The following is a 231984-nucleotide window of genomic DNA, read 5'->3' as shown; positions in this document are numbered from 1 at the left end:
CGTTAAAGGTATGATGCAAATGGTTTATTTGTTGCTTCAAATACAACAACAATGACCATTTTCTGGTTAAGACACTTCCATGATGCCGGTTACATCTTTCCACCCGAACCGAATTGTATTGCATCCCATGTGAATTTGCTTTACCTGTTTTTGGCCAAACTGCTAAAAGGGAATAGCGGAATGATACCCATACCACCAAAGGCATGCTGCAAAAATTACCCAAAACAAAAACAACAACCCAACACAATGGAAACACAAGGTCCAATAAATATGCCCCTGTCATTATTTGGGGCTCTTCCGTGTGAATGTTGAAATGAGAGTTTATTCCCTGATAACAGTAAAACTATGCTGTTTAGCGTGCCCGTTTTTATTTTGATTTTTTTCGAGCAAAGTTGGGTTTGATTGGCATAAAAAAATAGCAAAGGAAATGCAAATAATCCAAATTAATATAAAATTATTCAAAACAAAGCAAAAAGAGATGAAACAAGTAAAGCGTGCTTAGTTCGGTCAGACCGAATCTTATATACCCTCCACTATGGATCGCGTTTGTCAAGTCGAAAAAAGGATCATGGATGAACAGATTCGGGCCATAGAGGTTACAGAAATAGTGACTGTGCAAAATTTCAACCAAATCGGTTAAGAATTGTGCTTTCTAGAAACTCAAGAAGTATAGTCGCGATATCGGTTTATGTGGATGCCATATCAGGTTATAAACTGATTTGGACCACATTCAGCCAAATCGGACAACAATTGCGACTTCCAGGGGCTCAAGATCTAAAATCCGTAGATCGGTGTGTATGGGAAATACATCAGGTTATGGACCGATTTAGACCTTACTTAGCACTGATGTTAGAAGTTATAACAGAATACTACGTGCATAATTTCAGACAAATCGGAATTCAATGGCGACTTCCAGGTGTTTAAGATCTCAAACTTCGATGTCCTTGCGGAATTTCCTGTGTCTCCTCCAGTTTGTGACGGTGCAGGCTGGTATCGGGGCCAATGCAGACCAATTGCCTTCAGGGATCAACGCTCAATTGAAATGTGTCGTTCTGCGCTAAAAAACATTGGCGAGATCTAGCCGGTGCAGCCCTAGATTTAGTCAAGAAGGAAGATATTCCGTTTCGACCAATGGCTCATGCTTGGATACCAAAAATTCCCTCAGATGCTGAATCCATACTTGGAAGACTAAGGGAATGTAATTCCAATCTTTCAACCACCGACTGGAAGATTGATAGATTGGATGAGGCTGTTGGTGACCGGAGACATGCAGTATTCATACTAAACTCCGGCTGTCTCGCAGATCTCAACAAGTCTGAAGGATTTGTATCTTACGGATTCAATAAGTTAAAACTAAAGGTTTATAGAAGCGGTTGGGTTGGGGGTTTGGGAGACGACTCAGCAGTTGTTGCTATCGACCACATCCAAAGGATGGTTTGTTTGGATCCAAAAGATGGTTTGTTTGATAATAACAGCCGCACTGAGGACGACACCATCTGATGCCATGAATTTAAAGCTATATCTAATACCACCAGACTTCGTGGCCAGACAGATTGCAGCGGCCACTGCTGTGAGGCGAAGGGTGCTTTCCCTTTGGTCATGCGGTGCCTACGGACACTGCAAATTTGCCCATTAACATTTCACTAAGGAACTGGAGTAAAATTCTCACAAATCAATGAGTGCTGTCCGATTCAATGAGGGACCTCCTTTTTACGAACGGCGTGACTCAGAGCGTCACCTCTTTGGGGAGAAGTTTTTACATGGCAAAGTACCTCACAAATGTCGCCAACATTAGGAGGAGATAACTACCGCTAAAAATTTTGTGATGTTCCTGTCAGGATTTGAACCCAGGCGTTCAGTATCATAGGCGGATATGCTTACCTCTGCACTACGGTGGCCTCCGGACACTGTGTTATCCTCAATACATTCTGTGTTATCCTCAATACATTCTTCGATTCATTCTTCGAATCCCATGAATTGTGGATTACACACTGCCTGAGCCGCTTTTTGATAAAAAGTATTCCTGATAGAACCCATTGGAACTATAATATCCCGGGTAATAGAAGTTACATAGCCTTCTATACGTATGGTTCCAAACTAGACGAGCAAGTGGGCGTTGGGCTGTACTCTGAAGAACTTGGATTGGTAATATCGAGAAGGGTACCCGACCACTGCAGTGTGTATCAAGCGATTAAAGAAGTGGTGGAATGGCTAAGATCTAATGTCGTTACGACGATTGTCATAAATACCTTCTCAGACAGACAAGTAGCCAATAAATCCCTGGATAATGTATTTCTGAGTTCAAGAACGGCCATCTCTCAACGAGATGGCTGATGGCTTCAAAATTCACCTCTTCTGTGTATCGGCTCACAGAGATATCCCAGGGAATTGTAAAGTCGACAAGCTTGTGAGACTAGAAACTACTCTATAGATTCAAGGGGAACAGGAATCTGTGGGTATGCCTCAAGCGATATGCAAGCTAAGTGATCAGTATCAGGCCCGAAGGGCAACGCATGAAAGATGGTTACAAAGCGGGGTTTTGGGCATTCCAAAATTATTTGGCCTGGTCTAGACTTGAAGAGGTCTACCGAGACTGTGAGGACCTCGAGGAAGAAGAGACTATAGAACATCTGCTGTGTGTGTGTCCCGCATTGGTAGTCAGAAGGAGTTCCACTTAAGCTTCGCATTCCTTTGAAACCTTGTCTGATTTACCAGTTGTAAACATTCACATGTTTTTGGGCTTTTTAAACGATCTCCATGGTTTAATGGTGGGAACTAGAAGGCATCTTCCTTCTCCTGTTCGTGTGGCATCCCAATGGATGAAAAGGTCTAAGGTAAAAGGTCAGACTGCCACTTAAACTAACCTATTCATTATAGTCATCAATATCCATAGTTATATTTGTCCATTGTAACATAATTCAACAGCAACATTTGGTTGCTGCAAAATCTACAAAGCAGGTTTTACCATTCTATTCATAGGCCAATGAGTAATTTTGCTAGAATATTCGAGACGACTGATGCAAGTTTACAGTTTAATTTGTGGTATTGAATTAACCATTGTCAAATTAACACAGCTCAAAGTACGATTAACAAGTTGTATGTTTCGGGCAGGCAATTGTGGCCACAAACTTGATGGAGTACTGATAGCAGGAGGAGTTGACTTAGTAACGACAACAGTTGTGATTGTCCATGAAATTGAGAATGATTGGGTATGGAAAATACCTTTATTTTTTTACGAAAACAGAACATTCTTTTCGATTTCATCCATGATAGTATTTCTTCCTTATTCAAGGGCTTATATTAAGACTGATGTTTAATAATACTCAATTAAAACATCCGTAAATATATCTCTGTTTTGTTATCTTTATATTGGTAATGAACTCAACCTCGAATCAATTGGAACGTATGAAAGGGATATCAATATTTTATTCAATTATATTGGAGTGGTGTATATTCTGAATGGGTAAAAAACAGCTAAAATGAATATGGAACATAATTAAGGCTACAACAGAAACGAGTTCCTTAACGTTGTCGAATATTGGTGCACTTTTATTAAAGTACATTGAAACCTAAAATTCAAAAGAGCCTAACAACCATTTACAAAATTGCAACGCCAAATTTTTAAGATATTGACTCTAAGGGCAACAATTTAATGATTTTTTCAAAATTCCAATAAAATTTCCTCTAAATGTTAAATTGCATGAACATTTCGAATTTCAGTACAACTGGATGTCTTTTATGCTCTAAAGAGTTATAATCATGACATCAATAATTACAGCGGGATTTATTCTTATTTGGATCCTTATAACTAACGTCTTCACGATAACTTTCCAATATTTCCTTCAGAGTCAAATGTTGCAACTTAAATGTTATCAGTAAGTTACATCATTTGACATTTTACGTTCAATTGTATGCATGTACTACCTGCATATTCAGCAACCTTATGACATTTTGTAATGGTAGTTGTATTTATTGATTTTAAACAGTACTTCAGTTCACAAGTGGCAGAGGTTTCTTATATCTTGTCTACTTGGAAAATTTTCTTAATTTTAAATGTGGCAGAGTATTGGTTTGTCGAGCTCTAGTATGACATAATAAAGTAAAGTTAACAAATAAGTAAAACTAATTGAAGTTGTTACCCGTATCTAGCAAGGGAAATCCTAGTAAACCGATCAGATTTACAGTGTCGCAGAAAGCTTTTTAGATACATTGGTAAATAAAATAACATTCGTTGTATTGAGTTAAAGCATTTTCTGCTCGAATGCTATTGTGAAGTAACCAGCTTTTGTGCAGACCAGTCTGCAGACACTTTGTAGAATAGATAAAGTCGTTACAGTCGGACGCATTTCTTCAGCAATCCTTTTTATAAGGATCTCCAACGAGACATGTGGTAAAAATATAAGGATCTCCAACGAGACATGTGGTAAAAATTTTAAGCACCATTTAGGTTTGCAGTAAATTTTCAAGAATAGTGACGACTTTTTACCTGGTACATTATAGAGGTGACTATTTTGGGAACTCCTTTCCAACAGTAATATCTAAAGTATGGTAAAGAGTCAGCATCAGATGTACCATGTACCATACTTGGGTCGGGTGGAGACTTAAGACAACTCACTGTTATGAATGTCAGCAAAATCGGGTTAGGTAAGGTTTGGTATAAGTGGCAGTCTGCCATCAGACTCACTTAGACGTTTTCGTCCATTGTGACACCACAGGAACAGAAGAAGGAAGATTCCTTCTAGTTCCTACCATTGAACCATCCAACCAGAGCGCTTTAAAAAGCCCAACAACTTGCGAATGTTCCACTCAAACAAGTTCCTCCGATTCAGACAAGTACTCAAAGAAAGTAGAACCTCAAGTGAAAATTCTTCTATCTGCCAGTGTGGGACAGTTACACAGCAGATGTTCTACAGTCTCCTTTTCCTCTGAGTCCATACAACTTCTGCAGAAATCGTTACTTGCAACCTTCAGTTAGTGACCTGTTACGGACACAATGGCTGAGACCTCTGTTCTAGCCAATGATTGTAAAGCGGTTGATATTTTCAAGTGTTCACAAACCTAACTTTGTGACCATCTGTCATTCGTTGCCCTTTGGGACTTATTCTGAAGGCTTAGCTTACATGTGGCTGGAGCCATTGCAATATGTAAGGTAGTTCCTAGTCTCGCAAGCACGTCTGCTTTACAATTCACTGGGATATATCTATTGCCCGGTACCCAGGTACTGTTCAGCCATATCTTTGAGAGATCTGCGAGATCTGTTGGTACAGTATTTTGGCACAGTACTTGTTTTATCAAAAGCGGCTTAGACAAAGGTTAATTGACACTGACTGGAGTATCGGGCATTGTATCAAGGACAATATTTTTATAATTCACTGGGATATATCTATTGCCCGGTACCCAGGAACTGTTCAGCCATATCTTTGAAAGATCTGCGAGATCTGTTGGTACAGTATTTTGTCACAGTACTAGTTTTATCAAAAGCGGCTTAGACAAAGGTTAATTCACACTGACTGGAGTATCGGGCATTGTATCAAGGACAATATAGTGTCGTACATCCCGTATGACCAAAGATAAAGGCCCTTTAGTCTCACAGCAGTGATCGCCGCAATCTGTCAAATCTCAATGTCCAGAGGCATTAACTGTAGCATTAAATTCAGTGCATCAGATGATGACCACCGAAGCGCAAAGGTTGGCCTGTTCGCCTATGACGCTGAACGCCTAGGTTCGAATCCAGGCGAGAACATCTGAAAAATTTTCAACGTCGGTTATCCCTTCCTAATGCTGGGGACATTTGTAAGGTACTATATCGTGTGAAAACTTCTCCTGAAAGACGTGTCGCACTGTGGCACGCTGTTCGGACTAAAAAAAAGATGCCCCTTATCATTGACCTTAAAACTTGAATTGGACTACACTCATTGGTGTGTGAGACGTTTGCTCCACTTCTTTACAGAATGTTCATGGGCAAATTTGCATTTGCATCAGATGGTGCCGTCCCCAGTGCGACTTCGATGCACAAACAATCCATCCTTTGGATCCGGCTGAGTATTGGATAGTACTTGGACTTTCGAAGCGCCGTCCACTAGACCACAATACAGATGAAGTGTGAGGCAGCCATTGCAGCTATGTCTTGCATTGATGGAACCCTAGTATTGTCATCTAGAAGATCATGTTACACGGATCGATCAAAGTTAGGGGACATAGTGGACCAGGTGTTTACATTGAGAACGCAGGGACTGCGATCTGTTTTCGACTGCCTGACCATATACGGTTCTGTCAAGTGTGAACATCTTTATGGACAGTAATCTAGCCATCAGGGCAATAACAACCAGGACGGTAAGATCACGAACAGTCTTGGAGTGTAAGAAGGACTGCCGTCAATAAACTTGGTTAACCCGAAGCCTTTAGGGTCAACGCAGTCCGAGTTAAGGGCGTGGGCTACGGACGCATGTTACATGGTGAAATAGCGAAACGGTCGGTAGGACGGCGTAAATTCTATGGGGAGATCCGGATCGTGAGAAGACGAATCTTTTACTGAAAGGAAGTAAGAAGGAGGTCAGTATAGCTTACGGTATCATAACAGGGCACATAGGTCTACGAGTTCACTTATGTAAAATCGGTGCGGCAAGTGATAGCATGTGTAGGGCATGCGGGCAAGAGGATGAGACGTTGGAGCATTTCCTTTGTCAATGCTCGGCTTTTGCGTCTAACAGATACCGGTACTTAGGTGGGGACGCAATACCAGACGTGAGCCAACTTAGGGGAGTTGTATTGAAAAAAATTAGGGATTTTGTAAGTAGCACTGAATTCCTAATTTAGATTTTCTTTTTCAATCCGATTACTGGCTTAGGTGTATGTCCATAGTAGCATGAGGCAGATTAATATCCGAACCCTCTTTTCAACCTAAGCTAACCTAACCTAAATGGAACATTCTCTCCTCTCATGGGGTAACGTGTATCTCCTGCCAAAAAGAACAACTTCTGACTTAGATGATACTCGAGATGACAAAGCGAGTTATTGACGCCTCCAAATAACCAATGGCCAACATCAGCGTCTGTTCCCAGGTTAGGGGCGGCTGGAGGCGAGCGTCAGATCTTGGAGCAAGAGGCTCGTGACATCGAGGGATACACGTGCGATCCCACAAAACCCATGCGGTTGGTTCAGTAACCAACCCCGAAAAATTATAAGAATTACTCTGAGAAACCAAATAAAAGTAAGTACAGACTCCTCTAACGTTGACGGACCACGAAAACTAAAAAGGTTCATGCAATCAATCCATTACCCACTCCATGGAAAATGCCTCGAAATCCGTACCTGAGTACCAGAAACCTCCCCCAAGAAACCCATAGTACGACCGAGAGTATCGGAATGCTACTGAAGCCAAGTATGAAGCCGCAGTAGCAAGGAGCCAGATAAAGGAGTGGTATCGGGAGAAAAGAAGAGAGAAGAAACGTCTTTTCCGCAGAAAGAAAAAAGAAATGGAAAGAAGTAAGTGTGAGCGAATTTACAGGAGTCAGAATAAAGTCCGGAAATCCTACCAAAGAATCAAGCATCAAACTGATCGTTTTGGTACAGGCACATCCTCCTGCAAAAATAAAGAAGGAAATGTAACTAATACAGAAATGTGCTGAGAATATGGAAAGAACATTTTACCCAGCTGCTAGTGTCCGACAGTGGCGGCGAAGAGGATACTTCAAACCCAATCCCTGATGATGGTATAGACGTGTTGCCCGCTGAACTAAATAGGACCAGAGGCGTCAAGCTGATAAGGCGTATGCGTCAGCTTGTCTGCACGATCTGTCAAGAAGAACGCATACCCTATGATTGGAATCTCAGCATACTATATCCCCTACACAAGGGAGGCAAGACGGAATGTGCCAACTACAGAGGAATAAGTCTCCTTCCCATCGCATACCAGATACTCTCGAGCGATCTGTGTGAAAGATTAAAACCTAAAGTTAATGAGATAATTGGGCCCTACCAATGCGGCTTTAGACCTGGTAAATCCACCCTGGACCAGATATTCACACTTCGCCAAATCCTGGAAAGACCTAAGAAGGACAAGAAACCTAAGAAGCCGCTTTTGATACCCCTTTACCGTCGAAGTTATTTCAAGCCATGTCTGAGTTTGGCAAAATTAATAAGTCTTTAATACCAAACGAGGTGTCAGACAAGGAGACATCCTATCGCGTGATCTCTTTAATATCCTGCTGGAGAAGATTATACGAGATGCAGGTGTGAATATATATGGCACACTAATCACAAGACAAGAACACATGCTACTCGCCTATGCCGACGACATCGACATCATAGGTTGGGCATCGGAAGTAGTAACTTCTGCCTTGGAAAGAATCGAAATAGAGTCAGTGAAAATGGGTTCGGCAGTAAATGGAGATAAGACGAAATGGATGGTTTCAACTCTCATAACGCCTTGTACAACCGAGCATATAAAGAAAATGGAGAAAGTTGGTAAACAAAACTTTGATATAGTTAGCAACTTTATCTAACTCGGCACCGCCGTAACCGAAAAGAATGAAACCAGTTTTTAAATATAGCGAAGAATAATACTGGCAAACAGATGCTACATTGGATTGAGCAAGCAGTTTAGAAACAAAACCACCTCTTGACAGACGAAGATCACACTATGCAAGCCACTCATACTACCCGTGTTGTTACATGGTTCCAATGCATGGGTACTTGTGAAAGCAGACGAGGCAGTGCTGGGAGTGTTTGAGAGAAAGTTTCTTCTTAAAATTTATGGACCAGTTTGGAGAGTATCGACGTCGTATGAACCAGGAACTGTATGAGCGGCATGACGAGATTAGCCTAATTAAACGTATCAAAATACAACGGTTGTGTAGGTCATGTTGTCAGAATTAATGAAGATGCTCCAGCAAAGAAGTCTTTTAAAGGCGATCGCGATGGCACGCGCAAACCGGGAGGGCCAAAAGCCCTATAGAAAGATCAAGTGGTAGGAGACGGCTCGACACTTGGTGTCAGAGATTATAGCAAGAGCGCAGAAGATTGGGCGCTTGGAACGCTATTCTACGTTCGGCTAATGGGACAAATGTTCTATCATGGCCAATTAAAGTTAAGATGTGAACAGAGTATGTCTCCCTAAGCCCAAAAGCCATTATGTCGGACACATCAGGGTCGGGTGATATTTATCGCCCAAAGGATGTTTGACTCAAACATATCATGGGTTCTTAAGGGAGACTTTCAGTACCCAAGTACAAATTTCGCCAAATTTTCATAAAGTGGACAATCAACATCATCAATACAAGGAGCGCTTTCATCATGTATGTATGTCGTTGCCATTTTTTTTTTTGCATTTTAAACTTTCCTACAGTGTCATAACGCATACTACTCGTTAAGTTTCTACTAACTTTTTCAGTCTCCACCCCTAGTTTCATCACCTGTAAAGAAAGACGTTGAAAAAATTTAAACTTAAGCTTGTCAGTTGGACACTGTGCAATGTAACGTTTGTTTTCTCAATCTGTGTTTGGCAACCTGCCTCAGTAAGGGGCATTGTATGTATTTACAAAATTCGTAATCTCAGTTCACACTGAGTACTGAAAAAGACATGTCTGCAATCACTTCCAGCCATGGACACATGATGATGATGAGATGTGGTCATTGCATGGATTTTTTCATTGTTTCTTGACTTGATGTATACCAAATTGATTAACATCTTCCAAAATATTATTTCTTTGGCGCGTCGTTGGGTTTCACTCCCCCCCACGACGTTTTAAGCCATTGGTGATGAATGCTTCTTGGCGTAGAATTCACAATAAAGCTCCTACCACATTTCCAGCAGCTAGCCAGCCCAACAAGAAAAAAATCACTTGCCTTGGTCGGTCGCTTGGTCATCTGCATGGCCCGTGCCTTTTCCGATGAATTGGGGAAGTTGAGATTTTGAATTATTCATTTCTTCACAATTTGCAAAACCAATTCATTTCATTTTGTTTATTTAGTCTATGTTAGAGTGTGTGTGTGTGTGTGCGATAGTTTGTTTGTTGTTGATGCTTCAAACAATTTTTTGCTTAAAAATACTAAATAACCAAATCAAACAAAAGCTAAAAACATGCACACAAATAAATAAAAAGTTGATGGCGACTACTACCAAGAAGGAGAAGAAGAGGACAGATAGTTTTAACAACTATAGCAAAACAAACAACATGACCACATTGGGAATAGCAACAAAAAAGAAAGGTCATTGGAAATTGCATAATCCCCTCATTATTGGAGTATTTTGATCGCAGTAAAACACAAAAGCCATAAAAAAACGTTGATGCTGACACGAATACGGCGATTGGCAGAGATCACGCAGCGTATCTCGAGCTGTAGCTGCAGCAGTTAGCAGCAGCAAAGACTTGAGATAAGGGGTCTCTGCAAAAGATAATCCCGTTTACAGGGTCAGCTCTTTCTCTCTACTCACACTCTCTTTGTAGCTAGATACAAGATGCTATAGAGTAATAGTGTTGCCACAAGAATTTGTTTTTGGTACACCTATTTTTTCGAAATTCGAGAAATATTCATATTGGAGAAATCTTTGTATTATAATATGCTACACTAAGTTTATTCCCTTCAAGGGGGATCTGCGCTTAGCCTCTATTTTATAGCTTTGCCAATTTTCTTATAAAGTTTTCAAGGATTAATAATTTTGAACAACAAAATGGGGAAATGAATAACGGGCAATTTTTTTTATGAGTTGCGGGCTTATGTCCAGAACTGTGCACTGGATGTTTACGGCGGTCATTCGGCCAATTCTCACCTATGGATGTCTAGTGTGCACAATTTTCTGGACAACTCTGTCTTGCAGAGAATGATCGAGTAGATAAAAGTTATCGCGGCAGTGCTGATCTCTGGGGCAAGGAGAAGTGCCCGAGAGAGTCTCTGAGTGGCATTTTCGATTTTATGTTTTTCACCTATATATATGTTGGGTGTGTGGAAGTCAGGTACATTGTGTTTTTCTGTTCAACGGGGGACTGTGCTGCAGTGACGTCATGCTATATGCGGCGCGACTCATTATTATTGTGATGGACCCTCTGTAAACACAAATGGTGCTAAATTAGATGGGGCACTAGAGCAGGATCAGACTAAAGATCAGATCAGACTGTCACGATGCACAATGGAGAAAATCGAAAAAACTAGCAAAAAATATGGTGATTTTCAAAATTGAGTCCGCTTGAGGTCTACAATATGTCCACTGGTTTCGGAGATATTCGGCTTGAATTTTTTTGTGCAATTTTGACCGAGATCTTCTTCGCATTTTGCAATTTGCGAAGGCATTTGTGGTTCGATTTTCAAGAAAAGAAAAAAACTAATAGAGATATCTTAATAATTCTTTTTAATATTGAAAATAAAAGTCTTTTTTTTTAATACATTTTTTGCATGGTTTTGGGGGACATATGGAGTAAAAGAAACATGTGGCCAATTGGGGGATCTGGTCTTTGGAAATCTTGAACTCGAGGGGTTTTTTTAATTTAAAAAAAATTGCTTATTTTGAGGTACATATAGCACCCATTTACGTTGACATATCTTGTTCAAATTTCACTAAAAACGCATTTTCAATATGATCTCTTCGCCAACAAAAAAGAAAAAATTGGGGTATTGAAGCAAGTTTTTTCAATAAAGACTAATCATTAAAAATACTTTTCAAAATCGTCGTAAATTTGATCACAAATCAAATCATGCTTAAAAATGAAAATCGAACGACAAATGCCTTTGCAAAATACGAAGCAAATCTCCTTAAAAATTGCAAAAAAAACCGGCATATTTTTTACTAGGTTTTTTTCGATTTTCTCCCACTGTGCGATGTACGTGTAAAATCAGGCGGTGCTGAAGTCTTTGGCTTCGGGCCGTGTGAGGTCGTAACTGGTTAGTAGATGCAAAAAGCTTCTTTAAACAATAGGAAAGGCAGTCAGGCTCTGCTGGGTTCCATGCCATCAAGATGTGGCGGGGAACGAAGTACAGTGTCCTGAGTTCATAGTAAAGTTGGCCAAAAAAATAGGAGTTAACCTGGGATGATGAAACTTGGGACAGATGTTTTTATTATTATAGAAGACTTAGGTCCAAAATTGGACCATATAGGCCCAAGATTTGGAATAGGTTCCATATAGACCGACCTGCCGGTTTAAGGCCTTACGCCCATAAAAACTGCATATATTAACCGATTTGGCTTAAATGTGAGTTGAACATTGATATGTTTGAACCTTCTTTCATCTGATCCGAATATGGTTTACATCGATCTATATTTAGATATAGCTGCCATATAGACCGTAGATGCAAAGAGCTTCTTTGAACCATAGGAAAGGCAGTCACGCTCTGCTGGGTTCCATGTCATCAAGATGTGGCAGGTAACGAAGTACAGTGTCCTGAGTTCATAGTAAAGTTGGCCAAAAAAATAGAAGGAGTTAACCTGGGGTGATGAAACTTGGCACAGATGTTATTTATTATTATAGAAGACTTAGGTTCAAAATTGGACCATATAAGCCCAAGATTTGGAATAGGTCCCATATAGACCGACCTGCCGGTTTAAGGCCTTACGTCCATAAAAACTGCATATATTAACCGATTTGGCTTAAATGTGAGTTGAACATTGATATGTTTTGAACCTTCTTTCATCTGATCCGAATATGGTTCACATCGATCTATATTTAGATATAGCTGCCATATAGACCGATTTGCCGACAGGGTCTAAAGCCCATAAAAGACGCATTTATTATCCGATTTTGCTGGTATTTGAAGCAATGAGTTTATAAAGACTCCCGATATCCGACCCATATATCCAAAACTCACTATATTCAGATATTGCTGCTGTATAGGCCAATCAACCGGTTTAGTGTCTAAAGCCCATGTATGCCGCATTTATTACCAGATTTCGCTGACATTTTTAACAGTAAGTTGTTTTAAACCTTCTTCCATTCGACCCGAGTATGGTTCAGATCGGACTATATTAAGATATATCTGGCATATAGATCGATCTGGCAACATAGTGTCTAAAGCACGTATAAAACACATTTACTATTCAATTTCGCAAGAATTTGAAAGTTGTATTAAGATTTCCGAAGTCCGACCAAAATGTAGTCTAGATCTAGATCTAGAACACGCCACCATGGACTCTGCGAAAAATTTCCACGAATTTAGTTGAAGCCCATATAAAAAGTTATTTTTGAAGATCTATAGGAAAGTTTTTCAAAAAATCTTCTCACAGTAACGCTCACCATTCATTGTTACGTTTCTATTCGCATCATCTTTGAAGAAGTACGGTCCAATGATGCCACCAGCCCATAAAACGCACCAAACTGTGACTTTTTCTTGATGCATAGGTAGCTCTTGGAATGCTTCTGGCAGATCTTTACTCCAAAATCGACAATTCTGTTTATTTACGTACCCATTAAGCCAAAAATTAATACAATTTTTCGATATGAACATAATTTTTCGATATTAACTCGCGATGAACTTTCTTAACAGAGCACGCATTTTGATAATAAAACTCAATAATTTGCAAGCGGAGGCCACCGTAGCGCAGAGGTTACCATGTCCGCCTATAACGCTGAACGCCTGGATTCGAATTCTGGCGAGACCATCAGAAAAAATTTTCAGCGGTGGTTTTCCCCTCCTAATGCTGGCAATATTTGTGAGATACTATACCATATAAAATTTCTCTCCAAAGAGGTGTCGCACTGCGGCACGCCGTTCGGACTCGGCTATAAAAAGGAGGCCTCTTATCATTGACTTGAATCGGACTGCACTCATTGGTATGTGAGAAGTTTGCCCCAGTTCCTCAGTGGAATGTTCATAGGCAAAATTTTCATTTTTCATTCAATTTGCAAACGTTGTTCGTTTGTAAGACGATTCATGGTTAAAATGTAGACCAAACTGAAGATGACCGTCAGACACCAAGGAATACATTTAGATGTCAGATTTTCACTCTACTTCTATATACCTTGGAATTGATACCCATATTGCCTAAGTTTGTATTCTACTCTTAAATACCTTTCATTTGATAACTATATTGTCCCAATCGTTCGAGTGGGTTTTGGGATGGGGCGTTCCCCAGGTTGTCTGACTACAAAATTATATACCAATTTCGTGTTTTTGGGCTACCATAAAGTGGCATACAAAATTTCGCTTAAATCGATGCACCTATCACCGAGATCTGACGTTATTGAAAATGGGGGTAAGTGGGAGGTCCTGTTTGGAACCCCCAGAGACTTGGTCCCAAAAGTGGAAGCCAATTTCGTGCTCTACACCCATATACCTTTCATTTAAGATCCATATTTCCACGGTCGGTAAATATTGGGTTGCCCAAAAAGTAATTGCGGATATTTCATATAGTCGGCGTTGACAAATTTTTTCACAGCTTGTGACTCTGTAATTGCATTCTTTCTTCTGTCAGTTATCAGCTGTTACTTTTAGCTTGCTTTAGAAAAAAAGTGTAAAAAAAAGTATATTTGATTAAAGTTCATTTTAAGTTTTATTAAAAATGCATTTACTTTCTTTTAAAAAATCCGCAATTACTTTTTGGGCAACCCAATATGACCGATTTTATTTGGGGGTGGGGTGAGACACATAACACTTAGTCTCACATAACACTTAGAGACACATAACACTGGATATCAAATTCGTTTTCTACTTCCAAATATCTTTAATTTGATACCCATATTGTAGTCATTGGCCTATGTATCCGTTTGACGAGTTTTGGGGGTGGGCGGCCCTCCTAGGGAAGCCAACCCAGATCTTAATACCAAATTTTTGTTTTAAGTTTATTGTTAGTGTGCAAACAACACTTCGTTTAAATCACCCTACCCATTTCCGGGATCTGGTGTTTTTGAAAGTGAGGATAAGGGGGAGGGCCCGCTCCCCATTCGGAAATCAAACCAAGTACCCTATTTTCACCACCGGACTAATCTACATTTCTGTTACAGATAATCGGTTCAGCCGCTTATGAAGTTTAAACACAAGAGCGCTTGCAACATTTTGCTCAAATCACACAGCGAAGATGACTGCCACGATAACCTTTCTACCTGATTTGTAAAATAAAACGTTGAAACGGCAACACTGCTCAAGATCCAAATATCAATACTTAATTAATTAATGCCTAGGGATAAATCATCTGCATCATGCCTGACTGACTGACTCACCCTGAGCAGGCTTTTCTGTGGTAGTTTTTTTTTTGTTTTATTGTAGGCAAACAAAAGACTTTTACATTGTTGGTCGTTTTGCAGCATCGGTAAGTCTCTGGAGTCTGCTGTTGCTGCTCTTGTTGGTTTTGTTTTACACAATATGTGCCAATTTTTTTTGGCGAACAAAACTAAAAACTGTTTTGTTTGCGCAAAAAGTGTCGAGTCATGCCCTCTATTAAGATATTTTCGGTTTATTTTTATTACTAGTTTTTTTTATTGCAACATCATCATGCACTTACATTTTTGTTTATATGAATGTATGCTTGTAGTGTGAATGTCTATACCCTTTGTAAGTTTATTGTTATGTCAATATAAAAACACTTGTTTATATGGGTGACCCAATATTCATGGAAGTTTTGAATTTGCCGCCATTGATGCTATAAAGTGTTGCCAATTAAAAATAATTAGAAAAAATGCAGCTTTCGGTGTTGCCTGATTGAAAAACGTAGTTAGTGAAGTTTAAGTCTTCATGTTCGTGAAGCAAAATAACCCTTAAAAGTAATCTCTTTAAATTTTGCCAAAATGGAATGATTTTAAATAATTACCAAACAATCCATATAACCATATAACCATATAAACACTTGGCTTTTTAAGTGATTTATTTTGAGAGTCATTTGAATATGACATTTTGGCCAACTACATTTTGGCCATTCGCTTTTGACCTGCTTCGCCACAAACGAAAAGTTAAGTCAAATTGGTGTAAATATGCAGTAAAAAATATTTGTAATTTAACTTACCAACTACCAATGGCCAACACCCATTTGCAAATATGCTGGGAAATATGGGATAATTGGAAATTTTATGATGTAATTAAGCAGGAAATGTGGGAACCCTCTGGCATACAATTTATATTTTCGTTTTATGTAAGTGGCTCAGGGTCACTAGTCCAGTTAATTGCCAAAAAATAATTGCTTATTCCATTGGATTTAATTGAAATTTATGTGGAATTAGATTTGTTTGGAGTACTGAAATATACCAACCAAATTCATAATAAAAACTGAGAAAACTTTTTTTAATACCTCGATATTAAACGCAACTCAACGTTAGATTTCTTTTTCGCCCAGTAATATAAATTATGCCTTCTCATTAACTACTTAGTAGATTGGTGGAGATATAGTTATCCATTTGCCTAATCTGGTTGATGATTGGATTGTATCATGGAAATCATGATCGTCAGTTACCCAATGGTGTAGGATGTATCACGCTGGTACCATTTGCAAGGATATGACCTTAAGCTGGAAAATATCATCTGACTTCTCTCAACCTTTTTTTTACTCGAATTATTTACCTCTTAATTTTATTAACATATTGGTGAACCACTCATAAATAGTAAGGAAGACTGCCTTTTGGTTGAAAGATGTTTCGACTTGTTGCGATCAAATATATATTCTGACGTTCGGGTCAATCAATCTTTCCAGAGATTGGCAAATGCAAATTTGCCCACGAATATTCCATTAAGGAACAGGCGCAAACTTCTCACATATCACTGAGTGATGTACGATTCAAGCTTAAGCTCAATGATATGGAGCCTCCTTTTTATAGCCGAGTCCGAACGTCGTGCCGCAATACGCCACATCTTGTGGAGAAGTTTTTACATGGCTGACATACCAGATGGTACAGTATCTCAAAAATTTCTCCAGCATTAGGACGGGATAACTACCGCTAAAAATTGTTTATGATGTTCTCGCCAAGATTCGAACCCCGGCGTTCAGTGTCATAGACGGACATGCCAAATCCCAGGGATTTACATAGTGCTGTAAATTTCGTTCATTAAAGTGGCTTTCAGCTCATTAAACTAGTTCGTTCAGTTAGTTTACTACTGCAGTTAGGTTAGGTTAGGTTTAAGCGGCAGTCTGCCATCAGACTCACTTAGACCTTTTCGTCCATTGTGATACCACAGGAACAGGAGAAGAAAGATGCCTTCTAGTTCCTACCGTTGAACCATCCAGATCGTTTTAAAAAGTTCAACAACTTGCGAATGTTGACATACGCTTAATCAGACAAGCTCTCAAAGAAATGAGAACCACCTTCTGCTTCTCAGGATACACACACAGCAGATTTTCTATAGTCTCTTTTTCCTCGAAGATATTTATGTCAATTGTTATTGTGATATTATAACTTAGCTATTCCTCCACTTTTTAAATTTCAAGGATCTCTTCTTGGTATTCACTACAGCGATCGTTTAACTTTCTCGATATGACCAGTCCGAGTAATTCAGAGTACACCCCAAAGCCCACCTGGTCATCTATTGGGTTGTCCAAAAAGTAATTGCGGATTTTTCATATAGTCGGCGTTGACAAATTTTTTCACAGCTTGTGACTCTGTAATTGCATTCTTTCTTCTGTCAGTTATCAGCTGTTACTTTTAGCTTGCTTTAGAAAAAAAGTGTAAAAAAAGTATATTTGATATTTGAAGTTCATTCTAAGTTTTATTAAAAATGCATTTACTTTCTTTTAAAAAATCCGCAATTACTTTTTGGGCAACCCAATAGTTTGGAACCATTCGTATAGAAGTCCTTGTAACTTCTATTAGCAGGAATATAATGGCACCAATCGATTCTAAAGGGTAGCGTAGCGCAGAGGTTAGCACGACCGCCTATGACGCTGCATGCCTGGGTTCGAACCCAGGCGAGACCATCAGAAAAAATGTTCAGCGGTGGTTTTCTCTCCAAATGCTGGCAACATATGAGAGGTGCCTTTCGGACTATAAAAAGGTGGCCCCTTATCATTCAGCTTAAAACTTGAATCGGACTACACTCATTGATATGTGAGAAGTTTGCCCCTGTTCCTTAGTGGAATGTTCATGTTGTTTGTTGTTATCATTTTGGCAACACTGGTTTAATCAGCTCACGAATGTTTTGTTTCACTGTCAAACTTTTTCGGTTTGGTCTAAAATTTAACCATGAATCGTCTTACAAATGAACAACTCTAGCATATTATTGAATTTTATTATCAAAATGCGTGCTCTGTTAAGGAAGTTCATCGCACGCTTCTTCCATTGAGCGGCGAAGCTAAATAAGCAGAATTGTCGATTTTGGAGTGAAGTTCAGCCAGAAGCATTGCAAGAGCTACCAATGTTCTTTTTTTAGTTCTTCTTCTTCTTCTTCTTTATTTAACTATTTTTTCTTTTCATTTAATATCAAGAATACATTCAGTTATTCTAATTTATTTTTAATATGGACAATGTATCATCAATTCGTTGTGAAGAAGTAAATAAATAAATGTTATTGCGACAATGTATTTAACGTCTGTCGCTCAATAAATTTTAACATCTTGGGAATTCTTTCTATTGGAATTCAGATAATAAATAGTGTCTATAAGTGTATGCTGATTTTAAATATGTTACGATGTTGTCCCAATCGGCACCATTCTTGCCGTCCAATTTCTCCAAAATCTCTTCCTGATTCAATATTGTCTTTCCAAAGGCCATCATTCTAAACTCGCTTAAAATAGGACATATACCAAGGAAGTGTTGAAAGGTTTCTTCTGCTCGCATGTTGCACAATTTACATAATCGCTCCTCTTCACTGGTAGTAAATCTGTTGTACCCCAGGTATAACATTCCACTTCTAGCTTTAAATATCCATGCAATCTTTTCTTGTGTATATTTGTCATTCAAATACAGCTGTGCTCTAGATGGATTCAAAAATTTGTAATCTCGGGAATCGCTTTGTAGTTTTCGTTGGATCCTTTTATGCTTAAGATCTAGTTTTAATGAACATAGTAGTTCTGTTGAGAAAGTGTTCCAAGATTCAATGCTATTTATAGTCTCGGGCCATTGTACATTAAGACTCTGTGTTACTGCTCTTAACTCTTTCACCCAAAAGATATTTTTGCGCATCACTATTGCTGTTAATTGGTTAGGCAGACGATAACTGTTATATTGAAACATGATTCGTCCGAGATATTTCAAGTGCAATCCTAATGAATAAATTTGGCTATCTTCCACATCAGTTTCTAACATTAAGATATATGTTGGTGTATGCATCGGTAATCGCAATAATTTCTTAATGAAAAATCTTTGCAAGAAATTAACTTCTTCGAAATGAGCAAAACCCCAAACTTGTGCTGCATAAGTTTGTATTGACCTGCAGACCGATAAATAAAGTCTCCATTTCGCATTCATGCATATATCATTTCGCCCAATTACACTGTCCCATGTAGTATTTAGAGCATTCTTCGCCATTATGTTCCGATTTTGTACATGTTTTCCAAATTTCATGGTTGGGGTAAAGGTTACACCAAGATATTTAAATTCATTTGTTATCCGGACTTGTCTTTCATTAAACTTCCATACTTCTTTTTTGCTAGGTCTACCTCCATTTCTAAATACCATTATATCTGATTTTTCTAGATTTACTTCGAGATTCCAAGTTTTACAATAGGTTTCGAGTTTACCTATCATCTCTTGCATTATTGTTATATCGTCTGCAAGTAAAACAATGTCATCGGCGTATAGCAATAGGCGAATGTTGATGTTTTCAATATATAATCCTCCTCCCAGATTGTCATGCAAATCATTTATATAAAGTGTAAAAAGCATGGGTGAAAGTAGACACCCTTGTTTTACACCTCTTGTTGTTGCAAAGTACTCTGACCTCTCCTGCCCAGTCCATACTGCCGACTCCGTATTTTTATATATGTTTTCGATAACTTTTACTATTTTATATGACAGCCCAATTTGGTGCAATTTAAAGATCAATGCCTGGCGAGATATGTTATCAAAGGCGGCCTTAAAATCAATGAAAAAAGCGTACACTTTTTTCCTTTCACTAAGTTTCAGACTAACTATAGCTGCCAGGTTGTATATATTGTCAACAGTAGAATATTGCCTCCGGAATCCAGCTTGGTATTCTACCAGAATATGATTTTCCTCGGCCCATGTATAAATGCGATCGTTTAAAATACCCATAAATATCTTGGCGGCACAATTCATAAATGAGATACCTCTATAATTGGAAGGGTTGTCGTAATCGCCTTTCTTATGAATAGGGTAAATTATAGATTTTGTAAAGATCTTATCCATGGTGCTTTCATTGAAAATGTTATTATAAGTGCTTAAAAGCTGGAGGTGAAATTGCTCTGTTGCGTATACGAAGAACTCATATGGTATTCTATCTTCACCCGGTGCCTTATTCAACTTGACTTTGTGAAGCATATTTTCCAATTCACCCATGGTTATGGGTCCATCTAAAATCGGATCATGGTTTAACGGTGGCGCATAATGTATTTGGGACATGATTTGTGACGTATTTAACAGATTTTCAAAGTGTTGTTTGAATAGTAAAGGACTTATATGTGAGCTAATTTTATTTTGGTGATTTCGCATCTCTCTGGCCATCTTCCACCACTCTTTGGCATTATTTATGATATTTATCTTTGCAGATATATTTTGATAGTACATGTTTTTACTATTAGTACATATTGATTTGTAGGAGTTTTGAGCTTTCAAATAAAGTATTTTATCTTCCAAATTGTTCGACTTCCGATATTTTGCCAGTAATTTGAAGCTTTTTAGTCGGGCTTCATTGCAGGAAAAGTTATACCATTTATGCTTCGGCTGAAATGATTGCATTTCATTCGGCTTTTGCGGCCAAGATTTCGTTATCATTTCGCAAAGATTACTTAGTTTGCGATTGCTGGTTGCTACCTCATAATTATCCATAATTTCGTTGAGTCTTCTCTGATATTTATATTTCATCTTATCCTTCCAGATTAGCTTTGGCAACAAATTCATTTTTTGTCCACTTTCTGCTGATATATTATAATTCAATTTGAGTACAATTGGGAAGTGGTCGGACCATATTTTGTCGTCCACTGAGAAGTTATTAACAAAGCCTAGCAATTCAAGAGATGCAGAACATATATCATTTACAGATTGACCAAGTGTATTGGCATATGTCACATTACCCTCACCATCTCCGAGAGTAATTCCATTCAAAATAAATAAATTCGAGTCATTGCAAAACTCAACAAATTGCTTGCCTTTTTTATTAATGACCTTGTCTTTTGATTTTCTCACGTCATAACCAGCAACGAACATCTCCGTACCTATTTCATTTAGATATTGTTTCAGTTCTCCAATGCGAACGTTCAGGTCACCCATTATAATACCATTAGTGATTTCAAGATTATTATATACATCCTTCAGACTATTGAATTCCTCCGACCAAGAATCTGGACGAATGTATGTCGGTATTAAAGTGAAGACATATGTAGTGGTGCGTATAATTAGTAGCTGCGCATCTGAACTTTCATTCACTTCATATGTAATTCCAAAATCCTCTAATTTTTTGCTAATTCCGTATATTTTTCCACCAATAGCTCTTCCATGCCTATGATTACGTGTTGCCGGTATAAAAATTAAGTGAAACCCATTGAAAAACATTCGCGCTCTTTCTGACCTTTCATCTTCTAGATGTGTCTCCAATAAAATAAAGATTTCAAAACTTTTTATGTAGTTGAAAAAAGTAGGATACAGATATTTATTTTCCAACCCATTTATATTATAAGATAAAATTGAAATCGTATGTTGAGTTGGTGTCTGTCCGGCATTTACATTATTTGATTGGGTCTTTCCTAGTTTTTTGGATTTGTGTAGGTTTTTAAATCATCGTAGTTAATATTTATATTTCTTATCGCCTCTCCATAAAGTTTTGCCAGTTGTTCCACACCATTACCATTTCCACAGAGAAGTATGTTTCCATTGCTCCACCTAAACCACTGATCTTGAATTTTCATTTTATCCGCTCGAATCATTATTTTATAATCTTTGCTTATAGCAAGTAATTCTATTTTTAATCGTAGGAAAGCTTTTTTGTGGTCTTGTTTCATTGGCATCATATCCCGCTCTATAGAGATGGACGTATTCACCAGTTTTCGCGTGTTTTTGAAAACCTCTTGTATAGCGCCCTGGTTTTCAAGTTCAACTATTACGGCCATCTTTCCGTTACGATCAAAGATTTTTCGAACTGTTTTAAAGCTTGGTGCGACACCTAGATTTTCCGAAAATAGTTTCTTTACTTCTTCCTCCGGTTTGCTTGCAGAAGCTAAACCCTTAATAAACAACTTGTTCGTAGCTACTTGGTTCTGTAACCATTGAATATTCCTTTTATTCGATTCATTTTCATTCTTTACTTTACTTAGTTCTTCTTTCAGTTGCGAATTTTCTAATTTCAAAGATTGTACTTCTGAATTAACGGCTGTAATTTCATTTTTAATTTCTTCCAGGTCGGCTTTTGTTGGAAGAGATTTTAATTTCTCATCTAAATTTGAGTTTATTGTGTCCCTAATTAAAGTAATTAAATCATTTGGATCCATTGTAACTTTATTTTGATTTTGAGGTGACAGAATTTCTTTGCATTTCCTCTTTGGAGTCTGGTTCATAAGTGACATAGCTCCTTAAGATTATTAGTGTGGGCAAAAACCCTTTATAAATAACTTGGTATGGCAATGCCGTGGTTTTGTTGTTATCGATATCCTTCGTTGAGTTTATCGAATATATGTCATCTCGATGTTCGTTGGACAAGGCCAGATGATATAGTTATTTTATTTTCGTTTGTGTTTGTTTACATCCAATTTCCAATATTTGAGTGATAATTGTGTAATATGTTTTTGCGAAATTTATTTTAAAAATTGCTCACCAGTGCCTTTAAACTAGTACAACTCCAACCAACACAACTCTGCCTCGAAAATGCTTCACTTTGATGTATAGCAACGAGATGTCTGATATGTTCAGACATCTCGTTGAATTCGAAATATATTGCCCAGATATTTAATGGCTGCCTGGCTGACTGAGAAGATATTTATGTCAATCGTTGTTATGACATTATATCTTAGCCATTCCTCCACTTCCAAACTAGAAGACCTGGTGGGCTTTAGGATGTACTCTGAAGAATTAGGACTGTCATATCAAGAAGGTTACCCGACCACTGTGTGGCGGAAATGCTTGCAACATAAGAAATGGTGGAATGGCTAAGATATAAAGTCATAACGACGACTGGCATATACATATAATTTCTCAGACAGTCATTAAACCTCTGGGGAACATATTTTCTGCTCTCGACTGTCACAGATCTCTCAACGAGATGACTGAACAGTTCAAAATTTACCTATTCTGGGCGCCGGGACACAAAGATATCCCAGGGAATTGTAGAGCGGACGAGCTAGCGATACTAGAAACTACCTTACACAAAGGAACTGCAATCTGTGGGTATGCTCCTAGCGGCATGTAAGCTAAGCCTTCAGGATCAGTCCCGAAGGCCACAGAGGTAACAAAGTGGGGGTTGTAAACACTCCGAAATTATGTGCCGAATCTAGACTTGAAGAGATCTACCGCTTTGCTGTCATTGGCTAGAACTGTCTGATCGGAAATCATGCTGATATACTGAGTACTACTAAGTACTACTGAGTACTACTAAGTAACGGCTACTTCTACTAAAGCTGTGAGGACGTCAAGGAAGAAGAGACTATAGAACATATGTTCTATGCCCATTTGTTCCAATGACCTACATCAATAATAAGTACCTGCGCAAAAGTTCAGGTGGGTATCCTAATCGTACGACCGTTGTAGTGAGCCTTTACAAAGCTGTAAAAGTCTTTCCATGATTTGTACTTTTTATCGCAGCGTTGTATTTTCTTCTACCTTTATAGGCCTGGTGTTCTCGTCAAATTCAAACTGCATTTTGCATTCTAGCCTGATATACTAACAATTACGAGACGATGGCCCCAATAACTGAGCTATCATACAACAGTTGTTGGACTCATCATTCTGAAGTTAAGAGTAGTTATCGACCTTTTCCATTGATAAATGTGTGATATCGTTGATTTTTTCTGGATCCAAAAATATAGGTGCTTCAATAGCAAAGATATTACGCAGGGAATAAGGGAGTCATAAAGGCTTCAGAACGGGTTAGCGTCTTTGCGATTTCGAAAACTCTCGGGAAGATTTTAATGCATTTGCGGTTTCCTGATCGGACTGAAACGATATTAGCAAACTGTCAAATGGCAATGAAGGCTTTGGGGTCGGGCCATATAAAGTCAAGACTGGTTATGAGAAGCAAAGAATATTTTCGAGACATCGTAAAGGCTTGGAACGATTGTTGATACGGGACATGGCGATCTGGACAGGATAATAATGAGTGTTAAACGTGTTACTGAATCCGTGTAAAAAAACAGTGCGAGCTACTTTGAATGATATAAGCATTGTTAGGGCTAAGCAAGCATTACCTTGGGCTGCCGATGGCAGTGCCGATCGGACTTCTGCAGAGTTTGTGGGAATGGGGAGAAGCGCTGCGATCGCCGAGTGAAGGCGCAGGATTATGGATGAACAACTTATTCGTGTCTTCAGGTCAGCTGCACGGGACTGGAAGAACATTCATCAACTACAGCTCTCCTTCGGTTCGCCTAGGTCCTATCGCCATGGTCTTGCAACACTGTTCGGTGGACATATACTCATTGTTGTTGTAGCATTGTGTGTACACTTCCTAGTTTCCCCTTTTTGTAACTTTAACAAAGTTTAAACTTTTATGTAAACGTTTTTGTTTTTTTTTTCAAATTTCAAGCTTTGTTGAACTCATTTTTCAATATAAAAATGGCGTATGACAAGACACACCAACAAAATGTTTGTTTGCCTCATTTCAATCCCCATCATCGCCAATTCCATATGATAAAGTGCGATGCTGTTGGCACTATTTTTTGCACAATACTCGTATTAAAAACTTCAATGTTATGGACTGGTCTGACGGGCAGCGTACTTGTGAATTGAGATGTACCATCGTTGGGTAATTGTTTTATTAAAGCGACGAATTATTGTCGCAATTGACACTTAAGAGCTCAACATAATGTGAACATTGAACATGGAATTATGACAAAATAAAAATCTCGTCTTTTATGTTTGAGATTGTGTCAATTGTCAATTGTGTCAATGTCATGAAGAAAGTAATTTATGGACAAACAACCTGTTGGTTGGTAAAAAGCAAAATAGCCCATGTCTATAAGGATGTTTTAGGTACGATTTTAAGTTATTATATTATAAAATATACAATATGGTGGGTCAACTTGTATGGACCAAACCAAGCAGTTATAAAAATCGATATCTATAACGAATACTAAAAAAGTTGTCCAAAAACATAGGTCTAAACTCAAAACCCTAAAAACCATTAGTCTAAAAAAATAGACCTTCCGGGTTTTCACGACAAAGTCCGTCCATAACAAATTTATCTTCCACTCCTAATCGAAATGTCTGAAGGATCCTTGATTATGTCAGTGTTTTCCTGTAAAAACCGTTTGTCTGTCTGTCCTTTTTTGTAATCAAGGTGGAGATCGCATTTGTTACCCAATCTTCACGAAATTTTCCACATATCACATTTTTAGCCTAAAAGGAAACAATATAAAATTTGGTTAAATTCGGTTCAGATTTAAATATAACTCGTGTCATGCACTGGGTGCATTGTGCTGCAGTTGTCAGACCAATAATGCTATATGGTCTTGTGGTCTGTTGAGCGATGCTTCAAAAGTCCACCTATTGTTCTATACTCAGCCGGATTCAAAGTAAGGCTTGTTTGTGCAACACAGCCGTATTGAGGACCACGCCATCTGATGCACTGAATTTAATGTTACACCTAATGCCTCTGGACATTGTGGGTAGACAAATTGCTGCGACTATTGCTGTGAGGAGCTTACACTCTGGTAGCACCGATTAGAACTACAATATATATAGGAACTACCTTACACATTCCGGAGGAACTGGAATCTGTGGGTATTCCTCTAGCGACAAGTAAGTTAATTCTCGAGGATCAGGCCCGAAAGGCAACGAAAGACGGCTGGTCATAAAGTGCGGGTTGTTCACACTCCAAAATTATGTGGACCAAACTATATTTGAAGAATTCGTCGTTGCAAGTAGATCGATTTTTCTTTTGTTTTCCTAGTCCAATCTTCCTTCTGAGACCATCCTGACACGGCAATGGTTCCTAGATCTAGTTGTAAAAATGTGGATTCTTCAACTGGATAGGTCCATAGTATCTCTGCAGTCAGATTCGTTAGTTTCGCTGCGCATCTAAATAGGTAATTGATGTTATGGGGTGTAGAGCCGCACTCAAGGCAGATATATCGCATGTTTCATCTAACCATGAACGATACGAGTTCCGTCTGTAACACCATCCGGATCTCAGTTAAACAAGAGTAGTTCTGGTCCTCCTGGGCAGATCTTTTTCGTTGAAAGCAATGAGTGGTGGGCGTCCTCCAAAAATTATATTTGATCGGTATGATACGGCCACACTAGTTACTGCATCTTGGTGGATATCCGACCACCTTTGTATGTGGCAGTTGTAGGCTAAACTGTGAGCTTTTGTTGGCGGACTGTGTTCTTAAACATTCAGACATTTTTCTTTTGTTTCTGGAAGGGAGTTCCAGCCCGATGAGTCGGAAGTTCGGGTGGTTATCTTGATGGCTGCAAAGGAGAAACTATATAGAAAGAAGTTCACAGGGGTCCTTAACCCTAAAGATCATAGTCGATAAATTGTCTACCAAATGGTTTGCATATCGTTTTGAATCTAGTACCTGTTGTTCATTGAAGGAGGTTGCGATTTGGCATGTGCTCCCTGTTGGGTTCTTGAGTGATCTTACTGTTGACCACAGTCTATTGGCACCAGAACCTGTATTGCATTTTTCGACTTGATCCAAACATATTTTGCGTTTGTTATCTTTGACCAACCTGTTAATCTCTTCGTTAAGTTCATCTATCCTTATACTACCAGGGTTAGCCAGGCGAAGCTCATCATGTTCCTCGGCCAGGAAATCTAGTCTGATGATCGGAATTCGAAAGGCTGGGATGAAGCGGGCTGCTGCTTTCGTGATGATTGAGCAAATAATCCTTGCTGCATTGTGAACATCTGAAGGGGCGGTTTTCGACGGAGTGCGTCTTCGGTATGGTCCCTGAAATCTGGCTAGTATGCTTTCTTCTGGTCTTCAGACGACAAAGCTCTATGATAGCTGGAACATGGTCTAAGGCGAGGGTGACAACCGTTCGCCATGGCTTCAGATCTATCTGATTTGCGCTTACTATAATAATGTCAGATAAGATAGAGTTGATGGTGCAAAATGTTCCGCCAAATCGGTACCTGTCTGGTCTTCCACATGTTTTGGGTGCCAGAGTGTATGGTGAGCATTGAAATCTCCTATAACTATGCGATTCTTGCCCATTCATTCCTCCAATATCAGAGCGATAGCCGGATCAGGAAGAGGAGGAGGAAACTGGCAGAATATACACATGTAATAGTTCTATCTTGGTGTTACCTGATTTGGTGGCGATCGCTTACGATTCGCGATATTCATTCCGTAACCTTTGGCCATGTGGTGTCGAGGCAGAGGGCAGTAACTGGTGTACTAGCCGAAGTGGTGAGTGTGGCCGTAGAGGAGATTGAGGCGGTGGAAAAGGTGGTATTGGTGGCGGGGTGGTTAATAACGCTAATGAGGATTGGTTCCCGCAACATGCGCCCACATAATCTACTTTCCAGTCACCAAGCCCAGGAGGCTTTTCCGGTGGTGGAAAAGCCAGCCATTACATGTGTTGCGATGGTGGAATTCCAGCTCCGAAAAATAAAAAAATTAATCCTGATACTTGCTTGTGGAAGGGAGGTAGTAATTCCTGACCAGCCTCTGGGAAGGCTGGATCGTTCCGGTACATAAAACCGATCGCAGTTGGAACGCTTAAAGATGTCTACCGCATTGCTGCCACTGGCCAAAATAGGTGTCTCAGTCATTGTATTCGTCATGACAGGTCACTGTCTGATCGGTAAAAATGCTGATAGATTGAAGGTTGCAAGTAATGACTTCTGCAGAAGCTGTGAGGGCGTTGAGCAAGAGGAGACTGTACAACATCTGATGTGTGCGTGTCTCGCACTGGCAAGCAGAAGCGGTTCCTTTTTAGGTTCTCATTTCTTTGAGAACTTGTCTGAATTAGTGGGTGTGAAAATTCGCAAGTTGTTGGGCTGTTTAAAGCGATCTGGATGGTTCAACGGTAGGAACTAGAAACACCTTCCTTATACTGTTCCTGTAAAATCACTTTCGAAACCCGCTTTCGCATGTCCCAGACTTTTTCAGGTGATGGCTGATCAGTTCAACATTGCCCTTTTCTAGGTGAAATCGCAAGAATTGGAACTATCTTGCACAATCCGAGCAGCTGGAATCTGTAGGTATGTCTCTAGCGACATGCGATCATATTCTTTGAGATATGGTCCGAAGGAGGCCACCGTGGCGCAGAGGATAGCATGTCCACCTATGACGCCGAACGTCTGGGTTCAAATCCCGGCGTGAACATAAACTAAATTTTCAGTTGTGGTTATCGCCTTACTCTTGCTGGCTACATTTGTAAGGCATCTCTACCAAATCGTATAGCTATGCGGCACGCCGTTCGGACTCGGCATAAAAAAGGAGGCCTCTTATCATTGAGCATAATCTTCAATCGGACTGTACTCATTGATATGAGAGAAGTGTTCCCTGTTTCTTAATGGAATGTACATGACAAATTTCGTAGTAGGGTATGGTCCAAAGATTTCAGCATATTTGCCAATGCCTGAGAAACAATTCTCACTGAATTCACCTGCTTTATTGAACTTACTTGCAGCATAATGGAAGATTTTACAAATTTTCCATTAAACAGTGATAAGGAAACCCTTTATATGTGAACTTGAGCAACTTAGGCATATCGATGGCTTAGATATTACCTAAAAAAGAAAGTGAATACAAAGTTTGAAATCATAAACCTATCAACAGACAATCAATCTATTTATCCCAAAGCCGAAAAACTGAGAAATGGGTGTTGTTAAGTATAACGGCAGGGCAGTATAAATGTCTACAATTTGTAAATTTAAAAAGACATTGGCAGAGCTTCCATTAACAGCTGTAACTGTTGCTGCTACCACCCAGCCCATCCATCGTATTATGTCTATTGCCTCTGCCAGAGTCTCTGAGCATTTTGGTAAATGAGCCGCTAATTCGTAACAAAATACTTGGATGTGGAAACTGCCCAGCGATAATAATCAAATATTTGTTTGAATCTTCTATTGACAGACATGAATCAAAGAAATCTCACACACCAGGGCTCATGCACACCATTGTACATGGTGAATAGATGGATGGATGTTCGTCTACGCCGGGAGACTTACACACTTTAAAAGCTTAGAGATGGCACATAGGTGTCAGATATGTACGAGTAGTTGGTCCAAATGTAAAGATGGGCAGCAGCTGCCCCTCAATTCGCTATTTTGTGGGGTTTATTACGACTTTTCGACTTTTAACTTGGCCCATTCGATTCATAAACGATCCATTTTGACACTTTCACTTTTTGCCATGCCATTCATTAAGTCATTCACATGCGCATGCTCGCCTTTTGGTTAGACAGAAGCATCGCATCATAACACAACACACATTGCTTCAACTCACCTCTAGCCTAGGGTTTGAATTACTGGCATTGCAATTACATTTGGCCCGTTATGTTTACTTAGGTCTTAACAAAAACGTCAGATGACACATTTTGGTGACATGTTTTAGTCTCAAAACAAAGAGTGAAGGTGAAGGTGTGTTAAAGGCTCAAAAATTTAAAGTACATTTAAATGGCGTATATGGTGTTTTTTACCCACCACCATAAGATGGGGGTATAATAATCCAGTCATTCCGTTTGTAACACCTCGAAATATTGATCTAGGACCCCACAAAGTATATATATATATATTCTTGATCGTCTTGCCATTCTAAGTCGAACTAGCCATGTCCGTCCGTCCGCCCGTCAGTCAAAATCACGATAGCGGTCGAACGCTTAAATCTAGCAGCTTGAAATTTTGCACAGAAATTTGATACAGATAATATTGATGTAGGTCGTTGGGAATTGCAAATGGACAAAATCGGTTCAGATTTAGATAAAGCTCCCATCTAAACCGATCTCCCGATTTGACTTTTTGAGCCTCTGAAGCTGTAATATTTTTCCGATTTGGCTGAAATTTTGCATGTAGTGTTATGTTATGACTTCCAACAACTATGCCAAGTACGCTTCAAATCGGTCTATAACCTTATATAGCTCCCATATAAACCGATCTCTCGATTTGTCTTCTGGGGCCCCTGGAATTCTCAATTTTCATCCGATTTGACTGAAATTTTGCATATAGTGTTTTGTTATAACTTCCAACAACTGTGCCAAGTACGCTTCAAATCGGTTTATAACCTGACATAGCTCCCATATAAACCGATCTCTCGATTTGACTTCTTAAGCCGCAATTTTTGTAGGATTTGGCTGAAATTTTGCTCATATGTTATGACTTCCAACAACTGCGCCAATTACGGTCCAAATCGGTCTATAACCTGATATAGCTCCCATATAAACCGATCTCCTAATTTGATTTCTTGAGTCCCTAGAAGCCGCAATTTTTGTCCGATTTGGCTGAAATTTTGTACGTAGTGTTCTGTTAGGACTTCCAACAACTGTGCCAAGTACGCTTCAAATCGATATAGCTCCCATATAAACCGATCTCCTGATTTGACTTCTTGAGCCGCTGAAAGCCGCAATTTTTGTCAAATTTGTCTGAAATTTTGCTCATATGTTATGTTATGATTTCCAACAACTGCGCCAAATACGCTTCAAATCAGTTTATAACCTGACATAGCTCCCATATAAACCGATCTCCCCATTTGACTTCTTAAGCCCTTACAAGCGGCGGTGTTCTTTTACAACTTTCAACAACTGTGCCAAATACGGGCCAAATCAGTCGATAAACTGATATAGCTGCCATATAAACTGATCTCCCGATTTGACATCTTTAGCCCCTGAAAGCCGCAATTTTCGCCCGATTTCGTTAAAATGTTCAAAATTCGTTCTGTTATGACTTCGAACAACTGTGCCAAGTACGATCCAAAAAAAATTTATAATTATGCCCTTCAACTCAACTTATTTTGTATAAAATTTAAACAGAATCCATGGTGGTGGGTTCCCAAAATTCGGCCCGGCCGAACTTAGCACGCTTTTACTTATTTCGATTTTCATTGACCTGTCACAAAGCACGAATCTTGCTAGGAAATTTTAACTACTTGCAGTCGTTGTGAGTTTCTTCGTGATGAAATAGCAGAGTACACTGAACCCTTTTCACAGATGACGTTGTGATACAATTATTAAACAGTACTGCCACCCCAACATAGCCCCCGTAGCTCAGAGGTAAGCATGTGCGCTTTTTATACTAAACGCCTGGGTTCAAATCTCGACAAGAACAACAGAAAAAATTTTCAGCGATAATTATCCCCTACAAGTGAGGGCGACACTTAAAAGCGTTTACCATTTACCTTGTGTGCTGAGCAGTGTCGGTAGCCGCTTTGGCGCAGAAATTAGCATGTCCGCCTATGATGTCGAACGCGTGGGTACAAATCCCGGCGTGAACATCAGACAAATTTTCAGCCACCTACTAATGCTGGCTACATTTATGAGGTATCCTGCCATGCTTTTGGGTTGCCCAAAAAGTAATTGCGGATTTTTTAAAAGAAAGTAAATGCATTTTTAATAAAACTTAGAATGAACTTTAATCAAATATACTTTTTTTACACTTTTTTTCTAAAGCAAACTAAAAGTAACAGCTGATAACTGACAGAAGACAGAATGCAATTACAGAGTCACACGCTGTGAAAAAATTTGTCAACATGAACATGTCAAAATGAAAAATCCGCAATTACTTTTTGGGCAACCCAATAAAACTTTTCTACCAAGTGGTGTCGCTAAGCGGCATGCCGTTCGTACTCGGCATAAAAAAAGAGGCCTCTAATCATGGATCCTGATATTAGATCGGACTGCACTTATTGATATGAGAGTAGTATCTCTTGTTACTTAATGGAATGTTCATGGGAAATTTAGTAATCAGCCGTTTAAACTTTCTTACTAAGTGGTGCCGCTCTGTGTCAAGTTGTTCAGACTCGGCAAAAAGGGAAAGTCTCTTACCATTGAGCTTAAACTTGCATAGGACAGCACTCAATGATATGAGAGAGGTATTCCCACCGTTAAAGTTAAAGTGGAAATTTGCACTTCTGACACCCCAAAAAACTTTACTCCTAAAAAAATAACCCTCTATCTTCCATAGAGTTGCAGCATTTTATACAGGATTTATTCTGAGTTTTTTTCAGATCGCCCTTGTATCATCTCAACTTAGCCTTATAGTTGTACCAGTCCTGTGGAGTCCTTACGGCTTTTGCCTTATTGAGTAGTGTTCTGCAACACATTTTAGACTTATTTCAATTTACCTTTCTCCCGTTTATCAGAGGGACCATTTGTCCAGAATTTTCACAAAGACTGAAGCTAATGCTACGATGATCTTTAGGGAAGATGTCATTGAAATTCTCAAGTTTTGCCTTTGGAGAAAGTTTCATAGAAATTTTATATTTAGAGAACATTGCTAATCAATTTTGTCTTGAGAGAAAATTTCCCAAAAATGTTGACCTTTACAGAAAATTTTTAGAAATTTGCCTTTATAGAAAATCGCATACAAATTTTACATAAAGTTTTGTCTTTAGAGAAAATTTTATTGAAATTTGGTTTTTAGAGAAAACTTCGTTGAAATTTTATCTCTAAAGAAAAATTCATCAAATCGCAGTCTTTTTTTATTTAGGCAATCTTTTTTTACAAAGTACGCAAACAATATACAAATTGTGCAATAAAGGTATTAAAAAGGGGCATTTATTTTATTGTTTTATGATTTAAGTGGCAATTGCGGTGCTGAAGCACATGTTTCACCACAACTCTCAATCGTTTGGTTGATGAGGAACCTCATTAAACTCCACCATTGCACAGCTATAAAATAATAACCAAAAAAAAAAACGACAGAAGAAATAGATTTAACGAAACGAAGCCATCACCTAGCCAACCAACAACACCGACAGACAGACTGGCATACCTACAGGCAGATTGAACGAATGAATGAAAATTTTGTGTTAAATAATAACACGATTACCGGTAATTTCTTTTACAAAATGCAATGATGACGTTTGTTTGGCTTTTAGGAAAAAGTACTGTGGCCGCGATAAACATCGCATAACAAAGGCAATTCCAATTTGAAAAAAAAACACTACCTTGTTTTGTTTTTCTTTCATTGCGCAGGTGCTGCCGTTTGTTTGTCGCTGCTGCTGCTTCTGCTTCTGCCAATGAAAGCATGGAAAATAAATAATAAGTAATTATAAAATGAAATTAACAAACAATAAAAACACACAAATGCCGACCAACATTACAAACTAAACCATAGATTTCGTCATGCTAATTTACGCGGCTTTTCGCACCGCCTAAATACTGTGTTTTAGGAGACAAAAAACACAAAAAAAAACTGTCAAAAGAGTAGGACAAATTTTCTTCAGCATCATTGTAGAATCGGGGCCCAACGCCTTCGATTATTTGGCGCCACGGTTGACATTCGAAACTTCGTCCACGGTAAATTGTGATGGCTGTCCATCGGCTCGGAGACCACGGATATGACAAATGGCTCTCCAACTAGCCTTGCCACGGATATGAAGAATGGCTCTCCTCCTAGCCTTGTCAATAAATTGATGGTTGAACAACCAGACGCATCTCTTCGGGTCGGTCACAGTTACGTCGCCAAAATTGACTGAGGTCCTGTCATCCCATCTTCCGGGTTCGAGAAATACTTTACAGTAGACCACAGCTTACCTAAACCGGTACCTAAGTTATATTGCTCCAAGTGTTCCAGCCCCATATTTCGTATATGTTCGTTGATTACCCTGTTCATTTAAAGACTCAGCTCACTGATTCTGGGGTTAGTGGGGTCCGTGCAACGAAACTCATTGTGAAATCGGGCCGCATTTGTGGTATTCGACCGGCTGATATAAAGCGTGCGGCAGTTGCTTTAATGATATCTCAAAATTTCCTCACGGCAATTAGCACATTTGAGGAGGGTGTCAGCTCACTGAAGCGGCGATTGGTGTACTCTCTGAAGCCGACCCAATCGGTCTTTTTCTGATATAAATCAAGCGGTTGCTGCCTTAATGAGGTCTAGAAATTTCTTCTCGGCTACTAGCACATTTGAGGGGGGTGTCAGTTCATTGAAGCGGCGATTGGTGTAGTCTCTGAAGCGAACCCAATCGGCCTTTTTCTGATTTTCTGATATAAAGCAAGCGACTGCTGCCTTAATGAGGTCTCAAAATTTCCTCTCGGCTACTAGCACATTTAAGGGGGGTGTCAGTTCATTGAAGCGGCTATTGGTGTAGTCTCTGAAGCGAACCCAAACGGCCATCTTCTGATTAATAAACGTCCGGCGGACAGAGGTCATGAAGTCGGGTGGTTAGAGATGGTGAGTATTATGGTGCGGTGGTTTGATCCCAAAGAAATTACGATTTGCCAGGATACGCCACTCTGGAGATCAGGGGATGCAATGGAAATGTTTGGCGAGCTGCAATCATCATTCACCATGCAAAACGTGGAGCCAATCAGCCAAAGCTATGCACCGCTAGTCGTTACCTAGCAGAGAATGCCATGAAATGTTATGCGCATTAAAGTCCCCCAGAACCAAATGATTATGGTCAGACAGTAGGCCACTAATATCGGGTCTGTAAACTTGGGCATTAACTGGGTCACAACTACCAACTGGCGGTATGTACACGTTGTATAGCTCTATCTCGGCAGTACCAGGCTTGACTGCTATTCTCATACATACCTTGTCGAGTAGAGGTGTATCACGAAGGCCAATCCCCCATCGCTACTATGCATGCGATCCCTATGTAGTAAATTGTATCCGTGACAACTGAGCAGGTATTGGTTAGCTTTGTCTCCTGGATTGCTGCAGCTAATGTGTTCTTCCGACTCATAAAATCTTCTGTCTCGTCGATCTTTCCTCGGAGACCATTGAAATCCAATTGCAAGAAAAATACATTTCTCGGCACTGGCTCCATAGTGATGTAAGGCCAGAGCAAGATGGGAAATGCACCCGCTTTATACACCGGTTAGGTAAGATTTTAGTAGCAGTCTGCCATCAAACTCATACGTTTTCGCCCAACGGTTCCTGCCGTTAAACTACCTAGATCGCTTTAAAAAGCCTGAACTACTTGCGAATGTTCATATCCGCTAAATCAGACAAGTTCTTAAAGAAATGAGAACCTAAAGTGGAACTCCTTCTGACTCCCAGTGCAGGACACATACGCAGCAGATGTTATATCAGTCTCTTCTTCCTCGACGTGCTCACAGCTTCGCCAAAAATCGTTACTGTCCATCTGGTAGACGGAACCGCCGGCCCGAACGAACTTCCAGCTTATTTCGCTGCAAAAGATCCGAAGATATCTGCCACCAAATCTTCAGCCACATTGTTCACTACATACTGGGTAAGGATCTGAATGTGATGATCGACGGAGTGTAAAATGTGGCACCAAAATACTTGGTGCCACATTTTACAACTCTTACAAATTTTCCTCACATGCCGCTGCAATTTGCGATAAGGTCAGAATTGGAAACAAGGTTCAAGTCGCTTATCATGGCACTTGGGGTGCTGACAAAGCAACCTTGTTGACCAAGTAGGTTGCCCAAAAAGTAATTGCGGATTTTTTTAAAAGAAAGTAAATGCATTTTTAATAAAACTTAGAATGAACTTTATTCAAATATACTTTTTTTACACTTTTTTTCTAAAGCAAGCTAAAAGTAACAGCTGATAACTGACAGAAGAAAGAATGTTATTACAGAGTCACAAGTTGTGAAAAAAATTTGTCAACGCCGACTATATGAAAAATCCGCAATTACTTTTGCCACCTTGTACCAGCAATCGATGTTGACGCTTACGACTTTCAACGACCAAATCAATAACGGTTGCTTTAAATTCGTTGAGGTAAGAATGTCCGCCTATGACGCTAAACGCCTGGGTTCGACTCCAGGCGAGACCACGAATAAATGTATACTATTTTTTTTTTACATATTTTACTTTTATTATTTATACCACTGTGTGATACAATTTTCTAGTTATAATACTTTTGCTTATATTATAGGCTATTGCATTGCATTGTGCCATAATAAGAGTCCGAGTTTTATTTTAGCATTATTTAACCAAAATATAAAATACAATTGCTGCAGCTGCTGCTGCTGACAGCAATGGTAAATTACAAGAGTGTAACTAAAATTGACCAATATTTTTTGTGGGCTGCTACATCTGTTGTGGAGCAAGCGGGAATTACCAATGGCAATATTGCATTTGATGATAATAATGAATATTTTACACAATCCCTCAAAACGGTAGCTATTTCCCTACTCAATAAAAGTCCACAAAACTTCAAAACATCTTTTACGCCCTGCGAATGGCAAGTAAACTTTCAAGTGCAGCCATGAGTGGTCCATCCAATAAAACGTAAATGGCCAGTGAACAAATGTAGGTAGCCAACAAACAGCCCATAAACATTGAAATCTGAAAGAGAAAAACAAAAACAAAAACGGAAAAGCATAAAACCTAAATTCGAATTTAAGTGTGAAAACCGTTGCAAGGCATTGGGCAACTTACAATTTGGCCAGATGACCAAAAGATTGGTACATCGCCCGTAAACAGTATTATACGAATAATCACCGGAGCAATGAGCACATTGATGGGTGTGAGTTTTTCCAGGGCATTGGCATACTTGAAGCTCAAGAGTTTATAGATAAAATCTGTTTAAAAAAAATATTACAAATTATGGAAGGGTTGCTCAATTGTTTACAATAATATCCAAAGAAAATCTTAAAAAGCGTATATCTATAAAAATCAATTTGTGTTTGTTTGTAGGTGTTTGTTTCCTTATAGTAACCTACAAACAAAAATTTGGTATTCAAATTTCGAATGGGGTACCTAGGTGTGGGGGGCGCCCCACCCCAAAACCTACCAAATATATACATGCACCAATCACGACAATATGGGACTCAAATAAAAGGTATTTCAGATTAGAAAACGAATCTAATATCCAATTATCGGACCACCCCAACCCCCAAAACACCCCTAAATCGGACTTATTTACCGACCGTGGCAATATGGGACTCAAATGAAAGGTATTTTCGAGTAAAATACGAATCTGATACCCAAATGCGGGACCCCAAACAGGACTTATTTACTGACCATGGCAATATGGGACTCAAATAAAAGGTATTTGAGTGTAAAATACAAATCTGGTATCTAAATGTGGGACCAAGTTTTTGGGGGTCCACCCCTTCCCCAAAACACCCTCAAAACAGGACTTATTTACTGACCATGGCAATATGGGGCTCAAATAAAATGTATTGAAGATTAGAAAACTAATCTGATATCCAATTGTCGGAACAAGTGTTTGGGGGACGACCCCAACCCCCAAAACTCCCCAAAATCGGACAAATTTACGACCATAGCAAAATGGGGCTCAAATGAAAGGTCTTCGGAAATAAAAAACGCATCTGATATCAATATTCAGGAAGAGTGTCTATTGGGCCCCAGCCAACCCCAATAACACCACCCAAATGAGAAGTATTTGCTAGCCATTGCAATATGAAGCTCAAATAAGAGGTTTTTTAGAATAGAACACGAATCTGATATATATTTTCAAAGTCAAGTCACTGAGCGGTCGCCCCAACCCCCAAAACACCCCCAAACCGGTCATGTTGGCCGACTAAGGAAAAATGGGTCTCAAATGAAAGGTATTTGGGAGTATACCAAAAATCTGATATCAATATTCGGGACCAATTGTCTAGGGAAGTCCCACCACCATAACAACCCCCAAATAGGACGTATTTGCTCACCAAGACAATTTGGGTCTTCAAGACATTGGAGCTCGATATTCATAGTTTTTAGGGTCCATACCTCAAACCGGACATATTTGCTGGCTTTTGCAATATTTGAGATTAGAAAACGAATTTGATATCCAAATTTGAGGCCAATGGGGTTCAAATAAATAATACATCGATATATGAGAATAGAGCTCGTTGCTGATATATTTTCAGGGCTTAGTGTTTGGGGGACCAAAACACCCCTTAATCGGGCATATTTACCGACCATGTCAATGTGGGGCTTAAATGAAAGGTATTGGGGTTTAGAGCAAAAATTGATACCCACTTTCGGGATAAATTGTCAGGGTGTCTATCCCTTTCCCAAATTACCCCACAAACAGCCATTTCTTACTGACCATCGCAATATGGGGCTCAAATACAGGTATTTGGGAGTAGAATACGAATTTGATATCCAAATGTAGGACCATGTATTTAGGGCATCACCCCTCCCAAAAAACACCCCCCAAAGGGTAAAAATTTTTCAACCATGCCAATATGTGGCTTAAATGTGGCTGAGATAAAAAAAAACGAATTTGATAACCAATTTTGGGGCCACATGTTTGGGGGAGGCCTCATCCTGTAAACTCCCCTCAAAACCAATGGCAACATGGGGTTTAAATAAATGTTATTTGAGAGAAGGGCACGATGATATTTTTTGAGGGCCAAGTGAGAATATCGGGCCGAAATAAAGTATTGGGTTGCCCAAAAAGTAATCGCTGATTTTTCATATAGTCGGCGTTGACAAATTTTAAGCAAATTTTAAGCATTAATCGAATTGGATCGTCATGTAACTGAGCGTGAGATAGGAGAGAATTTAAATATACCAAAATCAACCGTTCATTATCACATAAAAAGTCTTGGACTGGTGAAAAAGCTTGATATTTGGGTACCACATGTATTGAAAGAAATTCATTTAACAAATAATCGAATCAACGCTTGTGATATGCATCTTAAATTCGATCCGTTTTTAAAACGAATCATAACTGGAGATGAAAAATGGATTGTTTACAACAACGTTAGTCGAAAACGATCATGGTCCAAGCATGGTGAACCAGTTCAAACCACTTCAAAGGCTGATATCCACCAAAAGAAGGTTATGCTGTCTGTTTGGTGGGATTGGAAGGGTGTGGTATATTTTGAGCTGCTTCCAAGGAACCAAACGATTAATTCGGATGTTTACTGTCAACAATTGGACAAATTGAATACAGCCATCAAGGAGAAGCGACCAGAATTGGTCAATCGTAAAGGTGTCATATTCCACCAGGACAACGCTAGACCGCACACATCTTTGGTCACTCGCCAAAAACTGAGTGAGCTTGGCTGGGAACTTTTAATGCATCCATCATATAGCCCTGACCTTGCACCATGAGACTACCATTTATTTCGATCTTTGCAGAACTCCTTAAATGGTAAAACTTTCGGCAATGATGAGGCTATAAAATCGCACTTGGTTCAGTTTTTTGCAGATAAAGGCCAGAAGTTCTATGAGCGTGGTATACTAAATTTGCCAGGAAGATGGCAAAAGTTTATCGAACAAAATGGCAATTATATATTTGATTAAAGTTCATTCTAAGTTTTATTAAAAATGCATTTACTTTATTTTAAAAAATCCGCAATTACTTTTTAGGCAACCCAATATTTTAAGAATTGAGTACACCTTATATCCAATCTTAAATTCGTAGACCAATAAAGATCATATGGGATTCAGATAAAAGCACTTATATTGTTCCATATAAAGTAAAAGAAGGCGCAGCGGAGCGGGCCCTGTCCAGCTTGTGTTTAATAAAACAAAATTAACTAATGGGGCTGTTATTCCATTGGATATAAATCCCATAAGACGCAGTGAAATGTGGGAAATATACCAAAGTAAAGCTTAATTCGAGAAGTACAATCAGATCTGCAAACTTAATGGATGACAATTGCTATTACCGTTGTTGATATTGGTGAAGCATTCCTACATGTAGCAACACAATAACATCATTGTGTCAGTTGTGTCATAGCACAACATGGCATGAATTGAACATTGGGTTGTGTGTCATGCAACATACCAAAGGTAAGCCATGTTTTGCCATGGTATTCCTTGAATATATCGAGATGTGCTATTTACTAATACTTATATCCTAAACAGCACTTACGGCGCTTAAAATAAACTTAAAAAGTTATACCTACCTCCATAATTGGATAAGGCACTAATGATGGTCCAAAATATAATACAGTTCCAAACCAAATGTGTCAATACAGCAAACAGGGCTCTCAACCATTTACCAAAATGCAAAGTTAACAAATGGGTGCCGTACACATAGAACACTAAGAGGCTAACCACCAAAAGCCAACCTAGAAGAAAAATTATATTCTTTAATTTAAATCACTTTCCATGGTTACAAAACAAACCTGCTATGAAGAAAAACAAATTCAATTGCAAATTATGATTTGTCCTGTGAATGGTGTGACCCAAATACACACCCAACATATAGGGAATGACAAAGAGGCAAATATTATCCAAGACCAAATTGAATTGGGTCAAGTCATACAATAAAGTAGTGCTAAAGATAATAACGGTTTTAGTTCCTTCTGAGGATTTTATAAACAAGCTCTCTTACGTGTAACCATAATGATGCGTGGTGCCCCAAATCCATAGACTAGCAGCAACTGTGGAAAACAGAACTATTGAGGCTCCCATTATCATGGCATAGTAAAATTGTAGTTTCACCAATAGCATCAGCAAACAGGAGCCCATGTAGAATTGCATTTTCAAAGCTATAAACCAAGTCCAAGGCATGCACTGTATGAGGTCACATATAAAGGGAGATTAGCCTTATGAAATCATTATTTAGTTGAAAAGGAAACTACTTACCCTTTCCGTTAAGGGAAACAAGGTATCCATATAAAATATATTAAATATTTGATTTTGGGCACAATTCTTGTAATCCCTAGAGGGTATTTCCAAAGCTATATTGTAAAAGAAGTATTTATCCAAAAGCAGCGAGGCATAAAGAGCAAAGGTGTAAGAAGGTGTTAGACTAAAAAAAAAAAACAAAAATACAAAAAAGTATTGAAAAAATTTGCGAATTTTTGCTATAATTTATTAAAATTTGACTTTATTACGATACATTTCGTATTGGCATATCATTTTAACTAATTATAACATTGCCCCTTAGCTCCCATATGAAAAGAAAAACAAGTAAGAGCGTGCAAAGTTCGGCCGGGCCGAATCTTATATACCCTCCACCATTGATCGCATTTGTCGAGTTCTATGCCCGGTATCTCTTTTTAGACAAACATAGAATATTGAATAAGAACTGTTATGCTATTGGAGCTATATCAAGTTATAGTCCGATTCGGACCATAAATGAATGCTGAACATTGTAGACATCATTGTGTAATATTTCAGTTCATTCGGATAAGAATTGCGCCTTGTAGGGGCTCAAGAAGCAAAATCGGGAGATAGGTTTATATGGGAGCTGTATCAAGCTATTGATCGTTTCAGACCATATTAGTCACGTATGTTGAAGGTCATGAGAGAAGCCGTTGTACAAAATTTCAGCCAAATCGGATGAGAATTGCGCCCTCTAGAGGTTCAAGAAGTCAAGATCCCAGATCGGTTTATATGGCAGAAGTCCGATGAGAATTGCCCGCTCTATTGGCTCAAGAAGTCAAGCTCCAAGTTCGGTTTATATGACAGTTATGCCAGATTACGAACCAATTTAAATCATACTTAGCATAAGTGTTGAAAGTGATACCAAAACACTACGTGCAAAATTTCAGTTAAATCGGATGAGAATTGCGCCCTTTAGAGGCTCAAGAAGTCAAGACCCAAGATCGGTTTATATGGCAGCTATATCACAACATGGACCGATTTAAATCATACTTAGCATAGTTGTTGAAAGTGCTACCAAAACACTTCCTGCAAAATTTCAATAAAATCGGACGAGAATTGCGCCCTCTAGAGGCTCAAGAAGTTAAGACCCAAAATCGGTTTATATGGCAGCTATATCAAAACATGGACCGATTTGGTCCATTTACAATACCAACCGACCTACACTAATAAAAAATATATATCGCATTTTCAGCTTGTAGAACATTTGGTAGTCTTGGTTGGGTTTGATAGGATTTTTCTTAAATTTTGGTAGGAAATAGTTTTCTTGAGTGAAACATAAGCTGAAATTTTGCACAGATTTTTACACCCTCCACCATAGGATGGGGGTATACTAATATCGTCATTCTGTTTGTAACTCCTCGAAATATTCGTCTAAGACCCCATAAAGTATATATATTCTTGATCGTCATGACATTTTAAATCGAAATAGCCATGTTCGTCAGTCTGTCCATCCGTCTGTCTGTCGAAAGCACGCTAACTTTCGAAGGAGTAAAGCTAGCCGCTGAAATTTTGCACAAATACTTCTTATTAGTGTAGGTCGATTGGGATTGTAAATGGGCTATATCGGTTTTGATATACCTGCCAAATAAACCGATCTGGGATCTGGCCTTCTTGAGCCGCTAGAGGGCACAATTCTTATCCGATTTGGCTAAAATATTGCATGAGATGTTTTATTATGACTTCCAACAACCGTGCTGAGTATGGTTGAAATCGGTCCATAACCTGATATAGTTGTCATATAAACCTATCTGGGGTCTTGACTTCTTGAGCGTCTAGAGTGCGCAATTCCTATCCTATTTGGCTGAAATTTTGCGATACGTATGGTCCTTATGTTGCACTTTTTCTCCATAGCAGTCTACCAACCTATTGAGACGTAATTAAGGATTGGTTTAATCACGCTCCTGTAGAAACAGTGGACTATTCTCGGATTCAGGCCCCATTTTGAGCCAACAGCGCGTCTACATAGTGCCCAACATCTGTGAGCTTTTTCAGTAAGGTCCTGATTGTGATACTTTCGATTAAGTTTCCTATCCAAGACCACTCCTATGTATTTGACCTTGTCAGATACCGAAATCGTTTTATTGAGGAAACGTGGTGCGTCAAATTTGCCGCCTTCGTTTTCCCCATGACCAGGCATATTTCAGTCTTTTTTGGGTTAACATTGAGACCCCTTGGCCCCTTTCGGCCCCTCTGCATAGCTGGTTCGGATCCTTACTCCTAAGAAGTATCATCTTCTTAGGAGTTCTCGTCTGCATAGCAGACAGGTTCAAATCCCTCCTCAGTCAGCATCCGTAATAGGTAATTTATGGTGGTCACCCAAAGGAGTGGCTATAAAATGCCCTCGGTAGCGTGCCCTGTGCCACTTTCTGCCTTATATTTATGTCATGAGACCCGCATTTGTGGTGGTTGCAAATGATCACCTCTGTACAAACTTTCTTAATTACAAATTTTTTCTATAGACCTTTCATTTCACTCCTAAATTGTCCCAATCGTTATACATATGTGCATACATCACTTTTTGTGGATTATATAATGTTGGGCGGCCCCACGCCGGGTTTTGAACCCAGTCGTTCAGCGTCAAGAGCGTACATGCTAACCCCTGCGCCACGGTGGCCTCCGAAATACTTGTCTCCAAATTTAGATGTACGATTGGTACTCTACTCTAAAAGACCTTTAATGTGAGTCTAATTATGTCCCTATACACCTACATGTCTGTTTTATGAGTTTCTTGCGGGTTGTCCTCAACCTTCTCAGCCCAAATTTCGATATGATATTTCTACTCTAATCTTGATTAGTTTTTATTGACACTCATATTGTTGTAATATGTATGTTGGAGGGTTGGGCTTTCCCACTTAAGATATTAAAATTGTGTATTTGGGTTTCTATAAGGGTTCAATCTAAATTTAGCTAAAATCGGTGGATCGTTCTCCGATGTATCGCGTTTAATTATTTCTAATTTATTACCATTTTAATTATTTTTTTTTAGCTTAAGTATTTCTAAGTTAATTTTACTTGTTTTTTATTTTTTTTATAGCCACCATCGAAGGATGGGGGTATATTCATTTTGTCTTACCGTTTATAACACATCGAAATATCCACTACGACCCTATAAAGTATATATATTCTTGATCTGAATTTAAGACGATCCAGCTCTGTCCGTCCGTCTGTCTATTGAAATCACGTTACAATCTTTAAAAATTGAGATATTGATCTGAAACTTTGCACAGATTCTTTTTCGCTTATAGGCAGGTTAAGTCGAAGATGGCCTATATTGAACTATATCTTGATGTACCTCCATATAGACCGATCTGCCGATTTAAGGTCTCAGGTCTATTAAAGCCACATTTATTATCCGAACTCGCAGAAATTTATTGCAGTGTGTTGTGCTAGATTCTTGATATTCCTGTTTAATACGGCCCAGACCGATCCTGATTTGCCCTTGGGCCCATAATAAACGCAATTATTGTGCCATTTCGCTGAAATTTCATACAGTGAGTTTTATAAAGTCCCTCGGCATCCCTGTTTAATATTGGCCCGATTGACACAAATTTGGATATAGCTATAGTTATATATCGATTAAAGGTTTTAGTCCCATTAAATGCGTCTTTATTAACCGATTTCGCTGAAATTTAGCTCAAGAAATACCGATCTCTCAATTTAAGTTCTTGTGCCCATAAAAGCAGCGATTATTGCCCTATTTCGATGAAATTTGGCATAGTGCACTGTGTTAGGATCTTCGACACCAAAGCCTATGGCCCGGGTCGGTCCATATTTGGATATTGTTCCCGTAGGACCATATTTCAAAATAGCTAACATGGGTTTATATGACGCATTTTTCACCGTATTATGATAAAAGGTGGTTAATAGATATAACAAAGTTGGTGGGTGTAACGCTTTTTTACTTGCTTTTATTATTTTTTTTTATTTTATTTTGTTATTTTATTTTGTTATTTTTTATTTTATTTTGTTATTTTTTATTTTATTAATTTCTTATTTCAATTATTTGTATTTTATTAGTTTTTGTTTATTTTTTACAGTTGCGGATGTTATTGTGAATGATGAATAAATCATACCATTAACTTTTGTAACCCCTTAAGATATGCTCTATACTTTATTAAAGGCTTGTACTGCATGTTGGCATTATATTAGATTGTACTGTGTAAATACAAACTTAATTGAATTTGTACTGTATGAAATAAATTTGTGTGTATAAATTAGCACAATGTAACATATCTTTAGGCGCTTTATGCTTATCTCTTGTAAGGTACACACTGATGAACATCGATCACAGCTGCAATCATGCTCGTTCTTTAAAAATAACCATTTACAAAACCTTGATATATCAATCTGTTCCCCTATAAAGGAAATATTGTCATCTTAAATGTATCATAAACATGAAGTAGTATTAGAGTAGGATTGTCAATTTTTGTTTATGAATGGTAGCTATTTCATGGTAGCATATAACGTAGCTTTAATATATTCCTTAAATATTTGTGTTATTATATCTTCCATACAAACATCGTCATTCCATTTGCAACATATTGAAAATTTAAGACCCCATAAAGTATATATATATTCTTGATTGCGACGGCATTTTAAGCTGATCTAGCCATGTCCGTCCGTCTGTCTGTGGAAAGCACGCTATGCTTCGAAGGAGTAAAGCTAGGCGTTAAAAATTTTGCACAAATATTTCCTATTAGTGTGGGTGGGTTGGGATTTAAAATGGGCTATATCGATCTATATTTTCATATGGTTCCCATATAAACTGATCTCTCGATTATACTACATGAGCAATTTGATTTGGCTAAAATTTTGTACTGTCAAGTTTCATATGACATTAAAAAGATGTGCCAAGTATGGTCCGAATCTGTCAATTATCTGATATAGCTATAAACCGATCTCCCGATTTTACTTCATGGGCTCCTATAGAGCGGAATTCTTATCCGATTTGTCTGAAATTTTGCACAATGACTTCTCCCATTACCGCCAACGTATGTGCCAAGTATGACCTGAATCGGTCTTAAACCTGATATAGCTCCCATAAAAACTGATATCCCGGTTATACTTCTTGAGCTCCTAGAGGGCGCAATTCTTAACCGATTGGGCTGAAATACTACACAAAGTTTTTTTTTGAAGGGTATGTAAGATTCAGCCCTGCCGAACTTGCACACTTTTAGCAAGGGCTGAATCTTATATACCCTTCACCATGGATCGAATTTGTCAAGTTCTTTGCCCGGTATCTCTTTATAGGCAAACAAAGAATATATGTTGGAATTGCTATGCTATGCTTGGCTTGGATATTGCAGACCATAGTATGTCATTATGCAAAACTTCAGCCAAATCGGATAAGAATTTCGCCCTATAGGGGCTCATGAAGTAAAATCGTGAGATCGGTTTATATGGGGGCTATATCAGGTTGGGGGCTATATCAGCTTGTTTTTTCAACTTAGCTGGTTCTGGAAGATATCTTTCGATAAAGTGGAACCACCGTAGTGCAGACATAAGTTAGCATTTCCGTTGATGATGATGCTTTTCCCCCCACTTCTCCATAAAGAGGTATCGCACTGCGGCACGCCGCAAAGTGGGATGCGGAAAAAAATAGTTGAAAAAATCTGTAATTTTTGAATGGGTAGAGATATCTTCGAAATTTTATATCTTCGTGAAATTTTACATGGTTATAGCTGAAGTGATATCCAGTTTATGTGCGGGACCCTAGAAGTCCCAGAGGCCCATTAGGGGTCCTTCAAAGTTGGTCACCTCGGCCCTACAAAATTTTGTTCGGGCTGTCAAAAGCGCATTTATCGTCCGATTTTCAAATTTTTTGTTGTGAAAAATAAAATTCAAATTGAAAATATCATAAAACCAAAACTACTAAAGATATCATTCTAATTTTTCCCAAACTTGTAGATGAATATCTTTTTAAAAAAATTAGTACAAATTTTGGCCACATTTCTTGAGGAAAACATCCAAAATCCCCACACTGGGAAAAATGTTTGCAAAATTAGCATTTTTTTGGTAAAATGTCCGTAGAGATAAACTGGATAACACCTCATCTATAACAATATAAAATTTCATGAAGATATCCATCCCACTGTGCGCCGTTTGGACTCGACTATAAAAGGGAGGTCCCTTATCATTGAGCTTAAACTTGTATCAGACAGCACACATTGGAATGTGAAAAGTTTGCCCCTGTTTCTTAGTAAAATGTTCGTGGGAAAAATTTAATCAGACGGATATTAATACACGTATGTGAAAAATTTCTCTCTATTCCTTAATGAAATATTCAAGGGCAAATTTACAATGTGATCTTTGACCAGTCGATTTTTATTTCTATAGAAAATTTTGTCAACATTTTATTTCTATAGAAAATTTTCTCAAAATTTTATTTCTATAGGAAATTTTGTCCAAATTTTATTTTTATAGGAAATTTTGTCCAAATTTTATTTCTTTAGAAAATTTTGTCAAAATTTTATTTCTATAGAAAATTTTGTCAAAATTTTATTTCTATAGAAAATTTTGTCAAAATTTTATTTCTATAGAAAATTTTGTCAAAATTTTATTTCTATAGAAAATTTTGTCAAAATTTTATTTCTATAGAAAATTTTGTCAAAATTTTATTTCTATAGAAAATTTTGTCAAAATTTTATTTCTATAGAAAATTTTGTCAAAATTTTATTTCTATAGAAAATTTTGTCAAAATTTTATTTCTATAGAAAATTTTGTCAAAATTTTATTTCTATAGAAAATTTTGTCAAAATTTTATTTCTATAGAAAATTTTGTCAAAATTTTATTTCTATAGAAATTTTGTCAAAATTTTATTTCTATAGAAAATTTTGTCAAAATTTTATTTCTATAGAAAATTTTGTCAAAATTTTATTTCTATAGAAAATTTTGTCAAAATTTTATTTCTATAGAAAATTTTGTCAAAATTTTATTTCTATAGAAAATTTTGTCAAAATTTTATTTCTATAGAAAATTTTGTCAAAATTTTATTTCTATAGAAAATTTTGTCAAAATTTTATTTCTATAGAAAATTTTGTCAAAATTTTATTTCTATAGAAAATTTTGTCAAAATTTTATTTCTATAGAAAATTTTGTCAAAATTTTATTTCTATAGAAAATTTTGTCAAAATTTTATTTCTATAGAAAATTTTGTCAAAATTTTATTTCTATAGAAAATTTTGTCAAAATTTTATTTCTATAGAAAATTTTGTCAAAATTTTATTTCTATAGAAAATTTTGTCAAAATTTTATTTCTATAGAAAATTTTGTCAAAATTTTATTTCTATAGAAAATTTTGTCAAAATTTTATTTCTATAGAAAATTTTGTCAAAATTTTATTTCTATAGAAAATTTTGTCAAAATTCTATTTCTATAGAAAATTTTGTCAAAATTTTATTTCTATAGAAAATTTTGTCAAAATTTTATTTCTATAGAAAATTTTGTCAAAATTTTATTTCTATAGAAAATTTTGTCAAAATTTTATTTCTATAGAAAATTTTGTCAAAATTTTATTTCTATAGAAAATTTTGTCAAAATTTTATTTCTATAGAAAATTTTGTCAAAATTTTATTTCTATAGAAAATTTTGTCAAAATTTTATTTCTATAGAAAATTTTGTCAAAATTTTATTTCTATAGAAAATTTTGTCAAAATTTTATTTCTATAGAAAATTTTGTCAAAATTTTATTTCTATAGAAAATTTTGTCAAAATTTTATTTCTATAGAAAATTTTGTCAAAATTTTATTTCTATAGAAAATTTTGTCAAAATTTTATTTCTATAGAAAATTTTGTCAAAATTTTATTTCTATAGAAAATTTTGTCAAAATTTTATTTCTATAGAAAATTTTGTCAAAATTTTATTTCTATAGAAAATTTTGTCAAAATTTTATTTCTATAGAAAATTTTGTCAAAATTTTATTTCTATAGAAAATTTTGTCAAAATTTTATTTCTATAGAAAATTTTGTCAAAATTTTATTTCTATAGAAAATTTTGTCAAAATTTTATTTCTATAGAAAATTTTGTCAAAATTTTATTTCTATAGAAAATTTTGTCAAAATTTTATTTCTATAGAAAATTTTGTCAAAATTTTATTTCTATAGAAAATTTTGTCAAAATTTTATTTCTATAGAAAATTTTGTCAAAATTTTATTTCTATAGAAAATTTTGTCAAAATTTTATCAATATTTTATTTCTATAAAAAATTTTGTCAAAATTTAATCTCTAACACAATTTTGATAAAAATATAAAAAAAATGGTCAAACATAATATTAAGACACAACTTACCCAACAATTTTGTATATAATCAATTTCAGGACATGCTTTAATTGGCCAAAAGCATATAATTTATCCTTTGGCAATGTGCTAAAGAAGTGATAGGAAAGATTAGCTCCACTGTAAAAAAGAATAATAATTATAGAAACAATGTCCTTGCACCCCAATACAATCCAAATTGACTCAACTTGATTAGAAAATAAATATCCATTAGAAATATCGAACGTTTCAAAAAGACGTCTCGTTGTTTGACTCTGTTTTGTATCATTCCCAAATCCAAATTATTCGAAAGGAAGCTGTACTCATTGATCAAATGCAATAGGATGAAAGTCAGGGAAAATATAAACATCATGCCACATAAAGGAGTCGAAGTGGACTGTATCAAATTGTAAATCACATTGGATAGGGACATGGAATCCAAGAGTTCTTCAAAGTAAAGGGAGGATTGGCTAGGAAGTTGGATGGGAGTATTTTCTAAATAGCAAAAGACAAAGAAATTTGGTAAGTCAGTCATCTCAAAGGCTGAATTTTGGTTTTGCATACGAATTTATTGTCTAGTAATCATTCATGTTCCACTCCTACCTGGTTCAGTTCGAGATATGCGAGCCATCGTAAATTGTTTCAAATCCACACTGCCCAGGGTGCTTTTCCATTCGCCTAGATTTATTAAAATGTTATCCGGCGAAGGCTTACTGCCCTGTGAGAGTTTGTCCTCCATGTTTCCAGCTGAATTTTGGCATACATTTGACCGACTGGCTTGTATCATGTATTTCCTCAACAAATGAACTGTCAAGTGAATGAGTAGGGATCCAAATATCATGATCCTAGAGATTTAAGATTATGAGTACAGTGGTTATATGGTCTATAGGGACACTTTTTCTTTACTTACACCAAAATATAAAAATTAAAGTCTTCGTATATTCGATATTTCTCGGTGACAATGCGATGCCTCACATAGGTAACGTTCCGTACAAAGTTAGTTGTTTGGAATAGATAAACTTCAAAAATCTGCTCCAGATCGGTATTGGTGCATGATTTCGGAAAGCATATCATTTGTTGGACTTTTTCAAACTATACGGAAATAGTTGGAAAAATATAGATTTCTTGACTAGGGTGTAACGAAAAGGTTATGAACGGAAAATTTATAGAATACTGTAAACGGAATATTAAAGCATTGCACAGTGTTGCCATGGTGGACAAAAATGCAAAAATCGAACATTAAATTTTTTAAGAAATTGCTTACTTATCTTTTAATAACACTTCAAAAAAGAAGAATCGAAATTAAATATGTATATTTGAAGTCCCCTTTCAACTAATTAGTGTTTTCATACCAAGATTTTATAAAAAAAAATTCGACATATATCTTCCCATACTTCTCTTTTTTCTATATTTCACTGAAAAATTTTAGAGCAAAATTTTAAAAGATGTTAACCAAAATGTAATAAATTAAGACCGAGTTTGAAATGTAATAGAGTCATACTCCTGCACACATCCATGGTTCCTGAACAAGAACAACCTCAAATCATCCTGCTATCAGAAGGATCTTAACTGCCGCCAAAGTATCTTTACAACGGTGTTGATTTATGTACAGAAACCCGACCATAGTCAGATTTCAGATTTTTCATCTCTGTTGCGTTAGCCTCATCGTCTGAGCCGCCAGAACTTTACCCTAATAAGACTCATTCGATCTTCTCATGATGAGTTTCCTTACGCAGTTGAGTAAGCATTGGGACCACTCTTCCTCATGGCGCTGGACACTTGGGGTGTGGACGATTCTTACTGAGATGCTTCTCCAGCTGCTGCTGTCGACGTACCTTCAGAGGTCGAGCCCAATCCAACTGCATTACCCACCTACACATGGCTTGTCGGGTACCGTCTCTAATTTTCGTTGCCTTGCAATTTGTCAGACTTTAGAGATGTGGTTGATAGTTCCCCCGGTAAGTTCTCAGCAACAACAGTTGAGATGTCTCCTTATTCCTCAACCACACCTCTTCTATACACCTTTGATCAACATGTTGAATCCATAGGTTTCAACTTCTTCAGACCTGTTGAGATCTGCGAGGCAACCAGAGTTTATACTGCATGTCTCCAATCACCATCAGCTTCGTCCAATCTACCAATTTTCTAGTCAGTGGCTAAAAAATTTGGATTGAAGACCCATAGTCGTGAATACCGGAAAAAAGACAGGCGTTTTAGTTCGACTGCAGCAAATGTTCAAAGAGCAAGGTCACCCACACCCAAGTTCATCTGTTGCCAGCACCATGTGCGGGATCGCCTTCCTTCGCGTTGCCATGGACTATGAGCTCTATGGATCGACAAGACCACCAATCAATCAGTACTTCTTTGTGTAGAAATTGATGACTCTCGTGCCATTCTAGCTTTTCTTGCGTTTATTCTAATGCCTGAAACCTGGAACAGGTTGCCTATTGGTTGCTGGTCATTGGTTGAATAGTCAATTATTTCGCGCTGAAGACTATCTGTAGCTCTGAATTAATATACAAAAGCTCTTAAATGCTTGAAGATACACTGGAAAAAAGATGCATCTCCAATTAACATAGCCCGGAGCAACCAGTGCTGTGAGAGTGCGATCAAAGTTCTGCAAGACATATAACTGCTGCCGCAACAAGGACAACCTACACCACTAAGATTCATCCTTTCCAATGGCAACGTGACCACAGTGACTTCAAAAATGCCGAAATAAGAATTTTAAATTCATTTTGTGGATGAGGTTTTTTATCGAATCACCTTATATGTCAGAATTTATCTAATCTTAAATAAAAACTCATCAAAATATGATCCCTGTATCATGAGGTTGTAAAAAAGTCATCACCCTAATGAGCATTGGCGATTTTCCAATGCATTTCTTGCTTCCTTGCATAGCAAGAAGACTAACTCGATCCCGGTCATACCATTGCGGGATAATCGAACGATAATAGGAAACCTAGATTTATTGGAAGATGTTTCTGATCGGATACCTTGGTCGATATTTCAAGTGGAGTGAACGTCTTGGATTGGCGGAACTCCAGTATTACCATCAGGTAGTTCATGCTGCATGGATGAATATAAGCTAGAGGATAGAACAGGTATGGGCGTCTACATTAAGTATCCAAAGGAAGAGTTAAATTTCTGGCCTGACCGTGATACGAGCGTGAGATGGTATAGTATTACCGTGAAGACGTCAAGTGTGATTATCTTTATGGACAGTAAGGTGGTTGTTAGGTCAATAACAACTGGGACGTCACGCACGGTCTTTGAGTGTAAATAAGAAATTCAAGCCTTTTCTGAGGATTCGCGCACGTTCCGCATCGTTTGGGTGTCGGTCCATAGCGAAGTAAGGAGGAACGATAGGGTAGACGACCTGGTTGAAAGGGCCAGAGGATTGCCGTCAATAAAAGCCTTTCAAGCCGACCCAGTCTGAGTAAAAGGTATAGGTGACGAGCGCACATATACAATAGTATTGTGAGACAGTGAAACTGTTTTAAGGACAAAAAAATCCTTTGGAAGATTCGGATGATAAGAAGCTACTACTAAGGTGACGTAGAAAGTAGGTCAGTATAGCTTTTGATATATTTACGGTTACACAGGACTATCGGGCGTACTTATGCAGAATAAGTGCGGCTAGTGACAGCGTGCGTAGTGCATTTGGGGAAGATGATGAGACATTGAAACATTCACTACGTCCATTCCAGGCTTTCGCGGCTAACAGACTTCAGCACTTAGGTGGTGATATGATACCAGACTTAAACCAACTTAAGGGCATAGAATGCAAAACGATTATGGATTTTGTATGTAACACGGAATTCCTCTGATACTTTTTTCAAGGTTACTTTTCAGTATTGAAAGCGCATAACAATCCGATTGCTGTGATAGGAGTTGTTGTTATTATTGTAGCAGTGTGTTATTCACTGAGGCGGTAGCCTTTGCCGAGGAGGGCTCCATCGGGTCATTCCGGTTTGTACAACCGGCTGCCATGGGATTGCTATAAGCATTGGCATGAAGCGAATTATAATTCGCACCCTTTTTCAAATCAAAAATAATCTTACTCGATCCAAGCATTTTTACTTCTTCACTTCTCTTGGCGAGGAGCGAAGCATCATCGCTTAAGATACCCGGCAGCATAACCGAAGCCAGCCCGGCTTTCTGTTGGGGAGGGGTGCTAAACCCTTTTCTTCGCTTATGCGCGGCACCCCATTTTAAAATGCATCACCACACTTTGCATTGTCCCTGGCTATTTTCCTCAGGTCCTTGGTTGACCAGTCCCGAATTGTTTGGGGTTAACCTTGTAGTCGTTTCGGTTACGAAATATAAATGGAGTCCTTAACCTGGTACTACGGGAGTAAGGGGACTCTGGCTTTTCAATCCCAGCTTGATGATGGTGGAGCCCTAGTTCAGGGCAACGTAGTAGTTGGACCCAAATCGCGAGTAGAGTGCAAGCTCGATGTAAAATTTTATTGCAACCTGGTGCCGTGAGCCATAGAACGGAATGAATTTTAGATAGTACTCCACCTAGGGGCAGATAGAAGTCCGCCAAGGGCATTGTATGCCACCGGTGTTAAGAGCCCTGCAGGATTAGGACATCACAGTTGTTGGCTGCACTAAATACGTCAAGGTATTGTACCCGTTCATATATGATATTGTTGTTATTTTATTTATGTTTTAAACTTTAGCCTTACTGAACCGAAAAAGATCCTCATCTTTATTGAGGCTGAAGAACGAAATCCTAAGGACTTTAAGATTTAACAACCCTAGTACTAATCAAAAGCATTTGAACCCCAAATAGCCCGGGACTCCTTTGGCAATTAGGTATTTCCAAACACTTTGTGCAATGCTTGAGTCATTTGAAGTCCTCGGATCCTGCCACTGTGATCTCCGACAAAGTTGGAGTAGAAAAAAAAGCCTTCAAACAGAAAAAAGAATCTTTGCTGACCAAATTAAGTGTCGGTCTTTGATAAAAACCTTAGTTACATAGACAGGCAGGCGGGCAAAATCAGTGAGGTTTTTTAAATTAAACGATTTGCTAAACAGAGTGCAGATTTTAAATAGGATCCTGGTATCATTGCGGTGAAGTAAAAGAACGTACTCCAAACCAATTTATACAAGCGAATCTTGATTTTCGATAGAAATTCAAAAATTGCAGTTCGTTCATGTTTCACTTTTCGTTGGCCACCTTGAAAACTCGTAACAAGGTTTCTGTTAAATGAGATTTCCGAAAATAATCACTGTTACCCCTTGATCATTCCGAAGAAACAGGTTAATCTGCTTGCTATACAAATTTTTCGTAGATCACAATTTGCATAAGGTTATCTCTAGTGTATTTTCCTTTTAAGAATATTTTCCGCTTTTAGTACCTTCGCATAACAAAAGGAAACACCACTTCTTAAATAAGTCGTATAGCGTAGGTAACCCCTTAAAGTAAAATCTACTTACCCGAAAATAGTTGTCATAACCAACCTCCATTAGAAAATGTCCTGATATCAAATGAACATCAAAAGGCAAAGCAAATAGCTTGTAATTAGGATTCGTATACTGCAATTGAATGTCGTTATGTTGTTGCGATAGAAAACGACACAAATTTGGATTATGCAAGCGCACCGTGGTACCGGAAAATGCTGCCCCCGCATAATAACTGGTGGCATCATATACTAAAAAAACACACACCCATTAACAACACATTCACACCATAGTTAATTGACACAAATAATAAATTGACCTACATTTCACAGCCCAATATTCACCATTGCGTAGTCCCTGGACATAGACATACATGTCCCTGAAACATGTCTGTGTTATATTCCATTCCCTATCGCTGAACTCAAAGAACCTTATAAGGGCATATGGACTAAATGTCTCAAAGGCATAATTTACGCTCGTAATAATGGCCGCATTGCCACAAATACTACTGGGGCCTGTGATTATGAGAAGAACACCAAATGCCACTAGTCGTAGTTGAAGTTGGAGCGCAAAGTTGCCTTCGTTCATATCGAATGCTAATGATAGACTGCACGTTAGACATGACTATGAAGTCTTTCATTTAACTGTTGTCGATCGATTTCTTGCAGTTTTATTGAACTCGCAGATTTAGTCAAAACATGGCAAGGAATAAATTTGTAAAATAAAAAATTTAAATCAAAACACAATAGTGGAAATACATTAATGTGCAAAATATTAGCAAAAGGTCAAAGAAAATCTCCAACATATCGAAAATTTTGCAATTTTCAAATGTAGTTTTTTGTGTTTAGCAAAAATTTTAAGCAAAATTTCAAGCAAAAATTCTTATGCATGGTTTGAGGGTTGCCTTTTATATTTTAGGATCAAAAAACACAAAAACAAATATTAATCATCAAAAATCGCTTAATTTTTTTCAAAATATCCCCCATTAAGATCTATACACTTTTACATGCGTTTGAACCAATAGACGAAGCACTTTTGCCACCCTGATTGAGTTATGCACTCTGAACGCATCAACCGGTTCTTCAAATGTCGAAAAACGTTGAGCTGTCATTTTATTTTTTACGTACGGGAATAAAAGGAAGTCATTCGGTGCCAAGTCAGGACTATACGGCGCATGACTCATCAAGTCGATGTTTTGAGTGCTCAAAAATGCAATTTTTTCGTATTTTTTGAGCATTTTTTCGACCAATCGACACGAGCCTTTTTTTGAGCGATTGACACATTATGTGGGATCCAACGCGAACAAATTTCTTTGACGGTCAAATGTTCATGCAATATTAAATATATGCTGGTCCCACTAATGCCTAAGGTTGTTTCAATCTCACGATAGCTCACAAGGCGATCTTGCAATATCATTTGGCGCACAGCATCAATGGTTTTTGAAACAACAACTGAATTTGTACGATCTTCACGAAATTCGTCCGGGAGTAAACTTCATCCTCGGTTGAATTCACCATACCATCGATAAACACTGGTCCTTGATGGATCTTTATCGCCAAAATTTTAATTAATTTCATCGAAGCTCTGTTATTAAGTTAATCCACATCGAAAGTTGTAAAAAATAATCGCACGAAAATGTTCACGATTTAATTAGATTTTTTAGGCGAGATGAATCTTTGAAGTTACTGTAAACAACACAAATAGCGCTCGTATGTCAAAACGTTCTGAGTACGTATAACATCAAAAATGTCAAGCTTTACGATAGAACTGTCAGTTGACAGATTGCAACACAAACAAGGCTTGTATTACAATCCCGAAATATAAAAGGCAACCCTCGTATAACCAAACAATTAAAAAATGCCCAAGTTCGGTCGGGTCTTAAATAAACACCACCATAAATTCTGCAGAAAAGAACGGGAATTAGGTAAGTTTGTATGTAGATCGTTTGATGGACATTTGCCCATGAAATATCCACGTATTGGGTATTTAACGTGTAAATACCCATGTAATACTTAATTTATGGATATTTATTGGGTAGATATCCAGCTCTACTAGTAGGGGAATCGGTTCATATGGTAGCTTAATTCCTTGAATGCACGGTGACTTATAAATGAAATTTTAAAGTTGGTCACCTCGGTACTACGGGAAATGTGTAGTCAATTGCCCCAAATATACCGGTCCTAAACTGGAGTATTAGTTACCTGTCACAGGACATATCCAACACGGAATAAAGAGTTTCAATTGGCATAACATATGATTCTTAATTATAATTTAAAAAGTCGCTTAGCTATTGTTAAAAATTGTTTATCCGTTTAGTATATTTTCTAACTAATGTTATTTCCCTTAAAAATACTTGCAATAAATACTCATCCTTTTCCAACTGTCCCAGGAACTATCCTACGGTGTTAGAATGATGCCAATTCGTCACCTCGAGCGACAAAACCCTAATAAAAGTAATGGGTTTTTTTAATGTAAGGGGACGAGAACTGGGACCCTATCACCAGCGGACCTATCCCGTGACAGGTTTGGAACCTGTCATATTTCCTGTAGGGATTTTGTTCGAACGCAAAAGCACATTTATGATCCAATTTTCAAAAAAAAATGTCTTTGCTTGATTGTGTTTGAAAAATCTACAAGCATCTAGGGCCTTGAAACTTTGCACCTAATCAGTATAACACCTCAACTACCCATTCAAAATCGTCCAATACGTCCCATTCCATTGTGTCCCGTTCCATCATGCCATTATGGATAAGCATTAAGCCAGGAAGTACGTTCAAGTATGGGATTGTATCTACTTCCAAGAGTTGGTATTCTTTGCCTGCAATAGCTGAGCATTAACATAACGTTCCAGCTGCACCGATAATGTAAAGGTGGGATTGTTTCCCTATGTGTCTCGTACTAACCCAGTAAAAATTTGCCAGCAGCTTTGTAGGGAAAGTTCAAACCACACAGTAAAGCTGGCAAAATATCGATGGCACTATCGATACTATCGATATTTTATTTTTTGTCTGACTATCGATTAATATTCTTCTGATATTGCTTCTATATATCAATCTCCTGAATTTTACTTCTCATTCTCGTTTGAAATATAGGTGATGAGAAATTAACGATAGTATCGATACTATCGATATTTATTATTAGAAATATCGAAAATATCGATTGTTGCGATTATCGGTATTTTGCCAGCTCTGCCACACACATGAAATTATAAGGCAATGTCCCAGTTGAATGCGCTTCCACTATGTATGCAATTCAGGGCATGGCGACGCACAAATGGTGAATAGGAATCCCGCTTTCGCTAGAGAACCGAAAATGCGCTAGTTTCAGCACCAATATTTTTTGTATCTTCTTGCACAATTACTAAAAGTAGCGCATAATTCACTACAAGAAACAATTGCGCTTCATGATAGAGCTTTCAGTATGCACACAGAATTGTTAGTGCTTCCAATTTTATGAAAAATTTTTGGTGGGAATTGAGTGCACCATAGAAATCCCTAGAGGCCACCGTAGCGCAGAGGTTAGCATGTCTGCCTATGGCTCTAAACGCCTGGGTTCGAATCCTAGCGAGACCATCAGAAAAAAATTTCAGCGGCGGTTTTCCCCTCCTAATGCTGGCAACATTTGTAAGGTACTATGCCATGTGAAACTTCTCTCCTGTGGCACGCCGTTCGGACTCGAAGGCCCCTCATCATTGAGCTTAAACTTGAATCGGGCTGCACTCATTGATATGTGATAAGTTTGCCACAGTTCCTTAATGGAATGTTCATGGGCAAAATTTGCATTTGCATAGATATCCCTCTATGTTCCCGTCAATATTAGCTAACTACTGTACCATTTCGGATCTTTTCAAAGGTTTTTTTGGCGTCCTTTTGACAGTTTCCTTGCTCCGCAGTGCTATATGGGCGAAGCTCGCCAATTCCGAGTGTGATTCCATTCCCCAAGTTCTTTAACGGCTATTTATTTTTCCATTGCTGTTTCTTTTAAGCCAAACTAGAGAGCAATTCATGGATTTACTACAAGCTTTCTTTGAAGTGAGGTCACATATATTGGCACATATGACCTCATATTGAAAACAAAAGTGATACGAAAGTGTAATATCAATTCAATTATACTCTATGCAATGAAGAAAAGTATGGTCATTCACATGAAAGCAGCATGTTAGACTACAACAAAAGAGAAAAAGTAAAAAAATTCCACGAGCAAAATTTCTTAGTTATGAACGTCATGTTACAAAATACGATGCTTCGTAATTTTGAAATGGAAGCCACCATGATTAGCAATAAGTATGCCTGTCCACAACACTGATCGTCTAATTTGAAATCCTAAACATAAGAACAAATTATCAACAGTTGTTATGGGCTCACCGGAGTTGTCGGGCACAACTGGGAACAGTTGGCCGATAGATGAGGGAGTTGGATGAGATTCTCCATTTTGACTAAGGCTATTCTTTGTTGGAAATTAAGTAGAACTCAATTTTGAAAAAAAACTTACATCCAGTAAGTAATCTCTAGTGCTGGAGGCGAGTGATTAGCCCAATAGACACGAGTCGTCAATATCCAGCAATCGTGAGTCAACTGCCTCACAGATTTGGATACCATTGCACCTAAATCCGGTACAACAAAGGCAAAACCTGTCTTTATACCAGATAAAGTGGTCCCAACCTTTACAATGTCAACAAAACCATTATTCGGGCGAACTCGAGTGCCTAAATCAGCAAGAAGTTGAACCGGCTAGGATGCTCCTAAGGAGGCATCTAGTAATCTCTTCTCTTCTGTTGAAGCTGGAAAGAGAAATAGAACTACCCGTTTTCAGGTAGCTTGGGAAGACCAAATCATGACCCGCACACTATAATCTCAAATGAAAATTCTTTGTAGGACGACCCGAGTTAAACGACAAGAGCGTGAGGCTCGCACGTGAATCGGCTAGCCAACACGGCCAATATTCAGGATGCTCCTAAGGAGTAACCTAATACTTTCTTCACATCCGCGGAAGCTGGAAAGGGGATCTCTCCTTAAGCAGAACGCTGTACAACTACCAAAAAAGGGCTCCCCGCTTTCAAACACAGCCTTCCCAAGAGAAAAATGGATAGAAGAAACCTTAGCATAAATGCCAAATGCGAACTGTTGCTACACAGATGGCTCGAAGTTACGTACAGGAAACCTGGCCATAAGGAACAGAGATTTGCCACTGATTTACTATGGAAAGCCGAAACCCTTCGGGCCAACACGATCCGACTTAAGGACATGTAATACTTTGGAACCAGAGATGATAATTTCCATTGTTTGGTACTTTTTTTTGATAAAATTTAACCCTTGAAAATATTACGCGAGCCAGAGCGAGGGTACGTTTAAAGGACGAAAAGACGATAACGGGCTTAACTTCGTATTCATCTTCTCCATCCTAACCTTAGGGAAAGGTTATGTTAGGGTAGGACGAAGAATAACTAAGTAATGCTGGTTGTTGTTGTTGTTTCAGCCATATTTTCGTGTGGAGGTGTCGATCCTCGTCAAGCTCCTGTGTGAGCGAGCTCCTTCCGGCTCAAAGAACCGATCGCCGCGGAAACAAAGTGGCCATTGGTTGTTTAAAGGCACCAATAGCTCGCCTTGTCATATCGAGCATCAAAGGCACTCAGTATTTGTGCAAGAGCCGGTGCCGCCCGGCCTCTCAATGAGGCTCTCCGCTCCGCGTTGCCTTTGCATCAACTACGTATGGAGCCTTCCACTATCCGCAACCTGTGGAGCTAAGCTTCTCAATGTTCCAGAATGTGTTCAGCTATCCCGTGGAGGGAGTAATGCTGGTGATATTGGTGGCCACCACCTCTTCTTTACGAAAAAGTGTTGCTGAACGGAACGCGCCTTAGTCAAGGCGCTTTAAAAAAGATTGAGCTAAAGCTTGAATCGGACAATACTTATATATGTACAAGATTTAGTGGGCAAATTATTCAAAATGTACAGGATTATTCTTCAATGAAGTTTTATGAGTCTTAGGGTTAAGTTGTCCACAAGTTGTCTACTTTAAATTTTCTTATTGTTAAAACGACTGGAGAATTTTAGAGAAATTTGCTCGTTACATTGTTCATGAATCTTCATGTATTCAGGATATGAACATAGTTTGCAAGTTTCTACTATATTGCATACTTATAGAAAAACCTTTCAGCATTCACCCATATGTTGAAGATGTCTGTACTTTTATACCCTTTACCATAGGTATACTTATTTCGACATTCTGTTTGTAACGCATCGCAATATTGGTCTTATACCCCATAAAGTCTTGATCGCCATGACATTTTAAGTCGATCTAGCAATATCCGTCCGTTCGTCTGTGAAATGCACGATAAATTTCGCTGGAATAAAGCTAAGCGCTTCAAATTTTGTACATATACTTCCTATTAGTGTAGGTCGGTTTGTATTGGTCTTAGACCCCATAAAGTCTTGATCGCCATGACATTTTAAGTCGATCTAGCCATATCCGTCCGTCCGTCTGTGAAATGCACAATAAATTTTGAAGGAACAAAGCTAAGCGCTTAAAATTTTGTACATATACTTCCTATTAGTGTAGGTCGGTTTGGGTTGCAAATGGGCTATATCGGTTCTTAATAGATATGGCTCCCATATAAACCGATTTCCCGATTATACTTCTTGATCCCCTAGAGAGCACAATTCTTACCAGATTTGGCTGGAATTTGCACAGTGACTTTTTCTATGACCTCTAACGTGCATGCCAAGTATGGTCTGAATCGGTCCATAACCTGATATATATCTTCTATATAAACCGATCTCCCGATTTTACTTCTTGATCCTCTAAAGGGCAAATTTTTATACCCTCCACCATAGGATGGGGGGTATACTAATTTCGTCATTCTGATTGTAATTACTCGAAATATTCGTCTGAGACCCCATAAAGTATATATATTCTTGATCGTCGTGAAATTTTATGTCGATCTAGCCATGTCCGTCCGTCTGTCCGTCCGTCTGTCTGTCGAAAGCACGCTAACTTCCGAAGAAGTAAAGCTAGCCGCTTGATATTTTGCACAGTGGAGATCGGTTGGTATTGTAAATGGGCCATATCGGTCCATGTATTGATATAGCTGCCATATAAACCGATCTTGGGTCTTGACTTCTTGAGCCTCTAGAGTGCGCAATTCTTATCCGATTGGAATGAAATTTTGCACGACGTGTTTTGTTATGATATCCAACAACTGTGTCGAGTATGGTTCAAATCGGTTCATAACCTGATATAGCTGTCATATAAACCGATCTTGGGTCTTGACTTCTTGAGCCTCTAGAGGGCGCAATTCTTATCCGATTTTAATGAATTTTGGCACGTAGTATTTTGTTATGATATCCAACAACTGTGCCAAGTATGGTTCAAATCGGTTCATAACCTGATATAGCTGTTATATCAACAGATCTGGGGACTTCACTTCTTGAGCCTCTAGAGGTCGCAATTATTATCCGATTTGCCTGAAATTTTGTACGACGGATTCTCTCATGACCATCAACATACGTGTTTATTATGGTCTGAATCGGTCTATAGCCCGATACAGCTCCCATATAAATCGATCTCTCTATTTTACTTCTTGAGTCCCCAAAGGGCGCAATTCTTATTCGAATTGGCTGACATTTTACACAGGTCCCAAACATATAATTTAATTGTAGTCCAAACCGGAACATATCTTAATATCGCTCTAATAGCAAAGCAAATCTTTTCTTACATCATTTTTTTGCCTAAGAGAGATGCCGGGAAAAGAACTCGACAAATGCGATTCATGGTGGAGGGTATATAAGATTCGGCCGGCCGAACTTAGCACGCTTTTCCTTGTTTTCTATGAATTTTTATATACGTTCTAAGTATGGTCCGAATCGGCTCAAACCCTGATATAGCTTCCATATAAACAGATCTCCCGATTTTACTTCTTAACCCTCTGAAGGGCTTAATTCTTATTTAATGGCATCTACTTTGGCCTCCAACATCCAAGTCAAGTATGGCTCCAATAGCATAGCAATTCATATTAATTATCCTTTATTTACCTATAAAGAGATACCGGGCAAAGAACTTGACAAATGTGATCCGTTGGAGGATACGTAGGACTCGGCCCGGCCGAACTAAGCGCCTTTTTATACCCACAATCATAGGATGGGGGTATACTAGTCTAGTCATTTCGTTTGTAACACCTCGAAATATTCGTCTAAGGCCCAATATATTCTTGATCGTGTCGACGTTCTGACTCTATCTAGCTATGTCCGTCCGTCGGTCGAAATCACAATAGCGGCCGAACGCGTAAAGCTAGCCACTTGAAATTTTACACAGATACTTAATATTGATGTAGGTCGTTGGGGATTGCAAATGGGCTATATCGGTTCAGATTAAGATATAGTTTTCATATAAAGCGATCTCCCGATTTGACTTCTTAAACCCCTGAAAGCCGCGATTTTTGTCCGATTTGGCTAAAATTTTGCATATAGTGTTATGTCTTCCAACAACTGTGCCAAATACGGTCCAAATTGGTCTATAACCTGATACAGCTCCCATATGAACCGATTTCCCGATTTGACTTCTTAGCCCTTAAAAGCCACAATTTTTTCCGAGTTGGCTGAACCTTTGCACATAGTGTTCTGTTATGACTTCCAACAATTGTGCCAAGTTCGATCCAAATCGGTCTTTAATCTGATATAGCTCCCATATAAACCGATCTGCCGATTTGACTTCTTGAGTCCTTACAAGACGCAATTTTTGTCCGATTTGGCTGAAATTTGCATGCGGTGTTCTGTTACGACTTCCAACAACTGTGTCAAATACTATACAGTCTATAACCTGATATAGCTCCCATATAAACCGGTCTCTCGATTATCCTTGTTCGGTTCCTAGAAGCTTTAATTTAATTAAAAAAAATAATTTCGTGATTGAAACCGATTATTATTTTTTTCTGTGTACATTGCATTCAGATATTGTTTATCTTCGGTACTGTTTATAAGTGTAATCAACTTCCACATAATGTTTAATCCTTCAACGTTGACTATGATTATTTCAAAATGTTCCCCCTTCAATAAAACAATTGACAATATTTTTTAAACACGTCGTTTTTGTTTGTTTTTCTTTTTGTTTTTTGTTACTTTTCAACACTGAAATATTTATTTAATTCAATTGATTTATTTCTTGAGTACAATAAAATTCCGGAAATACATATAAGAACGAGTTCATCATTTCGTTTTACATTCTAAATATGTATGTATATATCGTATATAGTTATGTATATAACTATTTCTAATAATAATGTGTGTGTATGTGTATAATATAGCATGAATATAACGCCATCTTCATTCCGTTTACTTGGAAAAATAATTGAGAACTCCTTTATTTAATTAATTAATGCTAAGTTATATATAATAATATACTATAAACCAATAAATACACACAAATAAAGAAAAAAGTAGCCCTAATTTTTGTTAATTATATAGTATATGTATGTATATAAATAAATTACTAAAACCAAATCGCATGTATCGTACGAGTAGAAGCGAAAATCTATTCGAAATCATACTCCTCAAATGCTTTATGTAAACAATCAAGCCTTGATGCAATCCAAACTCAGCACAGATTGTCATCCATGATCAAATAGTGGACGTACCGAATTGTACGGTTAATGCAAACATTTTATGTTTTAAAAGTTTTTTTTTTTTTTTGATTTTTTTAGTTTTTGTTTTTTTTTTCGCACGTTTAGTTTATTACATTCATTGTTTCTTTTTAAATTGTAACTCATTATTATTGTCATTTTTAATTAGTTAACATTTTTTTGTTTAAATGTTGTTTCAATGATTTTGTTGGTATGTTTTTGATATATTTTTTTTATTATTTTCTTTTAAGAAATGCATACACACTGTGTGAAATTGTTTATAAACTCTTGGAACCAGTTTGACTCACATTCTCCCCAAATGATATATTGGGTTGCCCAAAAAGTAATTGCGGATTTTTTAAAAGAAATTGAATGCATTTTTAATAAAACTTAGAATTAACTTTAATCAAATATACTTTTTTACACTTTTTTTCTAAAGCAAGCTAAAAGTAACAGTTGATAACTGACAGAAGAAAGAATGCAATTACAGAGTCACAAGCTGTGAAAAAATTTGGCAACGCCGACTGTATGAAAAATCCGCAATTACTTTTTGGGCAACCCAATAGTATTTTAGATAAAGGAAATCTTTTGTTAGAATAGGAGGTAAAACTATCACTGTCGACGTTTGAATTCATAGACTTACAGCAGATCTAGTTTCCTATTAATAGCCCAGCGAGAAAAGGTGGTGACTTCTAGGCATGACATCATTGCTTGTTTTTCATCCACGGGTCCTGGTCTCCGAATTCCATGTTTATATCATTTTAACATTGAGTGACTTTGTAAATTAAGTACTTGGCCTTTACGGTAAATACATAACTTTAAGAAGGACAGAATTACTGCTTAAAAACATCAGAAGTTCAATACAGACTCAGAGATGTTCCACATATTTTATGTGGTACTTCTGAAGGAATACATAAAGATGGTAGTGGCATACCTTGTCAAACTTTTAGGAGTCGTAACGTAGTTCTCTTTAAAGTTTATTTTTAGAAGGCATGTGGTCCTTCTAATGGTAGTCTCTGAAGCGCTGTTATTAGGCCTGATTAAGCAGGCCTTACTAGTTTTCTCACTGGTAGCCAACTTGTTTTTCTGGATATATAAGTAAGAGTGTCATTTAATTTCTCTCGTTGTCCACATAAAAATTTAATCGACCAAGTTTTCGTAATATTCTGTTTTTCTAAGCTTTAAGCCATGAACAGCGGAAGACCCTTCCTATCAATTGTGTTTTAATGCAATGATAATCCTAAGATCAATAAAGCCAGAAGTCGAATCATTTGTCGCATCCATGGTCTCCGAGCCGGCTCATAAAAATTGCAATGGACAAAGCTGTACATGTCAACCAAAACGCCAAATCGTGCAAGTTGTTGCACCTCGGGAAAATCTCCAATTGTCGATGCTAAAACTAATGGGCCTGGGAGTCGTATATTATTGTTTTTCCAATTGTTCCAGTTGTCTGGAAATGGTTCAGACTCCTCTCCCTTCTCTCAAGATATTTTAGGCTTAACAATTTCCGAGACTGAATTGGCTCTCCAAGTGCTGTCGGCAAGTGACTTGATGACCCTGTTTCTATTTGTGATTTTATAGCAGATTTCAGTGGCATGGGAGAAGAATTTGTAAGAGCTTTCTAATGTGACACCAAGTATCTTGGGACACTTGTTGGTCGGAATTGTCACTCTATCGACCATCACATTCAGCTCCTTTCCCACCTCATGCGGGTATGCAGTAAGCAATGTAGGTGAAGATTTGGTGGTCAATATCTTCAGATCTCTTGCAGCGATATAAGAGGCAAGTTCGTTGAGGTAAACGTTTAACCTTTCGCAGATGTCACCAATAGGTGGGGAGCATAATGCCATGATCGTACCATCGTCTACATACGATCTCTATGTCGTCTTGAGGGAGCGCAATAGAGGATAGGTAGAGGTTAAATAGTGCCGAAGATATTACCCCGCCTTGGGGAACTCCCTGTTTCACTTCATTTTGACTTTGTATCTCTAAATTCCACAAACGACTGGTGACCACAAAGACCCCGGCACGGGATAGCTGTGTGCACCACTCAAGCTGGAACTTAGAGGTCCGACCTGTGTGGTGTTCTTTGCTGTCACGAGAAGCTTAGCTGCAATCCCACTAGCTCCACAGCGTCCACAGGTTGCAGATAGTGGAATGCTCCATACGGAGTAGCTGCAACGGCAATCGCGGACAATCAGCGGAATCGAGCGGAGTCTCAGTGAGAGGCCGAGCGGCATCGGTACTTGCACAAATACTGAGTGCCTATGATGATCGATATAACAAGGCGTGTTATTGGCTCCTTTAAATAACCAATGGCCACCTCATTCCCGCGGTGATCGGTCCTTTGGACCAGAACGAGCTTGCTCACCTACAGGAGCTTGACGAGGATCGCCAACTCCTCATGAAAATATGGCTACAACAACCACACAAATAATGCATGTCCCAACCTTTCAGGCCTGGCTGGAGGAAGGTTTTGGCGATGTCCTCAAAAAGTCTGACATGGCTGTCGAACTTTTTCAAATATATATAAACTATGTCAAGTTATTAACCGATATGGACCGTACATGTCATAGAAAAATATCACCTCCATAATTTCAGGCAAATTGAGGCTCAGAAAGTCAAATTGGGAGATCGGTTTATATGGTAGCTACATCAGGTTATGGACTGATTTAAACCATACTTTGTACAGTTGTTGGAAGTCATAACAAAGCACCTCCGCCAAATTTCAGCCAAATCGGATTTGCGTCCTCTGGAAGTTAAAGAAGTCTAATCGCAAGATTGGTTTATATGGCGGCTATATTAGGTTAAAGACAGATTTGAACCATTAGCACAATTGTTGAAAGTCATACCAAAACGACATGGGAGATCGGTTTAAAAGGGCGCTATATCAGGTTATGAACTGATTTAGATCATACTTGACACAGTTGTTAGAAGTCATATCAAAACGATATGTGCAAAATTTTAGCTAAATCAGATAAAAATTGGGCCCTCTAAAAGCTCAAGAATTCTAATCGGGAGATCGGTTTATATGGCAGCTATATCAGGTGATGGACTGATTTAGATCATTCTGGGCACAGTTGTTGGAAATCATAACAAAGGTTAGGTAAGGTTGAAATGAGTCTACCCCATGCCACTATAGACATACACCTATGCCAATAATCGGCTTAGGTGCTTTGTAGCAGTTTGTTGTTTGTCGTCTGCTTGATTCTGTTGAGTGTCAAGACCCAGGAACTCTGCGACTAAGATGGGTGCGTCCACAGGGATCTGGGTCTGAGTCGAGTGGGTCTGACTGGGCAGTTAAACAGGTGACGTGTATCGTGCGGTCCCTGGTTACAATCAGGACATACATCGTGCACGTCGGCATCAATCCTTGCTCTGTAGGAGTTGAGGTGGGTGTATCTGCCGGAACGTAATTGAGCCAAAACTACTCTGGTTTGCCGGGGAAGATCAATTTCTTCAGGTGCAATGGGAGGCGGTCATTCTCCAAGGACTACATTCCCCCGGTGGCCATTTACCGCATCTGCTACCGTGTCCGCATGAATGTTGCCTAGACCTGTTTGATATGCCGACTTAGGTGTATGTCTATAATTTCAGCAAAATTACAGCCAAATCGGATAAGAATTGCGCCCTCTAATCCCAAGATCGGTTTATATGGCAGCTGTATCAAAACATGGACCGATTTGGTCAATTTACAATCCCAATCGACCTACACCAATGAAAGGTATTTGTGCAAAATTTCAAGCGTTAGCGTGCTTTCGACAGACAGACGGACGAACACGGCTAGATCGACTTAAAATGCCATGACGATCACGAATATATATATACTTTATGGGGTCTTAGACGAATATTACGAGGTGTTACAAACGGAATGACGAAGTTAGTATACTCCCATACTATGGTGGAGGGTATAATAACAAATAAAAAATGTTTTGCCCATAAAAAAATTTGCTTAACCAATAATCAACCAAAAACCATATTCGAAAAAATAAAAAAGTGTATATTTTCATCCAAACTGGACTTTCTGTATTTTTTTTCTTGATTGTTTAAATCTTTTTTTATTTTTAATTCTGTTAAAAAGTACTTTTTTGTAAAATTAAGAAAAAAAAAGAACTAAAACACAATATATAATAAAGACGAATACTATAATTAAATAAATTTTCATTAAACAAAAACAACTTCATAAACATACAGTTTAGGGGTATAGGAGGATTGATAGATAATACAATAATTAAAATGTAAATTAAAAAAAATCCATAATAATTACACTTAAGGGAGAAATTATAAATATATTTAAACTTATTCTTGCTTCTTTTTGTTTGCTTTACCATAAGAGTAAAGGTATTTTCTGGGGTTTTCTGGTTTGTTTTCTATAGCGAGACAGAGAGGGTGGGGTAGGCTTTAAAATTATACAGAAATAATACGGGAATCCTTAAATTATTTTAAAACTCAATTCTAAAATAATTAAGATTTTACAAACATAGGTAAATGGGTGGGTGGTTGGAGGTTTGGTTGAGTGTCTAATGTTTTCTGGTTGTAGTATGTGTTGAGTGTGTGTCAAAGACATAAAACAAAAAACATTTAAACATAAACTAAGACGAGAGAGATTGAGAAATTATAAACAAATAATTACAATAAAACAAATATTTTTTAAGGACTTGTTCAACAGTATTTTTTGTTTTTCTTAAAAAAATAAGAGATTCCAGTTATGCATAAGTGTATGTATGTATATCATCATTTCTTTGCTTGCTTTTCATTTCATTTAAAATCATACTAACTAAGAGGATGAACCTTTTTGTAAATTTAAAAAGGGCGAAAAAGTATAGATTTACAAATCATAATAATAGTATGTAATAATAATAATAATCATAATTATATTAATAAAAAAACAGATAGCTAATATTCGAGAGGTGGTATTTGACTTTCATGATGACGCATACCTCTGCTGGTAAGGCAGGCCTTATGTACTTCATTGATGATAGGCGCCGGATAGCAAAGTCTATCCCAAAAACTATCCTGTGAAGAGCAATTAACAATATCACAAACCACATACATATATATAGTGTGGGATATTATGTCTGCCTTGGGCATGTTAACATGAGAGGGCACATTTATTATCCTTGACGATGTCTTTTTCCAAACAAAACAATATTCGCATTTATACAATTTTCAAAAATTCCATTATTGTTATTCGCATTGTTTTAGGAGGGAGATTTTGGTAGAAAAAAGAACAAAAAACTCCAATAGTTCTCTTTACCCTACCCAGGATGGATGGATCAATGGATATGGGTTTAGATGTATGTCTGAGTCTAGTAGAAGTGGGTCCAAAGGTTTTATTTCGTTTGTTATTCGTTAACATCTTCTTTCACAGGTTCACAGCGCAACAGATTAAGCCACCTGCAGTACCATATATTTACAAAGAATTTATTTAATTCATTTTTGTTTTTTGCGGAACAAGGCCGCAGTTGTCCCCAATCTGCTTCAATGTGAACCTAGTCCGAGTCTAGAGTGGGTTACGGGTTTTAAAGATTTCAGTGTGTATGCTTGTCGGGTTAAGTTGAATTAAGTTAAGTTTTCCTTTTAAATAGTAATCGACGCTTTTAGTGAATGAGATACTGTGTTTGTGTGGTTTTGTAGATGTATGAGTGTGTTTTCTTTTCTTTTGTTTTTTCTAAGGGTGAGCAGGAGTGGTAGGTTGTTGTAGTTGTATTGTTTTTGTTGATTTATATGGGTACATAGTTGCCCTTGGGTTTGTAGAACAATTGACCGCGTACGAGTCGTCGTGCGATTTCGGCAAGCAGCAAACGCTTTTCCTTTTGGATTTTCTTCAGAACGCCCTTGTTCTCTTGTGCTCTGCGCGAGAGATATGGCAAGACTTCTTGTACTGGACCGTATGGTATATACTTATAGGCCGAGTAACCAGCTTGACCTGAAATGAAAAAGAAACATGTAGTCATTGTAAATAGTTTTTAATGGAAAACATGTTAAAGCGTGTTAAGTTTGGGTGGGCCTAATCTTATATATCCTTCACCATGGATCGCATTAGTCAAGTTATTTGAAAGGGTTTTCTTTACAGGTAGACAATAAAAAAGGATAATAGGAAGTCATAAGAAATTCCCATGAATTTTTTTATATGATTGGTAAGAGTTGCGCCCTCTAGAGGCCAAGAAGAATATTCGTTTAACTTATAACAGATGTCACCAATAGGAGGTGGAGCCTTATGCCATGATCGTCCACATATGATACGATCTCTATGTCGTCTTGAAGGGGCGGAATAGAGGATAGTAAGAGGTTAAACAGTGCCGGAGATAACCCCCCGCCTTAGGGAACTCCCTGTTTCACTTAACGGTAATTCGATTTCTTATCCCTAAACTCCCCAAATGATTGGCGTTCACACAGATAATTCGCGACCCAGCATTTCAGGCCTGGCGGAAGAGACGTATTGGTGATGTCCTCAAATAGTTTGGCATTGCATGGCCGTGTCGAATTCCTTCGATAGGTCCAGTGCCCTAGGACCGTCCTATCACATAGCCTGGGCTGATTGAAACCACAGCAAATGTGTGTGATGATAGCATACAAATCAATCAAAGTTGTGCTCTGCAGTGTTCGAAATCCTTGCTGATGATAGGCAAATGGTAATTCTCCAGCGAGGTTCGGGAGTAGACCCTCATGCGTCCTGGCTACTGGTGAGAGAAAGGAGATCGGTCTGTACGACTCACCCAAACTCGGATCCTTTTCTGGCTTCAGCGGAATAACTCTGCTCATCTTCCAGACATCGAGCTCTAAAAGTGTGTTCAGAGACAGTTTGAGGACAGATCTAAGATACTCAACTGCAGGTAGAACCAGATTCTTCACCATGAGGGTAGAGATTCCATTGGGGACCAACGCCTTGTATGACTTGGCGTTACGGATGACTTTTGTAACCTCGTCCACGGCGAATAGTGATGGCTGTCCATCGGCTCGGAGACCACGGATACGACGAATGGCTCTCCTTCTTGCCTTGTCACTTTCGGGATGCACAATAAATTGACAGTTGAACAATCTGGCACAACTTATTGAATCAGTAAAAGTTACGTTGCGAAAACCCCTTCCACCGGGTTTCGAAAGTGACTTAAAAGTAGACAGCAGCTTGTGTACACCGGTACCTAAGATGCATTTCTTCAAGTATTCCAGCCCCAAATTCCGCTTATGTTCGTTGACTACCCTGTTTATCTCCAGATTCAGTTCGTTGACTCTGGGGTTAGTGGGATCCGTGCAACAAATCCCATCACGCTCGTCTGCGAGTACCACTTTCTGCTCCAGGAAATTGGGCCGCATTTGGGGTATTCGACCATCTGGTATAAAGCGAACGGCTGCTGCGTTAATGATATCTCGGAATTTCCTCTCGGCAACGTGTTCGACATACACTAATAGTAAGTATTTGTGCGAAACTTCAAGCGCCTAGCTTTACTCCTTCGAAAGTTAGCGTGCCTTGACATACAGGCGGACGGAAATGGCTAAATCAACTCGGAATGTCGATACGATCAAGAATATATGCTTTGTTGGGTCTCAGATCAATTCTTTGATACTTACAAACGGAGAGTATAAAAAGTAGATGCCTCATAGTATGAACAGGACCTCCGTACATGCTATTGCGTTTTACTGGCACCTCTTGACATGTTCGTCCCATGGCAGCCAGTTGTACGTACCGGATTGAGACGATGAATGTCTTCATCGGTAAGGGCTGCCGCCTCTGTGTTAAAACACACAGCTACAACAACGACCACTTGGCATCTTGGTAAAATGCCTTTAAAACATGCAGCGTCGGTGTGAAATCGTCGATTGAGGAAATTGTTGTCCAAAAAGATGCAGACCTGAATACTGCTCTGCGAACTAGGACGGGCTGTCTCCTCAGTTCTCGTAAGGACCACCTTTATCACAAATGTAACTTCTGATTAACTTATCAGAGCAGTAACTTCTGAGCAGTTATCACAGCACCATATAAGAGCACCAAACAAGTTGGAACTTTAACCTCCGACGTGTTTTGTTCTCATCGTAATCATATGATAACGAGCGTCCACAGATTGCGAATAGTGCTCCTTCGGTATACAGAGTAAATGCAATTGCATTCGCTGACAATCAGCTCTTGCCTAAATACTAAGATGCTTGATATGACAAGGGAATTAAATAACCAATGGACATTACGTTACCGACGCGATCGGTCCTATGGACCTTGCTCACCTACAAGAGCTTGACCGGAATCGCTACCGCCACATGCAAATATATGGCTACAACAAGAACATCGATCCCATGTTAGGCGGTTGTTCGTACCGGATTGTCCCGATGGAGTCCTTTATCGGGAAGAACAACAGGCATCCATGGCTAGAAAAGCAAACCTCTGGATCGAGTTGCATATCAGGCGATTCTAAACAACGTTCACGTCGATACGGAAGCAGTGATTAGCTTCCAACCGAATGTCGTTCTTTGAGACCAGCCGCCAACCATTGCACTTCGCCCAGCAGATCAGAATAGTTCTGGCTCAATTGTGTTCCGGCAGATGTAACTGTCTCGTAGTAGGTTAGGATCATAAGGCGGGTAGGCAAAGCACATCCCAGGCTAGTTTTAACCTCTCCCCTACCAGAATTTAATAAACTACGTTGTTTTCGACAAAATTTACTAATTTGCCTCTCAAAGGATTGAAGCCCCAACGGACAAATGGCGTTCTATAAAATAGACGCCATCGCGCTGGATAAGTGAGCGGCGTGTGTACTGGGTTTCCACGCCCTACACCTGTCCATTTCGATCGATTAGCTGTGTAGAGGGATAAATAGTTATCTCCAGGACCAGGCGAAATTCTTCATCAGTCGTAATTTGAAAAAAACCCCTATGTAGTTCTCGGCCACCCAGTCAAATCACCCGAAGATCTTAGGGGTTACCCTCTACAGTATCTAACAGCCTTAAAACGATAGCCTATAGAACTGTATTCTGCGATAATACATAAGCCGTAATCTGAAGTATTCCTCCTTATACCTGATAAAATAAATTCCTTCAAAAAGCCGATACAAACTTATGTGGCAAAGCCGGTGGTTAGTTAGCAGGTAGCTCGGTTTAATAATACCAGTTTTTTGATTTGATTTAAACTATTTACATACTTTGGTATGCCGCTACTCTGGTATGACAAAGAACTACAATACAAAATGTCTAAGTTAATCTGGTGTGTACAGTCAATATCCATATCATATTTTTTTCCATTATCCTTATGCTAGAGCGTTTCCATTATCCCTATTAGAGCGCACAACAAGCCAATTACTGGCATAGGTATATGTCTATAGTGACATGGAGCAGATTAATATATGCCCGCTCTTTTCAACCTAACCATCCCAATGCTAAAGTTGGTGAATAGTACAGCTTGTAAAATTTCCCCGCAGAAAATTTCCGGCGAAAATATAAATTTTTGTGCGTTCAAAACATACCTAATGGGAAAGTAATATAATCGCACATGCCCAATAATTGGCCGAAACATATGACTTTGTCCTCTGGAGAAATTCCAATTTCCTTCATCTTCTGGATGGCATAGCGAACAGTGTCTTCGTTGTGAGATGCTACCATAATACCAATTTTCTTGGCATCCTCACCATTATCTTTGAGTATCTGTTGGGAAAAAGTCATACATAAATTCATATTAAGTGTTACTATAGGGCTTATTTGCGACTTAAACTCACTTTAATTCGTCTCAAACATTCAGTTAAAGTTTTGTGGTACATTTCTGTGGTAGCATCAAAATCAGGATTCACTGGGTCGGGATAACCCAATGCTTCTGCTCTGGCACGTTCCTGTTCCATGTAAGCACCTCGCACTAATTTAGCACCAAAGTAGAAGTTTTGACGCTTAGCTTGCTCCAAATCGGTATTAACCTACAAAAGAAGAAGAAAGTAAAGAAAATTTTTAAAAATTTCAGTCAACACTCAGCAGTAAAAAAACGGCGAATCTTATAACAATAATAAAATCTCCTCTCTTAGTATGCTGGATAGATTAATGTAAATGCACATTCAGAGTGATGTCTAATGGGTAGATTAATATCCATTTGTTCATTACTTTGTGGATATCAAAAACTTAAAACAATTCCAACGAAAAAATTTCGTGAAAATTTTCGCTTTAGCTTTGTTTGATTAAGAAAACAAAATTACAAACATTTTCCCAGAACGTAATTTTTATACAAATTTCCTTTAATTTACTTATGTTTATACATTGGTTTGCTGAGAATAATCATTATGGCTGCGATCGGTTATGAAACTTACCTCACTGAATGCTTGACGCAAATAGCATTGGTATGTATTGAATACAATGGCCTTATCTTTATTGTATTTACGCATCATTTCAAGAGTAATACGTGAAATAGCTGGCTGGAAGTAAGTTTGTTCAGCATCAATCATTATACGGACATCCAATTCAGCAGCAGTCTGTAAAAAGAAATAAAAAGAAAATATGAATTAAATTATAAACGTGTTAGATTGGATTAGGTTTTAAAGAGGGTGCGGATATTAACCCGCCCCATGCCACTATGGAGATCTAAATACCAAAGAGTAACTACGAAAAAGAAAATCTTAACACGGGATTCCGAGCTACTTACAAAATTCCTATTTGTACTTCATATCACGCCGCTTAGTTGGTTCATGTCTGGTAGTGTACCTACAGGTGCCTGTTAGCCGCGAAAGCCGTAGAAAATACTACAACTTCTCATCATTGTCCTGATGGGACAGTTTACTGTCCGTAATTTCCTTCTGCAAGACCGTATTATGGTCAGGCATTCGAAAACAGATTTCAGTCCCTGGGTTCTCAATGTAGATCCCCAGGTCCACTCTGTCCTCTAGCTTTGATCCATCTGTGTAGCATGAACTTTCAGATGACAATACCAGAGTTCCGTCAACACTTTGCCGCTGGCAGCAGTGCCTCGCACTCGACCTCAAGTGTCGCCTCAAGGTATTCTATCGGAAACCTCTTCCAGTCTTCCTATCGTCACCTCTATTATACCGCGATGGTATGACCTGCTCCTATTCTCTATCCATTCTCCCATCGTCTTAAGTCCCATAACTGCAGTGGCTGCCTCACACTTAATCTGTTTGTTTTTGGGTCGAATATCTAGAATAATTATCAGTTCCCTAGTGGGCGTAGTCCTCATCGCTCCGCCTATGCCAAGACAATATGTTTTCTGTACCCGTTGTATTATCCTTACGTTGCACTTTTTCTCCATCGCAATCCACCAAACTACTGAAGCGTATATAAGTATTGGTCCAATCGAGCTTCTGTGAGCTAGTGGACTATACTCGAATTCAGGCCCTATTTCGAGTCTACGGTTAGACTGCATAGTGCCCAAAATTTGTGAGCCTTCTCGGTACGCTCCTGAATGTGACACTTCCAATTCAGGTTCTTGTCCAAGATCACTCCTAAGTTTTTGACCGTGTCAGATATCGAACTCGATCTGTGGAGAAAACGTGGTGCTTCAAATTGGCCCATCTTCGTCTATCTCGTGAAGAGACAGACAGGACTAGCCCAGTCATATGCCAACTCCAGAACCTTTTCGGTACTTCTACATAGCTCATTCGGATTCTTACCCCTTATAACATCGTCTGTTAAACAGACGGGTTCAAATCCCTCCGCAGTCAGCATCCGTTATAGGTTATTTATGGTGGTCACATAGGATTGGCGATAAACTGCCCTCTTGTGGCGTGCCCTGTGCCACCTTCTTAATTTATCCACGTAATCATATGGTTTATTCAGTCTCTAAAGACCCGGTCCACACCCGGTACTGGTCTAAGGTTTGGATCAGTGTGTCGGTTCGCACATTGTTAAACGACCTCTCGATGTCAATGCACGCCGCCAATATGTACGTCTTGGCATCGAAGGATACTTATCTTTTACCTACAACCTCATAGACATGCTGTTTGTATTTCAGCAGTTCACTACACTTTTACTTGGTATCCGCAATACGTTCTATGGTTTTGAATATAAAGGTCGCAAGGCTTATATGTCTGTAGGCTTTTGGTGTCGCTAACTTATCTTACCGGGATTGGATATAAATACCACCCATACCTATTGGCACGCTTTCGAAGTTTATGTACGATCTAAGCACGCTGTGAAAATAGTGGCCAGATAGGAAGGCCACCGTGGCGATTATTTTATATTTTAAGATTATATTTTAAGATTCCCGTGTCTCAGTATCCTCTGTTTTTGCCCACACTCCCATGTCGTCGACTAACGTTTCAGTTTGGACATGGGCCTGTCCGTCTGTCAGTTGGAATCACTCTACAGTCTTTAAAAATAGAGATATTAAGCTGAAACTTTGCACAGATTCTTTTCTTGTTCAGGTTAAATTTAAAGATGGCCTATATCGGACTATATCTTGACATAACCCCCATAGCACGTTAAAGCCTCATTTATTATCCGATTTCGCTGAAATTTGGGACAAGAGTTTTGTGTTAGGATTCTCGATATCCTTGTGCAATTAAATCCAGATCGGTCCAGATTTGGATATAGCTGCCATATAGACCGATCTATCGATTTAAGGTATAGTGTCCCTAATAATTGCATTTCGTGTACGATTTCGCTGAAATTTGGGACAGTGAGTTGTGCTAGGGCCCTCAACATCCCCGTTAATTTGGACCAGCTGCCATATAGACCGATCTCTCCATTTTAGGTATAGGGTCCCTTATAGGCTCATTTATTGTCTGATTTCGCTAAAATTTGGTATAGTGGGTTGTGTATGGCCCTGTTCAATACGTCCCAAATCGGTCCAGATTTGGATATAGCTGCCATATATATATATATATATATATATATATATATATATATATATGCCGAACTCTCGATTTAAGGTTTTAGGCCCATAAAAGGTGAATTTGCGGATTTTGCTGAAATTAAGCACAATGAGTTAGTTTAGGCCACTTGACATTCGTACCGAGTGTGGTCAAGATCAGTCTTTATTAGGATATAAATGCCATATAGACCGATCACCCGATTTAAGGCCTTGGACCTATAAAAGGCGCATTAGTTGTCCGATTTCGGTGAAAATTGGCACAGTGAGCCCTTTTAAGCTCTTCGCTCGACATTCTTCCCTATATGGTTCTTAGGACCATAAAATATGCCTTTTTTAACCCATCAATTTGGTACAACGAGTTGTGTTAGACCGTTACATAGCCTTCCTCAATACGGTGGAGATCGGACTATAGATATAACTGCTATGGATTCATAAATGATGTATTTTTTACCGTACTATGACGAGATGTAATTTATATATACTCGAGGTGGTGGGTATCCTAAGTTCCGCCCGGCCGAACTTGATGTCTTTTTACTTGTTTAGCTTAAGATGCTAAGTTTAAAAAAATAAATTTTTAGAAAATAGTAATTGGACAGTCATATGTGTAGTAGAATAAGAATCAATTAGTCAAGTAGGAAATTAAGTTTTGGTTATTTGGCTCGTTTTCATTGCTACAATCCTACAAATAAGGAAAATCTTAAATTTTGGGTCATTTTTTTAACCATAACTGTTACTGCCCTACTCTCCGTCATCATTTTCTTTTTTATTAAATATGCTTACAGTCTTAATGAATGTTCTTACCTTAACAATGGTATTTAACCGACGAATCATATTTCTAAACATTTCTTCTTCCTTATGTGGAATTTGTGAGGTCAAACGACGCATTTGACCGGTTTTTGGATCGGGTACTCTGAAGGTGTCACTGAGCTGTGAATTTTCATCGACAATACCAGACCAGGGGAACAAGTGCAAAATACTGAATAAAACAAAAGTTCAACATTAAACAAAATCCCAACCATCCTCCCTTCTAAGTCTTTTAAAACTTACCCTTCTTTATCGGAGGTAACATTCTTTAAGAATTCTTTAACATTCTTATTATCACCCAAACTTTCGTAGTACTTCTCCAAGTCCTTAATCGTCTTATGATGTGTCAAGACATTGCCTTGACCACCGACCATGTCTTCCATGTATTTACGTGTGCGCATAATAACCTCAGACAATTGCAACTGTAATAAAAGCGAATGCAATCAATTGGTGAGTTGTAATTCCTGTCAATGCCAGGTCCAGCTGTTTAACTTACCAATAGTTGAGGACGACCCAGGGCGGTTAATTTAATGGCTGTGATGCCGGTACCAAAGGTAGCGCCTAAAAATAATCAACCAAAAGAAAACACATAAAATTTAATTACCATCACACGCCATAAAGAAGAAGCAACGACCACAATGGACGTTAGTTAGGGAAGCATAAATTATTAAAATTAAAACTAATATACAAGAAGTACAATAGAATCAATAATAGTGATAGAAGTGGCACTCTACAGCATGTCATGTTTCATGTAGACAAAGCATCTGTTGGCCATACATAATGATGGTAATGACCAATTGAACGTAGCATAAGAGTAGCATGCGACAATGTGGCCACAAAACTTTTGATCTAAAAAAATAAGGCCAAGGTCCAACGTGAGTCTATGCAGCTCGTGGTGATACATAGATCATACAGCGGTCAAAAAAAGTATTCATCATTCAATGTTTTTTTTTTAATAAGTCTACAAAAGACAATTGGAATAAAAACATATTAAACTAATGATGCAGTAGTGCTTGTGTGATATATATGTACACAATTTCATTGTTTTTAAAGAAAAAAATAGTATTTATTGGAACAAAAAGGGCCATTTTACAGCTGAACACAAAAAATTAAACAAAAAAAGTATTCATCACTGCAAAAAAACAAAAAAATAAATAACATAATTTAAAAAAATTAATACTTTGTTATTCGACCACCGCGTCTTATAACTTCTTTTAAACGGTTTGACATCGATTGGACTAATTTAGCGGTTATATTTTGGTCTATATTAGTCCATTCCTCCATTATCACCTGTTGCATTTGACTCTTGCTCGAAAAATTGCGCGTTCTCAATTTGCGTTCGAGATGTTCCCAAAGATGTTCAATTGGGTTCAAGTCGGGACTTTGAGGAGGAGTTTTAATGACTTTGGGGCAGTTATACAGCATCCACATCTTGGTATTTAAAGCAGAATGTTTGGGGTCATTATCTTGATAATATTGAAAGTTATTACCAAGCCCAAGTTTTACAGCACTATCTTTTAAATTCCTCTTTAAAATGTCAATGTAATACTTATGATCCATTACTCCATTAATAATTTCAAGATTTCCCGCTCCTGAAGCCGCCATACACCCCCAAACCATTAAACCACCTCCACCATGTTTTACAGTAGCAACTGTGTTTCGTTCTTCAAGCTCTGTATTTGGTTTTCTGTACACTATGACCTTTCCATCGCACCCAAAAAGATTAAACTTGCTCTCGTCTGCAAAAATGACTGTTTTCCAAAATGATTCGGGCTGTTTTACATACATTTTTGCGAAGTTTAGCCTTTTCACTCGGTTTATTTTATTTATAAAGGGCTTCTTACGTGCAGTTCTTCCTCTGTAACTATGCCTTTTGAGTGTATTTCGAATTGTTTGTGTAGTAACTTCCTTCCCTAAATATTCCATAGTGTTTTTACGAAGAATGGTCGCATTTGTCTTCGGAGTTTTCTGAACTTGCCGCACTAGCCAACGCACATCTCCAACTGAAAGTGCTTTTGGTCGACCAGATTTTGGTTTATTGTCAACAGTTTTCGTTTCTGTCCACTTTCTGATGATGGATTGTATAGTAGATCGTGGTCTATTTAATATTTCACTGATAGTTTTTTGAGTTAAACCATTCCTGTGGTGTTTTATTATCAAAACTTTTACCTCATCAGAAACCTCGTTTTGCTTACGACCCATTTTGACAAAAACTACATTTTCAATGAAATTAAATATTTGCTGTCAAGGGTAAAGCCTCCTTTACTAAATAAAACAGAAAAGGGGGATTCCCAAATAATATTTGAATTTGACTTTGATGATAGCACATCAATGATGAATACTTTTTTTGTTCTGTTTTTGGTGTTATTATATAAAATTGCATTTTTTGCGCTAATTAAATTTATTTTTTGAATTTATTTTAAAACATATTACGAAAAATAAACTATTGCATAAAACTGCATTATTTGTTTACTTTAAATTTTCTTCAATTACCCAAAATAAGTGAATTTATTATCAATTTTGCTAATGATGAATACTTTTTTTGACCGCTGTATATAAATACCACCTCAAAAAAAAAAAACACAAAGAACAGAATTTTGTTTATTTTTCTGTTTTGTTTTGCATTTAAATTTTTTGTTATAATTTTTTATATAGGTCGCTGGCATTAAGGCATAAAAAATATATCCATTTCAGCTAAGACGAAACATTTATTCACTCAACTCGTGCAGTATAGAACAATGTTAATGTCTATAAAGATCCTATAGCTTGACGTCATATAAAAGAATTATAGCTTCGTGCAATGGCCAACATTTCTGCAAAATTTTTATACCCACCACCATAGAATGGGGGTATACTTTTCAAGTCATTCCGTTTGTAACACCTCGAAATATTCGTCTAAAACCCCATAAAGTATCTATATTTTTGATCGTATACACGTTCTGAGTGGATCTAGCCGTGTCCGTCCCTCCGTCTGTCGAAATCACGATAGCGGTCGAACACGTAAAGCTACCCGCTTCAAATTTTGCACAGATACTTAATATTAATGTAGGTCGGAGATTGCAAATAGGCCATATCGGTTCAGATTTATATATAGCTCCCATATAAACCGATCTCCCGATTTGACTTTTTGAGCCCCTTGAAGCCGCATTTCTTGTCCGAAATTTAGCATGTAGTGTTCTCTTATGACTTCCAACGACTGTGCCAAGTACGGTCCCAATCGGTCTATAATCTGATATAGCTCCCAAACCGATCTCCCGATTTGACTTCTTGAGCCCTAACAAGCTGCAATTTTTGTCTAACTAGGATGAAATTTTGTATATAATCTGATATAGATCGCATATAAACCGATTTTACGATTTGACTTCTTGTGCCCTTACAAGCCGCAATTTTTATTCGATTTAGCTGAAATTTTGTATGTAATGTTCTGTTAAGACTCCCTACAACTGTGCCTTGTATGGTGCGAATCGGTCTATAACCTGATATAGCTCCCATATAAACCGATCTCCCGATTTGACTTCTTGAGCCCTTACAAGCCGCAATTTTTGTCCGATTTGACTGAAATTGAGTATGAGGTATTCCGTTATGTTTTCCAACAAATGTACCAAGTACGGTCTATAACCTGATATAGCTCCCATATAAACCGATCTCCCGATTTGACTTCTTGAGCCCTTACAAACCGCAATTTTTGTCTGATTTGACTGAAATTGAGTATGTGGTGTTCCGTTATGTTTTCCAACAAATGTGTCAAGTACGGTCCAAATCGGTCTATAACCTGATGTAGCTCCCATATAAACAGATCTCCCGATTTGACTTCTTAAGCCCTTACAAACTATTATGTTTGTAACACCTCGAAATATGCATATAAGACCCCATAAAGTATATATATTCTTGATCGTCATGACATTTTAAGTCGAACTAGCCATGTCCGTCCGTCTGTCTGTCTGTCGAAAGCACGCTAACTTTCGAAGGAATAAAGCTAGGCGCTTGAAATTTTGCAGAAATACTTTTTATTAGTGTAGGTCGGTTGGGATTGTAAATGGGCCAAATCGGTCCATATTTTAATATAGCTGCCATATAAACCGATCTTGGGTCTTGAGGTCTTGAGCCTCTAGAGGGCCCAATTATCGTCCGATTTGACTGAAATTTTGCACGAGGTGTTTTGTAATGACTTCCAACAACTGCGCTAAGTATACTTCAAATCGGTCCATAACATGATATAGCTGCTATATATACCGATCATGGATCTTGACTTTTTGAGACTCCGGTGGGCGCAATTCTCATCCGACTTGGCAGAAATTTTGTACCACGGCTTCTCCCATGACCTGCAATATACGTGCCCAATATGGTCTGAATCGAAATATAGATTGATGTGGCTCCCATATAAACCGATCTTCCGATTTTGCTTCTTAAGCTCCCACAAGGCTCATTTCTAATCAGAATGGGCTGAAATATTACACAATGACTTCTACCATTATGGTCTTCAACATTGAATTCACTTATGGTCCGAATCGGACTATAACTTTATATATGTCCAATAGCATAACCAATCTTATCCATTATTGTTTGTTTGCCTAAAAAGAGATACCTCGCAAAGAACTCGACAAATGCGATCCATGGTGGAGGATATATAAGATTCGGCCCGGCCGAACTTAGTTAATTAACTGTTAATATTGGGAAAATGTGTTCCCAATATTAACATCAGATTCGTATTTTACTCATAAAACTCTTTCATTTGATACCCATATTGTCCCTGTCGATCAACATGTCCGTTTGCGGGTTTTGGGATGGGGCGTTCCCCCAGATTCTGGTTTTTCGTTTACATATAATTAGAAATTCATTCGATTGCCACATTTTTTGTTTATATTTGCTTTTTAAAAAGTCTTTAACAAACCCCATGACTAATCAAATATAACCTACATTTATGTCTATGAAAATATTTTTGAATGAAGACCAAGTATTATTTTGAATATTATTGCGCATTAAATAAATTCTTTCTGGGGATCGTTAACATTAGAAATATTGTTATTAAAACATATATACTAGAAGGTGTATATAGATTTGTCTTCTCTAAAAATAAATAATTAAATGGCTTCTCTTTTTCTCTTGAATAAAAAAAATATCTATTTATATACCTATTGTTAACCCTCTCATTCTACGAACAAAAAACAAACGTAAAAGCAAAAAAAAAAAAACCAAAAAACATGAATGCTAAAAATCTTTTCTCACGTGATTGTCAAAAATGTCATTTGAGACATTTATAAAATTAACTTGTCACACTTTTTTTATATTTTAAAAATCTGTTTTATTCATTTTAAATGTTCTTTTATTTCTATTTGTTTGTAGTCTAAAGGGCTTTAAATAGAAGACAAAAACCAAAGGTAAAAAATTTTCTTTCAAGTCTGGGATGGTGACATTTTCTTTGTTTTTTATATATATAAATATATATTTTCAAATATTTGGTACAATCATAACTCTTGTTTTGGCTCAGTATTTGGCACACATAAATCATTAACACAGAAATAATTGGAATTGCGTGGGACACGCTGTTTTCATCGCATGACCAGCCGACAAAGAAATTATGTATATGGCAATTGTTTCTGGGAAAGATTCATTTGAAAATGTTTTTTAACAAAAAAAAAATATTTTTTGTATTTTGAAAAAAAAAAAGAACATGAGCAGAATTTCTGTTTCAACTGCTTCATATGATAATGAAAGGGCTGAGCTATTTATTGCATATATAATAAATTGCAATCTGGTGGTTTGCAATAAAGACAAATAAAAGCGTGCAAGGTTCAGTCGGGCCTAATTTTGGGAATCCGTCACCATGGAATCTGCTAAAAGTTTACACAAAATGAACTTGAGTGAGGGCATGGTACTTTATGTACCAAATTTATGCCAAATCAGGCAAAACATAAAGTTTATAGGATCCGTATAAGGCTAATCGGACGATCGGAACAATACTTACCAAGGATATTTCAAGATGTCATAACAAAACACACATGCAAAAATTCAGCCAAATCGGACAATAAATGCGATTTCCAGGGGCTCAAGGCATCAAACCGAGAGATAGGATTACATGGAAGCTTTATCAGGTAATCAGGTTGCAAGTAACGACTTTTGCAGGCAGCCCCTTAAACCTAACCTAACCTTTATCAGGTAATAAACAGATTTGGACAGAAAATGGAACGGTTGTTGGAATTCGGAACAGCCCAATCTCATAAAAATTGCGGCTTCTTGAGGCTCAAGATGTTAAATCGGGAGATCGTTTTATATGGAGCTAAATCAGATTATTTATAACTTACTTACTAAAAGATGCATTACGGCAGGCTTGGGATCTGTGGATCTAAAATGATGGGTCAGCAGAGAAACACCTCAAGGTCTCCTCTACTTTGGAATATAGCCATTAACAATATATTATTGTCTTTGGAAGAAAAAGACGTAAAATTGGTCGCGTATGCTGCTGACGTGGCAATTGCGGTTAGGGGAAAGTTTCCCAGCACTCTAAGAGATATACTTCAGGAAGCTCTACGTGCAAGAGCGAAGTGGGCTACCGAAAGTGGTAGCCCCCATTGGTCATGTGGCGGTTACGGACACTGTGTTATCCTTGATGTTCCAGGCAGTGTGGATTACATCCTACCTGAGCCGCTTTTTGATAAAAATTACATGTAAGCTAAGTTTTCAGGACCAGACCCGAAGGACAACGAATGATAGATGGTCACAAAGAGGCGGCTGTGAGCATTCCAAAACTATGTGGCCTAATCTAGACTTGAAGAGGTCTACTGCTTTGCTGTCATTGACTAGAACAGACGTCATTGCGTCCGTCACTGTCTAATCGGAAAACATGCTGAAGGTTGCCAGCAACGACTTTTGCAGAAGCAATGCAAATGCAAATTTTGCACATCAACATTCCACTAAGGAACAGCGGCAAACTTCTCACTTATCAATGAGTGCAGTCGAGTCGAGTAGAAGGTCAAGATGATAAAGAGTATTAAGGGTGATTTTTAACTATTATCTTTTTGGCAACACTGGTTTAAACATCTCACGCACGTGTTGGGTTCTGTTATACTGTCAAACATCTTCAGTTTGTTCTAAAATTTAACCATGAATCGTCTTACAAATGAACAACGCTTGCAAATTACTGAATTTTATTATCCAAATGCCTGCTTTGTTAAGAAAGTTCATCCCGCGCTTCTTCTATTCACTGGCGAATCCCATTTTTGAGTCAATGTACGTAAATATGCATTGCAAGAGCTACCAATTCGTCCAGAAAATGTCACAGTTTGGTGCGATTTATGGGCTGGTGGCATCGTTGGACCGTACTTCTTCAAAGAAGATGCCAATCGTAACGTAACTGTGAATGGTGAGCGCTACTGTAAGATGATATCCAATTTTTTTTTTGCACAAAATGCAAGAGCTTGTCTTGCATGACATGTGGTTTCAACAAGACATGTGGTTGCCACATGCCACACAGCACGCATAACAATGGACTTATTAAGAGGCGAGTTCGGTGAACATTTTATTTCACATTCGGGACCGGCCAATTGGTCGCCTAGATTGTACGATTTAACGAATTTAGACTATTTTTTGTGCGGCTATGTTAAAGCTCCTGTTGAAGCATTTATTCGTGAGATACCAGCCGAAATGTTGGAAAAAGTATGCAAAAATTGGACTTAGCGGATGGACTATTTTAGGCGCAGTCACGGTCAACATTTACATGAAATAATCTTCAAAGGAAAGGAGGCCACCGTAGCGCAGAGATTAGCATGTCGGCCTATGACGCTGAACGCCTGGGTTTCGAATCCTGGCAAGACCATAATAAATTTTTCAGCGGTAGTTATCCCCTCCTAAGGTGGGCGATATTTGTGAGGTACTATGCCATGTAAAAACTTCTCCTCAAAAGGTGTCGCACTGCGGCACGTCGTTCGGACTCGGCTATAAAAAGCACGCCCCTCATCTGTGAGTTTAAAAACTTGAATCGGACTGCACTCATTGATATGTAAAAAGTCCTTACTGGATTTGGAATAATTTACAATCATCAAACATTTACAATCATCATGGGCAAATTTGGAATAATTTACAATCATCAAACATTAAATTATATGGACCGTACTATCGATTCAAATAAAAATTTCATGAATTTTTCTGAATTTTATGTGTTACTTTTTTGAAAAACTTTCCTATAGCTCTTGGCAACGAAGGACTCTTCTTTTTATGTACAACCTCGTGCACTTTACTTGTTATAAGCATGCTATTTGTATCTAAGCAAATCGCCGGATGTTCTACTCTGTATCATGGTATCCACTATACGTTCTTATAGGTATCGAGTACTTTGGTGTCGCATAGCTTGCCTTGCGGGCTTAGGTATAAACAACACCCCTGCCTTCTGCCAGTCTTTCAGAGTATATGCAAGTTCTAGTCACATTGTGAATTTAGGGACCAGATAGGCCGCCATGGAATTTAGCCTGCTTCTGTAATAAAGCCGGAAATATTCCATCATGACCGCAAGTGCATATTTGACCATGAACATTTCTTTAAGGAATAGGAGCAAACTTCTCACATACCTTTTTTAAAGGCGAGTCCGAATGGCGTGGCACAGTACGACACCTCTTTGGGGGAAGTTTTTATATGGCATAGTACCACAAATGTCGACAAAATTAGGAGTGGATAACCACCGTTGAAAATTTTTTCTGATGTTCTCGCGAGGATTCAAACCCAGCCGTTCAGCGTCATAGGCGGACATGCCTCTTCACTACGATTGCCTCCATCAGGTCAAATTGACTTAAATGGTTACAAGCTCATCAAGGTCTTCGATCAACATCATTGTTCCAAGATTCCAGTGTCTCCGTGAGTCCCGTCGTATCCGTTCTTATTCCTAAGTCGCCACCCAATGTCTCAGTTCGGACATGAGTTTTTGGGAGAAACTTGGTGTCATTAACCCTTTCTACCTTTTTAGGGAAATTTTCACGAGTTATGTTTCGTCACCCTAGTCATCCTATTGTTACATATTCTTTCACCCTTTAATAATTCACTCATTCAGTAATTGATATGCCCTTTAATACTTTCCGTTTACCTCTATGGGCCAAACGATTCACAACATTTAAATTATATTTCCTCATACACATTAAAAGCGGATTAAAAAAAAAATAATACTACTTCATACATAGTCAAACATGTATCTACGTTTGAAATCAGTTTTTGAAGCATATGTACTTAAATATTTAATAAAAAAAATATATTTGTATAAATGCCTAAAATACTACATACATAAGCATACATGTGTATTTAAAGAGAAATTTCATATTTTTAACAAATATTATCTATTTAATATTTTGTAAAAGAAATTTCCACTTAAGATTCCTATTATCCATGCCTACTGTGGAGTAAGCTTTAATAAATAATTCCACTGAAATCTGCACCCAATGGATTATTTGAAACTAATTTAATGAAATATAATTTTTACATATTTTTTTTTAGTTTTTAATCTTTTTTATATGAAATATATATTTTATAACCAAGTAGTTGGGGACTGTAGGAATCTCGTTATATGCTCTACTAATTGTATTACAAAACATCCATGCAAATTTTCTAATGAAAGCTATTACAACACTTTCTTAAAACCTTTTTTTTCATTTAATTTTAAATTTTGTCTTACTCACTACTAGTACCAACAACATCTATCAACTAAATTAAATATACCTACATGTGTAGTAGTAAAAAACAACAATAACACACAAATATTCTAAAAATCTTCTTCTATGTGTTAGATAAAACAAAAGCATCAGGCAAAGAAAAAGAGAAACAACATTCAATAAAAATAAAATACAAACTAAAAGAAAATACAGAACCAACACTAGATTACAGAAAATGTTTATCATGCCTTCCTCTTTCTTTTGCTAACAATTTGTTGTTGTTTTTGTAGCAGTGTGTTGTACACTGTACACACGGCAGCCCATGCCGACGAAGGACTTCATCGGGTCAATCCGGTACGTACAACCGGCTGTCATGGGATTGCCTAACAATTTGTATTAGCCAAATGTTATTTAGGAATATTTTTTGATTTGTAGCTAAGAGCTTGCACTAAATGAATGGGAAGACTCCAGAGTTTCCCTAAGAATTCAAATACGAAATATTATCTTAAGTTTTTCTGCAGACCATATTGTAAAAAAATTTACTATACAAAATAGTTATAGCCTGTATGTTTTGGTGTCTGTATCATCAGCACTCACCAAGAATTGTTGATGGTTTGAGTCTCCTTTCCAATGGAGAGTCAACATTTAAAGCTGGGAGTTTGCTCTTTAACATTAAATGCTGCAGTGACGGTTTCAAGTTTCCATTGAAACCTTGACTAGACACCCAGCTAGAATTCTCTAACCAATATGTTAGTTTAGAAAAGGTGTTAGTGAGAGTCCCCTTAAGACATACTTAGACAATTTATTTTGGGGAACTCATTCACTTAAAATTACGAAAAAATTCATTTCTAAAGAAGATGTTATATGGGATTTTATTTATTGCATCCGCAAGTGATGATAGCCACCAAGTTACTTAAAAAATTATTTGTTTAATAATCTTGGATTCATTGGATTCCATTCATTAATGTTTCAGAATAATTTTAACTGAAGAGCGGTGTAGGCGGCGAAGCACAATGTAGAGATCTTTGCATATTCTGCAAAGTATGTTGTATATGATCCTTATTGCTTATGAAGATGAAGACAGTTACCAATCACCTCGAAACAAGGTTATGGTGATAATTGGCTATTAGAATCCTGGAATCACGCTCTCCGATCATAGGGAGAACTTTGAACTTAAGCCCAGAGAATGACAAAGATTGAGATCTTTCATTTCGTCTTAATTGTTGTTGCTACTTCAGCAAAGTAGTAGATCCTTATTCATTACTTTCGAAGAAGACCTTTATCAATTCCATCACCGAAACAATGCTTGATAATTGCACTTGTGAATCCTGAAATTCATTCTTATCAAGACCGAGATCTTCAATTTCATCTTAATTTTTGCGTCTTCTGTAAAATCCTTGGAATGAGTTCGTTTTTCATTCTTCCGAAGGATGAATGAGAGTTACCAATTTAATTGAAGATGTACATCATAATTACCTTCATGACCCAAAACTTCAAGAGGGGAAAAGAACGATTATTTTCGTTTCCCCGATGTTATTGCAACTTCTACATTGTATGAAACTTTCAAAACTTCTCGGTTTATGGAATACTTATTCATTATAAAGAAGTGTAAATTCACTTTTTTATTACACAATACAAGACACAACCGTATATTTAACCTATTTCAGCCGTATATTCCAATTTCTACTTCTTTGGACCTAGTATTCAGTATAGTTTGTTATCGTGTTGCAAGTATCCAAACATTTCCTATTTACAATACCTGGATTTCATCATGAATCTGTTTTTCTTTTCTTCGAAATGTATGACACAACATAGTCCAATATTTTGTAACTAACCAATTCACTATTTCATCCTTTCATTTTCATTATCCAAAATTCCTCTCACAAATAACCACTCTTTATAATTTTCCCTTCTGTAAATTTTCTGTAAACTAGTGTTATTAAATAATTAAAAAAAAGACAACACAAAATACATTAGTAAGGTGCTGTAGGTTGCTTACCCTCAGAAGTGCGTCGAGGGAAATACTTCTTATCGTCGACTTTAAAATGGGGTTTAGTGGTAGTGGTAATGCGTTGTTATTACACAGGGTGTATAGGCGGGGTTTAAACAATGCAGATTAGTTGTTTGGTCATGGTAGACGAGACATTACGAACAGGAGAGCAAGGGAAAGGATAGTTGTATGTGTGTTTTATATTAGGAAGGACATAAATGAAATTAGAAAAATGGGATTGGTTACGTTACACGGGATGCGTAATTTGTTAATTGAATGTGATGATGACGTATTTGGTCGACATACCGCCGAGTGTCAATTAATTTTAGACGCATTACGTGACGACGACGAAACAGGAGAAGTATTGCGATATGGACAGGTTAGGCGAGTAAGTGAAAAAGATAGAGATTATGGTAAGATTAAATCGCAATTCAAATTTAAATGCAAATTATATTGACGATGATCGTGAAGGATTTTATTTATTTAATTTTTTTTAGCATTTGTCAAAGCAGACCGTAGATCCAGCAGAGTAGTTGCAGGTTTTTTTTTGTGTTGGGGTTGATTATTGATGACGGGTTTTTTATGCCAATTCGTTGAGGATTGAGATTATCGGTTAGTAGAGAAAAACACACATATAAATATAAATAAACAAATAAATATGTTAAAATGAAACAGAAAAATTGGAATTAGTAAAGAATTATTAATATATTGGGTAATATAATTAAAATAGGCCTTAAGATACATTGTAATAAATATTAAATTAAAGGGTTCATTCCAAAATAAACATTCGCAGTTTTCTTTCAATAATATATAATTTTGTAATTAATAAAAACTTAAACTCTTTGTATGATCGATAAGATATTTGTTTAATTTCTATAATTAGTATAAATTCAAAACCATGATTTCATTCAAAGAATTGAGTTGGTATAATAAGCGAACAAATTTAACCTAAGTATCTAGTAAAAACAAAATAGTGTCTAAGATCTTCATGATGAAATCAAGTTTTTTAGAACAAAAATTTGCTTATTTCTAAAAAAATGTTTGAAATAACTAAATGAAAATCGAATCAAAAAGCCATTGATTCTGCTATTGTTTTTAAAAAGCGATTTTTTACCAAGATTTTTTACTTTCCCTAAATCTATGATATTTAAGTTTATGTTGTATTTAAACTGTACTATTCTTCACTAACCTATCTTTTCCTAATACATCAACAAATTTTCATGTATTAAAATACTTAATCATCGAATCTTAGGCAATGTATTTAAACAATATTGTTTGAATATTATTTCTTATCTAAAATAATTCAATATTTTTATTGAAATAAAAATCATTATAGAAGAATACCAGCTAAGACTTGGCTTCTAAATGGAACACTACGTCGAAATGATTGAATTTTGGCTTAGATGATATATTATGCATTTAAACATTACGAAATGCTTGAAATCAGTAAACAATATATTAGTATAATATAATGACGCAGCAGTTATTAGTATATAGTATACTTGTATAGTACGCATTATAGTTTTAGTATACAGTATAGCTGCATAGAACACATCATAGTTGTATAGTATACAGTGTTTTTGTATCGTATACAGTATATTTTCAGTATAATGGCATAGTATACAAGTAAACCGATTAGTTGAATAGTATACAGTATTGTATACAGTAAATTAGCATATTAGTTGTATAGTATAAAGAATAAAAAAAAATTATATTATTGATATAAGAGAAGTATCCCTAGTTTCTTAGTGGAAGGCTCATGGGAAATTTAGTAGTATACAATATAGTTTTCCAGTACAGTTGTATATTAGTTTTTATATCCTTCACCATCTTTTGTTATTTCTTTCATTATAACTCGAAATATTGGACTAAGGCGCTTCAAAGAATGTATATTCTTAATTTTCAGAACTTTTAAGACACTTTTGCAATGTCCCTCTTCTGTTAAAAGCACACAAATTCTCGATCGATCGAGATAAGCTTGCCGCCATCTTCAGGACCCTTTAAGCCCTATGCAGAAGGGAAAAAAGGATCTTGGAGACAAAATGACTACATTTAGCCACATGAACATGTTTGATTGAAAATGCAGAAAGTGTAACACTATTCGAGGTTTGGGGCGACATTTGCAAAATGTTGTCCCGCAAAAGTGCAATAGTTTTTAAGATTCGAAATCACCGTAAATCTGTACTAGGAGTCGGAACATAGACCCAGAGAAGACTGAGATATGCTTGTTTACGAAGAAGGCGAAGGAGGACCAATTTTAAATTGAACTGGAAGTGTCTAATCTAGAAGCATACTGAGAAGGCCCACCAATATAGTATATTTCGCTTATAGTCTACAAGTTGCACGAAATTAGTGGCTTATATCGCCAATTGGGCTAAAAGAGAATTTTTATCTAGTCAATTTTTTGGATGGCCACAGTAGCGCAGAGGTTAGCATGTCCGCCTATGACGCTGAACGCCTGCGTTCGAATCCTGGCAGGACCGTCAGAAAATTTTTCAGCAGGTGTCTCTCTGCGGCACGCCGTTCGGACTTGGCTATAAAAAGGGGGCCCCTTATCACTGAGCTTAAAATTGGAATGTTAATGGGCAAATTGCATTTGCATTTTTTGGATAATAAATAATAATAAATAAATTTTTCTGGATGAGCTAATGAGTTTTAACGTCATGAGTTGTATTATGACTTGCATATTCTATAAGTGAAGTCTGATTCGGTCTATAACTTAAGGCGCTATTACACGGCATGTAGATGTCTTATGACATGTCACTTTCTGTATTCACGTGTAATTGAAAATGTTAGTCAAAATTGTCAATTTACCTACGATTAGTTATTTTTGCTATCACACCTGTATGTTATTTTTGTATGATATAACCTAAACATTTGAGCAAAATCTGTTTTTTATGCGTATTAATTGTTTAAGTTGTGAGAAGGCTGGTTAAAACATAAATTTTTTAAAACAATTTAATTTCATTCGACTGACAACCGAAACAATTGATTTTTTTATGTTGTTGTCAGAAGGAATAGAACACGCTATTATCGAAAAATTACATGTGCTATTTGGAAATTGATTTTCATATGTTAGTGTCGTTTGTTTCAGACGACATGTACATCTCAACATGTGTTAAATTTAACATGTCATAAGACAACTACATGCCGTGTAATAGAGCCCTTAAAATAAACTAAATTGCTCATGAACATTCCATTAAGGTACACGAATACTTCTCTCATACCAATGAGCGCATTCCGATTAAAGTTTAAGCTCATTGATAAGGGGCCTCCGCTTTTAAGTCGAGTTCGAACGGCGTGCCTCAAAAAACAAGTGCCACATAAGTGACATATGCAAGACAATGAGGACCACAAATACTTGGGCTCTAGCAGGGCATTTGAGAATTCTCTAGAAATCCTATCCATAGACATACAGATAAGGTATAAGCCAATCATTGCAGTTATGAGACTTAAGGCAATGGGATAGCAGGTCATACTATCACGGGTTAATCGTGCTGACAATAAAAAACCTAGATGGATTGGAAAAAGTTTCGGATCTGGTATTTCTATCTGGAAGTTCATGCCAATTGCATGGTTCAAAGCTAGAGGACAGAGTATGCCTATGGGTTTATACTGCGGAACCAGGGACTGACATCTGATTCCAACTCCTTGCGCACAATAACATACGGTCCTGCAGGCGTAGATGTGGGTGATCTAGGAATGCTTGAGTTGGTGTGGTGTCGACGCGAGGACGTTGAATGTGAGCATCATGACTATAAAAACCAGGACGATATGGTCACAGACGGCCCTAAAGTGTAAGAAGATAACGCCTGTTCTGAAGTTCCGTAAACGATTCGCATCTTTTGGATGCCTTGCATGGCGGAGCAAGGGGAATGAAAGGGCAGACGAATTGGCAGTAGGCCCCCGAGGACTACCATCCGTAAGCTTAGTGAATGCCAAGGCTTTCGGTTCAACGCAGTCCGTATAAGGACCATGGACAATGAACGGGCATAGGAAACAGTTAAACGGGCGGTAGTAGGAAGAAAACCCTATTAGGGCATCCGTAAAATAGACGAGGCTATTTCTGATTGGAAAGACATCAGTAGGCCTTCCGGTATAATTACGGATACACGCAGAATTATGAGCGCATGTGGGAAAGATAAAGAAACATTGGCACATTTCCTATGTAATGCCCGACATTCGCGGCTAACAAACTGCGCGGTTTACAGACTCCGTATACGAAAACAGTCTTCAACCCACATAATGGCATGGAATGGAAATCGTATAAAGATGTTTTGAGCAGCACGGAATTTTTGCAATAGATTTCTTCAATGTTAATTTTAGGAATAAGAGCGCATAACAAGCCGATTAATGGATTGGTTGTATGTTCAATAGGGTGGTTCAGTTTTGGCGGTTGTCACAAACGTAATCTAGGACAAATTCTAAAAAATTTTGTCCTCTTGAAACTCTTAAGAGCGCCAACATGACACAATCCAATACAGCTTGAATATAAACCGATCTCCAGATTTTAATTCTTGAGCTTATAGGGTCGTTATCTTATGCGATTTTAAGAAATAATGCACATAATATTATAAAGGGTGATTTTTTTGAGGTTAGGATTTTCATGCATTAGTATTTGACAGATCACGTGGGATTTCAGACATGGTGTCAAAGAGAAAGATGCTCAGTATGCTTTGACATTTCATCATGAATAGACTTACTAACGAGCAACGCTTGCAAATCATTGAATTTTATTACCAAAATCAGTGTTCGGTTCGAAATGTGTTCATTCACCGTAACGTTGCGTCCAACAGCATCTTTGAAAAAATACGGTCCAATGATTCCACCAGCGTACAAACCACACCAAACAGTGCATTTTTCGGGATGCATGGGCAGTCCTTGAACGGCTTCTGGTTGCTCTTCACTCCAAATGCGGCAATTTTGCTTATTTACGTAGCCATTCAACCAGAAATGAGCCTCATCGCTGAACAAAATTTGTCAAAATTTGAACACATTTCGAACCGAACACTAATTTTGGTAATAAAATTCAATGATTTGCAAGCGTTGCTCGTTAGTAAGTCTATTCATGATGAAATGTCAAAGCATACTGAGCATCTTTCTCTTTGACACCATGTCTGAAATCCCACGTGATCTGTCAAATACTGTCTATTCATGATGAAATGTCAAAGCATACTGAGCATCTTTCTCTTTGACACCATGTCTGAAATCCCACGTGATCTGTCAAATACTAATGCATAAAAATCCTAACCTCAAAAAAATCACCCTTTACTATGGCTTCCAACAATCCATATAAACAAAATTTCAGACTTGGCTGTTTGATACTCAATAGGTCACAATTTTTATTCGAATATGATGAAATTTTTCGACCGTTATTTCATTTAATAATGTAATCCCATTTTATGCCTATAGAAAGAAATGGTTCAAAAAGTTGTCTAAACCCACCATTAATAGAAGATACGATTACTGAAATTGACGTCGTTCTGTTGAATGCAAATCATCATGGTTGTGATGTTCACCTAGGGCGCTGAAAACGTAGATTTAAATTCCAGCGAAAATGAAAAAAATTCATAATTACGTTGTGTTAAATTAGTTGATTGGCTTGTTAGGCACTCTTAAAATTTAAAAGAAACTCTGAAAATCTATGTTGGGAACTCAGAGCTATTCACATATGCCTTATTTCTCTTGCATTTGGTATCCCTAAGCCAACTAAAGTACGGTGTAAAAATATCCTTCCATTATATTGTTTGAATATAAAATTTTTACCTAATTTCCCATTGTAAGTATAAAACTTTTACACCAAATTTATTCAATTGGTCTTGTCGCACCTCATAATTCAGAGGTGTGTAATTCATTTCATTCATCACTTTCATGTGAATGATGCTCGTCTGTCTGTTTGTCTAGAATAAAATCTATTAGTAGGCATATATGTCTATGTATGTTTTAAACCCATTGCACGCCAATAATTTAAAAACAAGACCACGACAGCGTCAAGACACTCATGTCATATATTTCTTCAAGTTGTTCATCTTGTTTCGCAATCATGACGATTGAAGAGAAGAAAGGCATACATCAAATAAGAAAAATATATAAACGTAATCAATAATAATATTTTGATTTTCATTAATAAGTTTTTTGAGGCACTATTGCTCGTAAATTTATAATTTCGATGCCCTACATTCAACAAGGAAATAATGGGTACAAATAGAGAATGTAGATTTTTCGACACATTTAACAATTTCATTACATTCAAAAATTGTTATTCAATTATAGATTGTTTATAAAATGAAAATGGATCTCTAAACTTCAAGGATATTTAGATCTATGGACCTGGATTCATATATGAACATTAAATAGTGTTACTACTCAATACTCTTTTATGGACTTTGCTAAAATCCCAGTACATATCAGCATTGTCTAAAGATACCGGTTTTTATACATGTCCAAATAAAGTGTTATGAATCATCTAAACGATGTCGTCACGATGCGAGGTCGTCATTGTTTTGTATTGAGTCGGCATACCAAAGTGTCATATATTTCGACACGTATCTCTTGAAGACAAACGCTAAGGTAGGTCAGGTCTAGTGTCAATCTGCTACAGACTTACTAGGATATTTTAGTCTACGTTACTACCGTTGAAGTACCAAAATCAAGTTAGAAAGCCTGATAACTTTCAAATATTGAAAATTAAAATAAAAAAATTAAAACCTAAAGCCCTTTTGCTTACTAGTGCGGGGAACACAAAAACAGCAGAGTTTCTACTTCCCATTTTTCTTCTGCCTTTAACATGTTATATTCCCAAAACTTGCCGCATAATAAATCCATGGGGCAAGTTTGAGAATATGACACGATACGGCCTCGCTGACCACTACAGCTTTTCTTCAATTATAGGAATCTATGAATCTACTAATCATCTAAAAGAGTGCCAGAGAGTCTGCTAATGCCTGTAGACATTGTACATTTTATGTTCAGTTTGTTCTCTGTTTTTTCTTAATTTTTCATTTTATCTTCATCCCCTGTCATTTGGGTTCTCTATTCGTTCTAGATCTGTTGAAGGTAGATTCATCTTCTTTGACGTTTTCTTGGGATTCATTGTACATTGAAATGTTGATTATATTTAGAATGAAATATGTACATACATTCAATTATATGGTTAATATATATATTATATGCAGTTTGCAGCTCGCACCTAATTGTACATGTTTAAGTTTATATATGTTTGTATATTTGAAACCATGGTATAATGGCTATGCCAACAGAGACTAAACTTAGCATTAAGATTTTTTCATTGTATTTAGGTTGATGGTAATTTCTTGAGGGAAAATATACGTATGTTATTATTATATATCCACGCATATTTTATTATCATTTCCATCGAAGGCAAAATGGCAAATATACATTAGCTATATTCCTTAAGTAGTACATAAAATTTTTGATGTACAAATGAGAAAAGAGATAATATTTGCTAATATCTTCTACAAATAGCAAAAACATTTTTCAATTTAAATATTTAGTATATTGCCAATTTTTCAGCTACTGATTCATATCCTTAAATGATGTTATCAGGTAGAAGGACGTTGTACGAACGAATCTTAGCGGTTGGTTCAATCAAGATATACTAAATGATTGATGAAGGAAAGGATTTACATTTAGAGAACTACCCCTGAATGTATTAAGCCCTATTGCATGTTATGTCCTAAGTCCTTAATACAAACTACTCTTATCGTTAATTTTGTTCCTGAATCAACCAATTGTCAACTATAATTTCTAAAGCTCAATGTAGATCATTTGTACTATAAATTAATTGACCAAAACTTGTACATGATGTTCATTCCAAGAGATTTGGCCCTCCTCCTGACAATAGAGAAGGATATCCATCATTGTTCTTCTTCCATTGCTGATGGTTATCAACATGCTACTAACTGCTAAATTTCCCATGAAAATTCCATTAAGGAACAAGAGATCCTCAGCATGCGTCAACGATATTAATGAGAACATGCAAGGGATAAACCGCTGGGCTTCGATAAATGGCCTGCGATTGAATGCTAGAAAAAATAAACGTTTGGCTATATCGAGACGTGGTTTTACTGAGAACATTTCACAGCTTTGTAGAAATAAATGCGTTGTAAGATATGCTAAAACTTGTACAAGCTGAGCAATATTTCATTCCAATAGAAGTTTTCTTCTGGGATTTAGAAGAAAACTTTTTCTTTTCTTATCAATTTTTCTTTCCGAAGTAACTATTTTTCCCCGAGTTAACTAATCAATGTGTGTTACCAGCGCCACAACTTGCTCTAGCTGTTCTTTGAAGTGCATCGACCTCTGTATTCCCATTACCTGACGATGCGCTAGAACATCAATACTTCGGCGTCGTTTAAGCCATGAGGTGTGTGTATCAAATTATAACTATTACCTTTTCTAGAACATGTTTTAATGCCAGCTAAGAAGTCTTTATATGCTCTCCACCATAGGATGGGGGTATACTTATTTTGTAATTCTGTTTGTAACTCCTCGAAATATGCGTCTGATACCCCACAAAGTATATATATTCTTGATCGTCATGTCATTTTAAATCGATCTAGCCATGTCCGTCCGTCCGTCTATTTGTCGAAAGCACAATAACTTTCGAAGGAGTAAAGCTAGCCGCTTGAAATTTTGCACGAATACTTCTTATTAGTGTAGGTCGATTGGGATTGTAAATGGATTATGTCGGTCCATTTTTTGATATAGCTCCCATATAAACTGATCTGGGATCTTGAATTCTTGAGCCTCTAGAGGTCGCAATTATTATCCGATTTGACTGCAATGTTGTACAACGACTTCTCTCAATTATGGTCTGAATCGGTCTATAGCCTGATATAGCTCCCATATAAACCGATCTCCCTATTTTACTTCTTGAGCCACTAAAGGGCGCAATTTTTATTCGAATTGGCTGGAATTTTACACAACGACTTCTACTACTGTCTCAAACATTCAATTAAATTATGGTCCGAAACGGACGATAACTTGGTATGATAGCTCCAATATCATAGCAATTCTTTTCTTTCCTCATATCTTTACCTATAGATACCGGGAAAAGAACTCGACAATTGGGATCCATGGTGGAAGGTATATAAGATTCGGCCCGGCCGAACTTAGCACGTTTTTACTTGTTAAAATTAACATAGAACTGTAAGCAAACGCATAAGAGGAAGGCCAAAACTTCGCTGAAAAGATCACGTGGAGAAATTTATCTCAATATTAGGTGTCAATAGAAGAAGTGCAGAAGACCAAAACGCTTGGAAATCAATGATGAATACGGTAAGTTGATAGCCAACTAAATAAGAAAGTAAGTCACCACCCGTACTTCCACTCAAATCACAATGTATTAGATTAGGTAACGCCCCATGTCACTATGGACATACGCCTAAGTAATCAGCTTGTGCGCTCTAAATACTAAATATTAACTTCGAAAAAAAATCTAAGTTAAGAATTCCGTGTTATTTACAAATTATTTTTCATATCACGCCCCTAAATTGGTTTATTATGTCTGGTATTGTGTCATGACCTTTGTGTCGGTGTCTGTTAGCTGGGAAAGCCGGACAATGACATAGGAAATGCTCCAACGTCTCATCATCTTTCCTACATGCCCTACACATGCTATCAATTGCCTCACCGAGTTTGCATAATTGAGCTCCTAGACCCATGTGTCTCGTTATAGGTATCATAAGCTAAACTGACCTCCTTCTTACTTCCTTCCTTCCTTATTTTGTACCCTATTGTAGGTAGTTTCTCAAATATTTTGGATCTTTGTCTTACTTGTAAAGAGAATTACAGAACTTTGGGAGCTCCAGATGTAAAATAACATGATAATTTACATAAGATCTATGTACAGATGAACATATTGGAAGTCATAAAAGTTACAAAAAGTTTAACGATTTCTGTAATCGGAATGGGGTAATGAATCCCTGTATAATTCCCCGCCATAGTTCAGTATGACAGTACTGGACTGATAACGTTGGACAGGCGAACGAACATACGCATCCTGATCAAAGATGTATGTGAAATAAAGCTAGTTAAATAGTCTTCCGATTAATCGTCGTTTATAAATAGAAACTTCCTCTGATAATTAATTTTTAACCAAATATTAAGATATAAGAAGATAAGTACTGAAGAACTGAAAAATAAGTTTTATGTTGCTTCATTTGCACATACGTTTTAAATTTTAATATTGCCATCTACAATCTAATTGTTTTTAAATTTTATGGTCCCCATTTCTTTCCGCAAGAAATGCTTGCCAAATTTTCTGATAAATAAATGTAACCAACCATAACTTATGAATGATCGCTTCAATGCTCATATTAACGCCTGCCCACTCTCATGGCTTCCTGTATGTTTTGTTTATTTTAATTTAATGTGTAGCTGTTTATTCTTCCTTGATATGACCCATATGTAAAAATATGAATTTTACAAAGTATTTGCATTTTATCATGATCATACCTCGTCAAATGGGTAAAGAAAACCTTTAACAAGGTATTGAATAATAAATTTTAAATTTGGCGCATAATGTCAATGAACATCTTATAATTAGAATTGGGAAAGTACCAAATTGAGACAAGATTTAAATTGATATGGAACACGGCAAAAAACACTTGATATTGTTATCCCAAATTGAGGAAGCGAGTGTTTCTCATACATCAGAGGGTAACACCATAACAATAATTATATAATTGATGTCTTTAAAAAAATTATGCCTAGATCAGTAGAGCTCCAACTGATAGGAAAATGGTTTGAAGATATCTGTTTTCCTGGGCCCTAATGAGCTTAAAGATGACTGGCCAGATGAACCTAAGAATGCAACGACATGGAAGAATTAACAAGTAAAAGTGTGCTTGCTTAATTCGGCTGGATCGAATCTTATATACCCGCCACCATAAATCGCATATGTCAAGTTCCCAGATTTCAAGGTAATCAATCAAGACTCTTGCTACAGTGCTTCCATCCAATTTAGACCAATCCGAGTATACAGAGGGTCCCGGGAAGGGCAAGGTGGGAGGCAGGATAAGATCCCCTACGCAGAAATTCATGAATGTACGCGCTGGGTAACTGGTTAGTGCATACAAGGTGAGTGTACCGGAATGAAGTTTTTTCACTACCCTCTTCTCTTTCTTTCTCATGAGAGAATCTAGGTCTGATTTGGGGGCTTATCTCTTTTTCCAAGATGACGGTCAAGGGACCTTCAACGAAAATACGGTGTTGGTCGATCACGTCGACATTAGCGACGAGACTTACTTCCTAGTGAACAGCCGAACATTTCGCTATGTGACCATTTTGTACAAGTTTTTGGATGACATGACTGCTCTCCGGTAGAAAAAGTGCGTTGCATTTAATGCTACACTTAATGCTTCTGAACATAGTCGATAGAAAAATGTCATTGTCTCAACCGCTATTAGATAAGAACTGTACTGTACTCTAATACTTTATAGAGATTAGATAGGATTGGAACTACAATATCCGGATGTTTTTAGCTAATATCAACATGTGAGCTTGGGGATAAATACTAAAAAACTGTGAGTTAAATTTAAACTGATGCATAAAGAGTGTTTTAAGGTTGTTAGCTGTAAAAACATCAAGAAAGATGAAGCTACAGTACAACAGCAATGTTAAGTAGAAGGAGCTATTCTTTAGATTCTTATGTCTTTGAAGATTTTTCTGAATGTAAACATTCGCAAGTCATTAAGCTTTTAAAGCGACCTGGCTGGTTCAATGATAGACGAACTAGAAGGCTCTTCCTTCTCTTGCTCCTGTAGAAACAAACCTGTCACTTTAACCTTGCCTATCCGTGAAATAGGCCATCGTAGCGCAGAGGTTAGCATGTCCGCCTATGACGCTGCACGCCTGGGTTCGAATCCTGACGAGACCATCGGAAAAAATTTTCAACGGTGCTTTTCCCCTTCTAATGCTGGCAACATTTGTGAGGTACTATGCCATGTAAAACTTCTCTCCAAGAGGTGTCGCACTGCGGCACGCTGTTCGGACCCGGTTATAAAAAGGAGGCCCCTTATCATTGAGCTTAAAAAAACTTGAATCGGACTGCACTCATTGATATGTGAGAAGTGTGCCCCTGTTCCTTATTGGAATGTTCATGGGCAAAATTTGCATTTTTATCCTTGAAATATCCCTCTGTAAGCACGCCAATTGACAGTCTGCATTGGTTGGAATCTGAAGTTGCCAGAACTATATGGTGTTGTAGTCTGGTGGACCGAATCCACCCAGGACTCTACATTCATTCTATTACCTATAGATATCGGGGTTAGATATGTGCATAGATAAATTTTTGAGTAAATTTCATAGAAATTTTGTATTTAGAGAAAATTTCGTAGAATTGTTGTCTTCAGACAACATTTCATAGAAATTTTGCCTTTAGAAATTTTTTTCCTTAGGGAAAATGCATAGAAACGCATAAAATTTGTTTACATTTGCTTTCAATATAAGAGCATCTATCTTATTGTGGCTTAAAATCTACCTTATGATTAAAGTATCACTTGACTTTAAAGCTTCGTCGGACATTGTATATCGACTCCATGCTAATTGGTGTTTGAATTTTAAACACATGTATGCTAATTTAGTTAAATAATTTTGAAATAATTTCAAATAAATTGTGTTTTTACTTGCTTTGCTCTGTTTTTTAACGGCAATTTAATTTATAAACATACAAATGCTTTGTGTGATCTAAAATGTTCATTCCCAGTATTTGTAATCTCTTTGGAGAAATTAAATTAAACGCAATTTGAAAAAAATAAAACATAATCATTAACTGTTTGTTCACCTGAATTTCGTGCTAATAATTAGCCGACTAAAATATCAGAAAAACACACAATATATAAAATTAAATATAATCATAAAACTAAACATACAACAACGTTGAGAGTATATAATACATGCACTCCATTTGAAATGAAAACACACATTCCAAAAATATTCCATTATGACTTTAATTGTCCCTAATTGAGTTGGTTGGTTGGTTGGTAGTGCAATAGGGGTTCTAGAGTGGATGGTTTTGAATAAATTTACCTGAAACGGCTTCCAAACATTTGATGAAGGTTTCCATGTTGCGTTCGCAAGTGGCTTCGTTCAAGTAGAAGTAGGTTCTGGCACTGTTGACCTTGAAGCGACGATCGGCAAATGTTTTATCGATTTTATATTGAGGCAGGGTTGCTTCTTCATCACCGGCAGGGGCAGGGGCCATGCTGGATACGGAAGATCTAAAAAAAGTAAAATAAAAAACAATTATTATTATAAATAAAATTCTATACAAATATATTTTAAAATAAAATTTAGATAAACAGTTTTTTAAAAGAAAACTTTGAAAAAACTTTTCTAAGAAACTAAGATGTTGACAAAAATTTAATACTTACTCAACTTCACGTTTCTCAGCTTCCTCTTGTGAGAGATCCTCTTCAACCGAGTAATCCAGAATGGGTTTAACACCAAAAGAACGCAACCTGTAAGGGGTTTGCAAAATTGAAAATATATTAAAATTTAACAAATTGCTTTAAAAAACTCTTTTTATTTATCATGCATTATTAATTGTTAAAACAAATACACGAGTATATGTATAGTGTGAAATGGTGTGTCCAATTGTAGATGAAATGTGTTTTAATCGATCACTGATCAGAAGACATGATGCTAGTAAACTTGTGGTTGCTGTTTGTTGATATTGAAAAAAATTTCATTTAAGAAATTTAATCATGTGGCTGGTGTGGTGGCTATTGTATTGTCAGTAGTTGAAATAATTTTGCGAAATATTTACTATAAACTTCATAATTTATTAGTAAATACTCGTATGAAGGTAGTATGGTTTGAAAGGTGTTTAATGGGGTGGAACTATATTTTTGAATTATAGAAATTTAAAAGCACAAAAAACTGGTTTTTGGTTCTTCTAAAATTATTCACTTCAATTTAAAGATTTAGAAAATTTTGTTATCGATCATTATAATTTCGATAAATTGTGTTATCGATATTTGGTTTGAAAGAAGATGTTTAATGGGGTGGAACTATATATTTAGAATTAAAGAAATTTAAAAGTACAAAAAGTGGTTTTTAGTTCTTCTAAATTATTCACTTCAATTTAAAGATTTTGAAAATTTTGTTATCGACCATTATTATTTCGATAAATTTTGTTATCGATATTTGCATTTCTATACATTTGGTAATCGATAAATGTTGCCATTGATATTTTTTATTTCGATAAATGTTTGTTGGTCATAATCGCTTTTTTGTTTTTTTTTCTGAATGCAAAAATAATCTGATTCGGTAAAATCTTGTTTGACCATTTCAATTCGATCATTTCTATTTATAAGGATAGATGTATAGCTTATTCCTGTTTATTATTATAAAACGAGTGTTATACATCCAGTACATATGCATAGTTTAACAAAGAACAAGCCAGCTAGACCGCATACCTACACGACATGGTGTTCCGAATAAATTCCGATAACACTAAAACACCGAGAACTTAGTTATCGCAGATGTAATGCAGAAAAAAAGGCTTATTATTCAAATATAAATAATCATTAAGAGAGTTAAATACGAACGGAAAATGTTGTTAAACTCAAAGTCTATAAAATTTAATAAATCGACTAAATCTATGAACAGTGTGAACTTTTGATAACACCGATAACTTACACTCAGATATAGTTAGTGTGGAGAACGGCCTATAATTCGAAGTATCGACATATCATCGAATAACTGGATTAAACACAAAAGAATTATTTAGGGTAAAAGTCGGTTTAAATCTTTCAGGGCCAAACCATCAAAGGTGTGACTCACTTTCGATATCATCGATAACTCGCACTCAGGAATATTAAGAGCAGAAAACGACCTATAATTTGAAGTATCGACGTATTATTGAAGAACTGGATAAAAAGAAAACAATTTATTTAAGGTAAAAGTCGGTTTAGATCAATAATTCGACAAAATCTATAAACTTAACCGTCCAGGTTGAGGATGGCACAATCCGCATAGTTTGGGTGCCGCGCCATAACGGAGTAAGGGGGAATGGAAGAGCAGACGATTTGGCAGTGACGGCCAGAGAACAGCCGATTACGGGCTTAGGCGTATGTCTATAGTGGCATGGGGCAGATTAATATCTGCACCCTCTTTTTAACCTAATCGTCCAGGTCATGATCATCAAATGAAAATTTTGCGTATGAACATTCCACTAAGAAACAGGGCAAACTTCTCACATATCAATGAGTTCAGTTCGATTCAAGTTTTAAGCTTAATGATAAGGGGCCTCCTTTTAATAGACGAGTCCGAACGGCGTGCCGCAATACGACACCTCTTTGTGGAGAAGTTTCACATTGCATAGTACCTCACAAATGTTGCCAGCATTAGGAGGGGAAAACCACCGCTGAAAATTTTTTCTAATGGTCTCGCCAAGATTCCAACCCGTTCGGCGGTACAGGCGGGCATGCTAACCTCTGTTCTACGGTGGCCTTTACTTATTAATTTATCGTGTAAATAATGGTCGAGTCAATAGATCTGGCAAAATATCGATGGCACTATCGATACCCTATTAATACTATACGCAAAGTTAACTTTTATATAAGTTCGAAGATGGGCTATCTCGGACTATATCTTGATATAGCCCCCATATAGGCCGATCCGCCGTCTTAGGCCCATAAAGCCCCATTTACAATCCGATTTTGCTGAAATTTGGGACAGTGAGTTGTGCTAAGCCAGTCGACATCCTTCTTCAATTGGCCCAGATCGGTTGAGATTTGGATATAGCTGTCATATAGACCGATCCTTCGATTTTGGACGCATTTATTGTCCGATGTCGCCGAAATTTGGGACAGTGAGTTGTGTTAGGCCCTTCCACATTCTTCTTCAATTTGGCCCAAATCGGTCCAGATTTGAATATTGCTGCCATATAGACAGATCTCTCGATTTAAGGGTTTGGGGCTATAAAAGGCGCATTTATTGTCCAATTTCGCCGAAATTTGGGACGGTGAGTTGTGTTAGGCTCTTCGAAATTTTTTTGCAACTTGGCCCAAATCGGTCCAGATTTGGATATTGCTGCCACATAGACCGATATCTCGATTTAAAGTATAGGCTCCATAAAAGACGCACTTATAATCCGATTTCACTGAAATTTGACACAGTGACTTATGTTAGACTTTTCGACATCCGTGTCGTATATGGTTTAGATCAGATATAGCTTCTGAAAAGACCAATATTTTGTTATACACAATCGAAACAATGACTTGTATTTAATAGTATTTTGTCCAAATCGGTACCTATTTCGATTGTTCAGCGGATTTTGACGAAAGGTGGTTTACAAATATACCCGAGGTGGTGGGTATCCAAAGTTCGGCCCGGCCGAACTTAACGCCTTTTTACTTGATTTTGCAAATTTTAACTAAAATAAACTATCCGACACTGAAAGTATCCCATAAGATACGTTGTGCCTACAGGGGGCAAGGTATCTATGGATTTCTCTCTTGACTTCCAACTGACTTTATTAAATTTGATTTTATTCGGTCTGTGCATTGATATTGCTTCTACATATAAATCGATCTCCTGATTTTAACTTCTCATTTGCGTTTGAAATAAAGGTGATAGTAAATGATGGTAAAAATATCGAATGTTGTTATTATCTATAGTGTGCCAGCTCTACAATACAATTTAAGATAACATCATTTATCGAAATATTTGTATTTTAGAACATTTGGTCTAAAAATTAAAAAAAAAAATAGTTCCTTCCCATTGTGTGGTCTAGTTAGATGTGAATATATGTATTATATATATATATATATATATATATATATATATATATATATATATATATATATATATATATATATATATATATATATATATATATATATATATATATATATATATATATATATATATATATATATATATATATATATATATATATATATATATATATATATATATATATATGTATTATTATTATTTATGAAAATATTAGACAAGAAATATGTCACCAGGCTGCCTCAAACACTATATGCGCCATACACACATCTTTTGTATTTTAGTATGTAGGTTTTACATATTTCTACATAAATAAATGATATACAATAGTTTATTGTTTTGCCACTGTGACATAATCTTAAAAATTCTCATGTCACACACTATTGTATACTAGGTACGTTCGTTCATCAGTACCTTATTGAGTGGCAAGACAAATTGAAGGACATGGCAACACAATGCAAATTTTGCGTCCTTGACAAAGACTAGTGCTGTGGTGATCTTTCAATGAATCGTTTAAATTTTGATTAAATTCAATTTGAAGAGTCATCTATTTTGAGACTTTGGAAGTGTTAGTGAGGTAGAGACCCACTACACAAAGTGATAGCCAATTCAGTTAGATTTTTTCTTTTTTTGTGATTTATTTTCTTTGCCAATTTTCTTAGTATCTGAGGTTTTGATGATGTGAAATGAATTTGAGAATTGTTTTATTTCTTTTTTTAACAAAACCAATTGAAATGATGTGGGGGGTTGGGGGAAATAACTTAGTGCCGTACTTTCGATGGATAGGTTAAAGGTTATGACAAATTACTAATTGAATATATACAAAATATAAAACTAAACGAATTTGTAAACCAAGCATTTTTTTCTATTCGCATTTTGTTTTAAAATAGATATTGTTTTTTTTTTCTTTTAGAAAAGGTATTGCAGGTGCTTCTTTATTTATATTAATTTACAGTGTATTTAAACAATTGAAAATGTAAAATAGTATCCCTACTATTATGATAAGCTAATGCTTCAAAACCATGTGAAATGGTTGCTATATTCAAAGGTGTGCTTAGCTCATGCCTCTATGTAAACAGTAAAATACATTTGTTTTTAATTTCTTCCAATTAGTATCAATTAACAGTTTCATAACACGAAAAAATAAGGCTAAACTAATAATAATAGTAATAATACCGCAAAAACAACAACAACAAAAATAAAACAAAACCAAACTATATCGTTACGACCTAAAACACACCACAAATGTTGAGGAAGGTGTTTTATACAGAACGACTATTTCAACTAATAAAAAATAAATTTTGATTTGTTCAACGATGATAAATTAACAATCACGACTTTTGTCACCAACCAAAGAAAAACATAAATTAAACTTTATATACTCGTAAAATAGAACTGTGATGGACAACCAAACGTGACTTAGGGGCCGTTTAAGTGTCATATAGAAAATATATAATGAAAGGAAAATATGTGACACAGATAAATCTGAGTCCTATTTAAAACTGATTTCTAGAAGTAGCTAAATCTTTTCTTTTAGGCTGAAACGTATGACAAATTAATCTGCAAGTAGGAACAAAAATCCGACTCAGTAGTGAGATATAAGCTAAGCTATAGATTCGCATAATCTGGCTGTTCCTATAGAAGTTTTACAAGTTGGAGGAGCACATTGTCCTGGGAACACAAATCCGACAAAGCTATAGACTCGCATAATCTGGCTGATCCTATAGAAGTTTTACAAGTTGGCGGGGCACATTGTTCTTTTTGAGATTTTTTTGGAAACATCTGACAAATAAATCTGCAATTGTGAACACGAATTTGATTTGAAACCTCTATTAAGACTAATCCAAGGATCCTAAAGATTAATTCCCTATATGCTTACTTTACAAGTGATCAATTTAGGAATGATTTTATGAAACCGTTTGCTCAGCAAAAAACTTTCTGAAATAACTTTGGTTTTTAAAGAGATATACGCTTCCTCAATGGATCCAAACCACCACATATATAAGCGCATTGCAGGGGTTAAGTAATTTCTAAACTTAAAACCCTTAAAATTTATATAAAAACATTGTATATTTTACAATACCTTCCTATGCGCAATAATCACATTTTTATCTCGTTTTGTGTTGATCTAACTCTAGAAGTTTACATCTCTCAGATGATGTGTATAGCCCACATTGCCTGGGATACCTGTATAACCAAATGTCGGTAGCCGCTGGTAAACCCAGAAAGTGAACCTCATGGCAGTTATCGCAGTACATTTTCCTCCCACAATGTTTAGGGAATATGGAGCCGACCATCCTTCGATTCCGACCGAATAAAGAACAGTTGATGGATTTTTCAGTTTTCGTCCAACAGACCACAACATCATATAGCATTGGATGTCGTCTGGCAACTGCTGTAGGTAGCTAATGCATAACAAGCTATTTAAACTGCCAACGCTCTCTTTTCCCCCAATAAACACTTGCTACCGTTGGGAAAATTGTGTACATGTGTTAGAGTGCCCACCACTGGTCTAAAATCAAAATCGAGCTTCCGGTTTTTAAAGCCAATTTGAAAGTTTGCTTAATATTGCCGTTGAAAACCGAAAGCTTGATTTTCATTTAAGACCCATGGTTTCTTTGGCAAAACTTTTTATGATTTGTCGTAGACTACGATTTGATAACCGCTTATTGAGTATTTTTTGGTCCTGACAAATTGACCCGCCTTACTGTAAATGGCCATTATATATGGTTCAAGTCTGGGGATCATTTATTATAACACAGGCACATCATATGCTCTAACGTTTCGCATAGGCCGGCTTGCAACCCCATTGTGTCCTCAAATGACCGTTCCACAGTAACTCAGAGATCCACCTATGACGCCGTTGTTCGAGACTTGGCGAGAACATCGGAAAAAAATCTACACCTTGGGTTTCCCCCCCTGGCGACAGTTATGAGGTACTATGCCATGCCTAGAAGCCATGTTTTTTTGTTCATTGACTTAATTTTTGCGTCGTTTCTACTGTATTGCTTCGCCGTGTGGTGTATCCCTATATGTGTATCTTCATCTTCTTTTTCTCTTCTACTTTACTCTAGAGCAAAAACAATGGACCTATGATCTCTGAGTGAACCGGTTAATCTAGTTCTAGTTAGTGTCCTCCCAACTAACCTAATCTAGTTCTAGTTAGTAGGACTAGGACTACCACCTAACCTAATCTAGTTCACTGGCTTAGTTAGTCCAGTGTCTTTTCTACAACCCAGCTCAGCAGTTTTGGTTTGAATTTCATTGTCAATGTCTATTAGAGTCTTGTTGATTATTTGCCATTTTATAATAAAGCAACTAAAGTGGCGAACGAGGAAATGAAGTGAAGTATATTGGCATTGAGCTGCTAAACTATAGGTACCGACTAATCCGAGCTTATTCAGTTCGCTATTTAAGTAATATGTTCAAGTAAACTAGTTCGTTCGTGACCTTAACAACGAAAAAGGTCTATAGATGGGAACTGGTACATTTCAGTGTTCAACTGAATTAACTATTTAACGGAACTAGTTCGTTCGAAATCTATATAACTCTACTGATTTTCTTTTCTTGATTCCTCCGATCTATGTTTGCATATGTCTTTCAGATAATAAAAACTTTAGTTCATTTCAGTGATCCGTTGAAGCGAGCTGGTTCGTCCGCGACCTAAACAACAGAACAGGGAACTAGTAGTTCAGTTTTGAAACTAATTCAGTTTAGGAACTTATTTAGTTAGTTTTGTAGTTCGGTTAGTTAATTTTAATCATACGTTCGCTCGCAATCTACATACCTCTCTAGTCATACTCATCTTCATTAGCTGATTCTTTGGATCCCGCTTTGCACGAGCATATCTTGCAGATGGTAACAAAAATTGATTTTGCATCTCAATTTAGACCCTTAGGCTCACTCCGCCTTTTCGAGTTTCGAGCTGGGTAAAAGCAAATGTCGTATGAGTATTTTCCACTCGGTATTGCTGCTTTAAATACTTAGTCAGACACTTCTGGTATGTCCGAACGGTCTATATGAAAAAATCCGTTTCATAGGGCCAAGTAGACACTAAATAAGGTTGCGCAACAATGCATAGTGCCTTGCTTCGGAAACTTTCTCAATTAACTAAAAATAACTTCTGGCATGGACTATAAACGTTGAAGATATTCTTCTTTTCTTATTATCTTCTTCATAACTAACGTTTTCTCTGTATTACTTGAAAATGTTCCCTCTCTTTATGATTTCCCTTCAAAAGTACGGCAACATAGAAAATTCCTTTTATCCACATCATTAAAAAAAAACATGCAAACTTCAGCGCAATTCTTAAACATTTTTGACATATTAAATGTATGAAGAGAAAGGGGACATAGACAAATGGAATTTGTTAAGATGGTGCAATGCGCTCACAAGAACTGGGATAAGAATGCGCACAGGCAGGGGACGGAAAACATAAAAGAGAAAATTATAAAATATATATGTGAAAAACCTCTCAAGTGTTGGCACAATCTTGTAGCGATCCTCGCCCGCAACAAAGTGGCCATAGAAAGATGATTTCATTAACATAGTGAAGAGTTTCTCTCCCAGGATGGCTTTGGTAAATTTCATTATCTTTACGTTGCCACATCAAAAGCCAAGCCAATCCCAAACGCAATGCCAAAATTCCAAATCGGTGACCAATAATATATAGTTGGGTGTTGTGCGTGTGTGTGTTGAGCGGTGGGGGGAGGTAGGGATGCGGAGTGGGTGTAGAGGAGCAAAGAAAGGGTAGACAGATTTTTTTGTGGTGGTGTAATGGCAAAAGCGTTGGTTTTTGGTTGGGCGCCAGCGAATTGCATTCAATTGCGATTTAAACACAAGTTCGTTCAAACAGAAGATTTGTAAAATAAAAGCAGGTTGATTGGCAGTGGCAGTTGGTAGGTAGATAGGTATAGGTGAAGGAACAGCCCCCATTTACAAAACATAATCCGGCAGAAACCAAAAAGTAATGTGAAAAATAAAAAGAGAAATGAAAAGAAAAAAAAAGAAAAGCATTAGTCAATTTCAGTATGGTTTTCAACAATTACCTTTCGAGTGTTGGTATGATTTTGATTTGATCTTCGCCAGCAACAAAGTGTCCATAGAATGTTGCCTTCATTAGAGCTGTAAACAATTTATCTCCCAGTATTGTATTTGCCACTTTCATAAGCTACAAATTTTGTTTAGTTGTTGCATTTTCGTTTTGTTACGTTTATTTTCATATACGCGAGCATTTATCAAAAATAGAGGGGAACATTTTTCGTTTTCGTTTTTTTTTTTGGAAAAGAAATTTAGAATAGTTTGCGTTAATAATAGGATATGGGGTGTATTCATTTAAGTCCATTCAATCATTCATCGTTTAAGTAATCAATTGAAAGAAAAAGTGAAAAAATAACAATCTTGAAATCCGTTTTGAACATAACGAAAATGAAAAGTTCTACAAAAATTAAATACTAATAAAAAATTTCATAGTAAAAATAATAATAAAAAGTGGCAAAATTTCAAAAATATTAAAAACATTTGTACACTTATAATAGCATAAGATATAAATAAAATTAATAAATATACCATACTAAATCCTATGTATAGCTCAATGTATGTGGAACATGAAATGCCTAAATCCTAAAATGGGATAAGTTCTTTTATATATCCTAAGGTTAGGTTAGGTTGAAAAGAGATTTAACCTGCCCCATGCTACTATAGACATACACCTAAGCCATTATTCGGCTTGTTGTGCGCTCTAAAAACTGAAAAGTTATAAAATCAATTTTTAATATATAAGTTATATCGCACAAGCAAATGTCCATAAAGATTGATTGAAACATCTTGCAACATTGAAACATCTAAGCAAACAATGGCATAAACATTTCACAACATGTTGAAGCAACATTTGTAAAGAGTATGCTACCACCGACTAAAATATACACGGACAGATATCCCTTTGTCCCATCTCGTTTAACTAAAAGAATGTGAAATCTTTAATAGAAATTCGAATTCCACTCTACTATAAAAAGGGCCTCTTCCTCGCAAAAGCATTGGTACTCGCTTTAAAGTACTCAAATGAATTGTCATTCTACTTACATACAATTCGCACTAGTCGCATTTATTTATTTGCAGGTTAGCTGACATAAAATGTTACCAAGATCACACTGGTATATCTGTCAAACTAGAAATGGGAGCTACATGATATTTCTTTGATTGAAAGCTCATTATAAAGTTTACAAGTCACCAAAAGCATTTGCTTCTCAGTTTATTTAAAACGAGAGTTATTCGTAATAGTGGGATTGCATTATATTTGGCGAGAAAATCACAACCGACTATTGAACCGAATTCATATACCTCAAAGTGAATCAAATCTTTGTGTGTAACAACATAAATCTTCTTAATGATACTGATAGCGATCGCAAATGTTATGGTGGTGGTTCATCAAAACAATAACCTGCAACAACACCTGAAATGGTTCGGCATGTAAAGACACGATTTCGACGAAATACACACCAAAGTGGCAATCAAATGGGCAAATATCTGAAAGTATCCTTTGAAAGGATGACACATAAATTACAAAACGAGCACAAATGTCTCTGATGCTCTCGCTAGGATTCGAACCCAGGCGTTCAGCGTCATAGGCGGACATGCTAACCTCTACGGTTGCCTCCTTCTTTAGATCTGATACTGCACTGAAAACGGTCGATGACCACCAACCTTTTGAAGAATAATACAGTTGTTACTATACTAAGTGGCTGAAAAAAGTCCAGTTCCCCACCGTTATCCCATTTTTTGACAACAGTGTGTCCTTTTTATAACCACCACCGTAGGACGGAGGATTTTAACCCAGTCATTCCGTTTGTAACACCTCGAAATATTGATCTGCGACCCAATTATTGATCATCTTGACATTTTAAATCGGTCTAGCCATGTCCGTCCGTCTGTTGAAATCACGATAGTGGTCAAACGAATAAACCCCGCAAAAAGCTTGTTGTATTTTCAACAGCTTTTCAAGAGAAATTCAAGCCACTCAGCGCTTCTGTTGTACTAAATTCACTGGCGAAATGTCCCACTTGAATGCGCCTTCACTATGTATGGAATTCAAAGCTTGTAGATGCACAAAATGGGGAATAAGACATCATTATCCATGTTCGTTTAAAATCGTTACATGTTCTGTAACTTTTTAGAGATGTCTCCAATGTAAACCGATCTACCGATTTCGCGCCTTGAACCCCTAGACGGTGCAATCCTCAACCGATTTGGCTGAAATTTTGTACATGCCGAGTGTGCTATGAATCGGTTCATAATCTGATATAGTTTCCAAACACAAACTGATTTTACGATTGTTCTTCTGGAGCCCTTAAAGGGCACAATTCTTATCCGAGTTGATTGAAATTTTGCACCTGTCATCTTTCATGACCTTCAACATCCGTACCAAGTAGGGTCTGAATAGGCCCCTTGCCTGATAAAGCTCCAATATAAACCGATTGCCCGATTTTATTTTGAAACCCTTACTTGGTGCAATCAATGACCTAACATTCATTTTTTAGTTTTTTCCTATTTGGCAAGCACAAAGCTTGGCAAATGCGATCCATGGTGGAGGGTATATAAGATTCGACCATTTTAAACCGACTGGTTATAGCCGAAAGAGCTGCCTGATATCTTAACTTTATTTTAAGGAGAAGCAAGTGAAGAAACATCTCTCAAAAACGCGGGTCAAGGTATGGGCCACCTTTATTTTGCCAACAAATACCTTTTTTCAGAGTTACCGTTAAGACCCTTACGTCTTGCCGAGTCTTCAGCGATTTCCTAGACTTGTACAGCCTACCTTCAAAAGCTGCCTGTCTCCATCCAATATTCTAACATCAACTGCATGACAACCTGATTCAACATCTTCCACTCCGATACATATATTTAATAGTATCAATAATAACACCGGAGCCGCAGTCTTCATAGATTTCATTGAAATCAGGATTTCTTATGAACGTGGACATTCAGATGGCGCTGGAGGACCTGGGCCGCATGAGGTCAAAACTGGTTATGGCTGTCAGGCTCTGCTGGAACCCAGGCCACAAAGGTGTGGCGGGGAACGAAGCGGCAGACAAGCTCGCCAAGAATATATCGCTGATTGACTCAGATCGTGCTATGAAATCAGTGAGGGTAGGGTGGACAGCTTTTCCGATGACTGCGCGAATAAAGCGAAGACTGCTGCTGTAGGTTGTATGGCGTCAAGGGCCTTGTGGCCAAATATTTCGCGAAACAGGACGTCGCTTATCCTGGAGCTGAGAAAGCACGACTTAGGGCTGCTAATAGGAGTCCTGGCAGGCATTGCAACGTCAGGTCTTTGGTGCGTTGGGTATAAGAAGGGGCAGACTTCTACAGGATGTGCGATGAAGAGTTGGAGTTGGAGCACCTGTCGTGTCTGTCATTCTGGAATTCTGTAGAGCAATTGACTGACTGGACCATACTCTTGATGAGTTTTTTTTTAATTTTCTCCATTTTCTTATAAGCGAACACAATGAACCTAAGGTCTCCGAGTGAAGCAGCTTGTAACCGAGTTTGCTATTAAACACGCAGATTCACGTTTTGTTACCCGGCTGGTCCGATTAGGACCCTCATCAAACTGTTTATAATGACTTCCTCTTGGAGTGGTTCTTTACTCTATGCCTATACTCCACTATTCCGTTCGTAAAACCTCGAAATATTGATCTAATACCCCATGAAGTATATATTTATATTCTTGATCATCTGGACATTTTAAGTCAATCTAGACATGCCCATCCGTCTGTCTGTGGAAAGCACGCCAAGTTTCGAAGGAGTAAAGCTAGGCGCTTGAAATTTTACACAAGTTCTTATCCGATTTGGCTTAAATTTAATATGGGGTGTTTTGTTATGACTCTCAACAACTGTGCTAAGTTTGCTTCAAATCGGTCCTTAACCTGCTATTGCTGCCATATAAACCGATCTCGGATCTAAATGAGGAGGTATGAGGTGTCTTGTTGTGATATTCAAAAATTGATATAGCTTCAATATAAACCCATCTCCTGATTTTACTTCTTGAGCCCATATAGGACGCAATGCTTATCATTATGCTCTGTTTGCCTTTAAGAGATGCCGGGTTAAGAACTTGTTTTCCTATAATGAGATGCCAGGCAAAGAACTTGGCAAATGCGATCCATGGTGAACTTAACACCCGGCCGAACTTAACACACTTTTACTTGTTTATCATATAGCTTATTCTGTCTCCGGCAGTCTATACCACCTGACGCAGATAAGACCTTATTTGTCGACAGATTATGTTCGAAGATATGTTTAATTTTTTTTTTAAATCTCCCCAAACTATTTTAAAGCATTTCATGTTTGTTCCACCTATACAAAAGCCTTTACATAGGCATTGTCTTACAAGATATTATTCATTGATGTCCTCTCTATTCATAAATCATTGAAATACCACTTTTGATATAACCTTTTTATTTTTTGATTAAGTGACCAATAGTGCATGTCATAGTTTAACGATATGACATTCACACGTGCAAGTATATAGGCATGCCATAAAGCTCGGGGTCATCACTAATTTGAAATTCATATTTCAATTAAAACTTAAATGGTTATATGAAAACGAAGGATTCACAAATAGAAGTTTCCTTCACTTGCCGAAAACAAAAAGTATAAAGGCCCCATGAACATTGGGATGTCAAAGTATACCGATTGAAAATGTCGCAAATAACTGAAAACATAAACAAAAAATAAATGTATACAAAGAACGAGCTGACATCTTCAATGAGAAGAACTGCCAAAAATTCAAAAAGTTGTAGATCGAATGATCGCGACATGCTATTATGAAAAACTAATTCCAAACTTTTAAATAGTCGAAAGTTAAATTTTTAATAAAAAGATAATAATTTAAAACATTGAAGAGAAAACCTAAAAAGAAAACCCTTTAAAAATATATCAACATTTAAAATTTATAATGACTCACATAAAGAAGATTACTTAGCTAGCCAAAAACTGAAAGTGGAAAGTCCCCCATGAACATTGGACTGTCATTGCAAATGTCACAAATAAGAAAACACTTCAACAATGAATTTTAACAAAAAAAACAAGTTGACAACCTTAGTAGAGTACCTCCATCTGTCAAAAATTTAAAGCTCATACCACTAATACTGAGCCATTCGAATGAGTGACTTCACTCAATCAAGCATCTTTCTTCCCCTTATGAAATCAGATGATTTTGACATACAAGGTAATGAAAACTGTCATTTTAAAAGACAAACAATTAATGGGACAGGCTGTTTATATCGATTGATCGCCTTCCGGAACATCTGAAATTATTAAAAAATAATTTTAATCATTCTTTGTATACCTATAGACTTAGTCAATTTATGCAAAGGACCAGCCCCCACAAATGTACTTATTTTCTAACAACAAAATTGCATTTGTTGTTGGGACGGCTATGTGTATTTGTTTACGTACATCATTACCACCATCATTATTACTGCCTTGTATATTAAGAGGTTCATTTGTTTCGAATGAACTTGTATGTATATAAACATATGTGCATACATTATTTTTTTTATTTATTTTTTTTTTTTTTGAAATTTCACAATTGCCAGAACAAAATTGTTTAATGGCTTTTAGTCAGGTGAGCAGTAGCAGCAGCGAGAATGGCAGCTTTTATTCTGACAAAAAGGGGGCGAAATTGTTTTGATACTCGTGACATTTAGCAACTGCAGTCGATGACACGGCACGTTTATTCTAATACTTGGTCCTCTGCTCTGCTCCTTTCACCTCATTTCTTCTATTCTATAAATATATTATTTTTGGCTATATTTCATAGCTGCCGCTGCTGAGTCAAGCAGCCGTGTTAGAACACACAAATAAAATGTAAACTTGTTTTCAAATTTTATTTCGCCACATCTTAAAAAGATGTTTCTTTGTTGCCAAAAAGTTGATTTCTAAGAGAAGTGGCCAAAACCCCAATATAAATAGCTTATATAATCAAATGTTACCGTAGCATTGGGGGAGGAAGCAAAATGAGCACAAGTTATTTTCATACGCCCACTTAGTATCGATTCATACTCATTTCCGTGGGGTCAATCAAGTGAAGGTAGGGGCATATCTTAAACCCAATTCAGTTCATGTTCTGTGACACTCACACACACACCTCCCTCAAGTGGGTGGCAGACAATGTGCCGGCTTTATAAAATCAATAAAACACAACTGAAACATAATTTTTTGAACTAAATCTGTCAGTTAAGAATGTTCTTCTATGTCTTTTTTTTTTGCTATTGCTTTTGTTTGTTTTTTTTCTGTTCGTTTTTTAGCCCGAAAATAGCCAAGTCAGCCGAGGGATAAACTTTTATCTGTCACGAGAAAATTCTTTGCCATGCAGGTTATATCACCATTTAAAGATGACAGACAGATCAATAAGTGCAAATTGTTTTGTTTTTTGTGGTTTTGGTATAATTCATGTATTGCTAAAATTTACTTGGCAGATGCCACAAGAATGTTGATATGCCGCATAGAACTTATTTATAGTAGAGCAGTACCGCCCTATAATGGAATGCCATACAATAGAATTGGAATTATACCGAATAAGATATGAAAAACCTGGCTGAATAAGTTTTTCCATAGGAAGCCCGCAATGCAGTCTTACTGAATAAGTGTTTCAATAGGAAAACTACAATGCAGCCTGGTTGAATAAGTGTTTTCTACAATACAGACTAGTTAAATAAGTTTTGCCATAGAAAAACTGCAATTCAGACTAGCTGAATAAGTTTTTCCATAGTAAAGCTGCAATTCAGCCTGGCTGAATAAGTTTTGCCAGAGAAAAACTGCAATTCAGCCTGGCTGAATAAGTTTTGCCAGAGGAAAACTGCAATTCAGCCTGGCTGAATAAGTTTTGCCGGAGGAAAACTGCAATTCAGCCTGGCTGAATAAGTTTTGCCAGAGTAAAACTGCAATTCAGCCTGGCTGAATAAATTTTGCCAGAGGGAAACTGCAATTCAGCCTGGCTGAATAAGTTTTGCCAGAGGGAAACTGCAATTCAGCCTGGCTGAATAAGTTTTTTCATAGTAAAACTGCAATGCAGCCCTGCTGCATAAGTTTTTCATAAGAAAACTGCAATTCAGTCTGGCTGGATAGGTTTTTCAATAGGAAAACTGCAATACAGCCTGACTGAATAATTTTTCCATAGAAAAAATGCATTTCAGCCTGGCTGAATAAGTTTTTCCATAGGAAAACTGCAATTCATCCTGGCTGAATAAGTTTTTCCATAAGAATACTCAAATTTAGACAGGCTGAATAAGTTTTTCCAGGAAAACTCAAATTCAGACAGGCAGAAAAAATAAAATCATCTAAAAAATAATTGCCTTTAGCCCCCATCCTCGTTACAATTGTACCTATGTACATACATACACACATCGTCTTTTTAAATTTATCGATTTTGTCTTTCGCAAAACAAAAAAATTTTATTCGTATACCTACAATAAAATGCTCGCAAAACCACACCAATTTAGAGAAAAACGCAAGCAATCAATCCGAGAGATTTGTTTTCGCTGCTAACATCACATTACCTCTGCTAGCTAGCCCACACATAAAATGGCAAAACATGGAATATGTTTAGATACACGTGTGGGACTATACATACAAACACACACACATATAAAAAATCAAAACATATGAATGTATGTATAAAAAAAAATACTGACATAGACTTTATTTCAAAGAGCTCACATACATCTCTTCTCATAAAATTTCTCTCTTTTGCTGTTATTTGTTGTCCACACAATGGATGCCGTGTATGAGAGTAGGCCCCTCTTTTCGCGTGATGAGAGTATGGTAGTATGTATTAGTGACTATTTGTTGGCCCGTTGGTTCATTTCTGGGGGCTTGTCACCGTGGTATCTCATTATAAGTCAATGGGGGGTTTTCATGCCATCGCACACAACAACACAGCTGAGTTATATTGAAGCTTCAGCACATACACTCACACACCTGTGGGGTATTACAAGCATCTTAGTGTATATATACAATAACAAGAATGGGAAGTTACTTTTGCCGGTCAAACAGATCTTGAAATGGGACCCTGCCATTCACTCAAAAACACACACACATTGACGACACATGTGAGGGCTCATGCAGACCTTCTGGTGGATTGTTGTTTTATGAGTTTATATTATAAACAAGTTGTTGCCAAATTATACCAAGATACATTTCTTGGAAAAACGTGAGACCTTGGTTTAGCTTTACTGGTTCAGGCAGTCAGTCACCCGCAATATATAATACATGTAATGTAATGTAAACACTGTCGGCTTTATTCACAAAACTTTATGAAGCCTTAAAATATGTTAATTAGACAGTTCTATAAAGGAAATATGTCAAATGAACCTATTTCAAATCCTCATTAAGTTTTGTGAATAAGGCCGTGTGGCTTGTGCACCCTAATTATGTAGAGTTGACCGTAGCATATAGAAGGCAATTAATAACGGCAACACCATGAAGCCTACAGCATTGAAACAGAGTTTATTAGTGCCCATTTCGTGATCAACTAATTACATTTGCAATTAATTCAACCGAAATTTATACTGATACAGCGACATGTCGCTACTAATTTGCTCCTACAATTCAGTACCATTAACGGAATGTTTTCGCATTTTCTTCGTCGCCATTTTTTTTATTAAGCGTTTTGACATTTGTTCCAGCGAATAGTCGAAGTCAGTACTAGACTGTAATGGCGAAATCTGTCAAAAAGATCTGTGTCGGTCTATTTAGTTAATCCTGTACTCTGGCCATTTTATGCAAGTGTCTAAACAAAAAAAAAAAACTCGGCCATGTGGTAAATTTATTATTTATATATTTTTCAGTGCAAATCGATTTTTTCCCATTGTATAAAAAAAAAAATTTAACCCGAAAAGAACTATTGGTGTATGTCATAAAATTTTCCAAAAAACCCGCAAACAAAGTATTTCTGACACAGTCAAATGCCGGCAGCTTTGGCAAAGTTCTCGCTCTTTCTATCTTTGCGCTGCTGCGGGCAAATAGCACGAGTCGTATAACAACAAACTGGTTTATTTCGAAATTTGAAATCACGTGAGCTCAATGAGAAGTTAAGGGGTACAACAAACGAACTCCTATAAATTTGAAAATTTGATATGCGAATACTCTTAGCCGATATTCATACCGGTTTCGTGTTTAGTCCGTCTGTCCATTCACTCAGTCTCGTCTAACATTAATTAGCAATAACCATGAAATAAAACAGACGAATGTGATGACGCACACAGAGGTTAGAGTGGCCTGCCTGCCTCCAAGTTGTTCCATTTATAGTTCATCGTCTTCTTTCATTTTACAAATGCTGACCTTTTTCCATTTGAGCTACTCTTAGTGCAAGAAAAAATAATGCTCAATTGTCACGCTCTCTCTCAATCCCTGAACCAGCCTCAAATTTGGCATTTAATTTGCAATGAAAATTCATTCTACTATAATGCACTCATTGTACGCTCATATAAAAGCCGGCAAAGTAGAGTTTACCCACATTTGTATATGTAGTTTATACAATATAAGGCGAGTGTAAAATGTGTTTTACCTTCTGTTATTAGTAGGTATGTATGTAAGTCTGTGTATACTTCCTCTTGGTAATTACATGGCTGAATAATAGTCTAAGTACTTTGGGAAATTGCACTACAAAAACAACTTACATAGTATCTTATTCGACTGTCTGCTGTAACGGCGTTTGCTCTATTCTATTGTCGTTAAACTTGTTGTTGTAGGTAGTTATCTTTTTTTTTTTTTGTATCCATCACTGTCGCTCTTTTTGCGGCCTATGAAATTGTCATGCAAAGAGTACTTCCCTACCTATTACCTTGATGGTGAGAGTCGAGTTTAATTGTAGTCGGTAATGACGTGCATTCCACATCTGATATAACACAATAGGCTTGTTTTCATTACAAACACTTGGAGCGTGGAAAATTGCACGAAGTTAGATCATTGTAAATTAAATTGGGCTTCATTTTTTATATACTTTATGTCATACGACAAAAAACCTTAGCGTCACGCAAAACAGAATAATTGTAATTAGGAGGGTCAAAACAACCAGTTAAACGTTTAAGTTTTAAAATGGCAGTATAATGCTTACATATTTGCCTGAAATTTAATAGAAGTAATATTGGGTTGCCCAAAAAGTAATTGCGGATTTTTCATATAGTCGGCGTTGACAAATTTTTCAACGGCTTGTGACTCTGCAATTGCATTCTTTCTTCTGTCAGTTATCAGCTGTTACTTTTAGCTTGCTTTAGAAAAAAAGTGTAAAAAAAGTATATTTGATTAAAGTTCATTCTAAGCTTTATTAAAAATGCATTTACTTTCTTTTAAAAAATCCGCAATTACTTTTTGGGCAACCCAATAATTCCTCATATAGAGCTATGCGGTAGTCGAGTTGATAGAGTTCTCGGGTTTCCTTTGCTGGGGTCTTAGATTGAGAACAAAACAACCAGTGATATTCCAATGGATTATATCACAATTGTCAAAGCAATATGCAGACTGGCACTATGGCCTAGGTTGGCTTTGGTTAGGTTGTAGGGTTCCGATTCCACAACTCTCCTAAGTGTAATCCGAACTCGCTACAAACTCAACTAACGGAGTACTTAACCTAACCTAAATTTCTTAGACTTCAAATGCCTAATTGCAGTGCAATAAAAACCTGTCGAATGTGCTGCTCGCTCGATGGGTATGTATTAGTTGACTCATTAAATATCGCTTTAAATTACTAAGGTATGTTAGGAATAAATCACTTTAGGGATTTCACAACCCAATAGCAGACCTCAAAAATGCTGTCATGATGCTGAATGCTACGTAAATGAGTCATAATAAAACGTTAATTCTTTTTTACACTCTTGATATTGATAACACAAGCAAATATAGGATGAGCATATATCAAGGTGTAGCCAAAAGAATGAAATATCAAACTACATCTTAAGTCAAAAGATATAAAGATGGAAACATTTTTAGGTGTTGGAAATCCCAAACCTTAAAATAAATAATTTTTAATTAAGAAAATTCGCTTTTCTCCTCAATTAAAAAATAAATTGTGAATATCAAAAAACATTAAATATATGGACATCAAAAATATTTTTTTTGAACAAAAATCTATTTACAACTAAAAAAATGTTTGGAAAAAATACTTTTTTAACTAAAAAATAAAATTTTATTAACTCGAAACTAAGATTTTTGAACTTAAAAACAAAATCTTTAAACTCCAAATAAAATTATTTAAAATAAAAATTTAATTTTTAGGTCCAAAAAAATTTTGAAGTGCAAAAATACAAAAATGTCCAGCCCAAAAATAAATTTGGAAATTAAAATAAAAATAAACCGACATGGTTTGCAAAAAAAAACTGAAGAGGTATTTTTATCCATATGTATATCGAAGTATAATGAATAACATATTTTTGTTTTTTATATAGTTTGCTCGATATTTATTTGGGTTAGGTTAGGTTTAAGTGGCAGTCTGCTATACCATTGTAATACAACAGGAACAGGATGGCAGCCGGTTATACGTACCGGAATGACCCGATAAAGTTCTTCAGCGGCAATGGTTGCCGCCTCAGTGTATAACACACTGCTACAACAACAACCACAGGAACAGGAGAAGGAAGATGCCTTCTATTTCCTGTCGTTGAACCACCCAGATCGCTTTAAAAAGCCCAACAACTTGCGAATGTTCATATCGGATATTTCAGAGTTAGAGTTCAGGGTAGTTCAGTTCTCAAAGAAATGATATCTATCTTTTTCAAACAAATATTGTCATACGCTTGACGTGCAGTCTCTGTAGCTTTGCAAATACGACTTTTTTTTATTGAAATAAGCGTTGTTCTCCACACAATGTTACGCTTAAATAATTGTAAGTGATGCCGATCTCTGATGCGTGATACTAACATTAGTAGCTTCTAATAGGGAAAACATGTTTAAATAACATGAATATATACAAACAATTGCACAAATATATGAGACACAAATTTGTAGAAAGCCAGAACTTGGCCTTCAAAATGTTTATAGAGGCGCAATAGAAATAAGAGAAGATAAAATGATGAAAATAATAAGAAATTGTAAAGTGAAAAAGTGCACCCCAAAATTTTTAATAGAAAAATAAATTAAATAAAAAAATTGTGGGACATACCTTGAAATGTCTGATAATAGACAGAACGCTTCGATAAATAAATTATGCAAACATTTTAAACTTGTGTTTAGGTCCTTAATCTCAAACAGATTCAAACTTTTTCTTAGGATATAAAGAGAAAATCTAATAGAAACTGTTATATTCGATTATACAATAAAAAAGGCAATTATATCTACAAATCATTTACTGAAGACGAAATTTTGTGTATACCACCTAGCCTGAAGAAGGCCCTAATAACAGAGACGCGGTTAAAGAATATTAAGGCAGCTGGTGCCAATGCGTTGCCATCTGAGCTTTTTCAAAGCGACAGAGATACCAAATACCGAGAGTGTATTTAGAATATGTAGAGTAAAATGTCCAATTTTAACGGAGACAAAAATACCTACAAACAAATCGCTAACGGTGGTAGCAGTTACCAGACGAAATGAAATAAGACTACAGGTACTGAAATTTTGTGTATATCACCTAGCCTGAAGAAGGCCTAAATAACAGAGACGCGGCTAAAGAATTTTAGGGCAGCAGGTGCCAATGGGTTGCCATATGAGCTTTTTCGAATGGGATGCGACAGAAATACCAAATACCGAGAGTGTATTTACGATATGTAGAGTAAAATGTCCAATTTTAACGCTGACGAAACATTAAGACAGCACTTAAGGCTTTGTGTCAACATTAAGACGGCACCTAAGGCTTTGAATTCGAGGACAGTGGGCCAAGTGACGGTGAAAGTGATATGGACGCGATGGTATTCCGGGAAATGAGATGGCGGACGCACTCTTAATAACAACAAGGCAGCAAGAGCCGGTAAGTTGCCATCCAAGACAGAGCTAAAAATACCAAATTCTGGCGTGAGTAACTCCGAACCATTGGTAGACGGCGGTATTAAGTGTGTACCGTCTAGCCAGAATGAAGTTGAAATGGTAGTAATAAGGCTTAAGAATAATAAGAAAGTAGTTACCGATTGGTTGCCAGCTGACAGTCAACATTAAGGAGGAAATTAAGGCTGGACAGGTCCCAGAGTGTAGCAAAAACTCCAGAATTACGGACCAATGCTTCAGAACAACAAGGTAGCAGTAACCGATAAGTTGCGACGCAGACAGGGATAAAAAACACCATAAGTCTGCTGAAGTTGTAGAGAAAATTCTCCGATTTTAGCGCTTGGTGGGAGTAATTACGAACCATTGGCAGACGGCTGTATTAAGTGTGCAACGTCTATACAGTATGAAGTCGAAATAGCAGACATAACGGGAAACGAGAAGGCAAACATGTTGAAAGACTAGAAGCCTATTTTTCCATGGTGTCTGTAACAAATATGAATATAATATATCCACCTCTCTCTGAAATTTTTTATATGCTTGAAATACGATACAAGGAAATATGGTTTCGATCAATGGTATCATCCTCTTCTAACTTAACCAAACCGAACCAAACTTAATTCTTGGTTCCACCTGGAAATCAATATTTAGAAAGGCTAAAATAACGTATTTCCGTTTATTCAAACCGAGCACACTATGAGCTCTACACGAAAAAGGTGACCAAGGGAGACAGCACGCTTTCAAATACGACAAAGACGTCTTATGACAGACGCGATGAATGAGACTTGTAGCTAATAGCACGTTTACATTAAAATTTTCATGATCTGGATTTGACTAAATCCAAAACTAAATCCAGTCCGTTTACACTGGGTTTAAGCGACATACGCAAGCGTATACATGAATGTGCATATCACATACAACCATACACAATTCTTGAAAACAGTTGGATATTTTGGTACTTTTATCGATTGTTTAGTCATAACATAGGATTTATTTGGGATTTAAAAATAAATCCAGAAAAATCAGATTTATTTTTGTATGGTAAAATCCGACAATGAACACAGGATTTACCACTTAAATCACGGACAGGCCATAAAACCGGATTATGTGGCCAATCTAAACCCGCTTTAAGGAGCAAAGTGATATGCAATGTGGAAGATAGTTTTTCAAGGAAGTTCTTTGCAGCACCTGTTGATTTTACACCGCCACCGAAAATAATATAACCATTTTAGATTTTTTAATGTATCCAGTAATAAAGGACAGTAAACTGGCAAGCAATCAGGACGGTAAGGTCACGAACTGTCTTGGAATTGTAAGAAGAAGATTAACGCCTTCTCTGAGGATGGCACGATCCGCATCGTTTGGATGCCGGGCCATAGCGGAGTAAGGGGGAATGAAAGAGCAGACGATTTGGCAATGATGGCCAATAAACTTATTAAATCCGAAGCCTTACGAGTCGGTGCAGTTCGAGATAAAGGAGTGGGCGACGAATTTGCATACAACACTGTGGAACAGCGAAACGGTCAGTACGACGACAAAATCCTTGGGGAGATCCGGATCGTGAGAAGGCGAGGCTATTACTGAAATGAAGTAAGAAGGGGGTCAGTATAGCTTTCGGTATCAAAAAGGGACACAGGACTACGAGCTCACTTATGAAAAATCAGTGCCGCAAGTAATAGCATGTGTAGTGCATGTGGGGAAGATGATGAGACGTTGGAGCACTTCCTATGCCCGGCTTTCGCTGCTAACAGACACCGGCATTTAGGTAAGGACACAATACCAGACATGAACCAACTTAGGGGCGTGGTATGGAAACAATTAAGGATTTTGTAAGTAGCACGGAATTCCTTACTAAGATTTCGCTTTTTGAGGTTACTTTTTGGTATTTAGAGCGCACAACAAGCCGATAAATGTCTTAGGTAGGTAGCATGAGGCGAATTAATGTCCGCACCCTCTTTTCAACCTAACCTAACGTATTCAAGATTGTCTTCGAATCACGTCAGCCTCAATTGAATGTGCCAATATTTCAATTTGCAATTCGCAAACCAGAACGAACAAAAGTCCGCTGGAAAGACCAAGTGGTGAACGACACCTCGAGACTTGGTGTCAGAGATTTTAAAAGTAGCGCAGAAGATCGAGGCTTTTGCAACGCTATCCTAAGTTCAGCTAATGGGAAAAATGTTCTGTCTTAGCCAATTAAAGTAAAGTATTTCAATGGAGGCCACCATGGCGCAGAGGTTAGTATCTCCACCTATGACGCTGAACGCCTGGGTTCAAATCCAAACGGTGGTTATCCCCTTACTAATACCGGCTACATTTGTGAGGTATCCTGAGGTATTCTCTACCAAGTGGTGTCGCTCTGGGGAACGCCGTTCGGACTCGGCATAAAAAGGAGGCCCTTATGACTGACCTTAAACATTAATCGGACTGCAATCATTGATTTGAGAGAAGTGTCCCATGTTCTCTTTCGCATACCATTTAAAAATTATGTTATGACCTAATTTTTAAGTTATAACTAAAAATAGAATGCCCCTAAAATTGAAGTTATAACTTAAAATAGTATGCCCCTAAAAATTAGGTTATAACTTAACTTAATTTTTAGGGTTATGTTATGCGTTGCTAATTTTTGTGGTGGCATGCGAAACCAACATAAGTGTCTAATGAGTGTTTTTCATAAGTGTCTTATGAGAGTTTTTCATAAGCGTCTAATGAGTGTTTTTCAAAGTGAGCATTGAGCGCCAAATATTAGGTCTTTTGCAGTTCTCTGCTGATGACTGAATACTTTACACTGTCACAGGTTACAGATGCAGTAATCGAAAGAAGTTTGGTTAAATGTTCTTGAATTCTGAATAGTCAGCCTAAATATTGAATAAAATTTAATGGATATTGAATTTGCAAATTTTTTCTTTTTATCTCTAGGCTAAACTAATAAAATCTACATCCCCAAAACCCTCAATACAAACATCATTGAATAATATCTTGTAAAACACACGCGATTTAGTATGGTTAGTTAAATTGCTTTTAGATAAAACTTAAATACAAACAAATCTAACTGAAAGATAAAAAATTATGCAACAATAATAGATATCATGATTGGTTGATTTGATCTGAAGGCACAATCTGAAGAGTCGATTGCCAGAACTTACCTTCATATTATGTTCGACTAGTTTTTCGCTGGAGCAAATTATATAGACAAGATAGGCACGGACTAGCTCCCATGTTGTCTTGCTCTTGAATGCCGCATTTGGATCGTTGAAACTGACATCCAATGGATCACGTTGGGGATTTTCGGGTATCTTTGGCCTGGGTGGTGGTCTATAGCTAGAGGTGTAACCTGAAGATGACTTGGCATCGCTGCCAAGGGACTGTGTTGCAGTCACCTGAGATTTGGTATCATTTGTATGGATGCCACGTTGTTGGTAATACTGTTGCTGATTGAAGGCGGGAGCAAACAGCACTTGTTGGAATACCCGTTTTCTCAATGATTGCTGATGTTGCTTAGGGGAGTAGCTTGATTCCTCGTCATTTGAGGTTTGGCAAACATTGGAGGATGCTACTGCCGCTGCTGCTGATTTATTGGGGCCACTTTGGTATTGACGTCTACCAGCGCTGAGACTGCCACTGCCGCTACAACTATAAACTAAATTGGTACGTTGAGCACAAACGGAACGCAAAAACGCCATTACACACGCGCACTAACTTGGGATGAATTAAAACGAGTGTCTTTTCAATAGCTGTTTAATTCCGAGAGAATTATTTCACGTTTGTTTGTGGTGGTTTCGTTTTTATGTTTTTGTTTTATTAAGGGGAACGGACACGTTTTCAATTTGGAGTTAAACTCGCTCTTTTGTGGTTGTTTTGTTCTTTGCCTCCTTGTGCTTTTGGTTTTCAAATTTGCAAATTCAGTTCCGAGGCAGCACTTTTATGCGATATTATGTGTTGAACGAATAAAACCTCAAAAGGCAAGAGTCGTCGTCGATTGTTTACACTGAAATGACAAGAAAAGTAAGAAAATTTGAAATAAATATACCAATGAGAGCAGAAACTTCAAAATCAAGAGAGCACTTAGTCCTTTCAAAAGAAGAGAGTTTACACCAACACCAACAACTAGTACATGCCAAAAGGCTGCCGTTATTGCAGGTATCTTGACAAAGAGTGAAATTTCACTCTGGGCTTAGTAAAGTTGATTATTAAGATCGCATTTCACAATGGGAAGAAGGAAATCCATTAAGGAAAAATTCTTTTTGAATAAACATGTTTGTAATGCTTTTGACATTTGAGGTATGGCAAGGTTCATCGCTAAATGATTAAAAACAAAATTATTGGCTAGAAGTTAATTACATTGAAAGAGCCCTGGTCGAGTGCTTTGGTCTGTCGCTACCAAACATGTGAAAAATTCAACTTCTGTGTTCTTAGGAAGTAAAATCAGCAGATCGTTTATATCGCAGATATATTAATATACCCTACACCACTGCTGTGAAACGGGGTATTATAACTTAGTGCATTTGTTTGTAACACCCAGAAGGAGGAGAGATAGACCCATTGATAAGTATAATCGGTATACTCAGAATCCATTTCACTTTAGGTTCTCATTTCTTTGAGAACCTGTTTGATTTAGCGGATGTGAACATTCGCAATTTATTGGGCCATTTAAATCGATTTGGATGGTTCAACGGTAGGAACTAGAAAGCATCTTCCTTCTTCTGTTCCTGTGGTATCACAATGGACGAAAACGTCTAAGTGAGTCTGATGGCAGACTCCCACTTAAACCTATACTCAGAATCACTTTCTGATTCGATGTAGATATGTCCGTCTGTCCATGTTAATTTGTATACAAACTACAGGTCGCAATATTCATCCGATCGTCATCAAATTCGGCACAGGCACGTTTTTCAGTCTGGAGCCAAAGCCTATTATTGATCAGTTTTGCCAAAATTTTGCACAACGCTTTTCTCGACAACTACCACAATATCTGAAAAGATTGCACGAAATCGGTTCAGATTTAGATATAGCTCCCATATATATGTTCGTCAGATTTTGGGTAATTTGCAATATTGTTGTCATTTGTCAACCGTATTTATTAAAGTTTGAACATATTTGCTGAAAATTTGTTACGGATTGTTTTATAATCCATCCGAAAACATCAAAATTGGTCCAAAATAAGATATAGCTCCTACTTTCTACTTATAGGGTAGGTGTAGGGTAATATAAAACGGCACAGCCCCACTTTTGCCTTTCCTTATCAATTTTGGATGGAGATGTTGATGGGCTTTGACTTTGCATGATTATGTTAGGTTGGATTTTAGTGGCAGTCTGCAACCCAACTCACTTCGAAATTTCAGTAAAGAGTGATTTTTTAGCTATTATCTTTTTGGCAACACTGGTTTAAACAGCTCACGCACTATTCATGTTTTGTTTCACTGTCAAACATCTTCAGTTTGGTCTATAACTTAACCATGAATCGTCTTACAAACGAACAACGCTTGCAAATTATTGAATTTTATTATCAAAATGAGTGATCCGTTAAAAAAGTTAATCGCGCGACGAGTGTGTTCAGCGACGAACCTTATTTTTGGCCCAATGGGTACGTAAATAAGCAGAATTGTCGATTTTGGAGTGAAGATCAGTCAGAAGCATTGCAAGAGCTATAAATGCATCCAGAAAAAGTCACAATTTGGTGCGGTTTATGGACTGGTGGTACTTCTGGGCGTACTTCTTCAAAGATGATGCCAATCGTAACATAACTGTGAATGGTGAGCGCAATCGTGAGATGCTATCCAACTTTTTTTTGCCCATGTGGTTTCAACAGGACGGTGCCACAAGCCACACAGCACGCGTAACAATGGACTTAATGAGAGGCGAGTTCGGTGAATATTTTATTTCACTTTCGGGACCGCCAAGATCGTGCGATTTAACTCCTTTAGACTATTTTTTGTGAGGCTTTGTTAAAGCTCTTGTCTATATAGACAAGCCCGCTTCGATTGACACATTGGAAGACAACATTGGAGCATTTATTCGTGAGATACCGGCCGAAATGTTCGAAACTTGAAATTATATGAACCGTAGTATCAATTCAAATAAAGATTTCATGCATTGTTCTGAATTTTATGTTTTTTTTTTTTTTAACTTTCTTATAGCTTTTATATATTTTATAGGGTCGGAAATGGATATTTCGATGTGTTGCAAACGGAATGACAAAATGAATATACCCCCATCCTTCAGTGGTGGGTATATAAAGGGGTCTATTTGCAATAATCAAAGTCTTGCATCAATAAGAAGTTTTGAGAGGGAATAACTTTATTGGTATATCCCCATCCTGTGGTGGAGGGAAAAAAACGTAGCAATGTGGACATGGCAAAATCACTACCCAAATAAGCATACTTTCAGAACCAATTTATATTATTATTCGACACATTTTCAGTACATTAATATATATCAAATAGTCTGTGCCAAGTTTGCTAAACTACATACATATGTTTATAAAAATTTCGCAAATTTTTGATACAATTCATTCATTTCGTTCCCAATTTTGTTGTCATTTATATAAGAATCCTACAAAGTTTAATTGTGTCACCCACCACCAACATCATCATAAACAACAGCTGTGATAGCATAAGGAGAAGAGCAATGACCCAAATAAATAAATTTTCCTAATTTATTTTTAGCATAAATACTAATGAAGGGGTTTTCTGCAAGCCAGAATTTATGCCAGATACTATCAGAGGCGCAGTTTTACAATGTCCAGTTAAAGGATATGGTAAGGATAAAAAATCGAATACCCCTTAACGGAAAAATTTTCGATTAGAAAAAAAATGTGGCAACCATTAGAGGTGAGTAAAATGTTTGATGCATATTTTTTAACTACATATTAAGAAAATTGCCCTAAAGTGTTTTGCCAAATTTTATAAGTAAAAAATATATAAATTTGACGAAAACAAAATAAGGAAAACACGAAACTATTTGTGTTTATTCTACCTCTGCCCTATAGTAGATGTGGCGAAAAACAAAACAAACAAAAATTAAATTTGGCAGACATGACTATGTTATCGCTTATATTGAATAAACAAAATTATTTGTTATTGCTTAAAATAATAATAAAGGGTGATTTTTTTGAGGTTAGGATTTTCATGCATTAGTATTTGACAGATCACGTGGGATTTCAGACATGGTGTCAAAGAGAAAGATGCTCAGTATGCTTTGACATTTCATCATGAATAGACTTACTAACGAGCAACGCTTGCAAATCATTGAATTTTATTACCAAAATCAGTGTTCGGTTCGAAATGTGTTCATTCACCGTTCAGCGATGAGGCTCATTTCTGGTTGAACGGCTACGTAAATAAGCAAAATTGCCGCATTTGGAGTGAAGAGCAACCAGAAGCCGTTCAAGAACTGCCCATGCATCCCGAAAAATGCACTGTTTAGTGTGGTTTGTACGCTGGTGGAATCATTGGACCGTATTTTTTCAAAGATGCTGTTGGACGCAACGTTACGGTGAATGAACACATTTCGAACCGAACACTGATTTTGGTAATAAAATTCAATGATTTGCAAGCGTTGCTCGTTAATAAGTCTATTCATGATGAAATGTCAAAGCATACTGAGCATCTTTCTCTTTGACACCATGTCTGAAATCCCACGTGATCTGTCAAATACTAATGCATGAAAATCCTAACCTCAAAAAAATCACCCTTTACATAACTGTTTAAAATGATCTATAAATTGATAAAAACAAATAATTTGTTGTCAGCAGTGATGGCTGATGAAAGACATCTACAATGCAAACTGCAATCAGTTCCCCTTAACTTCATAGCCATTTGTGTAACTTCAATGCGATTAGCCCGAAGGTGATATAAAGAGATTGGCAAATCCATCTAAACGGCTGATTTTGAGTTAGTGGAAGGACCCTTATCACAAAAAGGAAAATGTCTTGACTTTTCTTTGCAAGAATAAAGACTATATTCCCCATTCCCTGAACCATTATGCCGTTTAAACCCAGAAATCCACATATACACAAACTCATGGTTTCCAAACAAAGACAATGTGTTCTTCTTTTACAATCCATGCAATTGCAAATTTTCCCATGAACATTCCATTAAGGAATATTAGGAATGTTTCTCATATCATTGAGTGCTGTCCTATTTAAGTTTTAGCTCAATGTCAAGAAAAAAGAGTGCTTAGTTCGGCCGGGCCGAATCTTGGGAGCCCACCACCATGGATTCTGATAAAAATTTATACAAAATAAATTTAGTAGAAGGGCATAAGTTTTTTCTACATACCAAACTTCTGTCAAACCAACAAAAATTAAAGCTCTAGGAACCGAACAAGGATATTTATTTATTTATTATTATTATAGTCAATGGAATTCATATCCTTACAGACTAAGATTAAATTCAAAAAATATAAATATATTTACAAAAACTATGTTAGGGGAAAAGCGCAATATAAACTTGACCTAAATACTTCTTTAGATGTGCTAAAATCAATACTTGGCTTCGATTCTTTTTGAAAATTTAAATTAATTCGATTTAAATTTAAAAATGAGCGTGTTAGTGGTCCATTGCGGGCATAATTGCAACGATGAAATTTAATACTAAATAAATCAGTAAATCGTAAACTCCTTACTGGAACAGAAAACGGAACTAAAGCCAACAAATCGGGAGAATCGACACGATTATTAATCAAATCAAAAATAAATAAAGCAGACTGAAATTTTCTACGGCAATCCAAACTCTGTAGTCCCAGTAACAAACATCGCGACCGATATGGTGGATGCTCCAAAGGAAACAAAGGCCTAAGGGCAAATTTAGAAAAAAGTTTTTGAATTCGTTCAATACGACCGATATGCGAAATACAATAAGGATCCCAAATGATGGCGGCATACTCCAACTTTGATCTAACAAAAGTTGTATATAATATCTTGAAAGTGTTAGGATCAGAAAAATCAAAGCAATTTCTCTTAATAAAAGCAAGGACCTTATAAGCATCAGGTATTATATAGTCAATATGTGGAACAAAGGACAAGGAGAAATCAAAAATCACACCCAGGTCGCGAACTGAAGTTGATTTTTTAAGTACACAATTACCAATTTTAAATGAAGTTTGGATTGGATGACGCAATCTGTAAAAAGAGACGTGAGCACATTTCGATAAATTTATAAGAAGCTTGTTGCTAATACACCAACTCAGCAGATTGTCCAAGTCATTCTGTAAATCGAAGACATCAGACATAGACTCAATTTTATGAAATATTTTTAAATCATCAGCATAGAGCAGAAATCTAGATGTTGAAAAGCATGAGGAAATGCCATTTATGAATAAAATAAAAAGAAGTGGCCCCAAGATACTACCCTGAGGCACACCGGAAGTTTGAATATAAGGTGAAGATACAAAACTCTCCACCTTTACTGTACACACTCTGTTGTGAAGATATGAAGCGATCCAAGAAAGAAAATTGGAATGAAACCCTAATTCTTGTAATTTATCGAGCAATATAGAATGTGATACTTTATCGAAAGCTTTTGATAAATCTGTGTAAATGGCTTCAACTTGACAGCCACGTTCAAAGGCAGATAGGCAATATTCTGTAAAGAGAACCAAATTAGTTGAAGTTGATCTTCCTGAAAAAAATCCATGCTGATGGGGAGAAATAAATGATTTGCAAATAAAAAACAATTTTTTGTGAATAACATGCTCAAACACTTTTGAAACACACGACAATTTAGCAATTGGCCTGTAACAAGTTACATCGTCTTTTCTGCCACCTTTAAAAACTGGGGTAATTGATGCTACTTTCCATCTATTAATAAATATACCCTCCTTAATAGAGAGATTGAAAATGAAAGTTAAAATTGGAGCTACACAAATAGAACACTTTTTTAGAAAATAAGCACAAAGGCCATCGGCGTCGTGTTTAAAACTATTCTTAATATTAAAAATAGCGTCCAACACATCTTCATCCGAAACAGAAATATTTGCCAAATTAATAGCAGATACAGAATCAAGGACTGCCGCGCTACTTGTTACGGGAGAATCAAAATTAGATTTGAAAAAAGAAGCAAACATATTAACCACGTCCACACCAGATTTTGATGTACAGCCATTATATGTGAGAGTAGATGGGATATCAGATGTTTTCCTTTTAGAGTTAACATAAGACCAAAAGCTTTTAGGATTGGCTTTAATTTCATTCTCTTTATCCAGAATGTATTGCTTATAGAGGAATTTATTTAAAAAATTAAATTCACGTTGATAATGCTTGCATTGGACCAAATCTTCTGGATCACCATGCGCCAAAAAGCGCTTATGAAATTTATTTCGTAAATTTTTAAGTTTCTTAAGACCTGTCGTATACCAAGGCAGTTTATGTGGCTTATTTTTCTTAAACGGAACATTAGATTTAAGTATATCAGAGACTTTTTCTATAAAAAAATCATAACAAACTGATGATGTTTTATCATTAAATATTTTTATCCAATCAATGGAGCCAAGAATTGAATTCAACATATTAAAATCACAAACGTTATAATTTAGAGCCAGATTTTGAGACGGTGATGATTTTAGAAAGTTAAAATAACCTACTTCAACAACAATAGGCATATGATGTAGATTAGATGGGGAAATTGGAGCCAAACATTCATAAACATTAAATTTAAAATCATTTGGAACAAAAATAAGATCAAGAAATCGGTGAAGTTGATTAGAAAAATGATTAATTTGAACAAGATTTAAACTTAATAAAGTATCAATACAATTGACCTCGTAATCCTTGTTTACATTAGTGGGCGTTAAAAAATGATTGTCGTCAAATTTTGACCAACAAATGTTAGGTAAATTAAAATCACCCATAACACAAATATTAGCTTTCGACCCCATGCTTACTTCAATAGCAAAAATATTATCAATATGCTTCGAATAAATAGATGCACTACTACCTGGGGGTATGTAAGACAAACATAATACAACGCTAAGATTTAAACCATTTATGCATACAGCAATTTGGTCTAATAATCCGCTGTCATCATCCAAACCACATAAGTTTGACTTGTATTGAGATTTAACGGCCAAGAGCACACCACCTCCTCTAGAATATCCAGTCCTTGAAACATTTCTATCTTTACGGTAAACAGCAAATAAATTTAGATCGAAGAACTCAGCATCACAAAAGTCATCGTTCAACCAGGTTTCAACAAGAGCAATAACATCATAGTTCAATTGATTGGAGAAATCAAAAACATCCTTGGATTTCGTACGCATACCAGACAGATTATGGTAGTAAATTTTTAAACCATGCACCTCATTAATCAATGGGGAAGCGATTCCACTGCCATTTTTTGAAAATTTATAAATGGACGAATTCTAATATCAGTAGGCCATAACTTTGGGTTGATGACGTCATCGTAATGATTAGATGTAACACCAAGCTTAAAGTTGACGCGTTTTAAACTATTGATGTCAACATCTTTTTTCACAAGCACATAGCACTCCATATTAGACTTTGCAATGTTAGCATTCTTTTGAATAAAGTCAGTGATATGCTCGCTCGTAACTGATGGCTTAAAAGATGAAATATGCACCCATTTCTTAGAAATAACAACATCCAATTCATTTGTTGTATTATTTTCACCATAAATGACCTTATCCTTTCTTTTTCTACGCCTCTGGACACGCACCCAATTAGAATTAGGTAGGACGTTGGCTTCAAACACAGCATCATCATTATCAACAGCATTAGCATCTACTGTGTTAAGCGATGATACAGATGACGCGTATGGCACAACATGTTGGCTGTTGTTTACGTTCAACGAATGTTCGACAGCAGCAGCGACAGGGGCATTTGTACTTTGAACCTTACCAACAACATCACGGCTCCTCACTGCTGCAGTATTAAGATTGGAGTTATGTTGATGCCGTTGTTTTTTTTCAGTTTGCTTGTTGTTCTCTATTATTTGCTTCAATTCGTGCACTTCTGCTCTCAGTGAAGAGTCGATTAAGAGCTTGAGTTCTCTTACTTCAGTTTTTAAAGATGAAATGCCAGCAATTAGATTAGAAGTGAGACGCAAACAATCATTGCAGTTGAAAACTAAGTTCGCGTTTTTAATAAAAAGTTCGGCAATATTTGCATCAATGTCCGCACAGAAAAAATGATATTTAGCTCTACAAACGTGGCAGGCTATCGATTTGGCACTTAAAGCCTTAAAGCACTTGGCGCAAAGTGTATTAGGAGGGAGATCCATTAAAACACGACTGAACTATTTAACTGTCAGTGAACAACTGATAATCGAGGTTTACATAGGAGTTATATCAGGTTCTTGACCGATTTGGACCGTATTAGGCACAATTGTGGGAAGTCATAACACAACACTATGTGCAAAATTTCAGCCAAATTCCGGAAAAATCGGAAAAATTGCGGCTTTCAGAGGCTCAAGAAGTAAAGTAGGGGAATCGGTTTATATGGGAGCTATCTCAGGTTACGGAACCGACTTAAACCATACTTAGCACAATTGTTGAAAGTCATATCAGCACACTACATGCAAAATTTCAGCCAAATCGGATGAAAACTGAGGCTTCCAGGGGGTCCAGAAATCAAATCGGGAGATCAGTTTATATGGGAGCTATATTAAATTATAAAATTGTGGCTTCCAGGGGCTCAAGAATTCAAATCGGGAGATCGGTTGATATGGGAGCTATATCCAAATCTGAACCGATATGGCCCATTTGCAATCCCCAACGACCTACATTAACATTTAGTATCTGTGCAAAATATTAAGCTGCTAGCTTTATGCGTTCGACCGCTAACGTGATATCGACAGACGGACATGGCTAGATCGACTCAGAATGTCAGGACGATCAAGAATATATAAACTATATATCTATATTTTGAGGTGTTACAAAGGGAATGACTAGATTAGTATACCCGATCCTATGGTGAAAATTTGTTTATGTCCTCCCCAAGACTCGAACACAGGCTCCCATTGCCCTAGGCAGACATACTAAACTCTGCGCCACGCAGAGACTCAATAGTGGTGGTCATGACAAAAATCGGGTTCCCTAGCTCTTTTGATGTAAAAATTGGGCGAAAAAGTGATTCGATCATTAAGCTCTTCCGAAAGAGAAACAAACAAGAAATGATGAAATAAATTATCTTTGCTCTAACAGGCTAAAGAATAACTTGAATATCGTCCTGCAATTTTTTATTGGAAAATTACGCGAACAGACGTATTCAAAGCGACTAAACCTGAACTTAACATCCTATCATTGTTTATACGAACCACCTTACGTTTGTAATACCTCAAATAAATAAGGTTGTGGAAAGCCATCAGCTGACATACAAAAAATGCAAATTTTCCATGAACCTTCCATTATGGAACAGAGGCAAACTTCTAACATATCAATGAGTGCTTTCCGATTCAAGTTCTACCTCAATGATTCAAGGGTCCTCCTTGTTATAGCCGAGCATAGGTTAGGTTAGGTTTGAGTGGGAGTCTGCCATCAGACCCACTTAGGCGTGTTCGTCTATTGTGATACCACATGAACAGAAGAAGGAAGATGCCTTCTAGTTCCTACCGTTGAACCATCCAGATCGCTTTAAAAAGCGCAATAACTTGCGAATGTTTACATCCGCTAAATCAGACAGGTTCCCAAGAAAATGAGAACCTAAAGTGGAACTCCTTCTAAATGTTAGTGCGGGACCCACACACGGAAGGTGTTCTCTAGTCTCTTCTTCCTCGATGTCCCTACAGCTTCTGCAAAAGTCGTTGCTGGCAACCTACAGCCTGTCAGCATGTTTTCCGATTAGACAGTGGCTTGTCATGACGGACACAATGACTGAGACATCTGTTCTAGCCAATAACAGCAAAGCAGTAGACTTATTCAAGTCTAGACTAGGTCACATAGTTTTGGAATGCTCACCTCCCCCTCTTTGTGACCATCTTTCATTCGTTGTCCTTCGGGCCTGGTCCTGAAAACTTAGCTTACATGTCGCTAGACGCATACCCACAGATTCCAGTGTCCCTGGAATGTGTAGGGCAGTTTCTAGTCTCGCAAGCTCATCCGCTTTACAATTCCCTGGGATATCTCTGTGGCCCGGCACCCAGAACAGGTGAATTTTGAACTGTTCAGCCATCTCGTTGAGAGATCAGCGACAGTCGAGGGCGGTTTTTGTGTTCAGAAATACGTTCTCCTGGGATGATAACCCAGCATAGTACTTCAACAATGTGATTAGAAGTGGATAACCACCAGGATACGAACCGGGGAGTTCAGCGTCATAGGCGGGCATGCTAACCTCTGCGCTGCGGTGGCCTCTAACATACTGACTGACAATTTATTGAATTTTTAACTGTTCTCGTCGTTGAGAATGCCAATTTTCCTTAGTTTACACTACTGTAGTACAGGTTATTATAACTTAGCGCCTTTGATTGTAACATCCAAAAGAATGAGAGAAAGACCCGTTAACAAGAATGCCTATCGACTCAGAATAACTTTCTGATTCGATTTAGCTACATATGTCCGTACGTCTGTCTGTTCATGTTAATTTGTGTACAAAGTTTAAGTCGCAATTTTCGTCTGATCGTCTTCAAATTTGATACAGGCATGTTTTTTGGCCTAGAGAGAGAGAGAAAAAATCGGTTTAGATTTGTATATAGCTCCCATATATATATTCGTCGGGTTTGGACTAATATTACAATTATGTTGACGTTTGTAAGCTGATGTATCGCCCGATTTTAACATTTAGAGCTTTTGAGAGCGCATTTATTAGTTGATCTTCTAAAATTTTTGCGCAACGCTTCGCGGTACAACTACCAAAATATATATGGTGTATATTGAAATCAATTCAGTTTTAGATATAGTCCCCATATACTATACATTTGTTCGCATTGTTTTTATGTGGTCATTTGTCAACCGAACCTCGGGAAATTTGCAACGATGGTTTCTCTATGTAGCTCCCGTATGTATGTATCGCCCGATTTTCTCTTCTCGAGCCTTCGTCAGCGCAATTAATGAACCTATTTTCCTAATTTTGCACAATGTTTTCTTCAGGAGGCCACCGTGGAGCAGAGGTTAACATGTCCGCCTATGACGCCGAACGCCTGTGTTCAAAACACCGTCGTGACCATCAAAAATATTCTGCGGTGATTATCCCTTTTGACTACATTTTTGAGGTATCTTGCTAAAACTCCTCTACCAAGTGGTGTTGCAATGCGGCACGCCGTTAAGACTCGGCATAAAAAGTAAACCCGTTATCATTGAGCTTAAACTTTAATCGGACTACACTCATGGATTGAAAAGAAGTATCCCCTGTTTCTTAATGGAATGTGGTCGAAATCGGTGCAGATTTACATATAGCTCAAAAATATGTTATTTTTTAAGCGATTCTTACGAAATTATACACCTTACGACCCTTGTGCTTATTGGTGGATTTCAAAGAAATCAGTTCAGATGTAGATATATGTCCCGTATAAATATTTCGCCCGATTTTCACTTCTTGATTTAATCAGTGCATTTTTCAACCTATTTTTTCAAAATTTTGCACAATGTCTTCTCTGACTTACACGTGTATGAATCGACATCGGTTCAGATTCAGATATAGCCTCCACATATATAGGAATCGTTCAATTTACACTATAGAGACGTAGTTAGATTACACAGATTCAATTTACACAGATTTGCTCGAAATCAGGTAGGGATTGTTGATAATCCATCTAAGACCTCTGCCCAGCAAAAACTAGGTAAGCACATGTCATTACACACTGGCATACCAGTAAGCAAATACTTGTTACTCGTAAAAATATCTAAAAATGGGTTACCTGTAATGAGTTAAATAATTACTTATTGGCAATAAGATGTCAAAGAATACCCAAAAATTAAGCAAAAGTCCAAAAGCAAATGTGAAAACCGAATTAGAATTTAGAAAATGCTCCAAAAATCTACAATTTTTTTCATTCTTTTTATGATTTTGGAATTTATTTTTGATAATAAATAATATCAATTTATAGAACTGTCTATATCATCTACACTTTTAAGTGTATTGACATTAATTTTCCATACTATTCTATCAAACTCATAGATAAAGTGGCCTGTTTTTCCTTTTCTAGGAACCTCATCAATAATTTTGGGCCAATATGGATTGAAGGAGTCCAAAATTCTCAAGTCCTCTTGGACCCTTCCCGGCCTTGCTCTCTGGACATTTAGTATGTTTGCGGGTATGCTATTATTTTAAAGCAATAAGTATTATTAAATCGAAGGTATTATTTTCCATACTTAGGTTAGTGCGTTGAAGTGAAAATACGTTGTATTTATGCATATTTCATTTATCCGAAATACGCTAACCAGAAAATTATGGATAATTGAAACTAAATTTATGCGTTTTACTTATCCGGTTTCGACTTTATAGGTTCTTTTGTGGGGTATTGCTGAATTTCCACATATATTGCTAGACTTTTGCCGCTCCTTAATTGTTTTTAATATAGAATTCGACAGGACATTAAAAAAGTTTCCAGAAATCTTGCTCTTGAAATTGTTCATCAACTACTGTTTGAATTTTGGAGCTTTGTGCTGAGCAGCTGACAAGTCAACTTTCCCCCCAAATTATAATATTTTATGATGAGAAAAATTTTATTCATATTTTATCATTCATCTATTTTATGTCAATGAAAGACGCATTGCGATACCTCATTCTTAATAAGACCGAATTTTCCCTAAATGGCCCACCACATTCAGGTTAAATGGGTGAAAATAAAAAACAGTTGATTTTATTGCAAATGTTCTTGAAATCACATGACAAATGGCAACAACTATTGGTAAAATTAATTCAAGGTAAATATTTATTTGACATGGAATTAATCCTTAAAGAAAAACTAAATAAATTTTCAGAAATGTACTACTTTTTTTGTAGTTAATATTTCTACGTTTAGCCTTAAGTTTTTACTGCTGTTTGTTTATATAAAACATATGTTTGAAAAAATTAAAGAGAAGAAATTACCGCTTATTCTTTATCACACACCCAAATTCTCTCTTAAACTCTACCACTCTCTCTCTCTCTCTCTCTTTCTCGCCCTCTCTCTCTCTCTTATTTTCTAGCTGGCCTTTTTTGTTCAGGTGTTTTAAGTGGTTTAAAGTTTAAAGAAATCTTCTGCATAATTTATGTGTTAATTAGTTGTCCAAAAACTATAACATAAATATTTGACTTATCTAAACTATGCCCAATGTATTGGCAAGGTGTTCGAAATAACAACAAAAATATATACCTATGCAGATATATTTTTGGTTATTTTTTTTAAGTTTTATTTGATTGTTCACGAAACTAAATTTAAAAACAAACAAAAAGCGATTGCAATTGGCAGATGTTCTACCAATTCTTAACGTAAAAAAAAATATGACAATGTTTTATAATGCTTGCAGCATTACAGTCAATTGTATTATCTGTATAACACTTTCGACACATTTTCCCTGGGTGGAAGGAGGGATGCCAAAATTCTCGGATTTGTAAGAATTGTATAACACACCGAAACACGCTATAAACTTGTGTAATTTTTTGCTTTTTTTATTCACAATGGTTTATTGATTTTACGACATATTTTTTCTTTGCGTGTAATAACGACCAGTGATGGTGGAGTTTATTGTGCCAAATCAAGTTGTGTCGTCACACATAATACTAAAATCTCCAAAATGAAAAAGCTATGTACATACATAACTAATACAACACAGGATAACTATTGCGCAAGTTATGAACATTTTCAATTAAAAAAAACACACAAGCAACATCAGACCAGCTGTTTTTCTCCAAACTTTCTACCCCTTGCTCCCTCCACCCTCCACAGTCATAATGGTCTAATGTGGCACTTAAGAGATTTGTGAAGTCATGACAATGAATAAGCTTGTATGTATGTATGTATTTGCATTCAGAAATGCGAGCTGTCGAAAAAAATCACACCCCCACCAGCCAAATGAACGTGTGGTAATTACGCGGCAGGGTTGGTTATTTCAAATTTTATTTAATGGCAGCCGTTGTCATGTTGTGCCACCAAGTCATAGCCAACCAGGCACCCTGTACTTTGGGGCAGCAATTGTTTCTTCCTCTTTGCCGCCGTTGTCGACGTCTTCATGCTGTAGTAGGTTGCAGAGAGCAAGAGTGTATGCGTACATGTGTGTGTCCGACTTATTTGCACTCGCATGTATTTTAGAGACTGTTAGTCGGATTCAATGGATTTTTGTCGGAATGGGAACCAGAATGTATGTGCCTCTTCACAACTTCTGTCATCGTTTTGCTCTTTTTCAAAGCTTTTTTTCTTGACGTTCTGAGATTATATAATGTCGGTTATTTTCAGATCAGATTTCAGATTTAGAGTGAAAATTTCCGCATTTATAACCAAAATAATAGCCAGGTTTTGATTCAACACAACCAACAAACCATTTTAGGCTTGTGTTAGTGTGTGTGTGAGTTTTTTTTTTTAATTTGTTGGTGGTCTCTATTTCTATTTAACTCAATTTTACAAATTATAGCAGTCTTTATAAACATTTATACATAGTAGCAGGTATTTTAAGAACTTTTTGTTTTGGCAAAATCGAAATTTTTGGCCACAATGTGTCGCGAAGGCCAATTGTGGTTGAAGTCGTCGCACCCGAAATTAAAATTATATTTATACTCGTATTGTAGGTAATTTTTTCATTCCTGATTATGCAGACAATTTTCTAAACCAAGATATCGAACATTGACTATTGCGGAATAATATTTAATTTTTTACAACACTTTAGGCGATTTTTGTTTCGTTTTTTTCGCTTCTTTTTTTCTTGCAACTACGAAAATAAGGAAATTTTTTGTCAATTCAGCTTTTGCTAGTTGGTGGAGGGTAGTTAGGTAGGCAGAAGTACCTAGGTACATATGTAATTATTTTTCATGCTTTTATGCAATAATTCTAGTGTCATCGTTGCCATTGTCGCAAACCAAAAAAATACACAATGCACATAAATTGTTTAAACACTATTTTTTCGCAAACAATTGGATAATAATTATTTGTACATAAAATAAAAAATATATGGTTACCCGAAATGGGAACAAAAAGCTAAAAAAAGTATACCTAAAACCGTTTTCTGTCTGTTTTTTTTACACTGACACTGTGTATGTTCGTCGGTTTTCACAGTAGTATCACACAAGCACCACCGAGAAGGAAGAATGAATTCAAGAATCACGTCGCGGCGTCGAACGACAACTGACAAAACGAGTCTAAGGAATTGAGCAGCAGAGTGGTGTTTTGGGGCCGCCGCAACATTCAAGCCAGCAAAACGAACGAACGACCACGATGATAATTATCTCTTTGAGAAAATGTTGCGCTATTGCGCTCTCTTACTCAATTGTTTTTGTTTGTTGGTTTCTGTTTATCCCCCAGTGTATCGGGGAGTTAAAGGTAAAATATGTGCAAATGTGCTTTCTCATGTTAGCGCCAAGTTAAGGGGAGATGCTTTTTTGATCAATACACACAGCCACACACATTCATATAGAGTATGAAAAAAACAAAATTCAACCAATGAATGCCTTTAGAAGGGCCTTTTTTAAGACAGCTGGCAAACAATATGTCATTCCAATAAATTAAGCAAGCGTAGTAGTCAAAATGCTTTAACACAAAGAGAAATGTGTTATACCGTAAAATAAGGAATAAATTTCAAAACTGCACTCAGAAAAATGGTTCGCATAAAATAAATTAAAACGTTCTATGGTGACAATAGCGATGAGAACTAATTTGTGCAACACCACTGCAGCATAGAAATTTCTGCCTGTAATTATATTCTGAGACGAGAAAGAAAAACATTATTTAAAAACAAAGAAGAGATGGATATCGTTACTCACCAAATCTAACTTGGTACGTTGGTTATTTTATTTCATATTTTTGCTATTTTTTAATTTTTTTCTTGTTAAAGTCAGTTGTTACCTGTGTGTGTTGCTGACGCCTTTTCGTCGGCGGCACATGCCACAACATTGCTCTTAATGGTTCATGACGCTCAACTGCCTATTGCATATTTGTTACACAACCTCGACCGAAATATTGGAAATAAATAAGACAAAAAAAAAAAAACAACAGCCAAAAGCTTTGTTTTTGTCCCCATGACCTATAGCCGATTCTATACATCTAGCTTCATAAATATAAAAAGGTCAAAAGGTTTTTTTTGGTTTAGGTGAGTAAATTTTTTTTCTGATCGTTCTATCGTCGTTCTTCGTCCATTAACGAAGACAGCAGCCGAACATTCTGGGGGCCTAAATCTTTTTTAAAAGCAATAAAATTAATAAATTGTGTAGAAAACAATGAACATTTTGAATTTCTGAGGGTGTTTAGCCTTCTCCCCAGAGGCCTTTCTATGCTTATGCCTTCGCCTAACAATTTTCGGTTTCTTAACAAAGGTTTCTGGCTTGGGATGCATTTTACAGTATTTTCAATCAGAATCATCGCAACTGTAAGCAATTCAGCCTCTTACCGATAATAGTTTCCCATGTTTACTAGTTTTGCATATATTTTCTTGTTACACGGTCACAGTCCCTCGACCTGCCTAGGTTACAAGTAGAAAAACTTCAACTAAAAAAATATTTATTTAATATATTCGCAACGGGGGTTGTTTTTGCAGTCTACATTCATTTAAAAAATGCTATAAATCATCTATCTAGCTCTCATTTTACGTGCTTTAGAATCCTTTATTCGTCCTTCTATCCGCGGGCCCTATTTATTTGCACATAACTGTATGTATATAACAAAAATAAAGTATAAACAAATATTTCATTTTGTTGTTGGAATTGTGTCTAGCTTAGAATTTAGAATAAAAAGCAAAAATAAAGGCACAATGTGGTTTTGCAAAAAGCATTAGGCAAGCCATAGATATTGGGATTTCGGTCTATTTCGCCACTAAAAAATTACTTTCCGAGTCGAAAGTAAATTCATATTAGCCAAATATATTTGAGCGTAGTAAAAAAGAATGTAAACACCAAAACCTGTTGACTTTTGTGTGTGGGTTGCTGATGCCTAGAGGTTCTTTTTGAGTAGAGATGTTGGAGATGTCCGGATGGGGGCTTTCATCTGATAGTAATAACCAAAAAGAATATGAAAAAGTATTTTGAAATTATATACATATAACTGTAACGGTAATCTGAATTTGAAATTAAACTGCACCGACGTCTGTCAATTTACATGGATAACGCCAGTATGTTTTGTAAAAGTTCTATTACACGATGTGTTTTTTCAGATGTGGCATCTCTGAAATTTATGAACATCATGTAATATGTACGAAAAAATTATACCAAAAATGACTGGCGACCACACAGATAATTTGCGACCCAGCTTTTCAGTCCTGGTTCTGGGATGTATTGACGATGTCGGCAAATATACCGGCATGAACCGTGTCGAATGCCTTCGATAGATCCAGTGCTACGAGGACCGTCCTATAACATGGCCTGGGCTGATTGAAGTCACGGCAAGTGTGTGCGGTGATGGCATGCATGTCAGTTGTTTTGCTATGCAGTCTTCGAAATCCATGCTGATGCTCGGCGAATAGTAATTCTCCGACGAGGCTCGGAAGGAGTAGTCCCTCAAGCGTCTTGGCTACTGGTGAGTGTAGGGAGATCGGTCTGTAAGACTCCCCCTTACCCGGGTCCTTTCCAGGCTTCAGTTGTGGGATCACTCTGCCCATCTTCCAGACATTGGGTACTAAAAGAGTGTTCAAAGAGAGGTTGAGGACAGTCGTCCCGTCTACCGGGGTCGAGAGTGAATTAACAGCAGACCACAGCTTGCCTAAACCGTTACCTAAGTTATATTGCTCAAAGTGTTCCAGCCACAAATACCGCACTTGGGGTATTCGTCAGGCTGGTATAAATCGAGCGGCTGCAGCTTTAATGATGTCTCGGAATTTCCTCTCGGCAATGAGCACATTTGAGGAGGTATCAGTTCACTGAAGCGGCGATTGGAACGAACGCGGTCCAGAGGAACGAACGCCGCGGGAACAGCTTGGCTATTGGTTATTTAAATGCACCAATAACTCGCCTTGTCATATCGAGCATCATAGGCACTCAATATTTGTACAGGAGCTGGTGCCGCTCGACCTCTCACTGAGTCTCTCCGCTCGATATCGCTTATTGTCCGCGACTGCCGTTGAAGCTACTCCGTATGGAGCATTTCACTATCCACAACCTGTGGATTCGCCCGGTAGCTCGCAGCTAAGCTTCTCGTGGCAGCAATGAACACCACACAGATCGGACCTCACTATTCCAGCCTATGTGGTGCTCACAGCTATCCCGTGCCATGAAACGTTATAGGCATTAGTAGGCCACTTATGTCAGACTTGGCCATTAATTTGGACACAGCCACCAATCAGGGGTATGTACAGATAGAGCTATCTCGACTGTGCCGGATCTGACTTCTATCCCCATGCATCATATAGGGGTCGCTAGTGCCAGGCGCAGACGAGATGGGTCTATACTGCACGGAATGATGTATCACGAAGGCCTATCCCCCACCTCTATTCCTTAAGCAATCCTTACGTAATACACTGTATCCGTGACAACTGTGCAAGCTGCAGGAGTTGGTCAGCTATGTCTCCTGGATCGTTGCAACCAATATGATCTTCCAACTCAGAAAATTCACTATCTCGTCGATCTTGCCTCGGCGACCGAACCAATTCAATTTCAAAAACAAGTAAAAAGGCGTTAAGTTCGGCCGCGCCGAACTGTGGATACCCACCACCTCGGGTATATATGTAAACCACCTTTCGTCAAAATCCGGTGAAAACTGCATACCTTACGCCCCATAGCAGCAATGTTGAAATATGTTCCGATTTGAACCAAATACTAATAAGTACAAGTCATTGTTCAATTGTGTATATAACAAATAAACCCATCTGAACCATATATGACACGGATGTCGAAAGCCTAACGTAAGTAAGTGTCAAATTTCAATGAAATCGGATTATAAATACGACTTTTGTGGGACCAAGACATTAAATCGAGATATCGGTCAATATGGCAGATATATCCAAATCGGCGGATCGGTCTATATGGGGGCTATATCAAAATATAGTCTGATATAGCCCATCTTCGAACTTAACTTGCTTATGGACAAAAAGAATCTGTGCAAAGTTTCAAGTCAATATCTCTATTTTTAAAGACTGTAGCGCGATTTCAACAGACACACGGACGGATATGGTTAGATCGTCTTAGATTTTTACGCTAATCAATATATATACTTTATAGGGTTGGAAATGGATATTTCGATGTGTTTCAAACGGAATGACAAAATGAATATATCCCCTAGAAATTTTTTCCAGCCAGTTCGGAAGGAACAATGTCTGAACTCGTTGTTTCCAACTTTTTCAGATTTTGTCTCCCAAAGACATCTTAACGTTGACATATTTAATGAAGAGCTTGGTTTGGTTGCTCTCGGGTTACATATACAGCTGGTGGTTGAAAGCGCTTTGACGAATCTGGCACATCTTTGGCTTAAGAGCTATGAAAATTTAAGTCAAGTTTTCGATTAGGACATGTAATGATTTGTTTATTCGTCCATATACAATATAATGCTAATGCTTCGGTTTTGTTTGTTTTATGTTAACAAAAAAAAAAAAAACAATATAATTTTACATTTCATCAATCATAGTAGATAATATTTTAACTTAAAAAATATATGTATTCTTATATGTTATGGTCAGTTAAATTGAGGGGTGGGTATGAATGTACGCATTTAGATGTGTATGGAAGTGATTAATGCTAATTTTGTTTACGTTATATTAATTTACATTCGAACTACACGATTAAAATCATGATATTAGTTACTACTATATATTTTTATATTACCTAATTGGATCCATCTAAATTATGTTGTCAGTAGTCGTTAGATTGAAATAAAACAACAATTTAAAAAAAAATTAAAATAAAATTAAGAAAAAAATATATAATTCTGTTTGATTTTTAAAATTTTAGTTAGAAAGAGGAGTCCAATTTTAATCCAATAATACTAATTCAACAGGGAAAATTTACAAAGCCTTCATTGTTCAGAGGAGGGAAAATGCAGTATAACAGAAACATATAGATTTACAATATAACAGTTATTATAATTATTGGTATTACTATTAATATTATTATTAGTTAGGTTTTGTTGTTAGCAAACAACTACATACTTAATTTGCTAGTCAGGGACCTTACATGTAAAAAAAGGATATTATAGTCAAATTCATTTAAAACGTTACTATAATGTCTTATTATCAATTCGCCATAAAGTAGTGCAATATATTTGCACATAGGCGTTGCACCAAGGGGCATATGTACTGTAGAAGAAATTGAAAAACTGGTCGCAGAGACGGAAACAAAAGGCACAAATGATTCTGTACTGTCTCGACCAGTACAGTAAGCAAATGTCAGTTATTCGTATCCGTATTCAATTGTATGTAATAACTATTTTGTTGCGTTCCAAATGCTCTGTTGCAACCTGCTTGATGGTTATTCTCATCATCCTCATCATCGTCGTCGCTGTCACTACCATTATTTGGATGTCTGTGGTTTGAATGACTATCATCATCATAGGCCCATTGCATTTCCTCACCAAACTTATGCAAATGTGCCAGATTTTTGTAAATGTGTAATTTGCTATTATCAATATATGATTCGCAGGGATAACACCAGACGGATAAATCACTAAAGCTTAGAGCCAGCGGATGGGATGTTTCAATATTGTGGAACATCATATGCTCCATAACATAACGACCGCACAACACCTTATGACAGCTGAGGCACATCCAGTTTTCAGCTGTCGAGGAACATTCATTACATGGTAGACTCGTATTTATTGCTGTGGAGAAGGAAAAATGTGATTATAAAACTTTAGTACATTATTGCTAAAATTTATAAATACAATAAAAATATATATTAAGAAATTACAAAAGCAAATATACAGAGCACAAAATATAAAAATAAAAAAAATGTATACATCATAACGTACACGAACATAGTTCACAGAAAATGATCATCAATAACTATAAAGTTAGGAAAATAGGAAAACCCAGCAGTGAGATAGAATAAAAAAAAATGTGAAAAATAATCCGTGGCAGAACACAACTAAGATCTACGAGCATGTTTAGTTTTACACTTAAAGTTTGGTTCTAAGTAGTAAGGAAAATACCTTAAATTAACCATAGCAGCCATATCGAAATATGAACCGATCTGGACCAAATTCGGTAAAGATGTCGAGGGGTCTAAATCAACTTACTGTACCAAATATCATCGAAATTGGACAATAAATGGTAGCCAGGATTAAGAACACAACTAATATCTACGGGTATGGTTTGTTTTAAACTTAAAGTTTGGGTCGAAGAAATGAAGAAGTGTTCTTAACCATAGCAACCATATCGAAATATGAACCTATCTGGACCAAATTCGGTAAAGATGTCAAGGGGTCAAAAACAACTCACTGTACCAAATAACATCGAAATTGCTTCCTTACTTCCTCGAAATTGCTTACTTCCTTTCAGTAACAGCCTCGTCTTCTCCTATGGGGAGACCCAGATCGTGAGAAGACGGTGCTTTTATTCAAAGAAAGTAAGAAGGAGGTCAGTATAACTCTCGGCGTCATAACGGGACCATAGGACTACGAGCTCACTTATGTAAAATCGGTGCGGCAAATGATAGCATGTGTAGAACATGCGGAAAACATGATGAGATGTTTGAGCATTTCCTTTGTCCCCGCCACTTAGGTGGGGACACAATACCAGACATGAACCAACTAAGGGGCGTGGCATGGAAAACAATTAAGGGTTTTGTAAGTAGAACGGAATTCCTAACTTAGATTTTCTTTTACAAAGTTACTTATTTAGTATTAAGAGCGCACAACAAGCCGATTACTGGCACAGGTGTATGTCCATAGTGGCATGGGGCGGATCCGCACATCCTTTCAACATAACCTAACCTAAAAGAGAAACCATCAAATGCAACAAGTCATTAAAACGGATTCCAGAAATCTCACTCCTATGAAATTCAAGAAATTTTTTCGTTTGATTTTTGGGATATAAAATATTGCCGATTTTTGACAAAGCAATTTTTTGCCAAAACATGGTGGGAAAACTTGTTGTAACCGGTTTCAGTCGTCCACTTTACGCCAATCCAAATCTCTACGATACCTCTTTCCTAACTCGAGCTATATTTTTATACCCACCACCGAAGGATGGAGGCTATATTCATTTTGTCATTCCGTTTGCAACACATCGAAATATCAATTTCCGACCCTATAAAGTATATATATTCTTGATCAGCGTAAAAATCTAAGACGATCTAACCATGTCCGTCCGTCTGTCCGTTTGTCTGTTGAAATCACGCTACAGTCTTTAAAAATAGAGATATTGAGGTGAAATTTTGCACAGATTCTTTTTTTGTCCATAAGCACGAAGATGGGCTATATCGGACTATATATTGATATAGCCCCATTATAGACCCATCCGCCGATTTAGGGTCTTACGCCCATAAAAGTCACATTTATTATCCGATTTTGCTGAAATTTGGGACAGTGAGTTGTCCCAACATCCTTCGACATCCTTCTTCAATTTGGCCCAGATCGGTCCAGATTTGGATATAGCTGCCATATAGACCCATCTCTCGATTTAAGATTTTGGGGCCATAAAAGGCGTATTTATTGTCCGATTTCGCCGAATTATGGGACAGTGAGTTGTGTTAGGCTCTTCGACATTTTTTTGGCACAGTGACTTATGTTAGGCTTTTCGACATCCGTGTCGTATATGGTTCAGATCGATTTATTTTAAATTTTTTTAAGACCAATATTTTCTTATACACAATTGAATAATGACTAGTACTTATAGGTTCTATGGGGCATAAGGTATGCATTTTTCACCGGATTTTGACGAAAGGTGGTTTACATATATACCCGAGGTGGTGGGTATCCAAAGTTCGGCCCGGCCGAACTTAACGCCTTTTTACTTGTTAGTCTGAAAAACTTTTCTAAAGAATAATTAGTAATTTTTCGTTTTATTTCTCTTTTGCGACGAGCTCAATGATCGAAGATTTTGCAATGGAAAAGGAAAGCCAGAGATCACAACACACACTAAACACTATGGGACGAGTTTCGTCATTAGGTTAGAATAACTCATCGGACATATTAGATGTGGAGGCTTCAAGGGTCGTACCTATACCGAATATACCGCGAAAATCGTAGACACGATATAGTGTGCTGGCAATCAGTGCAAAATTCATCTCTGATTTTATGACCAAATGTTGCCGCCGATGGGTCAGGTCCTGCACCCAATAACAACCATAATTTTCAAAAAGGGGTATCTTTACCAATTTCACAGTAACAAAAGAATTTCGGCAATTTTCGATTTTGAAAAAAATGTTCAGAGAAATCGGGTAAAAAATTCCACTTTTATGGCCCCAAAACCTTAAATCTGGAGATCGGTACTCTCCCTTAGCGTAATTTTAAAAACGCCAGGGGCCTAATTATTGCATACGTACTCGAGTGCGCTTTCGTATCAAATGATATTTCATATCGTACCTAATAGAGCGAGCTGAATATGGAAATAAGTAGGGTAGTCAACAAATATTAGTGGTGTACCGCAGGGTCCTATTTTAGAACCACTGTCATTTATTGTATATGTTGTTGTGTTGTTGTTGTAGTAGCAGTGTGTGGTACACTGAGGCGGCAGCCCTTGCCGATGAAGGAATTCATCGGGTCAATCCGGTACATACAACCGGCTGCCATGGGATTGATTGTATATGTTAATGATCTTCAGCGTTATACGCTTTTAGGAATTGCGAAACATTCCTGTTTTCCGACGACTTCTTTTTACTTTTTAATGGCAGTTCTACTACGCCTGAAATACTGGAGATTAATGTGGTGCTCGGCAGGGTTCTAAACTGGACTTCAGCCAATTATTTTTAAATAAATCCAACTAAATCAAAGACTCTGATTTTTGGGAGGAATTTTAATGTGGCACTCTTAAACATATTCGTTAGAGACTGAATAAACCATATGCTAAGGAACAGGTGGATAAATTGCGGGTCCCATGACATAAATATGAAGGAGAAGGTGGCACAGGGCACGCCACATGGGGGCATTTTATCGCCACTACTTTGGGTGACCATCATAAACAACCTATTTCAAATGCTGACTGAGGAGGGATTTGAATCCGATGTTATTATACTTCTGAGAGGTAAGGATCCGAACCAGCTATGCAGAAGGGCCGAAAAGGTCTTTTTTAACCCAAAAATGTCTGAAATATGCCTGTTCACGAGGAAGAGGAAGGTGGGCCAATTTGACGCACCACGTTTCCTCAACAAAACGATTTCGATATCTGACAAGGTCAAATACTTTGGAGAAGTGTCACATTCAGGAGCGTACTGAGAAGGCTAACAGATGTTGGGCACTACGTAGACGGACCGTAGGCTCGAAATGGAGCCTGAGTCCGAGGATGGTCCTCTGGCTTTACAAGAGCGTGATTAGACCAATACGACTGCGATGGAGAAAAAGTGCAACATTAGGACAATACAATGGGTTCAGAAAACATGTTGTCTTGGCATAGGCGAAGCGATGAGGACCACGCCTAATAGGGCTCTCGAGACTATTCAAGATATCCGACCCTTTGACATACAGATAAAGTGTGAGGCACTGCGGCTCCCATACTTAAGGCGATGGGAGAATGGATTGAGGATGGGAGCAGCTCATATCATCGCGGTATAATCGAGACGACGATAGGAAACCTAGATGGAAGTGAAGAGGTTTCCGATCGGTTACCTAAGACGACAGTTAGAGTCGAGTGCGTGGCACTGCTGCCAGCGACACAGTCTTAAACTGACGGAACCCTAGTATTGCCATCTGGAAGATCATGTTACACCGATAGATCAAAGCTAGAGGACAGAGTGGGTCTCCATTGAGAACCCAAGGACTGAGATCTGTCTCAGACTGCCTGACCATAATACGGTCCTCTATGCGGAGATCCGGGCGATCACGGAATGGGTGAGGTGGTGTGGAGCTAACGCGAAAACGTCGAATGTGAACATCTTTACGAACAGTAAAATGGCTTTAAGGGCAATAAAAACCAGGACGGTAATATCACGAACAATCTTGGGATGAAAGGAGATTGACGTCTTCTCTGAGGATGGCAACATCCGCATCGTTTGGGTGCCGGGCCATAACGGAGTAAGGGGGAATGAAAGGGTAGACCATTTGACGGTGAAGGCCAGAGGACTGCCGTCAATAAACTTGGTTAACCTGAAGCATTTCGGGTCGACACAGTCCGAGTTAAGGGCGTGGGCGACGAAGGTGGAACAGCGAAATAGTCGGTAGGACGGCGAAAATCTTATGGGGTGATCCGGATCGTGAGTGGAAGAGGCTTTTACTGAAAGGAAGTAAGAAGGAGGTCAGTATAGCTTTTGATATCATAACGGGACACATAGGACTACGAGCTCACTTATGCGGCAAGTCATAGCATGTGTACGGCATGTGGGGAAGATCATGAGACTTTGGAGCATTTCTTATGTCATTGGCCGGCTTTCGCGGCTAAAAGACACCGGTACTTAGGTGAGGACACAATACTAAGACATGAACCAACTTAAGGGCGTGGCATGGAAAGCAATTAAGGATTTTATAAGTAGCACCGAATTCCCAACTTAAATTTTCTTTTTCGAGGTTAGTTTTTTAGTATTTAGAGCGTACAACTGGCGGATTATTAGCTTAGGTGCATGACCATAATGACATAAGGCAGACTAGAATCCCCACCCTATTTTCAACCTAATCTCAACTTACTGAAGTTTCAGTTCTACCTTGTACTGAAGATACAATTCATTCGAATGCAAAGCTAACGGATTTACGATTGGATTTTCCAACAATATAGTAGTGAACCTCTTTCCATTTCACACATACTGGTTTATTTCTTTCCAGAATTGGTTTGATTTGTGATTTGTAAAACATTTAACAGGTTATGCTACCTCAATTACGCATTGCACAGGCCATTCATAACCTAAATTAAGTTTAGACCTATGTTTTTTTACTTTCTGTTTAGAATTAAATTTTCAATCCCATCAATTGGATTGGGGAGGAGCTGGAAAAATATCGATGGCACTATCGATTCTAACAATATTTTATTTTTTGTCTGCAAATCGATTGATATTTTTTCTATCGATGCTATCAGCAAAGTTAATTGTTTTTGTAAAATTTAACAGAAATAAGCGATGCAACACTGAATGTATCCTATAAGTTACATTGCGCCTATAGAGGGCTCAATTTTCATACGATTAGGCTAAAATTTTGTGCGAGTATATCTATCATGATTGCCTGATTTCCAGCTGACTTTATTAAATTTGGTTCTATTCACTCTGTGCATTAATATTGCTCCTATAATAATCGATCTCTTGATTTTAACTTTTCATCTTCGTTTGATATATAGGTGACGGGGAATAACGATAGTATCGATATTTACTATTATAAATGTCGAACGCTGTGATTATCGATAGTTTGTCAGCTCTAATTAGGGGTATACTAATCTAATCATGTAACACCTCGAAATATTGTATCTAAAGTACATACATATATTTATTCTTGATCGTTGATCTAGCAATGTCCGTCCGTCGGCCGCAATCACCATACCAGTCAAAGGAATCTGCTTGAAATTTCGCGAAAATACTTTTTATTGATAAGAGTTGTTGTTGTAGCAGTGCGTTGTACACTGAGGCGGCAGCCCTTGCCGGTGAAGGACTTCATCAGGTCAATCCGGTACGTACAACGGGCTGCCATGGTATTGTGATAAGGGTCGTTGGGGATTGCCCTATCGCTTCAGATTACGATGTGGCTTCCATACGAAGTGGACCTTCGATTTAACTTCTTGAGCCACTTTCTTTGTCCGATTTGAGGATTTGGAGATTTGGTTTGTTTTGTTTTTATACATATGTATATACCAACCCCACCCCCAACCCATTGTTAATTTTTCATGCATCGTGTGAATACTTTCTTCGCTACCCGACTCCTTTCTCTTAATTTGTAAAACACCGCAAATAAATAGGTATGCATTAAGCTTTGCATTGGCATATTGGGAATATATCCACTTATTTGTACACTTGCCAATACTTTACAATGTAAGCCATAATACCAAACGGATTTAGAACATTTTAAAAAGAAATTTGATTACACACGCAAAAAAATGATACAAACAAAATGTTATGATGATATAAGTTTTGATGTGGGTTAGTCACAACGCAATGAGTTAACCACTAAGATATGAATCGTCCCACAACCATTAATGAATTATTTATTACACTCATGACTGGGTGCGTTATTTAATTTAACAGTTTAAAGCATTTCTATATGTCTTTCAAACAGAGGTGCTAAAATTTATTACAAACAAGAGAACATACATACACCCTAGAGAAATGTAAATTCCTCCAAACCTTTGCCAAATCCCTAAAGGTAATTTTTATAAAATAAAATAGTTGTCGTGGCAATAAATATTGTCCTAACAGCGATAAATGGCATTCGAGAAAACATTTGGCTTTTGTATGTAGGTACAAATGTCTTTTGTTGTCTGCAATGAAAAATGTACCGATTATTAACTGCTAATAAACATGCGAAAAATTGGCATAGTTAATTAGCCTCTCCTGTCACTCCAATTCATGAGGCAGAGATTTTCATGTATTCTAGAGTCTTTTTTCAATGGGGAAAATGCTAAAGACCCCTTCTCAATACAAAACAAAACTTAAAACGCACACAAAACCACAATGACGAATAAATAAAAATAATGATGAAAAAAGGAAAACACAATACATTATTCATTACTAGAGGTAGTTATGTTGCTTACATTTTGGCGCATCTTCGGGATGCAACTGGGACAAATGAGGACAATTCTTTAATGGCACCACAGCAAACATTTCATTATTTTCAAAAGCCTATCGAACGATATCCCCATGTATGGTACATATTTATATGCATGTCGATTGTCAGATGAGTTTAACATTTTACGTTGAGCATACGTTGTGTGGTGATCAAAACCCCATTAAAATTTGTATGGTGCATTTATGGTGCAATCGAAAAGGGGAACAGACATGAAAAATTGAAATCGTATGGTGTGGTTAGTATGGTAATTTCAATTTTTAAGTACATATTTGACATGTCGCTCTCTCTCTATACTGATTAATTACCTGCATGTGCTCTGTGAGATATTCGGTTAGAGTTTTGACTTTTACCTTCGGTTTGCTGCCACTTGCCTCTAAAGATATATTCTGACCGGAGTCGCCGGAACCACCAGCTGCTCCTTGAACGTCATCCCTTGTAATATCTAAATTTTGTAAAGTAGCAGAAAGAAAATCCTCATTGTTATTTTCTCCCGACACCTGTGGCAGCCGTTTGCCAAAGGTTAGACTTTTCCAATAGCGATGTTGAACTCCAATGCAATTTTGCAAGGTTTCCATGCAGCTGAGATAGGCTACTGTGGGCGGACGCATAAGACTGCCGTTTAATTGCACTGATGGTATGGGATCACCCAACAAGGATTTGGTGCACATTGTCATGGCATACGATATGGAATTGACATTGTAGCCACCCTCAAGGCAAACTATGATGCGGCCATTAGCCAAAGCCGATAGCCAGTGTGTGAATAAACCATAAGCTTCGGGTGTTACTTTACAGCCACCAAGGGGGTCACCTATGGCAGCATCAAATCCAGCTGATACCAAGACCAATTGAGGATCAAATTCATAAGCAATTGGCATGATAATATGCTGGAAAGCCATGATATATTCCAAATCGCCCATCCCTTTCTGCAATTAACAAAAAAAAAACTTCTTTAGTTACCTTTATATTGCTGGGTCACGTAAATCTAACCTTGTTCCAGGGAATGTTCACATTGAAACCAACCCCAGCACCTTTACCCACCGAATCATAATCACCATCTTTACTTTTTGGAAAAAATGTTGCATTGTCATACCGATGCACACTTATGTAAAGTACCTGGGGATTGGATTCAAATATATGCTGAGTACCATTACCATGATGCACATCCCAGTCGACAATTAACACCCTGTTTAAGCCATGGTCATTGATGGCATACTGGGCGGCAATTGCCACATTATTGAATATGCAAAAGCCATGCGGAACATCTGATTCTGCATGATGGCCTGGGGGTCTAACAATGCAAACACCACTTCTAGCTTCTCCCTTAACAACTTTGTCAACCACCTGCAGCACTGAGCCCGCAGCTACAGTCGCACACTCGAATGTCTTAGGATGAAAATAGACGGAATTGAATTTGGCCCCCATGTTTTGCAATTCGTCCTTCTCCCCTATGCGCCGTATAGAATTCAGGTGAGATCGTGTGTGGGCCAAACAAATTTCATTTGTCGTTGCCGAGCGAGAAGGCAGTTTTTGCATGCGTTCCAATAGTTTGTAGTCTTGATGCATTTCGTAAATTTTACTTATGCGTTCAGGTTGCTCAGGATGACCCTCTTCGTAGGTATTGGCATGTTGCAACATTAGTTCATCGTATACATAGCAGACTCGCACTTTTGGTGAAAAGAGTTTTGTTTCTGAGATAAAAGAGCAACAATGTAGAGAATATTTAGAGCCAAAAAGAGAAAAACTTACCCGCTTTTAATCTCTTCAAACGTTGTGCATTACGCTCCACCACCTCCAGGGGAATATTGGGGCCAGTACCTCGGGTGGGGAAGCGTTCAGGCAATGGTGGTCCCCCTATAAATACCCTACTAACTTTATGTAAATTGATTTGAGGATTGACATTGTTTATGTCCTCCATTGTATATGTGTCTTGTGCTTGCAAGCATTTCCAATATGAACGATGAGCGTAAATGCAATTAAGAATTGACTCTTGTATAGAGGGACAGGGAGGATCCAATTTCTCCACTAAAGAAGGACATGGTTCTCCCAAAAGCGCCCTCAATGTTAAGGCAGCACCTTCTGCCAAGGAATCCAAGCAATAACCTCCCTCTAGAACAACGGCCAAACGTGAATTCGCCAACTTTAGCAAGGGATTTATAAGATGCGAATAAAATGCAGGTGTTACTTCCATTTCGCCTTCAGGGCAACCCAAAGCGGCATCATATCCCGCAGAGATAATTATCAACTCAGGCTGGAATTCACATGCCACAGGTATTAGTATTTGTTGGAAGATGGCCAAATAGTCTCCATTAGTCATGCCAGTTTTGTTCAAAGGTAAGTTAAAATTATAACCCAAGCCAGGACCATAGCCTATGGCATCAAAATCGGATTCCTTTAGATTAGGCCAATAGGTGCCATGTTCAAAGCGATGAATAGAAAAATATAATACCCTACAAAGAAGATGGTAACATTAGTGTCCTTTAAATGTTCCTGTTTTCATTTACAAACCTAGGATCATGATAGAAAAATCTTTGGGTACCCTGGCCATGGTGCACATCCCAATCGATTATCATAATTTTATTCACTTTTAATACATCCAAGGCATATTGTGTGGCAATGGCAACGTTGTTGAAAAAACAGTAGCTTTATTGAGAAAATATGCCATAAAAATTGATTTCATTTTATTTGCCAACGACATTCGCATTATTACCCACCCATTAAATTCAGCTTTCATGGCATGATGTCCTGGTGGTCGTATAATTGCCATTCCGTTTTGCACAGCACCAGTAACAACATTTTCCACCAAGTCTATAGTTGAACCCGCCGAAAGTAGAGATAAATCAAAAGTGCTCTGTGGAAAGGCAACAATATATTAGAAAATGTAGATGCTCTGGGAAAAATCGAAAACAGATTTAATTTGAGGTATGTTTTTGGAATTTGAATCTTTAATAGAAAGTTAGTCCTTCCTTACCGGATGAATGTAAACTGAGTCATATTTTGAACTTAAGTCTTCCATTTTTTCATCGTCTTGAACCCCTGACGTCTGCTCCAGCAGTTTGTAGTGCTCATCACTATGCAAAAGCATAATTTCGTCTTTTGTAGCACGTCTTGAGGGTATAATCTGACAACGTTCAACCAAGTTTAATTCGCGACATCTGAAAAGAAGAAAGACTCATTGTTACCTAAGACATTTTTTTTATTTTGCTTCCATATGTATGTTTAATCTGCATACAATTAGAAATTTCAGCAAAATTTTCGTTTCTCGAACTTATCGGGGACACTGTCAGTGAGTAATATCTAAGCTTTGGCTCTACAGACAATAATGTAGACCACTCTATTCGATCCTATAGAATGGCATTGCTATACGATCCTGGAAAAAAGAAAAGAAAAGTTCTAGTCGGGGGAGAAACCCTGATTCAAAGTTATCTGGGACAACATGCCCAATGGTCAGTGAGCAAAGCTGTAAGATGATTCTTTTCGTCCCTATAGAATAGGATTGGTATACGGTCCTAGATCATCTACTTTATTTCGATAGGAAAAGGTTTAACAAAAGGAATAAAGCGAATAATAATAAAAACTTAAACTTGGAACGGACAATTACTAAAAAGTAACATCGAAAAAGAAAATCTAAGTTAGGAATTCGGTTCTACTTACAAAATCCTTAATTGTTTTCCAAACCACACCCCTAAGTTGGTTCGTGTCTGATACTGTGTCCCCACCTAAGTGCCGTTGTCTGTTAGCTGCGAAAGCCGGACAATGACATAGGAAATGCTCCAACGTCTCATCATCTTCCCCACATGCTAACACTTGCCGCACCGATTTTGCATAAGTGAGCTCGTAGTCCGATGTGTTCCGTTCGTAGTCCTATGTGTCCCGTTATAATACCAAAAGGGATATTGACCTGCTTCTTACTTCCTTTCAGTGATAGCCTCGTCCCCTCACGATCCGGGTCACCACACAGGATTTTCACAGACCTACCGACTGTTTCGCTGTTCCACAGTGTTACATGCGCGTTCGTCGCCCAGGTTTATTGACGCAGTCCTCTGGCCTTCACCGCCAAATCGTCTGCCCTTTCATTAACCCTTACTCCGTTATGGCCCGGCACCCAAACGATGCGGATTGTGCTATTCTCAGAGAGAAGACGTTAATCTCCTTCTTTCATCCCAAGATTGTTCGTGATCTTACCGTCCTGCTTGTTATTGCCCTTATGGCCATTTTACTGTCCGTAAAGATGTTCACACTCGACGTATTATGGTCAGGCAGTCTAAAACAGATTTCACTCCTTGGGTTCTCAATGTAGACCCCCAGGCCAGAAAATTTTGACAAAATTTTCTATAGAAATAAAATTTTGAAAAATTTCTATAGAAATAAAATTTTGACAATTTTCTATAATAAAATTTTGACAAAATTTTCTATAATAAAATTTTGACAAAATTTTCGATAGAAATAAAATTTTGACAAAATTTTCTATAGAAATAAAATTTTTGACAAAATTTTCTATAGAAATAAAATTTTGACAAAATTTTCTATAGAAATAAAATTTTGACAAAATTTTCTATAGAAATAAAATTTTTACAAAATTTTCTATAGAAATAAAATTTTGACAAAATTTTCTATAGAAATAAAATTTTGACAAAATGTTCTATAGAAATAAAATTTTGACAAAATTTTCTATAGAAATAAAATTTTGACAAAATTTTCTATAGAAATAAAATTTTGACAAAATTTTCTATAGAAATAAAATTTTGACAAAATTTTCTATAGAAATAAAATTTTGACAAAATTTTCTATAGAAATAAAATTTTGACAAAATTTTCTATAGAAATAAAATTTTGACAAAATTTTCTATAGAAATAAAATTTTGACAAAATTTTCTATAGAAATAAAATTTTGACAAAATTTTCTATAGAAATAAAATTTTGACAAAATTTTCTATAGAAATAAAATTTTGACAAAATTTTCTATAGAAATAAAATTTTGACAAAATTTTCTATAGAAATAAAATTTTGACAAAATTTTCTATAGAAATAAAATTTTGACAAAATTTTCTATAGAAATAAAATTTTGACAAAATTTTCTATAGAAATAAAATTTTGACAAAATTTTCTATAGAAATAAAATTTTGACAAAATTTTCTATAGAAATAAAATTTTGACAAAATTTTCTATAGAAATAAAATTTTGACAAAATTTTCTATAGAAATAAAATTTTGACAAAATTTTCTATAGAAATAAAATTTTGACAAAATTTTCTATAGAAATAAAATTTTGACAAAATTTTCTATAGAAATAAAATTTTGACAAAATTTTCTATAGAAATAAAATTTTGACAAAATTTTCTATAGAAATAAAATTTTGACAAAATTTTCTATAGAAATAAAATTTTGACAAAATTTTCTATAGAAATAAAATTTTGACAAAATTTTCTATAGAAATAAAATTTTGACAAAATTTTCTATAGAAATAAAATTTTGACAAAATTTTCTATAGAAATAAAATTTTGACAAAATTTTCTATAGAAATAAAATTTTGACAAAATTTTCTATAGAAATAAAATTTTGACAAAATTTTCTATAGAAATAAATTTTGACAAAATTTTCTATAGAAATAAAATTTTGACAAAATTTTCTATAGAAATAAAATTTTGACAAAATTTTCTATAGAAATAAAATTTTGACAAAATTTTCTATAGAAATAAAATTTTGACAAAATATTCTATAGAAATAAAATGTTAACAAAATATTCTATAGAAATTAAATTTTTTTGTTTGTTTCTCTTTCGAGACGAGCTCAATGATCGGAGATGCAAATGGAAAACGAAAGCCAACGATGAGTGCATCGTGTAAAAAAATACATTTGTACACTTTAATCACATTAAATATCCTTAAAATATTTTTTCTTTTGAGATAAAGACACAACAATTTTTATATTTTTGCCAACCATTTCCATGCACGCAGACTTGCGATAACAAGGTGATTTTTCGATAATTCGGCTATAATGGCTCTCAACCAGTTGATTAGAAAATGATGTGTTCCAAATAAGTCACAACTTTATGAATATTTTGTAGATAAGAGAATGTTAAATTTTGTTAAGTATACATAAATAAAATGCCTGAACGAATATCCCACAAACACAAAAGAGTACGTTGGCGTTTATAATTCCATATCAAATAAGCATTATAAAGATTATTTAAATAAGTTTTTTATGTGCAACTAATTCAAAAAGATATGATGCTTATTTTATAATTTGTGTAAGGAGAATGCACTTAACGTAGTTTAGTGTATAGATAACCAAAATTGCGCAAAATACTTAACAACAAAAAATACAAATCTTATTTAGGAATATCTACACGCAAAACTTCTAGTCAATAGGTTCAAAGCACCAAAACAATTTTCAACATTTGTTAGTGTTGTTGTTGTTGTTGTAGCCACATTTGTATGTCGAAGTAGCGATCCACGTCAAAATCTATAGGTGAGCAAGATCATGCCGATCCTTAGGACCGATCGCCGAGGGAATGTTATGGCCATTGGTTATTTAAAGTATCGAGTATCATAGGCACTCGGTATTTAAGCAAGAGCTAGCGCGCCCCGGCCCCTCACTGAGACTCTCAACTGGATATCGCAGGTTGTCCGCGACTACAATTACAGCTTCTCCGTATACGAAGCATACCAATATCCCCAACCTTTTGATACGCGTGGTAGCTCCCAGCTGAGCTTCTCGAAATGACGATGAACACCACACAATTCGGAACTCAAAGTTCCAACCTGTGTGATGCTCACAGCCATATCGTGCCGGGACATTTATTACTGTCGTTGTTGTTGTACACTGAGGTGGCAGCCCTTGCCGTTGAAGGAGTCCATCGGGTCAATCCAGTACGTACAACCGGCTGCCATGGGATTGGGCATTTATTACTATTTCAGACCAGAGCAACCTTAATTACCAACAATTAGGATTGCTCCCTTGACCTCAGGAAAGGCTGATTTTTCATCCAATTTCCATCAAATTCAAGGATTTTCCAACAAAATTATCGAATAATATTTCCATCTTTCCCTTCCTCAATAAAAGTTTTGTAAAAGACCCATGGGAGTGGATATACAAGGTTAATGGCCGTTCAAAGTTTATTGCTGAAGTTACTCGTTGCCTAACAAGCCAACTCACACAAAGAAGCTGGTCTAGGATCGCTACCCCATGATGCAAATATGTGCCTACAATCAAAACAAACATTTTTTAGTTGATTACCCTTTTTTCATTTAATTTTTGTGGTGCACTTATTGAATAATACTCCATGTGTGCTAAAATTGGAAGGTTGGCCCCCCTTGATTGAGTTCACACAGAGAATTGCTACCCATATTACTGTCATTGTAGGGGGTAACTTTGATAGAACATTTTTTTCTCATATATTCTTTTCAATAAAAATAAAAACACTTGAACATATATCATCGATTTGCATATTCAGAACAGCGTTATGATGCAATGTTTGCTCTATTATTGAATTGAAGCAAAATTCAGTCTTTTCTAAAAAGAAAACGCAAAGTTTAAATCACCGAACTTTGAGTCTTTATTAGATTAAGTATGTTTTCAATGGCCGGTTATAGTTTAATGAGACTAATCGTTTTCGCCATTGAATAATATGACGTCATGAACCATTATTTTGCTGTTGTGAGTAGTAGCTAAGTTTGCGTCACTAGTAGACCTAAGGTCTATTGTGTTAGGATAAACACAATAGTGAGAAAAAGGGTATAAAATTCAAGTTATTAAAGCAAGAAGAGAATAAAACCTCTTGAGAGTGAGCCTGCTTAAGGTCCCTAGAGTAGTATACCAATTACCGAAGGATGGAGATTATCACTAGATTTCGCTGATATTTGGCATAGAGAGTTGTGTTAGGCCCTCCTAAATATGTACCCTGTACGGTTTAAATCGGACCATATTTAGATATAGCCCCCGTTTAGACCGATCCTAACCGGTAAATACCCATAAAAGGTGTATTTATCACCCGATTTTGACGAAAATGAAGTTTTTTTTTGTCCAAAGGCAAGGTAAATTGGAAGATTTTTATATAGCTGCCTATTTGGAGTCTAACACACATTTAAGCCAAATTTATTACTAGATTTTCCAGGCTAGAACGTTGAGATCCGCTCTGTGTGGTGTTCATTGCAGCCAAGAGAAGCTTAGCTGCGAGCTACCGGGCGCGTCTACAGGTTACGGATAGTGGAATTCTCCATACGGAATAGATGCAACGGCAGTAGCGGACAATCAGCGGTATCGAGCAGAGAGTCTTAGTGAGAGGCCGGGCGGCACCAGCTGTTTGACAAATACTTAGAGCCCATGATGCTCGATATGACAAGGTGAGTTATTGGCGCCTTTAAATAACCAATGGTTGCCCTGTTCCCGAGGCGATCAGTCCTTTGGACCGGAACGAACTTTCTCACCTACATGAGCTTGATGAGGATCGCCACCTCCACATGAAAATGGGGTTACCTCGACAACGATCCTGCAGGCGGAGATCCAGGCGATCACGGAATGCGTGAGGTGCTATGGTGCTAACGCGCGGACGTCGAGTGTGAACATCTTTTCAGACAGTAAACTGGACATAATGGCAATAACTACCAGGACGGTAAAGTCACGAACAGTGTAAGGATATTGACGCCTTCTGTGAGAATGGCACTATCCGCATCGTTTGGGTGCCGGGCCATGGCGGAGTAAATCGGTGAGGCAAGTGATAGCATGTGTGGGGCATGTGGAGAAGATGATAAGACGTTGGAGCATTTCCTATGTCATTGCCTGCCTTTCGCGGCTAACAGACACCGGTACTTAGGTGGAGACACAATACCAGACATAAACCAAATAAGGGGCGTGTTTGGGAAAACATTTAGGGATTTTGTAAGCAACACGGAATTCCTAACTTAAATTTTCTTTTTCGAGGTTACTTTTTAGTTTTTAGAGCTCACAACAAGCCAATTTCTGGCTTAGGTGTATGTTCATAGTGGCATGGGTCGGATTAATATCCGCACCCTCTTTTGCACCTAAATTTACTTAACCTACATATCTGAGGGGGTGATTATCCAAAGTTCGGCCCGACAGAACTTAATGCCTTTTAACTATTCTTGGGACTTGATTAGTTTTCGAGGAGAAGGGCGTCTTTTGTTGGCTGCGAAAGCATAACTTCAGGCTTAAAGAATCGAAAACTCAAATTAAGTTTCTAGGAAGAGCATATAACGTAGTTGTCAATGTTTTAAAAATTTTCCAAATTTTTTTTTATGATTTCTCTGCATTTTGGCTTTGAATGAGAAAGTCTTACAGAATCGAAAACTCAAATTGTGTTTCTAGGAAGAGCATATAACATATTTGGCAATGTTTTAAAATTTTCCAAAATTATTTTTTATGATTTGTCTGCAGTTTGGCTTTGAATGCGAAAGTCTTACATACACAAAGTTAAAATGATGGTGCCACTCAAAAACGGGAATGATTTATAGAATGATAAAATGAGAATTAAGCTTAAAGATAATGTACATGACATGACTTAAAAATATTAATAAGCCAAGCAGGCGGCAATGTTTAATTACACACACACTCTAATACTAGATTGTGAAAGCTTTAACAAACAGAGCAATAACACACTAAAAACAAAGTTCCAGGGAAATGCTTGAAGATAATTAAAATAAATTTAATTGGTGCGAAATGGGCAGAAAAAAATCTATTCCATGTAGAAAAGAAAAATACAAGAAGCGGACACTGTTACACCTATGCTAGAATGAAAATAAGACATGAGGAACTTGGAACTTTTTATATGCTCTCATTGCGACTTGGAAACTTCACCATTCTGATTACAAAGTTATAGATGTAAGAAATGACAAATTGTCTTAAGCAACATTTTTTCACTCAAAATCTTACCGATCAAGCACACGTATAAATCTTTCTGGACATTCTGGATGTTTATCATCCCAAAGGCATCTGTGTTGCGACATAGATTCATCATATACCAGACCAGTGGGTCCTTGCATCATGTGTTTTGCATTAACGGCCTGCAAAGAAAAAATTTACAAAGCTCAGTATAGGCGAACAAACTTTGATTTTCAACAAATATTTACATTTTGAAATATGTCCTTAATTGCTCCATCTATTTGTGTAGGTTGTTGCATCTTCAATAGTTTGGCTTTCCGCTTTGCCTCGAGTAATGCAGCATTTGGCTTTCGATTATCTACTGAGGATTTGACCATGGCTCTAGTTTGTATTTTAGCTTTTTGTGCTCCCCGTCGGGTAACAATAGGCGAACTCTGATAAGAGAAGAAAACAACAAAAATATCATAAAAATAAATATTCTCAACACTCAAATGTTTTTTTTTTTCAAAATAAAACAATAAAATTCTGCTGCTGACAGTTTCTTATACGAACACAGATAAGATTAATTATTAAAAAAAAACAATAATGCACTATGAGATGATTTCAAATTATAGTAGTTTTAAACACCTAGTCGATTAGTGGGGCAGTTGCAAAGCTTTTAGCGTCTACTGCAACACTCAACTCGCCTTAGAAGACAACACTATACTGATTCATTAAACAACAAAACATTTTCAATCCAGTTAAACTGAGCTCGCACCACAACTCATGCTCCCACATAAACGTGAATGAACAGCTCAACCAAAAGTGGTATCGCTTGGGGTTTTGTTTTACCGCTAAATATGCACAACTGCGTTATTACTGTTTGGGTGTTTCGGCTTAATGCTGCTGCTGTTTTTATACCCTCCACCATAGGATGGGGGTATACTAATTTCGTCATTCTGTTTGTAACACCTCGAAATATGCGTCAAAGACCCCCTAAAGTATATATATTGTTGATCGCCATGTCATTTTAAGTCGATCTAGCCCTGTCCGTCCGTCCGTCTGTCTGTTGAAAGCACGCTAACTTTCGAAGGAGTAAAGCTAGGAGCTTGCACAAATGCTTTTTAGTAGTGTAGGTCGGTTGGGATTGTAAATGGGCCAAACCGGTCCATGTTTTGATATAGCTGCCATATAAACCGATCTTGGGTCTAGATTTCTTGAGCCTCTAGAGGGCGCAATTCTCGTCCTATTTGACTAAAATTTTGCACGTGGTGTTTTGGTATCACTTCCTACAACTGTATTAAGTACGATTCAAATCGATTCATAATCTGGTATAGCTGTCATATAAACCGATCTTGGATATTGACTTCTTGAGCCAATAGAGCGCGGAATTCTTATCCGATTTGGCTGAAATTTTGGATGAGGTGTTTTGTTATGAATTACAATAACTGTGCTTAGTATGGTGCAAATCGGTAAATAACCTGATATAGCTCCCATATAAACCAATCTGGGATCTCGATTTCTTGAGCCTCTAGAGGGCGCAATTCTCATTCGATTTGGCAGAAATTTTGTACAACGGCTTCCCTCATGACCTTCAACATACGTGTCTATTATGGTCTGAATCGATCGATAGCTTTACACAGCTCCCATATAAACCAATCTCCCGATTTTACTTCTTGAGCCCCTACAAGGCGCAATTCTTATCCGAATGAACTGAAATATTACACAATGACTCCTACAATGTTCAGCATTCATTTATGGTCCGAATCGGACAATAACATGATATAGTTCCAATAGCATAACAGTTCTTATTCAATATTCTTTGTTTGCCTAAAAAGATATATCGCGCATAGAACTCGACAAATGCGATCCATGGTGGAAGGTATATAAGATTCGGCACGACCGAACTAAGTACGCTCTTACTTGTTCATTTCTGTTTTTGCATGGGAGTATTCATTACAATCATCAGTTGTCGTCCGTTAGTAGTTTTGCTATATACGTACGCTTATGTATGAATTATGAAGCGTTTTGCTTTGCCACGATTATTTAACTAGGCACTCATTTTGACGTCACTCTTTAACGGAAAACTAAATAGAAGTGTTTAGCAAAAAAATGCAAGTTACTTGGTCCGTAACAACATTCTTAAGCACAACGAATTGACGAGAACATTTATAAGTTTAGAAGATTACACTGTGTAACGAAATGAGACATGATGACGCACACAACCCGTCCAAATTTTTTTTTTAATATTACTCCATTAGGCATTTTTAACATAAGAAATAAAACAAGTAAAAGAACGTTACATTTGACTGGGCAGAACTTTATGTCGCCACCACAGAATAGTTTTTTGGCAACGCTCTGGCAAAAAGTTCAGTTTCTATACTCTACACCACTACCGTGGTACTGTGGTATTATGACTTAGTGCATTTGTTTGTGACACCCAGAATGAGGAGAGCTAGACGGATCGACTAAGATTCAATATCTGATTCGATTTAGCTATGCTCGTCTGTCTATCCATGTTAATTTGTGTACAAAGTACAGGCATGTTTTTTGGCCGAGAGGAGAGCTGGCAAAATATCGATGGCACTATCGATATTTTATTTTTTTCTGAATATCGATTGATATTTTTCCTATCGATACTATCGGCAAAGTTAATCTTTTTGCAAAATTGCACAAAATTAAGCTAACCGACACCAAATGTATCTGTTAATTTACATTGCGCCTTTAGACAATGATTTCTCGCATGACTTCCAACTGACGCATTAAATTTGGTTTTGTACATTTATATTGCTTCTATGTAAATCGATCTCCCGATTTTTATACCCACCACCGAAGGATGTCTGTCTTCGTTTTGCAACACATCGAACTTTCCATTTCCGACCCTAAAAAGTATATATATTCTTGATCAGCATAAAAATTTAAGACGATCTAGCCATGTTCGTCTGTCTGTCTGTTGAAATCACGCTACAGTCTTTGAAAATAGAGATATTGAGCTAAAACTTTGCACAGATTTTTTTTTGTCCATAAGCAGGTTATGTTCGAAAATAGGCTATATAGGACTATATCTTGATATAATCCCCATATAGACCAATCCGCCAATTTGGGGTCTTAGGCCCATAAAAGCCACATTTATAATCCGATTTTGCTGAAATTTGGGACAGTGAGTTGTGTTAGGCCGACATCCATCTTCAATTTGGTCCAGATCGGTCCATATTTGGATATAGCTGTCATATAGACCGATCTCTCGATTTAAGGTCTTGGGTCCATCAAAGGCGCATTTATTGACCGATTTTGCCAAAATTTGAGAGAGTGAGTTGTGTTAGGCCCTTCGACTGAATATAGCTGCCATATTGACCAATCTCTCGATTTAAGGTCTTGGGCCATTAAAAGGCGCATTTATTGTCCGATTTTGCCGAAATTTGGGACAGTGAGTTGTGTTAGGCTCTTCAACATACTCCTTCAATTTGGCTCAGATCGGTTCAGATTTGGATATAGCCCTCAAATAGACCGATCTCTCGATTTAAAGTCTTCGCCACATAAAAGGCACATTTACAATTCGATTTCGCTGAAATTTGACACAGTGACTTGTGTTAGGCTTTTCGACATCCGTGTCGTATACAATATAAGATCGACCAGATCGGTCTATTTTGATATAGCTATCAAAAAGACCAATATTTTGTTCTACAAAATTGAACAATGACTTGTACTTATTAGACCACTCAATATCCGTGTCAAATGTGGTCCATATCGGACCATATTTCGATAAATATGATCCGATTTGGACCACATATATATGGGGGCATAAATTGTGCATTTCTCACCGAATTATGACGAAAGGTGGTTTACATATATACCCGAGGTAGTGGGTATACAAAGTTCGGCCCGGCCGAACTTAACGCCTTTTTACTTTTTACTTCTCTTTTTCGTTTGAAATATAGGTGATGGGAAATAAACGATAGTATCGATATTTATTATGAGAAATCTCGAAAATATCGAATGTTGCGTATATCGATAGTTTGCCAGCTCTAGCCTAGAGAAGAAATCTGTTCAGATTTTGATATAGCGCCCATATAGGATAGGTTCGGTCATTTGTTAAGCAACTTTCAAAAAAATTGGCACAAGGGATTCTCTTATGATCCTTGGCATAATTTATGAATTTCATTGAAATCGGTTTAGATTTAGATATTGCTCCCATATATAAAGGGAGAATTGTCGAAGCTAAGCTTCTCGTGACAACAATGAACACCACACAAATCGGACCTCAATGCTCACAGCTATTCCGTGCCGGGCGAATCGTTAAGTTTAAGTGGCAGTCTGCTATCAGACTCACTCAGACGTTTTCGTCCACTGTGATGCCACAGGAACAGAAGAAGGAAGATGCCTTCTAGTTCCTACCGTTGAACCATCCAGATCGCTTTAAAAGGCCAAATAAATTGCGAATGTTCACATCCGCTAAATCAGACAGGTTATCAAAGAAATGAGAACCTAAAGTGGAACTTCTTCTAACTGCTAGAGCGCTACACATACACAGAATGTGTTCTATAGTCACTTCTTCTTCGATGTCTTCACAGCTTCTGCAAAAGTCGTTGCGGGCAACCTTCAGTCTGTTAGCATGTTTTCCGATTAGACAGTGACCTGTCATGGCGAACACAATGACTGAGACGTCAGTCCTAGCCAATGACAGCAATGCAGTAGACCTCTTCGAGTCTAGATTAGGCCACATAGTTTTGGAATGCTCACAACCCCCTCTTTGTGACCACCTATGTCCTTCGGGCCTGGTCCTGAAAACTGAGCTCACATGTCGCTAGAGGCATACCTACAGATTCCAGTATCCCTGAAATGTGTAGGGTAGTTCCTAGTCTGGCAAGCTCATCCGCTTTACAATTCACTGGGATATCTCTGTTCCCCGGCGCCCAGAACAGGTGAATTTTGAACTGTTCAGCCATCTCGTTGAGAGATCTTCGACAGCCGAGGGCGGTTTTTGTGTTCAGAAATAGGTTCTCCAGGGATTTAATAGCTGCCTGAGAAGATATTTATGCTAATCGTCGTAATGACATTATATCTTAGCCATTCCACCACTTCCTTTATTGCAAGGATCTCTGCTTGATACACACTTCAAGCCCACCACAAAGCCCACCACAAAGCCCACCTGGTCGTTTAGTTTGGAACCATCCGTATAGAAGTCTATGTAACTTCTGTTACCAGGGATATCGAATTTCCAATCGGTTTTATCAGGAATAGTGGTACAGTAATTTTTATTAAAAAGCGGCCCAGATAGGGTGTAATCCACACTGTCTGGAACATCGGATATTGTAACAAGGATAACACAGTGTCCGTAGCCACCACATCATCAATGAGAAAGCTTCCTTAACCTCACGGCAGTGGTAGCTGCAATTTGGGTAGCCACTATGTCTAGAGGCATAAGACGTAGCATTAAATTCAGTGCATCAGATGGTGTCGTCCTCAGTTCGGCTGTGATTCATGTGATTCAGCAAAACACCCAGGTATTTTGCGCTTTTTGTAAATGGAACATTCTCTCTACCCAAGGAGAAAGGTGCCACTGTAGGCAACTTGTATCTCCTGCTGAAAAGAACTACTTTTGTCTTGCACGGACACGGCTACCACTTTCGGTAGCCCACTTTGCTGTTGCACGTAGAGCTCCCTGAAGTATTTGACTTAGAGTGCTGAAAACTTTTCCCTAACCGTAATTGCCACGTCATCAGCATACACGGCCACTTTTACATATTTGTCTTCTAAAGACTATAATTTTAATGATTATGTCCCAAAGTAGAGGAGACAGTACACCTCCTTGAGGTGTTCCTCTGCTAACCCATCTTTTTAGATCCACAGATCCCAATTCTGGCGTAATGCAACTTTTAGTAAGTAAGTTATTAATAAACTTTCTTACGGTAGAGTTGATGCCTAGAAACTCCAAATTCTTCAAGATTGACGTTGGTTTTACATTATTGAAAGCCTTCAATGTCAAGAAATACTACCGTTGTATATTCCTTGTCAGCGAGAGAACCCTCTATGTAGCCGACTAGGTCGTGAAGGGCTGTTTCAGTGGATTTGCCTTTACTATATGCATGCTGCTGCCGAGACAGGCGATCTCCAGAGATCTTTGACCTAAGGTATGTTTCTATGAACCTCTCAAGAGTCTTCAGCATAAAGGATGACAGACTAACAGGACAAAAATCTTTCGCCTTCGTGTGGTAGGGTTTTCTGCCTTCGGAGTGAAAATGACCTTCGTGTCCCTATGATATTCTGACATTCTGATACAAGCAGAGTATATCTCCCTAAGACAGGGAACCAGTCTATCAGACACAGCTTGTAATTCAACCGATAATACATCATCAGGGCCTGGCGACTTAAAGGAATCGAAACTTCTTATCGCCCAAAGGATTTTCGGCTCAGTCTCAATTTTCCTAATAGCCTCCGAGGAATGCATACCAGTGACAACCTCATCTGGCGCCACGTTGTCCGTTGGAGAATTTCCCGGGAAATGTGTATCAACGAGTAGTTCTAGTGTTTCCTCAATAGACATTGTCAATACATTCTCTGACTTTTGAATATACCCCACCTTAATTGATCTCAAGGACAGAATCTTCCTTAGCCTAGAGGACTCAGTTGAATCCTCCACGGAGCTGCAGAATTTGTTCTGAGCCTCTCTAACCTCGCCCTTATATTTTCTTAGCTCAGTCTTATATATGTCCCAATCATGTTGTGTTCCGTTTGCCCCTTGGCTTGGCACGAGGGCATGCTGACACAAGCGAGTCATTCAGGGCCTTCGTGATCCGCTTGACCACAAAGTCTATATCCTCTGTAGTTTCCACTTTCTTTTCTGGTCCAGAAGGGATAGGCGTGCAGAATTTGTGCCCAAATTTATTTCAATCCGCATTCCTTCTGTTCAGCCGAGAGACCACTACTTCAGTATTTTCTCCAAGGTTGAAACTAATAAAACGATGATCAGGAAAGCTGTGGTCATCCAACACTTCCCAGTCGCATATTCTTCCTCTTATGTCTTCCGAAACAAAGATAATGTTGTTGGTGTGAAAACAGTGTGTTATGCACTGAGGCGTTATGCACTGAGGCGGCAGCCCTTGCCGATGAAGAACTCCATCGGGTCAATGTGGTATGTACAACCGGCTGCCATGGGATTGACAAAGGTAATATCTAGTACCTTCTACCTGTTCCTGGTAATAAAGGTTGGTTTATCCCCTATATTACAAATCGCCAGATTGCAACTTATAATATATTCAATAAGCAGCTCACCTCTTTCGCTGACATCTGAACTTCCCCATATCTGGTGATGTGCAGAAGCGACTAAAGGTTTGAAGACGGCATCTCTGAATCGTGTGTCATATATAGTGAAGCCAGCCAGTAATGAGACTCGTTTATTTCACGGATGGCTACTACTAAATCTTAAGTGCTTAGCTACGAAAGAAAAAAAACATTTAGACTACTCTTTGCAAGAATACTGGCTCTATGTCTCCCATACCCTTGAGAAGTTTAAATCCCGAAATTCTAAATCCACGAACCATTCCTCCACACACACATGGTTCCCGGATAAGAACCACGTCAAATCCCCCTACCATCAGGACCTTTTGTGCAAAGACTTACCGGCTTATCTATCCAGTATAAAAATAAAACAGCAAATATTTGAACAATTTTTATATTAAGTTCGGTTTGGCCGAATATTCCACACTCTTAATCCAACGCCAAAGCCATCGATTTGATGTTTGATTCTTTGGTAGAACTACCGGACTTCATTCTGTCTCTTGTACATCTTACGCTCACACTCACGTCCTTCCATTTACTCTTTCCTTTCTACGGAAAATACGGTTCTCCTCTCTTTCTCATTATACCTCTCCTTCATATGGCATGTTGCTACTGATTGCAGGGTTACTCCGTATGGCGAATTCTTAGCTTCAGTAGCATCTCAATATTCTTGGTCGTATCATAGGTTTCTTGGGTGAGGCTTCCACAAGTACGGATTTCGCGGCATTTACTACTGCACCATTATATCATCGGAACAAGGAGTGCTTTCATCAAGCAGTTGGGTCAGTCGAGTGGGTTAAGTCGTTGCCATCTGCTGTGTTGGCCGCTTTTTAATGTCCACACTACTCAAACGAATCTGTCGTACTTCTAACACGCTGGACGAATGCCTTCTATCTATCACAACGAGATCAATTTAGTTTCTCGGATTTTGATCAAATGACAGCCTCAACCCATTATCGGAAGTTATCTCGTGGAGGCTAAATTAAAATCTCCCACAATGATATTAATATCATGGGCGGGGCAGCGGCCGTATTCTCTCTCTAGGCGCTTGTAGAAATTAACCTTGGTCTGTTCGTCTTGTCTTCTGTCGGAGCATGGGCACAAATTAAGGCTAGTGTTAAAAAAAATTGGCTTTTATGCGGATTGCTTTTATGCCTCTTATCCACCGGAGTAAAGCTGGAGATAAGGTATTTCAGTCTCCGACTAAATACAAATCCACCACCTATTTCATGCCTCTTGTCATGGCAGCTATAGTATAGCTTGTCAACGTTTGGTGTTGTTGTGACGCCATTCACGATCCATCGCACTTCCTGTAAGGCGGTTATACAGGCTCTCCAATACTTCCAATGGCTGCACCTTTTTTAAAGTGTCGGGACATTCCAGTGGCAGAAATAAAAATCATGGTGCTTTTTTAGTTTGCGTGGGTCGTCAACGTAAGGGGAGTCCGTCCATTTTTACTATCACTTTGTTTTTCAGAGTAATTCTTATAATTATTATAATAAGTTACTCGCCCAGCGTCCCAGCCACATGGGTTTTGTGGGATCGCATGTATATCCCTCGATGTCGCGAGCTGCTTGCTCCAAGGTCCCACGCTCGCCTCAGCCGCCCCCAACCTGTGCAGTAACGCTGATGTTGGCCAGGCGCCAATAACTCGCCTTGTCATCTCGGGTATCATTCGCATTCAATATTTAAATAACAGGCAGTGCCAGCTGACCCCCCGTAGCACAGAGGTTAGCATTTCCGCCTATGACGCTGGACGCCTGGGTTCGAATCCTGGCGAGACCATCAGAAAAAATTTTCAGCGGTGATTTTCCCCTCCTAATGCTGGCAACATTTGTGAGTTACTATGCCACCTAACCCCTCACTGAGACTACCCTCTCGAAATGGCTGACTGTCCGTGGTCGCCTTTGCATTTACTTGGCAAAAAAACGAAGCTTTCCACTATCCGCAACCTGTTGCCGCTCGGTAGCTTTCAGCTAAGCTTCCCGAGATAACTATGTGGTGCCGATAGTTATCCCGTTTCGGCATATTGATTAATATTTTTACTAAACTATATACCGGAAATTGGTTTTAAATGTTCATCAAACAACAAAAAAGAATTAAATTCGTCCGGGTCGAACTTTGGACCATATTTAGCAAATCGCCTAAAAAATGTGCGTTTTAAAATGCTCAAGACTGTTTATCAGGATATTTATATGGCTGGTGTAGAAAGGTATAGTCCAATATAGTATATTCAGGTTTTAATCGATTCAGAAAAATTAATTTATGGAATACATAAAGTTTTGACGTTCTACGACAAAAAAAAAACTTGGATGGTATAGCTAAATAAAGTTGGAAAAGGTCCCTAGGGACCTCATCGGGTATCGAAGGGTTAAGCCATATTCTACCCTGATATCACCAAAACAAAATAATAAAGACTGATTTAATTATTCATCTCAATTTATTTTTAACAAAATAATTCTGCCAAGGAATATAAAATTGCGGAATTTCTGAACATTGAAGGTGCTTGTAATAATGTCAAACCGATTTAATAGAATTTCAAGCAAAAACCTTGTTTCAGTAGGATTTTCCTCCATAACTTATGAAACAATTTTAATAAAAGTTTCATGAGATTGTTGCAGTGTTTTCAAAATGTAATCGCAAAAAGCATGTGTTTTCAACTGTGAAAATCGAACATGGTACCAGATATAAAAGATGCCTTACGGCAGGCTTGGGATAGATAGATCTAAAAAGGTGGGTTAGCTTCTATGGCACCACATAGATCTTGTAGCGCATGGCCAAATTATGACTCCCACTATGATACAGTTACGTTAATTTCAATGAAAATAATCAGTAATGTTGTTTAAAATGAGCTTCCCAAAAGAATTTCTCGATTTTATAGACCGCAAAACAAGTCTAAATCAAAGTTTTTGCGGCAACAACGCTTTAAAAGTTGGTTAACTTTTTCCATACACGCGTGTCTTTGTTGTATAACTTGAACAATACACACCTACATATTTTAACTTTTTTTGACAAACACGCATAAGATATATGTAACTCTACATTGAACTTTGAGGCGGTGGGAAGGCATAGGTAAGCATATCCGCATATGACACTGATCGCATAGGTTCGAACACTCGCTTTATCCTGTCCTTATGCTCGCGACATTTGTCAGCTACTGTGCCATGTAAAAACTTTTTCCCAAGGAGGTGTTACTATGCGGTGCGCCTTTCATACTCAGCTTTACATTTGAGCTTAAAACTTCAATCGGACAGCACGCAATGATATGTGAGAAGTTTAGCACGATTCCTTAAAGTTCATGGGCAAATTTGCACAAGGTCGCAGCAAAAAGATGGAAACTTTGGTTTGGTCTTTTTAACTATAAAATTATTGATATATTCAAATACAAAAGGCCGTTTTTATAAATGCACAGAAGTGCTACGTAGTGCAAGGTTTCACTAAATACTTTTTTCCCAACACATAGGTATAACATGGGAAACGGTGTAGAATTCTGTGCAAAGTTCCTTTGTTTTCCAACACTACCCTCCTATTTACAAGAACAAAATAGCTGCACACAATTTGGTGACATCAAACGATAAATAGAATTAGGACAAACCAAACTATGGCAATTTACATACTCACATTCATACACACAGACACCAATGACTTACCATTGTGAGATGATGATTTGTTGTCTCTTGTACGTTAAATAGAATGTAAAATGCCAGGCAAACTGGCAGGTAGGTTGGAGGTTGGATATTTTGTTATTGTTGGAGATTATTGTAAACACACTTCACTTCTCACGCACGTTGCTGTCCTCCTCGACCCGAATTCATCAACAAGCGACCCGACGATTACACAAAATCAGAACTTTCAAAAGAATTATGTTTATATTGAAGTACATTAGCTATTATCGCAAGGAATGATAAATGGTGGCCTTTAGATTGATTGATAAATGTCCTTGTTAAACTATTTCATTTTGGAAAGCACTAAAAAAATCACACCTTGGTTTATGCTTGGAAATCTTTCTTTTGTAAGTGTATATTAAGAATTTCTTTTCGGGATTTCTCTTATATGGACATGAAAGAATTTACACGCATATGTAATAGCTATTTTATTTTTTGGATTCTATGAGCTTTACTCGGTCGGTTTTATGTGTAATTATTTCTTTCTTCCATTGGCTACACTCGCGAAAAACTCTTCAATGTGAAATGTGGGGGTACCAATTACTTTTTGCATCGTGGGTTTTCCGAATAACCTTTCTCTTCATTTTTTACTCATTCGTAAACAAACTTGACATTTAAACGACTCACACATATGTAACAATGCAAAATATGATGGCGGTATAAATAACACGAAATCTTTAAACATATCACAGTAAAGTCCATTGTTTACTATTGTTCAATCACCATTTATTTTTACTTTTCTTTTTTTGAGAGAGATATTGATTTTAATGGGCCAAATGGCCGCTCTCACGAATGCAAGAACGAAGAAGTACTGTTCTCGCGCCAAACGTCCGTGTGTGGAAAGTGAGAGTCTAAGCCCAACCAAAGAGGCGAGAGTCAGAGTCGAAAGAAATCGCCAGCCGCAAAATCAAATAAAAGACGCGTAGTGTTGAGTCAAATTTGAGGGATGAAAGGGAAACAGCTAAACTGATGTTAAAGATGTTATTTAATTGTTATAGTTTGTACACTTCTTAATAACTTCAAAGTATACGAAAATGCATTTTAATTGAATTGCAATTTTATCACTTAAAAGAACTTTTATATTTTTGTATATATAACACACAAACATCTTCAATTTTGTAAATATGTATGTTTTTGCACGTATTTTTATTAAAATTTTCTTAAAATGGATGGCAACGTTACGAATTTTCATGAAACAATGGCAGCATTTTCAGAGAGAAATGTGCTGAGAGAAGAGAACCTTAAAAGCGACGTTGCCAAAATAGAATATAATCTATTGTAGTTTAGCGTCATGACGCTAGACTCTGACTTTAGCCGCGGGTTTTTTTTACTTTTCCTTATAATTGATTTGAAAAATTTCATGTTTGAGAGTAGTACTTATTGTAATTTTATTGGATGGACTCTTATAGGCAAAAGAGGACCCAAAGTTAAGCCAAGGAGATCAGCCGGATGCCATTGACGATAGCAGCTTGTTCTCGTTTTACTTATATTCCTTGTTTACGTTTTCTCCATTTTCAATCGGCAGATTTGACATCCTTTATGATATTCATGGAGCCCATCCACTTTATGTTTTCGCATGTGACCTAACTTTCTATTAGTAATTTCTGTTATAGGGCTTAAAATTACAAAATTCAGAAAATAAATTAAAAATGCTTGTAAAACAACTTGACGCCGACTCTTGACACTTTGGTTGGGTTTAGACTCCTAATGTGGTTGCCACAGAATGTGATCGATCGCGCGCTTCGAGTCTCAATGCCAGCTGAGGATTTGCGACTAAAGTGGCCACTCTGCATTCCAATAGATTGAAAAGCCGGACAATTACCTTGTAAATACAACACATTTTGTCAAGTTAATATCTTGTGCAAAGTTTTGTTAACAAATCAGTCAAAATGACTGGTAAGAGATGTTTTAGGTACATGATTCGTTCGCAAAACTTGTGAGATATCTAAATATGGACCGATTTCTTTTTAAAGCAGTAACGTCGTTCTTGACGCAAAAGTTTATAATAATGGGATTGGAAATCAAAATATATGCATCTGTTCACAAGAATATGTGAATTATTTGAATCAAAAAGAAATTCTATGTCGACCACTAGAGTTGCAAAAGTGGTCACAAAGTTAATTTGCAGGCCATCGTGGCGAAAAGCTTTGCAATGCTAAATGCTTGCGTTTACCAAGAACAGAAAAACGCAGTGGGGGTTTGACCCGCAATAATATTAGTAAAATCTGTAAATTAGTGATTCCTTATTTATTACAAATGCGTATTGCGTATTGCTCAGCCACACGAGGTCGGATAACAAAAAAGGCCCCAATCATGGAAAATAATCTCCCGCTGTTGCAATTGTAACCGAGTAGAAATGTATGTTTATGGAGAAGCAAAATAATAAAACCAATAACAGCAAGTGGGCGCAGAGATTAGCATGTCCGCCTATGATGCTGACACCTCTGTTCGAATCCTGGCATGAAACAAACATTTTCAGTGGTTTTTTTGTACACTGAGGCGGCCGTCCTTGCCGATGAAGGAGTCCATCGGGCTAATCCGGTACCTACAACCAACTGCCATGGGATTGTTCACTGGTTTTTATCTCCTAATGCTGGGAACATTTGTGAGGTACTATGCCATGTAAAAACTTCTCCCCAAAAAGGTGTCGCACTGCGGCACGACGTTCGAACACGAACATAAAAAAGAGACCTTTTATCTTTGAGCTTGAACTTAAATCGGACAGCCCTTATTGATATATGAAAAGTTTGCCCCTGTTCCTTTATGGAATGTTCATGGGCAAATTTGCATTTGCATAACAGAAGGCGGGATGTCTATTCAAAAATGCAGCGCACAACTGTTTTGTAATTTTATTTATTCAACATTTATTGAGGTTTCCTTATGTTTCAGATTTTGGTACAAATAATCCGATTTTCTTTGAGCCTTACCAACGTTGATAAAACTGTTTGAGAATTTGTCGACAATTTTCGCTTCGCTGAGGAATTGTTTAAAATTGTAAAGTTCTTCCCTTAGAGCATTTTCGAATTCGGCGACAACAATAGCATGTTGGGACATGTTTTTATTACCATTCTCTATTGAAACTAGATTGCTTTGCAGTGTTAGCAAATCATGGAAAAGCATTTTTAGAAACAATAAAATTTTATCTTTATCCGGACAATACAACTTCCAAGATGTTATTAAATTGTCATGCTCATTCTCTTCAATCTCAGCATAACGTAAACATAGACAGCCGAACCATAATGAGTTTCTGAAATTGTTGTAGTATACGCTGTGATTTAAGGTTTCTTCCGCAAATGAAGGTAACTTCTGAAAGTCAAACTTTTGCTGCAAACACTTTTCAAAAATCTCCAAATCCTTGGGTTGTTCGAAAGTAATGTTTAGATTTGTTTCATGCGATGATATTGCAATTGATAGAAAATCCTGATGTAATGTAGGCGGCTGAAAATACAATTCATACATTGGGCGTTGTTTGAACAAAATTTTGTCAAAGTCAATTGTTTCCAAATATATTTGCAGCTGAGTTGTGGTTTTTGTCGAGTAACAATCTTTTAGGACTTCATAGTGCAACAATAGAGGAGCATCACTGAGAGATATTATGTCAGACAGCTTAATTTTCATTACAAAAATAACATAGGACTCTGGTAGAAGCTTGCATTTACAGTCAGAACTCCATACGTTTGCCTGCATTTGTTCATCCTCAGATTGTAAAAATGTGTCTACAGAATCTAATTGATTAAATAATTGTTTTAACTGAAATAAACGATATTGAATGACCACAGATGACGTCGACGACGAACCCACTTGTAAAGTTGGCTGAATATTTTGCAATACTGTTAGATTTGGAGATGCACATTGATTGACTAATGGCACACCAATAACCAACTCGTTTTGAGGAGTAAGTCGTTTCCACACATCGCCACATCGAGCTAGCATTTGCTTCTCTTCTAACTTAAGGCTTCTTGTGTAAGGTAAGCCATAGGTTAACTTGTTCTGCAAACGTTCAAATGAATGTCCTGTAATAGTCTCATGAAGTTTCAATTCTGTTTTGGCACTCCGGACTCTCTCCAGTAGAAGTTTAAACTCGGCTTTCTTATCCACGAAGTCTGAGATGTCTGTTTGCGCATCACTGTCCTCTTCAAAGTCTGTACTTTTAATTGTGCCATCTTTGAACTCCAACTGTAATACGGGACAAAATTTAATATGACCATGCGTAATTCGAAAGTCTTGAATATCTTTGTATTCTGCTTTCACTTCAAATCCCTTGAAGTTGGGCAATCGCAACAAGATTATGCATTTATCCCAACATCGAACTATGATATATACTTTGATAAGTGTGATGGAATGACGGACATATTTACCAATGCAAACTTTCGTGTAATCCGTGGAGGAAGAATCCGATGCCGTAGGATACTGAGAAGAGTAGCCATTGTCGCCAAGTTCTTTCTTTACGCTATTCAAGCATGTCTTTGTTAGATCTATACTGGCCATTAATTGTTTTTGATGAAACTCAAACAATTTCAAATTTTTGGTTAAAACTAAACATGTTTTCCTCTTATAGGCGTCAATGAGACATTCGGCAGATGCAATGTAGTTTTGAATAAACTGTGGTATTTCACGCTTAACGCTGTGTAACACTTGTCCATCCATTGTCCAGTGATAAGGATTTCTCATAGATTGAAATGCTTTTTATATGGCAATGCTTTCAATTTGGTAGCCTCGACTTATTTGTGCTCAGCTGTAACTGTTGTTTGTTTTGGTTTATCATGATGCCATCGTTTTGGGATATGTTAAAGGGCATTATTTATTTTTCCCGCTAATTATTTATAATTCCCGCGAATTCAATACCATTCAAATTCAGAATTTAAGCTCAATTAAACAGTCAGTAGTCAAATACTTTTGAATGCACTTCATGTGGAAGGCTAGACGCTGAGATAGATTAAATTCTCTCGGAAATTCACCAGTGTCTTGAACAAGTTTTAGCAGGTTTTGGTTAAAACATTTGATAGGTTTGCGTACAAATTTAATTGTTTCTTTGTCCTCGGGCTATAATAAATTAATTCCAGTTAAGTTAAAATTTTTGTTTCACACAATTTCAAGTTAGTAAAATGTAAAAAATTAGATAAACAACAATTATATCTCCATACACTTTCTTTCATCTATGTCGAGCTGTTGATATTTTATTTGGTTTTGCCATCAGCGCCGCTGACATTAGACGTTTCAATTGGGTTTAGACTCTTAAAGAGACGCAATCATCATTCGATATGGCAACGTTTTCATTATAATAATTGTGATTGTTAAAATATTAAAAGTTAAATTTGATAAACAAATAGTAAAGTAGTTTTACTTTAAAATGGAAAAGGCGGATTGTACGCAGCCTACTACGGGCAATGCCAGACGTAAAATTCTGAGCGTGGCAGTTTCACAAATTCTAATGGAAAAAGGATTTGACAGTGTAGACAAAGAGTGCTTGGAAACACTGACTGAAATGTTACAAAGTTGTAAGTGTCCAACGTACCCTAGTTTCTTCTTTCGCTAAAAATGCAGATAATTTTAATTACTCTGTCTCAAAGTATTGGTAGAGGTAGGTCAATCAGCTAGAAGCTATTGTGAGCTGTCGGGTCGCACTATACCTGTTGTGGGCGATGTAGTTGTTGCGCTGGTAAATATGGGAGTATCGCTGCAGGGTATTGAGAACTTTGCCAAACGAGAGGGAAGGCAAATAATATCAATGCCTCCGCAGCAGCAACAACAGAAACAATTGAATCTTTTACAAGCAGGAACTAAATCTCACCATCCCCCACATATTCTGCCCTATTTGCCACTTTTTCCTGACCCACATGCTTATGTCAGGACACCGGTATGTAAAGATGCATATCTACGAATTGCATATTTTGAGTTTTATTAACATTTTTAGACGCACAAACAACCAGTTACCGAATATGAAGCTATACGAGAAAAGGCAGCAACACAAAAACGTGATATAGAAAAAGCGCTGACAAAATTTTTGGCCAAAACATCAGAGACTCATAGCCTTTTCGATACAGAGGATAATATGTTTCCATGTAAGACAAAATAATCTTTTATAAATGTTAATAACTAAACTTTTAAAAATGCATGACTTTTTACAGTAATTGCATGCAAACCTGCATTCCCAACTTATTTGGCTGCTTTGAATCCAACCGATCAAGTATTTGACTTTGAAGAGTTGGAATATCATTATTTAGTAGCAAACAGAACAGAAGATTGCAAGGACGAGGACGATAATGAAAGTGGTAATGAGGAAGAAGGCGCTAGCAATGATAATGGTGGAGGTAGTGGCAGCGCTGGAGGGGACGAACCCGAAAAGAAATCAGAAAAGACTGAAAAAGAAACGAAACCCGAAAATGATATCAAACCTAATTCCACCACAAATAAAGCCATTCTGGAAAATCCCAACATTGATTCCATTTCGAATCCTTATTTACGAGCGGCTACTTTGCCGAAACGAGCCAAACCAGATCCTTTAGGTGCGAGTTCGTTGTAAATTTCTATGTAGTATGTATGTAATTAATAAACTATTTTTTTAAAGACCCTCCATATTCGGTTTGTATATATTTATAAAATGTTATTTCATATGAGTTTGCAGATTTCGGCAATATGTATTCCACATTATATCTGACATAGGAGGCCAGTCATAACGTGGTCTGCCATCGTATGATGCTGAAAACCTGGCGCCGTTCACTAATGCTGACATTTTTGGGATCTTCAGCCATATTATAATTCTCTAACAAGGGGGTTGTCCTGTGGCACTGAACTACAAAAAAACGTTTATCATTGATTTAAATTTTAATTCAGACAGCACTGATTGATATGAGAAAAGTATTTCTGCTGTTCCATAAGGGAATGTTTGGTCAGATTTGCATAGGTTGAGGAGTATATATGAACCTCAATCTGAAAATTTCACCCTTATAGGGCTGATATATGTTTTTGATAAACTTAACACGTTCGAAATCAGGATGATCGAATGATTTCAAATCGCTGAACTCGCATTGAGGATGTGGATGAATTTAAGGCGGTCTGGCACAACGCAGCAAAGGTTTATGGGTGGTAATATTGTCTCATTAATGGATTCGTTCTAAAATTGCTGGCTAGAGGGAGCCATTGCTGAGGCTAATTCAGCTACTTCATTCTCCAGTTCTGGCTTTGAACTGCCGCATACACAATCGAGTAGGCTGTTATAAAATCCCATTAAAACGCAAACCATATATTTTCTAAAATGTATTATATAAGATATAAAATAAAAATTGCTTCATACAGGGAATAAACATAAATGAAAACAACTACTTCAAAACATAAAATAAACGTATTATGTAAATACACTAAAATGTTTGGTATAAAACTGACATAACATTTAGAACATTATGTATACATTTACCCCCAACATACATTTGCAAAGTTACTAATACTGCGATATACGATTACACTAGACCAGTAATTGTATTGAAAAGAATAAAATTATACATAAAGTTTTGTATTCAATCCAAAGGTTTCATATGCAAATCCGGTTGCTTAAATGTTCAATTGTTTGCAGTTTGCTTAACCACGATCTGGTTCGCCTAGTCTGTTGGAAAAATTAAACAAAGCCAAACGTTAGAAAAATAAAGCCCACAATATAACTTTATATTACTTACCTTAGAATTTTTATAAAGTCCTCGGACATTAAAGCCATATCCTGCGGAGTTAAAAATGAATACTGTCGAAGCGGACGCTTGCGACCTTCATCAACCAATAAACGAGTCATATATTCACGATTTACTTCATCCTAAAATTTGAGAGATCATTTAACTACATACATACATAAAAGTAAATTATTTATTAGGCATACCGTAAAGACATCATACTCATCCAAGAAATAGAATGGATGATCTACACAAGACCAAAGTGATATGAGAAAAGCCACTGTGCTATATGAACGCTCTCCTCCCGACAAAGATTTTGTGCTAGATACTGCATTTTTATTATGATCTCTAGGTACAACAGACAGCTTTAAAGTTTTCTCCTGATGATCTACATCCAAAGAACCTTCAAAGTTTCGTAATTTTAAAATCATCTGAAATGTAAAAAAAAATTCAATTAAAACAATAAGTTTAGATACAATGGATAAAGTTAAAGCGTTACTTACACTAAATGATAGTTGCAAAAGCAAAGCCATGTGTTCTTTCAACTTTTTCAAAAAATCAAAGCGAAACTTTAAAGACTTTCGTAGCTGAAATGGAATGGATTTCAAATATATATCATATTCTAATATTTGTAGCATAAACAGACATAGAGTTGCTTAATGAGATTTAACTTTTAATAGTAAGTGTATTTTTTAGTGCCGTTTTAGATTTGTTAAGACTTACCGTTAACACCGAACTTTTTATATTGTCAAAATTGCCTTGGCTGGCCTCAAGTGCCTCTTTCTTTGTCTTTATAAGCTCTTGCATTGACTGCGGATCAAGACTAACTGGTTTGCCATGTTTTAATTTGGCCTTTATCTTTGATATTTCCTCTTCCAGCTCTTCTGTGCTGAGCTCAGTATCAATGCGTTCTCCCTTCTCTGTGGCCGCTTCCATATAATTTCCCAGTTTCTTTGATAATTCTTGTCTATCCTTGCTTATTTTCTTAATCACCTCCTGTATTTCGTTTAGTTTGTTACGATTTGAGGTATCATTACTATTAATGCTGCGAAGCTTCATTTTCACTTCATCGGCTTTAGCCTAAGTAATAATAAAAATGGTTCAATCCTCTTACTTCTTATTTTCGTTACAAACCTTTAGTTCATCAATTTCGATTTTAATTTGCTGAAGATTGCTTTCTTTGGACGATAGTTCGTCTTTTAAATCGTCTTTTTCATTGGCAATATCAGTTAAATTGATTCGAGTTTGTGATAGTCTTTCTTCTACCTCCTTCAAACGGGTTTCAGTCTCTTCCATTTCTTTTTTCTAAATGTTGAAAAAAAAAGATTGGTCATATATGCATCTGCAACCATGTTACCCCCAAGCTTCCAATTTTTGCTTGTCTTACCAATAATTCTACTTCGTTGCTATAATCAGCGTACTCAACGCCTTCTAATTCGGTGATTTTTTCCAAAATCTCTCGGCGGGTATTCTCTTTCTTCGCCAATAAATCACGCTTCTCCATTATAAGTTTAGCATCTTGGGGTATTTGTTGTGCAATATGGCTGAGATCATTTTCAAAACCTTTGTATTTGTTTTCTAAAGATAGTTTTTCATTTTCCAAATGTCTGTAAATTACAATAATGCCATATTTAAATAAATAATAAAAAAAGAACTGTTGTGGATAAAATATCGAGCACAACAAGAAGGCCACCGTTGTACTGAAAGAAGAAAAATGTTCAGCGGTCTTTTCCCCTCCTAATGCTGGCGACATTTGTGAGGTACTATGCAATGCATAGAAGCCACATAAAAGCTTCTCTCAAAAGAGGTGTCGCCCTGCGGCACGTCCTCGCACTCGGCAATAAGGAGGAGGCCCCTTATCATTGAGCTTAAAACTTTAATCGGACAGCACTCATTGATGTGTATGTGAGAAGTTTGCCCCTGTTCCTTAATTGAATGTTCGTTGGCAAAGCTGTAATTGCATCACTTGATGCACATTTTTCTGTTCTAAATTAGAATTAACTTTAATTATGGTAGAAAATGTTTGTTTTTGTATATAAATACACATATCTGTTAAAACAAAGTAATAGGTGGGTTAAGTGCCTGGCGGGAATCTAGGCAAAAAAAGTGGATTTCAACCATAATTCTATATCTTCTCGAAAAAACGGGTGGTTGACCGTCTACAACTCTTCGCAGAGCAAAACCATGGGTGTCGAGGGACCAAATACTATTAAACGGGGGCTGCTTCAAATTTTAGTAAAAATGCCGAAAGTCTGATATTGACTGTAACTGATAAGAGACCTCTTTCAAATTTTGTAAATTCTGTGAAGGTGGCGTTCCTCGTCAAGTTCTTTTAGGTGAGCAAGCTCGATCCGGGCAAAATGACCGATCGCCGCGGCCATTGGTTATTTAAAGGTGCCAATAACCTGATTTGTCATATCAAGCATCATTGGCACTCAGTATTTGTACAAGAGCCGGTGCCGCCCGGCCTTTCACTGAGACCGCTCGATACCGCTGATTGTCCGCGACTGCCGTTGCAGCTACTCCGTATGGAGCATTCCATTATCCGCAACCTCTTGATGCGCCCGCTTGCTTGCAGCTAAGCTTCTCAATGTTCGAGCCTGTGTGGTGCTCATAACTATCCCGTGCCGGGATATACCGTGCAATGTGGCAGCTGCATACAAATGTGGTCAGATCTGGTCTATACTCAGATGTTAAGGGGTGCGTGCAATTCACTGTAACTGTGAAACATTAAAATCGAAAAATCGCCACGATCTAATAGCGTTGAAAGTGTATAATTTGATGTATTCCAAATAGTATTGCAAAATGGCCATCTCAACAAAAATGTCAACTTTTTCGCTTATAGAACATTTGGTAGGTTTCGGTCGGGTTCGGTAGGATTTTTCTTAAATTTTGGAAGATAATTATTTTCTTAAGTGGCCTTTTTCAGCCCCAGGTTAAGGGACCCGCACATGGGCTTCTTCTCTGATTTGTTAAGACTATTGGAGCACATCAATGAACTATTCCTGGCTATTACGTAGATCTCCTCATTCCTCGCCACCCCTTGATGGCCATGGAGACAGCAGAGACTGACAGTCTTCCGAGTCAGAGATCAGCAGCGGTGTATCGCATTTGCGGTGCACCTGCACGAGACAACTATGAGAAACACCCGGGCTGGGACTTTTAGCTCCGATATGTATGGTCTTCATCGTTATCACGACAAACTTAGCTGGAAGTTACCGGGCGTGTTCATATGTTTCGGTTAGTGGATTGCTTTTTACGGAGTAACTGTAATTGCAAAAGACAGTTTTTGCCCAAGAGAATTTCATTAAGGAGCATGGGTAAACTTCTCGCATACTAATGAGTGCTGTCCGATTCAAGTTTAAGATCAATGATAAGGGCCTCCTTTTTATAGACGTGTTTGACCGGCGTGTCGCATTGCTGCACCTCTTTTGGGAGAAGTTTTTTTTTACATAGCTGCCACGCCATTATTTCAAATGGCATAGTTCCTCACAAATGTCGACAGCATTAGGCGGGGATAACCACCATCTGCTGTTCTCGCCAGTGTCTACACTACGCCAGAGCCTACACTCAGACTCACTAAGACGATTGCTTTGCTGTAGCAATTCGCCAAAGCTTATAAATAAAAAATACAAATTTTGTTCATGACCATTCCACTAAAGAACAGGGGCAAACTTTTCACATATCAATGAGTGCAGTCCGGTTCAAGTTTAAGCTCAATGATAAGGGGCCTCCTTTTTATAGCCGAGTCCGAACGGCGTGCCGCTGTGCGACACCTTTTTGAAGAGAAGTTTTACATGCCATAGTACCTCACAAATATTGCCAGCATTAGGATAGAAAAACCACCGCTGAAAATCTGATGGTCTCGAACCCAGGGGTTCAGCGTTATAGGCGGACATGCTAAACTCTGCGCTAATGTGGCCCAATAAGCCCGATATATTCGTTATACAAATATATTGTTATACAAACGAATTTAATTTCTTTATCTTGCAACCAATGCACAAAGTAATGATACACTTTAGCAACCCCTCGGTGGTGTTAGCTATAAATACTATTTAATGGACTTACCTAAGACGTTCTTCTATGTTCACTTGTACAAAACTCGCTTGTCTTATTCTGTTGGAGTACATTCGATAATTTGGTACAGGATGATATTCCAAAGTCAAATTTGATTCTCTAAGCACAATGACTTTGCAAAGATTTCTAGGTACATTTTCTCGTTCCGATGTAATGGCTTCAGCAATATCTTTATTGTTGGCCAATAATATGGACTCAATGCGAACACGATCAATAAGACAATTCATAACAACAGGATCTTGACATCTAATCTCTTGTAAAAGCAAACGTGTACCCTTAGGTGGACTAACACAACCTTTGCTTACGTCATATACCTGCATGGAAAGTCAAAATAAATAGACATAAAAATGAACCCAACATTTTTTTCTTACCGCTTCTGCAAATTTAGTTGTTATTATCATAGGCCGCTTAGCTTGATATTTGGCTAAAATTTTCTCCAATACTTGCCTATCACTGGTGCTGTTTACCAGGAATGCCCCCAGTAACCCAGCACCTATAACACTTTCAACCACATCACGAAATTCGCTATTAGGCACTTCTACATAACTGCCTAGAGGTCCTCTTGGTAGCTTTGAAAACATGCCTTTTTGATGTGCTCTCTTAATATCATTTATAAGGTCATTCATATGATTTCCATAGATTAATATTTTATTTTTAGCACTAGCTTTGACATTGGCAATGTTAGCGTTGCGAAGACCTGCATAAAATGTTTCCATCTAAAGTGTTTTGTATTACATTGTAATGCTAAATACTTACGTATCTCATCCGCACAATCCTTTTGGCGACGTTTTATCTCATTTACGACTTGCTCTTTTTGTGATTTGCTATCTACTTGAAGTTTCAGTTCACGTTTGATGTTTTCAATCGTTGGTACTATATCATTTTCGCATTGTCTGCGATATTCAGCAATCTGCTTTTCATTTTGAGCTCGCAAAGAATCAACATCATCTTGATTTCTAGTAAAAAAAATAATAATGCTAAATTGGAATTATACTTAAAAGGCTTAATTTAAACATTAGACTTATTCTCCGCAACTATGCTAACTTGGTACTAAATCCACGTTTGTTGACTGACCTCCAAATTTGGAGACTGAAATCCAAATTTGGAGACTGAAATGCAAATTTTAGGATCTGACATCCAAATTTATGGACTGGCATAAAAATTTCGCGGTGGACGTGCTTATCCTTACTTCGTGCTTGATTATCAAACTCCCCCTAGCGACATGAAGCCGTCCGATGTAATATGGGTATCATGTGAAAGATATTTGAATTAGTGCTTGGATTTGACATTCAAATTTTCGGGGTAAAATTCCTGGAGCCGCCTCAAAATCCTCTGTAGCGGATATGTGGGCCGATCAGTACAATATGGAACACATATAAAAGGTATTTAGGATTGGTGCTTAAATCTGATTTTCACCAAATTGCCGTGCACTTAATCGAATACGCTTTCATAGCGAATAAAATTATTACTGTTTGTACTTACCCTTTTGAACGTTCCTCTGTATATTTTTTTATATCTTCTATTTGCTTCTCAAGACGAGATTTTTTCTTTTTCAGTGAATCCTGAGTGCTTTTAACATCCCCCATCCGTTTGTTGATGGCTTCAATTTTATTTTTAATTTCTCGGCACATTCGATTTTCTTGGTCATAACCATGGTTTTTTGTTGCAATAACCTCATTATGTGTTCTAAATTAATGTAAAAATCTATGGTTAACAAAGAAGTTCATACTGTAAATGTTCTATGTCTTACCTTATCTCTTCCTCCAAAACTTTATTCACTTCATCCTTGTTTTGAATCAAATTTTGAAGTTCTAGTTCTTTCCTTTTATATTTTTCAAGTTTGTCGTCAACTTCTTGCAGTTTCGTTTCCAACAGGTTAACTAGGAGCCATGCGTGCTCTGTTTGTTTTTGGTTCAAAACGTCCTTTAGTGTACATATAAAGAGTAAAAAGTAATATAATTTAAATTTTGTTTAATTATGAAACCCATCAACAAAAATTTATGTTACCTTTAGTTTTTCAAACGAGAGAAGTTCTTCTAATTTTCCTTCATGCTCTTCAATATCCTCCCTTTCTCTTTTTAATTTCTGGAATAAAAAAAAAATTAAGTTAATTATAAATTTTATTTCAAATTTATTTCTATTTTAAGAAAATTTTGTCAAAATTTTATTTATTAATTTCAATACAATGTAAAAGGCATTATTTCCTTAGAAAATTTTGTCAAAATTTTATTTCTATAGAAAATTTTGTCAAAATTTTATTTCTATAGAAAATTTTGTCAAAATTTTATTTCTATAGAAAATTTTGTCAAAATTTTATTTCTATAGAAAATTTTGTCAAAATTATATTTCTATAGAAAATTTTGTCAAAATTTTATTTCTATAGAAAATTTTGTCAAAATTTTATTTCTATAGAAAATTTTGTCAAAATTTTATTTCTATAGAAAATTTTGTCAAAATTTTATTTCTATAGAAAATTTTGTCAAAATTTTATTTCTATAGAAAATTTTGTCAAAATTTTATTTCTATAGAAAATTTTGTCAAAATTTTATTTCTATAGAAAATTTTGTCAAAATTTTATTTCTATAGAAAATTTTGTCAAAATTTTATTTCTATAGAAAATTTTGTCAAAATTTTATTTCTATAGAAAATTTTGTCAAAATTTTATTTCTATAGAAAATTTTGTCAAAATTTTATTTCTATAGAAAATTTTGTCAAAATTTTATTTCTATAGAAAATTTTGTCAAAATTTTATTTCTATAGAAAATTTTGTCAAAATTTTATTTCTATAGAAAATTTTGTCAAAATTTTATTTCTATAGAAAATTTTGTCAAAATTTTATTTCTATAGAAAATTTTGTCAAAATTTTATTTCTATAGAAAATTTTGTCAAAATTTTATTTCTATAGAAAATTTTGTCAAAATTTTATTTCTATAGAAAATTTTGTCAAAATTTTATTTCTATAGAAAATTTTGTCAAAATTTTATTTCTATAGAAAATTTTGTCAAAATTTTATTTCTATAGAAAATTTTGTCAAAATTTTATTTCTATAGAAAATTTTGTCAAAATTTTATTTCTATAGAAAATTTTGTCAAAATTTTATTTCTATAGAAAATTTTGTCAAAATTTTATTTCTATAGAAAATTTTGTCAAAATTTTATTTCTATAGAAAATTTTGTCAAAATTTTATTTCTATAGAAAATTTTGTCAAAATTTTATTTCTATAGAAAATTTTATCAAAATTTTATTTCTATAGAAAATTTTGTCAAAATTTTATTTCTATAGAAAATTTTGTCAAAATTTTATTTCTATAGAAAATTTTATCAAAATTTTATTTCTATAGAAAATTTTGTCAAAATTTTATTTCTATAGAAACATTTATTTCTATAGAAAATTTTGTCAAAATTTTATTTCTATAGAAAATTTTGTTAAAAATTTAGTTCTTTATAGAAAATAATCGGTCCATATCCTAACGGAACATAAAATCTCGACTTACCATTTCGTAGTTTTTTATTTCTTGCACATGTGTCCTATGAAGATGAAGGGAATCGTTCAATTTTTCCAGAACAACATCAATTTGTGTGGCCTTAAGGAATAGTTTATAGTTTTTGGATGGCTCCAAACTAGAAATTTGAAATGTAAGAAAAGTTCGGATAAGATGTTTATATTTATTAATTATTCAAAAAGCCTATCGCTTTAAATTCCAATTTTTTACTATTTCCATTTTCTAACAATTTACGGAATGTTATGTTGCTGGATTAAATAACTTACTCCTTAAGGAATTCTCGAGCGCTGTCTTGATTTAAAACAAAAACAGGGTTATCCACTTGCACATTGTGGTACATAAGTATACGATGTAAATCATCTACTTTTTTACTAACAACATGTCCGTTAGCATCTTTTATGACATATGATCCCGAAGTCATAGAAATTGTACGCACAACTGTTATTTTATCTCCATAAGTTTCTGGCTCATAGGGTTGAGGACCATCGTTAGCCATGACAATTTCAATTTTAGCCGTTGACTCGCCATTCTTTATAAAAGCTATGGAAGGGATAAAAATATAAAAAAATAGTAATAATGTCCAATTGATATTTGCTGAAGATCAATTCAAGCTTTGATATATAACATATACTAAATACATTACATTATACTAAATGATGGCTTATCAAACAATAGTTTTATTCATGAGTATTCATGACAATAGTTCGTAATTATATTGATAAATCGCAAGTCGGCATATTATATGCATTACATTCCTTTACATTAAATCGTCTTACCTTTGGCACTACGTGATCTGTTTGTCGTTTTAGCACTTCCTCCTAATCCTAGCACCAGAGCGGCTAGTACAGCACTTTTACCACTTCCATTACTACCAACAAGAAAATTTACGCGCGAATGGAACTCTACCAATAGGTTGGAATGGCACATAAAATTTGTTAAATGCATACGCAAAAGTTTTCCGCAGCGTTTAGTATTTTCATTGTCACTTGCATTTATGCGTTGTGATTGAGACTACATTAAAAACAAAATAATATATCAAAATTTCTCAAACTTTCGAAATTTTGTACTTACTGAATTGTGATGTTGTGAATTATCATTGCAATGCCGCCTTTTGTTTGGAACTGCATTGTGTCGAGATTCATTAATTGCGCTATCACTTTTTCGTTTACGTACTAAGCTTAGGCTCATTGTAAATTAATTTTTTTAATTTTTTATTTATTTATTTTACTACTGCAATTTGACGAGCTAGCGGCAATATGACGCACTAATTATTGTGAATATTATTAAACTAAGTTATTTGCAAACGTATAGTACAATGTTTAACGGCCTAACGTACTTTTCATTACACACCGGCGCATGGCTGGACATCAGCCTCTGAAGCACTAAAGGCCGAAATAGAATGAACGCGTTGAGGAGCGTTGCGTTGACAAATGCAACTCTGCAAACAAATATCAAAAAATCAACTCGCTCAAATTAAACAATTTTTAACTTTAACGACTAAAAACCCTTTAAGTCCAAAACAAACAAACAAAACGCTTTGAGCTTTGATTCTGAGCGTTGCGTTAAAAATTCTACTTCACGTACATATGGCAAGACAGAATGACAAGCAATGTGAGTCGTCAAAGTTGAAAATTCTTTTACTTTTGTTCTTTTGCTTTTGTAGGATTTGTATGCATAGTTGAATTTTTCAACGCAACTCTCAAAAACATAGCTCAACGAGCTGATTTTGTTTTGGTTTTAAAATAGCCCGTTGTGCTTTATTTCGTGCGTCGCATTGACACCGAAAAGTAAAACAACATGGTTGTTTTATTTACTCCCTAAGCGAATTTTCTCGCTTATTTTGTATGATGCGAAATGCTAACGAAGTTTACTAAGAGTATTTCTCGATTTTACAGATTGCAAAAACATTAAAAAAATCGAAATCATATGTTTTACGCCCTGAACGCGTTTAAAAGTTTGTTAACTTTCTGCGTCAGATGCTTCCGTACACTTATTGTGTAACCCATACAATACAGACCAACCTAATTAACGTTTTTAATAACAGCCAAGCAAGTGCGCACGTATGGTAAATTGTTAGCCGATTATATATTTAGTGCTTTAAAGAGGCGTTGAGCACTAATTGAGTATTGTCAATGTTATTGTGATTGAAATATCAGTGCAGGTAACTTTATGAAATGTAAACAACACATTTAAACATGACATTTAACGACCAAGTAATTAAGAGATGCCGCAAAGTTTTCATTTGATTAGATTACTTATTATTACATTAAATAATAATTAAGAGAGAACTTCATAATTTCTCATTTTTGTAAGCGTAAAGTATTTGTGGCATTGATATTTACAGCATTGGGATCATGGAATCTGTCAGCGGCGGAGTTTTTCCTCAAACAACCAATATAATTTGCCAACTTCATTATGATTTCGAGAGTTACAAATACACTGTATATAGATGTGCGGCCAAATTTGTTAAACTTCAAAAGATACTATTTAGTAAGTGGAAAACTTAATTAGAAGATTTGTTTACATTTTATCAACTTATTTTCACAGCAAATAATATCCCATATAAATTGGTATTGGCTGTTATGGATCGTCATGGAATAATGGACGATGTTAATTTGATGGTTCCGCCTTTCCAGTTAACCTCTTTGATACATGACATATTTTTTGCCTGTGAAAAGCTAGGGCATTTCACTAAGATGGTATCATATGGCCTGGAATCAGCTACAGCCGTTCTTTCGAATTTCTTTTGGAATATTTTTGATCCGTAGGTATGATCATATACTTTTGATTTATCAATTACATAGAAATCTTTTATTTAACAGACATCGTCGCCATTCGATATCTCTTTTGGAGATTAAGATAACATTTCTCTTGTTGTGTAAGTTGCATGCTTCAGACCAAATGGTCTTGGAATTTTACAATTTACTATGTAACAGGAAGACAAAATGTGTATCTAAGCTCAACTTTGAATATATGCTGAACATTTTGTCGAAAATATTCTCATATATAGGGGAGGCATCAGCATATGGATCTCAAAACACCACAACGGTCTTGGATCAGTCCTATGCTAGGGTAGGTACTATGGTGTACTATATTTCTGTATGAAAAATAATTTTCATTTTATTTTAGTGCCACAATTTGTCTGGCCTAACTGAATATCAGTTTCACTGTTTGTGGACCACAACACAAACACGTTTCCTTATATACGCAAATTTAATTGCACTCATTAAACGGATTGAAGACACAGAGAAGCTGATTCATCTCAACACTTGTGCATCTTGTCACGTTGAAAAAATAACTGGAATTCGCTTTAAATGTCAAAATTGCAAAGAACTCTCGTTGTGTTTAAAATGTTTTGCCAAGGGCTATTCCAATAATAAACATGACTCCAGACATCGAATGTATGAAGTATATGTTGAGGTAAGAAGGGACGAACTAAAACTACATATACGGTTGTTTAATATAAGCTTGTCGCAATTTTAGGATGTACCACCTAAAAAATTCTCTTACTACTTAGCCAAATTATGCACAGGTATTTTTTGTGCGGCTAAACGCTCAAGTGATGATACCAAAGGTTTTGCTAACGAAACGGTAACACAGAATGACACAGAGTTGGTAACCATTGCCACCAATAGAACATCAAATGCATCAACCGTTAGTGTTAAGGCATCCGCTGGTAATGCTGTTTCAGCTGCACAGAAAAAAGTTTTCGAAGAAAAAAGCAAAAGTGATAATAATAGTCAAAAAATTGAAGTGGATGGTAAGAAACTCCAAAATAAATTATGCGCATTAATATGTATATTTTTACAAATTATTCCTATTTTACAGCTTCGTTAGCTTGTCTTACAACAACTGCTTCGACAGCCTTAAATGTTTCTGGAAAATTGCAAACCATAATTGACAAACTTCTGAATCAAAATGAGTATGGCCTAAAATGCTTAATTCTCAATTTTGTTGAATTCTATTAACACAGTTAACTATTTGCAGAAAACTGGAGGACCAATTAAAATATATAGAATCATCAACGACAGAAGAAATATCGCATTTCTTAAGAGAACATCAAGAATTTCTAAGGGAAATAATAGCGGAAATGCGAAGTTTTTCGGTAAATTTTTAGTAGTAATAAAAATTATAGTAGATCAATTGTAACAATTATCTCGTATTCATATTAGACTGTACATTCGGAAACCTCAAAAACATTTTTGCCAAGTAGCACCCCAAACCGGTGGGGAGTACCAGGCATGGATAATCTAAGCGCTGTAGTTAACACACAATCTATTTGTAATAGTTTTCCATATGAAGACAAAGCAAGGGATAATCTAACTCATTCAAGTAAGTTTAACATATAATAAATTATTACCAAAAATAATTATTTACAAGCAAAAAAATTACTTAGTTAATGGTGCAGATGTTAATCGTACCTATCTTGATGCCAATAAATCGGATTATTCCATTAACGATTTGAGCCTATGGTTTAATCAAAGGCGTTTATCATCCCAACCTCACAATTCTATGGCCATGGTACAACCACTTTCCGTTCTGACGGAAGTCACATCGCAGGATGAACTTAATTATTATGGCCTTAATTCCCGTGATACAGAATTGGATAATTTTAAATTACTTTTGAATAAAGTTAAAGAAATTGTAGATGACTCTTACAGCGACAATGCGGACTTGTCCGAAGCTACACAAAATTTGGAAAATGTTCTGGAATCAATAATCAATACCGAAGCAGACCGAAAACTGAGCCTAAATTAATTTGTAATCATTCCATCCATCACATTGTTATGAACAATTGCAATATATTTTCAGTAGCTTTAAGTTATAAGCGTTAAAAATCCAGAACACACAATTTTAACTATTTTGTACAATAAATTTTATACATACTTTTATAAATCTGTTTTCCTCTTGACAAAAACAAAAACCTTTTCTTTAATATATTCTTTGTTTTTGATGATATTTTCCCCTTTCGATGTCGGGCATGTTCTTGAATTCACTATCCTTTAGAAACAATTTAGGTTTCTCGTGTAAACAATGTACTGCAATTAATTGCTTGAGATAAAATACTTTTTTTTTTTTTTGCCTACAAATGAAAAATTCTTTTTCATAACGCCAGGGGAAATAGATACCAGATTTCAGATTTGTAGTTTAGTGTTATTTACGTTCATTATTATTCTTTCTTTCATTTCGAAATTCAAGTTTTTCATATAGTGTAAAATCGTGACGATTTTTCTTATATTGCTATAGCTTATTTATGTTTAAGAAAAACAATTACAAAAAGATTATTCGTACTGCTGGATACAAATTACAACACCTTGTATCTGCCCTTGTTGAACACATGATGCGCTGAACTAAGTTTCAACAATTCCTCTTTGATAAGGCGGGTTATTTCACGTTTTGCCTTTTGCACTGCTAACTCACTGCAGCTTTCAATGGCCAAATATAATTTTCGCTCACCTTCTGGTGGGTTTTTGCCATTCGGAACATAAGTTCCACGTACTGTTAGACCTGCCTCGGAGTATTCAGAAATTTGGGCTAGGGCTTCTTTCGAGGTCACCTTCCAACGGGCCTGCTGTGGGAAATCATTAATTTCCAATTCTTCTTCGTATTTTGTAAAGGAATTGGCTTGATTTGGTAGTAGCCCGGAAACGGAACTTTCTTCGTCATCTTTAGGTTGATAGTTAAGTTTATTGTTGAGTTTGGCAGCCAACTGTTCCACAACGGAACGGGCAGTAATCATTGGCTGTGTAGCATTGGAACCCTTGAGTATGGCTTCGGCTGCTACTTGCGTGGATGCCTTGCCATCAGCACCCAAATTCTTATTGGTGCTGATCTTTGAAGCCAAACGTTTGGCCAACTCAAGTTTGTCGGAACCGACTGCAGTGGTGGCTGCGACATTATTTCCACCAGCAATGACTGTACTGCCAGCCGCGGGAGTAGTGGCTACCATTGTAACAGCCGGTGTGGGCATTGAGGTATCTTTTACTGTTCTCTTGGCTGCAAAAAGTTGCTCAATTTGTTGATCGATATCTTGCTCTATGTCTTCCTCGTCATCGGAATCAGCTAGGCCCAAAGCTGCTTTTTGTAGTTTCTTACTCTCCTTGGCTGCGTTGGCTTCTTGTTCGTCGAATTTGAAACCTTTACCACTGAATCCTCCACCTGTATGGACTTTCTTTCCCTCTGCTTCCTGCGACGCCTTATAATCATTCCAAAGTTTTTGCAAATCTTCGGGGACAGGAGTTTCAGATAATTCAAAAGCCCGTATAATATCACCAGCATATCGTCCTTGCTCGGGTGTAAGGAAAGTCCAAGCGCTACCTTTTTTTCCGGCTCTGCCTGTGCGGCCGCATCTATAAAGAAAAAGATCACATGTTTCATGAACAGAACTGGCAATAGTTAAGAAATTATAAAAACTGTTAAATAGCATACCTATGTACGTAGTCTTCATAGTGATTTGTAACATCATAGTTCACAACTAGTATCAAATCTTTGACATCTAAACCTCGAGCTGCCACAGAGGTGGCTATCAAAAGACGCACCTTACCAGATTTAAAATCCAATATAGTAGAATCACGATCGAACTGATCGATGCCACCATGTAAGCTCATACAGGGATATGAGGCTTTCATTAGGTCTTTCAAGAGAATATCGGCGTTCTCTTGTTTGTCAACGAACACAATAATGCTGCCCTTTTCCTGATATATACCCAATAGTTCCAAAAGTTTAAAGAATTTGGCTTCATCTTCCATAATGGCAACGTGCTGTTCTACATCTTTGCAAACTATGGATCGTCCACCTACAATTACTTCTATGGGCTTCTTCAGTATGCGACGAGCTAACGCCTCCATTTGTCTTGGGAAAGTTGCACTAAACATTACTGTCTGACGATCAGGCCTTACATTGTCAATGATACGCATTACCTGCGGTTCGAAACCCATGTCGAACATGCGATCGGCTTCATCCAAGACAATATAAGTAACGCGCCGCAAATTTGTGACTCGTCCAGAGTTTGCTGCTAGCATGTCAATCATACGCCCTGGGGTGCAGACTATAATTTCAGCCCCCCGTTTTAGTTCAGCTATTTGCTCCGAGATACCAGTTCCTCCATAAACACATACAACTCGCACATTCAAACTCTTGGAGAATTTGCGAATGTCTTTGCCAATTTGCATGCATAACTCACGAGTGGGAGCCATTATAACTGAAATAGGTCCATCGCCATCCTCTAGATGCGGCTGATCCAAGATATGCCTAAACATAGGTAAAATAAATGCTAGCGTCTTGCCACTGCCTGTTTTCGCAATACCTATTAAGTCCCGCCCCGACATGATGGCTGGAATCGCTTGACATTGTATAGGTGTTGGTTTTTCGAAACCAAGTTTTCGTAAGATGTCCATTTCTTTTTTGCTGACACCGCATTGAGCCCATGTCTATGAGAAAGGCGTAATAATCAATAAGAAAGAGTACAGGCATTGAAATTTTTTTAAAGTATTTTACATATATACATACCTTAATAGGTTTTGGACAACCTTTGCCCTTAACCTGTATACCTTCCAATTCGGTTCGATACTTTTCAACTTCCTGCTGTGTCATACGAACTAGCTCTGGCACTTCCACGTAGAAATTTTTACGGAATGGTGCATACTCCACACCAGAATGATCAATTTTGGCCAATTCTTTGCGATGCTTGTTAGCTAAGCTGGCAGCAGTATCTTTTATATCTTCCAATTCCTCCTCGCTGGAATATTCCAAACTATCCATATTCTGTTCAATTAGTTCTCCTTTGTCCTTGTTAACTGTGGTTTTCTTTTTGGCGCCAGTAAGAATTACAACTCCTTGTTGTTTTTTGGGCTGTGTTATGATATGATTGATTTGCCTCACTTCTTTGGCAACCTCTTGCATATAGGCATCTAATGGATCAATTTCGTCATCGTCTTTAGCAGCTTCGCTCACCATGATTGCCTCATTTTTTGCTTCCTCTTCCTCTTTTTGTAGCTTTTTCAGTTGTTCGCCTTTTAGCTCCTCCTCTTCTCGTAAGGCTTCAATTTTAGCTTTGGCCGCACTTACAATGCTCTTGGAAGACTTCAATCTATCGACTTTTTCGTCGTCGTCATCCTCTTTGGGCTTTTTGATTCTATGGAACTTGGAAGGCGGTGAATCTGGCTCTTTGCTGAGATCTACTGTAATGCTGTTGTCCTCCTCCTCCGATTCGTCCTCTAAGCTCCATTTCTTTGCTGCTGCTGTTGCAGAAGGGGGCAATAAAGATTTTATGTCCTTTTTATTTGCTTCTATTTCCTTTAGTTTTCTCTCTGCCCGCCAACGTTCAATACGTTCACGACGTTTTATCATTTCCAGTTCTAGTCGACGCTGTTCCTCTTCCTTGTCTATTTCTTCCTCCTCAGGAGATGAACTGCTTGAATCAGCATTTATGACTATCATTGGTGTTGGGGATTTTGTTGGCAGTTGTGCTTGGTCTTTTTCGCGTTGCCTTTCCAGTTCTCTCTGCCGCTCTCTCTCACGTTCACGATCTCTTTCACGTTCTTTTTCCTTTTCCCTCTCTCGCTCTCTATCTAAGTGTCTCCTATATAAAATGAAGGGATTTAAGATATGTTGCTTTGTAATAGTACTGTGTATAGGACATACTCTTTTTCCCTCTCATATTCCTTTGACTTTGTTTGGGTGGGAGATGGTCTTCTACGCTTTTCATCACGCCTACGGTCGAAATCTCGAATATCGCGTTCACCACGATCTCGTTTTCTTTCATCTCTTTTTCCATTGCGAGATGGTCTATCCTTCGGTGAACGAGATCTACTTCGGGAATAGCGGCGCTTTCGCTCGCGATCCCTCTCGCGTTCTCTTTCATAATCACGATCTCGTTCGCGTTCTCCTCTATCACGGTCACGGTCTCTTCTGTAAAAACAAATTATTTAATAGATTGGTTTAAAATTTTTGAAAATCATTGCAGTTTTACTCCTGCTTTCTTCAACGCCTCGAAAATAATATTCTGCAAATGGACATCGCCAAGCTTTTCCCACCTTATAGTACCTCAAAGATATAATGGATATATTACACGGGAAACATAGATGTTTGTTGCTTCGATTCCCATTAAAATAATATTTGGCTAAGGCTCATCCCAAAATTTTTCCCACCCCGGAGTACTCAAAGATGTATGGGAAAAAATTAAGTATGTTAATATGTTACATCACCACCGTCCATACTTTTGGATAGTTTTACTAATCTCGGAGACTTGACTATATGAAATCATTAAAAAATTCTAATTCAAGTTAGTCTCAGTGGGTCAATGACATATTGGACAAGACCGTCATAACTCTAAATTTGACAAACCTAAAATCTTTAAAATTGCGAAAATAATTAATTAACATATAGCTCTTTAATAACGCAGATCTTACTTGTTAACCACTTATCTATTCAAAAAGGGTAATTAAGCATAATTAAAATTGTCATGATCATATGCAACATTGTTCAATTTACAAAAATTGAGAATTTTTAGATATGATTCTCTTGCCTCAAATTTTTTTCCATTTGATAATATTGACAATCTGTACACCAAATACAGTCACGCTCTTACCCAGAAGAGGAATTCTTCGACATTACTGGCAATAAAATTTCAAAAAAATGTAAGAATTCTTTAAAACTTAACACGCGCTGTGTTTAGACGTCAATTATTGCTTTCGAAACCTTTCAGTTGTTTTTAAAATTATTAATTATTGCAGAAAAATAAAAATGCCGGACCAAGCAAAACAAGTCAAACGTTTTGTTGTCAAAAACAGCTGAAAGAAATATAACCTCAGAGATGGGAATGTGGATATGGAAAGTATACTTATAGGATGTTTACACTATGAAACACCGTGAAACATTTGTACTGACAAATGGATCTTGGGATAAATATACAAATTTTCGATTAAATCGAGCTTTAATTTCATCGAACATACATGTAGGCACATGTCTATATAGGATTCACTGAATGAGGTAAAGCCAAGCGATCAGACGACATACAATTTTTTTAAATGTTGGCAGTACTTGACATTGGGTATGTCAACTTGTTTTCTTTTTACATTCATTCTTTGTTAACGTTTTCTCCCATTTGATGACATTATCAATCGGCAGATATGACATTCTTAATGATGTTCATAAGGCATATCAACTTAATGTTTTCGCAAGTGACCTAACTTACTATTAGTGAATCCTGATGTCTATAAAAAGTACAATACATATGAGAATACATGCCGAATAGGGCGCGCTCTCTTAGTATTAGACGTACATAAGACAAGTCTTAAGACCAAAATAGAATGTTGCAAAAATGCAACTTTGCACATAAATTCCACAGAAGCAACGCTGAAAAGTTAAAAAAATGTCATCTTTATCGTTTGAAGTGAGGCGCATTCTGTTTTGCCACACGTGAAGTAGTGTTTTAAAGTGTCGAAGTTAAAAATTGTTTAACTTTTGCGAGTTGATTTTTGACATTTGTTTGCAGCGTTGCATTTTCCAACATTCAACGGAGCGTCTCCTCAAAGCGCTCATTCTGTTTGGGCACTTATGGGTTATGCCACAGTAATAATAATCGGTGTCGAAGTAAATAAAATAATCGGTGGCGCAGTAAAAAAAAATAATTCCATTGTTTTCGTGAAAGAAAAAGAAAATCTCATTTTGGAAAAACTGTGCGTGTAATCAAAAGATTACAAAGCTAAAAACAAAGTGTCTGAGGCAGAGATTGCGAAATTAATTTTTTATTACGTGTTATAATAACGGCTTCAAAATTGGCAAAATACGGAAAAACAGAAAAATGAGTTATAATGACAAGAACGATGGGATTACAAAGGAGGAGTGGATACAGCGACTGGAGCAGTTCCCTTTCAAGCAGGCCGACATGAATCGTTTAATTATGAACTACTTGGTTACAGGTTTGTATTTTAAGATGAGCATTCGCGTCTGGTTTCTTATCAAAATTGGTCTTTATTAGAGGGTTTTAAGGAGGCGGCAGAAAAGTTCCAAGTTGAAGCTGGTCTTCTCGAGCCTTCCGTTGAACTCAATTCCCTGGACGATCGCATATTAATACGTGAAGCCATACAGAATGGTCGTATACAGGAAGCCACACATTTGGTTAATCAATTGCATCCTGAGCTATTGGATGGGGACCGTCATTTGTTCTTTCATCTTCAACAATTACAGTTGATTGAACTCATAAGGTGAGTTTGTTTATAACTATTGTATAACAAAGGCTGCTATATATTACATTTTTGAAATAGGGTGGGCAAAATAGAAGAGGCCTTGTCATTTGCTCAAAGTCGTTTATCTGAAGCTGGAGAAGATATACCTGAGGTGTTGTGCGAATTAGAACGTACCTTGGCTCTCTTGGCATTTGAAAAGCCACAAGACAGTCCCTTTTCATATCTTTTAGAGCAGTCCCATAGACAAAAGGTAATTGTACGAATATTCAAGGATCGATTTGGAAGGTTAACTTTTTCTCTTTTAGATTGCCAGCGAATTGAATGCTGCCATACTGAAAAGTGAACACAGCGCCGATTCTACGCCGAAAATTATGTTTTTATTGAAACTGATCATGTGGGCTCAGTCCAAATTGGATGCCCGAGAGGTGAATTACCCAAAGATGAAAGATCTTGAAAATGCTCTTATTGATCCCAAGTGATCAGATTTTTTTAATATATAATTTTTTCGTAGTTATTGGCAATAGCATAAATAGGCGATAGAAGAACGAATCATAGAAAAGAATCATATTTAATATATAAACATGTACTTTAAAGAATTCATTTACATTTTATGCAACTGGTAGATATTAATCTCTCTATATATAACAAAATAAAAAAAATAAAAACTAGTAAGCCCAAGGTATTAATAAGGGGGTGCATGATGTAAAAAAGCGGCAATTGTTTCATAGAATTATGCCTTTTTCATTACCAAATGCTTTCAGAGCGCCTCTCGCAATACAATCTTGCCAATTTAAACACAGTTTAAAAGGTTTAAATGATGTAAGAAGTAATCTATCTAAGGCAAAAAAGGCAATATTCTATAGAATTTTTGCACGAATTCCTCTCTATATATGATTCTTTTTACCATACGTTTTTTAAATCTCTTAATAGAGTAAAGGCTTTTTGTTTCAAATGCCAAATGATTACAAAAACAAATTTATTTTAAACAAAGAATGTGATCTACGCATAAGTTGATTGAATTTATTTTTTCGATCATTACCAACCAAAAAATAAATCCATTGCTTTGTTCATGATTCCCGAACTCTTCTGTGGGGCGTTGGGATTTGAGACAACCGATGTGTCATTCTGAGCGCTTTTATATGCCGTCTGGGCTAATGGACGAATTTTCACATTTTGTCTGTTAAAAAGGGGAAAAACACGTTACAAATAAATATTTCTTTGAAATATATGGTAAATATACTTACTGGCCATTATTTTCACAAATATTTTCTTTATCAATTATAGCTTTATCTTTACATTGTGTGACCCCAATCATTATGTTATTGGATAATATCTTCTCATTATAGTTGAGGGCTTTATCACACTCAAGCCTAGAGGAATACTTCAAGTGCACCCAATTGCCATTTTGGGAAGGAAAGACTTTGTCCACGATTGTTCCACATTGTGCAAAGTGCTGCAAAACTACAGCTGTAGCGCTCGAGGGAAATCCAAACACAGTTATCCAAAATTCGGTATAACGAGGTTGTGGCGGGCACTGTAACAATTGCGAATTATTTACTGGAGCTCCTGGCAGCATAGGCGACATAATGCCAGCCCTGGATGTATTAAAGGAAGCATTGTTGTACGAATCGTTAAACTGCCCCGTGACATTGGCCATTTGTTGTTGAATACTTTGATTTAGGGCATAGGTAGAAGCAATACTGGCATTATGGTTGCCAATAATGGGAGTACCTAATTGAGATTGAGGCTGCAATGATCTCGTTGGCGTTTGCACCTGATTACGTTCATTACGCAAAGAATCGAAAAGTCCCTGCGTTGGTGGCCCTGAAATGCTGGTATTGTGACTTTGCATTGGGGTGCCGGGAAAATTCGAGTTTTGTTGAATGGGAGGTGTTTGCTGATATCCACCAAATAGCGTTTTTTGCCCCAAGCCTGACCTATTATAGTCTTGCTGTGGTGAGTTTGAAGCTCCGGGCGAAGTTGCAAAACCGAATGAAAGATTCCTATTACCAGCCTTGTTCGGGGAAAGAGTATTGTTGCGAGGCGTGGATGGGGTCTGTTGCTCACCCAATAGAAATGAAGGCAAATATGGGTTTGTAGCCGGACTACCACTTGGACTGCCTAAGGCCATTGGTTCCATATTTAAATTTCCTACTTACAAATAAACACAGATGAATAAAAATGATATGAATGGAATATAAATCCGTTTGCCTGGCCTGGTCGCCGCTTCTATTGTCTAAAAGTCAAATATGATAGTTGCCAGCTATTTATAGGTTAATGGGTAGTTCACAACGAATAACAGGCAAGGCTGTTCACATGTGACGATCGAGCTGTTGGCAATATGTGCTGTATTTTATTTTAGTTCTATTCAGTGCTAGAATTCTGGATATCAGTGCAAAGTTGTAGTGGTAAGTAATGTCGCATAGTTTTCCGAATGTGAAAAACGGCTCCGTTTTTACTGCATGTGAGTGGAGTAAAACTAGAAAAATATCAATGGCACTATCGATATATTATTTTTGTCTGATATCGATGGATATTTTTCCTATCGATATTATTAAGGTAAAATAAGCGATCCTACACTGAATGTATCCTATAAGATGAGGGCGAATTTTCATCCGATTGGGATACAATTTTCTACAATGATTTCTCTCATGACTTTCCACTGATTTATTAAATTTGGTTTTATTCGGTCTGTGCATTGATAAATCGATTTCCTTCTGCATAAATCGATCTCCTGAATTTTACTTCGCATTTTCGTTTGAAATATAGGTGATGTGATGGGAAATTAGCGATAGCGTCGATACTATCGATATTTAGTTTTAGAAATATCGAAAATATTGAATCGATAGTTTTCTAGAGTGGAGCCCAATTAAAGATGCATGTTGAATAAGAAGAAGCATGATTTTTTCTACGTCAACAATTCAAAGAACGATATTATTTTTCTGCACCTAAAACAATATCTAACCAAAAAGAAAAATGACTTTTAAATATTAGGCGAATAGCTTGTAGATTGGGACGTGGATAATACCTATTGCTTGACAAGCTGGGCCGTTGGCGTTGTATATAATACGTGAATACGTGTGCATGCAAATTTCAGGTAAAGAGGTAGAGCAATATGAGCAACGGGATTGGAAAGCGCACTGGTTCCAGGCATGTCCTGGTAGTGTTAACTCTGTGCATCCTGTGGTACATTATATCTTCGAGTAATAATGTCATTGGGAAAATGGTTCTTAATGAGTTTCCCTATCCAATGACGGTGACAATGATCCAACTTCTAAGTATTACCCTATATAGTGGGCCATTTTTTAATTTGTGGAAGATTCGCAAGTATCAAGAATTACCCAGAGGTTACTATCTGCGACTGATTATTCCTTTGGCTTTTGGAAAATTTTTGGCTTCCGTCACCTCGCATATATCGTTGTGGAAGGTACCTGTGTCCTATGCTCATACAGGTATGGTATTGTTGATGCACATCTTCACGTTTGCACATTTAAATAATATGATGACGTGTTAAAACTATATTAATATTGATAACTTGGGACATCCTTTCAGTTAAAGCCACAATGCCGCTATTTACTGTTATTCTATCGCGTTTGCTGTTTCGGGAGAAACAACCTTCTTTGGTTTATCTTAGTTTGATCCCTATAATAACAGGAGTTGGAATTGCTACATTGACTGAAATCTCATTTGATATGATGGGCTTAGTATCGGCATTAATATCAACAATGGGATTTTCTTTGCAAAATATATTTTCTAAAAAGGTAAGTTTCTCTAATTGATTATCTTTTTTTTTTTGATGAGTGCTAAAATTTCCTTACTATGTACATTTCTTGAAAGGAAATATCTTTTTCAAAAGGTTGTTGTTCTATCCAAATGAGTAGATAGTTTTCTTTTTAATGCGAAGTCTCAATGAGCCATTGGGTAAAACTCTGTTGTGCAAATTCAGTTAATGGAGACACCGTCTACCCGATCATCTGTGTAAAATACGGTGCTGGTCGAACAAATGACGGCTAATTTTGCACAGATACTTCTTATCGATGGACAACGATGGGTATTGCAAATGAGCCATATTGGTTAAGATTTGGATAGAGTCCATCAAAATGACTTCTTGGGCATGTTATGCCACTTCTCACTCGATTGATTAAAATTTTGCACAATGAATACTTTTATACAACATACGATCCAAGAATGGTATGAATCGTTTCATAACATGATATAGCTCCCAATCACATGGCAGCCAGCTGTACGTACTGGATTGACCCGATGGAGTTCTTCATCGGCAAGGGCTGTCGCCTCAGTGTATAACACACTGCTACAACAACAACAACATGACATAGCTCCCAAATAAACTGATCTCCCGCTCGTACTTCTTGAGCCTCTAGAGGGCGCAATTCGTATGTGTTTTGTCTGAAATTTTGCTAAGACCTTCAACATCCCTCCCAAGCATGGTCTGAATCGGTGCATAACCTGATACAGCCCTCGTGTTAACCGATCTACCGATTTTACGTCTTGAGTCCCTTTTTGTTTCTGGCTCTAAAAGCTGTGCAAAGAACATGACACACGATACATGGTAGAAGGTATAAAATATTCAATACGGCCGAATTTAGCGGGTTTTTACTCGTTAAAGCTGTCTCCATACTGCGAGTTGAGCCACGCCATTTTTACTTTACTCGAGGCCTTACATATGTAGCCATCATTAATGAGAAATAAGGGAATGTATTCGCCAAGTTTCAAACGTGTCAATGTAGTCAACGTTCGTTACGGCCGAATTCTGCAGGTTTTAACTCGTTAAAGCTGTCTCCCGCGGCGAGTTGAGCCACGCCTTTTTTTTTTCTTCTTGACTCATGACCTTACACATATTGCCATCATTAATGAGGAATAAAGGAATGTATTCGCCAAGATTCAAACGTGCCAAAGTAGCCAACAAAGGCTTTCTGCAACTTTAAATTCGTTGAGCAGTCGTTAGTAACAATTCGCGTTTTGAAACAACAGAATACCCCTTTCTTTAAATTAAATATTTTACTTCATTTTTAAATATTATAATGTAAACATCCAAATAATTAAAATATCTTTTAAATATTTCAGGTGCTAAAAGATACTGGGATACATCATTTGCGTTTACTTCATTTACTAGGAAAATTGGCTCTATTTATGTTTTTACCAATTTGGTTGTATCTTGATAGTTTTAAAGTCATTCAACATCCAGCAATCGTAAGTTTTGCCCCTTAACTTTTATTGAAAACATATAATTCCAAAACTTTGATTCTTCTCCAACCATAGACAAACTTAGATTATCGTGTAATAGCACTTCTGTTTACCGATGGCGTTCTTAATTGGTTGCAGAACATTATTGCATTCTCAGTGTTATCGTTAGTGACGCCACTTACATACGCTGTGGCGAGTGCCTCGAAACGTATATTTGTGATAGCAGTCTCATTATTTATATTGGGAAATCCAGTTACATGGCTAAATTGCTTTGGCATGGGTTTAGCCATTTTAGGTGTTTTATGTTATAATAGAGTAAGTTCCTTATATGTTATGTTGAGTAAAAAAATGATTTTATTATTTTTATCTTTTTCGTTTTAGGCCAAACAAATATCAAAAGAAAAATCTATTATACCAACAACCACAACGAAGAGCAGCGTAAGTTATACGCCGCTTCAAAATACTATTGATCCTTATTATCAAGGCTCCCTGCTAACAAATCACAAGTCATCAAATGGCTATAGTCGCAATAATAGTCTCCTAGCCAATGGCAGTGGAATGCCAAACGGAAGTACAACTCGCCTTTTATTTGTTTAGCAAAAACGAATATGAATCTTAATGCATTTTATATAAAATATAAATGCATGAGTTCAGTATACATAGATTAATTTTTGTAAATAGTTTATCTTTCTGTAGATACGTAAATTTCAATTTATTTTGCCATTTTATTTAGAAACGGACCCAATTTGTTTTTTTTGTTTGTTTCATAATGCCTTCGTCTCAAAGATTTGCCCATTAAATGATTCACTTCTCAGTATTTGTTATCATTTATTTAATAAAAATGCCAATAGCGTCCTCTTATTATTTATAAATAACTTGACTAGCAAAATTATATGTAAATATCTACACTAACCAATAAAAAACCATAAACTATTACAAAAGCCTAAATGAAACTTCCTATTTTAAGGACTAAGCAACCCATAATTTAAGATAACACAATGAGAAAAAAACAGTTAATGTAAATTATTTAATAAAATGTTGTTTATTTAAGATAATTGAACTCTACTTCTTCATTGGTTTAAATAGCCTATATGTGCTAAAAATTCGCAGTATACCTTGGGCTGCTATGTTTTATTCAATTTTATTGAGTTGAATCCACTGATTAACAAGACGAGCTTCAAAACCAATATTCCGAAATAACGTTTGAGATTTTACATTTTCAAGTAGAATCCACGCGGTGATATTGATGCTTTCAGTTTTGGCAATGGCATAACTTATTGCTTTTACTACAATTGTACCAAATCCTTTTCGTTGTTCGGACTCTAGAACTTGTAGTATACTGGAATAAAAGAACATTTCAAATTAGTAATATGTTTATAAAGCTGAGATGTAATTTAAAGTATATAAATGCCAGTTTTTGTAAAAGAAAAATTAGATACAGACAAAATATTTTATTAAAGCCAATCAAAATAGATATCAATGCGGCGCATATCTTCTCAATAATGCTGGCGGCATTTGCTTTTCATCAGGCACGCCGTTCAGACTCAACTATAAAAATGAAAACCCTTATTCATAAAAGAGAGGTAGCCTTCTAAATAAAAGAGAGGTAGCCTTCTAAATACAATCGATGCTTTGCTCAGAATATATTCTATGACAAAATAGTTCTAAAAGTTTTTAAGGCAAAAATAGAAAGGAAGAATGTCTATGGTTTAAAAGTCCGTAAATGTAGCAAAACGCATGGTAACAACACCTGTTTTCATCTTAGCGACATTTTATAGTTGTAAGGCGTTTACTCAGGCCTACACCGGTCGGTAGAGTGAACAGATACAAAGGTTCGCACTTGACACCCACTGCAGTTGGATTTATGTACCGGGATCGATCCAGGATAACTGCTTGCCAATAACTGATTCTCCTTCAAAAATCTGCGGCTACAACAACCCGTCTAAGCATAACGAGAGAACTGGAGGCTGGACATCTACAAACTCAAATGAATGTCGTAGCATACACCACTCGACTTACCAGTTGCTTGATAAAGAACTTTTTGTCCCAATCATATAGCGGCATAATGGCAAATCATTGCCTATTCCTTGGAAAAGTCAAATAGGAACCTTTGTTCCGAGTGTCAAATTGCTATTGCGACCAAGATTGTGCCATACAGAGCAACCCTGCATTCAATAGCAATGCAATAAAAAAAGGAGAAAACATCTTCTCTTCAGTAAGAAAGGAGAAATAGCTTTTGTAACAGATAATTTTCCCAGCTCTTGGTATCCAACAGAGGCGGCGCTATGAATATTCTGGACCCAACACCGATGTTGAACCGGATGAAAAAATAACAATGCAGCCGATGTGTACTAGTGATGTGCTGATTAAACAGAAATAATCGGATTGTCGGTGTAATATGGCTAAAAGAATGCATAGCAATCTCGATATTGAATGCACACGAGCATTCAATATCGTATACCAGATTCATTCTAGAGTACTATATCATTGATTAAAATCTAAAAGCCGTTAAATCCATTATAGACTAGGTATTCAAAACTGGTAAAATCCTGGAAAAATCCAAGAAAATTAGTATTTACAATTTTATTTCCGCTTATGGAATCCCTATGCGTTCGAAGGTATTAAAAGCAGTGCTTTGCAGGGATGCCAATACATACCAGCAAAAAGGGTAACACACATTTTGAAAAGGTTAAAGAAAGAGTTTTTATACCCTTCTAAGTCGCTCTAACTTCGATTTTAGGAAATTTTACAAATGGGTGCGTAGTTGTAATAAAAAATATTTGTAATCGTGGCTTAGCATTGGGAATGTTAATAGAATAAGCCAAAAAATCAAGAAAATCACAACAAGTGTTCGAATTGATGCAAAATAATGAGGTGTCACCATCGATGGTTTTGTACTTTGCTCGCCCAACTGTCGATTTGGCTGAGCCATAAGAACGCCTGGTTCAAATCCAGAGTAGAACCTCAGAATAAATTTTCAGTGGTGGTTATCTCTTCATTAATGGTGGCGACATTTCTGATATATTCAGCGATGTAAGACTTTTGTGCGAAGTGGTATGATTAAGCAGCACGACATTCCAACTGCACGCATTCCTTAAAACTTAACATGTTTGTGAGAAAATTTATGTTTAATGTAATAGGCTAGGCAATGTGACAAAAATAGACAACAAAATTGTGATTTCAATAAAAAAAAAAACAAAATTAATTTATAATAAAGGGTAAAAAGCACTAAATAGAAATTCAAAAAAAGCGTCGATTTAGTGCCTTTTTTAGTTTGGCACTAGGTGGTTTCGAGTTTTTAATGACTTAAAAAGCTCCAAATCTAGTGCGAAAAGCACTAAGTTGGCATCACTGATGATGAGCGCACTAACACCCGGGCCCTTATCATTGAGCCTTGAATCGGACAGCACTCATTGCTATATGAAAAGTTTGTCGCTGCTCTTTAATGGAAAGTTTATGGGCATATTTGCATTTGCAATCTGAACCATATTCAGTACGGATGTCGAGGGTCTTAACAAAACTCTAATTGAATCAATTAATTTTTAATTGAAAATAGCCAAAATTTCAATCACGCGTAATTAAAAAAAGAATCCGGATTCTATTAAAAAATGATTGATTCAAATAATTTTTTACAACATTATTATTTTCAATTAAATTTTTAATTGAATTTGTGATATTTTTTCTTGTCCATGTTAAGATATTCACAAATGCCACCAGCACTAGTGAAGAGCAACAACAGCTGAAAATGGTTTTTGATGTTCTCGCCAGGATTTAAACTCAGACATTTTCCGTTTGCGACGCACCTTCTAACCTATTCACCAGGTTATCCATAATCATAAAGTAACAAAAGTTAAAAATAGTTGTACGATTTTCTTATTATTTTTGAATTCAGCTAAAAACAATTTCTTGCCTGGTTTTCGACATACATATGTATTATACGTAGGAAATGTATGTCATATACGTCAGAGTTTCCGACAGGCCATCCCTGATCCAATTATAACATTTTTTGTCTACACAAATTACACTACTCCCATGGTATACACATGATTCTGTGCATCTGTTGGAAGTAGTATTGATGGCTTCGTTGGGTTTACTTTCCCAATGTATGTCATTCATAAAGTTACTGTAAAAAAATATATGAATTGCTTTTAGTCTATGTCGGTAGCTAGACCTAAACCCGCTTCGCTACTCTTTCTTTTATAATTCGGGAAACAATTTTTTTGTATTTTCTGGAAAAACCCCGGAGATGTTTGTTTCTAAGGAGTGATCATGGATCCAAACATAAATCTCAAATTCGTATTCCAGGAGCATTTTCAATATTTTCAATATTTTTAACTCAATTTTTAATTGATGCGATTAAAAACTTAATAGGATATTTCGGTAATTTCAATAATTTTTTTAATGGGATCAATTAAAAAATTAAATAAAATTTAAAAAAATTCAATAGTTTTTTAATTGAATTTTTTCCAATCACCTTTTTCAAAAACTGTGATTGATATTATCATTTTTGTGATTGAAGCATTTTCAAAAAAAAAAAAAAAAAAATAAAATAATAATTGGATCAATAAATTTCGTGATTGAAACCGATTTTTATTGTTTTCTGTGTTAGTATTTAAGTAAAATTTCGAGCGGCTATCTTTACTCATTCGAAAGTGCGACTCCGCCTATAACGCCTGGATTACAAGTAATCGTAAGCCGAATATATTTTGAAATATTTTAAGAAGTGGGAATATTTCTTCCTCATCATAGGTTATCTACTATTTTTGCCTCTTCTTTCATAACATAATCTATTCAATATGTTGATAATTTTATGATCGACCTTTATTGTTCAATTTTGTTGTTATTTCATTCAAGCTTAAGGTCTTTGATTTCTTTTTTATTTATTCATTGGTATATTGAAATGATAGATTGAAATGCGAAATATCGATGAATAAATAACGAAATAAGAAATCAAAAACCTCGAGCTTGAATGAAATAATAATCTATCAGTTTATGTTTATTCCTACCATAATCTATTAGTATATTTTTGTGTTGCATAGTGTAATTAGAATATTTCTAGACTTACCCCAGGCCACTGAACTCGTTACGAAAAATCCAAGCAATTAAAGAGTTGTCCGCTTTCTTGAATACTCCAAACGTTGTATCGATTTCGATTAGACCCTTTAGGTAGTCCAATGAACCTTCTTTTTTATTGGGCCAATGTGAATGGACAAGTTCGGCATCTTCTTGCTGGAGTTGCCTTAATTCATAGCCATCGGGAATTCTGTTTTGACATTAAAATGTGTATAAAAATTTGTTGCATCAATTACATAGATTGGTGGATAACATACACTGGTGGATCCAAATTTAGGGCATTTTCACGCTTCAAAACAAAGAGAGAGGATGATCGTGCCCTTTGTATGGTGACACCTTTATTTGCAATAATCTGCCTTAATTCTTTTGAATATTCTGCTGCCACATTTACTAGCAAAGGACCACTCTGCCAACATATCAGTTCAGTTTTGTCCAGACATTCTAATAATTCTTTAAAATCCGGTTGCCAAGTGTGAAAGGTAACACTTTGGATCTAAATTTTTTTAAGATAAGCTATTAAACTTTGTTTTCTAGCTAAATCTAATTAAATAAATGTAAACACTCACTAAGTCTTGATGGAGACATATATAGGTACCGTATGTCCTAAAGTCACCTTTTGCATGTGTATAAAATTCTCTGCGAAATGAAATCCATTTTTTATTTTGATCCGATATTTTCAATTCTTTTAGTTTTTCATTCCATTTACACTGATTGTAGATGAGCAGATATTGAGGACTATCAATGCCATATTTTTGTTTATATAGTTGCAAAAGTTCTTCAAGTTCAGGTTCAGTTAGAGGCCTTAAAATTTCAGGCTTAGTTATGCCGTTTGACATTATTGCGTCGTTATCTGAATATTTTGTAACTTTTGTAGCGATAATTTGCCGATTGGAACTGAATTGTCTGCAACTACTACTGACGGTAGTGTGGAGATGGCTGGACGTGTAGTTACGTTTGATAACATAACAATTGAGAACTTGACAGCATAATGTAGCCTAAAATACAAAAGAGTCTAACTTAATTTTTCATTTCTTGGAGTGGGAAGTCAAAAAATATTAAGAAAAATAGAAAGTATAGTTTTTTTTATTTTATCTCTCCATAAAATATAATTTATATAATTACAATTGCAAAGTAAAAAAAAAAAATATGTGAAAAATGTTAAGCTGAATTAGTGAAAAGCGGAAAAAATTTGGATGTAAACCAATAGAATAGACAAATTCCAAACGCAAAAAATTTTCACAAATTGAATAATGCAAATCGGGTATATATATCTTATATATATATATATAAATAAATTTGTGTTTGTTTGTCGGTTTGGTTGTTTGTGTGTTCCGTATAGACCCAAAAACGGCTGAATCGATTTTCTTGAAATTTTCACAGATGGTGCATAATGATCACGTGGTTGTTGTTGTTGTAGTAGCAATGTGCAGTATACTGAGGCGCCAGCCCTTGCCGATGAATTTGTGCGCTCTCTTATAGTAACTAAAAAACAAAAAATTTTTTTCCAAACTTCGGATGGGGTACCCACCCCATCCGAAGTTCGGATGGGGTACCCACCGCACATCCGGTTTGCTCATTTACGTTTACATGTCACATATTTCATAAACAAATCTGTCGAATATCATTGGAAGTTGGCATTAAACCATCAGCATCAGTACCACCACCATCATGGTTGCAGTGGTTGACAGTGACATTTGTATGAAATGTTATTCATTTGTATGCTCACAACCGCACATCCGGAAACACACATACAGTGAAAACACACCGATATGTAGGTAAACATGCTATTACAACATCCATCTCATTAGTCAGTCAGGACATTAAGGCTGCTGTTGCCACTGCTGATGCGATGACGTACCTATCAAACGCTGGCCCACCCCTAAAATCTACAAAATCTATATATAGAGCAATCACGACAACATGAGACTCAAATTAAGTAGAAAACGTATCTGATATCCAATTGTCTGCCCAAGTGTTTGTTGGACCATCCCAACCCTCAAAACGCTCCCTAATCGGACATATTTACCTAACATGACAATATGGGACTCAAATGAAAGGAATTTGCTAGTAGAATACGAATCTGATATCCAAATTTGGGGCCAAGTTTTTGGAGGTCCATCCCTTCGCCAAAACACCCCCAAGCAGGACTTATTTACTGACCATGGCAATATGGGGTTGAAATAAAAGGTATTTGAACGTAGAATACGAATCTGATATCCAAATGTGGGACCAAGTGTATGGCAATATAGGGTTCAAATAAATGATATTTGGGATGCTGATTTATTATCAGGCCCAAGTGTTTGGAGGATTACCCTACTCCCCAAAACACCCCTAAATAGGACATATTTACCGACCAGGTTTTAGTTTGTAGAGCGCACAACAAGCCGATTACTGGCTTAGGTGTATATCCATAGTTGCATGGGGCGGATTAATATCTGCACCCTCTTTTCAACTTAATCTACCAACTGGGTCATTGTGGGACTCAAATGAAAGGTATTGGGGGGTAGAGCACAAAATTGGTACCCGCATTCGGGACCAATTTTCTGGGGGTCTACCCCTTCCATAAAACACCTCACAAACAGCAATTATTTACTGACCATCGCTATATGGGGCTTAAATAAAGGTATTTGAGAGTAGAACACGAATATGATATTCAAATTTGGGACCATGAATTTGGGGCACGGCCTCTTCTACAAAATACCCCCTAAAGAGTACAAATTACTGACCATGGCAATACGTGGTCAAATGAAAGGTATTTGAGATTAGAAAACGAATTTGATAACCAATTTAGGGGCCAAACGTTTGGGGGACGCCTTATCCCATAAACTCCCCTGAAACCAATGGCAATATTGGGTTTAAATAAATGGTTTTTGAGAGTAGAGCACGATGCTAAACATTTTTTTCAGAGCTTAGTGTCTGGGGGACCACGCCGCAACACCACAAAATCGGACATATCGGAAAGGTATTTAGAAGCAGAGAACGAAATTCATACCCACTTTCGTGGGGGAGAAGTTTTTACATGGTTTAGTACCTCAGTAGTTTAAAATGTTTATAAGTTACATCATTTTGCACTTGAACTAAAACCAAAACTAGTTGTACGTAGATTTCAATACGATCTATATATAGTATCAATATCTACTACAGAAAGTCCGTAAAAGGTAGATGGTGCGGCATTATATAGAATGGAAGAAGCACAACTTACATACACTGATAGAAAAATGACGGTACTTTGCCAATACCGCCTTCTATACTACGTATACGTAGGTTAATTAATGGCAATTGATTAAAATTGCAAACAATTTCTTTAGGCTATTGTTAGTTTTATTGTTAATGAAGTTTATGTGCATGGTAATTAGAAATCTAGATTCAAAAATGTATCAATTGAGAAATGTAAGCTGCTTAAAATATAGCCGACCTTGTCAGAATAAATCCGGATATATTGTGAATTTTTGATAAACAATATCTCAAGTGGTGGTATGGGCAGCTGTGATATAGACCATGGACGAACCAACAAGACTCCCTATCGTCACCAAAAAAAGCAATCAAGTAAGTTCGGTCGGGCCAAATCTAACATACCCTCCACCACGGATCGCATTTAACACCTATTTAGAATCAGTTCTTCATGTATATAGGAGACAGATCTTCAGATACAGATGGACCGTACTTGTCATAACTACTAGAAGTTATAAAAAATACCACATTAAAAATGTCAGCCAAATAATCGCGCCCCTAGAGCATCAAGGAATCAAAGGTTATAAACCAATTTGGCCTATACTTGGCACGGCTGTTGGAACCCATAGAAAACTTTACGTGAAAATTTTCAGCCAAATCCGTTAAGAATTGCGCCCTCTAGAGGCTCAAGAAGTCATGATCCGAGATCGGTTTGTATGACAGCTATATCGGGTTATGAACCGATTTGGACCATTGTTGGCAAAGTTATTGAAAGTCAAAACAAAACACTTCATGCTAAGTTTCAGCCAAATCGGATGAGAATTATATGATAGCTATATCAAAACATGGACCAATATGGCCCATTTACAATCCCAACCGATCTACACTTATATTAGGACTACCAACTAATATTTGTGCGAAATTTCAAGCGCCTAGTTTTACTTCTTCAAAAGTTAGTGTGCTTTCGATATACAGACAGCCAGACGGAAGGACATGGCTAAACTGACTCAGAAAGTCAAGAGGATTAAGAATACACTTCGACGGCAGCGGCTAGTGAAGCATCTAAGGAGGAATCGTCCACACCGCAAGTGTTCTGAGGAAGAGTGATTCCACTGTTTTATCACTTGGCCAAGGATGCGTACGTAAGCTCATCACGACAAGGTCTGATGAATCTTGTAGGAATGAACTCCTGGCGGCATCAACAGTGGTGGAAGTTCTGACTCCTGACTATGGTCCGGTTTTTGCAGATAAATCTCCACCATTGTAAGGCCGCTTTGGCGGCACTAAAGGTACACCTGATGGCAAGGGGATTTGACGTGGTTCTTATCCAGGAACCATGGGTGTGCGGAGGAATAGTTCATGGACTAAGAATTCCGGGAATTAAACTACTCAAGGGTACGGGGAATCGGAGACACAGAGCCTGTATTCATGCAAAGAGTGGTTTAAATTTTTTTCTTCTTCCGTCGCTAAGCTCAGAAGATTCAGTAGTAGCCAGTCTTAAAATAAATAAGTCTCATTACTGGTTGGTTTCCCTATATATGACACACTACTCAGAGATGCCGCTTTCAAGCCTTAAGTTGCTGGTTGAAGCCGATTCTGCAGGGAAAAAGAGCCTCATTGTAGGAAGTGATGCTAATGCACATCATCAGATATGGGGATGTTCGGATGTCAACGAAAGGGGGGAGCTGCTATCGAATATATTATAAGTTGCAATCTGGCGATTTGTAAAAGAGGGGATAAACCGACTTTATTGCCAATAACAGGCAGAAGGTAGTAGATATCACCTTTGTATCAGAAGATATAAGTGCAAGAAAATGCGACTGGGAAGTGTTGAATGACAATAGCTTCTCTGATCATCGTCATATTAGTTTCAGCCTTGGAAAGGCGGATTGAGATACAATCCGGCACAAATTCTGCAAGTCTATCCCTTCTAGACAAGAAAAGGAAGTGGAAACTGCGCAGGATATAGACATAATGGTAAAGCGGATGAAGAAGGCCCTGAATGACTCGCTTGTGTCAGTATGTCCTAGTGCCAAGCAAAGGGGCAAACAGCGACCGCCATGGTACAGTCCTTCCTTAGACCAACCGGCTCTAGGGGTTGGTGTAAGGAAGGACTGCAAAAAACTCTTTAACAGGGACAACGATTGGAACATCTACAAGGCTGAGCTAAGAAAATAAAAGAACGAGCTGAGAAAGGCACAGAAAAAATTCTGGGCGGAATTCTGCAGCTCCGTGGAGGCTTTATCTGGGACCTCTAGGATAAGGAAGATCCTATCCTCGAGACCTATTACGGTGGGATATATTCAGAAATCAAAGAACGCATGGACAATGTCTAGTGCGGAAACATTAGAACTACTCGTTGACACACACTTCCCGGGAAACTCTACAACGAACAACATGGCGCCAGAAGAGTTTGTCACTGGCATGCATTCGTCGGAGATTATTGGAAAAATTGTGTGTGAGCCGCAAATCCTTTGGGCGATAATAAGTTTCGACTGAATTTGTTTCGGTTGAATTACAAGCTGGGTCTGGTAGACTGGCTTGGGGAGATGTACTCTGCTTGTATCACCATGTCATATATACCTGTGGGATAGAGGGACACAAAGGTCATTTCATTCCAAAAGAAGGAAAACCTTACCACACCTAGGCGAAAGATTTTCGTCCTTTTAGTCTGTCATCCTTTATGCTGAAGACTCTTGAGAGGTCTCTACCTAAGTACCGGTGTCTGTAAGCCGGGCAATGACATAGGAAATGCTCCAACGTCTCATCATCTTCCCCACATGCCCTTCACATGCCCTTCACATGCCCTTCACATACCATCACTTGCCGCATCGATTTTACATAAGTGAGCTCGTAGTCCTATTTGTCCTGTTATGACACCAAAAGCTATACTGACCTCCTTCTTACTTCCTTTAAGTAATAACCTCTTCGTCTCACGATCCCGATCACCCTATAGGATTTTCGCCGTCCTAACGACTGTCATAATGGGACACATGCTCTGGTATATACTGCAGTTGTCAGACCTATAATGCTATATGGTGTTGTGGTCTGTTGGACGGTGCTTCAAAAGTCCACCTACTGGTCAATAGTCAACCTGATCCAAAGGATGGCTTTTTTGTGCATCACAGCCGCACTGAGGACGATTCCATCTGAGTCACCGAATTTAATGTTGCATCTAATGCCTCTGGACATTGTGGCTAGACAAATTACTGCGACCACTGCTCTTTGGTCATGTGGAGGCTGCGGACACTGTGTTATCCTTGATACAATGTCCGATGTTACAGGCAGTGTGGATTACACCCTGCCTGAGCCGATCTCTCAACCAGATGGCTTAACGGTTCAAAACTCACCTGTTCTGGATCCCGGGCCACAGAGATATCCCAGGGAATTGTAAAGCGGATGAGCTTGTGAGACTAGGAAGTACCTTACACATTATAGGGAAACTGGAATCAGTGGGTATGCCTCTAGCGACATGTAAGCTTAGTTTTCAGGATCAGATCCGAAGGGCAACGAATGATAGATGGTCATAGAGAGGGGGCTGTGATCATTCCAAAACTATGTGGCCTAATCTAGACTTGAAGAGGTCTACCATTTTGCTGTGACTGGCAAGAACAGACGTCTCAGTAATTGTGTCCGTCATGACATATCACTGTCTTATTGGAAAACATGCTGACAGACAGAAGGTTGCCAGCAACGACTTCTGCAGAAGCTGTGAAGACATCGAAGAAGAAGAGACTGTAGAACACCTTCTGTGTGTGTATCCTGCACTGTGTGTGTGTCCCGCACTGGCAGTCAGAAGTAGTTCCACTTTAGGTTCTCATTGCTTTGAGAACCTTTCTGATTTAGCGGAGGTTGTACGTTCGAAGGTTGTTGAGCTTTTTAAAGCGATCTGGATGGTTCAACGGTAGGAACTAGAAGGCATCTTCCTTCTTCCGTTCCTGTGGTATCATAATGGACGAAAATATAGTACCTTGAAATATTGAATGTACCAGTATTATGAAACAAATTTTATAAAAGTTCTATTGAGATTTTGTTAGTGTTTAAAAAAATAATCGTGAAAATCATGTGTTTTTAACTGTTAAAAACGAACATAATACCAGCCATTAGGAAGAAACTTGAAGTTGTTGTTATTAGTTGAGGATGTTTTAGAACATTTTTATATTTGCAACCCTTTGGTTCCACTTTAGACGAGTTAATGCTATTTTTCCTGATTCGGTAGAATAACAGTTGAATTTAGTAAAATCGGTATTGAGTGTACCATACGCGCTTTACCATGGGTCATTCTTAATTAGGGGATTAGTTTATATGATTGCCATATAATTGCCTTAATCAAAATGAACTGTATTCATCATCTCGGCTCCACAAGAAATAAAATCGCCAGATCGCTCTATATATGGGCAATACTAAAAATACCGTCTAAGGGATACAATGATTTAAGGCTGGTCCTCTTATTAAATAATTTTTTGGAGCGATACAATCCTTGATGGTAAATGAACGAAACAAAAAAATAGCTTGGCAACCATGAAAACTGTTGACAAGGAAACAAAGGTGGTTGTTATATTTGTTTGAAGTTTAAACGAAGTTTTATCGAGGAAAAATTTGCGAGATATTAAGAAGATGGTGCGAAGTAAGTATCATTTTAAAGACTCAGGGTTATGTTATTACTTTCAATGTTGTTTAATGTTTTATCTATGTGCAAACGTCGGTTCTTCTAGTTACCGAAGAATTGGTGCGTAAAAAATCGGAACATAATGAATTGCTGATCAGTACTCTGGAGGAATTGTCCCTACACCAGGAAGACATTGAACGCATTGAACATCTACACAATTGGTGTAGGGATTTGAAAATTTTACTTTTGCAATCGAATCTTATATCGAAAATTGAAAATCTATATAAACTCAAACGTCTGGAATATCTAAATTTGGCTCTCAACAATATCGAGCGTATTGAGAATTTGCAGCAGCTGGAGTCTTTGAATAAATTGGATTTAACTTTAAATTTTATTGGGGAACTGACATCAATAGAGAGCCTTAAGGATAATTACAACTTGAGAATTCTTATCTTAACTGGAAACCCCTGCTGTGATTATGCCCATTATCGTGAATATGTCATAGCCACTTTGCCACAATTGGACAGTTTAGATTGTCAGGAGGTTACATTGACACACAAGTTGCAGACAAAGCCCCATCTTCGAGAATATCGAGCAGCAGTGGTTCAGAAACAAGCTCTCTATGCCATACAAAGAGATGAGCAGAAGATACGCTTTCAACAACAAAAGCAGGAGCTGGAAGCCAAAATGTCCACAATTGAAGATGAATGTGAGCGTATTAAAGTATTTTGGGATTCGAAAAGTGAAAACTGTCCGGAAATTCGCAATGAAATGGCAAAATATCAAAAAATGTGTCGTCAAAAGGTTGATGACTCGGAAGAAAAAAAGCCTCCCAAAAAAGAACCCAATTTGTTTGCTCCTTGCGGTCGTCCATACAATATAAATAAACCTCAATTGCCGTTTGCATTGAAAGATGAAGTCCATGCATACATATTGGAACTGGAGGTGTATAAGTATGTATAGAATTATTTGTCTTTATTTTCCATGGAGCAGTTTCAATTTTGGGGGCCTTGTCTGAACTTACAGATATCTTGACACTTCTCATATTAAAGTCGATGTAGAGGTTAACTATATTCGTGCTGTGGTCAAAGGAAAAATATTTCAAATAGCCTTGAATGATGAAGTAAGACCCTCAGATGCTATAGTGCAACGTTCTCAAATCACAGGACAATTGGTTATTACAGCGCCGAAGTTAAATGAAAATGAAATTTTGTTGTCCATAAAATCTGAAGGTAATTTCTAAATTTTTATAACCGTTTTGTAACAATTCAAAATATTGGCTTAAAGTCTTATAAAGTAGGCATGTAGTGGTCCATATAAGGCCATCATTGTATTGAAATTAAGTGATTAAGACACAGGAGCTTCTTCATCCTTTTTTTAAAACATGACTTAGCTAACGCATGTTGGCATAGTTACGTGTAACTATGCTATCGTCGCCATGCAGCTCCTGGTCTACATGTCGTCTATATTCTCCATTAACGCAAACTGAATCATATATTTCACGACTCGTCTGTCTCGTCTGCTTTCACAAGTACCCATGCTTCTGAACCATATAACAACACGGGTAGTATCAGTGTCTTAATCCAAAGTAGTCAGTTTAGAAAGTTTGCCAGTATTATTCTTCGCTTTATTTCAAAAATAGGGTCTTTAGTTTCGGTTACGGCGGTGCCGAGTTAGATAAAGTTTCTGACAATCTCAAAGCTGTGGTTCCCAATTTTCTCCATTTTCTTTATCTGATTGGTAGTACAGGGCGTTTTGGCAGTTGATACCATCCATTTCGTTTTATTTTCACTTATTGCCAGACCCATTTTCACTGACACTCTTTCGATTCTTTCAAAGGCTGCAGTTACTACTTCCGGTGACCGACCTATGGTGTCGATGTCGTCGGCATTGGCGAGCAGCATTTGTTCTCTTGTGATTAGTGTGCCATATCTATTCACATCTGCATCTCGTATAATCTTCTCCAGCAGGATATTAGAGATCAACCGATAGGCTGTCTCCTTGCCTGAAACCTCGTTAGGTATTAAATGGTTCCGATAGATTCTTTCCTGTTCTTACTGAGGAACGCGTATCAGCAGGTGTCATCCTGCAGAGTCTTGAAATATGAAATACCTTTGAACGTAAAGGAGTATCGAAAGCGGCGTTGTAGTCAACAAACCGATGGCAGGTGTTGATTTTCCTTCTCGGGTCTTTTCCAGGATTTGGCGCAGTGTGAATATCTGGTCTAAGATGGATTTACAAGGTCTAAAGCTGCATTGATAGGGCCCAATTATCTCATTGTCTGTGGGTTTTAATCTTGACACAGTGCGCTCGGGAGTATCTTGTATGCGATGGGGAGGAGACCTTTTTCTCTATAGTTGGCACATTCCGTCTTGTCTCCATTCCTGTATACGGGACATAGTATGGTCAGGTTCCAATCATCGGCCATGCGTTCTTCTCGCCAGATTGCGCAGACAAGCTGATGCATACACCTTATCAGCGTGTCGCCTCCGGTCTTAAATAGTTCAGCGGGTAACCTGTCGACTCCTGCTGCCGTTTGTTTTTTAGTCGGGTCACTGCTACTTGGACTTTATTCTGGCTAGGAGGTAAACATTCTATACCGTCAACAGGGATTGCTTCTGCGGTATTCTCTTGCCTGTCAACGTCGGACACAACCAGTTGGGTAAAATGTTCTTTCCATATCCTCAGCACACTATCTGTAGTGCGCTGTCTCTGCTTCCTGCCAGTTCCGAGAGAATCGGTCAACAAATTACCATTTTATCGCATTATTGCTGCAAATCGGGAGCTATATCCAAATCTGAACCGATTTTTTCCAATTTCAATAGGATTCGCCTCTAAACTGAAAAACATGCTTGTATCAAATTTTAAGACGATCGGATGAAAATTGCGACCTGTACTTTGTACACAAATTAACATGGACAGACGGACAGCAAGACGGGCAGACAGACGGACATAGCTAAATCGAATCAGAAAGCGATTCTGAGTCGATCGGTATGCTTATCAATGGGTATATCTTCCCTCCTTTTGGGTGTTACAAACAAATGCACTAAGTTATAATACCACAGTAGTGGTGTAGGGTATAAAAAATGTGGAATGTAAACATCCACTTCGACACACATTTCCATTGTTTACAGGTCAACAAATGAGTCATGAAACTTCCTAAAATGTACCTGTGCCCACTTTATTTTTTTATACCCACCACCGAAAGATGGGGGTATATTCATTTTGTCATTCCGTTTGCAACACATCGAAATATCCGTCTGTCTGCTGAAATCACGCTACAGTCTTTAAAAATAGAGATTTTGAGCACTTTGCACAGATTCTTTTTTTGTCCATAAGCAGTTTAAGTTCGAAGATGAGCTATATTGGACTATATCTTGATATAGCCCCCATATAGACCGATCCGCCGATTTAGGGTCTTAGGCCCATAAAATCCACATTTATTATCCGATTTTGGTGAAATTTGGGACAGTGAGTTGCGTTATGCCCCTTGACATCTTTCTGCAATTTGGCACAGATCGGTTCAGATTTGGATATAGCTGCCATATAGACCGATCTCTCGATTTAAGGTTTTGGGGCAATAAAAGGCGCATTTATTGTCCAATTTCGCCAAAATTTGGGACAGTGAGTGGTGTTATGCTCTTCGACATTTTTCTGCAACTTGTCCCAAATCGGTTAAGCCATTGATTGTTGAAGGTCATAAGAGAAGCCGTTGTACAAATTTCTTCCAAATCGGATGAGAATTGCGCCCTCTAGAGGCTCAAGAAGTCAAGATCCCAGATCAGGATACCAGATCGGGATCCCAGATCGGGATAATACGTGCAAAATTTCAGTCAAATCGGAAGAGAATTGCGCCCTCTAAAGGCTCAAGTCAAGACCCAAGATCGGTTTATATGGCAGCAATATTAAAACATGAACCGATTTGAACCATACTTTCCGCAGTTGTTGGAAGTGATACCAAAACACCATGTTCAAAATTTCAATCAAATCGGATGAGAATTGCGCCCTCTAGAGGCTCAACAAGTCAAGACCCAAGATCGGTTTATATGGCAGCTATATCAAAACATGAACCGATTTGGCCCATTTACAATCCCAACGGACCTACACCGATAAAAAGTATTTGTGCAAAATTTCAAGCGACTAGCTTTACTCCTTCGAAAGTTAGCGAGCTTTCGACAGACGGACGGACAGATGGTCGGAAAGGGCTAGATCGACTTAAAATGACATGACGATCAAGAATATATAAACTTTATGGAGTCCCAGACGCATATTTCGAGGTGTTACAAACAGAATGACGAAATTAGTATACCCCCATCCTATGGTGGAGGGTATAAAAAGTCATTCAAAGAACTTGATTCGGCCCGGCCGAACTTAGCACGCTTTTACTTGTTTATTTTAATTAAAATAATGAAAACTTTTAATACTATAATTTTTAATACTATACTTTTAATGCTATTTAATACTATGTTTATTTTAATTTAAATAATGAAAACTTTTAATACTATAAATTATTTGTTCTTCAAATAACAGGCAATGATATGAAAAATACATCTATAATGGGGAGCAAACAAAGGTAGGGTCAAATCTTGAAAATAATGTTTTGATTAAAGTAATCTATTAATATATTGTTGATTTCTTTATATTTTTAGTCATACGATTCTTACCGGAACTGTAGATATAAAGAGCATATGTAATAATGAAGACGATCTGCCAGACTTAATATGAAGAACTCGAGGTTAACTTTTTTAAATATAAAAAAATTTATAAAAAAAGAATTAAATAAAGATGCTTGCCGATGGAATGATGTATTTTCTAAATTTCACCTACAAATGACAACAAAACTTTCAATATATAGCCTCTAAATCTTTTGTAATGTCTTTATATTACATTTTGGCATCACTGTCACCAAACTACCGAGGCGTAAGTTATTATTGGTCTAATTACGCTCCTGTAGAGCCAGTCTATCATTCAGGTCGCATTTCGAGTATATGGTGTGTCTACATAGTGAGTCCTCTCAGCACGCTCCTGGATGTGATACTTCCAGTTCAGTTTTCTATTCAAGATCACTGCCAAGATTGATCGTGTTAGATAACAAAATCATAATTTTAAGGAAACGTAGCGCGGGAGTTCGACTATGTGCTATAAGTGGCGCTTGGTTTGCAATTAGGGCAATCATTCGGCTACCATAACCTTGTAAATGCTATTTAGACCTGTCTGATACTGTCTGAAAAGAAGTTGCAATTAATAAAGTTACAAAATCTTTAGGTTTATGGATAGAATGTTATATTTTATTTTCTTTTTCCGGGATGTTATTTTATTTGTTTTTTTCTTATGGTTTGAAATTTTTATTACATTTGTTATTTTTTGTTCTTGTTGTTTTTTTTTTCATTTTTTTAATTTGTGTACACAATCTTATTTTCTCTCTCGCAGGATAGAATTGTTTGTTGTTGTTTCTGTTGGTTGGTTGTTGTAATTCTATTTTGTATTGGGTGTCGTGGATTCCATCTTTACATGTGTTTCCTTGTGTGTCAGTATATAAGAAGTATGTATGTGTGTATATGTGTTTGTATGTATGGACACACATTATGTGTATAAATGTGTATTTATTGCTTAAATCTATGTTATAGTGGAGTTTTACAATAATTTTGTTTTTTTTGCGGGTTTTGTTGTATTCATTTTTGTTTTGGTTTTAATTCTTATTAAATTTAATAATGTATCAGTTCTATTGAATTGTTGCTGTGTTATGGATTTTTCTCTTATTGCATTTATATATACTATTCTGTTTTTTTTTGTATACTAAAAAATATGTTGATTTTGGAATCAAATAATTAATCAAGGCTAAGGGCCATTTTCCCATAATGCAGTTCAACTTTTACCTTGACGATATATCGTTTAAGCCATAATTACATAATGATTTAAAATGCGAAAAAAAGTTTATAATAAATCAGTTCGTTTGTTATTGATTCAAATTTGATCAATTTTATAAAAAAAAATACTAAAATGACCAATTTTTCTAACTTAAATTTAAATTTCAAATTTTGCTTATTAAAATGTTAGTTAATTTAAGTTGTTATAATAAGCTTAAGCTGTAAACGCCTTTCATGCCTAAGAAAGAGCATGCGCATAGTTTAACAAAATCCAATTGTGTTTACTGACATTATAACTTGTACCTGGTCATTGAGAAAGTGGCCCCTATGAAATAACTATCAGCTTAAACCGTTAAAAACAAAACTTACTGTACATTTGAAATAGGTTTATTCCTTCATAGAACTGTCAAATAAACCTTGTTTAAGGCTTCTTTAATTTTTGTGAATAATGGCTGGTACTATGTTCGTTTTTCACCATTGAAAACAAGTTTTTAGTGATGACTTTTTTGAAAAACTACACAAATAACAATTTTATCAAAATTTTACCATAAATAATGAGGGAATGTCATACTGAATGAAATCAGCAAGTTGTCTTGCTTTAACATCTTTTATCTAAAAAAAGTAATCGGCGAAAACTATCGCGAAAAGCGAATATAGTACCAGCCTTAAGGATCTAATTGAATTCCTTAAAAATCCACTAGGTATGAATAACTAAGCATTGTTGAATTGAATGTAAACAAATATCATAAGAAGCCATATGAATTTTAAGGCCTTAGATTGGCATTGAAATAGATCATTCCAGGTATTCGGAGTAGTCCGGAGCGGACCAGGGGGGGTGGAGAGGCCGAAGCGGGATTGAGATTGCACGGCATTCCGCTCGACATAGAAAAAAAATTCACTCCATCCCAGGCAATTAATGAGCCGATTCTCTTTAGCTATGACCTCCCACCGGCCTGGCTCCGAATACCTAGTCTATTCCTATCTATTGCTGCCTTCTTAAACATTTGCCCAAAAAACTATGACAAAATTTTTTTGAAAAGTCAAATGATTTATTTTTCGACAACACTGCCAAGGCATGCTTTATCTTAAAAAAAATTAATTCGGATGAAAAATTCGTTTTTTATGAAGCTCAGGCATTTCTTTGTAAGATTGGTCCATATATGTATAGTTGAGTATCCCAAGAAACCAAAAGTAATTTTCAAGTTTTTTGCCTGTTAGTGCGAAGATAATTACATTTTACAATTTTTGTTTGTGTTTTTTCCACACGAGCTCAATGATCGGAGGTTTTTCTTTGTCTGGCATTCGAAGATATCAATACAACTTCCAACAGATGCACAGAATCATTTGTATACTATGGGAGTAGTGTAATTTGTGTAGATAAAAAACGGCCATTACCCAAAAACACATGCATTGGGAAAAGTACAATAATAGGGTAAAGGCGTTTTTCGTAATAAATTCGATATAAGTACAACATACCAGCGTACGGCCCTTGAAGCCTTCATACCTAGTATGGCCTATGAGTAATTATAAACCATATTACGAAACGCATCCCATAGTGGTTGGTGTGTGTTGCAATTTCTGGCTTTCCTTTTCTATTTGCTCCCATCATTGAGCTCGTCTCGAAAGAGAAACAAACAAAAGTATTTTTTTTTTAAATGCAATTTTTTCTTTTGATCCCAGAAAGCAAAATACGAAATATTATGGTGTTCCGTGCCGACACGACGTCCAAAGGACCCAGATGAGAATTTTAGGTCCTAGCATGAAATTCGTTAATAAAGTACCAAGGCTGCGGAGTCGAGGTTTTGAGCCGGAGTCGGACTATTGAGCCAGGGTCGAAGGTCGTTTCGAAGTTTAGCACTCTTGCCTCAGACTCCGACCCGGGGTTGAAGTCGAGGGTCAAACTCAGCAGCCCTGCAAAGTATGAACTTCATATATGGCATTTTTGGTTACAAAAATTAACTTTACCCTGCGCCATTACTGTAGCTGTAGTAGAATGTACATTTCGACTCACAAATTCTTCTTGATTCGTTTTAGCTATGTCTGTCTGTCTGCGTACCCTTTTTGTGGCGGTAATCCGTCTGTCTCTCAATTTGAACCGACTTTTACCAAAATTAATACACGTTTGTCTATGGGCTAAAAAAGTGATATGTGGAAATTTTGTGATGATAGGGTAAAACATGCAATCTCCACGTTGATTACAAAAAAAGACAGACGGACAAATGACACAGAGAGGATACGCGGACAGGAGGACATGGCTAAACCGAACCAGGAAGAATTTCTGATTCGAACTTAAAATGTCATGACGATGAACAATATATATACCTTATATACAGAATCACGAAATTAGTATACCCCCATTCCATGGTGGAGGGTATTAAAATGTCACTCATTAAAATCGATCCATCGATTACATTGTCCAATTTTTTAATTATTTTTTTAATTATGGTACATTACTGATTTTTCACAAGCCAATATTTTCCAAAAACGTCACATTATATGGTAACAAACATTTTGTTAGTTGGCTTTATTCAATGAGAATAATAACATTTCATACTTCACTGGGAAACTCACTGAAATGTATAAAATGTATTTTCTCACTTCAATGCAACCGTTTCTGTGCAGAGCTCACTTGCTTCTTAAATAGCCCATGGCAACAAATTACGACTTCCCCGGCAAGCTGTTTTGTTTTTGATATACCTGTGATGATCGTCACCTACATGCCGCTGTTATTACACGCAATGCTGCTCTAAGGCTTGGGTGCATGCATTTATGAGTGTCGTATGCAATTGTGATGGGTTGTTCTGTTATTTTATTTGTACGCCATAACCTAACAGGACAATGGCATGCTTTCACAGCTATCATGGGCTCATTCATTTCGGCTAGTGCAGTCTTTTATAACCGATCGCCATGATATTTCCTATTTTGCTTTCTGGGATTGTAGGATCTGCGTTTCTTCAATTGCACGACAAAATCTTTTTTTTTATACCGGGGGACAGCCTAATGTATATTGTAGCTAATTGTATCAAAATGTAGTTCGATCTAGACCATCTATGACAAGGGTGTCTAGGGTCCCACATTTCGTCGGTATCGGGAAATCAATGCGGCTTTGATGGCCAAATCTTATATTCGGGCGCCTACTTTAAAATCTCACCGAGCATACTCGTATATATGTATAGACCGATTAGGACAATATGCAACTAAAATAAGGCGTATAATGGAGTAGAGTACAAAATAGGTATCTAAATTTGGGCCCAGTATGTGATAATCCCACATACCAATTGGGACAAAAGAGCAGCACAAAATGGACCTAAAATAAAAGTTATTTTGCAACAAATCAGGAATGTTTTACCAAATTCAGAATCAAGTAAACATATAGACCAAGAAGTACAGTGTGGAACTTAAATGAAAGATATTTATGAATACAGCACATATCTTATATACACATTTATGGCGAATAATGTGGCTCTTTCAGAACCCTTTGCTTTAAAATGGTTTTTAAATGAAAGATGCAAATGCAAATTTTGCCTATGAACATTCCATTAGGAAGCAGGGGCAAACTTCTCACATATCAATGAGTGATGTCTCACATATCAATGAGTCAAGTATTAAGCTCATTGATAGGGGTCTCCTTTTTATAGCCGAGTCCGAACGGCGTACCACAGTGCGCCACCTCTTCGTGGAGAAGTTTATACACGGCTGCCATACCAAATGGTACAGTACCTTACAAAATTTGTCGGCATTAGGAGGGGTATTTGAAGTAAATTGTTCGTGAGGAGTGTAGGAAATGTCTTGAGGGAATTCAAATTAGTTGGGCCTTCATAGTTTTGCAATATGAACTTCATAAGAAACCAAAGGCCCTTATAGTTTTGCTCTTCTACCATACTTTTCCTTTTGAGTATCACTTCTATTAAGCAACAAAACAAAATGAAAGAGGAAAATAGCAAGAGAATAAATTCTTAGAAGGCAGACTGTAGAACAAGATTAGAATAGGTTTTGGTTGTTCAATAGTAGATTCCCAATGAGAATCTACCAGTTTAAGACCGGGTTTCTCATTCTCCGGTTACAATTTATCGTATCGATATTCTTCTGGTTAAAGGAATTTGGTTTTCTGGATATATGCTTATTGCCCGCCTTAATTATCTTTAAATCGAACGTTACTTACTTACTAACATGAGTAGTAGAAGTAAGTTAAGTAGTATACAGGTATTTGTTTACATAAAAAATTTTTAATTTTGAAATTTATAAATAAAATCAACATGCTATAATTTATAAAAATAAAAATAATCTTATACAATATATTTTGTTTTTTCCGCTTCATTAGATATTTATAATTGTTTTTTCGTGTAAGTTTTCGTTTTTATTTTTGTTATTTTGTAAATGGATTTTTATTAAATAATGCAGTCAAGTTTATCAGGAATTTTTTTACAGTACAAATAAACGGTGAATGAGAGCATGTGCTTGTGATTGGTGTTGTGGGAGACTGAACTCGTCTATCCGGAAAGTATTTGCATAAGAAATTGTAGAGAAAAAATCAAAATTTTAAATTGACACTTTGTGCATCCAGAACGCTTAGTGCATATGACTGGCAAGCACCTATTGTTGTTAGTTATAATATATATATCAATATTTTTGTAAAATCTAGCACTCTGTGTTTTAATTTAAAAAAAATATGTAGATAGATAAAGTTTTTCCTTTTTCCCATGTACCTTTCATTAATGGAGGGAGGAACAACTTCCATTTCTTGAGTGTTGCTTTAATGATGCTCGGTAGTAAGGATCGGGTTCCTCTTCCCACTGTGTTCCAGAATCACTTACACTCGGCCAAGAATGCATATACTGGGAATTTTTTAAACCGTCTCCCAAAGGTCACGCTGAGGACAATATTGTTCGTTCAGGTTAGATTTAGAGTGGCAGTTTATTTTCTAAACAGGGAATCGAACTCACGACCCTCGCAC

The 231984-nt window shown here is 36.9% G+C and overlaps 14 protein-coding genes across 28 annotated transcripts; 5 read left to right on the top strand and 9 right to left on the bottom strand.

Moving 5' to 3' along the window:
• Window positions 1-18473: 18473 nt before the first annotated feature.
• Window positions 18474-21575, bottom strand: LOC131996887 (uncharacterized). Its single transcript, XM_059367073.1, has 2 exons — window positions 20020-21575; window positions 18474-19062 (listed from the first exon to the last, which is right to left on the bottom strand). The coding sequence occupies exons 1-2, from the start codon at window positions 21573-21575 to the stop codon at window positions 18474-18476; spliced, it is 2145 nt and encodes a 714-aa protein (XP_059223056.1).
• Window positions 21576-36127: 14552 nt separating this feature from the next.
• Window positions 36128-55106, bottom strand: LOC106095441 (uncharacterized). Its single transcript, XM_059368279.1, has 12 exons — window positions 54830-55106; window positions 54543-54757; window positions 50005-50186; window positions 49698-49939; window positions 49304-49589; window positions 49128-49235; window positions 40816-40981; window positions 40562-40743; window positions 40353-40504; window positions 40131-40295; window positions 36697-36839; window positions 36128-36603 (listed from the first exon to the last, which is right to left on the bottom strand). Exons 1-12 carry the CDS (start codon window positions 55092-55094, stop codon window positions 36484-36486), a joined length of 2226 nt encoding a protein of 741 aa, XP_059224262.1. The 5' UTR covers window positions 55095-55106; the 3' UTR covers window positions 36128-36483.
• A 14071-nt stretch (window positions 55107-69177) lies between these two features.
• LOC106087655 (proline dehydrogenase 1, mitochondrial) lies at window positions 69178-143291 on the bottom strand. Of its 4 annotated transcripts, none has more exons than XM_013252776.2 (13): window positions 143149-143291; window positions 127219-128060; window positions 111151-111272; window positions 102733-102819; window positions 102389-102579; window positions 89345-89383; window positions 78213-78277; window positions 77960-78138; window positions 77714-77888; window positions 74397-74558; window positions 73821-74012; window positions 73572-73749; window positions 69178-70048 (listed from the first exon to the last, which is right to left on the bottom strand). In XM_013252776.2, the coding sequence occupies exons 2-13, from the start codon at window positions 127753-127755 to the stop codon at window positions 69843-69845; spliced, it is 2133 nt and encodes a 710-aa protein (XP_013108230.1). In that variant the 5' UTR covers window positions 127756-128060; window positions 143149-143291; the 3' UTR covers window positions 69178-69842. The 4 variants fall into 4 exon arrangements, with proteins under 4 accessions (XP_013108230.1, XP_013108229.1, XP_013108232.1 ...); XM_013252775.2 differs by lacking the exon at window positions 111151-111272 and adding an exon at window positions 110574-110695 and having other exon boundaries at window positions 143149-143290; XM_013252778.2 differs by lacking the exon at window positions 89345-89383 and having other exon boundaries at window positions 143149-143290.
• A 4278-nt stretch (window positions 143292-147569) lies between these two features.
• LOC106087653 (histone deacetylase 6) lies at window positions 147570-177198 on the bottom strand. 7 transcript variants are annotated; one of them, XM_013252766.2, is made up of 11 exons: window positions 176665-177193; window positions 166006-166191; window positions 165809-165939; window positions 158891-159074; window positions 158634-158770; window positions 158428-158562; window positions 157669-158369; window positions 156910-157610; window positions 156228-156845; window positions 155888-155975; window positions 147570-148887 (listed from the first exon to the last, which is right to left on the bottom strand). In XM_013252766.2, exons 1-11 carry the CDS (start codon window positions 176665-176667, stop codon window positions 148457-148459), a joined length of 3315 nt encoding a protein of 1104 aa, XP_013108220.2. In that variant the 5' UTR covers window positions 176668-177193; the 3' UTR covers window positions 147570-148456. The 7 variants fall into 7 exon arrangements, with proteins under 7 accessions (XP_013108220.2, XP_013108223.2, XP_013108222.2 ...); XM_013252769.2 differs by lacking the exon at window positions 176665-177193 and adding an exon at window positions 166589-166609; XM_013252768.2 differs by lacking the exon at window positions 176665-177193 and adding an exon at window positions 166385-166573.
• A 2293-nt stretch (window positions 177199-179491) lies between these two features.
• Window positions 179492-181840, bottom strand: LOC106087660 (uncharacterized). 2 transcript variants are annotated; one of them, XM_013252783.2, is made up of 2 exons: window positions 181824-181840; window positions 179492-181722 (listed from the first exon to the last, which is right to left on the bottom strand). In XM_013252783.2, exon 2 carries the CDS (start codon window positions 181348-181350, stop codon window positions 179533-179535), a length of 1818 nt encoding a protein of 605 aa, XP_013108237.2. In that variant the 5' UTR covers window positions 181351-181722; window positions 181824-181840; the 3' UTR covers window positions 179492-179532. The 2 variants fall into 2 exon arrangements, with proteins under 2 accessions (XP_013108237.2, XP_013108238.2); XM_013252784.2 differs by lacking the exon at window positions 181824-181840 and having other exon boundaries at window positions 179492-180855; window positions 181038-181187.
• A 95-nt stretch (window positions 181841-181935) lies between these two features.
• Window positions 181936-183595, top strand: LOC106087661 (transcription initiation factor TFIID subunit 8). Of its 3 annotated transcripts, XM_013252785.2 has the most exons (6): window positions 181936-182177; window positions 182250-182536; window positions 182594-182741; window positions 182808-183185; window positions 183248-183274; window positions 183316-183595. In XM_013252785.2, the coding sequence occupies exons 1-6, from the start codon at window positions 182030-182032 to the stop codon at window positions 183354-183356; spliced, it is 1029 nt and encodes a 342-aa protein (XP_013108239.1). In that variant the 5' UTR covers window positions 181936-182029; the 3' UTR covers window positions 183357-183595. The 3 variants fall into 3 exon arrangements, with proteins under 3 accessions (XP_013108239.1, XP_013108241.1, XP_013108240.1); XM_013252787.2 differs by lacking the exon at window positions 183248-183274 and having other exon boundaries at window positions 181937-182177; window positions 183343-183371; XM_013252786.2 differs by lacking the exon at window positions 183316-183595 and having other exon boundaries at window positions 181937-182177; window positions 182808-183257.
• Window positions 183596-183923: 328 nt separating this feature from the next.
• Window positions 183924-193182, bottom strand: LOC106087659 (structural maintenance of chromosomes protein 6). The gene is made up of 17 exons (XM_013252782.2): window positions 192988-193182; window positions 192693-192927; window positions 192183-192456; window positions 191908-192034; window positions 190422-190499; window positions 190165-190337; window positions 189897-190100; window positions 189171-189370; window positions 188786-189111; window positions 188406-188728; window positions 185725-185944; window positions 185472-185642; window positions 185061-185417; window positions 184841-184924; window positions 184544-184768; window positions 184350-184480; window positions 183924-184279 (listed from the first exon to the last, which is right to left on the bottom strand). Exons 1-17 carry the CDS (start codon window positions 193102-193104, stop codon window positions 184255-184257), a joined length of 3270 nt encoding a protein of 1089 aa, XP_013108236.2. The 5' UTR covers window positions 193105-193182; the 3' UTR covers window positions 183924-184254.
• Window positions 193183-194203: 1021 nt separating this feature from the next.
• Window positions 194204-196812, top strand: LOC106093150 (dystrotelin). 2 transcript variants are annotated; one of them, XM_013260163.2, is made up of 9 exons: window positions 194204-194406; window positions 194464-194680; window positions 194739-194988; window positions 195046-195336; window positions 195400-195676; window positions 195745-195838; window positions 195904-196021; window positions 196089-196248; window positions 196313-196812. In XM_013260163.2, exons 1-9 carry the CDS (start codon window positions 194271-194273, stop codon window positions 196672-196674), a joined length of 1905 nt encoding a protein of 634 aa, XP_013115617.2. In that variant the 5' UTR covers window positions 194204-194270; the 3' UTR covers window positions 196675-196812. The 2 variants fall into 2 exon arrangements, with proteins under 2 accessions (XP_013115617.2, XP_013115619.1); XM_013260165.2 differs by lacking the exon at window positions 194204-194406 and having other exon boundaries at window positions 194526-194684.
• Window positions 196690-201695, bottom strand: LOC106093149 (probable ATP-dependent RNA helicase DDX46). 2 transcript variants are annotated; one of them, XM_013260161.2, is made up of 5 exons: window positions 201506-201695; window positions 200560-200826; window positions 199426-200497; window positions 198346-199346; window positions 196690-198266 (listed from the first exon to the last, which is right to left on the bottom strand). In XM_013260161.2, exons 1-5 carry the CDS (start codon window positions 201526-201528, stop codon window positions 197222-197224), a joined length of 3408 nt encoding a protein of 1135 aa, XP_013115615.1. In that variant the 5' UTR covers window positions 201529-201695; the 3' UTR covers window positions 196690-197221. The 2 variants fall into 2 exon arrangements, with proteins under 2 accessions (XP_013115615.1, XP_013115616.1); XM_013260162.2 differs by having other exon boundaries at window positions 201443-201529.
• Window positions 201696-202499: 804 nt separating this feature from the next.
• On the top strand, window positions 202500-203777 carry LOC106093154 (glucose-induced degradation protein 8 homolog). Its single transcript, XM_013260170.2, has 4 exons — window positions 202500-202838; window positions 202898-203123; window positions 203184-203355; window positions 203411-203777. The coding sequence occupies exons 1-4, from the start codon at window positions 202721-202723 to the stop codon at window positions 203582-203584; spliced, it is 690 nt and encodes a 229-aa protein (XP_013115624.1). The 5' UTR covers window positions 202500-202720; the 3' UTR covers window positions 203585-203777.
• Window positions 203778-204080: 303 nt separating this feature from the next.
• On the bottom strand, window positions 204081-205360 carry LOC106093153 (nucleoporin Nup35). Its single transcript, XM_013260169.2, has 3 exons — window positions 205317-205360; window positions 204350-205256; window positions 204081-204282 (listed from the first exon to the last, which is right to left on the bottom strand). The coding sequence occupies exons 2-3, from the start codon at window positions 205243-205245 to the stop codon at window positions 204141-204143; spliced, it is 1038 nt and encodes a 345-aa protein (XP_013115623.1). The 5' UTR covers window positions 205246-205256; window positions 205317-205360; the 3' UTR covers window positions 204081-204140.
• Window positions 205361-205989: 629 nt separating this feature from the next.
• Window positions 205990-209365, top strand: LOC106093151 (solute carrier family 35 member E1 homolog). Its single transcript, XM_013260166.2, has 5 exons — window positions 205990-206557; window positions 206658-206866; window positions 208191-208316; window positions 208386-208625; window positions 208692-209365. The coding sequence occupies exons 1-5, from the start codon at window positions 206221-206223 to the stop codon at window positions 208905-208907; spliced, it is 1128 nt and encodes a 375-aa protein (XP_013115620.1). The 5' UTR covers window positions 205990-206220; the 3' UTR covers window positions 208908-209365.
• Window positions 209330-214333, bottom strand: LOC106093152 (uncharacterized). Its single transcript, XM_013260167.2, has 4 exons — window positions 213950-214333; window positions 213641-213876; window positions 213376-213573; window positions 209330-209649 (listed from the first exon to the last, which is right to left on the bottom strand). Exons 1-4 carry the CDS (start codon window positions 214217-214219, stop codon window positions 209442-209444), a joined length of 912 nt encoding a protein of 303 aa, XP_013115621.1. The 5' UTR covers window positions 214220-214333; the 3' UTR covers window positions 209330-209441.
• A 6758-nt stretch (window positions 214334-221091) lies between these two features.
• LOC106093141 (protein tilB) lies at window positions 221092-225964 on the top strand. The gene is made up of 5 exons (XM_013260144.2): window positions 221092-221181; window positions 221270-222116; window positions 222190-222395; window positions 225694-225736; window positions 225813-225964. The coding sequence occupies exons 1-5, from the start codon at window positions 221172-221174 to the stop codon at window positions 225886-225888; spliced, it is 1182 nt and encodes a 393-aa protein (XP_013115598.2). The 5' UTR covers window positions 221092-221171; the 3' UTR covers window positions 225889-225964.
• The last annotated feature ends 6020 nt before the right edge of the window (window positions 225965-231984 follow it).

Source organism: Stomoxys calcitrans, chromosome 4 (assembly GCF_963082655.1).
Source record: "Stomoxys calcitrans chromosome 4, idStoCalc2.1, whole genome shotgun sequence".
Classification (NCBI taxonomy): domain Eukaryota; kingdom Metazoa; phylum Arthropoda; class Insecta; order Diptera; family Muscidae; genus Stomoxys; species Stomoxys calcitrans.
Note: the sequence above shows the minus strand (reverse complement) of the source record. Positions and strands in the feature narration are given on the sequence as shown.

Bases quoted from the DNA above. Each gene is read 5' to 3' on its own strand.
- LOC106087655 (XM_013252776.2), bottom strand. From the start codon at position 127,755: ATGGCGTTTTTGCGTTCCGTTTGTGCTCAACGTACCAATTTAGTTTAT. The intron at 89,384-102,388 runs GTAAATTTATTC...CCCATTTTAAAG, and splicing joins ATGTTTGGAAGCCGTTTCAG to TCGACGATAAGAAGTATTTC. The intron at 77,889-77,959 runs GTAAGTTTTAAA...TGTTTTATTCAG, and splicing joins GTTACCTCCGATAAAGAAGG to TATTTTGCACTTGTTCCCCT.
- LOC106093154 (XM_013260170.2), top strand. From the start codon at position 202,721: ATGAGTTATAATGACAAGAACGATGGGATTACAAAGGAGGAGTGGATA. The intron at 202,839-202,897 runs GTTTGTATTTTA...GGTCTTTATTAG, and splicing joins TATGAACTACTTGGTTACAG to AGGGTTTTAAGGAGGCGGCA. The intron at 203,356-203,410 runs GTAATTGTACGA...TTTCTCTTTTAG, and splicing joins AGCAGTCCCATAGACAAAAG to ATTGCCAGCGAATTGAATGC.
- LOC106087659 (XM_013252782.2), bottom strand. From the start codon at position 193,104: ATGAGCCTAAGCTTAGTACGTAAACGAAAAAGTGATAGCGCAATTAAT. The intron at 188,729-188,785 runs GTAAGAAAAAAA...CTTTCCATGCAG, and splicing joins CAACTAAATTTGCAGAAGCG to GTATATGACGTAAGCAAAGG. The intron at 185,418-185,471 runs GTTTGTAACGAA...ATTATTACTTAG, and splicing joins TCGAAATTGATGAACTAAAG to GCTAAAGCCGATGAAGTGAA.
- LOC106093152 (XM_013260167.2), bottom strand. From the start codon at position 214,219: ATGTCAAACGGCATAACTAAGCCTGAAATTTTAAGGCCTCTAACTGAA. The intron at 213,877-213,949 runs GTGAGTGTTTAC...AAAAAAATTTAG, and splicing joins TATGTCTCCATCAAGACTTA to ATCCAAAGTGTTACCTTTCA. The intron at 213,574-213,640 runs GTATGTTATCCA...ATGTCAAAACAG, and splicing joins CTAAATTTGGATCCACCAGT to AATTCCCGATGGCTATGAAT.
- LOC106093149 (XM_013260161.2), bottom strand. From the start codon at position 201,528: ATGTCGAAGAATTCCTCTTCTGG. The intron at 199,347-199,425 runs GTATGTATATAT...CCTTTCTCATAG, and splicing joins GTTGTCCAAAACCTATTAAG to ACATGGGCTCAATGCGGTGT. The intron at 198,267-198,345 runs GTATGCTATTTA...TTTTCTTTATAG, and splicing joins TATGAAGACTACGTACATAG to ATGCGGCCGCACAGGCAGAG.
- LOC106093150 (XM_013260163.2), top strand. From the start codon at position 194,271: ATGGAATCTGTCAGCGGCGGAGTTTTTCCTCAAACAACCAATATAATT. The intron at 194,407-194,463 runs GTAAGTGGAAAA...TTATTTTCACAG, and splicing joins ACTTCAAAAGATACTATTTA to CAAATAATATCCCATATAAA. The intron at 196,022-196,088 runs GTAAATTTTTAG...TATTCATATTAG, and splicing joins CGGAAATGCGAAGTTTTTCG to ACTGTACATTCGGAAACCTC.
- LOC106093153 (XM_013260169.2), bottom strand. From the start codon at position 205,245: ATGGAACCAATGGCCTTAGGCAGTCCAAGTGGTAGTCCGGCTACAAAC. The intron at 204,283-204,349 runs GTAAGTATATTT...CCTTTTTAACAG, and splicing joins ATTTGTGAAAATAATGGCCA to ACAAAATGTGAAAATTCGTC.
- LOC106095441 (XM_059368279.1), bottom strand. From the start codon at position 55,094: ATGAACGAAGGCAACTTTGCGCTCCAACTTCAACTACGACTAGTGGCA. The intron at 49,940-50,004 runs GTAAGTAAAGAA...TTAAATCTCTAG, and splicing joins TTTAATTTTTATATTTTGGT to GATCATGATATTTGGATCCC. The intron at 49,590-49,697 runs GTAGGAGTGGAA...TTTGCTATTTAG, and splicing joins CATATCTCGAACTGAACCAG to AAAATACTCCCATCCAACTT.
- LOC106087661 (XM_013252785.2), top strand. From the start codon at position 182,030: ATGGAAAAGGCGGATTGTACGCAGCCTACTACGGGCAATGCCAGACGT. The intron at 182,178-182,249 runs GTAAGTGTCCAA...TCTGTCTCAAAG, and splicing joins GACTGAAATGTTACAAAGTT to TATTGGTAGAGGTAGGTCAA. The intron at 183,275-183,315 runs TATAAAATGTTA...GATTTCGGCAAT, and splicing joins ATATTCGGTTTGTATATATT to ATGTATTCCACATTATATCT.
- LOC106093141 (XM_013260144.2), top strand. The intron at 222,117-222,189 runs GTATGTATAGAA...CTGAACTTACAG, and splicing joins TTGGAACTGGAGGTGTATAA to ATATCTTGACACTTCTCATA. The intron at 222,396-225,693 runs GTAATTTCTAAA...TTCAAATAACAG, and splicing joins GTTGTCCATAAAATCTGAAG to GCAATGATATGAAAAATACA.
- LOC106087653 (XM_013252766.2), bottom strand. The intron at 165,940-166,005 runs GTAAATATTTGT...TTTTCTTTGCAG, and splicing joins TTAAGGACATATTTCAAAAT to GCCGTTAATGCAAAACACAT. The intron at 155,976-156,227 runs GTAATTAATCAG...ATCGTTCGATAG, and splicing joins ATCTCACAGAGCACATGCAG to GCTTTTGAAAATAATGAAAT.
- LOC106093151 (XM_013260166.2), top strand. From the start codon at position 206,221: ATGAGCAACGGGATTGGAAAGCGCACTGGTTCCAGGCATGTCCTGGTA. The intron at 206,558-206,657 runs GTATGGTATTGT...ACATCCTTTCAG, and splicing joins TGTGTCCTATGCTCATACAG to TTAAAGCCACAATGCCGCTA. The intron at 208,626-208,691 runs GTAAGTTCCTTA...TTTTCGTTTTAG, and splicing joins GTGTTTTATGTTATAATAGA to GCCAAACAAATATCAAAAGA.
- LOC106087660 (XM_013252783.2), bottom strand. From the start codon at position 181,350: ATGAGAAATCCTTATCACTGGACAATGGATGGACAAGTGTTACACAGC.
- LOC131996887 (XM_059367073.1), bottom strand. From the start codon at position 21,575: ATGTTTTTCAATGGGTTTCACTTAATTTTTATACCGGCAACACGTAAT. The intron at 19,063-20,019 runs GCAATATTCTAC...TCAATATAACAG, and splicing joins TACCAAGCTGGATTCCGGAG to TTATCGTCTGCCTAACCAAT.